Consider the following 280,310-nt stretch of genomic DNA (forward strand, 5'->3'; position numbering starts at 1 on the left):
GCTTGTCTCGCGTCTCGTCGGCTGCAATTGCATTTGCCTTTCGTTATCTAATGAAACGTGTTTCCGCCTGTGTGTTCGCTTGCGTTCATCTTATCGATGCCGAGCCGGGGCAGCACGGAGTGTTATCCCGCTTCGGCTGCGGCTACTAATGAACTTTTATTGCAGTCTGTTACCGGTTTTTGTAATCGTTTTGTTTTTCTTCCTTTTTCCCAGTGCCGTGATGTACACGACCGTGAAGCCAGCCAGTTGTCAACCGAGGCTGCTCGACGCCTAACGCCCTTTCGCCGGGTTTTCGGTCCGTTTTCATTTCCATCTGGTGGTCTTCTGTGGGAGAAACACACATCCAGGACACACATCAGAAGGTCCAGCAGATCCGCCAGTGTGCATCATCGTCTTGAGGCTCTAGTGAACGGCTCTTTCTCTCTCTCTTACCTGTACGCACCGAACAACACCTATCAATACACGTGCGTTCGCGACGGCTCTAGGCAAGACGGCAGCAAAATGGTGTTATCTTAAAACAGGTTAGTGCCCGTACGACGTGAATCGAAAATTTTCCGTCCCGAAGGTAGCTTGTCAAGCTGTTTTAAAAACCACAGTGAGTTCAAGGCAATGCCCTCGCGTGGGTCGATCAGTTTAACCCCGACGAACGGCCATCCCTTACACCCGTCAGCTTTTCTTCCTTATCGATCGAATTCCCTCTCTCCCTCGAGTCCGTTTGACTTTCCTGATAACCGTTCCCGTTCGCTTCAGATTTGCCTGATAACACCCGGAACGAGCCGCGCGCTGAGTTAAGAGGACAGGACGGAAGGTAAGGACGATCGCGGACGGTGTGGTCCTTACACGGACACGGCCCTCAACCCACGTCGTCGTCGGTACCATGAATCAGAAGTCGCCATCGAGCACGGGTGCTGGCGGTAGGGCTAAGCCCACCACCGCGATGAGTGCAGTCAGTCAAAAACCATCCACCGAGGCAGCAACTTCTGCAACAGTGACAGTTCCTGCGACGGTACCACCGGGTTCGGTTCAAGCTGATGGAACACGCACTAAGTCAGCTCATTCGTCGGTACGCGCGCTGAATTTTGACGATCCGGAACTTCTACTAACAGCCGGATCGGGACCGGATGGCCGCAAACCGGAACACTCCCCGAAAGCGAAGGACATCAGCCCATTGGCCGCCGTTACGATGGGATCGAGCTCGCTTGCCGCTAATACGGTTGTGTCTGCATCGAAACCACCGCACTCGAAGCATCATCCCGAGGAATCGAAAGTGTCACCATCCGGCGGTGGTGTAGCCGGGCCGCATCCTGCCGGAAGTCCTGCTAAGATGGGCACGAAGAAGACAATGCACCATCAGGCAGCTTCGCTGAAGCACGAGCACCATGAACCGATTTCGGTGGCCAGCAAACCGGTGCTGTTGAAGGCATCCTCCGTACCGGCACCGGGTTTCGTTGGTGCGCCGGTGGCCAGCTCCTCACCACTGGGCGGTAAATCCTCCGCCAGTGTATCGCCCCATCACGCACCATCATCCTGCTCTCCTCAGCCACTGACTGCACCTGTGATAACCACGATGGCCGTAGCGTCTCCAACCACTACCGGAAGTCCGCTGCTTGGAGCCGCAGTATCCATCTCCCCAGCAGCCGTTGTGATGCGCACGTCATCCGGTTCAAGCCTCCACAAGTCGGCGTCGTACCGGAAGTCGTCCTACAAACCACAACACTCGCACTCCCTTCGCTACTCGGGCAGCGGAAGTGACATCTCGAATTTGGTGCGCGTGCGCAACTCGACGCTTGGAAATTCGGCACCCACGCTGTCACTGAGCGCTAAGGAAAATGGTGGTTTCGGGCTCGGTAGCCTCGGTGGAGGTAGCTTCTTTGCCGGCCAAAAACGACCCACTTCATCGTCGTCCGGTGGGGCGGCTGCGACCGCCCGGAGTACTGCCGTTGCCCGGCACCGGCTCAGCTTTGTAGCGAATATTTCGCCCCGATCTCACTCGCCCATTCCCGCTAGTCCCATCGATAGTCCGCGCATCAACTCGCCCAGTATTATGCAGTTCCCGTTCGTGCCGATCAAGCGGATCGCGTCGACGGCTGCGTCTAAGAACTGTGACAGCCGGCGTTGGTCGGTCGCTTCGTTGCCATCGTCCGGGTACGTGACGACGCCTGGAAGCTCCAACATCTCGTCACAGTGCTCGAGTCAGGAGCGTTTGCATCAGTTCCCGGCCGTGCCGACAAACGACGATTTGCAGCTGTTGTCGTTGCACTTCTCCTCGAACGACAGCAACCCGAGCTTGATCGATGGGCGGACGCACTACAGTCATCATCACCATCATCATGGCTACCATCAGCACGCACATCATCACCCGATGGTGTCCGCAGTGCATCATCACGCACTGCAGCAGCAGCAACAGCAGCAGCAGCATTTGCATCACCTCCATCAGCATCATCACCATTCGCTGCCGGCTGGAACCGGAGGGCATCATGCGTTCCCGCACCAACAACATCCGCTAGCGATGGGCGCTCCTGGAGGTGTTGGAATATCCGCGTCCATCTCACCACAAGCAGCAGGTTTTGGAAGCTCCGTCTCGGGTAGTGGTACGCTCTACCAGCAACAACCTCTTAGCCTGCAGTCACACATCGGCTACGGGCAAGGATCGGTCGGGAACCAACCGATGGGACCGCAACCGGTTCCGATTCCGCAGGCACAGCAGCACCATTGCATGATGAAATCATCCGTTGGATCTTCTGGTTCTGGTAGCTGCGGAGGAATGGTGCCCGGTGGCAAGGACGAGCTGAACAACTTCTGCGGATGCCGGTCACCGATCCATCGGCCGCGATCACGTAGTCTCAGCAGCCCGAGTCACTCGCCGATCACCGACAGTGAGATCTCCATCATGAACACCTTCTACAAGGAGCGGTTTCCGAAGGCAACGCAACAGATGGAGGAACGGTTGAGCCACTTCATCAACGAGAACAAAAACATCATCAACGATAGTGCGCGCAATTCGCAACCGATCGTGCGGTTCGTGCACCATCAGGTGTTGGAGATGGCGCGCGATTGTCTGCACAAGTCCCACGCGAAGCTTATCACGTCGCGGTATTTTTACGAGATGAGCGAAAACCTCGAACGGTTGTTGATGGAGACGCGCGAGAAGTCACCCGAGGCGGCGCCGGAGATCACGGGCGTGATCAAGAAGCTGTTGTTGATCATCTCGCGTCCGGCTCGGTTGCTCGAGTGTCTCGAGTTTGATCCGGAGGAGTTCTACCGCTTGCTAGAGGTGGCTGAAGGCCAGGCGAAAGTGACGCAGGGCATCAAGGCGGACATTCCACAGTACATCATCCAGAAGCTCGGGCTGAACCGAGACCCGATAGCGGAGCTGCAGGAGGAGCTCAACATCGAAACGGCGTCGCTTAACTCGAGCGTAAATTGTGCCGACTTGGAGGAGGAAGCGGAGAACGACGAAACAGAGTTGGCGGATCGACGAGCGCGGTTGAGAAGCAGCCGGGTGCGTGGTGGTGAGGAGGGAGACGTCAATTTGTCGATCGCCAGTGATCAACCTGAGCGTGGTGTCGATGATATGGCGTGTTCCACTCCGAAAGGATCAGGATCCTCGAGCTCGGCTGGGAATAGTGCTGCAAGCAGTACGAGCAATGTGTTAAACAACAACGCCGGTCCGGGAACGGCCATCAGTGGACCAGCTGGATCGTCAGGATCAGCACCATCGATGGGCCAAACTGGTGCAGGTGCGGTTGGCAAGAGCTTTAAGGCGCGCTCGAACAACGCCGTACCAAACGAGAAGGACTTTGACATTCTGAAGCTGATCTCGAACGGTGCGTACGGTGCCGTGTATCTCGTGAAGCACAAGCAAACGCGCCAGCGCTTCGCCATGAAGAAGATCAACAAGAACAGTCTGATGCTTCGCAATCAGGTCGAGCAGGTGTTTGCGGAACGGGACATCCTGAGCTTCGCCGACAACCCGTTCGTCGTGAGCATGTATTGTTCGTTTGAGACGAAGAAACACCTTTGTCTGGTGATGGAGTACGTTGAGGGTGGAGATTGTGCGACGCTGCTGAAGAACATTGGCCCGTTGCCGTCGGATATGGCGAGGTTTTACTTCGCTGAGACAGTGCTTGCGGTGGAGTACCTTCATAGCTACGGGATTGTGCACCGGGATCTGAAACCGGACAACCTGCTCATCACCGCTTTGGGGCATATTAAGTTGACGGATTTCGGTCTCTCGAAGATGGGACTGATGTCGTTGGCGACGAATCTGTACGAGGGGTATCTGGACAGTGAGACGCGTCAGTTCTCGGACAAGCAAGTGTTTGGTACTCCGGAATACATCGCACCGGAAGTGATCCTGCGCCAGGGTTACGGCAAACCCGTGGACTGGTGGTCGATGGGTATCATCCTGTACGAGTTTTTGATCGGTTGCGTACCGTTCTTTGGTGAAACGCCTGAGGAGCTGTTCGCGCATACCGTCAACGATGACATCGAATGGCCGGATGGTGATGATTGGCCACTGCAGGAGGAAGCTAAGGACTTGATCACGGTGTTGTTGCAGCAGAACCCTCGCGATCGTCTCGGTACGGGTGGAGCTCATGAGGTGAAAGAGCACTGCTACTTCTACGGGCTAGATTGGAACAACTTGTTGAGACAGAAGGCGGAGTTTGTGCCCCAGCTGGACAACGAAGAGGACACGAGCTACTTTGATACGCGCGTTGATCGGTACAACCACGAAATCTGCGGTGACGACACGGACGAGATGGAGGATTCACCGCTGTTTGGATCATTTAGCTCGTACTCACCCCAGTATCGCAAACAGCACAGTCTCTCGCAGGCGTCCATCAACTCGAGTGGTAATTTCGGTGGCAGTCCGGGTCCTCGACCACTTGGCATGACATCGGGGGGTAGTGGAACAATAGTGCGTGCCGTCTCGGACGCAGGACCATCCAGCAGCTCCGTAACACCGGCCGCACCGCCATCATCTTCCTCGTCAGGATCATCCGTTCCGGATGCATTGGCATCGACTGCTCCAACGGTTCCCAGAACCACCACTGTGATCAGTGTTACGACTGCTACGCCCGTGACAAGCACCACACCATCGTGCGTGTCCTTAAAGTCTCAAACACCTGCGATGGAATCGACGGCAGGTGTTCCGAACATCACCACTCCATCGACGCTGGCGAAACCGCAGCTTCCGAGCCTGTTTGAGGATGGTTTCGACACGACACACCCGCGTCCGAACGACATCAGCAAGCTGATCATTACGCCCGAATTGCGCAAGTTTAACATCAACCCGTCCCGGTACAAGATGCCGTCGACGCCCGATCTCGACTACCTACCGGAACTGGCCACACCCGACCGGGAGGACTTCCTGGTGCACCACGGCATCACGCTACGCCCGACGGCGGTTAACATCGGTCCAGTACGGGGCCTTCCCGGTACACCGGACACACCGGAAATGAACAAACGCTTCAGCGACGTTTATCCGCTGTCCTCGCTGAAGCAACTCAGCACACCTGAATCATCGCAAACGGACAGTGACGACGTGTCGCCGCAGATCCAGCGCAAGCGCAAGATCGTCCACAATCGCATCCTGCCAAAGTTCTCGATCTCGATCGAGGACGATCAGAGCGGCCACGAGACGTCCTCGTCGACGCCATCTCAGCTCGTGACTTCATCACCGTCGAGTTCGCTGCATAATCTGAGCGGTAGCAGCTCGCGGCACATCGTGAAGTCAGCCTCGGCGCTTGGGCTTTCGCTGATGACCTCGTCGGATGATTCGTCCTCGGCCGTGACGACTGCCGTTGGTCGCTCGCTGGCTGGTGGAAACCTTTCGCTATCGGGTCGCAACGCAACCGGCACGACGGCCTCTAACCTTTCGTCCTCTTCCGGTTGCAGTACGGGAGGCGTCGCGTCATCTACGATGCATTCGGCGGGTAATTGTTCCAGCACGGCCAGCTCGCGGGATACGTCGCCATGCAGGGAGTTGAGTCCGCTTGTTACGAACCTGAAACCACCGTTGATCATCAAACGTGGTCCGCGTGGGTTCGGTTTCACCGTGCACACGATCCGGGTGTACTACGGGGACACGGACTTCTACACTATGCACCACCTGGTGATGGCCGTCGACGAAGGGAGTCCTGCGTTCGAGGCTGGCCTACGTCCGGCGGATCTCATCACGCACGTCAATGGGGAGGCCGTACAGGGATTGTACCACACGCAGGTCCTGCAGTTGCTGTTGAGCGGTTCGGAGCTGGTTAGCCTGAGGGCGACACCACTAGAGCACACGAGCATTCAGACGGGTGGCCGCAAGCGAGAACCATGGCAGAGCAAATTCGCCAAGAAGTCAACCCACAGCCGGCGTAAGCAGAAGAAGGATAACGAGAAGAAACGCAAGGCGTCGCTGTTCCGGCGCATCAGCAGCAAACGGGCCAGTGCCGAGATGCAGCAGATGGTGGCGGGGATTCAATCGCCCACATCCGTTGTACCACCGAGCAGGAGCTTCCAGTCACTCACCCGTTTCCAGGGCAGCCAACCGAATCTGCTCCAACCGGGTGCCGGCGTTGGACTGCCTGTTTCCGGCACGGTGATGCCACATCCGGGCGGGCTACAATCACCGATCGGAGCACCCGTTCCGGTTGGTGGGATGCCACCCTCGACGCTTGTCCCCGCTGGTGCGAGTGTCCCCGTGAATCGGCTCAGTTTATCACCGCTGAATTCCGCGGGCTCCCTCTACAATCCGACCCTACCGTCACCGAGCTCTCCGAGCACGTCGGCACCGAGCACTCCCACCGGAAGTGCTGGACCGCTCGGTTACAATGATGGTGCACCACTTTACCAGCGACCGTCGACGTTGCACGTGCTGAAGCACAAACTGCATTCGTCTCCGTGTGCCAGCAATAAAGCTCTTCATTCGGCGGCTGGTCCGGGTGGGCGACCATCGAACCGGCGTAAATCGGCAGACCATATGCCGTTGTCTCCGCTCGCTCGAACACCCAGCCCTTCACCGTTGCCCGCTTCTCCGACGCGGTCATCAAGCCCGTTGGCGTTCCCCGTCGTGCATCCGCTTGGCGCTTCCAACACGACCCAATCGTACAGCCCCGGAGGACTTCCGGCGGCTGCGGTAGCTGCCGCTTCCGCTGGACTGCCATCCGCCATTGCCGTACCGGGGATTGTGGGTGCGGGTGGAATCGGTGGATCTCCCACGCCACCCACCAAGAAGGGTTTCCCGCGGGCGAAGACGGCCGAACCCAGCTCACCGCTGTTGCGCCGTGCGCTTTCCCCGGATCGGTTGCACCCGCGCAGTGCCGCCGAAAGCAAGTGTGTCCTGTCGCCGCTCTGCTGCAACACCTCGCTGAAGACGACACCTCGCACCGTGGCCGGAATATGGCGTTCGAGTCAGAACTCCACGATTACGACGGCCGCCGGAAGTGGCACCGGGACGGCGATGGGTGGTGTCCTGCAGCTATCAACCGCTGACCCGGCGACGGGTGCGACTCCTTCCCAGCTGATCATCAGCAGCAGCAACAGCAGCAACAACAACAATAACAACAATCTGCAATCCACTCCAACGACGACGGCGGGTGAACCCGTGGCGCTGCCGGCTGGGAATCGGCCTTCGAGCGGGATCTTAACGGGCCATGTCCTGCCGTCGGTTCCGATTCGCAGTACGAGCGCACCCGGCGGTAAATCCGCCCTCGGTGTATCCACGGGAACGAAGGCAGGAGACCACGGCTTGAAGCAGATCCCGGTGACAGCGTCAGCGGCTGCGGACAAGCTGATCCCGCTGATGGAAAAGATGGCCATCAAGGATGGGGAACCTTCGTCACCTAGCACGAGCCTCAACAACAACGGTGGCGGTGCCGTGGGCAAGAAAACCTAAACAAGAAGATCGAATCGAATCGCAACAAGGACACGTTTGCTCAAAGGGACATCAAGAAAGGATTTAAGGGACCTCGTGCGTTACGGCTCGTTGATCGAGAAGCAGGTATCGGACTTTCCAAAATGGCGACTTGCAACGGGACGACTTGTGCTGTTTTATTTTTTATGAAGCAAAACACTCACAACATCTTGACCGGTTTACGAAGGAACAAATTATTGCGTGTGCGTGTGTGCGTGCGTGTGAAACGTATGTGTGAGTTGTTCACAGAGAACGGACCAGACAGTCAATATGGTTTTTCTCTGTTTTTTTGTGTATGTGTTATTTTATCGAAATGCCGGGCCCTCAACGCATCTGTTATGTTAATCATATTATGATAGTTGCTACTGTACCGTTCTTAATCGAATTGTCCGCAGATTAGCTCTATTAATATTGTCATTATTATTATCGCTATTATTATTATTATTATTATTATTATCGCTATTGCTATTATCATTATTATTATTTTGTCTGTAAGGGTTCCACATACTACTGAAGCATGCTTCTCGAGTCCAGCATTATATTTTATTCCGTTTGCAAACGATCGGGTCGATTTCATTGTGCACGCAAGGGAAATGTCAAAGAATAAACGAAGCCATCATTTTCAAACCGTAGCAACTTTCTCACGACGGCATCCGGCCACCTTTGGTAGTGCGTTTGCTGTTGGGTCTCACGCACCCCTCCCACATAAGCTTACCGTGTGATATTTAATGCGAAAAAACTCGTATAGCTGCTCCGTTAGAGTGAGAGAACGGAAAGTCAGGCGGGAATTGAACCGATAGGATGAAGGGGCAGCAAGCGAAGAAAATTGGAAAGAAAATTTGCAGTAGCACACATGCTATACAGGCGTACTAGAATATCGGGCTAGAGTACTGGCACTAGTGGTAGCTGCAATAAGATTAGTCCCCTAAGCACACGCACTTCAACGAATCCCCAATCAATGTTTTTTCCCCCCAACAAAGCACCGCAAGAGCGGCAAGCTTGGATAGAAGTCGGTGTGTATTGTGTAGTGGCAAGACAACAACAAAAAATTACAATTACTCCACCACTTCACCGGTACTCAAATGTGCGACACTGCGAAGGGAACCCCAAAAGGGGTTCGTCCCTACGCGATGGGCGTTTGTTGCACGAACTAATAGAATACAATAGCTAGGTGTTGCCCCCTACTGCTGTGAGTCGTAAAAAAAAGCATCCCCTTCTCAAAAAGGTGTTGAAACCGCTTTCCATTCGCTGTGTCGTACCCGAAAACTCGCAAGAAAAATACTAGTACTTATAGATGGAACCATCCCCCGTGGGGAAGAAAAAAACTTTCCCCGCAAACCAGACTCACATACACTCACGTAGCAAGAATGCAGGAAAAAAGAAATATAACATGATATAACACACAGCAAATAGTTTACGCAATACTCTCGTCCTCTCGGTGTGCAGCATAACACGTAGTCTATCAGAAGCAGTAATCTCGACGTCTCAAACACAGCTATTCATAGAGAGTGCAATAGAAGTGCAACGTTGCAATGTTCCCGGGGCGGAAGCACCCTAGCACCCTTTGTTGCAACAACAACAACAAACCACACGAACTCCCCCATTTCCTGTTGAAACCGTAAAGATAAACGCCTAACGCATACACCTTTAGCGAATGGTTCGCGAAGGAACACACCCTTCGCTGGTTGGAGCCCAGCATCCGCGGGAGATGGAGCTTCGGATGCGTTTAGCGAAATGATTATAAATATATACATATATTGATATTGTTGGTTGGAACGTTCGGCGTGATTGTTTGGATTTGATTGGAAGATAGCGAAATATTACGATAAACATATGGTGGGTTTTTTTTGCTATATCGTGCCACGAGGATATGAAGAAAGCGCCGCGGTTATGACGAAGATGCTATCCAGGACACAGACGGTTTAAATGCAGGGTCAAAAAGCACGTCGGGGAAATTAACGGAAAAAACATTGTTTTGTGATCTTTACATGTATAACTTCGAGTGGTCTAATCAGTTTTTGATACGTAAGTTTGTGATGATGAATTTCTGTCCTGGCACGCGCGCGCACGTGTATGTGTGAGAAAGAGCGCGCGTAGGTGTGCCTGCGCTGTAAGGGATTGTGCGAGCATGGCACGTATGTGTATTTCCTCCGTTTCTGTACGATGTATGAGTTCGTTCGTTGTAAATAATGCTGATTTGAGGAAAGGACGCAAATTAATAAAAGAAGCAAATACACGTTGTAAGGATAAAAGTAAGGAATTGCTTACCACGCTATATCATGGGCAGGGGGCGGCGCACACATACACGCAGACGTAGAGTCAGGAACAAATGTGTTCCCGGTTGCGTAGCTTGCTATATTTCGTGAGGCTCAACCCTGAACCAATATTAGGTTTCGGACCGGTTCACTGAGCTGATGGAAGGACGCGCTCGGATGGATTATCCCTGGAGTACTTCCTCGGGCCACTCGACACGGCCGGTAGCTGCTTTGCATAACTTCATTACCCCGTTCTCCGTTCGCTACCGTTCATCACCAACTGATGCAGCCGCTTCGTGGTTGGTGGGCTTCCGTTTGTAGTTCAAACCAGTTCGCCTTTAGTGCGCTTATTACGCCTTCCTGGGTTGGGGTTAAACTTCGTCAGAAAAGCCTTTGCAAATTGATTAATCAGCTGGGATATCCTTCGAAAGACATGACGCGCGTACCGCAGCTTGCGAGTGATGCGTTTTCTGTAATCAACGCGAACTTAAACAATGATAAACACGCAACACACAGGGCAGTGTATTGTTGAACAACGAGCTGCAGCAGAAGCTGAACATAATTACGATTTATCCTCTGGGCGAGTGCATGAGTGCGTGTGTGTATGAGAGAGAGAGAGAGAGAGAGAGAGAGAGATAGCGCGAGAAAGAGAAATAGACAGAATATTCGTCAGGATTCTGTCCTTGGCGACCTAACGCCAGCGGGAAAATTTGAACCGTGGAAATGCCAGAGAAAACGATAAATAAATAAGCGAATAATGCTCCTTCCATTCGAACTGAACACATTAAAATGTAAATCGAAGAGCAAATATAAATGTACACCGACGGCGCACGAATGCGGGCGGACTTGAATTACCAATAAACTACTTATCAATGTTGCTGCAGTGTGGCGAATAAATGAAACACCAATCGCGCAGGCTCATTATCTCGTTCGCTCGTCCGAACGCGTGGAAAGAAATTACGGTGTTGTTGCAGGACGAGAGAGGATCATCTGCTTTCTTTCTTCTTTTTTTTTCATCCGGCACATTTCCCGATGTACCGCACCGTAATGGGCGGCTGCTGTACAAAATTAGGCCTAGCCCGATGATGTCAAGGTTCTGCGCCGCAGCACGACGGCATCGTCAACAGTGTAAACATCGGCGGCAATCAGCGGGAATTGGTTTGATCCGAAACCGTGCTCGCAGGACTGCACCCTCTGTCATCGGAACACAGGTCACGTAGCGGTACATCATTTTGAATGCACCACGGTCCGGAAAATCCAGGTCGCTGGGGAAAATGAAGCGACCGGCAGCAGCTTTAAAAGCGGAGAAAATCTGGTTAGTTTTTTGAGCGGAGTCGGAAAAGTGCACTGAGAAAGGGGTAAGTATGAAATATTTCACGTTGCTTGGGGTGAAATATTTCACGTAAGCGCATTAAGTTGCATGTGCATCTTCTCATGTATAGCTGCTTTTATGCCATTGGCATTTACATTTTCCTCTGTGAATTATGGAAATGAAATAAAAAAAGATACAATAAAAATGAGTTTATGTCAATGGGATCGGATTTTCAATCTTTTTTAACTCCCTCAATAAGGCTCTCCGAAACGGCCACATAATGTAAATATTCAATTAAAATGATAGCCAATTTAACTGTAGCTTGGAACACACGCGCCTTGGCACTTAATCACGAGCCCTTATTGCTATTTTGGAAAAGAAAAAGAAAGAAAAAAGGCACACAACTTTTAAAACTCGTATCGCAACCATCACAACCAGTTACAGCTCCTTTTTAGATGCAAATTTCGACAAGAACTCACAAAAACTCGAGAAAAAGCGAAAAGCAACCGTAGACCTTCGAAAATTCTTCCTTTAATAGCATACACCCTCGTCCGTCCGGTACTTTTCACCCGAGAAAACAGAGATAATCATCACCGCGTTCAAAAATGAAAGATTTCAAGGAGCGCTGCGCCGTCGATCGGAAGAATTTCGACATCAAATTTTGCTATCCAAAAACCGGCTGTAATAACAGGAGAACATGCATCGAAGAGGCTGCTACTAGCCTGATAGCCCGCGGCTGGTATTACGTACCCGGTGGTCTCGCTTTCTCACGTTTGCCATAATGCGTGCTAGCTCCCTCTCGCGTTATCAGTCCATATCGTCGATCTATTCTGTGCGTGATAATCTCGTTCCCTTACTGTTCTACGAGCACTGTGGGATCTTGATGGCCATAAAGTGTGTGGTTATAATCTAACATACACTATTTAGCTACAAATGAAAGTGTAATTTCTAACGCTAAACCAAGCAGAAAGTTTAGAGGAATAAATGTCGGTAATATAAATAAAGATTCTTCATAGCAGTAAGTATGTTTGTCGTATGAAATCTATTGAAATTCAAGCGAAGAATAAAAACAACTACGATTTATTGCGCCTTGCTCCATAGTGCAAGCGACGATCGATTAGCCCAATCACAACGCTCGGCCCCAAACAAAAGAACAACAGTTTTCTCCATGTTTTTGGACATATCCTATTCTACCCACGCCCACGAGCCGGTCGCCATACCAAAAAATAATCATGCTTTTTAATCCTGCTATCCAATTGATGTCAAATAAAATTAAAACGAAAACGGTCAGTAATGAATCAAACATGGCATGGATGCAGTTATCAATTCAAGAGAGAAATTCGAAATCGAAAATTGGAGCAAACACTCGGTAATCAGCGGTAAACTAACAAAATCTGTTCTATTAATTTACACACAATTATTTAAGAAATAAAATCACTCAAAAGAGATTGGAAAACTCTTGTACTCAAAAGCTATTTTTAATTCTCAAGGTAACCAACTCTGCGTACTACTACGAACTCTAGTCTCAAAAGGATACGCGGGTGTTTTACTCTTGCGGAATGCAACAGAAAGAAAGAGGGATTTAATTCAATATTATTACTTAACAATTTAACACGGCAAGCGGATTACCTCGGGGTCTTATTGTCTCACCCCCAATGCGGGCAATATTCACCCCGACGGCTGCTTCTCTCCACACCCATGGAAAACGAAAAGGGATTACTATATTGCGGCGTTCCGGTAGTGGATGGGATGATTATGAAAATGAACAAAATGAAAACTCTACACGCAAAAAAAAAGCAACAACTTGTTTCAGAGCATATGCGATACAATGTGCTCATCGCAAAGGACGAAATGCGACGGAAGAAATCAGCTTTCCCTGAACCGACCGAAACTGTTGCACTGACCCTCGTGTGGGCGGTCAAGCTCGAGCTTCGAGTGGCCAGCTTTCGATGGGCCAACGAGAATGGCTTCTCGGTGGATCGGAACCCGACCGAAGGAAACCCGTTCCTGATCCGCCACAATCATTGCCAAGGATCAGCCGTAATATCACATCGCTCGGTTGCGCAATTATGCCGCACTGGTGAAGCTTCCCTCTGGCACACCATACGAGCGAATCTTCCATTTCGTCTACGATACCCGATAAAGTCCGGCAGTGTAGAGTGAATGTCCTTTTTGCGCTGTGATTCCAATCGCGCAGCAGTACGCTATCCGGGGGGGAACAGGATAATGCAAATTCAATCCGAAAACGTACAGAGAAAGACAATTCTTTTTCATGTAATTTTCCTAGTCATCCAAGAGCATCTTTATGAGAAAATGTCTTGCCAATTTTAAAGGTTGCTTTTGGGTTCTGTAGTTTCACTTTTATGTACTTGTTCACCTGCAGCATCAGATCGTGTTTCTCTTATGGTCATAGGGGGTTTCTCTCTCTCTCTCTCTCTCTCTCTCTCTTTTTCTCTGGATAGAAACTTCCCAAAATATCCCTAGTTGAAGGCCTGTCAAGAAAAAGGTTCTCTGCCCAAAAAAAAACATTTAATCGGTCATCTTTCCAGTCGATGGTCAATCCGCTTGGGATGTTTTCCAACACTGGGGATAGTAAATTGCCTTCATCTCGACGAAGGGTTTGCAACGTTCGTCCGTTTAATAGCTTCGATTTATTCCCATATCCAATAGTTTCAAATTCAATGCTAAACCAGATCGGCAAAAATTCATTCATTTTGAGCTCACTCGTTGTATCGCTATTTTGAGAAGGGTGTGAAAATTTGTTGACGAAAGTATGTTATTCGATTCTTTAACATTACCAAATTACACGTGTATTCGGAAACAAAAAAATTTTGTTAAACACCCTCCTGCAGCCATAATGCCGTTTATCCATCGTGTACCAGCAAAAAGGACCTGTTCAGATGCTGTCAACTACCAACCGTTTCGATCGCTCAAGGCACACAGGACAGGAGAAGCAAAAAATACGGGACTCTTTTTTCGCGCTTAAGTAGATTACGACCCACCATCACGGGCGCTTCAAGCGCCTCGAGCAGCCGAATGCTGGACAACTGACGTGGGGACCTTTTCCTTTACGCCCACGAACAAGCTTCGTCCTTGCGCGTACCGTAAATACCCTCAGGGGGTGTTTACCGTGAGCCTCCCCATGGAGAGTCGATGGGTCAGGTGCCACGCGTTCAATGGACATATCTGGCTTCCTTTTTTTTTTTGGTATGTTGGTTTGCTGTGCTTCACACGACTATCCCAGAGGGCACCCATTTAGGGCTGCCAGGCAGGTGCAAGTCCATTATCATCCTTATTATTATGCAAATTTAAATTCATTATCCATTGTTGGAGTGAACAATTGTTTTCGTTTTTATATCGCTCGTCGAACGAACATTAGGAGCGTCGCTTCATAACGCTTGTTTGTTTCGATATCGATCCGATATCGTTTGAATATTTACTCCTTTAAAGCATATTCGCTAGCATCGAGCAGCTATTTATACATTGTTCAGTAGACAACTTAGTATATCAATAGCTGGTTTACTACAAAATTAAGCGAAATTTATTCATCCACTCTTGCTCGGCCACTCGTGCCGTGTAGTTCGCCGAGAAAATTTGGCTTCCACGCGGCGATCGGTGGGCGAAACTTTGCAGCCAATTGGCACGTTCTATCGCGCGTAATTTGCACCATTTCCGATTGCTGTTTCTGTTCCAGCCCTTAACCTCCAGCCAGCCCAACGGTGCCCCGATTTATGCTTCTATTCGAAAAGTTTCAGCCTTTCTTTGCATCCGTAGCTCCAGCCCAGCCAGCCCGGGTGGGCGATGTCTTCAACCCCAAGCAGCAGTTCTAGCAGCCCATTAGCAACGCGATATCGATGCAAATTGTGAAACTATTGCACAATTTCGAAATCGGTCCTGTTCCGCGGTACCGTACGGCTTCCTGGCCCGGCATCGACCGGGTTTTGGAATTAATTGGATCGGAGAACACTTGATTTTTAATTTTCCTCCGTGCGCAATTGCTTTCCGCCGCATGGCTAAACGGAATCGTCCTGGATTCGCGCGTTCATCCTTGCCCGGTGCTGGTCGATTCGCAAACCGTTTGAGGTTGAAAACAACGAGCGGATGTTGGGGTGTATGGGAGGAATATCGTCCTGGCAAACAAAAAAACGACGAGCCTGTTTTGGTCGTTTCGCGCGTACCCGTTAAAGATCGTTGAAGATTCTGGCTGCGCGCTGTACATCTCAGAGTTTTCAATTTAAAGCTATTAAGGCAAATAGAAATAAACGATCTTTGCTTTGTTCAGCAACAAAGTGGGAATGGAAATAAACAAAACTTCAAAAATACGCTCACAGCTAAGCTTAAGGAAGTTTCAATTCTTCGCTTCCGGTCTACTCAGCACGAGACTTTTTGGATCGAACTTTGATATGGATTTAATTAAATTTTGCCTCACCGGGCCAAAACAATAAGGTTGTGCTGCTTTGTGGTGTGTTGCACCTTTCCACTATTTTGGGAAGATTTTTTGGCATGTTAAATATGTTCAGGCTATTAGAGAAAGCTGACAAATCGTAGGATTTCAGAAAAGTAAATGTATTCGAAGGTTTATATGCTGTTTGCTATTTGTATCCCCATTGCTTTCGGCCAAATAATGGCGGCTATATCATTCCCTATACTACAGCCGATAAGCATCAGCGCAGGACCAGATCGACAGGAAAAAAAATGCGCCAAACAGGATAACCCTGAGTAGCCTCTTTGATGCATGATTTGCTAATTAATTATCCTGTCTGGTTTAGTGTCAAACTTTACGCGAATAAGGAGGAGGTATAAGAGCGCGCTTCGTGATTGATTTCAAACAATGCTTTTGATGGTTTATCGTTAAAAAAATGGTATATACACGCTTGTACCACAAAAAAATTGATTCGATATTATTTTTATCTCTTTAACTTTTTTTTAATTGATTCTTCAATTTACAACCAAAAGTATTCCTTCTCATTTTAGTTATTAGTAAACATAGTACAAGTACATGTTCACAGTTCATTATCAACAGTCACTTTTTTAATTTTTGAATGATGTATTTGTATTAATAAGGAAAAAGCTATGATTGTTTTATATAAATGAATTATAGTCAAATTTAGTTCTAAAATATGACTAGATCGATTAGATTTAGAATTCATAGATCGTATCTCAGAACGCACGTCAATTTTAGTCAGCATTTAATTTTATTATTAAAAGAAACTGATAGTGTATTTAGCAATATGATGGAAGTATCATTTCAGATATATTAGCAAATATCCATTGTACTTATTAGTCATATTAGTTACAACGATTCGATTCATGAATTCATTTTAGAATTTTCAATTTGACTGACAAAAAACACACGTGAAGGAGTTCAAAAGATGCCTCAAGGCGAATTTGTGAGTTGGCAACAAATTTGTAAAAGAAAACCGTAGAGTTACCCACCCCAAATATTATATCGACTGCAAAAAACGGTGATGATCCAATAGTTTAAACCCCTTCAGCCTCATGACATCGTTGAAGGATGAAACGAAATGAAGGTTGAAGGATGAAAGAACCGATAAAAAGTCATCTTCTATCGAAACCTCGCCCATGTCATTATTATTTCGAGCATAATTTATGGCTTCATTCCATTAAAAAAATGACTTCATCTCCATTGGCAACACCGCGAGACAGATGCGAACGGTCGTACAACAAGCGCCATCCTCGCGTGGCGTTGGTGTCGATATAAATCAATTATAATTATTGCGTTCCTGCCACAATGTTCCATTTTTCCAATCGTGCTAGTTTGCTTCGTGCAGTCGCTGTATAAATTTAACAAAAAATGAGCTTAAACCCCTCGTTTAAATTGATAGCCCTGCTCGTTTTTTTTTTTCGAACATCCTTAAAGGAACCGACGTGCGAAAAATCCTCCCCCGAGCACCCAATTTTAGCAGCCTTGCATTTAGGGCCGGACCGTTAGCCGGCACTTCAAAAGCAATTTACCTGGCAGCCATCCACGGGTTTTAATGAGTCTACGGTGGGTTGAAAATTGAAGGATTATCTTCCGCTCGAGCAGGTTTTACCCCTCCGGAAGGATAATGGGCGCGATCGATTCTGGACGATGCACCGAACACAACACTGGCAGCCTTCCCCGGGCGAGAACGAAGCCACATTTTAATCAGCTTCCGGTGCATTAATGGCCAATGAGGTGTGAGAGCGTTTTTCGTTTAAGCTCTTGGCCCGCGGTTGAATTCCAGTGCGTGGGTGGGAAGGCTTTTGCGCGATTTACGTACCCAAGCACCACGTTAGCCACGAGGTTGCGCACGCAGTTACATTAAATACGCGGTGGATTTATTTGACGAGCTGGCGATGGCACTTAAACGGAACCGGAATGGAACCGCTCCGAAAAGGGGGTCCGTTTTCGCAGGACACATTAAACGCGCCCCCACGAAACACGATTAAACAAGCGCTTTTTATGTGTTGCGTGAAATAAATAGGATTGATAACTTTGTTATTTATTTGTGCGCGGAAGTGCCGTGAGGAATCGCAGGAAACACACCTCACATAAGCTCACCCAAACGCCCAATCAATCTACGGGCAGTCAACGTCACGTCACGGCACCACGAGCACCGTAACCGAGCGCCGGAATGGCACCGTACATCGTAAATGAACCGTAAAATGCTTAATGATTGGTAACAATTGTGGTGCAGCTGGACATGCGTGCGCTCTAGTCGCGTTCAGGACCGCCGGGGTGAAGCGACAACCACATCCTGGCAGTCTCCCGCGGGCTGATGCCATTGTTTCAACCGGTTTTTTTTTGCTTGCGGTGTCCTGATGGAGTTTGAAATGCAGCAAAATGGTGGTGTGCTTGGACATTTTTTTTTGTTTGCTCGTGCACATTCATTCCAGCTCAAACGTTCCCTGTTTCGTTAAGCAAACAGTTTATTGCAAACGGTCTCCGATTGCGGGTTGTAATGCAATGGCCATGCAAATAGGGCCCGAATCGGGAGTTGGGTGGTTGTAATGTTTATTTATGAAATGCAAGTGAAACAATGACCAAAAAAAAACGACGCGAGCTTGTTGCACAGCTCTCTGTCGATCGAAATTTATCGAGTGGATGGAGCTGGAAAATTCCGCATCCATTTTCCGAACAGCTTTTACGAAAATTATGGCCCATTTTTACACCAGAAATTAAAGCGACTGAACAGCCGCCAGATCGCCTAGATAGCCGAGATTTATCTGTGAGAAGGTGCTCTAAAAACAAGGCCACTGTACCAACGTACGAGTTTACTTGCCTTCCTTCGTCTACAGCGTCATTGCACCCCTTTTTTGCTGAGGTACTCAGTGCAGCTTATCTGTCTCTCTCTCCTTGCTTGACGCCCTTGCTTATCTCTTCGCGCACCCATTGCACACAAACGCACTACTGACCTACTGCTTACGGCCCTTCGACGAGAACCGGCAGTTCATCTTGGCGTTCCGGTAACGCAACATCTCGCGTTCGCGTCGACCTTTTGTGCCCTTCACCGCCTACTGTGGAAAGGAAACCTTTGTTCCTACGAAAGCATGGCCTTCTCCGTTGGGTTGGCGTTGCTGTGCGTCTTGGTAGGTCTGTTGGTGTTGTTCGTGCGTCAACGCTACCGGTATTGGAACGTACGGAACGTGCCCACTCTGCCAGCGAAATTTCCATTCGGTAATTTCGCGGCCCTTCGCATCAAGTCCCCAGCGGAGGTGTCCACTGAGCTGTATCGTCGCATGAACCCGTCCGAACGGTTCTATGGGTTGTTCATGATGCTTCAACCGGCTCTCATGATCACCGATCTGGACCTCATCAAGTGCGTGCTGATCAAGGATTTTGCACACTTCCCGGATCACGGTGTTTACCACAACGAGCGCGTTGATCCGCTCTCTTGCCATCTCTTCTGCGTTGAGGGTTCGCGGTGGCGCAGCATCCGGAACCATCTTTCGCCCTCATTCACATCCGGTCGGATGAAAGCGATGTTGCCGATCCTGCGTGAAGCTGCCGGTAACTTCGTGGAGTTCCTGCGCGTGGAATCCTCGATCGCCGTTGCGGGTGAACTCGACGTGAAGGACTGTTGTGCGCGGCTCATGATCGACAATATCGGTGGGTGCGCGTTCGGTATCGCGTGTAACAGCTTCCGCGAGCCAAACAGCGCGTTTCGCCGTGCAGGGCAGCTTGTGTTTGATCGACCGCGCCATTCGCAGATCATAAGCAACTTGCTGCGGTTGTATCCGGCTCTCGGGAGAGCGCTCGCGCTGAGGGTAAACCACGACGAGGTGATCGAGTTCTTCACGGACCTGATCGAGCGGACGGTGGAGATGCGCAGTCACGAGTCGGTCAGCCGGAACGACTTAATCGACGTGATGGTTGAGCTGAGGGCCGCTTCCGGTGGTGCGGCGCTCACGATGAACGAATTAAAGGCGCAAGCGTTTGGGTTCTTTGTGGCCGGATACGAGACGTCGTCCTCAAATGTGACCTTTTGCTTGTACGAGCTGGCCCTTGATGAAAGCTGCCAGGAACGGGCGAGAACGTGTGTGTTGGAGGCGTTAGAAAAGCACGGTGGGTTGACGTACGAAGCCCTCGCTGACATGGATTATCTGGATTGGTGCATTAATGGTAAGGTCCAACGTTCGATGGCATATCGCACTTGTTTTGTCACCCTTTTTGTGCTCATTCTCCTTCCAGAAACCCTCCGGAAGTATCCTCCATTACCGGTTCTGCAGAGGTTGTCCTGCAAACCATACCAGCTCCCAAACAGTTCGGTGGTTCTGCCAGCCAAATCGAAGCTACTCATTCCGGTGTACGCCATCCAGCGGGACGAGCGCTACTACCCCGATCCGGACCGGTTCGATCCGAACCGGTTCGCGCCGGAACACGTGGCCGAGCGGCATTTTAGCACGTTTCTTCCGTTCGGCGAAGGACCACGCATCTGCATCGGTCAGCGGCTTGGCGTGATGCAATCGCGCGTTGGTCTCGCCACGGTTTTGGCCAATTTCCGTGTCCGGCCGGGTCCCCACACGCAGATACCGATCGTGTACGCGAAGGATGCAGTCACGCTGCAGTCCGATGGGCCGGTGTTCCTGCGGTTCGAGCCACTGTAGAGCATGGTGTCTTTGTCTTTTAAACTAATTCAAATTTATACATCATGTTCGATTATTTAGTCGCAAGGATTCATACTTATAAGTTACTAATGATTACTACTTTTCTATGATACTACTATGAGTAGGCTTAATTGAATGTTTAGTACCGATTTTTAGATATGAAAAATAGAAGACCTCTTACATATGTTTCTATACCGTTTAATTACTAGTATTCTGGTATGCTTTACAAGAATTTCAAAGAATTTTGACTGTGAACATCAATCCTGAGTTTTTTCGATACTCATCCATCTCATCTCATACTTTGTAAAAAAACGGAAAGCGATCCTCAGTCAAATAATGTGAAAATCTGTATATAAATCTATTACTAAAACATTTCACTTCTTAAAATGTTTATCCTCAAATAAAGCGGTATAAACTATGTGAACGATAAATACAATCTACTTGTTTTTTATGCGTGTTTTGTTCATCTCACCGCAGTAAACGAAACAATAAACCCATCGGAATAAAAAAAAGCTGCTCAAAATTTTTTAACAAAAACCGAAACAATCTCGCGCATTAACTTTTCACCTTCCAATTCACCTTCGCTCACGTGAGCTGCATTTACGTGGCGTAAAAAGGAACAAATATCAGAAGATGAAAAACGAGAAACACTTTCGGCCTCCGGTCGGATTTATCAAAATGCAAAATGACATGATTTATGCACGCGAACTAAAAGATATAAATTTTGCAAACGACCAAACGGTCGCACTGGTCGAACGGGGCGCTCAATCGAGACCTCCCCCGAAAAACCAACACGAAAAAAAAAGGAAAGGACACGATGGATAAAGCAACAGAAAAAGCGAAAACAGTAGCAGAGTTCGATGCAAAAGGACTCAAGCCGGTATGCGGAACGATAAAGGCTAACAAGGTACGACGGGTGCACGAGGGAGCGAATGCAAAAAAGGATCCTTCCCCAGACACCAGTCCTCAGGAACCTCAGACAGCATGGCGCCGAGATGGGATTCATGAGAGAAAATACACCAACAGCAACAAATAAAAAACCCTGCCACCCAACCAAGTGATGGAACCAATTTGCTGAAAAAAGTGAGAAAAAATCACCTCACTGGGAAGGCGAGTTAGGAAACATTAAAAAAGAAAACAAGCATCCTTTTCCCCAACACCTCCAGTGGGTGGGAAAAAAACCGAACATTGTCACGTGTCACACCACCCGAGAACGGTTCGCTGAAGGAGCTGGCCATGTGTGTGATTCCTGCGAGCTTTTTTTTTGCTCTCTTTTTCTCTCCCTTCTTTAGTCCCCCCAAGGGACAGTTTCATATTTCATGGCGGGATCCTGTTGCGGGCTGAAAAATGCTACCACCAAACGGCCAGGTAAACGGCCATTTCGCCAAGGACACTGCGGGCTACCGATAATGGGCTTTCGAGGCGCCTGGCCACCTAAACCACCTTTTGGGCAGGGAATGTGTGACAGAGGCTCCTCCCGGGCAGGACATTTTATCTCGCGCTTTCTCTTCTTCGTTCATGTTGCTCGCGCTCTAATCAAACCCGGGCAAAGGGTGAAATTGGATGGTGTCAACTCGTTTCGCTGACAGCGTCGCACGAAAGTTGTGGCACCTGGTCGGAAACCTGGCGCAGAAACAGACTCTCGGGGGACAGGTTAGCAAACAACCAAACGAAACAGGCAAAAAAGTTCAGCCAAAGAAACGGTTACCCGTTACGGTGCGCCGAGGATCAGCTTCACCGCGAGGGCAAGATCGAGCGCTTCCGTTTTTATTGCTCGCGTTATCATAAGAATAGGGCTGGGGCGTTCCTGTGAAAGTTCCCTGTTCATTTTTTTTTCGGTACAAATCGTTTTGCATCCGAATGCAAAATGTATTAAAATCGTTGGTTCCGCAAAAACCTCTCCACTTCCTGAAGCTTTTGCTGCCGCACTGTTCGGTGCAGGAAAGAAGTGCATTTTTTACTCTTGCTCATCCAATCGAACGACACTCTCCCCGAGGAGACACACGCTACATAACCACACCACGCAAGTGTTTTCCCGGCAGTAAACCTGACAGTCTAGCGTCGGGAAAAGTCACTTCCTTACTCGGCAAACCGCATGGCATGCAATTTTGGGCATCGGGTTTAAAGTTTGATTGAACCATCAGGTACGAAGACAGTCGAATGCGGTGTTGTAAGCTGCGCATAGCAATATGCTGCACAGTACGAAGAAGACGAACGTACCTGAAACAAAGTTAAATTAGTGAAAAGTTAAAGGATCCTCTCCCATCCCATTTTACCACGCCGCAAAACCAGGTTTCGGTTGGATGTTCATGACTTTCTCGTCCTGCAAGTCTCACACCGTCTAAAGTTTTGGTTGTGTTGATTTAAAAAATTGTAACTTACTTGCACACACTTGTTAAGCGTCAGAAAGCAGGAAAAAATGTGAACAATTGGTTGGTACAACACCGAACTGTCAAACATGCGACCATTCCAACGATCAGCCATCATTACGTGCGCCAACGCCTGCTGCGACTGGTCGCTTTGTCACCCAGCCAGCGGCCATTTTCGGCCATCTTAGCAGCCGCTCCCGGTGATTAATTGTTCAAATTAAATAACTACCATGATATATGGACTGCGGTCATCCGGCACAGCTGCAACCCGCGCGACAAATGCCGCGTACGGTGTCAAGTAATAATTTGACCATTTGTCCGGTTGACCGTGCTTGACCCGGAGTGGTGAAGGATTTTTCCGGCATAATTTTAGCATGATTCGCGAAACGGCGCGCAAGACGACAGGGCGCATTAATTCCGTAACGGCTGCTGGCCCGTTGCAACCGTTCTTCAGTGGGATGGAGCTTCGCGCGATGGACGGCTCATTTTGCATTATGCGGTTTTGATTTGGGCGCTTCATAAACGCGTGATTCATGCTGCCGTTTGCCGGGGAATGGAATTAGCTTCCAGAACTTAATTTCGCGCAACTGTTACGCCAAAGTCTTTTGGTGTTTGGGGAAGTAAAATTTTACAAATTATTTAACTCCAACTTGGCGTTACTAATAATGCTGTGGAATATTAAAGTAGTTTGTCCCTTATCCTGGCTGCTTATTAAATGAGCAGGAAATTATCTCACATCACTCAATATATAAGTATGTGCAGAACATTTCAACAAAATTTATGCAACCACCTTCCAGCTATGATAAAAGAGTACTCCCATCCTTTCACTGCAGTAAATTACATTTTTTTGTATGGTTTCGGCGATTTTCGTCTCACTTCACTAAAAAACGGCTACAACACTCGCCATAAAAGCGCATCACATTTTGGGAGTATTTTTTGTACATCTTTTTTCCCTCAACCCCTTTTTATTTGCTCCATCTGGGTTTAGTTAATTCCAACCCACCCGGTCCGGTCCGATTCTCCGAATTTCGGCGGCTTTGGCATGGTTGAGAAAATTACTTCGAGATAACACACCCATACACACCCACGGGTAGAGCTCGGGCGCAGCTGCTCATTGCCCACATTCGGACGAATTCTAATTGAAAATTTCACAATTTATTGTTTGGGAAATTTAATTTATATCACTTCCTCACCCGACGCCTCCATCCATCGTGGGGTTTTCCCCCATCCCTGCGGGAAATAAATCTCTTCGATACATTTTTCCCACCGCTATGGGCTAGGACGAGGTTGTTGAGAGGGTAGTTGAGAGACGAAGGAAAATAGAAAACTCGTACCGAACTGATTGAAGCTGCAGCAATTGGAGAGTACAATGGGCTTAGCCACAACGAACCAACGTGTGTCCCACGGATGAGTTTTCCCGGCGACGTTTGGGCGACATTCGGCTACAGCAAACCGGACCGGCAACCGGCTCCCGAAGGAATCGCATCCTGCCGGTTTGGGGATTTGCATTTCAATAGCCGAAGCCTTTTGGGAGTTGGTTGGCATTTCGGCGCACGAAAGTTGGCCATTGCACTGGCCACAAACCCGATGGCCAGCGATATTCTGTAGCTATGGGGAGTTGTCCATCCGCTCGGAGGTTGATAAAATTTTTAAACTAGGCACTGCCATGGGTGCCATTTTGTAAAAATAAGTAATTAAGTTTAGATTAAAACTGACCATATTTATATGGAGGTAAAACGAAATATTCATCCGTTTTTCTCATTTCATCAACCAAACTTCAGACGTCTATATAAATGTCCATCTCCTAGTTTGCGAACCCTTCGATGGCCATCCAACCGTCCTTAAAAACCCCAACTTGAGTTCAAAATCACCGAGGCGCAACGCGCAAAGTTAACGAAACAATACATTTCCCCGGGACTCGAGCTCGGTCGGTTCGCTTTTCAATCCATCACCGAATTTTCCCCTATCTCGGGCAGGACACTTTTCCAACCACAGCACTGTCTTATTGTTGTGCAACACCGCCAACCACCGGCGATGGTGACCAGGCCTGGCCAGGAAGGCACCCATTCGACAGCTACTGGATGCGCTCCGTTTGACCACAACGTGGCAATGCGGAGCCGTACCAGTTTGCCAATTGGATTTATTGCCGACCGAGTATTGGGGCGCAAATTAAGAGGATCCGGTTTGGCCTTACCGTCGGTTGGGCGTTGAGTGAAATTTATGCGATGCGAGTGAAGAGTTGCCTAATTGACTTAGCACCTCCGGAAAATGCATTTCTCCAGCAACAAGTACTGGCATACGATTTCGTTTGGCAACTGCATTCATCAATGTGGTAAACGGATATTAAGACGGATGGCAATACATTTATACGGTTGTTAAAATGAAGACTTTTTTGGTTTAACATTTTTTTAATTACATTTCACGTAGATTGGTCATTAATTTCATACATCTTTCTTCTCCCCCCAAACACTTTCTTTTGCTGGCTGGTTTTCTCGATATTTTGAGCCATTCTAGAATATTAAAAAGCCCTAGATCTACTAGCTTCTAATTCTAATTCCTAACTAATATTCAAAAGACTTTTAATTTTGAACAAAAAATTGCAACGTTTTATCTTATTTCTGTAGAAATGTCGGTGGCTCCGTTAGACTTTTTGCTTAAAGATCTTTACCAAAGAGCCTTTAAAGGATGTTTGTGGATATCGCACAGAGTCCATTATGAATTTCTTTTCAAAACTAATTTTTTATGTATCAGATAATGTTGAGTACATGAATACGTAAAACTTGTGTATTTAAATATTCGTTTAAATATGATACAACAAAATATCCTATACTTTTTATTGTATAGTATATATTTCCCAATAACAATGTGCTCAGAAAAGTGATCATCTCGAACGCTTATGGATATAGGACATCTTATTACCATAGCAACCAGCCTGCTCTCTCTCCCTCTATTTTTCTCGCACTTTGATCTTAAATGGCGGTTTAATTTATTTTTTAAATTTTATATTAACTATAAATCAGCTATTATCTTTGACAGTGACTTTTCTTTCAGCGTATTAATGACTTTAAATGAGACGATTTTTTTGTTGAAGCCTGAAATACACTGCGATCTAGTCAGTTTTATTACCCTTAAATTCATCCTTGCAGCGCTCCCATAATCTATCTGCTTTCGTTTTCTTATGCCAGTATTTTTAGTTTCTTTTTCTTCCCACCAAACGATTAAGCACTTCTGGATGAACCCGAACGCGACCATGCAAATGAGCCGCATGCAGGTTATGCCAATGGAGCTGGGAAAATGCAATCAAACGGCACGGGTGAAATGATGACCGTAAGTATGATTAAATTCTACGAGTCTAGCATACGCTTGGAGCATAATTCACACGCGCTCTTCCTTTGCTGGGGAGAATTTTGCAAAGCATTACGTCTTGGTGGCGTAAAGCCGTCTCGGTTGAATGCTACCGTTAGAAGAAGGTTTTTTTTTGTATTTTTCTTTCGCACAACGCTCCTAAATCTGCCACATATATTCCACCGTCGTCAATTACCGGCGAACCGTGTGTCTTGCACCTCGACGAAATTTCGTCTCTATTTCCTCGCAGACACGGACGTCAATGTGCAAAATGGAACTAATGAGGAAAAAATTACCACCACCTTTTCAGCCATCGCTAGCAGGGCTTTCGGAAGGACTTACCGTCGTGTCCTTCGCTTTTCACCCACCCACGCTAGTGCAGCCCGTGGGTCGTTGTTCTGGCAGCGAGAAAAATGAAAGGAACAGAAAATCTAATTAAGATTTTTCACATCCCAAGTCCATCCGTCCCTGCTGACCCCAGGACGTCCGGCTGAAGGGGGATGCCGGTGGATATCCGGCTTCTTTTTTCCCTACCATTTTCTGAGGGGACGAATAAACGGAAATATTTCCTAATATACTGCACTCGAAGCAACGATCCGGGCTCTCGGTGATATGGTTAAGGGTGGGATGAAAGAAATATTATTATTGTTATTAAATTCCATTCCACTTCGTCCCCTACTTCGTTCGCACCTATCACCTTTCCTTCTGGTTGCATGTAGGACGCTCGAATGTGTAATCCTGGCACCGTGACATTTGCCACCCCACCGAGGCCAAAGATGACAGGTAAAGTTAAAAGATTGACATTAAAAATAGATAACCGTCCACCCAGACAGTGTCATTGCCGAGCCTGGGCCTAACGAACGACGACCTGATCCTGGAACGACGTGACACCGTGCCAACCCGCCATTAACCGGCACACGCAGCAGGACGCGTCTTATGCCACCGTAAACGGGCACCAATTCAAGATGGATGCTATCCCGCCGAGAGTTGCACAAATTGGACGCCTGCGTGCCGTCTGAAGCGTCCCGAGAGAGGATGCTAACAAGCGAAACGCTCAATTTCGTGGACACCATGGAGATAATCGTGCCGAAAAACTTGGTCGGGGCTTGATGCCGGAAAGCGACAGCCGAGCCGAGTCGTTATCAGCCACCGGTGTAATTGTAATCATCACGCGACCGACAAACGGGTGATGATTGGCGGATCGCACCCCCGCTGGTGGGTGGGTTGGCGTTGAGAACGTCGTCCTTTCTCAACCGTCACACCGTCAACCTTTTCCCTTTGAATTCCGTTTTCCGGCCGCATTGTCGACTTCACCGGTTTATCGCAATTATTAGCGCCATTCCGTGAATGGATGGCACTTCTCAACGAAGAAAACATGTCTTCAAGGGTTTCAGAGATTGTCCCAAAATGGATGGGATTTTTCTAATCAAGTTTATTATAGACCGCGTTTGGGATGTGATTTAAGCGAAACTTTCCCATGATCCGAAGTCCAAATTAAACCAATTAATTACGCATTCAGTGAGACAATGGTCCAGAAGCTGTTGTTGTTTTCTGAGCTTACTTTAAATTATTCCAGCTGCTCATGAGCTGGCCAACGACCATTCAACATTCGATTCGCCCTGCGCGCCATTATATTCCCCTTCCGGGTGCGCGATCCCTTCGGTGCTATGTAAAACGCATACAGAATGCACTCATTACCGCGGCACCGGGACATCCGGGATGCGGATGTTCTTATCGTGCCACCTTAGCCCCGGAGGACGATCGAACCGGCTCTGCGAGTCCTGTCACTGAGATCGTTTATTACAATTCCTGTACGCGGACCCCGGCGAGAAGCACGATTAGCACGTCCCATCCTGTTCACGTACCCGGGCCGGTTCACGTTTGGCGTCCTAATCGTGCTCGAACAGGACACTCCGGGCGGCTTTGGCGGTGGTCATGGCGAGGCGCAAGGCGTCATAATTCAGTCCGACCCACGGGGCACACGAGCAACGGTCTGGCACCCGGCTGCGAACCGGTAATTGGGTGTCAATTCGTGATTAGACCTATTTGCATACAAAATTATCCCACCGCGTCTCAGTGAAGCCGTACAGTGGCGTTGGACTACTACGTCATGACTGCTGGGGACCACATTATGGACGGGGGTGGAGACGTTTTGTACGCAGTTCAGTGCGTTTGCAGGTGCAAACCCAGACCGTGGCAGTTCGTCTGGAAGCTAAGCTTACCCGAGCTCGATTGGAAGCAATTTATTTCAATAATATTAATCGTACCGCTTACGATTGTGAGGATGGTAAGATAGCATGGACGAGAGCATAAGAAGAGTGCATTCGTAGGGATTACCACTAGTTTAGCATTTTACTAGAAGTATATAAAGTTTTAGAACCACAAATGAATTGTTTTGTGATTTCAATAAGAGTTTAAACATAGTTTCTTATGAAAAACTCACAACTTTCCACTCATGCGACGGCTAATTATTGTCGCATAATTGTGTAGAAAAAAATCCCATAATATATAAAAATTTAATAACAAAAAAGCCGATCGGGACTGGGCGAAACAGCTCAATACCTTCACCGTAGCGTAACCTGCGCGTAATTGTTGCCCAGCAACGATTTGCAGTCATTATCAAACGGTAGCGACCCCACAGTTAGTAGGCTTTGCCCTGAAAGAATATATACACATATATATATATATTGTTTAAAATCTGATAAACTCACACCATCGCATACCCGTTGCCCTTTTGCGGTTTGGTCAACATTAATCGCTCCCAGCGTAGGCCGGCGGCGTGCGGGCGGCGTTTTTTCACGGTTCGACTAATTTTAATAATAACCGACAAATTGCTGACCGGCGCAAAATAAAGGCAATCATTTAAAAACGCATAAACCGCCGTCACCGGGCGCGCCGTCCTTCCGAGCAACGTGCAGCCGGAAGCCGTATCGAACATCCATCCCCTATTTGGTATCGGCACCGAGGCACACGTTGGCCACCCCTACGCCCAAGAGATGGGGTAGGCAACAAATTGATGCTATGCGGATAAGGGTGCCATCGAAAATCTCACCCTCTTCCAACGGCGGGATGGTTTGAAAGCCATTAAAACGGCCAACCAGACGATACAACGATCCCTCATCTATTCGAGTTGTTTTTTGGGGGCACTTCGCTCACTCATGCACACGTACACACACACACTCACCTGCACGCACACAGCATCCGATGGGCAAGCTGAACTCCTGCGTAAAATGCACCTGCACAGAGCTGCACGGTTGCATCTCTCATTCAATTAATATGCAAATTTTTCCGGCTGCTTTCAAATTAAAGGCTCGCTCGGGTGGCCTTCGCTCGATGCAAGATGCAGCGCCGTGGTATGCGATACGGGTGGTTGCGAATTATTTTGCTGACCGTTTGCATTCGGCGCTCCACAGCCGAATCGAACGATTGGAGGCGTTAGAGGCGCCCTTTTTGCAGGCTGTCGTCGTTTTGGCGTTCAAACTGGGTAGGGATGCTTGTTCGATGAGCGATAACCGATTAGAAGGACTTGTGGATTGAGTGAGTGGCACTCGGTGGGTTTGGGAATCAGAATGCTCTCGCACGGTGTACTCGAAACGAATCCCAAGAGGCTGATCCGGGGATCAAGATCAACGGGACGATTGGGTAACGCTAATTGATTGCACATACAGTGTGTACTGTCGATTATTGATCTGTGACAGGTGGGATCAGTGAAGGGATGGGTTTGTAAAAGAGAAGAAGCGCTTGAGCTTGGATGAGAAGAATCTTTGCGTGGTTCAGGATTGTTTATGGCCACTTTTGAGCAACTTTAACACCTTGCATGCCAAGCGTTTTTTAGGAAAGTGCACAAAATGCCACGATTCAAGCGATTCTTGATCGTACGTCAGAGCCTCGGTTGCACCGGCTCTAATTCTTAACGTTCTACGTTTGTGTTCAATTTTTGGCTTTTTTTGCTTTCATTCGTATTTCTGTTTGGTCATAAATGTGATAAGTGGGAATAGTAGCTGTTCTAAATATTCAAAAATTGCATTTTAAAATGAAGCGTTTTTGCCGTAGCCCAAAAATGGGTGACATGGCATTTTAGCAAATTTCATTTCAGTCACTCTTTGAATGACATGGCACGCAAGGTGTTAAAATGTATAGCGATCGTCAAATTTTCATCATTTCTTATTCATTTGAACCACCCTTTAAAGCATATTTTTGTAATAGTTATCTTTTGTTTTAATATTCACTTAAAATAAAGTAATCCAACCATCGAAGCTTGGCGCCTTTGCATTGCACTTTATTGATATTTCATTGTTTTCGCCCAACTAATGTTCCCGTGGTTATGCCGATACAGCTTACGAAATTTCGAAGTAGAAAGAAAGCTTAAACACCACCTCCTTCTCGGTGGAGTTCACCGGCTGATGCTGGAGATCGGTCTTCACGATGTACTCCCCGGGCGGTACCATCTTCACCAGCATATGGTCGTTGCTCATGCGGAACCTTCGCATGCGGTAGTTGCCCTGAAACATGTAAGCCAAACAAAACCATCCTCCAGATAAACCGCCAATTCATGGGAAACAGCGCAACACCTACCTTGTAGTACGGGCAGTTGAAGCTGAGATTGCCAAACTTCTCCAGCTCCTCGTTCAACAGCGGCACCACCGGGTCGACACCACCGTCATCCGCACTGCACAGCTCCTTGTTCGTGCCGATCATCGTCATATACTCACCGTCCATCTTCGAGTCGAGATCGATGTGAACGAACATGCCCTGCACCATATCCTGGAACAGGCTGCCGTCCACGTCGACCGTGCTACCCTCGGTTTCGTTGTGCACCAGCACCGACATCGTGAGGTAGTTCGGGTTCGAGATGTAGTCAACCTTAGTGATCATGATCTTGGCGGAGATCTACCCGTTAGGGACGGAGGAAACGTTAGCATTTTTGCTGGTGGGCTTCCGCGAGAGGATGTTTCCATTCTTACCGCACAAACGAACGCAACCAGTACGATCACACACCGCCATGCTGCCCATGATTGGGTGCGCTTTAACATTTCGAGCCAAAGTAAACAATTAGCCCATTTGCGTTGCACGAAAGCCGTTTTATAGGCCACCGAATGGGCTACATAATCGCTAAATCATCGTTGACGACCGTCGATTAGTTGGATGTAATAAGAGTGATTATTCTGCGCAATAACCGGAAAGTTCGGCGAACGAAGGTAATTTAGGGTTCGGAAACCCTGCAGTTATAGTTATATTTGATATCATTCTGCTATTTGGAAGCTTTGAAAATGCTAAACATTACAATATTGCTCATAAGCCTTATTATTTTAATTTTGTTTATCAATTATTCAAACGCATCATGAAATAAAGCAACTATTTTTCATCATTGGTAGTATTTTATTAATAAGGCCTATTGTTTAAATATATGTCATTTATAACGATTATTTTCACGGTTCCGTATTACGCAGTGGATCAAAAAGTATCGCTAATAACCTTTCCCGGACATTTTCTAGATCGCGATTCCTCATAGATGTGGGGTCTCTTATTTACTATCAACATCTCAACCCCCATTCCTTGTCAGACTTATCAGTATGATAGTTGTACCGTATCAGCAACAGCTGCTGGAAGAAAAGTTGCAACATCTGAACCATCTTCTTTGTCGCTATCGCGTCTCAATCGCACATCACAAGCACCACAAATGTTGGCACAGATGGCCGGAGAAATGCGCAAGATGTCGTATAAAAGGCGATCTGCTTTGGAGGTGGTTCCCACTCCGTAACTCGTGCCATCTGGAAAGGTAAAGCAATGTGGAAGTACCGCACTCTGTGGATGGCTCTCGTGGCCATCGTGGCGATGTGCCAATTCGCGTCGATCACCCACGCGAAAGGTGTGCCCAGTGACGGAACGCTCTTCCCACTAACGCTGATCCACATCAACGATTTGCATGCCCGGTATGTACGAAGAGGAAAGTAGCACGAATGGATGGTGTTTTTGTAACGGCTTTTTCTCAACCGAAAAAAAACCAGTTTTGAAGAGACAAGCCAGAAGTCGACCGCTTGCAGTAAGTCGAACGAGTGCATTGCTGGAATCGCGCGGGTCTATCACACGATCAAGCAGCTTAAGCGAGAGTACCAGTCGAAGAATCCACTGTATCTCAACGCCGGTGACAACTTCCAGGGTACGCTGTGGTACAATCTGCTCCGATGGAATGTGACTGCGCACTTCATCAAACAGCTGCCACCGGATGCGATGGTAACGATCGTGTGTGTTTTTTTTTTTCGCGATCAACCCAGAAATAATGCAATGATGCTTTTGATAGACACTCGGTAACCACGAGTTCGATCACAGCCCTAAAGGATTGGCGCCGTACCTGAAGGAGTTGGAGAGAAACCACATACCGACGGTGGTGGCGAATCTGGCGTTGAACGGGGAACCAGCACTGAAGGAGTCAAATATCACCCGGAGCATCGTGTTGGATGTGGCTGGCAGGAAGGTGGGCGTGATCGGTGCGCTGTACGACAAAACGCACGTAAGAAAACCCCATCAACCACATGATCAGGTATCTCGTAGAATCAGTTGTACATGCTTTGACTTGGATTCGCAATAGGAAGTGGCTCAGACGGGACTGGTGACGTTGACCAACTCGATCGAGGCGGTTCGCAAGGAGGCACAAGCACTGCAGAAGCAACACGTTGATATTGTCGTCGTCCTGTCACACTGCGGTCTGGATGTTGATAGACAGCTAGCTCAGCAAGCCGGTGACGTGATCGACGTTATCGTCGGGGCACATTCGCACTCGCTGTTGCTCAACAAATCGTCCGGGGTGGCGTACGACACCAAGTATGACATGATCGAAGGTGACTACCCTACAGTGGTACAGAAGTCGAACAACCACAAGGTAAGCCACGAAGATCTCGGGGGAATGCAGCGCAGCAGAGAGTTGATGATCTCGGTCTTCACAGGTGTTGATAACGCAAGCGCGATCATTCGGCAAGTATGTCGGTAGGCTGACGGTGTATTTTGATCGAAACGGTGAGGTTCAGAGCTGGGAAGGTCATCCGATCTACATGAACAACGCGGTTAAGCAGGACCCGGATGTACTGCGAGAGCTGATACCGTGGCGTAAAGAGGTGGAACGACTCGGAACGCAAACCATCGGAACTAGCGAGGTGTTTCTGGACCGCGAATCCTGCCGTTGGTGTGAATGCACTCTCGGTAGTCTGGTTGCGGACGCATTCGCAGCAAACGTGAGTTTCGGGCAAGAGTTTCTCTGTTTGTGAGGTAAAAGAATTTAATCTTTCTTCTAACGATTCTTTTCTCTTTGAAGTACACGACGAATGGCGTTCGACCGGTGGCTATCGTGCAAGCGGGTACATTCCGAAACCCCATCGACAAAGGAGGTGCGTATAGTATTCACTAAAACGATCGTATAATAGTTGCTCTAAAACTTCGCCTCCTTACACAGCTATCACAAACGGACTAGCGATCGAGGCTATACCATACGGCTCATCGGTGGACATGTTGAAGCTGAGCGGTGAAGATCTTTGGAAGGCGATCGACCATTCCTTCACGCTGGACGACGAGTTCCGGTTCAATACGATGCAGGTGTCAGGTCTGGCAGTGGAAGTGGACCTTACTCGGAAGCCCTACGAAAGAGTGCAGCGCATCGACGTGATCGAGACGAACGGAGCAAAAACACCACTGAATCGCAAGAAGTCGTACTACGTCGTGACCCCGTCCTATCTTGCCGATGGGAAGGATGGCTTTGCGATGCTGAAGAACGGCAAGGAACGCGTTAAAGGGCCGCTGGATTCGGACGTGCTGATTGACTACGTCCGACGGAAGTCGAAGATCACGAAGGATATGTTCCAGGAGCACCGTGTGGTTGTAGCGAAACACACCAACGGGACCTGCTCGTGGGATTTGGAGAACGAACGTTTCAAACCGAAGTAGTGATGCGTCGTTGAGGTTTCAGGAAATTATTCGGTAGTTTAAAATCACCAGTCGTTGTTGGGTTTCAAAATCAGTCAAAATTTCTCGATAATCTCACTGAATTTCACTGTTTTACTTTGAGTATGTGTCTGCGGTGGATCACTGAGAACGATCAGTCAGAAGTGGTTCGTGTCACTAACCTACAGTCACTTGATCACAATCGAGAATTACGGACTGAAACCACAAGATCACAGCAACAGCTGGTGGACAGGTTTGTCCAGCGTCAAGTGGCCAGTCACACGGTTGAATTCGTTCACGTCACACGCGTACATGTACCCATCTGGGATCGAATGCCGCTGCCAGCTTAACCAGTGAATCTCATCGCTAACATCCCTGCAAACTACGTACCGGTCAGCGATTTCTTCGGGTGTTGCATATGGATTGTTAACTCCTATAAGAGCCACTCCAGCGTCATGATTTTCGTCGATCAGAACCTTATAGAAGAGTGCGGGAACTGGCACTCGCCCGGGAGGATCTCGCGATGGATCGAAGTCCAGGAAGATCTCCTGCGGGTCTCCATTACCATCCGGAAGCTTCAGTACACCGTACGTGCCCGTGTACACCGTCAACCGAAGGTCATTTGCGGCCACATAAGCTTTCACGCCCGTCTCGACGCGCTGCCAGTTGAAACCATTAAACCGCTGCCATTGCGGTGCCACGTTTATGTACCAGAATGAGGCGCGCTGGTGTGACCCGAACACGAAGTCGGATTTTGCCGCTAGGTGGCCCCGGGATAGGTACATACCGCGTTTGTTATCCAACAGAGCGTTCGCTCGGGAAGGTGACGCTAGTACTCGGCCTAACATAGCGTGCTGTCCCGCGATCGTGTACAGACTCGCCATTTTGAGATCTTCGTAGAAATTGCCCTGCAGAAAGGAAGGCCTCTTCACCGATCGCTGGTGGTGATCGTTGAGAGACGTTAGCTGGTGCCGAACGTAGTGGCTTCTAAGGGATGCCTCGTCGAAGCACACCTCGTATAGGGATGCGAACCGGTTTGGATCGAGTTCGAAACCAACGCGCACAAGTGTCCCGTTGTTGAAACAACGGCGATCTGTGCGTTCAGCCGTGTGGAACACAGGCCTGTTGCAGGTGAACTCTGAGATGTTGTACAGGTTGGAGTTAAACGCAAACACTCCGGCACCGTCGCAGGTGAGGATGGCCGTTTTGGAACGACCCCCAGGTGAGCCTTTTCGAAAACCATGCGAGCAGAACAACTCGACGGACTGGCCACTGTGCAGGCCAATGGTGGTGCTGTTTGGTTGAGGCCAAACAAATTTCACGCTGCCTGGTTTGAGCAGCAACGGCTGCATGATCGTCAGATCGCGCTCCATCGAGATGCTGCAGTCTTTTAAATTATGAGAAGAGAGAGAAAGCAGTGTTGATTGAGAAAGTTAACTCTCTCGTGGATAACACAATGCCTTACCGAAGTCATCACTGGAGGTGCCTTTCTCCACGATCGAGGGCGCGACCTGATCTGTCCAGTCTTCTGTCGTTGAAGTGTCAATGTACTCCCGTGATTTAACATCCCTGCCAGCCAGCACCAGCAGCAGTATCAGCACCGCGCACAGGCTACCTCGTAAACACATTACTCTTTCTCCAAAACGGCTACACAATCGATAACGAGCACAACCGCACAACGCACCACTCGCTAGCAGCTCGAGCGCGAGAATGATGCTCGTAGCGATCGCGCTCGGAAGCAGCTGTTAACGGGAGCATCGCGCACGCAAACATCTGCGATCCGGTACGCATGATCGCGCACATGAGCCCTCTTGCGTGGGGTTAGAGACTTCACGTACAGATTCAAGATAACGGCACCGGCACAAAGCCACCATGGACTTCTGGTGCCCGAAGAACGGAACTCGATCAGCTGTTGGGATCTGTGGTTGCGTTTTAGGCTAGCTTTGTGGAGTGATCGCTTCTTGTGGTGAAAGTGCGCCTCTAGCCACAATTCCCACTGCAGTATAATTTACGTTCGCGGAACTATGCAAGAAGCAAGGAAGCTTGAATGATCGGTGTTCAGAAGGCCAGGCTTGTAACGGGCAGAAGGCCATTCGAGTTTATCGCAGGCAGCTAATTGTGCATACGTTGGCAAGCCTTTGTTGGATGAGCATGATTTTCGTGGAATGCAAATAAACCGCGATGTGCGTGTGTATTATGGAATACAACTTATAACTTGATCTATAGAAACAAAAGCTTACAGATGGAGAACTGTGCTTTGAATCAGTTCTGTTCTCTAACAATTTGCTTCCACGTAACTGTCCAGCATAACTTAATGTTTTGATGACGCTATGAAATGATAACCTTTTTGTTTGAAACCCCCACCGCTTACATTAATATATAATTATAAAGTAAGATAAACGGCCCCCCAATCAATTAAATAGAAATTGTGCTCTAATGAATCCATGAAGTTCTGTAGAGTGCAGCTATGGACTAATGTCGAAGCTACCAGGGTAACAGACGTTTCATTCGCCGGCTACTGAGATGCCTACCAGTTATAGGTGTTTAAACCTAGGGATTTCACTTATGATCCATTCCCAGTGGTTGGAACAAACTCAATCGTGCACATTTTTTGTAGCTGCCCCTTTTTTATCTATTTTAGCGGAGTGTATTATATAGTGCAAGTACATAAATTATCATTGAAAAACCACTGACAATGTGACACCTCATTTGACATCAACATAAGCGTAGCTCGAATACATTAATAATTTATAAGCGCCAAACAAACGCAAAACGATTATTTTACAATCGAGATTTTGCGATATTGGACAACATAGCCCTATAAAAACTTTTTCTTTTGGAAGCATGTCATGTTCAGTTTAAGGTTGAAGTCATAATGAAGCAGATGTACTCATATTTGTTGTTGGCGTTTGTGCTGTTTTTAAATCCGCTAAATCACACAAAGGCCTTTGTTAAGGTAATATAGTAATAGGTAATGTTTATTTTAAAACACAAATCTGTCAAAGTATAATTTATGCCTAGCTTAGATCTTGGTTGTTGGAAATAAAGCTGAATTAAAATTCGATGTACGCTACTTGAATGTGTCGTACACTTTGCTTAACCCTAAATCCTTTCACAACCAGTCATTAAGTTTCGAGATTGATGTCCTGCGGACTATCAAGGACCTCAAGGTGTGTTTCGCGTGTTGTTCGGATTTTGTTAAATTTTGTGTGAAAAACGTAATCTTTTACATTGTCGTTTGGTTATCTAGTTACAAGTTGTCTACAGCATCCTTGCATTCGATGGTGCTATTCGCAATACTCTCGTCAAACGAACGGTCGATATCTGCTTCTATATACGGCATCCCAAAACAGATCGGCTGGTGAACATCGTCTTCAACTACATCAAAGAACGCAGTCGGCTTCCATCTCGGTGTCCCTTACCAATTGGAAGTTACAACGTACGCGATCTGCGGCTGGCAGATTTCCCAGTACCGGCCTTTGTTCCAGAGTCAGACTTTCTGTTTGAGCTTAACTACTATTCTGAGGTACGAGATACCCCGGCGGGAGAATTTCGTCTGTACGGTAATCTGACACGGATTGTGGACAATATATTTGGAAATGAATCATAAAAACGACCCTTAATAGTACCAGCATTTTGCTTATCGCATCAAATGTATGAAATCGCATGTTATAAATTAATTTTTGGAAATAATTACTCAAAATGCACAGCTTTTATTACTCCAAATAAAAACATAAACTCAGTCACAATAAAATAGTCACATAAATGCATGATCTTTAGCTATGTAGTAAAAATAAACAAATTGAATTAAAAAGCTATCTAAATATGAAATATACCAGTATTGTAAGAATAACCTGATCAGAAATTTTGACAAAAATATCAAAATATGATAATTGAAAATGGAATCAATATGCAACACAAATGCACATAGAATTAGAACAAAAGATGATGGGGAATTTGTAATCAACATAAAAAATTGATAAATTAATACCATATTGTAAAGAATCAACAGAAACAATCAATATACCACCGTGAAGAGTTAACTAGCCTCTAACGAAGCTCATATATTCAGACTCACATTTAGTAAGTTAAACCGTTGATTTAAACCAGAACTGATTTATAATGAGGCTGCGTTCTGTAACTACATAAAACACCAAATCGTTTAATACGCGATCAAGATCCTGCGATTATGCACGGTATTATTTTATAATAATATTATTCGATTGATCACATATTTCGTGTAGTCTGAAGGTTGCAGTCATCATGGCACACGTGTTTCCATACAGTTTATTGTCATTTATACTGCTTTTAGACCAGTTTAATCATACAAACGCCTTTATGAAGGTACGATTCAGTGTATATTTTAAACACGTTTCAAAATATAAATAAAAAAATCTTTTTGCTGTAAAAATACTCCTTATTTTTCCATCAGATGTTGGTTGTAGGGAAAAAAGTTGATTTGAAGTATGACACTCGCCTCTTCAACATATCATACACTTTTGAAAACCCCAAATCAATACACAACCAATGCTTGAACTTTGAAATTGACATCTTGCGGCCATTTAGAAAACTCAAGGTTTGCTAATGTGTTTTATCGTATCGCTGTTTTGTAAATAATTACATCAATCATTTTCTGTAATATTGACCCATCATATTTCTTGCGTGTAATAGATGCAATTTATCTACAACGCCGCCTCCATGGACGGAGCGTATCGAAACACGCTTATCAAACGGACGGTCGATATGTGCTTTTTTGTAAGGAATCCTTCCTCAGACAGGATGTTGAATCTTGTTTTCGACTACGTAAGCTCACGGAATCAACTGCCGACCCACTGTCCCGTGTCAACACGGAGCTTTGTCATTCACGATATCCTGCTCGCAGATATTCCGGTGCCGGCTTTCCTTCCGGAAACAAAGTTTCTGGGGGAAATTAACTTTTTCACCGAAGTACGCGACATGCCGGTGGTAGGATTTGCACTGTACGGTGAGCTCAAACGGATAGTGGAAAACATATTTGGGAGTAATTCATAGAGGAGAAAAGTTTTCATAATGCTAGTGAACCGTTTGCTAGTTCAAATTAGAAGAAGGTTTCCAAGCAGGTTTTAATTTCACCAACATTGGGGGCTAGAAAATGATATGCTTCATATGATGCGACAATTACAGTTACATTGAAATGCTTCAAATATATGTATTTTTATCAACGATATTTTTTTCCTTTGCTTTTGTCTTGTGTTTGCACCAACTGTAACCCAGTGATAACACGCATCATGTACACGCTTTAAACGTAGTGTGTACAGCACCACAACAGTTTTCAGAAAGAAATGAGAAATAAACAATTTTTTTTTACTTTGAAAATGTTCAATATAGCTGTGTATTATACTGTTCCTCACCATTTACACCATCACATTTATAATTTAATTTTGCTTCAGTTCTTTCATATGCATTACTTGTTTTGTGTTTTTCATATGTATCAATGCAAAAATTATCATTACGAATGTGCACAGATGAACCCAAACAATTTTTCAGCTAATGTTAAAACACACACGAATTATAAAACAACACGTTGGCATTCATCACTATTTTAAAACTTAAAAATTGTCGTAAGTAGTTTCAGCTATACTCGTCAAGTAAGTGGAATATACATGAATCCTCTTTCGGTGCTTTGCAATTTACTATTAATAACGTTTACCATTTTCATGTTACTATCATGAAAAATAAATTTTAATTTTGTAGCATCTTTGTGCTAGTATTACATTTTAATGCAAACATAATTCACGCAAATTATATACATGACCGCTCAAATTAAGCCATTATAGAGCGCGGCCCTCGACGCTAATAGCTCATTTTACATACCAATATTATTTCACATCTTCCCGATTGCTGCAATGAGTGCTAGCTACTAGAGCTTAACTCTGTGGATATATGCATTGAACCTACTTTCCATTGCGTATGGTTTCAGTAAAGTGAGTAATCGTTAGCATCTTGCGTATCGTACGCGCATCTGTCGGCTGTTCTTGCTTTACCTTCTCCAATAGAATATAATAAATATCGGCAAGGCAGTCATTATTCTGGACACACACGTACTTCGTGTGAACGCAAGCGTAATTCTATTTGGTACACCACCCTCCACGACCATTTGAGCCACGACATGGTGTATCCACGGGAGAATGTGCCTTAAAATGCAAGCCTCACGACTCCTTGACATTAACGAGAGTTGTGATCCTGCAGGTAAACGGTCCTGCAGGAGTTGTGATCCTGCAGATTATCCGCTCGAAGGACGGAAGCCTCAACAACGCCCTGTGCAACTCGACGGTCAATGCGTGCAACTTTTTTCAGCAACCGAACGTTAAGCGCTTGCTTGAAATCATCCAACAGGAAATAAAGCTGTGCAGTAACATACCGACCAAGTGTCCCGTTCGGGCCGGAACTTACTTCATCCGGAATTCGTCATTCGCGAAGGCGCGCATACCATCATTTCTTTCCGCTACCTCATTTCGGGTCGATGGAAGTATTCTTCTAGACAAACCGGCCCATCCTGTCGTGGTGTCCTACTGATATGGAAGGGTGATAAAGGTATAAAAACCCATCGAAGTGTGCCATGACTGCTCGATTACGTCATAGCAACAGCTTCCGTAGCGTGTTGTCAGAATGAGGTTTTAATCGTAAACTTTCCTACCACCACTGTAAATGTTGCATATTCATTATTAACGCATAGGCACCTATCGTGGAGGTGTAAAAGATAGAAATGCATTTATTTTCCAATCGAGATCCTCCGATAGTGAGCGGCATTGTTTTCAATAAAAGAGCGTGAGCTCCGATCAGTCATTTGCTGTGGTCATCATGAGGCTCATGTTTTTATGTTGGTTACTGGCATTTGGACTGTTTTTCATTAAACAGGGCCGCTCATACGCATTCGTGAAGGTAAGACGGTAATAAAAATATTATTTGATTGCAAATATCTTGAGAAGGTGTTTTACACAGTATCACAATCGTTATCCATGTATTCCATTTAATTTGTATGCTTCAAATTTTACACTGGATGCTGATTGTTGGGCAAAAAGCAGAAGTGAGATATGATGCCCGCATATTTAACGCGTCGTGCGTTCTGAACAACTCTAATTCGATACATAACCTGTCCTTAGACATCTCCATTAATGTTCTATGGCCAAACGTTATCAAAGTCTTTCAGGTTTGCTCGTCGCGATATCGCTCGCTGTTTAGTTGAAAACATTACTGCTAAACTCTACTCTCTTTTCTTGTGCAACTAGATGCCATTTTTTCTACTATGTCCTTTCAATGGACGGCATGGTTCGAAATATCCTTATCAAACGTGTGGTCGAATTGTGCATCTTCATTCGGCGTCCCACCTCGGACAGAATGTTAAACCTCGTTTTCGACTACATAGTCAAACGAAATGAACTTCCGAGACGTTGTCCTGTGCTACCGAAAAGCTACAGAATAATCGACGCTCGCTGTGGCTCGCTGATATTCAGGTACCGGCTTTTATCCCGGAATCACATTTTCTAGTGGAACTTTCCTTCTACGCTGAATTGCTAGATACACCAATGTTTGGATTTCTTCTGTATGGTAAACTGATACGGATTGTGGATTAGACATTTAGTATATCCAAAGGTCTAGCATTTGCTTAATACGATTGTCATTAGTACGGACTTATCGGACTCGGCATAACGATATGACTTTCAGAACAATGTCTTGGTTGGATAGATTTCATCCACACCACAATAAAAATAATCATAAACAAATCAAAAGTTATTATTCTTACCCGGACATATTATTGTGCGGAGGCTCTGGTGAACTTAAACAACAATAAATTACGATATTTTTTTTTCTCAGCAAAGCGATTCATTGACGAAAATGATACTCATAAATTATGGCTTATCTGCTCTATGTTTAACCATTGAAACATACGCAGATTGATGAACTAATCGATGTATCGACCTCTGTAATTGTTCAGCATTAGAAGATAGAATCAAATTCATATCTCATTTTGTAAAATATCTTGTAAAATTTTGGCTAATGTCATATTAATTAGTCGCAATAATGCGTTATGCGTACAGTTATTAAAACAATACTGTTTATTTTCTAATCAAGATTCTGAACAAAATTGGACGACATAGCTTACTGAACGATGAACAAAATGTGCTGCTTTTGAATCAAACTCATTTAAACCACACCTGGAGTGATCATGAGACACATGTTTCTATGCTGGTTGTTGGCTTGTGTGCTGTTTTTAAGCCGGCTTAATCTTGCAAATGCATTTTTAAAGGTTAGATTGTGTTTGAATAAACAAATTTTGGATGATAAGAAAAATGAAATGAGCCTTAACATTTTTACTTAACAGTTTTCTTTCAAATTATTATGTTTCATACGATAGATGGTAGTGGTTGGAAATAAAGTTGAAGCTAAATTTGATTCCCGTTTCTTTAACATAACGTACACTTTTCGTAATCCTAAATCAATATACAACCAATCATTGCACTCCGAAATTGATGTCCTGCGGCCAATCAACAACTTAAAGGTATGTTCGCCGAGATATATATTTTCTGTTGGTTTTCGCTTATGTGCGGCAACATCACCACGGTTTGTTACAATTTTGTTCCTGGCTTAATTTTTATTCTAGTTACAATTTGTCTACAGCGTTGTGGCTTCAGATAGGACTACTCGAAATATCCTAATTAAGCGAACGGTCGATCTATGCTTTTTCGTGCGGCGTCCCAGCTCGGACAGGTTGTTCAGTATCATCTTTAACTACGTCAAGGAGCGCAGTCACTTACCATCCCGGTGTCCCGTGCCTGTCGGGAACTATAGCATACACGATGTATACCTCGCTGATATTCCTGTACCGACTTTTATACCGGAAACCAATTTTCTACTGGAAGGCTACTTTTACACCCTAGCGCGAGACATACCGGTGATAGAATGTCGGCTGTACGGTAAATTAACACGCATAGTGGATGACATATTTGTGAGTACATCGGACGATAAACCTTAACATGAGTTTCACCAGTATTCTTATCAGTTATCATAATCATTTTTGTCCGGTATTGGGGTGATTTTAATAGAATAAAGATTATTCAGTTACAATGAAAAAGCTATCAGTAGAACTAAAGAGGCGACATTGGTGTAGTTAGCTGACAATATCCACCGACAATTGCAAGTAATAAAGATTTATTTGCACTATTTGAATATAGAGCCTCGTACTTTAATATCTGCGCAATAAGTATCGTCAATTTGGTTGGTTTATACAGAAAAAAATCCGATGATTATGACGCTGTTTAAACTCGCATGACCAACTCACAGTATCAATTAGGTTGGCCATGACTGGTAGACTTAATCTCCCTCCAAAGTCACCTGTACACATTTTAAATTTGAATTTAAAACGGCCTATATTCTCCGGATGCTCATGCGGAGTCACCTCGAACGTCACAAAAAAACATGATTTATGGTATCGAGATCATGCTTTGATGGGCAACATTGGAGTTAGCTTGCATGTATAATTTGTTCAGTCTGTTACAGCGACCATCATGAAGCACATGCTTCCGTGCTGTGTTTTAGCATTTGTGCTGTTTTCAAATCAACTGAACCATGCAGATGCCTTAATAAAAGTAAGGTTGTAAAAGGAAAACAAACTGTTTTGGTACCTGTATACGTAGCGCCTTGAATACTACTAAAAATTTTTCATTCTTTATTTTCTTTCCTGCTTTAGCTGATATTAGTTGGAAATAAAGTAGAATTAAAATATGATGCTCGCTACTTCAATGTATCTTTCACTTTTGTGAACTCAAAATCAATACACAACCAGTCCTTAGACTTTCAAATAGACACTCTGCGCCCTATCAAGGATCTCAAGGTTTGCTCTCGTGATTTACGGTTATTCTCGTTATTTGAGGACAAAATGTTGAAAACAACTTATCGATGTGGTTTACCAAAATCCACAATTGCATTTTGTGTTCTAGCTACAATTTGTCTACAACATCCTTGCATTCGAAGGTGCCATGCGCAATACCCTCGTCAAACGAACGGTCGATATCTGCTTCTTTATACGGCGTCCCAAATCTGATCGGCTGATGAACAGCATCTTCAACTACATCAACGCACGTAGTCGCCTTCCAACTCGGTGTCCCATTCCAACAGGGAGCTACAACATGCACGACCTGCGCCTCGGTGATCTATCAATACCGGCGTTTATCCCTGAATCGGACTTTCTGGTGGAGCTCAAATATTATTCCGAGGTGCGAGACACACCCTTGGCCGAATTTCGCCTGTACGGTAAACTAACACGCATAGTGGATGACATATTTGTGAATGAATCGAATGACAAACCTAAACACGAGTGAAGCCAGTACTCTTATCAGTTACCATAATCAGTTTGATCCGGTTTTGGGCTATTTTAAATAGAATAAAGACTATTTAATAACCAATTTCATTAAAAAAAACATCGCGTAAATTTCATCACTAGAAGTAGAGGAGATTTTGTGCAGTTAGGTGACTTTCAATATTCTTCGACAATATCAAATAATGAGGAATTAATTGCTGCAAGACAGAATTTGAAACCAGAGAGTCTGGTACTTTTATATCTGTGCAATGCGTATCGTCAATTTGGTTGTTTTTTTACTGCTCCCAGCATGCCATGACTGGAAGACTTAATCTTTCACCACAGTCACCTGTGTATTTTCGATCAACCCACATTCTCCAGAGGCTTACATGGATTTGCCACGAACACAAAAAAAAACAGGCATTAATTATGGTATCGCGGTTCTGCGGTTACCTTGCGTGTATAAATCGTTCAGTCTATTACAGCATCCATCATGAAGCGCTTGGTCCCGTACAGCGTTTTAGCATTTGTACTGTTTTCAAATCAGCTGAACCACGCTGATGCTTTCATGAAAGTAAGACTGTGAAGAAAAAACAAACCGTTCTGCTACAGAGTCATATAGAATGTTTTGAATGCTGCTCAAAAACATACCATATTTCTTTCATCTCTTTGCTTCTTTAGATGACAGCAGTTATGAATAAAGCAGTATTAAAATACGATGCCCGCTACTTCAATATTTCGTACACTTTTCTTAACCCTAAGACAATAATCAACCAGTCCTTAAGCTTCCAAATAGACACCCTACGCCCTATCAAGGATCTCAAGGTTTGTTTCCGCGATCTAGTTTCACTATTGTTCTGTTTGTTTCAGTAGAAAATGTTGAAAACAACTTACCGAAGTGGCTCACTAAAATCCACAAATGCATTTTGTGTTCTAGCTACAATGTGTATACAACATCCTTGCAATGAACGGTGCTATTCGCAGTACCTTACTTAAACGAACGGTCGACATCTGCTTCTTTATACGGAATCCCAAATCAGATCGGTTGGTCAGCATCATGTTTAACTACATTAACGACCGCAGTCGCCTTCCAACTCGGTGTCCCATTCCAACTGGGAACTATAACATGCGCGATGTGCGGCTCAGTGATCTATCAGTTCCGGCTATTTTCCCTGAATCGGAGTTTCTGGCAGAGCTCATCTACTATTCCGAGGTGCGTGACACACCGTTGGCCGAATTTCGCCTGTACGGTGAAATAATACGAATTGTGAACAATATATTTGATAATGTATCGAAGGATAAAATTGTACGTTGATATGAGTGACACTATCTGGCTTATCGGGTGATCAAATTACGAAAATTATAAATATTATCAAATCTAAAAATTGTTTTTTGGACATATGATTTCGTGTGTGCTAGTTTAAGTCGATTTGAAAGTATTTTTTCCCATAATAAAACTTAAACACTAAAAATTAGCGGAGTTATTAAAATGTTCAATACAAAATTAAATGATTATCTTTATTAAACCTGATACGAGATACATGAATAAATAAAGATGTTGTGTAAATGTAGCTCAATACTTGTAATGTCAGAATTGTACCAGTTACAAAATTAAAACTCTTCTGTCTAGAACAAAAATTTCCAAGCTTTTTATCGTAATCGATGATAGTTGAAGGCTAGTTGCACAATAGCTTACTTGGTTTCTTCACCGTTATTACGGAACTGGCCTTAATTACGGATTCTGTGCCTAGCAGGTTTCTCTCCCATTGATTCCGTCAGAGTTTAGCCTCGCGCTCAATTATCGTTTGATAATGGATCTGTAAGGAAGTAATATTGTGCAACTATGACGAAAAATTTCTGAAGAGAATTTTCTATCGATTTTTCTTTCTCTATTTTTTTTGTATATACAACGAAACCAAGTTTTACAAATAAATTAAACTAGACTAAATCTCATTCTGCGTCTCTTACAACTTTCCAAGACTTTTAAAATGATCAATTTTGTCCATTCGTCCTCTTCTTCTATATTTTTGATGGTGCTTGTGAGGAAATTATTGTAGCATCATTTTTCTCCTAGAAATAGAAAATGATATTATTTTTATCATATTTTAAAAATAGTTTTAGAAAGGCAGCTGCATGTTCTTTCAATAATATCTCTTCTGCATAGGACATTGTTTGTTGGATTTTTTTCTGTAGATTTCAAATAAGATGCGCGATTCATTTTCCTCATTAGTAATTCTTTACAGATCGATTGATATTAGGTTACCAACTATCTGCTCTTTCTCACATTTAATGTCCTTGGTCAATGATAATTACACATTACTTTATATCGATGATTATTACACGAAATCATTTCCCTTCCTCATACCATTTGGATGTTTTTCTATTATAATTTGCTTGAAAACTACAATGTAATGATAACAAAAATCGAAACTTATAGTAACAATTTAGCTACCAGCCGATGTACAAAAATAAAATCAAAATATCCAATACGATATCCAATGTGATGCAAAGGAGGTCACAAACTGCAACAGAAACGTAATTAAAAAGGCTGAATTTGTCCAGATTTTGTAGATCATCGCATCGACTATTACATTTTTTTACCTTTTCAACTGCTCCATCGCATCGGAACAAATGCCTTTTTAAATGATGTTTCCACACGCCGTGTGTATTCTGTAATTGAATATTGGTTTTAAATTGGTCTTTTATTTTACTCAAACGACGTTTAAATATCAACCAAAAATTAAAAGCTCAAATTATGGAACAATAAAGCACGAGAAATTATCAATCCACCATTCACTAGCTCTGCAAGCATGGCGACTGGCGTAACTATTACTTGCACGGTCTTGCTGATATTTCTGGCCTATATCTCAACAGCGGCCGGTTTTGTTAAAGTTAGCTAATTTTTCAATTATCCTTTTTTTCTCAGAGCTTTCTTCTTCAAGCATTTTTACTTAATACTTTACCTTGGTTTGTAAATTACAACAGATGGCAGCAGTCGCTAGTAAAGTTGATATCGTGAGCAAAGTGGATTACATTGTCATTTCACACGTCTTACATGACGTAGAGTCTTTCAGCAACCAAACGATCCACGTGAATATGGAGTTCAAACGACCCATTAAAGAAATGAAAGTAAATTTTAAAGCCAGAAATCCTTAAAACTTCTTTTAATAACTCTTCCGATTATTATAGCTCAACGCAGCGTACTATAACATGGCCGAAAATGGGACCGTGCAGCACTTGATCATTAAGCGATCGGCCGACGTTTGTTTCTTTATGCGAAATCCCGGTTCGGACCGTCTCGTGAAACTGCTGTTCGATTATCTGAAAAAACACTCGAACATCCCCATGAGATGTCCCATCCCTAGCGGTAGCTACTACATGAGGGGCCGAGTTTCGGATGTACCGGTTCCAGCCTTCCTACCCGAGACTAACTACAAGCTAGAGATAATATACCGCTCCGAGGTGCGTCGCGAGACCCTGTTAGAGATTCGAGTGTATGGTAGACTGGTGAGACTCGTAGGTAGTGTATTTTCGGTTATTGATTTTTAACACGACACAAAGAGCTACACACTTACCGGAGGTTGTTTGCTACACCCAACCTAAATCAAATGGGTGCGAGGTTTCGACGATAATTTAATAAAATAAAGCTACAAAAGAATTGCAAAGCGAGATACTTCTGTGCAGATTTAATTCGTGCTTTTTGCAAACGTTTGTCAGCAACATCTTGCTGCTGCAGGTGACACGTGAAGAGTTTATAGGTACAATGATAACGTGTTATTATATGCGCTTAAAGAAGAACAAATATTCACTCACCTTTAAAGGCATCTACTAACTGCACACGATGTGGTCTCACACTGGAACGAAATAGGCTTCGGGTAAGGTTGTCAAACGATTAAACACTACGCGACATTTGGTATAAATGTGCTGAATGATTACAATTAATTAGCACACGGTGCCGTTATCAACTAATCACCAGGGAACCTGCTGTATGAAGCAGTTGATTTATTGTGCCGTTTAATCAACGCAAATTGATAGACTCATCAATTCAGCATTCACTCGGACACTTCCGTATCAAAAATATGGCTGGTTTTGCGCCCTACTCGCTTTTTATCATAGTGGTATTCGTAACTAACTTTCCAGTCACACATAGTTTTCTTAAGGTAAGGATTTTTACCTTCAAAAAACAAACAAATAAATATTTTAAAAAAAGATAACATTTTTTTTCTCAGCTGCATGTCATACGTTCATAATTTCGAATCACTCTTTTTTCAGATGTTTGTTGGTGGAAGCAGTTTTGAGACTAAAACCAAAATGGATTACATTCACCTGTCGCACACATTTCACGGTCTTAAATTACCAACCAATCAATCTCTCGATTTAGAGATCACATTCATGCGTTCAATAAAAGGCATAAAGGTATGGCCACAGCGAAGGAAATCAACTAGGCTTTGTTACTGTTCTCTTTCGTTACAGCTATTCTTCACCTACTATAATGTGGCAGACAATGGGACGACATGCCACATGTTCTTCAAGCGAACAGTTGACATGTGTTATTTTATGGCCAATCCTCGATCGGACCGCATGGTCAAGCTACTATTTGATTACGCAAAGCCACGCACCAATCTGACGCTGAGATGTCCCTTCGCTCCGGGCGTCTATTACATGCGCGACTTGCGATTTAACGATATTACCATACCTGCCTTTTTTCCCGAGGCAACCTTCATGTTGGAGCTGTTGTATCGATCAGGCGTGCGTCGCGAAACGCTGATGGAGTTTCGGTTTTACGGCAAGCTAATGCGTTTACTTTTTAATGATAACTGAGTCAATAAATTACTGGAAACAACTGTATAATACATCATTACATTAATGAATTACTTTTTCTGCAAATATTTGAAACCGCTCCGATTCAAACGTGTTTTTTAACATTCTCCTAGACAACTAATTAAGGACCTTCATTGAACTATACTACAGCGCATTAAAACATGATTTCAATTGATGTCACGTGGGTAGAAATGGAAAAAGAATACAAGCTATGAATGCCATGAGAAACAGACATTTTTGAGATAAATCAAACGATCAAGATCTAAATCAAAATTCAAAAATGATACCAGTGATCAGTAATCGTGAAGAAACTACATTCATGCAGCAAAATGATCTAATTTTAGTTGGATTTCGACTAATAGTTTTCATTACCGATGAACACGTACAATTTTTTTAACATTACTAATTTTCGTTCAACTAATTCGTCCTGAAACACATATCTGTACTGTATCTGAACACATTGGAACTACTACACAGGTGGAGTTTTGAATTAAATGATATTTGCTTTAATATCACATCAATTACACCTATATCATTGACGTCATTCGACATATTCAAACACTATATGACATATAAATTATGAAGAAACGTATGCCCATCTTATAAATAAAAATGAATGTTTGTATGTATATATATATATATATATATGTGCCTATGCGCGCGCTTCAATGGGGTTTCCACTGAACCGATTTGCATCAAACTTGGTACATAGGTGCATAATGGTCTCGGATTTAGGCGTTTGATTTTTGTTTTTTTTAGAGCCCCCCAAAAGGGGGGCTCCCATACAACCCCAATTCGCGAATATTCATTTAAAAATACAAATGATGCCCGATTAAGCTGAAATTTGGTACATAAATGTTTCATTACTAAAAATCAATACTCGCAAAATTTGAGCCATCTCAATGGGGAACAAAGGGGGGCTCCCATACAAACCCCCCCATCTAAAAATGAATATTATCCGCTTAAAATTTTATATGACGCCTGATTTGGCTGAAATTTGGTACATAGATGTTTCATTACTTTAAACGAATACTGGCAAAATTTCAGCCTCCTCAATGAAGAACAAAGGGGGGCTCCCATACAACCCCCCCTTCCAAAAAGTGATTATTATTCGCTTAAAATTATAGTCGTAGCCCGATTTTGTTGAAATTTGGTGCATAAACGTTTCATTACTAAAAACTAATACTCGCAAAATTTGAGCCATTTCAATGGGGAACAAAGGGGGGGGGTCCCATGCAAACTCCCCCTATAAAAAATGAATATTATCCGCTTAAAATTATAAATGGCGCCCGATTTGGCTGAAATTTGGTACATAGATGTTATATTAGCTTAAATCAACCCCGGCAAAATTTCAGCCTCTTCAATGAAGAACAAAGGGGGGCTGTCATACAACCACCCCCCCCCCCACCCCCACCCCGTTTAACAAATCATAAAATATCACTTTGAAGTACATATGTCGTCGAAATCAACTATAATTTTATCACTTAATACAAAGACTTTCTAAATTTCAGTTCTACAAGCGGATAACCAAATGGTTGTCCCTCTCCCTCTACCAAATACATAAAAAATATTGAAAAATACACATGGCATCCAATTCGATTGATACACGCTACAAATGCTTCTTCCTATTCATAACGCGACGAAGATTTATTTACGCCAGTGGGAAACAAAGGGAGGTTTCCAAAGAACCTCCTGTCTGTATTACCAAGAAAATAATTCCGTCATAGCAATAAAGCTTGGTCCGGATGATTTTAGGTGAGGATGATTCTGTTTACACAAAATTTTAAAAACAAGAGCTCCCATACGAGCTCTTCCTATTAGAGTATTGGAAGATATGGTCAAGCATGGCAATCATGTCCGATTTAAATGAAATGAGGCAAATTCATAAAAATGTCAATATTTACTGGAAAATTAGAATGGGACGTTGCAGCTCTCCCGGTTGGAGACAAATTCGTGGAAGGGCATACAATCACTGCTCGGAATATTGAAAAAAAAAATGCCCAAAGTAACAAATATCGTCAAATTTAACAACAACTTTTCATGTACGCCTTAACACAGTCTATACAACAAGTTATAAAATATTATATTCTGCAATGCGGAAATGGGTGGATGGAAATCTAATTTATTGTTATGTTCAAATATCGCTCAATGATAAAAATGGTTTTTTGTTTATTCTTTTTTACAAGTGACTTTTACATTATGGTCGGGAAAGGAATTTCCATTATCAGAATAAAAGAAATTAACAAAAATGTAAAGTCGTCAACAAACAGTCCAGTTTCCTGCAACTTTTCTCTCTTCAAAAATTTATTTAGACACTAAACTGGGCTTAGAAAGTCAACTCATTTTCTTCTCATGCATGTTTACATTTAAAAGTGTACAATATTTTGCAACACATAGCGCTATGCCGTTATTCAGTAAGATTCAGTTTTTAATTGTGTTGAGTAGCGTTGGAAATGTGGTTGGTGTAATAAATTTAAATATCGATTTCAGAGCGTAATGCTTACAAACATGAAATGAAGTTTTGAAAGAGAACAGCAATACAGATCAAATATAAAGGAAAATGGAACACTGTTTCCAGGTAGCTTCAGTGACAAAATAAGAATAAGTGTTAGAAAAGTAGAAAGATTTTGAACGTCATACATGCTCAGGATGGAACAACATGCTACATTTCCTTATTGCTATGTAAATAAATTTATGTGACGGATCCAAGACAAATGATAATGTATAAAAAAGTATTTCCGAAAGAATTAAAGAGGAAAACACAAGGCATAAAAAATATGTTTTACTAATTTGATGACGTGCAAAATGCGAAAGATTATGAAGCTAAATGGAAGTTGTGAAACAACAAGAGTAGAAAGGATTTTATAAAAAAAATCCTTTTCTTGAAAAAATCCTTTTCTTCATAGCTAAGATGGTTAAAAGGCTCGATTTGTTATAAAACAGTGAACGATATTTTGAAAAAGCCAGGTACAACCAATTGGAAGGGATATGCCTAGAGGACCAGCGAGAGATGAATTGATTGAAATAGAAAACCTTCAAAGACGAAGCTAGGAATAACGTTTATAGAATGAATACAACTAAATAAGAAAAAAAATAAAATGCACATCAAAAATTGAATTACCCAAGCATACGTAAAAATGCCCCTTTATTTTTCCTCAAACTACGTCGACCCGAATGAAATCGGGTTTATCAGCTAGTACATCATAAACGAGTTTGGACACCCAGTGAGAGCGTATCGAACAGCAATTGTAACGGTGCAACATGAACCTATTGTTCTACATCTTAATAGCAGAACTATTGCATTTCTTTAACCCGGTAGACGGTTTTATGTCGGTGAGGGACAACATTGTTGGTAAATTATCACCAGTCCTTATTAAGGAACTTTTCCCACTCTCTTATTGCAGCTAATACCGGTGCTGGATAAAATCGTTAACAAATATAACAACAAAACCGTCTTTGAATCGTGTATCTTTGAAAATCCAAACTCCATAACGGAACAGATGGTGTCGTTTGAAATAGATATGGTTCGCGAACTGAAGGACATGAAGGTGAGCAATCCGTTTTACATTTGTGTGAAATGATCGTACTCGTTACTCATGCCTTACAGCTGAGGGTAGCTTACCACATTGTTCTACCGAATGGTAATACGAAGCTGTTAGTCGAGCGTACTGTCGACATGTGTCAGTATTTTAAGCGACCAACGATGGATAGGCTCATCAAAGTCGTCTACGATCATATGAAGAGGAACAACCACATCCCGGTCGGATGTCCGGTACCGGCGGAGCACTTTTACATGCATAGAATCCGACCCGCCCTGATTCAGATTCCCGGTTTCCTTCCCGAAACCAGCTTCATGTTCGACACCAACTACCACACAGGTTTGGCGTTTGAACCGTTCGTCGAAGTTCGCTTTCACGGAAGGCTTGTGCGCGTCCGAAATGAGGACTTGCCCCATCCAATTACCAAGTAGTGAAAGTGTAGCCAAGAGGATTTTTTTAGAACCATTCTTTAACATCCACTCTGCAAGAAAAATGGTTAACAATCCAAAATAAATTGCAATTGCAACAGTAATTGTTATTTCCCTGCACGATCTCAATTCAATCAACACTTCATACCAATTTGTAAAATATTTCATCTACAATTACTTTTACTCCAAGAGTAATTGACTTGTTGTATTAATACTAGGCTTATACTATTATGTTAAAACTGATAATAATACTAACGATAGGGAATAATATTTCTTCTTATTACATGAAATTTTAATTCTTTTAAATTTTAAATCTTGTCCGACATAATCATTGCCAAAAACCTTTACACCTAGCCAATGCGTTTGTATAATGAGAAAGATCAACTCTGTATATGAAGCTTTTGAAACTATTGTTATACAACCTTATTGCTCATTTAGTATTGCTTATTTCCGGGCCATTAGGCAGTTATATGCGTTTATAAGAAAGATCATTTTTACCGGTCCGGTGATGATAGCCCGGAATCAAAGTAGGCTTTGAATAAGTCAATTATGGCATTCTTTTCTCATCAAGCACTTTCGAGTCACATGTGTTATTATTAAAGTAAGAAATCGTCAAATGCCAAAAAAATGTAAGACCTCTCAAGCTTCTAGTTCATGAATGCTTTTTTCCACCTACTACAATGTGGCTGACAATGGGTCGACTTACCACGTATTCTTCAAATGAACGTTTAATTTGTGCTATTTTCTGCATGTGTCTAGCTGAGCGATTGAAATGTATCAATTGCATTCTTTAACTCAAATTTATAGCCTCCAAAGAAGCCTAAACAAATCCAAAGCCTTCCTAAGCAATGTTTTATAGGTAGGAAAAATGAGTTTCGAATCCGATCTTATCCTATAACGATAGATGTAATCTTAAAATAATTACATTAATAATTTGCCTCAATGATTCAATGTTTGTTCGACTTAGATTGATAAATTTCATGGTCAACTAATATTTACAATTTCAGTGAAACTTTTTTTACATATGTTATTAGCTAGCAAATTAACGTCCATCTCACTAATTTGTCCTCAAACAAAATATTTACTTTTCATACTGATGATGGTAATATACTCTATTTTTCCATCCGGTATTTACAATCTCGGAATTATTGGACTAATTCAAACACTGTAAGACAAACAAATAATGAAGACACGCATTCAAATAAATCCAAAGCGAGATTGTACACCCATTCAGAGCGTATCAAACAGCCATTGTAACGGTGCAACATGAACCAAATGTTATACATCCTTATTGCGGAACTAGTATTGCTTTTTGAACCGTCAGACGGGTTTATGTCAGTGAGTAGCAGCATCGTTGAGGATTTAACACAAGTTCGTTTATAGGGATTTTTCCCCTCCTCTTCTGTAGCTTATACCGGTGCTGGATAAAATCGTCAGTAAATATAACAACAAAACCGCACTTCTATCGTACGTGTTTGAAAACCCACACAACATTACACATCAGATTGTATCGTTCGATATAGACATGGTGCGCGAACTGAAGGACATGAAAGTGAGCAATCCGTTTTACGTTTGTTTAAAATGATCGTACACGTTAGTTGTCCGTTATAGCTAAGGGTAGCTTACCACTTCGTTCTACCGAACTGTAATACGAAGCTGTTAATCGAACGTACAGTCGATTCGAGGCGACCAACGATGGATAGGTTCATCAAACTCGTCTACGATCATATGAAGCGCAACAACCGGCTCCCAGCCGGATGTCCGATACCGGCGGAATTGTTTTACATGCCCAAAATCCCGCTATGATTCAGATTCCCGGTTTCCTTCCCGAAACCAGCTTCATGTTCGACACCAACTACCACACAGGTTTGGCGTTTGGACCGTTCGTCGAAGTTCGTTTTCACGGACGGCTTGTGCGCGTCCGGAACGAGGAATTGCCTCGCTCAATTGATTTTACTGATTTAAAAAAAAAATAAATTGTACACATATATTGCTAGTATTTTTTTTTCTAGCTTTATCATACCACACACTAAGCAATTGTATTTTAGCAAAGTAATAAAAATAGTCCAGATCTACTTAGGCAAAGTTATATTTCAACATGCTAAATGCACCGTATAACTATTGCTAGCAAAATATTTTCAGAAGCATTTAAACAGTAATTTCTGTTGAATTTTTGAAATTTATAGTTAATACTCAAATGTATCGTGAAATAGTTCATATGCTGCTAATTATGAATTACCTCATCTAAAATTTTTTTTCACATTAGAAGTTGTTGATTTATTGAGTTAATACTAAGTCACAATTGGGAATGTTATTTTTTGATATTACTCTGAATTTGCGTATGTTCTATATCAACATCGATCGGCAGTGGCGCATTTCACTCTTTTTATTGTTGAAAACATACGAATTTCGAATATGCGTTCCTTTGCTGTGCCTGCTAAACCGATAATATCTACTATTGCATCTGCTTCAATAAAGAACGGTGGCAGGCGCATCTGGTTCAGCGAGATACCCCGGAACTGGTACAATCCGCTTGCAAATGGGCACTTGGTAGGCATGTTGCCGTGGCGCTTCATCTCCCGGTATACGATTTGGGCGATACGATGCGATCCCGGGTTTCTAATGAGAGCACATAGATCGATCGTCTGGTTGTAGAACGGAGTCTTTACTGCACCAGCCTTTACGCCCAGCCATAGAGCTGCATTTATCTACGACGAGAAAGATCAGCAATTGTACCTGAGCATTTTAAAAGACCAACAATCCATAGAACCTACTTTGGGTTGGTGGATGGGCTCGTGAAACGTGAAAGCCATGTCACACGCGTTCTCGTTATTGAGCAGCTTTATCGTAGTATTCATGTACTTTGTGTTGTCTGTAAACTTTATCTGTTGAATATATGGAATAAGCTTATAGCCTACCAAGGAAATGGAGTACACGGTGTCCAGCATGAGCCACCAGCACAATATCACTCTCCAAAACGAGGACATTAGTTTACTGCTATCATAGGACGGTTTGCTAAAAATGAGCCATCGTCGCGCCTTCTGCGGTATGCGATCGGCTGCCATTATTGACTCTAATAACTACAGCAGATGATGGTTTCGAGCTGATTTGAGAAAAACGATCATTATAATACGATCATCACACTGGTTTTATCTGATCACAATTAAAGTGTTTTTATTAATATGCTCACGATAACTATGATCAACGATAAAAGAAAGGCTTCTTTTATGACCTTTTAATAATTGCCCAATGCCTATTCATTGCTTGAAAATTTGAAAAAACTCATAGAAAAACCATACAATGTATTGAAAAGAAAAATACTTTTAAACAAACCCGAATAATCCATGCCATTTTAGGCCGCTTTATTCACACATTTTTCGCAAAGTAAACTAAAATGTGAATCGTGCAAAAATTGTCTCTTCCATCGTGCTGATCAAATCGTTGCATCATAGTCACAGCTAGTTTCTGTGCGTTATTCGCTTCAAGCGACCATACCATTGGCTCTCAAATATTGGCGGCTTATCGGGTCCTTCCATGCAGTTGACGCGCAACAAGAAATTACTTTCGGGCAAAAACACCGGCAGCTTAATATGGTTCAGCGTGGTGTTAAGCGTGATGCGTTCGAGCGGACGCACCGGGCATGTCGACGGTATCTGACCGTGACGCTTCAGGTCGTCGTAGATCAGCTTCACCAAACGCTCGGTCGGACGTTTGACAAAGGAGCACAAGTCGATGGTGCTCTCATAGAGCACGTTATCAACCATGCCGAGGCGTACGCTGTACCGGGAGTGCAACTGCAAAGGCGTTAGGAAAAGAAACCTTAGTGACGCTGCACCCGGTTTGATGTTGACGTGGGAGCACATCAAACTAATTATACCCATAGCGTGTTTATCTGCTTCCTAAAAACCAAGCTCAGATGTAAAGAAGAGTATGGAGCAGAAGTATAGCGCATGACCGTCACGTTGGCGTTCATATACTTTGGGTTGGCCGTTACTTCGGCGTTTGTCATAATGATCACCATCTAGAAGAGAGGATATGGTCGGTTTTTCTTCGTTGGTGCATTTTTTCTCGCCACCGGTGCTTAACACACTACCTACCCGGCCCACTTTCAGTACTCCCGCGAGGCTCAGATGGCCGAATAAAATGACGGCAACCGTAGCCCTGATCATGGCGCACAATTGAACGGAACGATCACGCATCGGATGTCAACAGACAAGCGGTAAAGTTGGGCTCTGTAGTTTTGTTTCCACCAGTGCGCAAGACACGCTTGATCTACTCGATCAACGGAAACCGCAACGCAATTATAAAGCGTTTTATTTAAGTCGTGTTTTAATTAAATCTGCTAAACTGCACGGCGCTCAACTTTGTCTCCATTAAGTGGCATTGGAATTAAATTACTGAAGTGAAATAGCAATCAACGTGTGTAATCCGTACAATATTACCCACGCTTGTATACAGTTTCGTATGGTCTAAGCATAGTTTAAAGCTGTAACTAGGTTTAAACAAAAAATACTATCAGGACAAATATGCACACTGTAGAAATATTGAAATGATCCACCTTCTCGGTCAGATCGATTTATTACCCGTCCATCTTACAATGGGCTCGAAAACAAATTCTCAATGAATCGCATCAGTCTGCCGTACATGCGAAATTCGATCAAGTTTACGCGACGTACCTCGGAGCGGTAGATCGTTTCGAACAGAAACGACGCCTCTGGCAAAAACGCAGGCAGCGGAACATCGGAGGAGCGTATGTCGCGGATGTAGTAGTTACCAGGTTCGACTGGACATCGGGATGGTAGGTTGGTGCGTGGTCGCACGTAGTCATACACCAGCTTCACCAATCGGTCCGAGCTAGGATTGCGCATGTAAAAGCACATGTCGACCGTTCGCTTAATAAGCACCATTCTAATCGACCCATTCTCAGTGACATCCGAGTACACGAACTGCAGCTGAAGGAGTAGAAAACTTCTGGAGAGTTCATTTACCATCGCTACTTCTCGCACGCACCTTCATATCCGTTATAGGACGCGAGATGTTAATGCCTAGCTCAATGGATTGGTTCATTAACGAATCTGGGCAATGGAAAGTGTGTGACAGGTCAATGCTCTTCACTCGGGAATTGAATTCTATATTTGTTCCCACAGCTAGCAACTGTTGCGCATGGAAATGGATTGCAAAAGAAAAGGGAAAATAAGTGATTTTAAAGGCAAAATGATTCGCACTTACCTTTACAAATGCACAGGAGGGTGAAAAGTGTGTGAAAAACAACAGTGCAATGGAAACCAAAAGTGTTCCATAATACATCATTCTGTCATTGCAGCCATGCGACTGTCCATCAGCTGCATGGCGACATTCTGAATATGCTTTTTAATTGCTTTATCCAATCAAGATGGTTTGATATGATCAATGTTCAACCAATCGCACAGTATGATATGTTTCAGATACACGCAGCATTAATTCTCGTATTCATGTCACGAACACCTAACGACTAATTCAGCAATACGGTTTTTGCAAAAATCTCGCATTGAACTATTTCACTTACTATAAATGAATAGTGATATGTATCACTATACAGTAATATGAAAGAAGATATAACAATGCTTGAAAATTAAATAGTGACAAAATAAAACGTTGTATTGAGATGTTTTAAATTTTCTACCAATCGAGCTCCATCCAGAGGTTCCTAAGCCTACTAAGTTCAATCTGTCAACAATTTACAAACAGTTTCATTCATGTTGGTTCCATGGGCTATGAGCCTGAGTGGTACAAAATCCAATGCCATACCAGCGCTTTATAAAAAAGCTTATAATAAAATAGAAACGTTAAGCAACAGTATGAAAAAATTATAACATCTTCGATATATTTCCAATAGTATCACTGCATTAACACCATGCCACGACGTTAAAATATGCCGTTGATAATGCGCACTAGCTTACCAAAGATACGAAACTCGATGAGTGTTTCCTGGCGCACCTCCGAACGGTATACTATTTCCAGCATTAGTGTCGTTTCGGGCAGAAACGGTGGCAGCTTCACGTCGGACGGTCGTATATCGTGCGCTTGATAATCCCCGGCTGGGAACGGACACCTCTTCGGTAGATTGCTGCGAGCCATGACGTAATCGTATACTATCTTCACAACCCGGTCCGAGTTGGGGTTGCGCACGTAATAGCACACATCCACCGTTCTTTTCATAATGGCACCTAGAGCGGTATAATTCGCGCTAGTAGCGTAGTACGAAAAATAACACTTTGGACGGTTCGGAAAGGGTTACTATGGGTTTTTCTTTCGATCTTCATTTTCGTAATCGTACCTTCATTTCCTTAATCGGACGCTTAAATGTCACCCATATGTCGAGGGACTGGTCGGTTTGGGACTCCATTCGGTGAAACGTATACGATACGTTGATCATTTCCACATTGCTTAAGAACTCAATCTTACTGATAACCGGCACTACCTGTGGTGCTCAAAAAAAAAACAAACAATGCGCACAATAGTTTAAACTTGATATCGAGTGTTACTGTTAGAAAATCTTTGCATTTACCCTAACAAATGCGCGCGATGTGGCGAAATAGGACAAGAAGCATAGCACGAGTGATAGCGACACTGGAGCTCGATAACGAGCCATAATGGGGTTTGTTTCGAAAATGAGCCTTTCAGTAGCTAGGTGGAGAACAACAACCGATCCTTTTGTCCTCGGACTCCAACTCAGTACGCGTTCAAAACGAAATTTGCAATATAACGGTGTTGGTTTTTTGCACTAGAATCAACGCATCGAATCAACGTGTCCGAACTATAATGGTGCTTAATTGCACAGGGTTGACTTTAATGGAAGCCACGCAAATCAGCGAGTAGCAAGCTCTAACGTTGCAAATTTAAATTTTGCAGTCATTCGATAACGACCTTCATGAATTATTACCGCAATGCAGGGGATCACCGTGGTTTTGGTGGTATGTCTCGCATTTGCGAGTCTTTTAGCGATCACCTCAGCTGGAAAGGTAGATTATCACGAAAAACTCCACCGGCAAGGAAGCAAACGACACTCGAATCCGTGAGCTATTGTTTTTCAGATGTTGTTAGTTCTACAGCACGCCGAAGTTAAGGCCAATCCACGCTTCCTTAATTCGAGCGCTTCGGTCACACGCTACAATAAACCGCCGTATTCATCCTTTGACTTGACCATCATATATCTGCAAAAGTTGAACGAGTTGACGGTACGGATCGCTCGTAGCTGGCACGGGAGGGTGGCCTTCCTTCAAATATCCGTTTTGTTTGTAACATTTACTCGTAGCTCCAAGTGAGTTACACCGTTCAGAGGGGCAGGATAAACAGCATGATCTACAACAACACGCTCGACTTGTGCGCCTACATGAAGCGACCGAATGACCGCTTCGTAAAGATGGTCTTCGACGAGCTAAAACGCCACGGTCCGGTACCATCATCCTGTCCCATCCGTCCCATGCGGCTCGTCTTGAAGAATGTTACGCTCAATCACGTGAACTTTCCATCGTTTCTACCGGAAACTAATTTTCTTATGCAGGTTAATTGCTTGGAGGGTCCGCAGAAGATCGTCATTTACGAAAGCAAATGGTACGGTCACTTGAAGAGGGTAAAGTAACAGAAACAAAAGGAGCAATCATTCGCTTCCGCTCCGTTTTGTGAGGTTACTTCAAGGGTCAATGAGTGACTGTCGCGACGACTACCATGAACCTGTAAGCAACATAAACAAGCATAGCCAACACATATTTCAAGGAGGCATCAATTACTTAGTATTCGTATTTTATTACCGTATTTCTAGAAATATTCCCGTATTTTTACGAGTATAGTGCGCATACAACAGTAGTGCGCACCTAAATTTTACCACCAATTTTTGGGAAAAAATTTTTTCAAAAAAAAATTATTTTATCATACAATATGCTGTTTCACCCGGTAAATCTTTCTCTGCACAAAATTATTCAACTAACCTCTCTTGCAGGTGACTTTCGAATATTGTGCGCGGTTACTACATTAATCAGAATTTTTTTTAAAGTGCGCACAATACTCGATAAAATACGGTACTTTATTAATTTATTCTCAATCATAAATATAGATGCCTTAGCCTCTATTGTTTGACGTACGGTATGTGACCTTAGAGGAAGGATTGGCTACTCAACACCTCCTGGTATAAAAGTAAAACCATATGGAAAGTGTTGGGATCCTTGTACAAAAGGCGTAACAATCGTAACAATCGGCTAACGATCCTTAGGCTATCGAGCGAGCATTCGCATCCTTTATGAAACAACGAGACGTTCAAAGAGCAAAGTGTGTGTATCGAAAATAAAGCGTAATACTTAATTTTGCTGCTTGTGCATTCAAATAAATATTTTGAACACCTCTCCCAATTCCACTGTCACAACAGAAATTATTGCAATCCCACCGTCATAACAGCAATCTTTATTTTACTTGTTCTTTCAGCTTCAGTTAGTACCGCAGTAACGTTGGAGACAGGAATATCGCAAAGTCGACTTGCATTCAAAAGTTATACTTACCATAACAGACAAGAGAGTTGCTACATACTACAAAGAAAACACAAGATTGTAATTAGGCAACACTTGGCGTGCAATTGAAACCACGGATAAATAAATCGTATCGTGTCAGAGCACATTCCTCTGTCCATAGAGGGTTGTTTTATTTTTCTTAGCTAATTTTTACATATAAAAAACAATTAAATGATAAATCTGCCTAGTAATAACAACTCACAATAAATCATTTAGCTTATGATTGTAAGATTTTCATCAATATTTTTAAATATTTAAATCATTAAATCTCTCCAATAATAAGGCTGCATCCTGAACAAAGCTGGCTGCATTGTGGCATCATTACTTTTTTTAAAACTATTTTCCTTCTGGACTTTCTGAAATTACAGTTGAATACTATCGGAGAAGATAAGGAAATGGAAACGTGTTTAGCGTCCTCCATCGGACGATTGCTTTACATATCTAACCGTTTGGGAAGCTTTCTATCATGTTTCCATTATAAAGATCTCATTTTTTATTGCACTTTAATAGTTTTATTGCACTTTAACAATTGATCATGATACCTATTGTTTAGTTCTAGTCCCCAGAAGTGAAGATATTATTGAACACCCGCACCAAACTGCCGTACAGGCGAAACACTGCCAGAGTTTCCTGGCGCACCTCGGAGCTGTATGTAGTGTCCCACATAAAATCCGTCTCGGGCAAGAACGCAGGCACCGGAACATCCGACAACCGAATTAACGTATTGTAGCTCCCGGGCGGGATGGGACATCTCATAGGGATGGTCGAGTGCTGCTTGATGTAGTCGAACACCAGCTTTATCAACCGGTCTGACTCAGGATGTCGAAAGAAGTAGCAAACGTCGACTGTTCGTTTCGCGACTAGCCTGGGTGCTGTTGCGTTATTCGCAATGAAGAAGTATGACAGGGCAAGCTGAAAAATGTATAAAACAGTCAACAATCCGTCTGTTTGAAGATGATGAGCTTACCTTTATTCCTCTCAATGGTCGTTTAAATTGCACCCGCATATCAATGGATTGGTTGACTAGTGACTCGGGTTGGTAAAATATATATGACACGTTGATGTAATCCACTTTGCTCGAAAAATGGATTCTATTTCCAACGGCGTACAACTGCATGGGTTACAAATTGCAGGCCGATTAAGAAAGATCAAACATACAAAACCCGCAAATCACAATCAGAGCAGGAACTTACCTTAACAAATCCATGTGAGAGATGAGGAAATAACATTAGCTGGATCAGGATGAATCGAGAAACCATGTTAAGCAAGGTGCTAGTGCTTCTCTCTCCAGTGCTTGAAAATATATTTTGCAGAACAAACTCAAATTTCCATATTATCGTAAATCAGCTAGTGAAACTGATCTGTAGATAAGTAACATTATGGTTTTAATGGAAGCAAATTAGCAATAATTTAGCTCTCTGTAATGGCATAAACCAGACTATCGATGATGTGGAATGGGCACAACAGGACGGCTAATCATCAGTGTTGCATTTTGATATTGTTTAATTTGTCGTTCATTAATGCTCCAAGAAAAAGCATCCATATAACGTTACGTTAAAAAACTAAATTATTCAAGCACTGAAGCAGGAGCTGTATGGAAAACATTCATCGTTTCAATACTCCTATACGCCTGTGAGACATGGAGTTTGTTCTAAACTGAATAGACCCTCATAGCCGCGTTTGAGAGGAAAATCCTCAGAAGGATTTTTGGCCCCGTATGGGTGGAAGAACAATGCCGAGCTCTACGATCTGTTTGATGTCCTCACTGTCATGCATCGAATTAGACTCGCCAGGTCCCTAAACTGAGATGGAGTGATGGCGTAGATGTGTCCGCCAAAAAAGCCGGGATTAATTTGATTAGCAAACGACGGTGTTCGATCTCGAGTGTTTCCGGTTTCTCATGGAGCAGGCCAATACCGCTAAGCGATTGTAGCGCCTGAAAAGTAAGTAAGTAATCATGTCTACTATATACTAGCATGCTTTTAATAATTCGCATATAATCAAATTGATTTTCATACAAATTCAAGTTCAAAACCCTGTATTTTCGCAACTGTGATGCCATTAAAACAATTCCATATGGTTTTATGCCTTAGCCTGAAACACATTTTCAATCACTCGTACCAGTTTGCCGTAGATTTGAAATACAAATAAAGTTTCACGACGCACCTCGGAACGGTACAGCGTTTCCAACATAAACGCCGACTCGGGCAAGAAGGCAGGAATCGGAACGTCAGAGGGACGTATGTCGCGGCAGTAATAGTCACCAACAGGCAGGGGACATTTCATGGGAATGTTTGTATTATGCATGATATAGTCAAATACCATTTTTACTAACCGATCTGAGTGTTGCCGTCGAAAGAAATAGCATACGTCGATCGTCCGCCTTATTACCGCTTGTTTAGACGAGTTTTTGTCGTTGACGTGGAAGTATGTCCCGTACAGCTAGTTGATAGTAGCAAAAAAAAAGTTTACCTCACATATTATAAATCATAGTTTATGTCTATTACCTTCAAATCTTTCAATGGACGCCTTATAACAAGGCCCAAATCGATGGTTTGGTTAGTCAACGACCCGGGTTGGTGCAATGTATACGAAACGGAAATGTAATCCACTTTACTGGTAAATTCGATTTTTGAACCCATTCCTATCAGCTAAACGTTAAGGATAAGAATATTAAAACAACCGTTTTGTTGAATCTAATATAATCACAAACCTTAACGAAAGCGAGAGTTGTCGTTAGATACGCAAATAACGTTATGATGGCGCACCGGACAACTAAAGCTCTGCTCGCCATGCTTCCGAATAGCTAGTCGATACGAAGATGATAAACACAAGCAAACACGTTGTATTGATGTAATATTTAGCATTTTAGGTTGAAACATAAAATACCTAATCCCATATTAAGCTATCGGGACTCAAATTGGTTGTAAAAAGCTATTACAATAAGTTCAATTGTAGCTATAATCACAGATTATTTTGAGACGGTTTTTCAAGGACCAATGAACAACGACATTATCACACAATGACCATCATGAGTTCAATTACAACACCATAGATGTTGATGTTTTAGCCTTTGTATTGATTGAATAGTGGCTGTAGATCAACGGAAGGATTACCATATGGAAATTGTTGAAATTTATGTATAAAGCTAGCGATCATTCAAGAATTCATCGGCTGCTGAGTGAACAACAGCCCACTCTATAGAAATATTGCCACTCTATAGTTCAAACAGCCCAATTCAAACAAGCAAAGTGATTTCGCAAAGCTGTTACGAGCACCCCTCCCAATAACACAACAACAGAAAGGAAGTTTGGCTTGTAAATTCAGTCTCAGTTATAACCGTAGCTGGACGTTGGAGGCTGAAATATTAGATCATCGTGGTATCACAGAGGTTACTAATAAAGCAAACAAGGATTCTGGATGCAAACTAATCGTATTATGCCAGAGAACATAGTCCATGTTATAACAGGTTTGCATCCAGAAACAAAGCTAATTGCATTCTACTGTCGTGGTTTTTATTATGGACTCTCTAAAAAATGCCTTTACAGTCGAAACACTGCCAGAGTTTCCTGGCGCACCTCGTAGCTGTATATTGTATCCCTGGGCTCGTAGCTGTATGTATGTTGTAGCCTGGGTGCTGTTGCGTTATTCGCAATGAAGAAGTATGACAGGGCAAGCTGAAGAACGTACAGAAAAGTTAATAAATAATCTGCTAGTCTGAAAAAGACGAGCTTACCTTAATTTCTCTCAATGGTCGTTTAAATTGTAATCGTATGTCAATAGAATGATCAACCAACGAATCAGGTTGACAGAATGTATGTAATCCACTTTTGTTGTAAAAAAAACTCTTTTACCAATGGCGTACAGCTACTGTGTTGTAGATTTTGCTCTCTCGGTGACATGAAAAAGTCAACAATGATCCTCCATGTTGCTTGGTCCATAGCTCTAGATACCCATAACAAGATCTAGTTGCCTGTTCATCGACTAGTCCTGACATCCTCACAACATGTCAGACACAATAACACAACAGAAATAACTGTAAGCAGAAACATTGCAGCAGCAACGTTACCTCGTTTTCATAGTTTCAAATCGTTTGAATCTCGCATACACCCCTGATTAATATCACTGTAGAATGATCTATGATATCGTAATAGAAGCACATTAAATTTTCAACAAGCGAAATTATCGGAACGTGTGCTCAATTTGCTTTCACAGTAATGCACGACATTCAATTGCTTGGGTGCATTTGGGTACAATCGTAGAGAAGTTGTCACAACGAAACCCACACCGCCAAATGTTAGCATCCCGGGAGAAAACGATTATCTTGCTCCTTGCACTGGACGCAGTACAGTCCCTATCTTTGATTGGGTACAAACTTCTGCCTTTCATAAAGAAGGTGGACGTCATCGACAATGTGAAATACATGAACAGCTCCATACAGATATTCTCTGCGGAAAACCGAGTTAACGTTGCCTTCAATATGCGAGAAGTGATACCCAACCCACGAGTAAGTTGCATCGGCGGATCTTAGGAAGCGAAGTCTGTGTGACACTTTTGCTTACTCTTTCCCGTAGCTCAACATCGTCCTTTGGTTCGATGTGAGAAACGGAACGTTGAAGGCCCCCTTCTACAACCAGACCATTGATCTGTGTGCCCTCATCAGAAACCCGGGATCACATCGGATCGCCCAGATTGCGTTCCGCGAGATGAAGCGCCACGGAAACATGCCCACCAAGTGTCCAATTCCACGGGGCGTCTACCAGTTCCGGGGTATCTCTCTCAGCCAGATGCGCCTGCCGGCATTTTTCATTGAAGCAGAAGGTATAGTTGTCGTCAATTGCCTCGTAGGAAATACGAGAGAATTAACATTCGGTAGTCGATGGTACGGATGCTTCAAGAGGATCAAATGCACCGTAAAAGAGCGCTGTTGAGTTTGTATAAGAAAAACGGCACCTGACAGACATTCGTACGCACTTTTAAGAACAATGCAAGTGTTTAATGATATAAGCTATTCAAATTTTGTGGTATACAAGCTTTTTGTCTAGCAATCGCAAATATTTGTTTTTATGTATTTCTTTGATTATTTGATACACGATCGTACATTAGTTTTCGATAACGGGTAGTACTTTCCCCCAGATAGGCCACACATCTACACGACGTCCACAAAGACATTATCGATAAATCGCATTAGCTTGCCATGAAATATAAACTCAATAAGTGTTTTGCGGCGCACCTCGGAGCGGTACACCAGCTCCAGCTTGAAGGCAGCCTCGGGTAGAAAGGCTGGCACGGGTACGTCCGATGGTCGGATGTCGTTCATGTAGTACTTGCCAACAGGAAACGGGCACCGCATTGGAAGGTTGGTGCGCTGTATCAAATAGTGGAACAGCACCTTCAGCAATCGGTCCGTGTTGATGTTGCGAAAGAACGTGCACACGTTCACCGTTCGCTTAACGATCAACTGCTGCGATGAACCATTTCCCACGACGTTGTAGTAGGCCGCTTCTAGCTATGGCAGCAGAAAGTGTGGTTAGCATCGTTCGTCGTTGGCAGCTCGTATCAGAACCGTGCCTTTGCTTACCTTCGCATCCTTCACGGGGCGCGTGAGCACGATGTCCATGTCGATCGACTGGTTCGTCAAGGTGTCAGCACCGTGGAAGGTGTGTGCCACTATGATGTTGTTTACTTTGCTTTCGAATTCCACCTTTGTGCCAACGGGCAACAGCTGCCGGAAACGTAACTTCAAACTGAGTGATTCAAGGAGACGCTGCAGCTAACCGTACTTACTTTAACAAACGTGTGAACTATCGAAACATGCACCGAAGCTATCAGAACGGCAAGGAAAAGAGATACCACGGACGGGTGAACAGTGGTCATGCTTTCAGCGAGCGAATAGAGGGATACTAGGCACAGTAAACCTCGACTTTAATCTGATCCTTCTGAATCAATATTTCATTGTGCTCATTGCAATGAAAAATCGTGCCTGCGTCATATCATGCTAAAGATCTTCGATCTTAAATCTACAGTGATTGTGCACGTTAAACATGCACGTAGATAAGTGTTGTCACAAATTATAGTACCAAGCCATCCACGTGTCACAGACCTTCGACCTCCAAATGCAATTCAACAGAATATACTGAATCATTTGCAAGACGCCTCTTCACAGCCACTTGTTAACAAATGTTGCTACTCCGGAAGATAATGATTCTGTTGCTCCTGTCGCTGGGCGTCGTACAAGCCCTAATGGGGTACAAAATGATACCATTCGTAACGAAAGTAGAAGTGTCAGATAACACGAAATATGCGAAAAGCACCGTGCAGATATACCGTCCCGAGAACACGTTCGACTTAAGCATCACATTGAAGAATCAAATTCCAATCCCACGGGTAAGCATCTGTTGCAGCAAGCATCCCAAGCGATCACGCATTAATCACCGTAGGTTAGCGTCGTTCTCTACCTAGACGTAGGTGCCGGTGCGTTAAAAGCCCCGTTCTACAACCAAACGATTGACATGTGCGGTTTGATAAAGAACCCTGAGGCCCACCGAATGGCACAGATAGTGCTACGGGTGGTAAAGCGATACGGAAACTTCCCCAAAACGTGCCCCATTCCGGTCGGGCTGTATCAGTTTCGTGGCATCCCTCTGAACCAGACGCGGCTACCGCCGTTTTTCATGGAAACGGATGTCATGCTTGATATCGTGGGCTTAACAGGGGCAGCAAAAGAACGCACGATCCAATCTCGCTGGTTTGCAACACTCAAACGCATCAAATGCACGGCCGTGAATCATTGCTGAATGTCGGTGGATGTTTTTAGCACAACAAGGGAATAAATTTGCACAAAAAACAACTCGTTTTGTTCCGTTTGTCTTTTGACGTTAATAATTAGGACTTTTAAAATTAAAATTTATTTAGCCAATGCTCGCTAGACATAACAAGTCAATTGCGTTATAGATTAATATCTATAGCGATTTAATTCTCGTTGCGGACGCAATATTTGTGATGTGATATTTTCTATAATACACAGCGTTTAAATCCACTCAGTGCAGTTAGTAATTTTCCGAAGAAATTTTTCCTTTTTTTGATACAGTTTCGCTCCTACTTCGCTCTTGATCGTTATCTAGAAGCACATAAAAATGCATACAGCGCACCAGTGGGCTATAAAGCTTTCCTTCACGTGTATCGCGTTGCTCTCAGAGAAGCATGGATCCCTTGACGAGCTGGCGATGGATATTCATTGCCCTGTTTCTAGCCAACCTCCACACCGGACAATCGCAACTCATGAAATTTAGGGTACGTATTTGGCACCATCCTTTGACGTAGCGCTCTTAACTGACTTTTCGCGTACCGCAGTCGATGGTCGTGATGAACCGCGCCGAGATAGCGGACAACCCGAAGTACATCACCTCCACGATCAAGGTGTACCCCATGAAAATGCCCAACACGGGCTATCTGCACGACTACGAGGGTGACCTGCTGCAGCGTATCGATCAGGCCAAAGTCAACGTCGTTTTCCTTGTGCGTATGAAGGAGAACCTCGAGGTGGCCGTGTACAACCGGACCGTGGATTTGTGCTCGTTTCTGAGGCGGCCGTCCGAGCGGTTGTTTAAAATGGTGCTGGATGATTTGAGACAGCACGGCCGAATGCCTGTCAGGTGCCCTGTGCTTCCGGGGAAGTATTTCTTTCGTAATTCCACCTTCAGCTCGATACAACCGCCCGCTTTTCTGCCGGAAGGCCAGTTCCATTGCGACGTGAAAGTGACCAACGATCACGAGCAAATCCTTAAGCACCGCTGGTTCGGGCGGTTGAAGAAAATTTACTAACCGGCGGTGTACTAGAAAAAAATAAAAATAAATCCGCAAAACGCATGTCTGGCAGACGTCTACGATGTTCTTAATTAAACGTATTGTTTCACTAATTTCTGTTAAATTATGGTAGCAAAACAATAAGTGTATATTGTGCTGTTTAATGTCACCAAGACGTATCAGGAAAATAAGTTTATCTGTAAGAGGACATTTATTATAACCATAATCCTCTAAACCATGGGATATTCATTTTTTCCTAATTTTCAGCGCTTTCATTTTGAGGTTTTTCCTAGTTCTAATCAATTAACGTTTCAGGTCAATACCCTCAAAAAGAATGGATTACATTTTTGTATCGTAATTATCATGGGCGGTCGAGTACTTTGCAATTGTAACCTGCGCAAATGTAAAATGATCTGGCAACTAAATCATAGTAAAATAGTCTACCAACAGATCAATTAAGTGTTCGTTTGTGCAAAAAGAAGGTTACAAATTGTGTATCCTTCGTACTAAAGATTACATAGCTAATGAAAACGTGCGTCATGAAACTGTTGCGAGTATTAGTGTCCGTTGCCATTCTGCAGGTAATCCATCCCTTGACTGTCGTTACTGAAATTCCCCCCATTGTGAGGAGGCTTGACTCGGTATTTAACCGAAAGTTCTTAAACGGAACCCTTGACGAAATCAACGACGCTGGCATAGGCAGGAGAAGTCCGACAACATTCACGGTGGTTTTCTACATTTTTGAAACTCTTACCAAGTCAAGGGTATTATGAACAATTCTCTTGCTTCCTTTGTTCTTGGTGATCAGTCAACTTTTAAAAAAATGCATGCTCTCCTTTCTGTTTAAAGCTCCGCACCTAACTATTGTGAATTTCCAACAAATGACGCCTTAATGCACCGTTCTTTGATTCCATGGTAGATTTTTGTGAATAAATAGCCCACCCAAAAAATTACCGTCTGTTGTCGCTGATCTACCGCGAAATTCAGCGATACGGTCAGGCTCCGTAATGACCCATAATGGTTCATTGGACTTACCTAACCTGTTCCTCAGACAAACGCAGCTGCCCTCCTTTATCGTGGTGCCCGACTTCCAGCTGGAGTTCGAGGGATTCTTCGGAACAACGCAAGAAAAGTGCATGAGAGTTTACGCGTACGGGAACATGAAGTGCATTTAACGTGCTTTCGACCGATGGAGCTACTCGACGGCCGATGATCATACACAAGCTTCTCCCCACGCACGATAGTTAGCTGAATTGCTTTTCGAAAATACAATAAATAGTACAACACATTGCTAATTTTCCTTTATTAGTCCTGCACGTGTGTTTGGCGCTTATTTGACCCAATGCAACCCAAAGCAAGGCTTTATTGAATGGTAAAGAACGTTAGCTTCACATCAGTAAAATTGCAATATGGGCGGCACGTTTTAGGTGAACGATCTTTTCAACTCACCGTACCATTGGGTCAGAAAGCAGACTTCGTATTGGGGGCCACGGTAGAAGTTGAGATCGAAACGGAATTTGCTCTCCGGTAGAAAGCCCGGCAAACGGAACCCATGGAAGCTTTTGTTGAACGAGTACGTACCGACCTGGATGGGGCACCGCTTGGGCAGGCAACCACGGCGATTCACGTCCTCGTAGATCATCTTGAGTATGCGATCGGTCGAAGGTTGTCGTAGGTACGTGCAGAAACTGATCGTTCGGTTGTAGAACGCCTTATCGTAGTTTCCGGTCAACGAAGGCACGTAGTATATCGTGGATACCTACGCAAAATGTGTCCCATCAAACGAATGAATAATTCACCTCATTGTGGCTCACCGGTTCGATCGTGCGAAATCTCACCCTCAAATCGAAAACCGTTTCCAGAACCTGCAGTTGAAAATCAGCCACGTAGTCCATCGGGGAACCGAACCTTCTAATTACCGCTGAAGCGTTGGCCACTTTGGGATTATTAAGAACCTCTACTTTGTTGATTAGCACATACATCTTGAGTAGGAAAATTGTGAAATGTACATAAATCAAAATATACGTAGTGAGCGTTAAAAAGGGGCGTCCAAACCTTGGAAAGTACATTCCCAGCCAACAACGTGCAACATAACACTAGTAAGAGGGCACTTTTCGCGAACATTGTAGATCAGCCGATTAGCAAGCTTTCGCTCAGCGCGTTTGAAGCTATACAGACCCGCAACAGGGGTATGCTAACCATTTAAGTCACACGAACCTTCACATCGGATACAATGATTAAGCCATTAAAATGCGTTACATCTCCTATTATCATGATATTGATCAATGCGAAAATTAACCAATCCAAAATATACTTTCAGTCCCTAAAAACTGTAAGAAGCAATGTTGTCGATTTTCAGTATTTGTAACTGAATTCAACTAGTCGAAAGGTTGTACCAGTTGGCTGATATGTACGGTTTGCCTTTACTGCTTGGCTTCTGCCTTTGTACCATTCTCTTGCCCACGAACACAACGGCAGTATCACTGAAGGTAAGCCTGTCAGCCGGACTTGTGTTATTACTCTCACCGATCACATTATTACAGCTAATACCGATCATAACGAAGGCAACCGTTCAAGGCCACGATAATTATGCGCGAACAAATGTAACCATTCTTCGTTATGGCTCGATACAAAACTACACCATAGATCTTGCCATAGAGGTTCTCACCAAGCTCGACAACCTGAAGGTAAGCCCGAATGGACGTAAATCCTGACGGTTGGGGTTTGCTTAGTTACGGTACCCATCTTAACAGATGAACATCGGCTACTTCATTCGAATGCGCAACTCGGAGAACTGGATCTACAACAAAACGTTCAACTTTTGCGCCTTTCTGAGCAGGCCCAGCATCGATCGATTCGGTTCAATGGTGTATTACGAGATGAGACGTCACGGGAAAATACCGCCCAAATGCCCGTTGTTCCCGGAGTTTCTTTTATTCAAAAACTTAACGTTTAATCAATTGAAGATTCCCTCGTTTTTGCCAGAGACTAGCTTCGGGCTTAAGGTGAGCTGTTACCTAGCACAAACCAATGAGTTCGTCTTCCAATCCAACTGGTACGGCAGGCTGCGGAAAATAATGATGTAAAAACTCACACAAGTTGAGCTATTATTCCCGAGTATGAACTTGAATGATAGCAAATAAAGCTTCAAGTTTGTGTTGTACTATTTTGTGATTTTTGTACGTGAAAAACAATTATAATTTATGAATTAACTATGTTTTACACTCGATACTGTGGATGGGTGAAGAATTCGATCGTTCAACACAATGATCATCGTGGTCACGCTATAGCACACAAACGTCGGTTTATTAATGCATTCACACAACTATTATAAAGAAATTTGAGCGAACAATTAATACATTAATACACGCGGGGACGATATGCGTTATTATTATCGAATGATGCAGATAGCGCAGAACAATTCGAACGCCATCCCCCCGTACTACGTAGCCGTCACAAACCAGCGGTTCATTTTGATTTCCTTACCACGATGGTACACACCGACCTCGATGAGAAACTCGCCCGACGGTACTACACTCATCATCAAATGGCGATCATCAATTTCAAAGTTTCGCACCTCGTAGTGACCCTTCGGGATCGGGCAGCGTGTGGTTAGATTCGAATGTTTCACCAACTCCGAGGCAATGTACCGATCCAGCAGGTTCCGTGATCGGCGTAAATCCTTCCCGCACAGTTGCTGCCTGCCGGTATACATCATCTGGTGGTACTTCCCTGCAACACGCTTACACAGCCGCACGTCGTACTGAAACCGCAGTGCATCGATTACCAACCGGTGGCCATCCGTTACGCGATGCACGTAATCGTACTCACCTCAACGTTCTTGTCGAGCTCCTGCTTCAGATCCAGGTCGAAATCGATCGCGGTCGTTTGGTCGAGCCGTCGGACGCGCATATCAACATCCAGGTATTTCGGGTCCCAATCGTCGGTGTAGTTGGTAAAGCGTACGGACGCTTCGGACAGCCGCAAACCACAGATACCCCCGATAAACAACAACATCGAAAGCATTGCCACCATTTCGGTTCGATTGAGTAGTACAAGCGAAGTTCCACTAATATATAGCGTGGAAAAATCCGCACCTCATGCAACAAGAAACTCATTATGTGCAGGCACGGCTCGTTTAACAAATGAAACATCATCCGGCTGAATTATCAAGAATCTACTAATGCAACGATATACAATTGCACCATGTAGCTTATTCGAAAAAAAAAAACACTCGTTTGCTTGTTAGTCGTAAAACGGTACATTTACTTCAGCACATCAGACAACACACGTCCATAGTGATCATAATTAATTAACACGGAAAAAAAGGCACACGTTTTTGCTAATCCGTCCCAAATACACTTATTAAACAATTAGCTAATTGATGAGGGAACAGGACAGTCCCATCGTTAACTAAATCGAACACGAGCAGCATCTCCACTGCATGATCTCCTGGTAGTAACATTTCCTGGTGCGGTCTCTAAACCCTCACGATTACGATAGGTCGGTCCTTTGGAAGAATTTCTGTAAAAATTTCCAATTGCGGCAAAGATGCACGCCTAGCTATGTTTAAATTTTTTTAAGAATTTAATTAGCATAATTTATTTATAGCATTAACAATTTGATAGTTTTTTTTATTTTTAGCATAAATTTGAGAATGTTGTGGTTAAAATTCATTTAAAAATTATCATTATTATTAGATATGGCGGCTGTCACGTGCGCGGAAGACTCTATTCTGGACGTGTAACGTAATTGGCCTAATCGATTATCCCTCGCACTATGGAACAGTTTGCGATAAAAGGACACCATATTTATTTATCGTTTTAATTTTATTAGATTTTGTGTACCAAAGTTCTTCAATCTCAACAAAAATGTTAAAAACATCAAAAAAATGTATCATACACAAGTTTGTGCTTTGTTTTGCGTGCCAAATGAAACTTATACACGCAGCAAAATAATTTTAATTCGTTTATAATCTAATAATGAATGACCACCAGCATCCCATTGTGCGTTGAAAAAATCGATGACGATCGATGGTGGCGGATAATCACGCCCCCTAATGGGCGACGATATGGATTGATAACGCTAGAGCGAGCAAGCACTCATTTTGGCAAACGTGAGGAAGTGAGATCAGCGGTTACGTAATACCGGCCGACGGCTACCAGGCAAGTAGCAGCCTCTTCGATGCATGTTCTCCTGTTATAACTGGTTTTTGGATAGCAAATTTTGACGTCGAAATTCTTCCTCGAAATTTTTCATTTTGGGGCGCGGTGAACATCTCTGATTTCTCGAGTGAAAAAGTGCCGGATGGACGAAAGTGTATCACATTGCAGGGAGAGTTTTTTGAGGTTAAGAGTTGCTTTTTGTTTTTCCTCGTGTTTTTTTGGGTCCTAGTCGAAATTTGTTACTAGAAAAGAGTAGTAATGCAAGGACTGGTTGGGTTATTTTGAATTTTCTCTTTCTTTCGGTAAATCATCACCAAATCTATACACAGTTATTTTATTTGATAAAAATACAGTTTATTAAAAGAATGGCCGTATCAATTTTCAATTCACAAACCGATCATCACAATAGTCAAATAAATGCAATAGCATAATGCAACAAAATAAAATTGTAGTAAAACATACGCGCAAAATAAAACGTTCCTCCTCGTTATGGAGGTTTACGGCTTTTCTCCGGCAGCTTCAAGTGGAACCTCAAATGATAATTATGCGTACTTGTTGTGTGTTGAGCTGCAGCTCCTTCGTATCCTATTTGCAGCGGAACCGACTTATTTGCAACGTCATCGTTACATTGAAGATTTTCTATTAGAACGGTACAAAGAAACATTTCAATTGCAATCGCTTGGAGTTGAGACAATTCATCAACTGCTAGATGCTATAAATAGCCACGATTTTACCTTCACGAAGCGAGTTATTGTGCAAAATTTTCGCCCATGTTTCCACCACGGTCTTCGTGTTATGTTCAGCTGAAGTTACGACCGTGCTACAGCCGATGGTATCTAGTTGGGCACCGGTACTTGCCATCTTCGAAGGCTCATCAATTATCATTACCATGCCAGTCGCGTCCTTGTGCTGCTGTGGAAGAGCCGCTTCACCAACGGTCGTTTCGAAGGATGACGGTTCTATAGGATAAGTTTGCCAAACTGGCGTGCCTTCTTCTTTGCGAACTGCCCTGCACTGCCTTGCATCCTTCGGCACTAGACGTTCGCCAGCGGCTGTTTCATAGACAACGACCGTTGACCCTGGCACATCGATTTGTCCCTTAATGATACCGGGGGTACAATCTTCACCTACTCTTGCCGCTGCTCTTGACTACTCATGCCAGTTACAGCATTACCACCGGTGAAGAAGGAAAGCCGGAAAATAATGTTTTAGAGTGTATGTCGATGGTAATTAATGGAAAGCGATTAGCAGCAGCAAATGTGGCACATTGCTCTTTCCGTACTGAACGTTCCAATTTGCCAGTGATAAAAAATGTTATGTTTTTAAAGCTTGAAAACCTTTTACACCTTTCTAAGATTTTTCAATGCAATCGTCTCATTTAAAGCCCAGGCTTCAAAAGCAAACTCCATGAATATATGCTACACAACGTAACGCATTCCAGCTACTTACCTGATCAATGACATTATACGAGGAAGAAGTATATGCACCGGATGAAACAGAATTATCATCAAGCGAAGCAGATGAATTCGAAATATTATTGCTGTAACCTGACCGTGCGACTTGATCGGATGCTTTAGTTGAATTTTCAGATTCGGAACGAGTTCCAGCATGGCGTCGTTCATATTGGGTAATTTTCCAACCCACAGGGGCGACATTCTTCAACTCTGCAATGGGGGTTTTTGCATGAGTATCATGGTCTTTTGAAAAACAACACTCAAAACAGAGAATAACAATAAAAGTCAATAAAATGCTACAACATTACCGGACTTTTGTGTGCCTTTGTTACGGCGTCCGTGACGCTGCTTTTGTGGTTTGATAGAAGTTTCCGTTTTTTCAGCACGTGTTTTTCTAACCTTTTGTTCGAAATTAACAAGCCGCTCCTTCGAAAACGATTCTCTTACTTTATTAGCCGCTTCTAAATACTTTCTAATTCTTTCGGTACGCACGCATTCGAAAGTTCGTACATGTAAAACGGAATGTAAAAGCTTATCCTTACAAACTACCCTATGTGAGATCACTACATCGTTGAATACCTGTTGCCATCGTCGTCATCGTAGACATCATCATCGTCACGCTCGGTCGACTCACCGGCGTCGCGGGACTGAATTTGAGCGAACCGTTCATCCGTAATGCGTCGTCTTAACTCCTGCAGCTGCACGCTGTACTCGCTGGCCAACGCATTACTACGTCGTGCAGTCTCCTGCTCATCCGCTAAACGCCTCCTTAGCGAGTCCATATCTGTACGCAGCTTATCTGTCTCCTGCTGATGCTGTACCATCGCTATGCGCTGCTGCTCAACTTCCGCCCGACTGGCAGTGAGCAGTTCCTGCAGGCCACCGACGGCAGCACGATCACCTGTGCGAGCGAGAGTTAGCTCCTTTTGAAGCGTGTCCTTTTCTCGTGCGAGCTGTTCGCGGATACTCGAATGCTCATGCAGCTCAGCATTTAATTTGTCCTTCTGCAGGTCCAGCTTATTGCATAATTCCTTGGTAGCTTCTAAATCCAACGCAAGTGCACGATTTTCCTCCCGTAACGAATCCAGCTCCGATTGGGCACCGGCCAGGTTGGCTGAAAGCTCGCTTATCTGACGCTCACACTCCCGAATGTTTTGCTCACGTTCGTTTACCAGCACCTCCATTGTCGTAATGCGATCCTCTGCTTCTTGCAACAATTTCCTTTTAAAGGTATAAAAACGTAAAACAGGTTATACGATGATGGTCAATGGAAAACAGCGTAATGACATCTTAACAAATCTACAAACCACACCAATCTACACCGATTCCGACCTGCTAGCTAATCCAAGGCTACGCCAAAATTCTATTTATCTTCGATACATGCTACCACGATACCTACGACAACCAACACCACACAAACAAGTCCATCCCGTCGTTGGGCCCGATCATTCCAACGGAGGAAACAATGCAGCATTCAACAAAAAAACAAAACAGCCAATTTAACAAAGGATGAAAGTTAATTCAACACATTGTTTTCTTTCCGATATTACTTTATTATCATCGTCATTCTTATCATGTTGCCATTGTTAGTATTTTATTACTTGAATAAAAGTTATTTATTAACCAGATCCTTCTCATGATATATTCACAAAAATCAATAAAAGTTATAATATTGTAGTAATATATGTACCAAACAAATAACAGAGTATACTCTAACGAAAATATATTCTAAACTATTTGTACTTCATCGAATATTATCATAAAAATGTAGTAGTAGTGTTAACACTAGAGTACTTTTTTTTTCAAACCAATAAAATAACAAATTATATTCGTATCACTCACCTTGCCTCACTGGTTTCCGCTTCGAGGGTTTGATTGCTTGTCTCCAGCACGTTAACACCCTCAGACAGAGATTTATATCGCTCCAGCATCTCTTCTCTTTCACGTTCCTGGTGGTTATGAGGATGAGAAAAATTAGTTACCACTTTAAAACCTCAGTATCATTTTACTGTATAAAACCGTATTAAAAAGTAACAATTTTTATATTGGCTATTAGTTTCACTGCAACAGCCATTAATAGCCTAACTAGAAAAGAGTTTCCCAAGTTTTTATTTTAAAACTCCTTGAGTTTTTTTGTTCTTCTAGAGACAAGCTCAAGGCCAGTAAAAGTCTTACGTGCAATTTTCTTTCGCTCATGAAAAACAGAATTTAATTACCTTCGCAAACAGCAATTCTTCGGCGCGTTGCATTTCCTGAACGTATTCACGTAATTGCGTTTTCATCCGTTCTACCTCCTGCTGAGAATCCTTCAGATGCCGCTTCGTTAGCGTTAGCTCGGCTAAGGCGTCAGTTAACTCGTTCGACAGACGTCTGATTTGGCAAAGGCACCCCACACCAGTAGAATATGGAATCAAATGCGAGAGAGAAAACGGAGTTAGCAACGAATGCGGTACAATTTTCATTGTGCAACACAATAGTTTTAAGAAAGGATTGAGTAAAAAAAAGTTGCTTTCCACAATCCCATCACAGTAAGCCGACAAATAATCGTACGAATGTTGTACTAGAGACGGTGGCTTGTTGGTGGCGCCTTTTGGCAAGCAAAATTAGATAAAATTAAATTGATTTGAGCATTATTTGATTATGATATCGCCTTTAGCATGCAGCTTATGAAGATTTTCCTCATTTCGAATTTCCAGCAGTACAGACGTTAGCGAAAGCAAAGATACGAACCCATTCTCCGTCGATGCGTTGTCGTTTCTGCGCTTCAGTGCTGCCATCTGCTTTTTAAGCGTGTCGGTTTCGGTGGAAACGTTTCTCAACGTGCTTTCTTTGTGGATGTTGTCTGAGCTAATATTGCTGCGAAAAGTACAAACATACAACATATGTTAAAAACGATATAATTTCGTTGCTTTAAAACAAATCCAATCGAAGATTAAACTGCTTAAATCACAAAAACTATTTTAAAACATAACGTGTTAAAACACTAAGGATCTAATTTTTTGAAAAGGTAGACTTTCTAAACCGGAGAAGGTTGCATTTCATGCAAATTGAAATGAGATAAACATTACCTAACGATGATTAAAGTATTTTTTTAATTATACTCATCGGAAATTACATATCTAGAAATCCTAAAACATATCAAAGACTAACTCACAAAAAGGAAATCAAATTACATCCGCTGCTGTCGATAACCCAAAGTTTCCACATCGGATGTAACACTGGATTATCCCATGTCGAACGTTCTTCTCTACTTCCAATCATGCCTAAATCCGATTACATAAACTGCTAAAATCAAATGTACAATAAAAGGAAGGAAGAGATAGCTTTCGAAACGTTTAATGGCTTTTCTAAACGTTTCCCTATGACCGCTATCTTTGGTTAAACGCCTTGGGAAATTTCCCGCGGAACCTCTACTTTTGAAAAGCTCTCCACGTCACAGTCCAATATTGGAAAATATGGTCATATAGTATTACAATTCAATACTTCTTTTTAAGTCGTACACCGAGTTTCTCATGATCACACTAGGAATTATTTGAATCATTGCATCAACGAAACGCATTTTCCTCAGTCACAGAACGCAATTCCTCGCGCACGATGATCCACAGTGCTTTTACTCTCGATCGTGTCTGTTACTCCTTTGGGGATATTTTTCATGTTCAATCCTTGCCCAGAGAGCTTAAGTTTGTCCGTTTTTTTGTCTGTCTGTCAGTCTTGCAGACAGCAGTCTGGGCTTTAGCCTTCTTTGCACCGAGAATTTCTCATCAATTTCAATCTCAATGAAAACGGCTTCTTTCCAACAGCCTTGCTCTTGCTCACCTCGCGCCGCAATTCCGAACGAGCACATTCCTTTTCCATCACTCTGCGCCTCTCGCTCGGGCGGATGGTTCAACAGATACCAATCTTTTTTCCCACTCATCGGCCGTTCCTTTTCGTACCGTCTTTCACAATAAGCGGCTCGCGAAGCTGGGGTAACGTTGAGAGCTACCGACAATGACGTATACAGCGCCGATGACGGCGACAGTCGTTTGCAACGCTGGCCGCGAACTCAGTCTCAATCCGGCTTGCAACCGTTACGATCGTGCGTTCCATGGTGTCTTCAAAGTAAAAGATTTATTTTTGTTGATGTAGCCCATACTCAAGCCACCGTTTGAGTTTTACCCAAATGTGATCAAAGTGTCCAGCAGTATCGTAGGTGCATTCAAATACAAAGGATTCATCCCCAAAGAGCGTTGTGAAAAGCGAAGAAAACCCTGCCTAGGCGATCGTACAAGATCATGAGGTTATCCTTAAACAGGTTTTCAACACCTACTGGCGATCGGTAGGTGAGCCTTCGTCATCGTAGTGGTGACGATTCCTTCTCGACCATCCAAGGAATCAGCGTACCACTGTCTGTCGATCACCTTCTGCATGTAAATGCACGGAAGACCTTCGAAAAAAAGGTGTTTGTAGGCGCGCAAGTGTGTGTGTGTGTGTGTGTTTGTCTATAGTTTGTGTATGAATCGATCGACTACCTGTGGATCGAGCCTTGCTGTTTAAGGTCCCACACGTACGGTGAATAAGATTCCGTTCCATTCAACTTCTCACCCGTCAAACGGTGCAATACCTTTAGCAAACAAAATTGAAAAAGTGATCGTGTGTACGCCTGGTGCGCAAACTTGTACGAAACAGAACGATAAAGTGAACCAAGTGACAAGATTCAACACAAGTAGCAAACGTCTCACGGAAGATTCATGATCGTGTGATCATTCAATGTTCCGTCTTGTTCTGCAAGCAGGCATTGCAAAGATAGTTGAAGGAGAATCGAGCGAACGTGGATGTCAAATAATATAACACAGACTTCAGTATTTGAATTTTGAACCAATCACGAATTTCCAGTTGATTGGACAACGAAACAATAACACCAAATACGCAGCACGGTGGAGTCGGCAGGCTTGTTTTACATGTTTAATGTGTTATAATAAATACGTAAGTTTTTGTTAAGTTTCTTTTCCCATTCCCCCTATGCGCTATTGTCCTCAAGTTATCACTCTTTGCAAGAGCGTATTGAGGAGGTTCGTCGCTTGATCACCTGCTCAAGTCATTCGTTTCACACTGCCATTCTTTCTTCGTTCTCATGTTGGCCATACACCGTAGAACAATTCATTCAACAGCTAAGCTTCAAACGAAGCGTATCGTTACCGCACTGTTGACTGACCCGTTCAAATCCAACGGGTTTTCTAAAACTCCTTCGGAAATGAACCACAAACAGTCTAACGTGTGACGGTTCACAGAACCTGGGGATCACATCAAACAATCGCTTTGCCGCGGATGCGGTAAATAAACTCCATGTTTTGTTTCCTTTATGCCGTACGCTAGACACCTACCTCATGGTAAATACCGTTGACATCGTTGTAAGAATAACGACCCCACAATCGGCTCCATTTGTATCTTGGCAAGTTGTCATGGTAAATCGTTCCCATCCAAAGGTGGAGAATATTCTACACGCTGGCAGGGAGCCGGCCGGCATCGAACCCAGATGGAATTGATTAGCATTAATTAACACCTCACCATGCTAGTGCATTTATTTGTGCTTTCTTCCCCCTGGACAGCTCAGCTAGAACCTACGCTGGTAGGTCCATGCCTCCCGTACGAAGAAGAGTGACAAACCATTTGCCATTTCAACGAAAGAAAAACGAGGCATTTCTATAAATTGTTTCTTCGCTAGAAAAATGGCACTCGACCTTCTTTTGTGAGGTTTAAAATTGCTCTCATTACAATTACTTCGCCTGCAATGCGCATCGCTTATTGGCGATGAAAACAAAAGGCGGCTCACTTCGCTTTCCAAATCGAAACCTACATGAAATATCGAGCCTTCCAACCGAAAGTGCTGCAAGCATGCAACAAATCTCAACATAATTACTTTCATCTGTATCGGCCTGGTTTCGTGCCGGCAGCGATTAGTCCGCTTCGCCGTACGTTCTGCATGAATTGCACAAAAACGGTATGAGGTTTCTTTCTCATTGAACGAAACCGTATGCTTGCAACAGTTACGCTGCATTTTGCAAGGCCGTCGTTTTCACGCCGCATCTCTCCCTGGTCTTCATGAAGTTTGTACCATCGTTTAAGATGCTACCGCTCAACGCTCTTTCGGTATGTACATCATGTGATTTTTTTTGTTTTCATTGCAAATTCAATTTCATCTAGTGGTTAAGTAGAAGATGAAAAATATTTGAAACCTCTAGGTTGTAACCCCCATTAATACCGTCTCAATGACGTGCCGTTCGAATGGGAAAGTCTATGACTGCCATGTTCGGCTATGTCGAACATGCGAATGCGTTGCAAATGCTTAGCAAACTATCGCCTGCTAATGAGATTGCAGCAAACAAACAAACAAACGAACGAAACAAAATTGCATCTGGTGCAGTTTAACACGGGCAAGGCCGACTCTAAGTGCCAGTTCATTACGGTCCACGAATTGCAATGGTACGATGCAAAACGAATGAAATTTTTGTTTCGTTAAACCTCGATGTTTTCGCTAATGCTACGTTTAGTTTCATCTCGTTTTCATTTCGTACCAGAGTTAACGCATCAAAAAACGTGCCGAATGCAGGCGCATTTCTTACAATGCCAGCCACGGCATACATAGCCAACTGCATTATTTATATTGCTTTGACGTATGATATATAGTAATAATTTTATAAATTTTCTTTACAACATTTGCAAAATGCATCGTTCCACAAGCAACCTTCAATCGGTTCATTTCCTTTGTCGATGAGCTTGTCCCGTCATTGCCAGTAATTACGGAGACATCGCTCTCGAGATACGGTACAATAGTGGAATCGCATATTCAACGACACAAATGCGAGCCCCGCGGTAAAATTGCATAATGTGTATCAATTTTTTTCCACTTACTTCATATTCATACAACAAGAAACATTTTTGACCTACCAAGATAAACTTACTATCATATTTGCTCATGAAAATATATGCACGTAACCTTCAAACACTATTAGAGCCTCTATTAGTCTGATTTTATCAAAATTCAGCATATCTACCAAACAGAGCAAACAAACTCAACCTTCATACATGATGTCGATGCGGGTCGTAATTTAAATTTCGACCGTGATCGACAACTGCAAGGAAGCGCAGACGAAACTTGACCGTGGTAAACCACCCACACAGCGAAAAGGTGTTGCGTAAAAACATGCCCTTGTTCAAATCACGCACTAGACCGTGACAGCGCATTGTCACAAACGAACTTCACATCTAAAAAACAAACAACCAGATGCCGGTAATGTTTGTGTATTTGAGGAGACAAATTTATACCTTTCTTTTCATACATCACTTATATCACAATCTTGAGTATAGTAAAATTATCCTCAAGATAGTAAACATATCTTAAAAGGTTTGACCTGGTTCATGTTGAGTCTTAAGCGAGAGATATGAGATTTAAAAAAATCATTGCCATTGTCATTCATAAGGTCATTGAATAAAAGGCAACGTTCAACGCCCGAACAATGTCTGCAGTGTTGCCGTGATCACGTTCAAAGCTAATTAGTGACATTTTCCAGGGAGCTATCGTGTTCATCCTTTCTCTGCTGCATTGCATCACGCTATCTTTTACTTTAGTTGCACGCGTATCGGTCGAGGTACATAGCGCAACAAGCACTCGAAATAGTTTATGGTCTACCAATAAAAATATTTCTCAAGCCAATAGAAATGACCGATAACGAAGAAAGACATTCGTACAATTGGATTCGATTTAAGTCAGCTGGCTGACAGTATAATGTTGAAAACAACTATCCGTGTTGGAACTATACCTGCTATATGTTTGAACAACATTTTTTCTTAGCACATATTTTGCATCATATTCATGTATGATTTCATAATAATTGCACGCAACGCGCGCCTCGACAACAACACAAATTGTGTTGAAGCCAAAAATCAATTTCGGAAAAAGGCATGATGATGGTGCGACGGAACCAAGCGATCGTTTGGTTACCCACTCAGATTCACTCACTCATTTCCATTGGTCCCCATTCCGTTTATATGCCGGCAAAGCCTAGACTTCATAATATCCTCCAACGCCGGTTTAGATGGATCCAAGAGCTCCACATGGCCAACACGGCACTTCCACGACCGAGATGCAACCGCCGGCATCATCGGATTCGTATTTATGCAACGCGGCAGCAAAAAGGAACCGAACGGAAAGAGCAAACCACCTCCAAATGGGGTAACGAGATGGTGCAAACGAAACAAATGGCGAATGATCCACAACCGGAATATGCACACGCGAGAGTGAGAGTAATGGCGGCATTTCACCGTCGCACGAATCCAGCAATGTACCATCTATTTTGTAGAGCGAAAGGGGGTTCAGCAAAAATCATCTCAGATGAAACTTCCCAAATGTCGCCGCAAAAATAACATCCCAGACTTCTTTTCTTCTATGTGCATAAGAAATAGTCTTGCTTCAATCATCCCACCAGCATCATTTTCCTCTCTACGGTCCAAGATCGCGGCATGGATTCGTTTTCGACGGGAACCGGTTTTCGGTTACATTATTTGCCCTTTCCCGCACTTCTTCCTGGTCCACCTAAGCTGCCAGCCACCAATAGATTTCGTTTTTCACAGCTACCACACGGTATCAACAACAGAGAGCAAAGGAACATCGGCATAAGATACACCGAAATGCGATCGACAAAACGTTGAAGAGTACCGTTGCAACGGATTTTAGAAGCATCTCAGCATTTCTGGAAAAGTATTTGGAAAGCGCGTTCGTGCAACTAGAAAAAAAGACAGCTATAACATAGCCAAGCAAGTGTTGTAGAATTAGAATGTCTACCTCTGAATTAGAATGTGTAGAATTAGAATGTCAAAAATTTCATAATTAAGCATTTGTTGCTTAGTGTTTAGTAGTTTACGACGGTCAAACTACCTCACAACGGGAACCAAATATCAATGTAGCTCGTCAAAAACGAATGTCCGATAGACACCCAGTTTCCATTGGCGCGCCATAAATTGTTTCTTATCGAGGTCACCATTCAATTGTTGCACTTTCTTCAACACTGAAATAGTGCCACCACCAAAAGCAAGAACCCAAACAAGAACCGCATTTCCAGCGTATACACTGATTTTAGGCCGGCCGAAAACTTTTAGCATTCGGGTTCGTCGCTTGAAGAATCGGTCAACACAGGCATTGAAGTCTTTTGTTATTTTTTGTTTCTTTTCAATCAATACAGCCAGCGATCAAAGCGTGCACATGTTCGATTTGCTTTTATCGCGCAATGCTGTCTGTAGCGTTTCTCTTCCGCCCTCTGTTTGACATGCTCTCTTCGTCATCTCTTTTTAACCTCTTGGCCAGTGCCAGATTCACTACTTTTCTCTCCCGTGTTTGCGGTTACGTAATTGCAAAAACCCACAATATGTGTGCTGGGCCGATTGGAATATGCAACTGAAACGGAACGAAACGAGTTTCACGCCAGTCGCACTCTCAGGGGCTTTTCTTATAGTCACAGGAAAAGCTGCCATTTAACGACATTGGAACGGGCAATGCATACGATCGAAGCTTTCTTGCACCCGGCCTATTTGTCGTTACCGGTCCCATGCAGAAATGTTTTTCTTTAACCTAAGTGGGAAGTAAATTGTTGACACCTACTTCAATAAATATCAACGTGTAACTAAAAAATTAACTTTCATTATGTTACCGCTACCCGTTGCGTAGGTTCCTGTAAATATTTGCATTATTTTACTATCCTACGTTGCTACGTCCAACATTCAATTCAATAATCCATTCCACCTCCAATGGCGATACCGTTTTAAATAAAAACCGCAAAAAGATCAATATGACTTACACACTCCCTACGAGCGATACTAGCCCAGCTGGAATACAGTTCTATTGCAGTTTCTGTATAAATGCACACCTAACGATACCTGTTTTGCTTTTATGAGCCATGGAGAAGGAAACTAGGTAAGCAAGTGATGTAGGTGTGCAAAAGAAGTAGGGCTAACCCGAATGGATTATCATTGAATACCCGGCATAAACCATCAAAGACTCGAGGAAAAAACCAGAGATTAAATAATCATTTAGCCGTATCGCCGTAATAAACAGGAAATCAAATATACCACAACTGTATTTTTCCCACTGTTTCCGTTCCGTTTTGCTCAACCGACAAACCCTCGGGCATGCCAGGTATTGTACCACTGCTCAAATTGACCTCCAGTTGGTCGATCAGTGAGAAACAAAAACAAGCGGTAAATGCCAAAGCACATACAACGCTAGAAGAAACGACATATTAAAATAAAAGGAAGAACATGAGCCAAATGAATCATCTGACTTCCTCTCGGCTAACGAAACACAACCGCAGCAGTGTCTAAAGAATGGTTTCTTCCGGCGGATAGACGTTTACAGTCATGGACAGTGCAGCCTTCGCAACAGCTCATTTTCTCTCCGGCACTTCCTATCCCGCATGCACGCCTCGCTTCAGATAGGGGCGCGTATTGCAAAACGAAACGGATCGCAAAAACACGACAAACGGATGAACGAACGACTTCCCATCACTCACTCGCGTGACATGCCCATTGCCATCCATTGTCTCTAGTAGACACTGCACCATACCAGACGGCATCGACGACCCACTCCTTTGCCCCAAACGATTGACGAGCCAGTTCGTGCAAAAGGAAAAGTGCTTTTCATTTTCAGCACCGCAGCAATTACCTCATCTTGTTACAAATCAGACATTCGCCACGGAGTGTGAATCAAACAAACACAACTAGCGCACGTGCTAGATCTTCGTTCCAGTCACTCCTAAGCAACGTGTTTATGCCTAAGTGATTCAATCTTAAGGAGGAAATTAGAGAGAAAACATCCATATCCTGAAACACACACCTAAGATGCGAATCAAAGACTGCTGGATCTTACGTATAAGCGGTAAAATAGAAAAGCTAATTCTGTAATGATTTTGAACATACTTTTTTTCCGGACAATTCGTCGAACGAGGAGAAAGTTCAACAATCGAACGAATTGTCTGAGTATAAGTTAAAACCAAACCTGGTACATCAATTATGCGTCCAACCAAGCCAGCAATAACCATCGGCTGACCACAAGATCCAATATAAAGCATCAGCTCTCGTGTTGCTCGGGTACGACGCTGTAGACATACCGTTTTGTATTCCTCGCCACGATGATGTCCACCTTACCGTGAATAATTTGCGGTTCTGATAATCGTTTTAATGGTGACCGCGAGGCAAGATATTAGCACCCTTTCCGAACGCCGGAACATGCGTTTGATGCGGTTTATTATTTTTCGTAACCCGTGCCATAATATTCCAATGCAATCCAACAGCTATGTATCTGCTTATGTAACAATCAAAATAAGAAATGCCTGATAAATATATTAAATCTTTATTAAACTCCAAAATGGATGGAATAGTTTACCCTAGCTCTAGCTCTAGTTTCTCACGATTCATTCATTAATGAGTAGTATTTGAATTGTGACACGATCGTGAAATAACTCGGCAGCGATTGTCTTTCAACGGATGCTGCAAATCGTAATGATAGAATCACCCGATTTGCATAACCTTTTCTAATTGTTAAAAAAAAACTAAGAGCTATGCAACGAACAAATAGCAGGAAAAAAAACTTTTCCTTTCACTTTGCCATGCCAATGGAAGATACTAGAGAAAATGTGAGAGAAAAACAGCACAAGTAACATCAATAACCCCGTTTCATCAAGGCCATTCGGTAGGTGCGTTTGCGGTACGATGGATTTAACTGCTGTTGCCCCAAGCAACCAATCAATCAGAGATGATCAGTACCCTGAACAACTGCATAATTGCCATCATTGCAACCAGATGCTGAAACGCCCGTGGAATCGAGGTCATGACGTGGGAACGTTACAGGTCTCGTCACTTTTCTGTCTGTTCAAAATTATTTCCCGACTTGTAGAATTCTTTTTCTCCCGTGTTGCTATTTTTTAATGTCACTGTTTGGACGGCTCGCAACACGCAGATGTACATACTCTACTTAATATGCGAAATGACCCTATTGTATTCCTGCCGCGGAATTAAGCTAACGTACGGGATACCCTCTGGTCAATGGCTCCCTGAATGGACACGAAAGAAAACACAAAACTATGTGTCTCTTCGTACTAGCAACATCGTTCAAACGCTAAATTTTGTCTTCGCGAGAAAGCACCCAATCCAGCCAGCATGCAACACTCATGCAGCTCTCGACCATAGCAGTGCATATTTCTATCACCACAAGCCAATTTTACGATCGGCTCTGATGATGGCCATAATTTCGAACCTAATAACACCAACCGCCGTAGGTTGCGCAATCTTTATCACCTCGGCTTTACCGTGTCGACAATTGGTGCCAAGATTTGTAGGTCACCTCCCCAAGCAAACGCGATGTCGGTTGCTCGTCGTCACATGGAAATCGAGCCGTCGGGCATGGGACCATACCTCGTATGGGACTGCATCGCTGTTGAAGAGCAGCACGCCGTCACTGGTGGTCTTTAAACGCCAGGCCTCAAACCGCGGGCTGTTACTTCATACGACCGATCAGACATGTTCGACGATTATTCGTGTCGGCTTCGACAACATGGGTTGAAAAGAAAAACTCACAAAAAAGAAAAGCCCGCCAGCGCCTTCGTAGAGCTATAAAATGAGCATAAAGGAGTTAGCTCCTCCTTGTTAGATGAAGCCTCTTGAGCCTCGGGATAGGTACTCGAACATGGTAACTTCCAACAACGAAGGACTGATCTGCCTGCCCTAGCCGGTCGATAGTGTATCTTACCTTTTCTCTTGCCATGAGAGTTATGCAATACCCCAAATACAAACCAAACTATTACCGAGCTATCCAGCAAACCGCACGGCTTCGAAAGGCCGAGATGATAGTCATTGTACAAGAAAAACACACCTTCGCCAGACTTTGCTGTCATCAATTTGACGGATTTCGAATCGTACAACCTTTTGCAGGCAAAAGTTTAACTAATTGCAACTTCCGTTATGCGTGTTCGACTCTGGAGAATCAAGGAGGAGATCTCGATTTTCAATGATGCTTAATTCATGCGAAACTATGAAAAGATCAACAACTTGCCCTTTCGCGGGGAAAGTCAAAACTGACACGCCCATCAGTCGCGAGAGGCGTGGAATCAATTGTAAAATATAACCAACAACACCTTTGTTTAGGACTCCTAAAAAAGTCTCACTAAAACCGCGAGAAGCAAGGTTAAACACCTTTTCACGGTAGTTACCTTACGCGATATATGTGTCTCGAAGACAGGCAATTCGTTTTACATCATCGTTTTGTGTCGCTATAATAATCAGCAGGCTTGAATTCCTAGCGCTATTAGGTGGTAACAGACCGTTGCTGAACCAAACCGAGCCTAACCATCGTCGTCAACATAATGTTGAATTATTTTTTTGTCGACTGCAATACCTTTGACAACACTATAATTAGACGATGGAGTAGCACAATTCAAACGTACCAATTTGTAGCTGATACAACTTTGGAGCTGACAATTTTAATTCGCCTAATAAACAAAAAGCCTTTGTGTTATGTCGAAAATATCTCATCAAAATGTAAAGTTTTACGATTTTGTTTAGCCAAGCTCTTTTGAAAAAGCTAGTCTGTTCAAAATCCACAAATTACGATTCCCTAAATACTACTTGGCCGTCCCTAAATAAATGATAAATAACAAATTATGATTCCCGTCTTAAAAAATACAGATTTTATAGAAATTAAAGTATATTTTTGGACAAACATCTCGTTCATTACTCTCATCAAGCTCATTCAACATTTGCTCACAAAAAAAACATTGATTATTGAAGTAACCGTGAAATCTGGTCTCAGGTTCCGGCCTTGCGGTAGAGTCATTAGAGCACGCGTTGAATGTCAGTTAAAAATAAAACAAAATCATTATTCATATATGATGGCACTCTAAACTGATAGTCAATCGACCAAAAACCTGAACAACCGGACGCGTAGCAAACTGTTTAATGTCTTCCGAACCTGTGGCCTTGAGAAAGTCACTTTACTACCGGTAATAAACATCCGCGACGTGAACGACCGAGTGTTTCCACTTTCATCCCTACAACCGAGGAACCCAATGACACGCATAGAGACTGCGGGAAGCTGCTCTGTCAATCTGCGCTACATCAAACTCCAGTTGCATAATATGTGGAGCAGATGCGGAGCAGCGACAAAATGGCAACGAACGGGTTAACCCACCGACCGTAAACTGCCGTCCCACGAGATTACGCAGCTTTCGCGAGCGATTATTCATTTTCCAGTGCATCTGGAACGACCGGGAAACCTAGCGAATTGGGGGAAAAAATGTAGGCCAACCCCGTCGTGCGAAATGGCACGAGGCTTATATTATCGAAACACGCAACCGCCTGCCACGTTCACTTTCGTTGGCAAATAATCGTGCCCGGAGCGCGGGACGGTCGAGGACCGGCCTAAACTGGTATATAACTGGTCGCTTTTTCCCCAAAATCGGATCAACAGATGTTTGTTTTGCAGGCACCGCTTAAGAGCCGCCTGCTACGTGTGTATCTGCGCTAGCATGGGAGGTCAACACCAATTAACTCCTGCTAAAAGATACCAGAGCGTCAAGATGACTGCTTTATGCCATCGCCAATTAATGGAAATTTATTCATTCTCCCAACCGCGGGGCCGTCGATATTAGTCCCAATGAATGTGGATTTTCCCAAGATGATGCCGAAAATGGCTGTCAAGCATGGTGGGCATCTTATCAATTCTGCGAATAACAACCATCCTTTGGCGCTACCGGCTGATAGATATTAACATATCCTCTTGTCGATGTTGCAATAAACGCCATTTTGCTAGATGGGACACATATGTTTCATCGGTTGCATGGAGAAGGAAAAATACTTATGGAGACTGACTCATAGAAGCATCATTTGTAAATCTAATCCCTTCGCCATCCACCAACCCTATCGCAACACCAATAAATAAGAAATCCTCACTACTCAGTCAATGAAATACTAATGTAACTCAAAATCCTCACTTCTCAGTCAATGGAATACTAATATAACTCAATACAGAATGATGCAATCCATAACACCCTTAGTAATATCAAATGGTTAATACTTATTCTCTTTTTCTTTTCTACCACTCATTATCAACACCTCAGCATTGTGATGAGGCATGCATCCATATGGATGTGTATTCTGCTGACATTCTACAACCTCCAAGTGACAACACTGGCGGCCATCGTTCCACCACCATGGAGCGATCCGAACAAAAACCCCTGTGCTAGCCAACCGGGCGGCTGGCAACTTCTCTACTGGCCGCCACTAAAGCGATGCTTTAAGATATTCCAACTAGGCTTCCCTTGCCCCGATACGATGGAGCTGAGCCCGGTCGGAGCTGGTTCTACGGGACTGGGCTCGACGGCCGAATGTCGCTGTCCGCCGGGAACGGCTCAATCGCCGCTGACCAAAAAATGCCACAAGCTCTTCGAGCGTGGCCCGTGTGAGTTCGGTCAGTACTTTGCACCGATCGCGGATTCCGCAGGAAGAAGTGCCATGTAAGAAAATAGATCATCAATTCGCAGGGAGCCGGTGGGAGCCCTAGTGATGTATTACTTTATCGTACCAGAATTAAGTAACACAAGAACATTAATCACTCTTACAGACCAAAACAACGCTGGGGCGTTTGTAAGTCGACGGAGATTTGCGATAACGGTATGATCTACTGGCCACAGGATAACAAATGTTATCAAATTCACGCTAAAGGACCCTGTCCTAAAGGGAAGCTTATCAGCTTGGACAACAACGGAATTGCCCGTTGTAAGGTACGTGAATCGATAGAAGAAAATAACACTTGCATTTCTGATAACTCACCTCACTTCTCTATCAACAGTGCGAAAATGAAGGCGACCTCAGCAACTACTTCTACGAGGACACAGAAACATGCCACGAATTTTTCACCAAAGGACCCTGCCTCGGAACTGGCGAGCTGTTTCTACCTTCGCGAAAATGCTCCTGCCACGAGCGACTGCCACACTACCACAACGAAACGAACCAGTGCTACGAGCTAGGAACAATTGGACCCTGTCCTTTCGGGCACACGTTCATCGTGGCGGATAGCAAACGGCAATCAGAAGGATCAAGCGGGACAACGTCAGGTGGCATGAAAGCCGAATGCCGCTGTAAGGATGGGTACGTCCCATGGAAGGATGGTTACTGCTACAAACTCTACACCCAAGGTCCGTGTGAGTTCGGTTCGTTCGTCACCGAATCCAACGTCTGCACCATCAACCCATGCGAGAAAGGTCGACTGTATTTTCCGCAGGAAAAAACCTGTTACCGCATCGGTTCGCAAGGTCCATGCAGTCTGCATCAAGTGGTCATCTTCGATTTCACGTCGCGACCCTCGCTAGATGGTATTTCGTACAACGGAATGTGCGGTTGCTCAGGTGTGATCTCGAACCTGGATCAGTCCTGCACGGACGAAAGCGACCAAATACCCCAAAGCGCATGTGACAGTACACCCGAGATGGTGGAAGTAAACCGACAGTGCTACAAACTGTACACACGTGGACCATGTGGCCCTGGGCAGTGGTTGGAAGCGAAGAAAATACCCACACGCATACGATCGGCGTCCTGCGTCTGCAGACCGGGATACACGCCGTACGAACAACCGCTCGCGAACGGTGTTGTAGGCTGCCAGGCGCCTAGTGTCGGCATTGCCAGGTACTTGAACTACCGCCGTCATTTACATTCGCGAGCTCCTGGTAACCTAACACTCCCTTTGTCCTAGTAGCTTCCTGACCTTACATTCATTCCCTGATCCCTAGTCGTATGTCCTAGTAGTTTCCAAACTTCACATTCATTCCCTGATCCCTTGCTTGCTTAAGCACCGCGCCAAACAGATCCTCGTACTTATCCAAATGTCTCGCTTGTGGATACGCTTTTGTGTAACTGCTGCTTATCACCATATGCTAACAATCATATTCATTACCATTGTCTGTGTATTTTTTCTTTTCTCCACACCCGGCTCTTTGCTCCTCATGCATCCACATACTGCCAGATGGTTCATGAGCTTGCTTGGCTTTGGAACATCCGACCCGGACGAATACTGAAAAGCCGACGGAATGGAAACAAATTCAGCTGCCTTTCTGATCACATTTTGCAATTCAGTTACCAAAAACACGAACAACGCACTGCACCTCGACATTGACGCACAAGCTATTTGCAATGCTTCCAAACCAGCCTTTTTATGAGTAGTCTAAAACGCACTCGTTTAAAGATACGCAAAATCATTTCATTTCACAAAAGCACATTTCTATGTCTTATAGCTTCTAATGAATGCACATACAACTCATCGTAAACGCTATTTAACATGGCAAATCGACTTTTCCGTAGAAATTGGTCCAAAACCATGTGCCATAGGACAACAAACTAAACAAATTACAGCCTATGGATTTTGTATTCATCCATCAATTTTCAAGTGATTACTATTTATGTGTGTGAATTTAATTATAATATGTAAAATGTAAAACTACACACATTTTCTACAAAAAAAATAAACATATATTTCTGCATCTCTGATATGCTTTAGACATACAAAAAAAATCAACTTCAACATCACAGTTTCACCAGTTGAAAAATAACACTAGTTAACACAATTTATAGTGTTCATATAATTAAAAAAAAACCAAAACAAAATTAATATGCTATGATCGTGAGGCTAGCGATTTGTAATAGAACCTACAAGAAAGAACCAGTTTGATATCCAGCGTGAAATGGATAGTATAACGCATGAAAATAAATGAAACTCATCGTTTATACATGGACTGAATAGAACGTAAGAATGCGTGTAGAAAAATATAGCTGTCCTAATAAAACATAATTAATTTAAGTCAAACAATGAATTATCGATCACTTACTTGAGTTTGCTCTGCAGTTGATCAATGTTACGTTGAAGTTCGTTCCTTTTTGTCTTCAACGAAGTCAGCTCACCCTCGGCCGTGAACAATAATTCTGTTTTTTTGTCCAAATTCATCTGATTCAAAATAAAATATGATCAATATAATGTGATTCGATCCAGAAGCCAACATTTTACGTTTGCTTACCAAAAGATTATTTTTTTCCCGTTCGAGGGCAGCGTTCGAAGCTCTTAGTACATTGATCTCGCTCTTCAAATTGCAAACTTGCTTATGTGCATCTTCGACGGTGTTGTCCACTTGATGAAGCTTACTCTCCGCCGTGCCGAGCTGCGTTTCAGTGCTCAGCAAACGATTTTGATGTAACGCAAGTGTATGTTCAGTTTGTTCTTGGATTATTCTGTAAAATATATTCGTGTTATAAAACAAAAACTGAAATAAAAATGTTCAACATAGGGAGCCCTAATATTGGACATACTTTAACTTTGAGTGGGTGAGCTTGAGCTTACTGTAGTTCGCCTCTAACTCTTTTACTCGACTCTGAAGTTCTCGGTTTTCTTCTTTTAGCATTTTTACACTCGTTTGTGCTGCAGCCTGACTGCTCTGCAATTCTCGTTTCTCCGCTTCCAGCTTTGTTACCTGCACACTGTACCCAACAATGAGATTCTCGTGCTTGGCAAGCTCGTCTTGCTGGCTTCTTGTAGAAAGCTTTAATTTTTCTCGCAAAGCATCCCTCTCCTGTTCAAGCTGTTGAGCCATGGACTTGACAGCATCACGTTCTCGCTCGATCCGCCGAATAGCTGCCTGGACAGAGAGGGATGATTGCGCTGAACCTATCGAATCAGCTGTTTTCACCTTTGCCACACTTGCAGTTGTTTGAGGTCGATATGATTTGCGCTGCTCATGAAGTTCAATCTTCAGCTCGGCAAGCTTATGATCCTTGTCGATGGTTTCTTGTTTGAGATGCGTTATCTTACTACGCTGCCGTTCCGATTCTGAACTAAATTTGTCTCGTTCTTCCTTCGCTTGTCGCAATTTTTCCTCCAAATCGCTGCATCGAAACTGCAGAGATTGCAACTCCACATTATTTTCGATGTTACTAGCCGATCGCTGCTGTTTCTGTTGGTCTAGAACGGAGTATTTTTGCTTGAGTTTTGTGTACTTCGTTTTTACTTTTTCGTAGTCCGCCAAAATAGTCTGTTCACGATCCTTTAACTCGTTCAGCTGCTTGTACAGCTGACGCTTTTCTTCCGTCGCTTGCCTGAGTGCATTGTGCAGTGTGACGTCCGATGGACCAGCAAATGAAGATGAAGAACTATCCGATACTTGATGTGCTGGAGCCGCTCCAGAGCACAGCTCCACAAGAGATTCTAGCTCTCGTACGCGTAATAGCGATTCTTGCAATTTGATGTTTAGCTCCGAGTTCTTGCGATCACGATCAAGAATGTTAAGGTTGGCCTCCGACTCCACTTTTAACGCAACATTTTCAAATTCCCGCAATTCTTTCTCGAGCTGCTGATTTTTCTCTGAAATCCGATTCAGCCGCTGGGCAGTACGTTCATGGGTTTCCTGTGCTTCGGTTAGTTTCTGCTGTAACGCCAATTTCTCTTGCTGTAGCGCTGTTACATCGTGACCAAGCACATCGACTCCACGGTAACAGCAATCCTTAGCTAGTGCTGCAGCCGGGCGACCGCCAGCGAAAAGGGTACCGAGTCTTTGTATTTCACGATCTCGCGAATTAACCTGTGTGTAGGAAAGAAAATAAAAAAAATCAATAAGATTTTTAATACAACATGGAACTGCAAATATTGAAGGAATTAGACGAAGATATCACACGCTGAGAAGTGATCATTTTTGAAGCCAATTTAAATTATGCCATTTCTACAATGTATCTACCGCATAGTGATAAGCCTAACAGCAATAAAATCTCTGTTTCTGGCTAATATGGGGAACATTGTTTTCCTACGTATTCTGCAAAGACTTTCTACATGAGTGCAATTTTTTTATTAGCCATATCTTATCAACTGTTTATTATATGATAAGGGGTTTAACTCGATGACTAAACCGATGTTTGTTATTCATACTCTAACAATCTATGACATTGATTTGCTAGTATTCTGCGAGAGTTCTACAAGGGTGGACATGTTCAATTATAAACCTCTCACGTCGGAGCTTGCAAAAGCCGTGCAAGTACCAGCCAATGGTTTGTTGGTCGAGGTGCATTTGAGCGATTCGTCAGGCCTTCCGAGAGGTACAGCAGAAAACCAAAGGCCAGTGGCATACTGCGTGTTGAATGAAAATTACAAAACCTCAGCCGAAAGGATACACAATCTAACTGTTTATGAAGATGACTTGTGGATAGTGACGGCACCGAAGTGCGGCACAACCTGGACCCAGGAGATGATGTGGTTACTAGACAATAACCTGAACTATCAGAAGGCGTCTGAAATCAACCTTATCTACAGGTCAATTTTTCTAGAGTAAGCATCTATATTTTCCCCATCCAAAGCAAAAAATCAACTAACGCATTTTGTAAGATTTTCTACGTTAGTGCAACAAATCTCGCAAGACACGATCACGCAGGTAGAGCAGATGCATCGTCCGCGACACATTAAAACACATCTTCCGATGGCTCTACTTCCGGCACAACTTTGGACCGTGCGACCACGGATCGTTTATTGCGCACGAAATCCAAAGGACATGGTAACGAGTTTCTACCATCACTATCGACACATTCATGGATATACCGGTACCAAAGAAACGTTCCTTGAAGCAATTCTCGAAGATCTAGTGATGTTTCAACCACAAATACCTCATACACTGGATTTTTGGAATATAAGACACGAACAAAACATCCTTTTCATACATTTTGAGGAGATGAAACGGGTATATAGTAATAGATTTAATAGTTACATTATGGCTAATGAATGTTTCGTCGTTAAATGAATGAAACGTTCTCTTTACAACAGGATATGCCTGCAGTGCTTGCACGAGCTTCTAAATTTCTAGACAAATCGTACAGTAAAGAGCAACTCAAACGACTAGAAGAACATCTATCGTTCGACGTTATGAAAAGTAAGATATGATTCAAATATTATCCTTCTTATGATGTTTTCTTTTACCTAATGCATTTTCTACTATCATTTAGATAACGAGTCAGCCAACAACTCTATCCTTTTGACGATGATGAAATCTATAACCGCAACTAATGTAGAAGATGAGTTTCAGTAAGTCTATAAATGATAAGCACCTCACCGATATTCAATCACAATCAGATTGCAAATATTTTTTTCAACAGGTTTATGAGAAAGGGACAAATAGGATCCCATCGGCAGGAACTTCCAAACGAATATATCGAGAGACTGTCTGCATACACCCAAAAATACTTAGAAGGTTCAAATTTCAAATTTATCGAATAGATTAAAGAATAATGTACAAAACTTTTAAATATTTTTTTTAAATAAACTAATCAATATTTGATGCTATTATAAGCTACAAAACCGAGCTGGAATACAGTTAGTTTGTAAATAAAAATAAAATCTTTAACGCATCAGCTTTCGATTTGGGAGCACTTTCTGAATTCACAACTACAAGAATACGCCTTATTAAACAGGTTTTTTGGCAGTTCAAGGTCAGCCAAAATAACCCCGGATTTTTTATCTTTAAGCTTGTGTTTGTCAGCACACTTTGGATTTGGAAAAGAAACACCTTATTTCAAGCGTCTAGCTTATAGTGTCCTGCCGTTTCTCTTCGTAAAGTAGCGCAGTAAATAGTGTTGTGTCTGTCTCGGTATTATTCTGCAGCAAGTGAACACAGAAAGTGCAGTTATTTCCGTTAAACAAACTATCGTCTGGCAGCGAAACATAATCAGCAGAATGTTTACTAACAAACCTTTAAATTCCGAGATAGCCAGAGCGGTCAAGGCGCCCTTACACGGGAGCACCACCGAGTTGCATCTTACTGATAGCAGCTATCTTCCGGCAGGCGAAAAGCCACGTAAGCCGACGCATTGCGTTCTCACGTCCCAATATGCAACATTGGCAGAGCGTATTCATAATCTTACTGTATACGAGGACGATGTGTGGATACTAAGTTTTCCCAAGTGTGGCACTACATGGACCCAAGAGATGGTGTGGTTAATCAGCCACGATTTGAATTACAAAACAGCTGCAGATGTAAATCTTCTTGACCGATCTATTTTTCTCGAGTATGATATTTTATTATGAAAATCTAATCTTTAACACCTTAAAATATTGCTGAACAAATGTTTCCATTTGCTATGTAGGTTTTCCGCCTTTGTGCTCAATTATCCTGGCGATACGATCGCGCAAGTGGAGCAAGCAACCCGTCCAAGGCACATCCAATGTCATTTGCCGGTAGCATTGCTTCCAAAGCAAATCTGGACCGTTCGACCCAAGCTTATCTATTGCGCACGCAATCCGAAAGACGCTACGGTTAGCTTTTTTCATCATTATCGCCATATTCATGGCTACCAGGGAAATATGCAAGATTTCCTCGAGGCAATTTTAACGGATCAGGTACTCTTTGGACCGCAAATACCCCACACACTAGACTTTTGGAATATTCGGAAAGAAATGAACATTCTATTCATACATTTTGAGGATATGAAAATGGTAAGAAAAAAAAACAACTGATTTATTCACACTTTAACTCAATCAATTGGTATGACGGTTTTAGAACATGCACGAGGTTTTACAGAAAGTCTGCAAATTTTTCAATAAATCATATACCGCCCAGCAACTGGCGAAGTTAGAAAATCATCTTTCGTTCGACGTTATGAAAAGTAAGTAAATCATCGTATCGGAATGGCCACGTTTTAGTGATTATGTTTTTTTGCTACTTCAGACAACAATTCAGCGAATAATTCTTGCGTTTTGGAGCTGGTGGAATCCCTATCTGGCAAAAAGGTGGAGAATTTTAAGTGAGTATTAGTTTTAGTGTTACATTTAAGTGAAACAACAATTCCAGTATTTTTGCTTCATTTAATCGAATAGATTCATGCGTAAAGGAAAAGTCGGTTCGCATAATGACGAGCTTTCGGCGGAATATATAACAAGACTGAACGATTACATACAACGACACCTTGATGGGAGCGATTTCCGTTTTAAAGGATAATTTTCGATCACAAATAAACTAAGTTCATAAATAATAATCATCCAATAATCCCTTTCAAATTATTTCCAAATGGAAGCATTCGCATATGTACTGGCAACACTGCAAGGTACAATATTATTGCAGATGGAATTCTTATCTCCCGACACGCATACTAAGATCAAACCAATCGCTTGGAAAGCAGTAAAATGAGGGAATCCACCAAAAACAAGACACTGTGTCTGGTTCAGACTGTGCATTACGACGTGGTAATCGGCCAAGCCTCGCCAGTTGCGTTAAATTTTTGAAAATAACTACACGTCGTCTTGTGACTCGAACATCGTGCAATCATGGCATTCGAGTTCATTGACATAGTTGATCCAATTTTTCAAGCAACTTGCCGAGAACGCAACGAAGAAGACTACGTGCTGGTGCAATGCAACGATGTCTCCGAAGTGCCCACAAACCTTCCCAATTGGACACCAGAACCCACCTGCCTGTCGAGGCGATATGAACGCGTTGCGCAGACTATCAAGCAGATGGACGTTCGATCAGATGACGTATGGATAGTGACCTACCCCAAGAGTGGAACGACCTGGACGCAGGAGCTGATATGGTTGGTTTGCAATGGACTCGACTTCCAGAAGGCAAAGGACGTTTCAATCGATGCCCGATTCCCATTCATCGAGTAGGTGTAAACGGAATAAATCAGTGTATCATTTGGCGAACGACCGTCTATTCACGAAAACTGCTTTTATTTTAGCCTATCCGGATTACGCGATCTTCCGGAGCCTTTCAATCCGCTCCGCGATGCCCTTCAAATGCCTTCGCCACGGTTCATAAAATCGCACCTACCACCCGCTTTCTTGCCAAACGCCCTTTGGAGGGTCCAGCCAAAGCTCGTGTACGTTCGTCGCAATCCCAAATCCGTTGCCGTTTCGTATTATCACCACTCGGTCTCTCTACACTGCTACCAGGGAACGCTGGAGCAGTTCATCCGTTCCATGATGAACGAACTGGTCTATTATTCGCCCTACCATCGGCATGTCATTGAGTACAGCGAGCTGCGGTATCCAAATATGCTTTCACTGTGCTTTGAGGACATGAAGCATGATCTACCGAGTGCCATTAGACAGGTTTGCCAATTCTTCGACAAATCCTACTCCGACGAACAACTAACGCAACTGGCAGATCATCTGGGGTTCGATCGAATGCGTGAAAACGAATCCGTCAACCGTCGGCAGTGGATCGAATACAATATGAAGCAAACGAATCGAACCGATAAGATAGACGATAATGATATGCAGTTCATCAGAAGAGGAGAATCGGATGGATGGAAAAAAGAATTGCCGAAGGAATTAATCGAAGCTTTGGATCAATGGACATTAGAAAAAGTACCGTCAAACAGTAAATATGCAGCACTTTTTCAGTAAATTGTTAGTCCCATTTAATGTTATTATGATTATTATTAATCAACGTATCGATAAATAAATATATGTGAAACACTACCTTAAAGGTTTGTCATTTGATACGATGCGATTTAGTAGAAAAAATATCTACGTCTCTATTGAGAACATTCACCTCGCTTCCATATGTTGCTTTTGCACTATGTTGCTTTTGCACTCTGTTGCATTAAGTTGCATTGCTTATCTCATCTCATTACGGACAAAGAAAAAAACTATGAAAACCTTATCTCTTGTGGTTTGTTGTTAATTATTACTTCCTTGCTAGCAGCTTTCCACAACCTTTTGTGGTTTCATCCATTTTTTATTATTGTTGTGCGAAGCAAAATAAAAACAAAACCACTACAGCCATCCGCCTCTTTTGTGGTCATTCCATTTCCGACCTTGGCTAGCCTTCGCCACGATTGGCTGCAAGTTGACCCAAATATATTAGGCAGCAGTAACAGTCAAAAAAAACTCTCCCTTCTTCTTTTCTGCGGGTTAAAAACGGCTAGAGGTTTTGTTATGCGTATTGAAATTGTGCCATTTTAGTTCCAATCTGACGTTACGTGGATAAACATTCTCCCTCTAAGCTAAAGTGCGATGGCTTCTCCGTTTACCATCACCGATATCGAGTCCGAACTCTCTTGCCCGGGAGCTTCTTCTTTTGTGGAAATACAGCTCAATGATCTCTCAGATTTTCCACTGGCCAATACGTATCCTGACAGAAGACCACCTCCAGCAATCGTTCCATCGAAATATCGCAACTACGCTGAGCAGCTTCGTGATTTTGTGGTTTATGAAGACGATGTTTGGATCATTACTTTTCCGAAATGCGGAACGACCTGGACACAGGAGATGGTTTGGCTGATTGATCACGATCTGGACTATCAAACGGCACGGGAAGTGAACCTCAACACTCGATCCGTTTTCCTAGAGTACGTTTGCAAAACTTTGCACAACAATCTAAACGGTCCAACACATTTTGAGGAGAGTTGATATAACTTTCATTCTAGGATCGGTGCCATCGCTGACCAGCTAAACGTCAACACTATCACGGCAGCAAGCAACATGGATCGGCCACGGCACATAAAGTCTCACCTTCCAATGGCGCTGCTGCCTCGTCAACTATGGACGGTGAAACCTAGAATTGTTTACGTATCCCGAAATCCAAAGGATGTAGCAGTGTCCTATCTTCACCACTACCAAATGATCATGGGCTATCGTGGCTCGAAGGAATCTTTTCTTGAGGGGTTTTTACAGGATCGGGTTATGTTTTGTCCTCAGGTGCAACATGCACTCGATTTCTGGGCTTTGAAAGATGAACCCAACGTCCTATTTCTTACATATGAAGCCATGAAACGGGTGAGTGAAAAAACGAAAGGCTTTGCTGGATATAATTTACCTTGATATAACTTGATGATGATACCTTTCATTTCTTATGTCCTAGGACCTACGAAACGTTTTAACAAAAGTATGCCAGTTTTTCCAAAAATCTTATTCCGATACTCAGCTCGATGCGCTGGCTCTACATTTATCATTCGATCAAATGAAGAGTAAGTACATAGTGTAGAAAACACAAAACCAACTAAACAATGACTATTATTATGCTTATCTTTAGAAAATCCATCAACTAACAACGACCAGATGGTGCGCGGCGCGATGAAAATGAATGGTCGAGAAGGGGAAAAATTTGAGTACGTGTCTTTATCCCATATTATATACAGTAAAAGCAAATTTTGCATGTTACATAATTCTCTATTATTTATCGTTTTTGTCACCTTAGATTTATGAGGAAAGGAATAGTCGGAGACTACAAAAATGAGTTATCAGAGGAGTACATTTCAAAATTAAATCAATTCATAGAGCAACAACTTGCAGGAAGCGATTTCAAATATGACATGTAATTATACACGCTGAATATGGTGTATTAAAAATGATTAAAAATTCTTAACCAAGCAAGCGCCAGCGATTAATTTGAAATTTATAATAAAGTGAATATGGTGTATTAAAAATGATTAAAAATTCTTAACCAAGCAAGCGCCAGCGATTAATTTGAAATTTATAATAAAGAAGTTATTTTTAAACACCTTTTATAATATACATTCATTATTTTGTTCATTCACCATACCACAAGATACTAAAACAAATAAATTATAGAACATATTTGTTCTTTTATCCGATAACTCGTCTTTGTCCTCACAAAACAGCGTCATACTATCGTGTTTATTTTGTACTACTATCAACCTCATCACAACTACGACGCCAGAAGTTTAAAAGCATGTCACATTTCCATCATAATCAATGCTCTCGCAGTCTGAATGCATTTGTCGAAGGCGACACACATCGTCCAGAGTGAGCAGCACCCACAAATAACGCAAACATGGCATCATCGTTCAAGTTTACCGATCTCGACACAACCGTTGCGAGTCGCAACGAAGGTTTCCATCATATTCAAGTGCAGCTGGACGATCTGACAGATTACCCGTTGGATTACAATCTACACCCACCGAGCCCGATGTTCGTTTCCTCCAAATATCGGAACTACGCCCAGCAAGTGAAAGATTTCGAAGTCTACCCAGATGACGTTTGGATCGTAACTTTTCCAAAGAGTGGTACCACCTGGACCGAAGAAATGGTCTGGTTGATCAATCACGAGCTCGATTACAATACTGCGCGGAGCCTCAAATTGAACGAAAGATCAACATACCTCGAGTACACGAGCCCCTAATTACAATAAAACGCATTTTAATGAGATTCTTTCCTTTCAGATACGGTGCAATAGCAGATCGCTTTCCAATTAATACGATTAACATCGCGGCGAATAGCAAACGCCCGCGCCAAATAAAGTCTCATCTTCCACTATCACTGTTACCGCGTCAACTGTGGACCGTCAAGCCTCGGATCATTTACGTCGCACGCAACCCTAAGGATGTTGCTGTTTCGTACTTTCATCATTACCGTGTACTGGTTGACTACGCCGGCACCAAGGAGGCGTTTTTCGATGATTTGCTCAACGATCGTGTCGCGTACTGCCCAATTATACAGCACGTCCTCGATTTTTGGGCATTGAAAGACGAGCCCAACGTGCTATTTCTAACATACGAAAGCATGAAACGGGTAAGTACCTACAGTATATACCCTAACCGCCCAAAACAAAGCATTCACATAGAACTTTCGAATAGGATTTAAGAGCTCTGCTGCCAACTGTGTGTCGTTTTCTAAACAAGTTCTTCCCCGACAACCTGCTGGATGAACTGGCGTTACATTTGTCCTTCAATGAAATGAAAAGTAAGCCCCTAAAGCAAAGCCGCATTCCACCGCATTCTAATAATGCTAGTGTTGTGAATTTCAGAGAACTCAGCAACAAACAAGCAAGAAGTGGTGCGTAATGCTCTGCAATCTAGCAACCGTGCTGGTGAAAGTTTTGAGTAGGTAGCCTATCTATCAGGAGTGTGCATTGGAATATTAAAATAGAGTTTATCCTTTTATCCGTCATACAGTTTTATGCGTAAAGGAATCGTCGGCGATTTCCGTAACGAGATGCCCGAGGACTATATTAGGCGGTTTGATCAACTAGTGGCAGAACGTACGGTTGGCAGCGATTTTAAATACGACTACGAGTAGCAATGAAATGTCCCCCAGGCCAAATAAGAGAAGGGGCTCATATGCCGCCGCACTACTAGAGATCGCGAAACCTGTTAGTCAAGAAGACACACCATCTATTGACGTTCAATACCAATAGCAACTACCGACCACCCGATTGCAACATAGGATTGAAACGTTTCTACTATCGGCAACAGCATGGTCATTAAACTTTCCCCGCACATCGTTCGCAAATGCGTCTAGCGTGTCCTCTCTCTCTCAACTGCATAGAGAATAAACCAACTGTCCTATGCAACTTGCATAAAGCGGTTACAATCTTCTTGTCTTGCTCCGTGAAAACCTTTCCACATGATTGCAAATAAACGTAACACTATCTCACTCTTGCCGACAAGCAGACGTGATTAAATTGAAGCCTCGAGCAAGATCGATAATTTCTCTTCCTTTCATTAGACTGTAAACGGTAACGGCTTACTATGATGATTGAAAACTCGTTTGTTAGTTCGAATACAGCAATCCCGCAAGCAGCATACAACAGTTTCAGCCTCCCATCGTGAAAATGTTTCAGTGTGAAAAGATCAACAACGAGTATACCGATCGGATCGATTGTTCCGGGACGGAAAAACACTATCGCTTAACTCGCCTCTTGCCGGGCCAGGAAGAAAGCAATTACGATGGCAAAGGATCGCCAAAGCCCGCCAAACGGTGGTGCATTATGATTGAGAAATTTTTGCCACTTCTCAAACCGATCCAAACCATGCCGGTGTATAGTGACGATGTGTGGGTCATAACCTTTCCGAAGTGTGGGACAACCTGGACCCAGGAGATGGTTTGGTTATTGAACAACGATCTTGACTATGCGCGCGCTGCGAAGCTAACCCTCGAGGAACGTTTTCCCTTTCTTGAGTGAGCATAATTTGAAAAAACTTCCACCTCAGTTAACGGCGATTGGTAAGCTTTTGATGGTGTTGCAACATTTTCAGGCTCTCCGGTGCCCTATCGCTAATGGACGGTGATTCGGTCGGTAGAGTGCAGGACCTCGGTCGTCCGCGCCACATCAAGTCACACCTTCCTGTGATGTTGCTTCCGGAAGCAGTGCGATATGTGCAACCGAAAATTATCTACGTCTCGCGCAACCCAAAGGATGCGGCGACCTCCTTCTACCATCACTATCACAACATCGTCGGTTATGATGGACCGCGGGAGCATTTCTTCGACGCGTTTCTTAACGATAGCCTTATCTATGCGCCTTTCTCCGAACACGTTCGAGGGTACTGGGAATGGAGCAAAACCTCCTACGCAAAAAATTGTCTATTCCTCACGTACGAACAAATGAAGCGTGACCTCCACGGAGTGATTGGAAGAGTGAGCATGTTCTTAGGGAAGCAATACACCCCTAGCGAGGTGGATGAACTGGCGAAACATCTGTCGGTGGAATCGATGAGAAGTATATCGAAAAGCAATGGTAGGAGTGGCATTTTCAATTAATATTAGATATTTTCTTTTTTTCCATTTCGACTGGTGCGGTTTAGCCAACAAATCATGCAACATGAACGATCTACTTGAATGGGCCAGAAATACCAACTACAGCGAAGAACGTAGGAAGCTCTCAAAAAACAACTTCCAGTAATTGTTCTAAAATCGGCTTAGGGTCAAAGAACGAGGAATTATGACGTGTTTAAATGTTACAGGTTTATACGCAGTGGAACGGTGGGATCCTACCGACAGGACATGAACGAGGACTTCATCGAAAGGTTCAGCGAGTACGAAAAGACCGTCACTGAAGGAACCGATATTGATTTTTGCGTCTGATCATTACCCTAAAGTTACTTTTTCATTAACTACACATAAGAATGAACTTATTACTTAGTATGTTCGTAGAAAATATTTGTTCATGCTGAGGTACCCGTGTCCTTGAATAAAACTTCCCCCACACTTACCTGGTTTTGGAGGGCATCGATAACACCTTGTTGGTTTTTTGTCTCCACTCGCAGCCGTTCGACCTCGTGTACAACGTCTGCTTGTTTCATTTGGTTACACGAACATCGGCACATTGATGGAAGGACCCCTTGCTGTTGCATTCCTTGTTCCCAGCACTTTGGCGGTTGATAGAACGCACCAGCCCTCACGGTCGATATGAATGGTTTTCGCTCTGTAGAAAACGAGGTAGTGTGAGGATTATTATTACACCGCGCTGGAAAATTCATTACAAACGTGGCCAGGGGTTTGTCGGTAGACGAGGCAAATGATGTGCCACTTTCCACACGCACTTAATCACGCTTCCAGATCGATTGCGCCAACGCACACGCAATATGACACGCGATTGGATAAATCGATAGCCCTTTCCGTTTACTCACGCTTATTAACACTATCCTTGTGAGATTTTACACTATCGCTGACGCCAGTTTGCAGTTCTCGGATCTTACATTCCATTTGCAGACATTTGTCTTCCAGCTGCTTCTTCTCTGTCTGCAGCGATCGCACGCGCGACCGCAATTCCGTATTCGCCAGAATGTACTTATCTTGCTGCTTTATGAGTTCCAGGTGCAGTTCATTGCATTCCGCCAACAGCCGGGAATTGTCGCACTTGTACGGTTCCACGCCAAGTTCCCAGGCGGCCTTCTCCTGTGACGGGTTTCCGCAACAAACAAAATAAAAGGATAAAAATAAAACTGGTAAAAATTACACGTTGCACATCCGCTACCACGAGGCCGCTGGATATCAAATCAATCGGCATTTCACTACTAGCAAAGCCATTGGTAACTGCGATGCGTACCTGATGAAGAAGTTCGATCTGTTGGTTTGCACATTTCAGCTTTTCCGACGTTTGTATGAGATCGTCCAAAATTGCCGATACAATACCAATGGCACTAAGAGGCAGTGGATGGCCGAAACCTAGCACATCGAGCCGCTTCCGCAACTCGCTATGGCGTGCTTCTATTTCCATATTATCACACTTTTTCTAAATGACTAACTCCAACGCACCTAAAACTACGATAAACACATTTGGGGTTAGAAAACAGTATACTGTCTCTTCTCAGTTCAAAATAGCAACGGTTCTTGGGGTTTGTTTACAATTTTTGACAGTTACGACCAAACAAATCGAGTCTTCAAGGATATCCGTCAAAAATTTCCCGCGTGTTTTCATTGAAGCAAAAAAAAATATGCACATTGCAACAACAACTACATTATACACATTACAATCGTGAATTAAATTTTCTTATCTAATTGACTAACTTTTTATTTACTGACAATTATTTCCAGTATTTGTAAAATAACAAATAAACATTCGAAACATTCTTCGAAATTGCACCGTGAACTGTCACTGTAACAACGCAACACTGATTGACAAATGGAGCTCTTGCGATTATTTCCTCAATGTTATTTATGCGGCTTCGCGTGCAGAGTATATTGTGAATTTTGTGCTCCTAGTAATCAAATGTGTTTGTAAAACAAACTTCAGTGCGCTTTGAGCTTCGGAGCATAGCCATCCGGTGTTCTCGCTTCGCCCACCATGTCGGAGGCAAGAAGCAGCCAAAGCAACAGTAGCATCAGCAAAGGCGTATCATCTCTTATCACGAAACCGGCTAATTTGGAATGCAAAGATCTAGAGGAGTATCTGAAATCGCGCCCACCAGAAGTACTCGAAAAGCTGTACAATTATCCAGCAATCTGCCTCGCAGTGTACAGGTATGGAACCATTTATTCCGCATGCCCTGCTACAAACTCTAGCTCACATACCACATGTTTATGTTTTCCATTTTGTAGAGAATTGCCAGAAATTGCACGTCAATTCGTCATTAGAATTCTATTCGTCGAGCAACCGATTCCACAAGCAGTCGTGTCTTCGTGGGCAACACAGGTATACGCAAAGTAAGTGTTAAAAACTTCTTCCTTCCACTCGTAGACCATGGTACATGGGCTCTTCTTTTGTACGTACACAGAGAAAACACTTCCGTATCGCAAGTGCTGACAGAGCTCGGTGTATGGCGCAGCGCGGCTTACCCGGGCGGGTTGGCCGCTTGGGAGCTGTGTCCGACGTTCAAGAAGAACCTGAAAATCGCCCTGTTGGGCGGCGGTCGTCCATGGTCGATGTCGAACGCGCTGGATCCGGATCAGAAATCGCGCGACATCGACTTCCTGGACACGTACGCCATGTCCCGGTGGCGTTGCGTGCTGCATTATATGGTTGGTGCCGGTAGCTCCAAAGGCATGGAAGGCGAAGGCATCTCACCGGATGCGGTGCGCATTCTGCTTCACGCTAATCTCATGAAACGGGACGAATCCGACGGCAGTCCCGTCATCACGAGACAAGGCTTTCAGTTCCTGCTGCTGGACACGCAAGCTCAGGTGTGGCACTTTATGCTGCAGTATCTCGACACCTGCGAGGCCCGTGGACTTAGCCTCCCCGAGTGCCTCTCGATGCTGTTCCAGCTCAGTTTCAGCACCCTTGGGCGAGACTACAGTTCGGAAGGACTTAGCGCAGGTTTGCTCACCTTCCTGCAGCATCTCCGCGAGTTCGGGCTCGTGTACCAACGGAAGCGTAAAGAGGGTCGTTTCTATCCCACGCGCTTAGCGCACAATATCACCTCGAAGAATGCCTCGCATGCGACCACCTTGGCACAGGATCAGGAGACGAACACCACCAAGGATAAGGGCTACATAATCGTGGAGACGAACTATCGTGTTTACGCGTACACCGACTCCAATCTTCAGGTGGCTCTGCTAGGTTTGTTCACGGAGTTACTCTACCGATTTCCGAATCTCGTTGTCGGTGTGCTAACGCGCGATTCCGTTCGACAAGCCTTTCGCGGTGGTATTACGGCAGAACAGATCATCAGCTACCTCGAACAGCACGCGCATCCAACGATGTTGACCGTCGAGCAGGCGATTAACACCAAATCCTCGCTGCCACCGACCGTCGTCGATCAGATTAAGCTGTGGGAAAATGAGCGGAACCGCTTCACCTACACCGAGGGCGTCGTGTACAATCAGTTCCTCTCGCAGGCTGATTTCATAACTCTTCGCGATTACGCGCAGTCGATCAGCGTGATGATATGGCAAAATGAGCGCATTCGAACAATGGTCGTAACGAAGAATGGTCACGATGATGTCAGAAAGTTCTGGAAACGGTATTCCAAGGGTGGTAGCTAAAGGAATAAATTCGATCAGTATCAGGCTAGTTTAAGGTTTTGTTAAGCGAATCAACCAATAAATGGTACGGTTCTAAGAGCCTGCGATTAAAAAATAGATTTTTATATTTTGAAGTATTTATTTGTCTATCGTGTAGTACATTTTTATCACCATCGTCGTCATTCGTTACTTGCGGCAGCACACTCTCACGAAACGGTTTGCCGCATCTACAAAAGCTGGATTTTACGGAGAACAAAACACACGAAGTAAATGACAAACTACAAATTATGTTTTTTTGTTTTAAATGTTATACTGCACAAAGTATGTTCTTTCAATGACCGAAAGTGGTATATATGGAACCATGCGTATTGTATTGATTACTACAAATCTCCATTTGGCAGTGATGATAGGCTACAAATAACCATCAAACAAAACCATAACGTTCTATTGCTTTCCATGGCTTAGGATATATGTGGAAATGTATGCTTATTTCTACCAAAACCAGCTTGTAGAGCTTTCTTTCTATCCAGATCGAGCTGTACTTATGACACATGGCGTAGTCGGGGTTACCAGTGCAATTTTAAGTGCTGAAATAATGCCCACGGTTCAGAGGGGAGCTCCGTCCGTGCTAAAGCACAGCCAATTCATCACGGAAAAACCATCTCAGTCTATATCCGGGTTCATTACAAAATTAAGAACACAGAAAATCTACGGCAAATTCCTCCGAAATACATATGTGCTGCGGAAGCTATTATAAGCGATCAGATCACACCAAGCATGTGGCACAGATTGATACACTCATACTCCACTAAGCGAAGGAAATGCCCTACCATACAGCAAGCAATTGTAAGAATAATGTGAGTATATTAAAAAAAAATAAGGAGAAAAAAGTTTTCGATTAGTTTAAAAAAACATATTTTTTAAATAGTGGTATGTAGCATTCAAAGGTAAACAAATTAAATCCTAAAAGCGGAAGTATTTAACACAATTCGAGAGATATTACCCACAAACACTTACGAAAAACTTGAACTTGGCTTGAAAGGCTGTTTCATGTGCATTGTGCGCCACTGAAAAGCAACGACACGGAAGCTTGAGACACTGGTAACCCACTGTGTAATTCAATAGAATCGGAAGCATGCTTGCGGTGGATCCAGGGACAATTTACACGATATTCATGCTATTTTTTGTCATATGCTCGTTTTTCACACCACAACAGTGTACCAGAATCCGTATGCAAGTATGCAAAGAATTCTACAATAATATTCTAACACACTTGCAGCAAAATAGTGCTTACATGTCCCCGTGGTGTTCTCTACGCATCTTTTATGTTCTTCCGATGATTCCCAGAGAATCCCACGATCTAAGCTTGCCGTATGGCTGTTATCTATCCATATTATCGTCTACATACGTCACTCATCTTTCAATGAACAATCGTTTGTTGCGTAAGGTAAACCAGCAGGGCTTGCAGCCGCTTCTTGATCGTCTTCTGATCATCGAGCGTGCACCCCAGCAGGACACTCTCAAACTTCTTGTCAGTGCAGATCGTGCTGGGATCGACATCCGTGTAGACGCTCGTATCGGTGGTGCTGCAAGCGTTCAAAAACTGTTGGCACTTTTGGCGCGACGTTACCGGATCCGCACTTGAGATTATCATGTCGATCAGGCTGTTGACGTGGTGCAATGAATCCTCCTGGCTTTGATCACGTACCGTGCAAACATTCAACTCGACTGTTCCAAGGCGGCTGCTTATTCGCTGGACATAGCAGTTTATTTCATCACGTTCATCTGAAAAAAGATGTTATTTGTTAAAAAATTGTTTGTATTTAAGATACACGTGCGTTGTTAATGGCATTAAACAAAAATGGTCCATTATGGACTGTTCAAGCCTCTGAAAGAGTATTCCACATTCCTCGTTCCACGTAAATTGAACAATTTACCATGTTGGATCGTTCCATAGTACTCCCCAGCTAAAAAGAAAACTCCCACGTTATAATCGAAAACGAAGCGCCCGGAATCCTCAAACACGCGCGCCATTTATGGAGCTTTTCTTTGAAATCCTACTTTGAGAGTGACACGAAAACCGGTTGCTAGACATGGACGAGGAATGGGTCATGCTATGGTGGTGAGGGGATCTTAAGCCGCCAAAATTGTATCGTTCCCTTATTAAGCGAACGGATTTATTTTGGGAACCACCTACCTAGACCGAGATGAATAATTATTCATTAGAAAGACGTAGGGTTGCACCCTCGATCTTTTATATTCAAATGGAAAACTATATGGAACGCTGCCAAAATAGCGAATTGGCTTTAGTTTAACGACAATAGCAGAGAAAACGATCCACTATTTTAAAGATTTTTTTATTTAATACCCTAATACTTTTATCGATATGAAGCATTAATTCAAGCTTAATGCATCACTTTTTCATCAAAAAAGTAAAAGCAATTAAAAAACTGAAACCATCCTTGACCTGACCCAACATTTACCGAACAAGTACCGTCGAACATATATACACATATACATTCCACCCAAGCTGCACAGCTGATAAACTTATCTCTAGCGTTGCGTGTAGCACACATTCTTGGCGACGTGGATTAAAGAAAAAAAAACATTGGAAAAGTACAATAGCATACAGACAAATTTCAAATACGTCTGAGGTATTATGGAACGTTTTCGAACCAAATGCGTCCGGACTCAGTGGTAAGAGCAAAAGCGATAATGTTTTGATGAGTATAATCAACCCTCCGTCGACAAGGAGAAATTGCAAACATGTTCAGTATTTTTTTTCACTGCTAACGACATTAAATCATTGAAATTAGGTTGCTAATTATCTACAGCTTGAAACATGGATAAACTTACTCTCGTTCAACCCAGTGAGGTATTCGTTGTTCTTAAGGAGATCCACCGACATTGCGAGAAAATCTCGCTTGTCCCGAAGCACCATCGCTTCCTTGCGCAATGATTCAACCTTGGTGTCGAGTTGATCAAGAATGTCGATGAACCTGCGTGTATGGATTCAGTGAGGCGTAATTTGTTAAGAAAAAAAAAACATATAAAATCATATTTAGTAAAACTGGTCAATAAATAACAAAATCATAAACGGGGGTTTGCACCAAACGGTTCTCTTTCCATGAAACGGGAGGAAAAAGAGATAAGAAATCGTTCTCTGACAACGAAAAGTGAGAAAAAGGGAACAACCAGGCGAATCGTGAAAACATATAATAAAAAAAAACTAAATTATGTTTGGAGAGAAAACAAATAACACCTTTCCATCGGCGGCTTGTTTAACCAGGCGTTGTTGGCTTCATCCACTCGAGGTCCACCACTACCGCTTGCCACAACAGCGCCCACGAAATCGGACGAAATTTGAATGTCCACTTCCATCGTTTCGTCGTTATTCGATGCGGATTTGTTGCTAGCAGATGTGGCTCCCAAAAACGCAGACGGCGATATCATTAGCCACCGTTTTGTCCGTTGACGAATTCACACAGCACTGTGCCAATTAGAGAAAATGCTTTCTTTTTTTCCTTCTTGAACTCCACTTAACACCAGAACTGCTTCCCACGCACGACCAAAATTTAACCCGAAATCACTCGCACAAAACAAATCTGCTTGTTTTCTTATGTTGCGCCCAAAAAAGGGATGCCGATCTAGATGTTTGATTGTTTATATTTCCTGTTTGTTTACGGTCTAATTCAATATCACTATTCAAAAGCCCGTTGTAGCGGCAGGATGAAGAAGCGAAAAAACAGAAAAAAGAACCATGTTAGTAGAGAAGTGATGGGAATTTACCTTGACGTGCTTGCCACATTCGAGGAACCGAACGCTGCATCAAACTGCTGATCGAAACGGGACCGTTTAGCGCTCCTTCCCCTCGAGCAGGACCAATCCTCGCCCATAATGCCCGATGGCCGGTAGCACTCGATGGCCCGTATCACGAAATGAACGGCCTATTTCTAGAAACCTTCTAACCGCAGCAGTATATTTGACGTTATTTTACTATTCCTTCACATCCAACAGTTTGATCCAACACCATCTGGCAGGATAACCGATAGCGTTCCACCAGAGCTTTTCAGTGCATGCAATGCATTTTAGGTCCAATTCACTAGATGACGAATATAGCACAAATTCGCACCGTCACACACCACGCACCGCTACGCATCGGAAAGGATCCTTCTAGAACGTTTTTTGGCGCCAGCTGCTTCGCTTCGTGCGCGGAATTTCCGGTTTCGCGTTCGTTCGTGTTCTGTTCTACGCGGTAAAACGAATGCTCAAGACGTCTCGGGAAAAATTCTCTACCCAAAGTCGGCCAAGGACGTACACACAGTTTACCGCAGCATAAAACGGGCCGCTTTTCTTCACCACACGATTGTTTTCCTATCGCCGTAGCGTAGATTCGTGTGACACTTGAACGCGAAAATATACCATGTCCGCGTCACCAAATCAGTTCATTTTTCCAAGCAAAGAAATGGTGGTTCTTTGCATTCAACGCGCACTAGAAGTGAACCGCGGACACGACGATTACTCAATGAACCGTGCTACGTAGTTGGGAGGTCGTTTCCGATTGCCAGTAGAAAATATCACACACCAACCAACTCGCTGACCCACGTATCCAATCGTTAGCCTTTCAATCAAGCGTATTTTTAACGCTGTTTGTTGCTTCACACTCCCCGCCAGCGCTTTGGTAAAAAGTGCGAACGAATTTTCCAGAAGGAACCGCACATCTCAGTTTGACCCGACGACGCAGAGACGCCGTTTGCTTGAGATGGTGAAGGCAACCACCGGGAGGGGTTTTTTGACGGCAAAAAGACGTCTCACAGCGAATGGTGCAGAAAACAACACCAGAGCAACGGACGAATTGACGTATACGGCCATTCGCCAGGTGCATCCCGTGTGTACGCCGGAGACTGCGTTAACGGTTCAGTAATTCTAACTACATCACTGCAGGCACCGATGCAATGCTTTTCAATAGAACATGTCAATGCATCTAACTACAGAAACAATGGGAACTGGCTTCACAACGGGAGGATGTTAAAGAAACTACGAACAGAAGCGACGTTTCATTTCGACCGTACGAGTCATCTTGGAGATGTGTATATAAAGGCCATTTTGAAGCGCACTGATGCGATATGCCACCGTACAAAAGCCTGCAGGACGGGGTTATTATTTTGCAAATACTGCTCGATTAACACGCAACCTGCTACAAAACTGCAGCACATGCATTCAACGAGAAACATCCCCGAAATGATGAGGGTGTTAAAAATTCAATCGATTTATGCTGCACTGCTGCCTCGCTTCTTGTTCCGGGAAAACGGTTCCGTTTCGATGCTGCATTTACGACGGGCACACAAAGTGCACCAGCAGAAACATTAAATCACTTCTTACCTGCCTATAGAAATCGCTTTTGCCGCTTAGCTCACTTGAAATGCGATGTTGTTTTTTTCGGAATGCTGTTCGGTGTCCCCTTGCAAATGCAGCAGCTGCTCAGTCTTTCGTCGCGAGACTTGACATTTCGTTTCACTGCGCACGAGCTCGGCAAGGTTGGCCCATAGCGGTGTTTTTATTCGACTTGCGATCGAGAATTTCGAAAATAGCACGTAGGAATTCTTTTCGTTTCAATATTCGCTACAATCTTGCTATTAATATTGCAGAACAGGGGATATAATCTGTCCCCTATTTCATGACCTCATTGGTCTACTAGTCAAACAAAAAAGCAAACATTTTATCACAAAACATACGTCGCAAAATGGGAAGAGATCAATTTAAAAACTCTTGCGCAAAATGGCAAGAGATCAATCAATCATTCAAATATGTGTTCATGACGAGTGCCTGAAATATTTTTAAAATGAATTATATCACTCCTATCTACTTCTATGGTAGAAATTTTATGTTTCTCTACTGAAATTACTATTTTCAGCTGTCGTCATGTGTCGCTTTTCGAATTTCACTCTTATCCAACCTGACACAGGAGCTAAAATCGCTAGTGTAACGAGTGAATCATATAAACAACAATCGCAACGCTGTAATCAAAAAGGCATAAAAAACAACGGCAAGTAGAAAAGAAATAACGCAGATCCGGAAAAGCCAAATCTGCTCCATTTTGCGATGTGACACTGCGTAGAATTTGTTCAAAGTTAGTTGATGCATGTAATCGAGGACGCAAACAAGTAAACATAGCATAACAGTGAGAGGCTTCGAATAGCCTCCGTTATCAACGCAGTGAAAATGAAGTTCCACTTCCTATCAGTGGCGCATCTGTTGTTGATTTTTCTGCTGCCGTTATCGATCAACCAGCGGTTTACCTCGGTCCGGGCTGGTGACATCATCGACATCACCAGCACCGTTTTCGACAAGCTTACCGATGCGATTCCGGCCGCCTACGGTGACTTTAACTCGGACGAGCTGACGGATGTGTTCGTGCTGCGGAATAACTTCCACACGCTGCAAATCCTGCTCGGGAGCGACGACAAGCCGCTGCTCAAGGAGGGCCCGAAATGCGAGTACCTACGGCACAGGATCACCAGCATCGTGCCGGGCGATTTCGATGGAGACGCGTACATGGACGTGATGTTTACGGTCCAGCCTGAGGGTGCGGGAAGCGGGGATGAACGGACGCACGTCTACATCAACTGGGGCGCCTCGGAGGTGATGAACTGCACGGCCGAGGACGAGAAGCCACTGATCGAAATGATTGGCCAGCCGTTGGCGCTGGATTATGATAACGATTTCATTATCGATCTGTTCGGCATGGACATGCAGCGGAAGCGGACGTTTTGGATCTTCAAGAAACCGGACGACAGGGGCAGGCGGGGTCCGTTCGAGGTGCACCTCGAAGGAGCGCATGGAACGGAACTGTCCACGCCGCATTCGCACGCCGTCATCGATCTGAACAAGGACTTTACGGCTGATTTGTTTCTCACCACGACGAGCGGGTTTGAGGTGTGGCTGGGTGAAGATTCCCCGGTCAAATTCGGCTACAGCCACAAGATTGATTTCCCCGCCGGAAACTACAAGAAGCACGTCGGGCGGGCAATTTTCCTAGATGTCGAGCTAGACGGGAGCCTTCTGCCGGTGTTCCCGATGTGCTTTGATGACAAGTGTGCCAATTCGAGCATCTTCGTACACCACGGTAACCACCTGCACGATCTGCAGATCGATTTCAAGGACGATCATAACGACGCATGGCACTTTGTAGTGCCGGATGGTTCGAATTGGGCCACCCAGAGTATCACACTGCGTGGAGGCGATTTCAACCTGGACGGCTACCCAGACTTACTGGCTACGCTGACCAAATCAGGCGATCAGATGCAGACGTTCTTGTTGGAGAACGTGCCGTGCGAGAAGAGCGCCTGCAACCACATGTCGCGCACGTTTGTCGTCCGGTGGAAAGCACTAGCTCCTTTCTCGAACGGCACCATGATGGGATCGTTTTTCGATTTCTACAACGACGGTATTCTGGATGCGATTTTCGTCGAGCGGTATGGCAACGGGACGCGCCCAGTCGCCTTCCGCAACTCGCTCGATTACGATGCCAACTTCGTGAAGGTGATCGTGTTGACTGGGCTGAGCAATAGCAGTGGACCGAAGATCCTGACGCCGCTTGGACGTAAGAAGCGCACGTTCGGTACGAATCTCCCCGGGCCACGGATCGAGTACAACACCACGACGCAGGACGGCGAACCACAGCACGGAGCGTCCGCTCAGCTACCCCAGTCAGCCTACCTTTCGCTACACCTGCCCTTCACCACGTTCGGGCTCGGCAGGACACCAAATTTTGTCGATTCGCTCACCGTCGGGCTGTCGAACAACTCGCGCACCTGGACACAGCTGATCCCAAACTCGCAGATGATCGTCGTGCCAAACCCTATCGACGAACCGGAGCGCTGGAAGGCTCAGCTGTTTGTCACACCGAGCAAGCTGATCGTGATGAGCGTGATCGCGCTCGGTGTCATCTGTCTCGTGATCCTGCTGAACATCCTCATACTGTACGCGAAGGAGAAGCGCGAGGACCGGATACAGCGATCGCTCGAAGCACACCGGTTTCACTTCGATGCAATGTAAATGGAACAGGCAGTTGCTCGTGGCGTTAGGACGTCATTTTGCGGTTTGCTAGTGGGACGACGTTTCCTTCCGGAGGGCCGATTGGACTGATTTTCATTCCCAACTGACAACTGGCCCTTTGCACAGTTTCTTTAGCCGTTTTGTTTGTGTGATTGCGTTGCGTTCCCTACACTTCTCTTGCACGTCGGAGCAACGAAATCTAGTGCAGCCAATTATGAGTTTATAGTTTTGTTTGTTTCGAACGAGTCTTGTCTCTATGTTAACTATTTATTATACGCGTGTAACCTATTAAACGATAATAAACGAAATAATAAGTAAATGGTAAATGTGCGAAACCTCCTTTCGGATGAAAAATACAACACAACAGTCTAAACAGCAGCTAGCAGAGAAGAAAGGACATGAAATCTAATTTTATAAAGCTGTTTGACATAGATGCGGTGCGATGTTTGATATTGTTGGCTCCTTACACCGGGACCAGATGTATCAACAGTGCCGTCAGCACACAGGCGTCGGCTTCCTTCGTTGTCCAGGAGCGGAATGTGAAATCATTAGCGTTGTTGCAGGAGGCTCCCGCTGATGGTCCCGTGGCCACCGTACTCGTCAGAGCCGTAGTTGCGGGTTGAGTTGAGGGCACTGGTGCTGCAGTGCCAGGATTGCTAGCCAATCCCGCACCGGTGCTACCGGACCCGTCCGCTGGTATTATCCTTTGCTGATCGCCATGGTTGACCTCAACGGTCGACAGCGATTGTGAACGAACACGCACCTCGAAGGCGGTTGTGATGTGGAAAAATTGCCCATTCACCATGTAGCGAAGGGAGGACGGTCGTCCTCGATTCGAACCGGCGTTTGAGACTGCTCCAGCACTGGTTAGATCCGTCACATCGGGAAACGAGCGCAGCAATATGTGCGTTCCGGGGATAAAGTTGTCACTCATCGAGGCGCTGGTGGAGGATGATTCAACAGGCAATTGACCTGTTTCTGTGGCGAGAAAATCAACCAAACTATCGTGAATATTCGTCCCAAAACTTCTGGTAATTGACAAAGACTTACCGATCGGAAGGGGTTGTCCGTGATCCAGCACGGAGCGTATTTTATCAACGCGCGTATTATAGTACGCCGTCGTCCACACAAAATCATCCACCGTGCTCACGTTACTCCCTCCAAGCACTGTGTGTTGGTTCAACCGAAAGCGAACCCAGTTTTTCAACACGCCCGTAATACCCACAGGGACCCGATCGGCCATTACCGGCAATAGGCAAGCGGAACAATAGCACGCACACGGATCATCCGCGAAAAATGCATCGGGAAGCATGAGCGTTCGCTTAAAACTCATGACCAGCTTGCGATAGTCGCAATCACGGTTCTCAACCGAAACCGGAACGATCGCCATCGGTGGTGGAAGTGTGCTGCAAGCTTGTGTCACTGGCACCGGTGGCTGATTTACGTGCTGTCCTCCATCTTCACCATCCTCAGCACCTTCCGGAGCTAATCGTTGCGTTCCCGCAAATGAAAGAGACGAGCAAGCTGACGCTGCTGCACTTATATTCCCACCCACCGGTTCCAGCGGAAGACCAAGCTTCGACCGGCGGGAGTTCGCCAACGTATTCCGATCCCGATCCTCATCGTCATCGTCTTCTTCATCCTCCATCGATTCATCGGCCACTTGGTTGTGATTTGCATCACATTCCGCTAGATTAGTATCATATTCTGCATCCCCACCGGTTCCGGAACTGGTGGTGTTAAGCTGTACGTTGAAATCCAAATTTGACTCCCCCACGTCATCGAGATAATTGGTATCGGTGTTATCACCAGCTCCGACGCCACGATCGACCGTGTTCGTTTCATTTTCCACGGTTGCAGGAGCATTTGAACCAACCGCTCCTGCGGCCGTCGATCGATGCGAGTAATCCTCGAATCCTTCGTCGTAGTTTCCGGAACTCATGGATTGTGATTGCTCACCAACACCACCACCACCACCTCGGTTGCTGTCGAAACTCCCATGCATGGTGCTCGCGTTGAATCGATGAGTGCTCTGACTTCGCTGGATGTTGAGATTCGTCGAATGCTGCAGTTGCAGCGAGTCACGAAGGCAACTGTAATGGAATGGACGTCCATAGTTATCAGCATTTGAGAGTAAAATTAGGGGAGACTCGATAGACGAAGCGTTAGCATGGGGCACAAACACACGATAGTATCGGGTTCGCATCTCTACTGAGCCTCCTCCGTACGCAGGACTTTACCTATCCAGCTACGAGACATTCTTAGTCATAGAAAGAAATTCCATCGGTCCCGTACTCACCAAGAATTCGACAGTTCCTGATTGCGCGCTTCGTTCGCGGTGCGTATTTTTATCGAAATATTCATCAAAAGGTTCTCCGATACGCAATCCATCACCGAGCGGCTCCTTAAAAAAAGACAAATCAATAAATCAATACAACCCAAAATCACCTCGTAATCACGCTGATTATCAACAAAAGGCAGAACTTACATAGCGCTCGACGAACTTCCGCCTGCAACGGCCGGTTGACTAACGACGGTTTGATCCGTTTCCTTCTCGTGCACCTCTAGATCGGCTTTCTCACATTGCGGTACGTTCTCACCGGTGTCCGGCGCGACCACACCCGCAGCCATACCGACTCCTGCCATCCCGCTGGTATCACCCGGACCACCAGCACCGACGGTGGATCCGCCAGCTGAACCAACCGAACGTGGTTGTGGTTCATTCGGCAACACAGCTAGCTCTTCAGCGATTGGGCTCCCATTCTTCGGATCACCGTTGTAGATTGTCACGCGCTCACACTTTCCGTAGAGATCGAAAACCGGGTACACGTGATGTGGCAACCCGCTAGCCAGCTCTTCTAGCTGGGTTTGACCGCACGTAACCACCAAACTACCTGCGTGGGTCAACGTAAGCGTTATAATCGTCCCCGGCTGGATCGCATCCAGCAGTTCACCGTAGCGGGACTGCGTTTTGGTTCCGTTTATGTTAACGTAATCGTGCGTCACAATCCAGCACGGTCTCCGGAACAGGATGGCCGACGTCGGGAAGGGATACTGTGCCGAAGCGGTCCCGGGCGCAACTCCAAGTGCCCCAACCGCGATCGTACCCTTCCACTGCGGGTTGATCGTGTTCACACGCACGCTCACGCTGTGTCCTTTACAAAGTGGACGCGATAAGCACACGACCGCTTGGTTGTACGATTGACCTCGCGTGGCAGATTTTCGCTCATCGTTTAGCGTAACGTTTTTCCCGAGGTACAGCTCGGAAAACTCCATCGCCAGGCTGTCCGAGTCGATCGATTCCAGCATCGAGTCCTGCTTGTTCAGCGGGTCAAGTCCGAGTTCCAGTGAATCCTGCAGACGTAGGCTGCAAGGACGCAACGGCGATGAAGGACCTTGGGAGGAAATCACCTGCACGGCCATTGTCGATCCGATCAGCTCCACCACGGCAAACACGTCAGCCGGATCCGGTAGATTAGCGAAGGAAATATTCATGTCCTCGGAATTCAGCAAAATTCGTAGCGTTCGAGCTGACGTGAGCTCGATTGCGATACGATCACCAACCCGTAACCACTCGAGTGAAGCCAGTGACCGCTGCAGTAATGTCGAATTATGCCGCACCTCGTTTCCGCTGACGTACCACACGTTCGCAGGGATGCGCCGCATGCTTATAGGGATGTTCTTGCGCACGTGCTCATCGGAGAGATTCAAATCGGTGGCCCCGACGCGCAAACACCCGGCATACAGCGGGTTCACCTCGACGATCTTAATCTCGAACGTTTCACCCGCCACCAGTGGCCGATCGGAGAACACGAGACAGTGCGAAAGGGCGGCATTAGTACCACGGGTGGCCAGTGTCCAGTTGTGCCCAAGCGTAACCGCATTTCCGGAAATGCACGACCAACGGTGTTTCGATTCCACCAGCGCCATCGGCTGGATCACGGACGTGGCCTGCAGGCTTTGAGAGTTTTCACTGATGGCGTACGGGGCACGCAGGTCCCCGATCGCACCACTCCCACCCGCAACCGTCGCACCCACGTGTGTCGGTGCCGTTATGCTAACCTGCGCACACTGCCCGTACAAATCGACCACGGCGTACAGGTTCGGGGCTTTCGATTCGTAGAACGCTCCCAAATCGATGCCATTGATGAAGAAATGAATAGCGTCCCCGTTGCGCATGACGCCAACGCGCGAACCCTGCCCAAGCGAGTCCAGATCGAACGGAAGATCGTTACGCACGGTGAACCCGTTCAGCAGGAGCGTCGTGCCGGAGACCATGATCGTATCGTGCTCGAGATCCGTCGCCGTGCTCGGTAGGGACAGCTCGTCCGGTCGCATCGCGGTCACGCCGATTTCGATGCTACCGTTCCACCGATCGACCACCGTCTCGAGTACGATTTCGAACAGTTCCCGTTGGCGTAGTGGCCGGCTGCTGAACACGATCGCATCGTTAAACTCGGCCAGTGCCTTTGGCCGGCATGCCGTCAGCCCGCTGCTGAGGATGTGCGCGTTTCGTCCGTGAACGCACGTGTTGAAGCGCATTCGAGGTTCCGCCGATGGGAATAACGTCGTATTTGAGATGGTCGAGTTGCCCGTATCCGGTGTGCCACATTCGGACGTGTCGACGATGCTTGCCTGGGCCGCCTGTCCGTAAAGGTCAATCACGCCGTACACCTTCTCGGGTACGTTGGTGGCCGCTGGACCCTGGTCAATTCCGTTCACCCAGAAGTGGAGCGTACCGTCGTCCTTCCGTACGACCCCTACTCGGTCGCCTACCTGCAACCGGTCCAGGTTTTGGCCGTACTGCTCGATCACCGTCATGCCGTTGTGCATCACGCCGTTTCCCGTCATCATCCACGTGCCAGACCGGACGTTCGTCATCGTGAAAGGGAAATCAAGCTCAGTCGGGCTGTGCGTAGTGACGCCCATTTCGATCGAACCAGCCCACTTCGTGACGACGCGCTCCAACCGCACCTGAAACAGTTCGTTTGGACGCAATGGTCGGCGTGTTAAAACCACACCGTTATTGAAATCATCCGATGCATTCGGGCGCAATGCAGTCCGTCCGCTATGCGTAACACTCGCGTGGGATCCGCACATCGGATGAAATAGCAATCGATCGAGTAGGCCGGATGCCGCACCACTACAGTCCACCTCAGACGGACTACCGGCCGTTGGTGCGTGTGGTAAACCTCCCAACGGAAGCTCCTGCACCTGAGCCGGCATGCTGAGTAGATGATTGCGACGTGTCACCAGATTGCGCTGTTCACGCTCGTCCCGATCGACGATCGTCACCTTAATCGTCATGCCGTACAGGTCGATTACACCCCAGAGTGTTTGGGCGACGCGTGTTGCGGCCACACCCTGATCGCGGCCGTTAATGTAGTAGTGCAGGTTGCCATTCGATTTTCTCATCATGCCCACGCGGTCACCTTCACGCAGCTCGTCTAGGTTAAATTCGCCATACTCGCGGCGGGTTCCTTTACCATTTGTTAGTATCCCGCAGCCGGACATCATAATCGTACCGCTGCGTAGGTTCGTCATCGTCGCAGGGAACTGCAGAGCCGATGGGCAGTGGGTTGTTACGCCTACCTCAATCGAACCGGACCATTTATCCACGAGCCGATCGATGCGGATCTCAAACAGCTCGTTATCCCACAGTGGCCGGTGCGTCATGACGACACCGTTGTTGAACTCATCGAGCGGTCGTCGTCGTTCGGCAGTGCGACTGTTGGCACTGAGCTTCACCAAAGTACCGCAGCGTGTGTGAAAGCGTAGCTTGTCGCTCGGATCACTCGTACCTTCGTTACCGGCTGGAATTGGCGAGCTACTTGTGGCCGCCGTTGTCATCGTCGTGGTAGATGACGTTGCCGTTGCACTTGTCACGGACATTTCCACCGACATCGGTAGGTCGATGTTTTGCGAAATCTGCGGAGAAGCGCTGACATCCTCGGAAGAAGCGCCCGCACCGTATTCGCCGGGAAGCTCTCCGGGCTGACCGGATGAAATCGTTACCTGGACGCACTTGCCGTACAGGTTCACCAGAGCGTACACCTGCCGTGGGAGGTCTCTGGCGGCCACTCCCTGCGGGTCTCCGTTCACGAAAAACACCAGTTCACCGCGGGCAGTCCGTTGCACACCGACGCGGTCCCCTTCGCCCAGCTTTTCCAAGTCGAGTCCATACGATTCCACGAGCAGCAGACCGTCGTTTAGCACGGAAATGCCCGACATTACCCAGGTGGTGTTCCGAAGTTTCATAGCGCACGGTGGCAGTTCCGTCGATTCGGGGTTAACGGTGGTGACTCCGATTTCGATGCTTCCACTCCATGCTTGTATCTACGGAAGGATGCTTTAGGGTAGCAAAGTCCTTGCCTGGTGTCCATACAGTGCAAATGACCTACCTTTTCGTCGATTCGCACCTCGAATAATGCATCGTCCTGAAGGGGTTCCGCACTCAGCACCAGTCCGTGGTTGAACTCGCTCACATTTCGCATCGCCGTGCGGTTCCCGTTCGACAACGTTATCCGCTTGCCGCATCGTCGATGGAAAACCATCGACGACATTTCGACTGACGGAACAAATGTTTGCCGACAATCCTACGAGACACTAGCCTGTGGATGCGTTTCCCCCAGAGGCGTAGACGGGTTGCTTTCTAACGGATAGTAGGGAAAACTTTTGACAGCGTGCTGCAGAATGTTAGGAAAAATCGATCGCGGCTACCCGGTGACGTCACGGCCCGACGCTACAATTTGACATTTCCAAAACAACAACAAACGAATTGCAGCAACAGCTGATTGTTGTTGGTAAACAGTGCATCTGTTGGCCTTGTAAAAACAAAACCCTTTACGGGCAGCGTTAGTAGCCATACAATCGCTGCTGCTCGAAGTGGACGGTTGTATCCAGTGTATTTCATTGTAAGGCATATGACTCTAGATAGCCGAGCTTATAAAGAAGTGGTAAACTTTTGAATATATTAGAAGTGATTCTTTGGAGTATTTAAATATAGAAGGCTAAATCAAATTTTGCAAAGAAGAAGAAAAAGGATGATGGATTTCCCTTCTTATTCGTCATTAGTTCAGATAGGAATCAGATTTCGTTCCTCAATAATTACTACTAAGAGCATAAAAAACACTTGAAAACGTACACTATATTTACAATCACCTCTTAAATATTCTTATAATACACGTTTTTTAAAACTAGCAGCACATTCATTCGATTGCATAGCTATTTCGTCACATAACGTTTAACGTTTCTCTTTCTTATTATAAAACGTCGGTTGTGACAACACACCACAATAACAACTCTCTTGTGGTGCCTTTCGCGTAACTTACATACAAAAGTCTTCTCAACGGTATCAAGATTATGCTTTCCATATCTGATGGTCATTGGTAGAAAGCTGATTCCTGTGGCATCTGAGTAAGATGATTTCTTTTTGGTTATTATGTTTTCGAAAAATGTCATGTTTGCAAAACCTGGATACTGTTGTCATCGCTCAAATTTAACTCATATTATGGCGTCTGTAGTCTATACAGTTGCTTGCTTGCTTTGTTGCTGGATACAACCACAGTATTTCCGCTTGCTCTGTGTCGCCGACAGGAGAATATCGTTACTCATGTTTCAAACTCAGCTGGTTAGTTTGCGTTTTCTGTGAAAGGTATCACAGTTTAGACATTCATGATATCATTGCACTGCCGCTAGTAGGAACAATGCAGTTACAATGCATTGTGTATCTGTAAAGGAACAAATAAGATAGAGAACGATGAAAATTGATTTGATAAGCCAAACTAATGTGCGGGTTCACATTCATGCCTACCTTTTTAATGTTCTAGCAAAAGCAAAGCAATCGGTGGAATCTTGCTGGGCAGCATGAAATTTTCAGCATTATAGCTTTTCTTTATCATCGATCATCGTTTGATCTGTTCTGAGATTCGTTTTTTACTTGAAAAATTGTGCTTTCCGTTTCAGATAATTGTACCGGCAGGTTTTCCGTGTCGTAAGAAGGTTCGTTTAGTATATGCATACACATTAGCAACTGGGAGTAGAAGTGCAGCGGTTCCCCATTACCCAAGAATATTTGGGTGTGCGTATTGATGGTTGAAATACGCACATGAAGGGTCTCGTCGATTATAATGCAGTGCCGGATGTCAATAGAATCAGCGTTTGTATTTCGTTGTGTTTCATTTGTTTCCTCCTCGCCTTGTACATACAAGATAACACTATTTTCAGTTTCTATGCACTGCCATTCTTTTTGATCATCACTTTCTAGCTCAAGTTGCTGTTTGTAGTTTAATTTGAATGAAGTAAAATTAATTATTTCATCGCTATTCAGATTCTGCATTGTTATGATTGTTTTGTCCCTGTGAAAAAGGTATACCAATGCATAGTAATTTCTGCATGCATTCTGACATTACATCCTGTGAAAAAGTGTACAATATTTTAAAAACTTCACATTTTTACAATTCTTTGAATTTTATTAAAATATCTTTTACTCTCATCATAAATATATTATTATTAGATGTTTCTGTACGATCTTTGTTATTTTTGTTTATTCTCGGCAAGAGTAATTTATTACAATTACAAGTATAACAGTAATATATAACAGTTGCTCGAGCTATTTAAAATTTAAACTAATAATAACGGCGATACGCTCGTCTGTTGACAGTAGCACAAATTACATCAAGTTTGCTTTGTTTTCATTCGCGTGTTTTAGATCCTTAAACAAATCAGCCAATTGAAAAGGTATTGGGGAAATTTTGTCCAGTAAAATCCATCCGCGATACTTTCGGTAGCCATCTTTTATCCTCGTAGTGTTTGGTGGTATTGTTGAAGATAGAGAAATCTTTGCGCAGCAAAATGTCCGCTGATAGCTTTTACGTTGAAGACTCCGCCGAAGAGGATTCATACAAGGGTGAGCAGATAAATTTCACGGCGGACAAAGTCGAAAGCCGCTCAGTAATTTGTTGATGTGTTTAATAAAATATCCTCTCTTTGCGACAGAACAACCATTCCGCAAAAATATTCATATGGAATCGGTAGTTATCGAGGAAAGTAAGTGGCAAAGGCAGTTGGCTTGGATTGTAGTTAAGATACTAAATGTAACTGTTGATTTTTTCCAAAACAACCCGTAGCCGACTCCGAAGCTGAAAATTCGCATGACTCCATGATAAGTGAAGAGGAAAGTGTTCAGCCTCGTATGAAGAATCGACAAAGCATGCGTATGTCATTGCATCCTAAGCAAACGGATAGCGACAGCAGCGAGGAATCTGAAACGGAATCCTCTCACGGATCTTCCTCTGATCGGACATCCAATACTGATGAGGAAAACGATGCCGAACGAAGCGTTTATTCACCCGTCACGCGAAGAAGCATTTTTGGTCCAACAGCTAAAGCCGTGTACACCGATGAAGACGACAACCTGCAAAGTGAAGACAGTGACGATGAGCAAATAAGAGGCAGACATCGGATTGAACAGGAAATTCTGTCTGATGGCGAACCGGGAGAACAAATTGCGAAGCAAATGAAGCGCAAAAGCCGCAAAGCGGTGCAGATTCTCTCGGACAGTGACACGGAAGACGAGAATCCGTTGAACAGCGGGAAAGACGGCGGGTCGCAAAATGGCAATTCTTTTGATGCTTCGCTGTCCCTACGCAAGTACAATCCCGAAGACGAACCAGCTCATAATGCAACCAAGCAACAGCTATCTTTCACCTTCCAGTCGCAAGCGGAAGAACAAGATTCGATTAGCACGAAGCTCTCGTCGACATTAAAATCGGGAAATGAGCTCGATGATGGTGCGGACGAATCCAGCGTGCTGTCCCCGGCTGAAAGTCGACATTCCATCAGTCTCCGTGCCTCAATCGGTGAAAAACTTTCGTCAACCCAGATCAGACCGCTGGATGTTGAAGAAGTCGAGGAGAGACAGCTAGATGTCGAAAAGTCCCCGCAGAAGTCGCGTGACGAATCGAGCAGTGTAGAGCTGGTTGAAAAATCTGCCGAAATTCTGTCTGTTAGCAGTGACGAAGAGGTGATTCCAAGCGCGCGATCACGGTCACAGATTCCTTCGCTTGAACCGCCAGCCGCCAAAACTGCACCTCAAGTCCTTGTGCAGCCTACGATAACGGCTTTCGTGCGTCGGTCAGGCCATGGTGGAGTCCCCGAGCGCGTATCGCAGAGCGAGTACGACGCCAATATACGGCGCATGGCCGATTTGAAGAGTCAGCTCGTGTTGATCGAGGGCGTGATGAAGAACCGTGCCAAATTACCGGATCAGGGCGCTGGACTGGTTCGCCGGTTGGCGGAGGTGAAGTCGCAAATATTCGAACTGTCTAAGAACATCGACATGACCAGGGCCACACCGAGCAAGGGTATCAAGAACGCGATAAGGAAGAACTTCGACCAGCCACTGCAGAGTTTGGATAACTCGCGAAATTCCAGCGCCAACAGCAGTGCTGGCGGACCACGGGAGCATGTATCGTGGGATACTATCAAAAAAGCGACTGACGATATTCAACCACGCCATACGGGAAAGCAGGGTATGGCAACGTTCGAGAACCAGAAGCTGCTGACGATGGACCGTTTGGCGACGCTGCACAAATCCATCGAAGCCTGCCCCACCGAGGACACGCTGGCCGATCCGCCCAAGCTGCTGAAGGTGGAACTGATGAACCATCAGCGGCACGCTCTGGCCTGGATGTTGTGGCGTGAATCACAGAAACCGCACGGTGGCATTCTTGCGGACGATATGGGCCTCGGAAAGACGTTGAGCATGATTTCGCTGGTGTTGAAATCGGCCGAACTCGACCCAGACGGGGAGCAGCTTGCACAGAATAGCGATAGCGAGGACGAAGAAAATCGCACACCAAATGGGAACGGCGGATGGATGGGTAAAGGGCGTAAGGATTACTTCGTTGGTGGTACACTGATCGTGTGTCCTGCCTCGTTGATGCGCCAGTGGGAAGGCGAGGTGGCGGCTCGCGTCAAACGCAACAGTCTGGACGTTTACGTGCACCATGGCACGAACAGGGAAACGAAGCCGCGCAAACTAGCCAAGTACGACATGGTGATAACGACGTATAACATTGTATCGCGAGAACACAATGCCACACATAAATCGGGCATTTATGGGGTCGACTGGGAGCGCATCATTTTGGACGAGGCTCACGTCATCCGCAATCACAAAAGCGCCATGTCGGAGGCTTGCTGTGCGATGAAAGGACGCAATCGGTGGTTGCTCACGGGCACACCGATCCAAAACAAGGAGATGGACATGTACGCCCTGCTAAAGTTCCTCCGCTGCACACCGTTCGACGATCTGAACCACTGGAAGCGATGGATCGACAACAAAACGTCCGGAGGTGCGATACGCTTGAACACGATCACGAAATCCATATTGCTTCGACGCACCAAGAAGGAGTTGCAAGAACGCGGCGCTCTGAACAGCTTACCGCCAAAGACGGTCGAGCTGATCGAGGTGCAGCTGGAGAAGGACGAGATGAATGTCTACCAGAAGGTGTTGCTGTATTCGAAAACCTTGTTCGCGCAGTATTTGCACCAGCGCGCGGAAAAGGAACAAGTAGCCGGGTTTGGGGGCTATGGAAGGCCCACGTTCAAGGCGCAAAGAGCTCCGAATGCTGCCTTCGACATGGTGCACCAAAAGCTGAAGCGTATGCAAAACAACGATGGGGCCGGCGAGGTGCAGCAACATCAGATTTTGGTGCTGCTGCTCCGTCTGCGACAGATCTGCTGCCATCCGGGGCTCATCCAACAGATGCTGTCCGACGACGATCAGGGTAACCTGGAGATGTCCGGCGTGGACGAGCCTAGCTTCGACGGGGCTGTCGATTTGCTCGGGCAGCTAAACAAGCTGAAGCTGAACGACGTGATCGCGGAGCATGAGGCGAAGCTTGCGAAAGGCGAGGGTGATGGTGAGGAAATTAAACTAAATTTATCGGAAGAGTTCGATCGACCGGAAGCCATGTCGAAAGCGCTGTCCAAGGTGATGCTCAAGTCGAATCCGGTGTTTCGCATGGAGCGCAGCAGTTCGAAGATCGAGAAAGTAATGCAGCTGTTGGAGGAGAAAATATTCGGCACCGACGATAAAGCGATCATCGTGTCCCAGTGGACAAGCATGCTGGAAATTCTCGGCTCGCATCTTTCGAACCGTTCCATCCCGTACGTTTCGCTGACGGGCAAGGTTCAGGTGAAGCTGCGGAACGACATTGTGGTGGAGTTTAACAAGCCATCTGGAAAATCGAAGGTAAGTAAACCGACGTCTCATGTGGTAATGCGGGTTTTCTGTCATGCGCGTTTTCCTTTCGTTCATTCCGCGGGAAAGTTACGAATGGTTTCCTAACCTGTTGCGTGTTTCACATTAGCCGTTGGACGCGTTGCTTGGGAACCGTTGTTTGTTGGTTTGTTGTCAATAGTTTTGAGCAGTTGAATTACGCTTTTCCTTGTTATATGCCGACACTGTGTTGTGTCTAGTGTTCAGTGTACGTCGTCTTATCGATACCAAAAGATAACAATGTCGAATCGCACCTTTAATCTGCTCTGGACGGGAGCACAGAAAGATCTCGAAAAGCTAGCGGTCAACGATTTCGAGTACCAGGCGATCGAAGCCCAGCATGATCGGAGCGAGATCCAAGGGCAGGTGTACGAGTTGTACCTGCGGTATCTGGTTATTTCGAATCGGTTGGAAGAAATCTACGACCAGCTCGTGCAGCCGCAGAAGCGCATACTTATCCGGAAGCTGCTGGACAACTGTCTCGGACGAATGTTGGAGCTGAAGCACGATCTGGTCATTATCGATATGACCGAATTTAGCTACAGCGACGCCGTGGTGGAGAAGCTGGGTCTTACGCCGCTAAGCATGGAGGTTAACGTTCCACGTTACTTCCGGCGGGAGCGCGAGGAACAGTTGAACGAGCGGAAGAAATTTATGGATGATATATTGAAGAAAATTGGCGCCTTGGATGAGGAGGTGGTGGAGGAAGAGTTAAGTGAGCTGGAGGCGATTCGAATCATCCAAACGCACGAACGCGCCCGACAAGGACGCCTTCGAGCGCAGTTCATGAAGGAGCTGAAGATACTGAAGGAGAAGGGTAAACCGGACAGCAGCCGGGACAAATCGACGACGGGTTTGAACGCGGCGATGAAGATTCAGAAGGTATGGCGAGGATACGCCACTCGTCGCCAGACGCGCCGGAAGAAGATGGAGGAGATGATTCTGATCGGTATGGTGCCGTCTCCCGTCACGTCGGCCCGGACGGCCGTGGATGAGCTGGAGGATTTGAAGCAGTTTCGCTACAAGCAGCAGAAGGCGTTCCAGGAGGACTACGAGCGGTCGCTGGTGCGCGTGAAGGAAGAGATAAGCGTGAAGCAGGGTGCCGCCATGACGGAGGACATAGCTGACGAGATTCGAACGTGGTTCAAGGAGTACCAGAAGCGCACGGGTCGGTTACCTGATTTCCCGTCGGAGGAAGCGGGCGGATCGAGGCACCTGCTCAGTCGGCAGGGAACGGAAAGCGAAATGAGCCGCTCGTCGGTGTTGTCCTCGCGCGAGTCGAAGCTGAAAGGTGGTGGGAAGGAGAAGCTCGCTCAGAAGAAGCCAGGGGAGGTGTCGCTTGAGGAAGGCTTGGATAAGGCGTTCAAACCGATGCAATCGTCCTTCCTGCCGGAGATTAAGAGCGGGATCGAGGAGTACACGGAAGTGTGGAAAGGAAAGGACGAATCGCAGAACCTTCGGCAAACGTACTACGACGACATGATTTACGAGGAGAAGTATGCGGACGTCGAAGCGGAATTGAGAAGAATTGTGGACGAAATAATGCGCCAGGAGCTGGAGCTGCTGCAAATCGCGCTGGAGCGTGATCGCGGCGGGAAAAAGCTTAAGAAAAGCAGCAAAAAAGCCCGCCGTAGCGGTAAGAAGGGCAAAAAGAAGAAGGACAAAGATTTAACGCCCGATCGGACGACGGAGTCGCTATTCGAAGAGCTCGTCACGAACGGTATTATCAAGAAGTACCCCGAAACGCCGATAAAGTCGTACGTTGGGGATCTTAGTTATGCGGCTCGCAGTGCCCTAAATCCATCCCCGGGTGACGTTAGACAGCTGATCAAACAGTACTGCATTTTACCGCTCGGTTCCGAGACGATCCGGAACTTTGGACCGTGCATCAAGTCACTGCTGATCGCAGGTCCGAAGGGGTCGGGAAAAACGTCCCTAGTTCACGCCATCTGCACCGAGACGGGATCGGTGCTGTTCGATATCAGCCCGCCAAACATCGTGGGCAAGTATCCGGGTAAATCGGGCCTCATCATGCTGATGCACCTGATTTCGAAGGTGTCCCGGCTGCTCCAGCCGTCGGTGATCTACTTCGGGGACGCGGAGAAACCTTTTATGAAGAAAATCCCCAAAACCGACCGGACGGATCCGAAGCGGCTGAAGAAGGACCTACCGAAGCTGGTGAAGAACATTCAGCCGGAGGATCGCATCATGCTGATCGGTACGTCAGATTGTCCTTGGGAAGCGGACATGAAGCTCATGGTGCAGACGTACCAGCGGTTCATTTACATACCCCGTCCGGATTATGGGGCGCTGTCGTACGCGTGGAAAGAGCTGCTCAGCCATTACAGCGGCGTACATCGACAGTTTGATACGGGTGCGATGGCAAAAATTTCCGACGGCTACACTATCGGTTCGGTGGTGCGCTGCATTCGGGAAGTGATCACCTGCAAGCGGATGTTGCAGCTGAGAGTTCACCCCTTGACTCATCTGGAGCTGATCAATGCGTTGAGGTGTGCGTCGTTTGTCGCTTACACACTTAGAAGGGGTTTTCAGCCTTCTCTTAAAACTATCCGTTCTGCTTTTTTAGTGCACTCGAACCGGTGTATAAGGAGGAAGAGGAAGCCTTTCTGTATTGGTGGTGCAAAACGCCCCTCGGTCGGCGCCGATCGAAACAAATGGAGAAGGACCACGAGGCCATGATGGAGATGGAAAATGTTCCCAAGAAAAAGAAATAAAACACCGGGTGGTTATGTTTTGAAGTGCACGAAACAATAATAAAGCGTGTGACGATTTTATGCGATCGTGGGTTTCTGTAACGCGTTCTATGTAACGACATCAATATGCTTATCGGTTGTGTGGTAGTAGCTTGAATAAGAGCGTTTTTTAAATCATTAACTGGATGTTCATTGTTTCTGTCTCCTCGAAACAGATTATGTTACTTTCGCTTACGGCCGGAGGCGTGGGATTGAATCTCGTCGGAGCCAACCATCTCTTTCTGCTCGATCCGCACTGGAACCCGCAGCTGGAAGCGCAGGCACAGGATCGGGTTTATCGCGTGGGTCAAACGAAACCGGTCAACATCTGGAAGTAAGTGGTTTGGGCGAGCAATCGAAAGCTGGATGCGGTCTAACGGATTGTTTTAATTTCCACATCCCTTCCAGGTTTATGTGTGTCGACACAGTCGAGCAGAAAATTCACGCACTGCAACAGCACAAGCTTGGCATCGCGGACGGTGTCTTGACCGGAACGATGAACAAGGGCAGCAAGCTGACGATTGATGATCTGAAGTCGCTGTTTGGGTTGTAGGCTCATCGACGGACACACCGCCTCGGTCCTGTGATAATTCGATTGCAGTACAATATCATTCCAGCCTCGACATCGATGGTGGGGTGTTCAGTTTAGTGTGGACTGTAGAAGCATCTTTTTTTTTAATTACTTATAGTGAGTGTAAGAGGCCGAGATCACGAGAGCGCGATGTATATAATAACTGCGAGAGCATAAAATATAATCACGATTTAACTATAATGATCTACAACTGACGTGTTAATCGAGAGGAAAGCCCTGCAAAATTTAAGCAAAATAAACCGCTATTGCGTTGTGTTTGCGTTGGGGAATAAACCAAAGTAGATGCAATTTATTTCCGTACTTTGTGGCTGGGGGGTAACACGGTTTTGCTTTTGCCTCGTCGGCGTGAGATGGTGGGTGCGAAAGAAAATACAATGTGTACCCCACATCGAATATTGGGTTTGGCCTAACGGTTTGGTTGCATTAGTGTAGAATCTGTTTTTTTTTTTCAATTTGCGCATTGCTATAGGTCGCTAATGTTTCAACAAAATGTACCCATGCACATCCAAATCGATAAAGTGTCGATGACGTGTGGGTGGTTAACGCGAGTGTTTCTTCGTTGGGATCATGTTTCGTTTCGATGCATAGTTTTGTATTCAAAGCGTCTACTATTCAGCCTAATCAGCTGCATGTACGTTCTCTACCACACGTTTGATGCAACATTTTGGTTGCAGCTTGTTTTTTTTTGCAAATTTTTGGTATCTCATAGGATACATTGCCTCAAATATGCTACCACAATTCATGATATGTATGTAATGGGGATCTTGATGTAATTACCGGTACCATGGTTAAAACCTACGTCGTAAATGTGATTTGCCAATCACTAAACTACACTACCGTGAAACTACTTGTTACTATATCGCACTACTTGTTGCTACAAAAACGTATGTTAGTATTATAGTTGCATGTAATGTGATCGGTTCAAATTAACTCTCAAAGTTTGAGATACCTTCGACTAGTTTGTTGCTGTTTTGCCATTTTTTGTTTAATTTTTTCTTGTGAGAAAATCACTCCATAGTGCATGTTAGGTTGTTATCATTCTGTAATAATAATAATAATAATCTGATACGTGTATTGCTCCCAAGTTTCAAAAACAATCTCCTTCAAATGTCCACAATCAAACAACGTGGTTAGCAAATTTACTGCACCACGTGGGTCATAGTATTTTTTAAAAAGAAATCACCTTCCATCAAATATTATTTCTAAATTGTTTGTAGAAATTTGCACAAATGTGTGCAATTATTGATTCTTCGTCAACCGATAAAAAACCCACCCTTCGCACCAACAGTTCAGTTGGCATAAGTATAATGAAAAATGGCCGCTGACGGTGCTCGCATCGGGATGAGTCGCGATCCAAGTCCGTTCTTTTCCCGCACCACCATATAATCGCGCCCATTGATCATCTGCCGATTAGCACCATTCGCGAGATGGTTGTTGTTCACGTCCTCAAACAACTTCCCGGTTCGTTCGCTTCCCAGCACGCCCTGCTGATGGCGGCTGAAAATCTCCGCGTACGGTGGTGGCGGCGAATCCCCGGCACTGAACTGCTTGCCCAAGTACGAGATACGCTCGGTGGACACCTTCTTCGCTGGTTGCTGCAGCAGCTCGTTGGCGATCTTGCGTTGGTTGAGATACCGGAAACCAAGCTCACTCACAAACACCACAATCGAAGTGACGAATCCTGTCACCATGACGAAGTACGTCATCACGAGATCCCGGTTCTTGAGCTGACGTTCCGTGCCGCCCAGATTTTGAGGGCAAATTTCAGCCTTCGGTAGACGATCGTTCAGCTTGTACTTGATGATGCCCCCCTCGACCATTTTCAGCAACCTGTACGGATGGGAGAATGCGCTTTAGTGAACGCGAAAAAGTGCCACCTTCCGTTTTATACATACTCTGGGTCAAAAATGCGGTTCCACATCGTCATCGGTGGGTATCCAAAGGCACGGTTCCGCTTCAGAAACGGTGTGGTAGCAGTCGCGTACGGACAGTGTACCCGTTCGTTGATCGGATTGATCTTTCGCCGCAACAGATAATCCGCGTAGATCATGTGATTGATCGCGGGTCGATCGCGAACGAAGACGTAGTTCTGTTTCGCCACCTTGTCCGCGAGCGTGTCACTGTCGTTGATGTTGTTCGTGAAATCGACTAACCGTTTGTCGACCAGGACGCTGAGCGCGTTGAGTGTTTCATCGGGCTGGAAAATTGAGCCGCAAACAGGGCGAAAGAACACCTATCAGACGACGGCTAATGAACGATTCTTAATGAGACTCATTTAGGGGGTGGCCAAGGACCAGTAGAGATTGCGATTAGAACGCAAACACCACTCCTTGATGCTAAACGAACGAATGATGGACGATTTGTGTTCACACCTGTCTCGGAACCGAAGTGGATAAACCGCTCGTACTGTTTGCCATTAATCAAGGGGTAATTTTGGAACAGGCACGGCAAACCCATACCCGTTGGAAAACATAGTAAAGCATACAAAAAAAGCACCATTCCAACGCAATGTTTGGAGGGGGCGTGCTCCGTGATGGGTTTACTGTTCAATTAATAATTGAGTACTTTCGCGCCACGCACCATCGGCCATTAATCCGTGGTTTGTGGTGAACGTGCTTGAGTTCTACGTTTATTTTTGTTTCTCTTTCTCGCTCTCTCGCTCTCTCTCAAAGGGCAAACCAACACCCAATTAGTCAGAGCTTCCGGTGGAGGAGAAAATCCCGCAGTTCCCGCTGTAAGTTGGTACTTACATTTTTGATGGCGTACTCCACCGCACCACCTCGGATGGTGACGAACTGCTTCTCCTTTCGTCGGACGTCCTCCACGTTGTTGATGGGGAGCGTAAACTTGGACAGGGTGAGAAAAGCGGTCAGGTTGGCCGTGTAGAAGGACGTCAGGATCGTTATGAATATCCACCAGCTAGCGAACAGGATTCGGGTTGAATCTGTGGTAGATCAGCGCAAAAAGACAAGCTGCATTATTTATGGGTAATCGATCAGCTACGGATTCGTTTGATAGAGTTGCTCTATCTAGCCTTTTCCATGTAACGACAACTATAACACACACAAAAAAACGCTTCACTTTCAGCTCGACATAAAGCAGCAGATCCAGAGAGAGGGCGCAAGAAAAACATCATTCGCGCACGTTTGCAAATAATAAAATAATCATCGACCGTTACTCGTTGGCGTGCTGGCATCAGGGGGGTTTTCTCCGCAAATCTCCATTACCATTTGGCTTGGTAAATCGACCGGTGGCTATCATAATCGGTGTAACCGTATCGCGGATACTCTCTAATATTGATAGTGTTTTTCATGAAAATGCAACCATCGAAGGGCGTGCAACGGCAAACGAAAGGAAAGGCACACAAAACAATAAATGCGGTGCAATCATATCGCATTTTCGATCGGTACACAAGAAGTACTGTTTTGCTTGGGGTAACTATTTCAACGGTGGAGCTTTTCCACGCCTACTGGGTATAGATTTCAATGATGATCGATGATGATGGGACGTGCCTGTTGCACCATCGAGACAAAAAAAGGGTTATCGCTTGTCGAGGGCAATTTCAAGCAATAAGTAGGCCTTCTATTATTTAAATTAGTTTAGTCTTTTGATGGCAATGGAAATGATGCTTAGATCATTTAGATCATAGATCATTTGTTTGTTTGTTTAATATCATCATAATGTACGGATGAATTTTCTTTGATTTTTTTTCAAACATTAAAAATTTATCATGGTTAAGATGACTGAACAAAATATATGTTACGATACAAGAAAAAATTTTCCAAAATACGATCAACTGAGAAAGGATTGTGATGAGAAATGTATATTCTAGAATTAGAATTCTCATTTAAGGAATTTTCGTCTAAAAATTACATCCCAGCTTCTTGTAGCAATAATCCATTTTTTTATGAACTACATCGAGTACTTACCGCCCGTCGGTGACAGTGTGCTGCCCTGCTTCATGAGAGCTCCGTAAACGAACCAAACGCAATGCGGCAGGCTGTAAATAACCTGCTCCTTGTCCTTGGTGAGCCGATGGCGCAAGATCAGCAGCCCGTAGATGATCGGTCCCACGGCGAGCAGTGAGATCAGAATCAATATCCACACGTCCCGATTGAACGGCGCCAACAAACCAGACCCGCTAGCCGATTCCATCGGGCGTACCATGATCATGATCCACTCGCCCTCATCCAACCCGGTCGAGTAGCGGATGTGCTGCCGGGCATCGGCCAGGATCGGTAGGAACGCTACGGCTAGATCTGCGGTGCCGTTTGCCAACAACGCCAGTACGCTACCGGGCATGTCCTGGGTTGAACCGACGATGTTCTGCTCCGGCATGACCAGCTCGTACGTGAAGTTGAACTTCTCCATCAGAAACTCGAGCAGATCGAACGCGACACCGGCACCGACAATCGTACCGTTTACTTTAACCGTGTAGCTTAATGGCCAGTCCTGAGGATCGTGACACAAACATTAGATACAGGAAGAGATTCTTTAATTGATAATCAGTATCCTTTAACGAGGAATTCGCGATGTAAAGCTGTGCACGATGATGCACGAGCGTTTTAACGCCATAAGTCCTCTAAGATCACACTCTAATGAAGCTATTGGTGTCTTTTGTTAGTTATCAGACCCCATTTTAAAGATCCAATTCACAGGCTCACCTGCAGCGTGGTAACACGCAACGTCGTACCGGCCAGCCTCTGGCGCAGTTCCTGCAATTCGCGTTCCTTCACATCCGCGCTGCCGTCCATCTCCAGGTGGTAATATTCCATCGTCTCGTTGCCATTTGGTTCGACTGGTGCGATACCTTGGGCCACTACCACCGGCCAGGGAACCAGCACACCCACCAACAGTACCCATAACACCACGGATAAAAGACTCTTTCCAGGGAAATCCTTTCTCCCACGCTCTGGGCTCGGTTCACTCGTGCGGTAGGCGTTCGGTTCAATTGAATGCATCGTAAGCGATCGCTCCTGGGGATCCTGGATGGGTGGACATTTTTTTCTTCTTGCTCGTCCTTCTCAAGAGTCGTCGTCCTGAGGTGCTGATGCTTTTAGATGGTGGTACACCACGAACAGAAGGCGCACGGTGAACTCGATGGAGGGATACAAACGCAACACGAGACCGTGGGCTACTACAAGGAAATTGATTCGGAAAAGCGGAAAAAAGAGAACAATGCACACGGAAAACGGATCGACGGACGGATGCAGTGCGAGCGCGTGTAAGTTCTTGGTGAGCGAGACAAAAAAAAAAGCTGGATAAATTGAGAATGTGGTACCGCGCGAATCAACCAAGCGAACGGAATTGAAAGGACGAAAAAAAAAAACACGCACAATACTTGGCACGAAACGAAGAATTCCCGCTCGAGGTATCACGCGCGGTTGCGTCCCGCGTGACTGGGTACGATTTTTGTGTGCTTCTTTTTGTGACCGGTTAGTTTGAAACGTCCCTGGGAGAGCGCTTTCCCGGAACTAATGGCGTGTCCGTTCCCGTCGAAAGTCACCGATGGACTGCCGGATACGGGATCCGTATCGCATGCTTCACGTTAAAAAAGGGCACCGGGTCTTGACACAAGGGGTTTGGTGGAAAAACCGGCGACAGGCGCGTAAAAGGGACATGTGTGTCCATGTCCCCGAACACAGGCAGCCAGGTTGGGCTTGAGGTCGACCAGCCGGCTGTGATTGGGACGAATAATTTCATAACAACAATTTTATTTATTGAACCATTTCGATCGCACCTGCCTGCAAAAGGGCCAAAGGGCGGTCGTTGGTATATATCGGGCGATGAATTGATGGTGTCCCTGCGCAGGTGGGACAGATCCGATGCACGATTAGGTTGATACCGTCAGAAATTGATTCTGGAACAACAGCGTACGGCAGAGAGTAGCTCACTTTTCCGGGTCGCAAATTCATAGCTTATTTCATTGGAATTTGTTCTTATATTATTTTAATGCATGTAAATTGTGTGTGCATATACGGCTGAAGCAGTAATACCCATGATACTGGGGCACTTTCCGAAGGTCAACTAATGATTCATATGCAATCAGCCTTTTTCTAATGCAGGAAAAATGCACTTTGATGCCTCACCCGGGGACCTGATCTTATCGGGCCGCGGCTGATGGAATGTATTGATTTCTCCGCCCCGGGCCACGTCGTGTGTTTCTCTGTGAGAAGAAGCCTTTTATACGTTTGATGTGTAAAATTCCGACAACATGTTGAGTGAATTTGCGATGTGCATAAGTAATCTGCTACTAACGGTTGCAGGACGCCATCGATTCGAGGCTTAATGAAATTATATCTTGCTTTTCTGTCCCCCCTGCCATCATTGAAATGCGTTTATCGTGTAAAACACCGGTGAGGACAGGAGCCCTAGTGCCGACACCAAATGATCAGGACTGGGTCATGTGCCAGGATCAGTGTCATTATGTGCACGCAACCCACCGTCAGGGATGAACCTGGAAAAGCACTACGCGGGTAGATTGTTGCAAGGGGCCGGTTCCGATTACCGCAGAGTGCGAAGTTTGTGTTGGGTTGAAATAATAATAATTGGACCGGCAAAGGTATGCAGGATGAATAACGCGTTTGCGATAAATTGTGAAAGTTTCATGAGTGTGATTTTGTTAACATTTATTTCCATTTTCCATCATTTCTGTTGCGATCTCTTCAAAGGTCTTTTGATATTTGCAAGCATGATGATATTTTATAAATGCAATAATTGCAATATCTCTAATTCACAAAATTATATGGCCTCTTGTATGCAATTATATCTCAAGGTTACGATATTAAGATCTAGAATGAAAAGGGAAAGTAAAAGACAGAGAAAGAGAAAATGAAAGAGCGAGAAATCAGAGACAACCTAAAACGGAAAAAGGATAGTAAAATTATCCTAAAAAAATACAGTAGGCGCAAAAACACATTTAATGTAGTACACCTTCAATCCGAAACATGCGACGTAGCAAGCACACCTTTGTTTAGTTCAAGGACGAAACGTGTTCAATATTTACCCCGTTTATTTACACAAATTTTCGTGGGGTGGAAATGGGTGGAAAAGGTGTGAAAGAGAAGCGAAAGGTGGAAGGTGTGGAAACGCAACCCTGCGAATCAATTCGTTTCCGTTTCAATATAAGCGAACTGCAGCGCCCACGGCCCAAAACAACCATTCAACCAACCCCCACCGTTGCCGTTCCCATGGCAACCGGCAAAGGTTGTTTAGTTCGTGCTCGGTACCGTGAGGGTGAGTTTTTTTGTATGCGCGCGGGGTGGATTTTTCCAGGTTACGAAAATTCGTCGTACGGTTCGGTGCGTTCTTTTCGTTCTTTGAAAGTAAAGTGCAGTTGCAGATACAGGTCCTTCTGTAAAATGCCCGAGGAACAAATCCCACTCGATGACCACCAGCGTCCGGCGTCGTCGTCCTCTTCTGCACCCCGATCCCGTCAGCCATCGCTTGGAGAGCTTCAGGAAGCTCCACCCGACGGTGGAGGTGGCGGCCATTTTGTGGCCATTCGCAACATGCTAAACGCATCTCGCAATCGCCCGGTGGCGCGTATCGCCCCACTTGAACCATCATTTGTGCCAGCACCACAGCGTTACTTTCCGATCGTCATACCCGCCGAACCGACCATTGAAGAACTGCTGGTAAGTTGGCTTGAAAATGGCGACCCGCTCGTTAGTGCAGTGTTGTGTGTCCTTTCACAGCGTCAAGCGGCCGGAACGGAGGACCTCGCCACGGTTACCGAGATCAAGCTGAAGGTCATCTCGCACATGACCAGCCTGCAGCGGATACCGTGCTTTATACCACAGCTGCGTTCGCTCATCCTGGAGGGCAGCATAGTGATGACCTTGCGGGATCTAGGATGCGATATGACGTTCCTGCGCTACCTGAACGTGTCCCGGTGCAGTTTGAAGCACCTGGATGGGACAACTGGGCTCGAGTCACTGGAGGAGCTGGTGGCGGACTATAACCTCATCCAGGAGGTGGGACCATGCACGAATCTGACCAACATCAAAAAGATCAGCTTGAAGGGGTAAGAACGAACTGACCGTAGATGTGGACAACGATGATGCTGATGTTCGTATTTTCAGCAATCGCATCACCGACCTGGGCAGTCTCACCTTTCTGGCGTTGTGTGAAAAGCTGGAGGTGTTGGATTTACGCGAGAACTTCGTTTCCGAGGACCCATCCTTTTGGCACGTGCTCAGAACCAACATCCCGCAGTTACGCTGCATAAATGATACCACGTTCCGGGAGGCGACCGGTGATGAAACGGATCTTTCCAGCTCGGATTATCGATCTTCCAGCTCTGGTAGTATCGAGGACGTCCATCGGGGTCGCTGGGAAGGACTTGAACCCGTTGCAGGACAGGTGTATCCCCGGCATAGTGCACCGATCGTGCGTCCAACAACGGCCAACATTGAACGACGTGTCACGGTCGAGCTGCTTGATCAGCAACGTCCCTCAACGGCCGGTAAGTTTTGATGTTCCTTTTCCGTTGCGAAATCGAATCGATCGACTTCTCGTTGCAGATCCAACGAAAATAAAAGCCCAACTAACTTCCGGTGAACCGGTGGTCGGAAGTGTCGTGACGAAGGCACGTCGTCGGCGTCGTCAGCGAACAGCCTGGGGTGAGTCGACATCCTGCTCGAGTGTCAGTAGCTCGGATTCGTCCTTTTCGAAGGATTTCCCCGATCGTTTACCCCAGAAAGCGGTCGATCTCGAGCTCGGTGTGATCGGGGTGGGTCAGGGTCAGGGTCAGTCGTCGCGGGGAATTCATCAACAAAGACCAGCCGAACCCGCCACCGGAACGGACGATGATCCGCAGAACTTGTTGCGTGCGGCACGACTTTGGCGCCAGCGATCGTTGCAGACGCGGGAAACCATACGCGAGCAAGAACAGCGGCTCGTTCTGCGGCAGCTGCGAGATGAGGAGTAGACACGCGAATGATCGTGTATGTGAAATTTGTTGTGAATTAATGAAATCAGCCAAGCTGCAACAGCGGTGTATTTTGTGTTTTGTGTAGAAACCGTAGGAAGTCTTGGAAATAAAGCACCTGTTTAGCGTGATTCGCGATTGGTTTAGCGAAATGTGTGTGCTGTTTTTTTTTGCATTCGGACGCGTTAAATGAATTATGGAAATCATTTATGTTCTCCAATTTATTACAACACCTTCAAGGGCCTCCTAAAACGTGTTAAGAACAAATCGGGAACCTAATTTTGGTAAAGTAATGCCGCAGCGCTTCACCGTCACAATTGTTGGCACATTCGGCATGATCGTGCGCTGCCTTGCTGTGTTCCTTTCCGTAGCAATTGTCGCACACCTCCTTGAGGACTATTTTTGCCTTGGGATCATCGCCAGACATCACTTCTTCCACACGGGAACGTACATCCCTCGCGAGAAACTCAGAAATGAGTCTATTGACCGTGCCTGCTTCGTCCTGGTGCATCATACGTGCAGTTCCCGGTACGAGGCGTGTTTCCAGCGGTCGATACATGTCCATCAGCAGGGTTGTGCACTCGTCTGGATCAATCCAACGGTCTTCGGTCGCAAACAGGAACAACCCCGGCGTGTTGGATGGTTTGCGCACGCGGAACTCAGAGTCCTCGTGAAAGAAGTCCGCGATAGTTTCGCGAGCGGCAGTGATCGCGTTCTCCAGTGCATTTGGTCGAGCGAAGGTGTACTTGTACGCCTCCAAGTCTTGTGGTTTAGCGGTTCGTGCTCCGAGTAGGCGATCAAACATCGCGTAATCTCCAGCTCGTGCTAGCAGAGCGATCAGTCGGTTCGGACACAGGAAAGGCACGAGTTGTAGCAGAACTCGCAGGGAAATAGAACCACGCCGGACTAGATCCTGCAAGATCACCACCGAAGGTGTCCCCAGCATGACGTATCGGGACACCACCTGGGGGTACTGATGGACGACATGCCAACCGAGTAATGCACCGTATCCACTACCTACGAGGACGCAGTCAGTTTTTCCGAGAGCTTTCACTAGACGGGAGATTACCATCGCCTGATTCCAGAGCTTGTAGGAAACGTTGTATGGGGCTTGGTCGGATTGACCACAACCGATCAGGTCCACCGCCACCGTCCAGTAGTCTCGCGATAGCGTGTTCAGCTGGTATCGCCAGGTGTACCAAAAGTCTGGCAACCCATGCAGAAATAGCACCAGTGGCTTACTACTCGAGCCTTTCTCCACGTAATGTAGCTTGATTTTCTGTGAAGACGTTCAGAGACACAGATTTAGCTTTTGATCACAAGCACAAACCACGCACAAACACCTTACGCCGACTTTGATGTACTGATGGGTGCCCCATTTGGGGTGATTCAGCGTGTCAGGTGGATGTGGCCTTGGGATAGGAATCCAGTACGCCACGTGAAACAAGCCGATGATCCGCCACAGGAACTGACGGCACACGATCGCAGCTCGCCGCAGACAAGCGATCACAATCTGATACATCACGGGTGTGAACCAGCTCGCTGTGGCGAAGTGGCCCTATATATGCCCCTTTACAAGTGGTCATGGTTGGCATGCCAAGTTGCTTCAGCTTTGGAACGCGCCGGAACCTTAATCGGAGCGGTTTTAAGGTGGGAAAGCTAATGCAATTCGTTAAGCGATCGTCTCACGCAAGCGGCCCGCTAGCGAATGGCACGGGATGCGGTCCATGGCGGGAAATTGATTATGGAACACACCGGCACGGAGGTGCGAATATTTACCCACCGTAAACATGATTCGCCACCGTCGTGGTGTTTGCATTAAATGGATGCAGCGCGATCACTACCTCGGTGATTAGGGCCTATAAAAACCCTTTCACTCACCGCGAGGTGAACGAAGCGATGATTGTTGGCGGGTTGATTTGCGAAGAAATGTGGTGCCGTCTGCTCACCGGTGTGACAGTGTTGATCCTCTTTGTGGCACAGTGTGATGCGATGGATCATCTTCCAGTCGATCGTGAACAGCTGGATAAGCTTTTCCCGCTGACGTTGATACACGTGAACGATCTACATGCGAGGTACATGAGCATCTAATGCCCAGATCACAGTGAATGATGATAGCTCCTTCATCCTGCAATAGATTTGCTGAAACATCGGAAAGATCGTCAAAATGTAAGGCAACCGAGGGTGATGCATGTATCGCAGGTGCCGCACGAGTATTCCACACCGTCCGATCGTTGAGGCAACAACATCCGAACCCGCTCTTTTTCAATATCGGTGATAACTTCCAAGGAACGATCTGGTACAATTACCACCGGTGGCGTGTGGTGGCACGTTTGATGAAATGGATGCGTCCTGATGCGATGGTAAAATGCCAAATACTCTGTGAGTTAGAACTCTCCTATACTCTTTGAACTTTATGTCCAACTCTAAGGCACTTGGAAACCACGAGTTTGATGATGGACTGGATGGCTTACGGCCATATCTACAGTCGCTAGCCGTTGCGAACATCACAACGGTGGCCTCGAACCTGATCAAAGCGAATGCAGATTTCCCATCACTTCCTCGATCGGTGATCATCAACCGAGGCAATCGATCGATCGGCGTCATTGGAGTGACATCCGACAAAACACACGTAGGTTTATGGCACTGTAGGTGCTCTTTTAAACACTCATGCAAGCGATCTCCGATCTGCTCTCCAGGAGCTCTCCAACACCGAGGGCATCACTTTTTCCGATTCCGTGGCAGCTGTGCGTGAGGAATCCGCCGCGCTGAAGCACGCTGGCGTTGACATTATTTTGGTGTTGTCACACTGTGGCCTCGAAGTTGACAAGCGCATCGCACGCGAAGCTGGTGAACACGTGGACGCGATCGTTGGAGGACATTCGCATTCGTTCCTGTTTCCAAACGATTCACAGATGCCGCACTATCCTGGGGATACCATCGTGGATGATTATCCTGTCGTCGTGGCGAATGCTAATGGGCGGAAGGTCAGTTAGAGGTTACCGTTGAGTCAGTCAGAATCACTTACTATCTCGAATTTTCGTACTCTTATCGCAGATACTTATTGTGCAGGCGTACGCGTACGGTAAGTACGTAGGTCGGATCACGACGTACTTCGATACGGAAGGTGAGATAAAGTACTGGACCGGAACCCCAGAGTACATGTCCCACGAGGTCCCCCAGAGTCGGTTGGCATTGGAAATTCTCAAGCCCTACCAACAGCAGGTGGAAGCATTTGGATCGACGCAGATAGCCAAGACGGAGGTTGATCTCGTGCAGGATACGTGTCGGTTGCGTGAGTGTAACCTGGGTAGTCTCGTGGCGGATGCTCTGGTCAACCACTACACGAACAACACATTCCATCCTGTGGCCGTCATTAATGCGGGAAATTTTCGCGCTCCCATTCCCAAAGGAAGTATGTAGAACACACACACAGTGGACATCCACAGATCCTTCAACATATGAGCGTTCTTTCAGGCATCACAAATGAGGAAGCTATCGGAGCGAGCCCATTCTCGAACACGGTCGACCTGCTAACTCTGCGAGGTGACGCACTCTGGAGCATCATCGAACATTCGCTCGTTTGGGACAGCGTGAAGCGGTTGAACGTGGTGCAGGTGTCGGGGTTGAGGATCGTCGCTGATCTAAGCCGGCAGCCCTACAATAGGGTGCTCTCGATCGAGGTGCGTTCTTTATTAGACGGCGAAGGCTACGAACCATTAAATCGAGCGGCTTCCTACGGGGTAGTGACGATGTCCTTCATAGCAACCGGTAAGGATGGCTTCCGGTGGGCGTTGGAACGGCTTGATCGTCAGATTGGACCCAGGGATGCGGACGTGTTTATCAACTACCTCAAACGGTTGGGGACAGTAAATGAAAGTAACCTACCGGGTGGACGATTGATCATAAACGGTACGATAACATCGTAACGTTCACATTGTTTAGCAATAAAAAAGAGCAATAATCACTTCCCAATTCAATCGAAATCGTTCTCATGGGTCGCGATCGCTGCCACATTACGCCATGATCTCAATTGATCAGCTGTGCAAACAAACACGCTTACTCGTGTGGGATAAATCAACCTGTTGTTTGATTTACCCGATTAGTGTGTTCAAACATAAGCGCCTGCACAAAGTAGGGATTAACCACACGATCAGCTTCACGGATCAACCCATCGATACATTTCTCGTCACCCGTGTGCTGCGAGGCATGAAATAGCACACCGACAAGGTGCAATTTTCATTTCCATCCACTTTCGCCCACCGATGACTGATCGATCGCGACTGGTAGGAACTGCACGGTCACACCACAACCGCGATCATCAAGTGGGCTGGGGGTTGCGATACCGTTGCAGGAACACCTCCCAAGTTCGTGCTAGGTCACGATATTCGTAATCAGCCGCCATCAGCCACCCAGACCACCCCACGTAATTGCTCACCGGACTGAGGACTGGTTTTATGACTATGCTATGCTTATGCTTCCGAAGCAGCCAAAGCGAACAATGAACGTTGGCGCTAGCCGGCATGACTGCAATTAGCCACAGTGAGGGCTGATAAAAACGGTGTTTGAAGCATCCATTAGTGCATCCGTCTTACGGTACGCTGCAAGGTAGCTGGGACAACGTGGGAAATATATTTTGGATGCATAGGACACATGCAACCAAACGCCAAATGATGGATGCTTTTAGTACAACTTAAATGGCTTGTTATCCTTTTTAAAGTATAATTTTCAATAAGAATTTTCTTCCCCAATTGCTTGCAGATAACATATAGTTTCTAGCAATTATTCTCAGCTTCAAATACGAAAACTAGTAGCTTTAATAATATCCATAATGCTCACCACATCCTAGGAAGCTGTTCGAGGTATTATTCTGCTATGCTAAAAGATCTTTTAAGTAAAACATTTTTAAAAAACAAATTTCCCCACTGTACCGTTTCCTCCGTTACCGACTGTACCATTTGGTGTCACAGACGATTGACGGTTTTTCTACGCCCTGCTCCCCGGCCGCTTATCAACCAGCGTGGCGCATGCGCGACAGACCGTCAACGATCGCAAACTCGTGCCAGTGTCGACGTGAATTTCGTGCGCATCACATCGCGTTCCGCATCTCGACGCCGCAGCCAGTACGTCCGAAAGGTGATACACCCCACCCAGACCAGGATGGGGCTGCAGTACTACGTCCGGGAGACGATCTCGTGCGTCGTTGCGTACGCGTTGTGTTTGTTCTACAGCGTGCGCGTGTTGTTCGGAATTTTGGTGCTGTTCGTCACCAAACCACACAAGAAACCGTGGGCCCAAAAGGAACGGTCTGCTCCACCGGCATGCCTGCAAAATCACGGATGCGGTGAAGATAAGTACCAGAATGCGAATGTGAGTGCGAATGAGTAGCGCATCATCTTCAAGACGCTTCATTTTCTAACCTTTTCCAAACCTGGTTCCAGGGCATACGGATACACTACGTCGAGAGTGGTGATCGGTCGAAGCCACTGATGGTGTTTGTGCACGGGTTTCCCGAGTTCTGGTTCTCCTGGCGCCACCAGATGAAGGAGTTCTCCAAGGACTACTGGTACGGAATGGTCTGGGACGTCGGAGATATCGCTCCTGATCCGAAGAAAGGTCTGTGATGCTTTAATGATGCGAATGTTTGCAGGGTTGTGGCGATGGACATGCGTGGTTACGGTGACACGGAGAAACCTCAGTACCGGTACGCGTACCGCATCGACAACATGACGGATGACATCCGATGTCTGGTGCGAGCGTTGGGTAAGTTTCATTGAAGTTACCACGTCAGTCGCTAACATGTGCTAAGTGGCCATCGGCACCTGGGTTCCAAAGTTCAGCATGCCGTTGGTGAGATATGCGCGTGCACAAAAGACAAAACGAAGCGCGATAAGAAAGTCTATCCCCCGATAGGAAGCAGCCCTCGGTGATGATTTTGTTCACCGAAATCGCACCGTTGCGAAGGGTTTCACTTTTTTTGGGAAACGTAACGACGGTTCCGATCGGTGACAAATGGTTGCTGAATGTCCATTTGAATGGTTGAATTGGACGCGCGCGCGCGCTCGTCGATCAGTCGAGAGCGTTTGTTTGCGTGCCATTTAGGGCCCCACGGATGGGGTGTGGGCCCGAAAATTATGCAATTGTCAATAGATGATGATCAAATGCCGGCATTTTTGCTCAGCTTGAGCGCGGCTTGAATAATTCGGGCCATGAGCGTGGGTAGAAAGGTGTGATTGTTTAAAGGTGTGTTATTTACCTACAATATAGCGCTGATAGATCGTGAGTTTGGAGACATTTCTTCATCACTTCTTGATCAGTGTCAAGCGGTATTTGGTAACTGATTGTTTTACTACTATTAAAAAACCCAAAAACGTGATGCCGTAGGGCGCATTTAACATTGACCTCGATTGTTTCCCCATCAAATGCCCGTACGGGGCATCAAATCGTTTAACCTTCACCTTCGATTTCGGAAGGCTGCCATATGTGGGGAATTTATGTCGAAGATCGAACTGCCATGCATGATAACGGTGATGGATGGAAGCGAACGTTTCGTGATTCAGCGTCGATTGAGCACTTGTGCATGTGTGTTTTATCGACATCCCAACCGAAAAACCCAGCCGCCAAAGGCGCACCCTCCCGAGGTCATAGCATTAAAATCCCAACTTTGACCACCAAACTTGCGCGCTTAAAGATTTTAATAGATAGCGGCGTAATCTTGCCGGTTTGAACCGGTGACGGTGACATGCGTATGGGTTGGAGTTTCATGAGCAAATGGGTCATAAAATGGGTTTTAACAGCTACTTCATTCTGCTATCGATTAGACTATTAAAACGACAAGGATTTTTTTGTCTTTGGTGTGATCCAAGATTTATATAGACATCAAAGAAAAACCGTCCACTAACTAACTAAGTTATTCAATTAAAAATTCTCTTGCAGTTGATGAGAAAATTTGTGCTCAAGCACTTAAAAATCGATTTTATTGACATACTAGTACTGACAAATGTTAGCATATATTTTATTTTATTTAATTTATCGTCCAGGTCGCCAAAAGTTCACTCTTGTTGCACACGACTGGGGTGCAGTGGTTGGATGGCATTTCATTACCAAACACATGGATATGATTGACCAGTACATCATGATGGATGCTCCCTCGCAAAAGATAGCGCGAAAGCTCTTCTCCTCCAGCAAAACTCAATTCAAGATGTCCTGGTAAGTTTGAACCTTAGTTTTACCATGACGTTAGAAACTCAACCCACTTTTAATTTATTTTTTAACGATGTAGGTACATTTTCTTCTACCAAATGCCCTGGCTCCCAGAGTTGTTCCTGCGGCTCATGGACTTCCACATCTTCAAGGTGGTCTTCCGCGATCACGGCGGACCGGAGGTTGTCGAGGCGTACAAATACGTCTTCTCGAAGCCAAACGGACTCACGTACCCGGTCAACTACTATCGGGAAAACTTCCGGTTCTTCGCGAACGTGCTGAGACCTCCCAAACCAAAAACGTTCGCACGCGGCCTGTACCTGATCGGGGAGCACGATCTGTACATCTCGAAAGAAACGGGACCGCTCATGCAGCAGGAGTTCCAGAACCTGGAGTACAAGGTTGTGCCCGAGGCGGACCACTTCCTGCAGCAGCACAAACCCGAGCTGGTCAATCGTTACATGCGAGAGTTCCTCGCCAAAAGCTAGTAAGGAAAGGTGGGCAAAAGCTCATTGAACCAAGCAATGAAGCTGCTGGGAAGCGTTGCAATGAGCGGTTTTTTTAATGGTTTATGTATAAGAAAATAAAATGATTAAACGAAAGTACCGTTGTAATTCCTTTTTTATTATTATTTCAAACTTTTCAAACACACGTCCTTCATCTCCAATGTGGCTCTTCTTGCGCTTGTGCGCCGGTAAAAATCGTTACCGCCGGCAATGCTGCCGGCGACTAGCCAGGATGCTTATGAACACCATTTCCCCGCAGTGCGAAAAGTGATCAAAGCGCGGTGCGTGGGAAGAGTGGCAAAAGTTCGCTCATTTGCCGAAATCCTAGAGGCAAGCAGAAAAAAAAAACCAACCCAACATCCTGCATTTCCGACACGCATTCGCCAAAAAGGACATGCACGAAGCGGCCGACTGGGTGGTGTAAACGAACGCCACGACTTCGTCCTTCGCATTGACGTCATCAGCCGAAGCTGACGTCATAAGAACAAAATCCATCCCATGCTCCATCGCCGTCCACCCGCAAGCTCACAGCGCCCTGCTTCCCCATTGACGCAAATAGCTTCTTCCTTCCGGGCCCTACTACGAAAGCATCCAATTGAATGGATCATCCGCATCCAGGCTAGCCAGAGGGAGAGAAAAAAGCGCGACAAGAGAGAGAGAGAGAGAGAAAATGATAGATAGAGAGAGATAAAGCAAAAAAGAGAGCGCAAAGGAAAGAGTAAGAAAGAGAGAGAAGAAGGGCAAAAGCTCACCGGTTTTTACTACGGTTCATTCATTCGGTGCCACCTGAGCATGCATACACACACCTGCACCCATTCAGCACCCAACACACGTACAGGATCAACAAACACATCCTGCGCCCTGGTTGGGGTCTCTCGTTACTGCCACGCTGGAAGGACGAACCGAAGAAGGGATGAGACGCTGCAGTTATGCTAACGCCAACCGGACACTTCATCACCCGCACCGCATTCAAGGAGTCATAATTTTGGTCGGGTTTGCATCGAGAATGATTGCGTATCAAGGACATCAATGTACGGGTGTTAATTTCCCCCCACAAAATCGACTTTTATGCCCAAGAGACCGTAATACGCAATACCGAGAAAAGAACAGAGCGTTCTCAGAATATCAGAAATTATTAGGAATAATATTCAAACGAAATAGAAATCGTAGTAGCCACCTGGAATTATAGTATTGAAGTGTATCGGGTATCGCTCGCCATAGCAACCCGGGGGCGAACACGGTACACGCGCCGTATACTGCGATCGGTTGTAATTTCCTCGTCCTGGTTGGAAGCCTGAAACGTCACCGGTGGTTTTTTTCGTGTGCGGCGAGTTCCAAGGGACCCTCACCCAGCTGGAGGACCGCAACGGGGCATGTTTTTGTTTCACTGCCATCCGCGCATTAAACATCCAACCCACCCACCCGAGGCCGGATCGATAGCGCCACCCCAAAAATGGCGTGCCATTGCGCATGTCCTGCCCGGCAAACCCGCCCGAAGCCCGAAGCTCGGTTCGTTTTCACTACGCAATAGTTGCACGCGCCACCAGCAGGACATTTATGGTGGCAAAGCGGGTCGTGGTGTTTTTTTTTTTGTTCTTCCCTACCTTTTGCTTTTGTTTGTGTTGTTGCTCGTCGTTCCCCATCGCAACAGGGCACTCGGGGCTGTGCTGATGCTGCAACGGTTGCAGCGCATCCAGTCGAACGACGAGTCCGGTAGCGAGCGAACGCGTTTTTCGCGGGTTTTTTCCAGCCTTCAGGCGACGGTCAAAGTGGTGCCCTTGTCCTCCCTCCACCTCCCCACCGTGGCAGTGTCCTTTCGCAAGCAGGATTGTGTAAGTGGGCGTTTTGATTCCGGTTTAGTTCCCGGGTAACATCGCACGGGTTGTGTGAAAATCGCCTACCAAGGCGCGCCTTCGTGCAAAGATGCCCCAGTTTCCGGATGTACCGTGAAGTGGATTTCCCAGTGCGATTATCCTCGTGTGCGTGTGCTCGTCCACGTTCATCCAACACCCGTTGCGGTGTAGGCGGCAGGTGTTCCCTGGTGTTCGGTGTCCGGAAGTCAGCAATCCGTTGGCCACGCGGTTAGGAAATGGAGACCACGGCACGCGTCCATCAGTCGGCGAAATCGCGACACCGTAGTTCGCGAGCTCGCCGCAGTGCAACGCCCCAACCACTCGAGCAGCTGGAGCAATCGGAAGTACGCGGTACTGATGAGCCCGGACAAGCCACGGAACAGGAGCTAGCGGTAGCTGGTGGACCTAAATCTCGGCCAACAGCGGCTGTTCGGACCGTGGTACGTCGTCCTGACACTCCGGAGCACAGCGGTGGAAGCTCGACAACGAACGCGAGCAGCAGCGCCACAGGGACGTCCGTGCCCACACACCATTACCATTACAGCGCCAGTGGGGACAGTGGTCCAGGGCGGCCATCGCAAACTCCTGGCAGTGGTTCGCCTGCCATGGCCACAACGGAACTAGATGGGCCAGCTCTTTGTGCCGAAGGTGGCACTGAAGTGGTCACGGTGGATCTAGAGAGTGGACTGGCAAGTCTCAGCACGGTTGTGGGTCCCGTACAGGACGATAAACTACAGAAGGGTATCCTCGGCTATATGGACCGGCAGCTGAAGGTACAGTCCCTGTCGGACCCACAGAAAAGCCCTGCCCAGCGAAGTACACGCAGCCGAAGCAGCCTCGAGAAGAGTCCGCGCCGGAAGCGGAGCAAATCGGAATCTCGTCGCCGCCGGGAGCGGAAGATCCTGGCCGCGGGTGAGATGGAAGTGCGACAGGCAAACGAGACGCTGATGCGGTATCTAAAGCAGTGTTCGGACTTCAACGATGCGTCCCTATCCGGGGATTTGGAGATTCCGGAACACTTGGAGGACCGCCGGGTGCACCGGAAAACGAAGTCCCAGCGAGAGCGCAAGCTTCACCAGCTTCAACCGGACCGGCCGGGTGGCCGGGGACATGGTTAGTAGCGGGGTGGGACCACCCACCCACTCACTGGTTCACCCCAAAATGGCCGTTCTGTTTGATTTGTCACCGTTTTAGCTCCAGCGCGGGTTTGTGAGCTAAAATTAGACGCGACTCTCTTGGTGCTGTATTTACTACCGAGTTGGGTGGTGGGGTATATAAGAAATGGAAGGGGAAAAAATACCAAACCGGCCAGCGAAAGGTCGTCCCCTTGGGGGTGGATTCGATTTTCCACGCCCGTGGGTGTTGGTAGAACCGATTTCGGGCTTCAGACTAGACGGTGTGGGCAACGAAAGCACAAAACATGCGAAACCCTGTGCGCGTGGGTTGCGTTGGTGTACGAATTCTTCCCCGGTTTTCGTTGGGAGTGCTATTTATATACCTTCAGCAAATTCCGGTGCTAGAAATGGAGCCTGTTACCTGTTAACCTCGGTGAAGCGATCGTAGTAGGCCGGTTTGGATTTGCTACCGTTGTGCATTCGAACTGGGGAGGGTGCGAACTTTTTGGTGCTTTGTTGGCTTTGTTTTTGGATCTTTCTTTCAGGAACGCAAAGTCACGTTTTCCACCATTGTTTGTGCGACGCGTAATAGCCAATCTAAGCTCCTTAGCAAACGGAACAAAACTCCTTACCAATAAAAAAAAGTACCTTGTAAAGATGATTAAATAACATGCCGTCGGTGTAACAAATGACGACGTTTAATGGGGTGTTTTTTTTTTCATTTCAAATAGATACACAATTCACCCCCGTGTATGGTGAATTGATTTTATTCGCTTTCGTTACAAACGGGCAGGTATTATTACAACTTGCACTTTTCCAATCGTAGACAATAAAATGACAACTCGCTACAAAACTGCCGAGGCTTCGTGAAGCACTAGAGCGCGGAGCTATTCAGCGTCGCATCGTAGTGCACCATGACGATCCTGACCGGCAAAACCAAGTAGGCTGTGGGGCCCATTGTGCGAAGGACGCAGGATAACCCTGCTGGGTTAGCCCCAAATCGATAGCGAAATGATAATCTGCTTCGTTTTGCTTCTTGTTGCCGCCAGAACACGAACGCGCTCGACATGACATGCGTTCTTGCCTTTTGCGTCATTCTTCAGCAGGTCCTTTTTCCACCGCCCACCCTTTCCACCCCACATCCAGCTATCCAGCAATCTACGCCCCCACCCCGTGAGAACCGTGCGGACCGGCGTTTGTGTGCGTACCCCGTACGTCGTCGTGTTGGTATCGCGTTCGGGTCGGGATCCTTTCACACCACCAAGCTCGCAACCGCACCCGTTGGTCCTTTTTGCCGGCTGTATGCCACGCGCGGCCATCCTTGGAGCTCGCCACTGGCGCAATGACGTCACACTCCACCCTGTTGAGGGTGGGTTTTATCAATATTATTGTGTCGCCGTTCTTCGCAGTTCGGCTCGCCTTGCGGTGTGGGGGTGGATGGTGATGGGTGGGGGGCGGGATTGGAGGGTGGTTTCGTTCTATCTCGCCAAAACCATACCCGCAGCTGTCTCCGGCAGCACTCTCCGCTCCGAAGCACTGGGACTCCCTCGAAATGGGACCATGGTGTCCAAATTTAGCTCCCGTCAGTGATTGGTATTGGGTTTTACGGAGTCTTTGGGATGCCTGTTTTCGCTCTTACCCCTATCTCGCTTTTATGTTTAATCCCTTTCGTGGCGCCCGCTGGAAAAAGGAACGATTGGAGATAGTGGCTAACGTGTGGGGGGAAACACAGCAAGACAGCGTCAAGGTGATAGCAGAGAGAGACAGAGATGGAGAGAGTGTTAGAGAGCTCCTCCAAGCAGGACCCGCCAATCCTTTGAAGTGGGGGTTTCTTCTATTGCTAGGTGTGTGTGTTTTTTTTTCATACTTGCTTCGAAAAGAGTACGTGACGCTCTTGTCAAGATTATGGCTATTTTTGGCAACCCATTTGGTTGATTCTGCCGTGACGCCCCATTAATTTGGCATTTTATTGGCTTTAACATTTGATCTTTTACCTCCGGTGCCATCGCAAGCTGGTTGGCGTTAGAATGTTGTATCGATTTTCACGCCCTTTTTTTCGGGAACCTTGCCGTCTGGGTGGGCGGTTTACGGTTGGTTTCAAATTAAGACATTACAACTGCTGTCTCATAGGTTAGTGGTTGGTTCTCTAAGCCATATACCATATATGGTATATGGCTCTAAGCCTATATGGTTAATTAGATAACCGTTACAAACCATGTAGCATTAAAGGTCCCTTCGACAAAAGGTAGAATACATTCTCGATTATTTCTTGGGTCGTGACTTTTGACCTCTCTGCTTGCCGAAAAGTAAATCCGTGTCTTTGTTGACGCAACCTCAATTTACATTAACTTTTCCCATGAGTTATCGTACCTGTCTCGCGGCATGATATAACAAGCGTCTTATCTAACTCATCCCACTGCCCTCGAGGCGTGATAGCAACCGCGAATAATGATAACTGTCCCCTGAACTTTACCCCCGAGGGTGACCTTTTCCGTACATTTCATACGAAAAGCGAAGGCAACCGTTGACATTTCCGTCCCCGATCGGGGGTGGTCGGCCGTCCCCACGAGCGTGGAGAGAAAAACAAACGGCAAACCGAAGGAAAAATAACGATCTGACCTATTCCTCGCACGGTGCCGCCCGTTTGGAAAACAGGGATGGGCCATAATGATATGAGCTTTGGTGCACACGTTCCTTTCCGGTCTCTTGCCCAAGGCGCAAGGCACATGAGAGTAAACCACTGGGAGGTAATTAATTCCGCGTGAAGATGTGTGTTTGGTGCCCAGGCGCTTCCCGCGAAGCCAAGGGCGTTCGGGTGATTGGCGCGGGAAAATGGGATTACCGCGGAAAGCTCGTGGTGGCGCAATTGCGCTGAGTAAATGTTTGCGTTATGTGTGAATGTGTGGGCGTTTCGGTGTTGCTTTCATGCGAAGGTTACATGCCCTTTTAAAAGGATTAACTTCCACGAGCTTGTTTCTCATCTCGCCATTAGAAATGGGGCGAGGGCTCACTGGGAAAACAGTCATTGGGAGGACCGTTGTCTGGTAGCAGACAAATCACACCTTAAGCGAGAGTTTACCTTCTGCTGATCCTTTTAGGCGGTGGTACGAGATAAATAAGCGCTACACTCATGTTTGCGTTTCACCATTTACACGCCAAGAGCTTCTGTTTGAGTGGTTTTTTGCTTGTCTCATCGTTACAGCTGACGATCTATTAGGATACCATGGAGAGATCTACAACCCTTTCACACCGGTCGTGTCACCGACGACGGAAGCCGCCGCGACACGGATCGATAAGATGTACATACAGACTGCTAGCGGCTACCGGCCAGTAGACAACTCATACTCATACCACAAATCACGGGCACTGATCGGTGGAGATCCGGAAGGCAATAGGTATAAGGCGTTATGGGAGAAAGTCATCGCTTTCCAACAGCATTTCAAAGCAATCCTTCCTCTATCGTTGCAGTCATACAATAAGTACCTCGGTGCATCTTTCGTGTGCGGTACAGCGAGTGTGGCATCTATTGTCGACCATTTGCCACGGACTCCTTGGAGGGTTGGCTTTCGCCCATCTTCTTCTGATCTGTACGACCAAACCGTACGACTGGGTGGACGCCTCGATTCGCCATTACTCAGCGTTCGCTGAGGTGTACGCCAACACGTTCTACTGCCTGGCCATCGTTTGTATGGTTTCAATATTCGATCGGTGAGTGTGCCACGTGGCCGCAGTGCACTAACCCGCGACGAACTAATCCGATTCGACGTTTCCGCAGCATGGACATCGCGTACGGGGGTGACTCGAATATTTCCTTCCGCTCGATCTTCATCATCATGATTTACGTGATGACAATCATTTTGAGTTTATCGGCTGGATCGATGGATGAACGGTTATACCTTACACCAACGCTAAATGTTACCGTCTGGGAAGAGGAACTGGTACGTTGTGTTGCGGTGCGGTTGTGAACCAGCCACATTTATATTCTTAATTATTCTTACCAGGAAACGAACAAGGTGTTGAGCATCTGGAATGCGCTATCGATAGCACGGAGTGTCGGTGCTATCTTCGGGTGGTTGGTGGTCGGCTTCCTTCCCAATCAGAATAACCTGTACGATCAACTTCTCGAGATGGAAAAGTATCAACTGCAGTGAGGATCTTACAGGCAATGAGAACGAACGTATTATAATCGAAATGTACATACTACGCCTGTAGTGCGATATACAGCTAGTGATACAAACAGTACTATAGAGTATTATTGAACAATAATCGCGCTTACGTCGCTGTGAAGCAGGATCGTTTACTTTTGTTTATCAATCAATGGAAGCAGAAGGCGTCTAGTTATCACTACGCAACGTGTAGAGCAAACCCAGGGCAGGGGATTCAGAGTTACAAACTGAGTGTGCAGTACGCAGAGGTTGTGGTATCTTTATGGACTAAACACTAAGTATGGGAAGGATGGCAAGGACGCACGTGCGATATCGACAATTATGACAACTGGAAAGGACTGATAATAACTGTATTGTAATCAAATGATAGCAATTATGAGAGTGCATGAATCACGTCGTAGAAGAATTTATGTGCACACGCATAGAATGTTTCAAGGCGATGAGGAGTGGCATGGTTGATGATATTAGGATATCGAAACAATTAATTAATCTGTAAGCATAGCGTTACCATTCAAGGTACTCATACTCATAAAGAAAAGTATAAAACATAATATAGTGTAAATACATTAATGCATTGTGTTTTATAGCTCTTGTATCACATTCGTTGTACCCGATGATGTATCCGTTGCACTTGACTTACCATTGGACCAGACTTACCGTTGATACATCACAGATATGGACAGCTAAACCTGTCCAAATTTATTTGCGCCCTTTTTATTCTTTAATGTTCTCTTCAGATACTAAATATCTATTTCTCTTTAGCGTAAAAATTAGTGGACTAAAACTTCTTTTTGATTTTAAACGACTTCGAAAAGAAGCTTCACCCAGAGATTTGAATTTGACGTTTAAAATGTCAAAATGGCGAAAGCGTGTTTGTTGTTTGTTATGATCGCACGTTGTTTTGCTTTGCATCGCTTCGCACAAACGTGCACAATACGTATTTCTGAACATTAATTCTTGATTCTAAATTAGAATTGTGTTTAATCTTCTAGTGATTTATTAGTCGATTGAATGCTTGAAAATGCAGTTGCTTGGTAAGGATGCATTAGTGTAATTTGCAAATATAATTCAACCGGCTTCTGGCCATTTATTGCAGATCAGTAGGTACTTTTGGGTTTATGAAGTTGTTTGTTGTACTACAATTTTGTCCATTAATCATTGTAGCGTGAACGTCATCAGAAACTATTGGTTTTTACAAAACAACAATATTTCGTAAAACGAAGAAAAGTAAAGCGAAACATGGATGAGATCTCTACAATTGGGTTTCAAATTATATCCCTCGCGAAGGTAAAACCAGAAGGAATTAATAATGACGATCTGTCGGAGTCTCTGCAAGCAGCATCGCCTGAGCAGCGTGTACAAGCGCTCAATAAGCTTCTGCAAGAGGGTGTGCTAGAGATACTCAAGAAAGGTACGACGCTAATTTACCGCTTGAAAGACCCCGGTAAAAAATCGTCCGCTCCAAAGGATATTGACAATGAGGAGAGAGTAATCTATAACATCGTGGAAGAAGGTGGCAATAAAGGCATTTGGATTCGAGATATCCGAGTGAAATCCAACCTAGTCATGACGCAACTAACGAAGGTGTTGAAGCAGTTGGAAAACAAGAAGCTTATTAAAGCAGTTAAATCGGTTAACGTATGTAAGAATTATCAGTTATCACACCATGATTAGGTAGTTGTACTTTCACTTTTCTTTTTTCAGGCTAGCAAAAAGAAAGTGTACATGCTGTACAACCTAGAGCCGGACCGATCGATAACGGGAGGAGCGTGGTATCAGGATCAAGACTTTGAGGCCGAATTCGTTGATGTGCTCAACCAGCAGTGCTTACGATTTCTACGTTTGAAGCGAGATTCAGCCAGATCCAGCGGTGAAGGCCCATTGGCAGTCCAGAAACTGTCCGAATGTTCGGTGGCAGACGTACATAAGTTCATTTCTGATCTGGGTATCAGCAAAATTAGCCTGGACGAGGACGATTTGGAAACCATTCTCAAGACCGTTGTATACGATGGAAAGGCGGAGCGGATCGCCCAGATCGACGGAAGATTTCTGTACCGGGCGATAGAGACGCCTATTGCACCCCCAGGATTAGTGCAGATGCCGTGTGGCATTTGTCCGGTGATTAAAAATTGCGCCGATTGTGGAGAAATTACACCAAAGCTGTGTACTTACATCAGTGAATGGTTAGATTGAGGATAGCGATAAAAAAGACATGCGCTTCTTGTGTATAAGCGTTTCTATTGTATGCGAAATAACTCTGGCATTAAAAATTACAACATCAAATATGATTCTTGGCAATTCAAATCGACATCCTACGGCTCTTTCGGTGTGTGGCTCTTGAGAAATTCTTTATCATTAGGAAAGTTTCACAACCAAAATTACATAAGGAAAAGCATAAACTCGTAACAAATAACTTAAGGAAAAGCACCTTCTAGGCCTGTAGGTTGTAGCTTGGAAAACCGTTCTGTGCGTTCTTTTTCCTTCAACTGACCATATTTATAGGTTTAATAATGACGACGAAGGTTGTAATCCTTCATCACAGACAATGTTTTGTTACTGATAACAAAATATTTTAAACTCCATTCTTCTTGAAATTGTCGATACTCGTCATCAACTATTCGTTTCTTGCTCTCGGTTATAGACTCGGTTGCTCTCGGTTACTGTCGTGTATTGGAAGCTTTCGCAAAGTAATTGATATGTATGTCATGTTCGTCGATCGCAAAATTTATCAAGAAAAATCAAACACGTATCGCCCCAGATATCGGATCCGTCGAAAAGGTTCACACTTTGAAATTTATTGTTTAGCCAGTTAAACACCAGATCGGTTCCGGAAGATACAAGGAAGCTGAAGAGTCGCAGACTCGAACTCGTTACACCAACGGCTCGAGTCGAAAGAATCCCCGAATCTGACAGGATTCCCATAGATCGGGATGTGAATAGTATGACCCACCAATAGTTGTGATAACGCGTAAACTATGTAGCTATTACTTTTATGCTAATAGAGCGTATATGTTTCTATGTACTACCTCAAGCAAGTGAGTGATGATATCGACTTAAGTTGAAAACTTTGCTGATTTGAAATCCCCTTTTTATGCATTGTACAATGTACGAAACAAGAGATCAGAAAGAGTTCCCAGAAAAACTTTTTTGTTGTTAGCAAAATCATGGTTAAATATCAAAATTAAACCGAAAGCTTTGCGAGCCGCACGGGAAGGCCTCGCGGGCTGTAGTTTGGAGACCCCTGTTCTAGGCAATCAACCTATCTTTTTTTAAATTATTTATCACAATCTGTCTAAGTACCTTGTTGCAAAACTTTTATTTGATTGTGAGTTTTTAATTTTAAACTAATTTAATCTACGGTTCGTTATCAGTATTTCTGCTGCTCAGTATGCAACTTATGTTTGGTGGTTTCATACTTATTTTTAGAGAATGCATTCACAGTCAGCATGCAATGTTTTAAATGTTATCGAGTATGCTTAAGGAACTGGAATGATGTATGAGAAGCTAAGGCAGAAAGATGGAAACATAGCTTTCGGCAGTTCGCTAAAGCATTCTTAGCCTTAGATTAACTTTTTTAATAGTTAGATACAGTAATTCTTCCATTTCTACACCTCACACGTGGGTCTCCAATGGATGTTTTCACGGCTTGTTATTCAGCTCTTTCAACATTGGGTTTAATCATAGTACTCGACGATGGCGTTGCATATATCTTCTTTCTTTAATGCTTTTTTTTGGCCCTTTTGTTTCCCGTTCTACGCATGGTCCCTCAGAACAAAAACATGTGGTCTTGTCGCAAATACTGTAGATACTGGCACCCACACATTACCGCGCGCTTATCGTTTTCAACTTTAGGACCTAACATCTTGTCATTCGCAGAGCAAAGAAAATTCATGCATGGTTGTGGAATTGCGTTTCGTAGCCGGGACGTTTAGTTTCTTCCTATCCGTGGTACAAATAGGAACTCGGTTGTGTTTGAAACATTAAGCAAGTGAGAGGTATGCTGTTATCAAACATGCCGAATCTGATCATATCGGGAATTTTATGCATCCTTTGCTTAAGCGTTATAACCACGGGACAAAGTGCCGCACGCCGTTACGGTTGTAAGTCATTAAGAGGGTTTTAAATATTGTAACACATGCGCGGGGGAAGAGCGAAATAAAATCTATAGTTCATATCCTTCGCAGCCGCAAGTATACCAGCTCGCCGTCCATTGACCAGACAACTCGTGGTGCAATGTCCGGCTCCATACTTCCCCAACGGAGAAGCAAAACTTCGCAACCGTGGTCGGATGATGCGATTCGATTGTTCGTACGGTTTCAAGATAGTTGGTAATCGGTACTCTAACTGCCAAAACGGCCGGTGGGACACCTCGATACCGGTTTGTGTGAGTAAGTGTGATTAATTTCCCTGAAAAAAAGGATCAGTTAGCATTAATCTCTTTTCCGTTTACGTAAGAATCTGGCTGTAGCACGCTGCCCCTGGCAGAATCCGGATACATTCTGTACGAGCAAAATAAAGCCACAGCGTGGCTGTCCTGTTTCGAAGGGACAGAGCTGGCTGGATCACGATACACTTACTGCAACGGAACGCACTGGGATCGACCATTGGGAGTGTGTCGTAAAACCGGTGAAGCCACTCCGACCACGTGCGATTTTGAGTCGGAATCGCTGTGCTCTTGGACAAACGATGCGTTACACGATTTCGATTGGAAGCGCAGCGACGGAACGTTAAACCCACGTGCCCTCAGGACAGGACCAAAGTACGACCACACGACAATGCAACCAAAAGCGGGCCATTTCGTTATCGTCGATTCGAACGAGCAGCTGACGAACGACACGGCCAGGTTCATTTCGCCCATGTTCGAACCGGAACTCAGCACCGGTGCCTGCTTCAAGTTTTACTACCATATGTACGGTGAGGCGGTGGGCACGCTGAAGGTGTACGTAAAACCCATGGCCAGTGACCTGTACGACCTGAAGCCACTGTTCACGCAGGAGGGCAACCAGAAGAACGTGTGGCACGAGGGTTATTTCGATATCGCGCAGCAAACGGAACGGTTTCAGGTCGTGTTTGAAGCGAGTCTTGGGATGCGATACAAGAGTGATATCGCGATAGACGACGTTAGTTTGCTGCAGGGTGAAAGCTGCAGGCAGGCGGTTGAGGATGGGATGGAAAACCCCGACGAGCCGCCGACGGATGTGGAAAAAATACCGGTGATGATCGAATCCTGCGAGAACCGGTGCGGCAGCAGTATGGCGGCTGTGCTGAATAGCAGCGATACGATCGTGCACTGCGATTGCCACGAGGATTGCGTGATGACGGTGTCCTGTTGTCCGGATTACCGTGAACGGTGCGTGTTTGATGTTTTGGTACCGGATGAAAATGTTACGATCGTGACCACGACCACGACCACCACATCCGTTCCACCGACGACGCCGACGACGACAACGGTCGAGGTTAAACCGACTACGACAACGTCCACGAGTACCACTAGTAGTAGCACCGTTCAGACTCCTTCTACCAGTCCGTCCACGGTGCCATCGACGACTTCGACGGAGGCTAAAACGACTCCTCGAACATCTTCGAGCACACCCGTGACTACCACAAAGCGGTACAATCTACGTCCATCCAGACCGCCGTTGGTTCCAATGACTAACCGACCACGGTTGAGCATAAACTCCACGACTGTGGCAACCACGCCGACGACAAGGTCGACGACTGCAGCATCCACATCCACGGTTATGGTCACGAAGGAAGTTACCAAAGAATCCGACATGGTTACTTGGAATGCGGGGTTGGAAACTTCAACGGTTGAAGTGATTGCGTCGGGTTTTGAGATTGCGCCGGTATTCGCCAGTGAAACAAACCACAACCAACCGAGCTTGATGAAGATTTTCATGTACACGGTGGTGGGATTGACGTTGTTCGTGGTCATCCTGAGTTTATCGTTCTACCACGCGCGAAAGTCACGCTCGGGCGTGTTGGCACGTTTGAAGGAGAAGTCTCAGAAAAGCGGGTTCGAGGATATTCGGTTCCTCGCGGGAGAGGAGGATCTGGATTTTAACATTTCGCATGAACCTACCGAGAGGAAAGGGAACGGCAAAAAGGATGATAAATCGCAGGAAACCAAAACGCAGCAGATTGGTGCCATGGCGGAAGGGAAGCAGTGCAAGAAGAAAGCGAATGCCAAATGTGAAAGCAAACCAATGGAAAACCCCTATGATGATATGAGCGTGGTGCCGCAAGATAAGGGCAGAGACGGGGATTCTAGTGACGATTCTACGGACGAGGAAGGCGATTATGGTGGTGCTGGCGGGAAAAAGACACACTCGAAGGCGAACAAAAAACCATATCAGAAGTATTTAAAGCACCACGATGAGGATATGGAATCGACCTTACTGTGAGCGATAAGGAGTGGTTCTAGGCGGCAGTAGGCAACTGGGAGTTGCAGGAAACTCCGATAAGTCTCTGCTCAGTGCGAATGGAATTCTTGTGCACAACACAGGAAGCATGATGCGCAAATGTGAGATAAATGATGGAATGGGGGAAGTAGAGCGTGAGCTCAGTCTCGACGAGTGTTTTATGAATGCTGGGCTTATGTAGAGATGAAGAAAGTTCGTCGTAAGTTGAGAGTCTAGAATCTCATTCATTTTTGAAGATATTTATTTTAAATTCAACCTATCTAGGTGGTAAGCAAGCGAATATGTTGATGATGTTTCTACGCAATGGACAGATGGAAATACAATAAAAAATCTTTTATGCCGAAATTAACTATTCTAGAAGCTATCTAAACATAATTTAAACAATACTGATTGAAGGAGATTTACATGAAATACGAAAATGCACTTTTGTATTTTCCAACCGTCATTATTTAAATTTCAAAGCAGCCCTGTTTCGTTCCGCACTGATGGAATGTTGACGTTTGCTAGTATGTAGCGAATGTACGGTACACTCTGTAGGGCGAAAGGAAAGTGACACGTCGTTTTGTTTACGTCTTGATTTGAAAAATACCCATCGGATTCGTAAAACTAAAGTTCCTCTCCAAAAATGATAGTAAAGCTGCGAATTTCGAAACACGTTAAAGAGGTAGCTGAAAGTTAAATCAAAATGTGCTGTCGGTGATGCTAATAGGACTTCTGCTTGTTTCTAGCGTATCTGCAACGCGGAATTCAGTGACTCTTCTTTAAAGACCGGAGAACTTTACGGAACCATATGCGATGGAATCCCGACGGTGGTTGGATTTGCCCAATTATTCAAAGAAAGTACATCCCAGGATGGAACTGAACCACCACACGATAACACATTAATCCAGCAGAGTTTGCCAAGTGGACTGGATCTGATCGGATGGGTAAAAGCCGGGCCGTACGAGGATCCGACCGATTTCCTTCTGAAGTCGGCTCCAGATGCATTCGTTACGGACAATCCCGTTTATTTGCACTACACTGGCGAGAATGGCGCGGATGGGCTGCAGACGTACGTATTCGAGCAACGAAAGCTGCAATCCGTGGAATGCAACATAATTGACGACGATTTTCTCTACCGCGAGTACTATATGCTTCGTCTGCGTTGTTCGCTGTCGTTGGTGTGCGAACAGACGGAAAAATCCGTTTGCGAAAATGCGTTTCGACTCCGCAAGCAGGTTGGATCGGGCAGTGTGGCCTTCACCGTACCAGCGGCACCAGACGTAATGCTGAGCGATTACGCCGTTACAGGCATCGACAAGGACGAGAGCGTAGAAATGCTGTACGCAATGGCGAACGCTCCGAAACGCGAGCAGGACGATGGTTTTGGAGGTGGTGGCGGTCACAAAAAAACTCCGAAAAAGCCGCTGGCAACGAACGAAACGCTGACCGCGTATCGCGTGATTGAATTCGGTCTGCTGATTAAAAAATCGAAAGACGAGCTGGATGAGAAACTACGCAGGGAAGCGTGTAACGTGACGATTGATCGGCGCAACGAGGACCAAGCGGTGAAGGTGCCATTTCAAGTCGACTGTCTCAGCATGGTGCACCGAACGAAAAAGTTGGACAAGTGCTTCGACAACATGGTGGAAAGCGTCGACTGTTCGCTGGGTTTGATTGAGGCCGCATTGCTCGAGCAACTACGCCACCAGCAGCGATTGTACGTATCCAAGTGCTTCCACATGCTACCAAGAGAGCTCGGACACTTTGTGACCTGCGTGTACCCGGTGGGAGATGAAGTGAGCGAATTGGATTCGTTCCTGCAACGCCAACGGGAGAGGATGCACAAGCAATTTCTGCTTAAACGAACTCGCCCATGCTTCCGGAAGGGAAACACATACCAATTCCAAGCGAGCAAATTGCTCATCAACCCTCATCAGACTCTCGCCGTGCCACGTAAGCGAAACGCCACCTTGTTTGTCTGTTCGGTATGCCGATTTTTTTTATATATTTACTTTTAATCTTCTTTTAGACCCTAATGGGAGAACGGCCCTGGTAGACGGTGTTTACACGTACCACCACTACATGCAGGACGAATTCGACGACAAAGGCTGGGGATGTGCGTACCGGTCGCTGCAAACGCTCGTCTCGTGGTTCAATCTGCAGGGATACAGCGGAAAGCCGTCAATTCCAACGCACAAGGCCATACAGGAATGCCTGGTACGCGTAGGGGATAAGCCGGCGAATCTGGTCGGTTCTCGCCAGTGGATCGGTTCCACCGAGGTGTCGATTTGCTTGAACGAACTGCTGGGAATTGATTCGCGCATCATGTGCGTCACGCATGGCAGTGAGATGGTGGATTATGGTCCGCAGCTGCTGCATCACTTCCAGCTGGAAGGTACGCCGATCATGATCGGTGGAGGCGTGCTTGCGCACACCATTCTCGGCGTCTCGATGAACGAGGAAATGGGCGACACGAAGTTCCTCATCCTGGATCCGCATTACACGGGTGCAGACGAGTTGGGTCCGGTGCTGGGGAAAGGGTGGTGCGGTTGGAAAGGAGGAGACTTTTGGGACAAAACGGCACGCTACAACCTGTGCATGCCGCAGTGTCCGCGTCGGTGTTAGTAACGGGACTGCACAAGATGCGCTGGTTCCGGTGTGATTTAATTCGGTTTTCAATATTGTTAACGTATTTTTTTTATCAGCCACTTATTTTCCTTTTACATCCTTAACCACTCGATTGACCCATGGAATTAGTTGTTAACTTACGCATAGACATACACGGCTCATTAAATACTGGAATAATAAATGATGATACAAAAAGGTTTGCAAGCACCTTCATATGGTAACGGTTTTGTCGTACTATTTATCTGTTGTACATCTGAAAATCTTCTATTTCGTCGTTCTAAAGGAAGTCGTTCCTAAATTTTGCGATAAAGAATAGTCTTCGGAAACATATTCACACAAATCGCCTGTCGCAGCCGTTGTCATGGAAAACATTTGCTGTACACGTGCTCACATGCGCCTCTAAAACATCGTTCAAATGTGCTTACTGTTATGTGGACTGGTTATGTCATTAGAATGGACGATCGAGCACGTAAAGCTCTTCTAGGCCGTCCACATGGACAGAGGGGTTTGTGATGCAGACCATCTTGATTTAAAGTGATGACGTTAACGCGTACTGGGAAGCACGGTTTAACAACCGACCGCAAACGGTGTATTTTTCTCCATCAGCTGGTCAATATACCTTTAACCGGTTGTAGTGCATGATAGTGGTAAGTACATCTTTCCATGAAGCAGCACATAGTAGGCGATAGCGCGGTGAATCGCGGTAATGCCAAACTCATCACGTACGAGGCAGCGTGTAACAGGGTACGTTTTTTTTTAAATTAAAATCATAAGGCACATGTGAAGCATTTGAGCTGCATTTTCCTGTTTAGCTCACCGGAAATGGGCTCGTGCCCTAGTATCGTCTACTCGCTGGTACGGCGTACAAGCGCGTTTTTTAAGAAAAAATAGCAGCAAAACAAAGTAAAAAAGCAGCATAACAAACGTAAACCAAACGGCGCCGTGCGCCCATGCGCGTGGCGCTGAGTTCGTGCTTGGGTTGGTCTTTCTTCTCGGTCGCTAACGAATTGCGCAATCGCGCACCGGTTGGATGGCATATGCATGTTTCGATGCTTAATTTCAGCGCTCTAACACGGACATCGAAGTATCCTCTAGCAACGGGGCGTTGCCGTTTCCGATCGAATCCGGTAAACCTTACCCTAAGGCTAATCTGCGGCTCACGTTACGTCCGGCGTTACAGGCCAACCAACTCCCGGCTACTAGCGCGCTGAATGTGGTGCATTTTTCCGCCATTGGTGTCATTTAACCCAACCGCACGGACAAAGGAATGCGGGATACCGGGATCCACCGGGACATGGACCAAAGCCAGGTCACGTCCGCACAATCGAAGTCGCGTGCTGGGCGCGAGGTTAAGCGAAAGTATCCAAACACAGCGGCCCCTTTCCGACCATCTCGCGATGTTCGCCACCTTGGACCAATTGGATGGGCATGTCTTGGACCTCGGTGGGCCTTCCGCTGTACCTCGGGAGTTTGCGGTTTGACGATATGGAAAGGCCACTCGGGGTCCGCTCCGGGTGTGTGTGTGTGTGGCTTATCTCGTGTGTCAACTGGTGCGGTTTGAGTTGCGTGAAAATTTGCAGCTTTTGGACGGTGTCTCCTCTATCCCTATCCACTACTGAGGGGGTTGGATTGGGGGAACTGGATGTGATAAGCCCAACCAGGTAGGCACAACGTTATCGGGCACGGTTTGGGATGCCTGCGGGAAGGCAAGGGCAGGGTTATATAAGACGGCCACGGTGCGTCGGACAAAGGTACAGTGCGTGCTGAGAAGCAGTAGTGCGTGGTGGTTCTCTAGGACTAGTACAGGCATCCGTGCAAGAGGTGCTGGTGTTGGCAGTGTGCTGGGAAAGGCTGAAAATCCTGAAAAGTGCAACAGAGCGTGTGTCATACCGTTTTTTGGCGGGAACGAAAGAAGATTACCACGGACACGTTGTGAACAACCGTTTACTAAACCGGAGCGTTTTCATTCCGCAATAATGGTGCCGAGGTTGGCCTCCTGGTTGGTGGTGGCGGTGATAGTGACCCTATGCGCCGTAGGACCGTGTGAGGCTAAGAAGTGCGGTATCATCTGTCGCGTGCGGGATCCGGTCGCTATTGGCAGCAGCACCATGTTGAAGGAGTGCCTGTATGAGGTGTATCCGGTCGAGAGTACCCAGAACGCGGCCGGTGCGGTGATGAACCTACACGCGAACGGTGACCGACGCAACCGGTTGTTCTCGCTGTATGGAGGTCCTAGCTCATGCGAGTACTTCGGTACTATGATCCAGACGGCTAAGGGCCGTGACACGCTTATCGAGACGATCCGGCGCCAGCTGCAAAAGAGCGGATTCAAGGGGCTTGATCTTCAGTGTGATCCTGTCCAGGCGCATGTATCTCAGCAGCTGTACGCTGACTTCATGGAGCAACTGCGTAGTTACCTAGGCAACACGTACGTCATCATGGTGACAATGAGCAGCTGTCAACCGGAACCGGCGCTAGTTAAATCGTTCAATCAGGCGGTCGATTTTGTAACGCTCAACTCCGCTGAAATGGTAGGCACAAATCTGTTGCAGCAAAAGGCGTGATTGCTCTCGGGTTTATCATTCCTTTTTTTTTGTTTCTTACCATTTGAATTTGTTCCTCCAGCCATCAATGTTGACGAATGCACTCATGTTTGGATTGGCGCGCCATCGCGTGCTGCTGACGACTCCCTATCCGGCCTCGATTCGATGCCCGCTAAACAACGACCATTCGCTGAACGAGATGCTCAACCAGGTCGAGCATCATAACCTGTTCGGTGCGGTCGTCCAGCTGGACCGGGACGACGTGAACAACGTGTGCGGTGAGGGTCCGTTCCCACTGTTCCGGAAGGTGTTGGATCGTCTCTGCCCCGACGCCGAGTGCAACTTCAGTGGGTTCGTGCGTGACACTCGCGACTGCGGACAGTACTACTCCTGCGACAATGGATTGTAAGCGCCTCATGGATGCGTCTCTTTTTGTGACAGTAACTTATGTTTTTTTCGTTCTTTCTTGCCTGTTAATAGCAAAACGACACACAGCTGCCTGCCCGGTTACGGTTTCGATTTGTGCAAGAGCACCTGCGAGCCGTTCATGCAGGTACACTGCAACAGCACCACGTGCCTCGTCTCTGGAGGACTCCCGAACGGGCTGGTCCCGATTCCGTACCCGATCCCGTTCCCGATCGCTAACCCCAACTGTCCGCTCATGGGAGGCGGCGGTGGCAACAATGGCGGCAACAACGGTGGCAACAACAACAACACCAACGGAGGAAACCAAACGTCGGATTGCTGCTGCGCAGCGCTAACGAACCTCACCACCATCCTGACCGGTACGGGCCAGTTTTCGAAGCTAATTCAGTTCGTTAAGGACATCAAGCTTGACGACACGGCCGGCCAGATCAGTGACGCGCTCGTTACGATCAAACCCCTGCTGGCTAACATCGTGCAGGCCCTCAACAACCTGCTCGCGTCGATTTTGGGCGGACAGCAGATGATGAACAGCACGATGGGTACCATGACGGATGCGAAAGTCGGCTCGAATCTGCTGGTTGAGCTGGTGAACCTGATCGTAACGATTCTACGGAACGTACTGGGCGGTCTCACAACCGGTGGTGCTGCTGGTGATCCACTTGGTGGACTCACCGGGTTGTTGGGTTCGCTGCTTGGTGGTGGTGGAGGCGGTGGTGGTGCCACGGCTATGACCGGCACAGGAACTCCGACCGGTCCTGCAGCTACGGCTGTTGCTGGTGTACCAACGGGGGCCATGGCTAGTACCGGTACCGGAATGCCAGCTGTCGCGGCTGCCGGTGCTGGCAGTGTTATGGCAAATGCCGTTAACAGTGGTCCTAATTTGCTTAATCTGGCCGGAGCCGGCGCGTTGACAGCCCTGTAGACTCCGCTTGGCGAAGGTTGAGCTGCTAAATGCATGAGTGCTGTTACCATTTTCACTTTCATCGCGTTCTACTTCAAAGCATCTCCACTAATTTGTTCTGTACTCAATGCTCTGCTCTTAAATAAAACCCTAAGATACTACTTCTCTCGTCTATTTTTTTCCTGCTCTACTTTCACAACTTTTACTTTCCTTGATCCTTGGCGGGATGGGTGGTTAATGCGTGTCCAATTTTTTTTTACAGATTCAACGAACGGGATTTTTTTTCTTTTTAAAACACTTCCCACCAACTTGCTATACTTGTTTATCATCCATTCCTAGGTTTGTTGCTGGAGAGATGCGGTACCTGCCCTCCAACATGTCCAGTCGTCTGTCCAGTCGCGTATCCGTTCCCGACCGTCGTTCCCACACTTCCCACTATTCCTCCGACGGTGCCACCGATCACAGTGCCTCCGATTACAGCGTCCCCACCGGTGGCCGTCTGCTGTCCTAGCTGCTCGAATCCTGCGCAACAACCCGATGGAACCGTTTCCGCGTTGCTGCAGCTAATCAGCCAGCTCGTGCTGGGTCTTGTCGGTACGTTGCTCAGCCGATTTTTCACCAATCGTTACGAACTTCCCATTAGTCACGCGTTCATTCGCACGTTGCACGTTTGTCGACCCACCCACACAGGAAATAGAACTAACCCTGTTACCATTCCACCAACCTGTCCCGTGACGAATCCGCCCGTGACGAATCCGCCCGTGACGAACTGCATTCAGGCGCTATTGGGACAGCTGCAGAGTGCTGGTGTTGTTCCGGAGTTGCTGGCCGTCGTTAGCCAAGCACTCGTAGGACTTTTGGGTACGTTCAGAGAACCGCTTTTTTGAACGGGGTGTTGCAGGGCTGTAGCTTACTCTTGTCCTTTACCTTTATGCACCAATCGAAGGAGGTGGATCACTGGTGCCGGTTGGGGTAACTACGACTGCGCCAACGGTAACCGTGCCACCCTTAACGGGTGCCCTGTTGGGTCAGTTGCAAAACACCGGCGTCGTACCACGGCTGCTGGAGGTCGTGAGCCAAGCAGTGCAGGGTCTGCTGGGTAGGTTTTCGACATTTGTTTCGAAGCAGTTGAAAAGCTTAACAATCTCCGGCTTTACTTCGTCTTCAAGGAGGTACTGGAAGTTCGCTTCCACTCAGCCTCACCAATGTGGCCGGTACGGGTGGACTGTTGCAAGGACTTCCCGGCACAAACCTACTGGTAGGTCAGACGGGTGGTGTTGTTCCTGGTCTGCTGCAAGTCGTGAGCCAAGCCGTAGATAGTCTTTTGGGTACGTGTTTTCTTTGGAGAATTTGAGAGGTATGAGGAGTTTAAATAGATTTTTCCTTCTCCAATAACTTTGCCTAATGATACCGATAAGGCGGTGGGAGCAGTGGATTATCGCTTCCTCTAGCTTCTGGTGGTGGTGGCACACTACTGCAGAGCCTGTCACTTGGTACAGCTGGTGGAACTTTGCCCTACCTGTTGCAAGTTGTTAGCCAAGCCGTTCAAGGACTGTTAGGTACGTAATGACTCAAGAAACGAGAATAGAGGGTGGTCTTAACACTAATATAATCTATGTTTTAACTTTCACAAAAAAACGAACAAACAAACGTAATAATTTGCATAGGAGGAGGATCATCATCCCTACCCATCGGTATTGGAGGAATTCAAACCTGTGGAACTCAAACGAGTGCTGGTACGCTGCAGCAAGTCCTGGTCTACTATATCTTGCAGTGTTTGCTCGGTACGTTACACAGAACCGTTACCGGTAGTCTAGATCACGTCTATCCTATACTACGCATGAGCTAATTTTTATGTAAACGTACATCTTTTCGGATCATTTTGAAACTACTTCTCTCACGTAAAAAGGAACTCCGGTCCTAACGTGCCCTGTAACCGTACCCCCGGTAACGTTACCACCCGTAACGCTTCCGCCCATAATAATCGTGCCTACGATTATCATTCCGACGGTGACACTACCCCCTGTGGTCACTTTGCCTCCCATCACGGTCGTGACACTCCCGACGGTTACGGTTCCTACGGGAGTGGCGGGAAACATCTGCGTATCCCTGCAGGCAAACCTTGGCCTTGTGAACCAATTGCTCACAAACTTATCGAGCGTGTTACAGAATTTACTCGGTAAGCATTGCTCACTTCGGGGCCTGATCCCTGTGTCTTATGGCTAATTTGAATTTTTTTCAAAACCTCCGTACAAAGGCGTGCTGCCAATCGGGGCGATACCGTGCGTTACTGTCCCCACGGTTCCTATCGTAACGATACCGACGGTTACGTTGCCCACCATTACGCTTCCTCCAGTAACCCTGCCGACTGTAACGCTTCCGCCAATAACCGTGCCGACTGTAACGCTGCCTGCGATAACGGTGCCAGGCGTTACACTGCCGAGCTTAGGAGGATCTCTGGTATCCGTTTCACTTCAAGCAAACCTGGATTTGTTAGGAGGCTTACTGCCGACGCTTCTCTCACTACTTCCGCTAGTGTTGGGTACGTGTATAAATTGTGTTCGTTGCTAGGAGCTAGAATAAAGGTGTACTTTTTGTTTGTCGTCCTCAATGCAGGACTACTCCCGTCGCTTCTGGGCGCATTGCCTTCGCTGGGCTTACCAACGAACGTAGCGAGCATTGTTGCCGATCTGCAGGCCAATCTGGGAACGCTAACCAGTGTACTACCGGTGGTGCTGGGTCTTGTTCAATCGTTATTACCTGCGCTGGCTGCACTTCCCGGTACGCTTTCCTCGCTACTGCCACAGACGGTTGATGTTATGGTTCAGCTGCAGGCAAACTTGGCTGGTCTCGGTGGCGTGTTACAGCTTGTTACCAGCCTGTTGCAGAGCTTGCTCGGTAGGTTTTCGTTCCGGCATTAGCGGTTTTCCTTTTGTGCCACACTTTATTGTCTAAATTCTGCTGAACGCTTTGATTTGCACAAGCACACTGCAGCTCAACTCCATTTAAGGCTGCATTTTCTATCATTCTCTATAATGTAACGTCAAGTAATGTAAATATTTCATCGCTCCTTTGCTTAAAGGTTCCCTTTCCGGTGTAACGATTCCGCCTGTGACGATACCCACGGTTACCCTGCCAACGGTTACGCTGCCGACGATAACTCTACCGACAGTTACTATCCCTACGGTCACTATTCCAACGGTCACTATTCCAACGGTCACTATTCCAACGGTCACTATTCCAACGGTGACTATTCCTACGGTAACTATCCCAACGGTGACAATTCCTACGGTCACTATCCCAACGGTGACTGTACCAACACTTGTGCCATTATTACGTTAGTCGTTATCTTTTAAATTAAAAACAAAAATAGCTAAGATTACAATATGCAATAAAATTAGATACTAGATCTGCAAAGCGTGACAAATAAAAAGCAAAACTAATTACACTACTGATCTGAGCTGAGCAATAAATATTGAAATGCAAGAGGTTTTGTTTTAAATTGTTTCGATCGATGTTGTGTTATTATAAAATTTGATACAATAAAAAATATAAATCACCTTTCCCGCCGAAGGATGTTCGATGGGGCTCCCTCTCGTAGTCCTTCTCTTGTGCGCTCTTGTGTGCCATGATCATAAATTCAATAACAAATAACCGCAACCGAAAGATAATCTCATTAATTAAGATTTTTTTAATGATACTCCCTAGAAAAGAGTGGAAACAAAATAATTAAATTTTCCAATCGATTGTTTTTCTCCTCTCAATTGGCCCAATTGGCTTCCCGGTACATGCGGTGGGAAAAATAAAAGAGATAAAATAAATAAATGGCGACACAAGGGCTTCACCACACGAAAGCCTCACCAGCTGTCTGAATTACGGTGTCGACACGCTGTGGCGAGATACGAGATGGCCGTAAGCCCGGTCTTAAATATTCATGAAACGCTTTCATTTCATTAAGGAAAAGATAAAATGGATAAATGGTTCCGCCGGTATTGGTTATGGCGGAGCGCAAAGATTGTCCTTTCGATCTAGCGAAGATGGACCGTCGTTAGAAGCGGAAAAGCGGAGCAAAAAAAAATAAAAGCAAAGAAGCAAAATCCCGGACCGAACAAATAAAATAGAGCGGATTCTTTTTCCCGCACCGAATCTACCCGCAGCAAATTGGTGAGATTTATAGGAATTCGGTGCGCATGAACGTGTGCACCCAAGAAACGGTGGATTTCATCGACACTTTACCTCGAGCGGCTTGGGCGCTCGATTCGCTGGAAAAACTGCTGGCGCCAACCGCCAAACGGTTCGTTTAACCTGCTGGCAATAGCGTAGAGCGTAAGAAAAACAAAAAGAAAAAGAACAAAAAAAAACGTCACGAGGGAATGTTTATTAGATTTCTAAATCACACCGAGGCAGCTAAACCGAATCACACCAGCTCGCCGTCGGTCCGGCCAATATGTCTCGCTCGTCGAGGGTGTGAGATTTAGCTCCACCGAGCTACCCAAGCGCGCACGTGGGACCCATGATGATGGATTGATGTTAGCAGCAAGTGGATTTATACTATCGTGCTCACGAGACGACTTGAGATATGGCTTCGGTTCCACCGGCATCACAGATGAGAACGTAAGGGAACGTGTTTAGGATTAGCGGTAGGAGGGCGTATCTTGCGCTACGGACCATCTTAGGGTGGCTATAAAAGAGACGCCACATCTGGTTGGGCCACTTTGACGCCGGACATTGCGGACCTGAATGCTTCGAAAGGACAATGCTACTACGGACGGTGTTGCTCATGCTGCTGCTGTTGGTTACGTACGACGGTGTCACTTCGTTGGAGATTATCTGTCAGGTTCAGCTTCAATTGCCCATGGAGCCTGCGATGGCCGAGAAGCTGTCCTCCTGCGGTATGTACATCGTTAGTAGCGTTTCTTTTGACATCAATAAATCGACCGTTTTGACCAGTGAAGGTGAGTAACTTCGATGCTCTCTTGTTATAGCCTCATTAATATCCAGAAGCATATGCTTTCTCGACCCTCCAGAACTCACTCTTATCGATGTCTTGAAGAAGAGCAATTCGTCCGCTGACATCCTGCTGACGATCGTTTTGCCCTTCAACGTTACCATCGAGGCAGGACACAGGGCCCTGGGCGAACGGATAAGCATCGTGCTGCGTGATAACGTGCTCGATGGAGTCGATTTGGATCTGGATGTTGCGCTACTCGATCACTACGAGCAGTTCCGGTACGGTCAGTTCTTGCGGCAGCTACGCAAGGTGCTTGGTGATAAGTACGCGATTAGTACCACGCTTGGGTGCCATTCTTTGGGTAGCTCGAAGGTGTTGTTAAGCGCCTTTAACGATCATTTAGACCTCGTGAGTGTGGTTGGTGTGGATAATGATCTGGTGACGGGCGGGTCGGTAGACAGTGTCGATGAGTTTACACCACGTCAGTACTCAACCGTGCTCGTTAACCGGCTCATCCAGGACGGGCTGCGTGCTGAGAAGATCGTGCTTAGTGTGCTGACTGTGGGGGTTGTTTTTAATCCAGCGAGTCACCGGATAACACGATCACTTCATCGAAGCCATATCGGAGTGCTATCGTACGGTCAGGTGTGTGAGCTTCTGCAAGATCAGACAGCAAAGTGTGGCTCTGAGAAACATGCAACGTGTTCACTGTTTGGTGGGAAAGCTGCCATCGTGTACGACAATGAGCAGACGGCACGGAATCGAACGCTGCAGGCACATCAGCTTGGCGTGCGTGGTGTCTTGATACTACCTAACTATGATGATTCGGAAAACCTGTGTAAAGCTGGATCATTTCCACTGTTCCGAAGCGTACTGGATACGGTAGCGAGCCGTCACGAGGTTGCTATTACGAAAGCATTAGTTTGTGATGCGAACCACCGGTATGGAGATGTTGATGATCCGCGATTGTACTACACGTACGCAAACGGCAGGTATGTCTAACGCTCAGCTTGGGCTTTGATAACCTGTCAGCCTAATGTTGATTGCGTGAATTACAGGGTTCAACGTCATCGCTGTGATGCAGGGAAGGACTTCAATGAAGAACTTCAAATATGTATGAGTTCGGACGTACCACCGATCGTTCGTTCAGACAACCGAGAACACAACGACGCAATGTCAACGAGCATCACCCCACAAAGAATAGGAATAACGGAGACAGATTCCTCAACTTACGCGACAACTACAAAGGAATCTCTAGATCTCAGCAAGGAATCTCTAGTGCTAGTGGGAAGATCAGAAGCTTCCCTTCAATACGCATTCCAAACGTTGGAAAGAGCTCTGGCATATCTGGACAGCATCATCAAGCGAGCTTTGAATTTGGTGCAACGGTTAGAGATTCTGGAGCTAGCTCACGAGCCTGAAAAACCCATTACCACGCTCTCTCCCGAGATCACGGAGCGAGATCCCTACGCAGCTACGAAAAGTATGGTTATGCGTGACGTTCGACCCAAAAACGACGGCTCGGACGCGAACTTCAACGAGAGTTCGTTACTAATTCCGCTGGCGTACCATTATTTAGATGATTAGGAATAAAATTGTTTGCTAGTGAAACTTGTGCATTCATCGGTTCGAAAACTGACAAATGGGCTTATGCGGCAACTTCGTAGCAACGGAGCGTGCCATGAGAAAACTCCCAAAGTGGTATACCGAATTTCCATCGCACCAACGCTATCGTAGTAGCTGGTGCGCCCTCGTTCGAACCAGCACCGCGAGCCGCATAGTTTGGCGTCCGTGTTTTTGGAACCCGCGCGTTTCGTTCGATCGTACCCCACGTTTGCTCGGTTGCTGATGCCGCCATCGTCAACCTCGGTCACGGTTAACAATGTGTGACTGCTTCTACCTTCGCCCGGGCAGCTACCAACCACTCTGTGGAAACGTGCCATCGGAAGGCTTTCCCAATCACCAGCACCCGCCAGTCGAGGGTTCACTTGTGGTCGCGTTCCTGCAACATCTGCACGTGCATCGGGTGCAGTACGCGACCGTGCTGCGGTGGTACGCCGTGTTGATCAGCGCCATCGAAACGGTTGTGTATTTTCGTTCGTTATTGATGACAACACACCAGCCCTGGACCTAGGGTTGCGGTTGCGAGCCACAGTGGTTCGCGATACTGCGACAAAAACCTCAACGCTGGTGTTTGTAATAACCGCTCCGTGTCCTTTTCCTCGTTCAGGTGCTGCTGCTGCGTGCGTTGGTGTTTCGCGCTGGTTGGGAGCGTCGCCTGAAATGGCGCCCGCTGTGGTACGTTCCGGAATATTTGCGAATCAATTTCGCCCTCGTAACGTCACTGCTCACCGTGTACGCCGGTGTGATGGCGATGGTTGGCTTGCTCACGGTTAGTGTGCAAACCCAAAAAAGGTGTATTTCCATCCGATAGAACCGCTGAATTGGCAACGTTTCCTAAGTGATACCTGTCTCTCTCACGCTCTCACTCTCTTTCTCTCTTTTGACGCTTTTCCAGTCTAAACCTCGTCTGCTCTTGCCCTACATCGGTCTGCACCTGGCCACACTTACGCTGGAGCTGAACTATCTCACGGCACGAACGCTGGCAGCGTTACCGTTTGGCATCTCCGTGGCTGACTCCAGCGTTTGCCCTCAAACCGGGCCGAGCAAGTGGCAATCGCTGGCAATGGTCATGCTGCTTGGCTTCCATCTATCGATAGTGATCGTGGCCTACCTGAACCATAGCCTGCACCTGACCTAACACGAAAGCAACCATAGCTCGTAGCTGACGGCGATTCTGGTGAATGGTTGCGTTTTTTTTAGATATTTTTTTCTCGGTTTTCCCTCCAGAACGTCAGCAAAATGAGCACGAACGTGACTGCGGGAACCTCCACCCGGGGGGTGGGGTAAAGTATCCTCCGGCCCGAAACTTTATCGTTCCATGGGCGAGTGACTACGGGCACGCCGCACGTGCCTTTCGTAGATTAGGGGTGATGGTTTATTGTGTCAGCTTTCAATTGATGCACGCTAGATGGCGCTGCGTGATACCGCGGCATCCGGACATAGGCGGCGGTGGTTTTTTCTCTCCTTTTTTTATTTCGAGGGAAAAAAGTTCCCTGCGTAAGCCAAATAAAGGACGACGCTGTGAATGTGCGAAATTTTCCGTACCGCAAATAATGGTTTACTTTTTTTTTTGTTGCGCCTTCGGCAGGTGCTGTGGTTCTGGTTTCATGCTTTATTTACTGGTTCGCGTTATTTGGTTGCTGGCAATTTGCGGCAATTGGATTTGTGGCGCTACCAAAAACCCCACCGAGAAGATATTGTTATCAGGCTCCATGCGCAACGGGTAGAGGCGGACTATATAGCAACCAAACCAGCGAGACGTGGTTGCCTTCAATAACCAACCGGTGGTCACGTGTCAATTTGTCGATGCCCGTTATTTGTGCCGGACTGCAAACGCGTGTCCTTGCCACACGTGTTCGTTTCTCATTTGGTTTATACACCGCATATCCCTGCAAGCTCTCGTTTCGGGTGCCCCGAAAGGTGTGATCAACAACTCGTGGTGGTTGGCTTTGTGTTAATTCCACTCTCAAAAGCCCAACCCCTTTTCGTAGCGCTAGTCGTACCTTAATCGGATACCGGGCCAAACGATTCTCATCTACGATACGTCGGGAACGCTGAAACTAATTTTCCGCAGCGCGTCCGTGTTAGCCTACAACGCCGGGTTTTCCCCGGACGCCTTGGGGTTAGTGTTGCGGGCGAAACTTTGAACCGATGGATAAGCAAAAACTTTTGCATGGGGCACCGGTGTAGGACAATACGGGCAGTTACGTGTACGCTTCCCTGCTATCCCAGCTAACGGCAAACTTGTTACACGTTGCGGTGAAAATTGAAATCCAATCTGAGTAATAGGAAACCGGGATTGGGCCTCGTGTCGTCAACGGCACCCGGACCGATGGCTGCTGGCAAAACCTGGCTTGTGGTTTGGAGCCGATGAATACGCCATGCCTGCTGTACCTACACCGGGTGCTAAGATTGGCCGTATACGGGAACACCGGTTGTTAGGCGTAATAGGAAGCGAGCTGCGCTCTTGCGTGGATCAAGCGTGAAACCGAGCGAACTTGAAGACCTTTAACCTTCCCGCCTCGAGTGGATCTTGGCCGTCAATCATGCGGCTGAACTCACCCTTTAGTGCCTTCTTCAGGCCGGGTTTTTAACCTTTCGTTCTCGTTCTTCGTTCTCCAACCCCTCGACAGCTTGGTCCACAACAGTTTGATGCCAGACATCCGGACGGCAAATGTGATGACAAAGTTTGCGCTGTTTTAAAACAACACCTCTTACCACGGAACCGGTCTTGTGACTTTTACGTTTGCATGAGAGAAGCCATGTCAAGAGGCATCGCCTGTTTATAGCTCGTGCATGTTGGTTTTTCCTTTCTTCCGGGTGTGGGTTCAAGGGTGCCTTGCAGGGAGCCATGCAAAGCAGCCATGTTAATGACAAGAGGCCACTTGGGAAACTTCACGGGATAAGCCGTTGCCGGAAGCTAGCCTGTCGGTGCCGTTTCATGTTACTCATGTGGCTAGATGCCGGGCACCTGAGTACACCTGAAGAGGTCGCGTTTTCCGTGCCGTTTCGTGATTGTGCGGTTAGACCGCATCCAAATGGCCACCTCTTGCTGGCACTGTGTTCTGCGTCGGTTAAGTGGCGCTTTTTAAACATCATTTCCTACGTTGGACCGTGTTTAAGCTACTCAACGGGTTGAAGTAACGCGTTCCAAGATGTGAGATTTCATTTCAGGAGGCTCATTTTCCACCACAAAAAACCTGTTCCCTTTTGTGAGGTTCCTATGTGTAGCATGGTAATTAGCGCTTTCTTACATAAGTAAACTCATTTCTACTAAATAGCGTATTTGAGCCCATAAAAAGCACCACATGCTTGTGGTAGCGCACTATTTTTTTTAAATAGAACTAGCAGAGCACTTCAATTCAGAGACATTTTCTTTGGCATTCAGGCATTCAGTAAAATCCAATTCACGTTGAAGAGCGGTGACGAAACAAACGGGCAAAGTGTATGATGCCACTCCGTTAAAAAATGCGTTTTTTTTTGCATGAAAAGTCTGCATTCATTTATTACCGTTGATAAATGAAATGCGGCCGGTCTGCCCGCAGTCACGTTTGGCAGCCGGGGGAGTCTGACCGATGGTTTTTCACCCCGGGAGGAAAAACTCCGCAGGCTTTTGGGCAACGTTGTTTTTTCGCTTCATTTCTCGCATGTCTGCTGCCTTTTCCGAGGGTAGGCGTACGATGCCGATCGGTGTGGTTTCAATTTGTGCAATTTATTCTAGTGCACGTTGGCTAGCCAACGGAATCCTTCCCCGGTACGGTTCCAGCGGTCCCTAGATGGTGGTTTCGATGCCTGCTGGGTTGATGATAGTACAGAACGCCATCTCCGCTGACAGCGGTCCCAGCAGGCATCGACAATTTTGTGCATATACAGCGGTGAAAAGCGATAGTGAGGGAATAATGCGCACGACTAGAGAAAAGCGAGAGCGAGAGTCCCCACGAAACAACAACATGTGTTTTAGCACATGTCTCGCTAAGTGTTACTCGATTTGTTCTAACGAGGAACGTTCTCATAAACAGTAAAACAAACCAACCAAATCTCAAAAAGCACACACACAAACACTAAATGCTAATTCTCTGTCGTGTTCCATTGGCCTACTACGTTACGTTGATGGCGGCAGCAGGCAGCATTTGCATTTGTTGATTGCTATTCTCGGAACAAAAATCAATCAAAATTATCATTGTCGTTTTCGTAGCACGAAAGTCTAATGATCCGTTCGTGGTTGTTTGTCCAGCTAAGTGGTTCCCAAAGGAGCGTGGAAATCCCCTCCGGGGCTTATGCTTGAGGACTTAAGCCTCTTTATCAGGTTTTGGGCACAATAAGACGTATGGCCGGTCTCAGCTCACCCAAACCTGGCCTCGACCGGTCGGAGGTACACGTTACTGCTACGGCGGGAATATGATAGTTCGCAATTTCCCAAAAACTCACCCCGTCCGGTTCCGTTGAACGTTACACGAACCAACGAACTCGGTCGAGTTCTGGTTGCACGTAATCCGCAAGTTAGATGGTGCAACTCTCCCGGTCAATTTCGGGCTCGATCGTTCGCGCAAGATAGGTGCGGTGGAATCAGCTCCTTTGAATCCCCGGCTCTGGGTGCTCTGGTGTCCGAGAACCATGCACAATGCTGGTCCGGTTATCGGGAAATCCCGAAGCAGCTCTCGGTGGGTGAGTGTCTTTAAACCCAGCGTCGGAACTGGCCGGTCTCGGACGTGGGATGACCGTTACGATGCCAAAATCCCCAAGCCAATCTCAAGCGAACGGATGCGGTACGCAAACAAGCGCCCTCAAAAACCAACCAGTGGCGCTGCGTAATTCAATTCGGTAGCCTGGTTTCGGTTCGAATCCGTGCGGGTCCTGCGGACAACGTCCTTCTTGCGCTGCGAGTGGTGCTGGTGTGTGCGGTGACCTCCAAAACTCCGGATAGATGTTTTATCGTTTGCTACAGACGCCCGAGTACACACACTCTCACGGTCAAGGCTTTCGAACGTTGCGATCCGGACAAGGGGCTCTAAATCTGGGCATTACTCGTCGTTTTGGCGTTATTAGTATGCAGGAGCTTCATTTGTTAAATTACGCCCTCCTTATCGGCTTAGCCGGACGCTGTGTGAAAGTTGGTCGACCATAATGGGGATTTGTGTTTTCGGTTCTTCGCGCTAGAAGGGCGCTGCTAGGGTTGTAAAGCTTGCCGTCGATGCGGGAGTGTGATGAAACGTAAACGGAACCACCGGGCTTATCGGGCTGCCAGCTGCATCGTGGCCAAAGCCCTGGTGGTTAGCATCGTGGCAACATCCATCACAGGTTCATCGTTCAACGTTGCTGAGTTGTATCGAAGGAGTGGCCAATTTTCGGAAGTAACGTGAGCTGTAGCTACAGGAATGTAATTAGCAGTTTAACGATGCGAATGCTCCGTTTACCGTGGCCTACTTAGGGGGCTTACATCTGCCAACTCATTAGTGTGTGCATCGCTAACGTTGCAATCGTGGACAAGATTGCAACTTGAAGGAGCGAAATGGCAATCGACGGTGCATTGGTTGCGGTGGGTTTTGAACGATTATTTTAGGTTATGGAGAAAACGGAACAAGCGTGGATTATCGAATACAATTTTGGACTTAAATTTCAACGAAAATGAATATAATTATACAATAAAGCATAAATAGGAGAAATAAAAATGGATAAAATAAAGGTCCTGAATGTCGAATAACGCACTCAATTTGAGACATAAAATGCAACGAAATCCAACAAAATTAATCAATACAGGACGTCACGAGTTGTTCTTCAAAAATAGTAATTAAATTGCCAAAAAACACAGACATACATCAAGTTGTACCAACGCTGCGCAGCAGCACATTTATTGTTTCGCTTTCCAGGTCTGCCGCCCAGCTAATGGGTTTTGTTATAGTAAGTTTTTAGCATTTATGCCCTGCGAGCTGTGTTTTACAGCTCGCGTTGTACTGCTGCACATTTATGTATGTGTGTGTATATATATATCTATGTATATCTATAACCGCTAACATGATGGTAGATGGTCTCGCTGCCCTATTTACAAGCTACGGTCGTATCGACCGGATCCGATTTTGTGGCATCAACAACGCCACTCCGGTTTTTCCAATGGGCATCCGTTTTAGTGTATATTTTGTTTTGTAACAGAGTTTCACAACACCTTACTTAACTAGCGCTCCCGCGGTTCAGAAGAATATGCAAACCTGCGCGTACACCTCAACACACAGCACGACCAGGCACAGCAGCACGGCACTATCCGCCTGCCGCTGCAGCTCGACCGCGGCGTACCGCAGGAGCTTACGATATTGTCAAACGGACGCGACCGAGTTGCTGTCGTACGCCACCAACAGCGAATCGTCCTCGTCACTGCCACTGCCGGCGCTTTTCGCGTCATCCTGCGCATCCTCATCGTCCTCACCGGGCCAGCCCGTGCATCGTGCCTGTCGTCCAACACCAGCACCACCACCCAGCATATTATCATCCGTGTCTGTAGCATCCGCTTCCGCACCGTCCTCCAAATGATCGTCCTCATCGGCACGCGCAAGTCCTCGTCGTGCTCGGCTCGGTTCATCCCCAGTTGCGCAAGGGATGCGTACGATCAGGTGAGTTTCCTCGCGGAAGGACGCTAGCGTCTTTTCCGTCTCGTTCGAGTTGTGTCATAGCTCGATCAGTTCCGGACCCTTCCAGGTGACACCAGCGCGCAGCAGGTTGTAGAACCGTGTCACTGCCCACATGGCCATCGTCTGTGGTGAAGGGTGAATGATCGTGAGAAAATGTGAGTTGACACTCAAAACCCGCCCAATCACGCTGCTATACTTACGTTGATGATGGCACGTGACACGAAAAACGCCACCTCCGCCTTGCAGAGCGAATCAAACTGCCGGTTCACGTGGTCCCGCAGAACGTTCGAGTAGACCATGGCGACCGCTTCCAGCGCCATGAAGGTGATGAATCCGATTATCCACGGTACGACCAGACCGATGTTTTCCTGCGCGAAACGAGAGACGACGACGGGGATGGTGGAAAATAGCACACTTCTGGCGGAGGGGGGGTTGGGAAAACTCATCGCATATGCGACTTACCCGATAGATGCCGAAAATGAGCACCACGCTGAGCAGGATCATCGAGCATTGCGTGCCGATGATGGCGAAATACGCTATCTGGACACCTGCCGGTCGAGGAGGAGGCAGATGAGTGAGGAAGTGGAGCCGATTAGAGCCGGAAAACCCGATAATTGGATCGCCCCGATAGCCCATACGCACACACTTACCGTAATACACGTCCTCCAGGTCGCCGTACTTCTTTACGTTCACGCTGATGCGCCACGAGTAGAGCAACACGACCAGGATCGAAATGTTCTGCAAGTGAGAAGCGCCGAGTGAGATAGCGAACGTGAGTGAGAGAGAGAGAGATAGAAAGAGAAAAGCAGAGTGTGAGATAGGAAGTGGGAAAGTTGCTTAACGCCTGCTAAGATGGGAGCGAAAATTCGGTGCTGACATTTCGATGGTATCGCATCACCATCCTTGCGCTTAGCAACGTGACGTATCGTTTTCGGTAGAACATCCGCCTGAACACGCGAGCGAGTGGTGTGTCGTTGATATCGGATGCAATTTACCTAATCTCTCGCATAATGGCTACCGTTAAGGAGCTTTAATTCACACTCAATCATGTCCTGCCACCAGGGTGGCAAGATGAATGGGCCCCGTAGGCGTTCGTTCTACCGGCCATACCAAGCAAGGTGTGGTGCCCTTTTTTAGGGCTGTGCGCTAAAATGGTGAAAACGAGTGCGCTAAAATGGTGAAAATCGCTAGTGCACTACCGTTCGCACAAGTGCTGCAGGTGAAGAGCAATTTTTCGGTCAGCTCACGCTGATTGGCAGCCTTTTAAATGGCGCGCTAATTGGAAGCGCATTTCGGTGACTGTTTCGGTGCCACCGTCAAACGGCACTTGGCGTACTGGCCAAGCGAGCTGCTAGCTATTAGGGCGGTAATTAGGTGCTCCCGCGCGTAATGTAGTGCCACGTGGCGAGTGACTTTCGGGTCGTTTGGTAGGTAGAGAAATGGGGGTTCATTAAAAAAAAAAGAAGACAAGTTACAAGAAGTGGGCCTCGAGCGGTGGCTCGCGTTCTGGTGCGCTAAATACATCCGCTTGCCGTGGCGTTCGCAAGCTGGATGCCTTGAAGCCTGGCCAGCACCGAAAACTTCATGCCAATGGTTAATTAGTGGCGGCAAAAAGGCACGCGAGGCGCGCTCGAGTGAAAGAGAACGTGCTAGTGAAAGAGAGAGCAAAAGAGAAGGAAGGTAAAAAGCACAGCGCAGCTTACCAGCGTGTAGATGGCGCTCGTTAGTGCCAAATGTTTGGCGTGCAGCATCCGGCAGCAGCCATTAGCGCGCAGCGGACCGTACGGGTACAGGATGGCGGACTTCATGATGGTGCGCTTTAGGCTCTGGGTGGGTTGAAATATATGTTGCCTTCGTTGCTTTACGGCCGGGGATTTGGTGGGCTAAATGTACGCGGTCGCTTTTAATGTGTTTTTTCCCCCGACCAACTCCGGTGCAATTTCACGTCCTTTTGTTCGCGTTGTTACGAAGCCCGCAAGGAAGCACCCGAAGATGCGCGTGTGGGCGAATGGAGAGCGCAGGCGAATAGAGTGCACTTTAAAACCCGTTGGCCAGTGGGAAATTCTGGAAGCATCGGTTCTGATTCCACTCACGTGTAACAAGCGTCGCACGCCCGATGTTCACGATGTTCGGTAACCGCCAAATGGAGACGCCAACCGTGGTGGGTTACATTGTAACGGTTGCGCAAGACACCGTCATCGGACTGGCCAGTGGTGATCGTATCTCTCGGCAGCTCGACCGTCGCTTGTGCGCCCGTAGCGATGGAATCATTTCACTTAATTACGTTTCACTCGCTGCTCGCTGGTCCACCCGGTCACAGTCTCGGTTCGCAATATGCAATCTGTTTTCAATTTATTGCGAAGGTTGCCAACCGCCTCGACAACGACGCGATTACACACGGGACGCTTTGTTTGCGCCAGCGGGAACAGCAGATAAATATTAACGTTTTGTTTTGCGTTCCTGTTCGCACTCGTTGGTGTTCAAACGTTCCCTTAGCAGTACTGCGCCGGGTTTACGATGCTGCCGCAGGTCCTACCGGAACTGGTACGCTGTAAAGACGAACGAGCGAACGAACTGCATTAGTAACAAGAGCTAGCGAGTGTAGTGGAATGGAGTGTAGTTTTTTTTTGTTTGCATGGAAAACTTTCCCAACCCCGCATTTCAGTGGTGATGGCGTAATGAAGGGCACTTGGGTGGTGTGGAATGGAAGGAATGTAACTACACGCGTTTCGGTCGCGTTTTGCTTGGTGCATTTTTCCATCCGCTATCCTGCTATCCTCCGTAGCAAGAGTTATGCAAGAGTTATTTCCTTCTCGCAAGCTGGTGCCCGAGCTTTCGCTTCGCCTACTCGGTTACGACGAGTGTTTCGTTTGATAGTTTTGCATTTTTACCCACTCGAGCAGTAGGCGACGAGTTGGCTGCGTGTAAATGACGCCTGTTCGTTCTTTCGAGTAGTTGCACAAGTGCCCGAGAGGTAGTTTCATTTATCATTCGCACCGTACCGTGAAGTGAAACTCCAACACCCCCAGATGTGGTTGAAATGGAACGAGTCTGGTGACACCGATCACAGCGAGGGATCACTTCCGGGATCCGGGGTGACCGCACAACCGGAAACCAGCTGGCGATGGCAGCACGGTTTGAAGTCACCCTGGTGCCGCTGTCATCAAAGGCGCAATGAGTTTTATTTTCTCATTTTTTTTTCAATTCACGAAGGAAGGAACGTAAAACAACGAACCCAAAAAAAACTCTTCAACCCTCGGACGGTAGTTTTTCACGGAAATAAACTTTGGAATAATTTTTTTTTTGACTTTTTCAATCAAACGCACGATAAAAAATGATGATGCGATGGAGAAAAATCGCGTCACAGCTGATGGAGCAACGGTTTTGCGTGGGATCGTTTGCAAAACGACCGAACCCCGGAAACCGATTCCCACCCTTCGCATGACTACACTTTTCCCATGGAGAGAAAGTTGCAGTGGAATGTGCGGCAAAGCGCGGAAAAATCATTCGGTGGAGTGAAATTATAATAATTGATTGAATTCGTCCTTTTCGGTGGGTTCGGCGTGTGCACAGGGACCGCGGGAACGGAATGTCGGCAGCGAATCAATGGCGGAAAGTTGTGCTACATCGGGTGGTGGGCGTGAGCGTTTTCCTTCAGCTCAAACGACGATTGGGAATGGAGAAAGTTGTCGGAAAGCGTTTACCCAACCATTTCCACCCGCATTTCTCCCATCCATTCACGTCGGAAGCTTTCGACGCGGTAGGTTCAAATGGGCGGAGCTTGATGTCCTTGCGCTGATGCTTGTTTGTTTTTCTACGCCCCATTCAAACTTTGACGGATATGGCGCAATTTTCCCTATGGTAAACTGTTTGCAAAATGTGTGTTTATGTCGCTGGAAGAAAGAATCAGCCGATTTCGAGTGCTGCGTGGGCGGGGAACGCTCTTCAGTTGTGCCGCCGTCTTCCCAGCAAAGGGATGTGAAAACTCGTAAGTAATGAGGGCATGAGTATTGCTATTGCGTCACCTTTGAATTCACTTTAGGGGCCATAAATTGGTTCAGAAATGTGAAGCAAACGGTGCGCATCGTTGAACGTACGCAGAGGTAGTTAAAACATGGCGATTTTGAAGCGACTTAAGGCAGCCCCCCCCTAGTCGGTGAGTGGCGTGTACGCGATTACTTGATTTTAATTGCCATCACGTGCCAAAGTAAACCGCCCCGGGAGGGATGGTATCAAATCGTCATGCGTCATGGTAAATTTAAACCACGGCAGCCGGCAGCCGATTGAATATTCATTACCATGAGCGGGGCGAAACCGTTCGGTACGCACAAAACACCAGGCGTCTCCATTCGCCGGGTCAAGACGGTGAAGGATTACGTTTCGTGCCTTAAAGCGCGTGCCACACGCGTCGTCTGGCGGTGGAACCATTCATGCCATCGCTCTTCCATTTCTCCCCACCGCATCCACCCGACGCGGTGGCGTTGACCTCACTCAAGGGAAAGGACGCATTCCAGGGGAATGGGAAACCGCAGCATTTGGCTTAATCACTTGGCAACCGCGGAATGAATTTCCCACTGGGGGAAACCCGCGGACCTGGAAGTGGCAGCCGAATGAAACAGAAGCCAAACACAGATTGTTTTCTCTTCGTTCTTTTTCTTTTTTTTCCTTTCTTGCTCTTTTTTTCGGTACCATGGCCCTCCCCCCATCCAAAAGGATCGCTTTTCACAGCCCACGCTGGGAGCGAAACCGGCCCACATCCGCCGTTCGTGTATCGGTGCTCCATTCAGGGTCCGCGGCTGAGTGTTTTTGTTTTGTTCCCCGCAGCCATCTACGGAGAGAGCTCGTCGAGGCCGGATGCCGTCGCCCGGCACGGTGTGTATTTTCGTTTGTTATTCCGTGAAACCCGCCCTTAACTAACGGCGAGAGCCCGGAGGTTGGCCCCCATAATGGCGTGTTTGTTTGGAGGTCGGATATATTGGGAAGGCATTTGAATAACGCGGCTAACCGAGGTGCCGTCCTTGGGGTTGAACGAGCGGGCGCACACTCGCCGATGAATATTGTACGTCCCCAGTCGGGTGGTGTTGGTACGCGCGATGGCACGGAAATTCAATGTCGATCGCGCACCATAAATACCGGCGGAAGCGCTACGGCATCAAGCCGGTGCTCGGTGCGGTGATAAGGATTGTGCCATGGTTGCTCGGGTGGTGGTGCTTTTTCTTCTCCACCACTCGCTATTGTTAGCTTTTTTTTTTGTCCGCGTGCGCCATCTCAAAACTCCGCCGACTCATCACCTGCCAGCGCACGGCCGTGCGGATGTGCTGGGTGATGGTGAAAATAATGACGTTCTCATTGCGTGCCGTTCACACGGCACGGTCTTTTAAAAGCATACCCAGCTGGCACCAAAACCGCCCGACTGCCGTCTAAAAGGCTATCCGGCTGTTTGCGGAGTCGGTGCCTTCCGGGCGTCGAGGATTTCCTTGGATCGGACGTCGCGGGATACGGGCACCGACCGGCGAGGATTATCCGAGAGCAGTACATTTTTAAGCGCCGAACGTGACCCGCATTTCGTATGAAGCGTGTTGGCGGTGTACCGTGGGTTTAGTGTTGCTGCCTCTGGTGTGGCCTTTGTGCCTGGTCGCTCCAACCGTCGATGCAACCGGAAATGCAGCGAGGCGTGGAGCCGAGTGCGCTGCGGGAGCGCGCTCTTTCCCCACGCGAGGAGGTGGGTTTTATTATTAATTTGATTATTTCAACAAGGCGCCCCGTGGGGGAAAGATCTTAATTGAATAGATACGGGAAAAAAAAGCACCACCGTTGTATATGGGGCGCGCGTGCAGTGAATGCGAGGTGTTGTGGTGTTGATGGGGCGTTATTTGCCCGGTTTGGTGCGTTCATTTAATAAACTTTAACGAACGCGGAACGATGCGTGAAAATTGTGCAATTTTGTGTGACTTTATTTCTCTCGTTTATCCCAGCACCCGGTACTGGCGAGAATTGAAAACGCATTTGCTGGGTTTTTTGCCACTTTCCAGTTATGATGATTGATTATCTTTTCGATTTGCGCGATGATAAAAGCTCATCAAAACGCCATCAATATGTGAAGTACAGCGAGATGATTGAGTGAAAAAATATGCTGTCAAAGAACGTTCAAAAGCGTGTCGAAAAGGAGATTTTAATATGCCATGGAAAATAAATTGTAATAAATCATGAAAGTAATACTACCGGAAGTATATAAAATTAAAAAAAAATAACTGTTAGTAGAGTGTTATTAGCAGACCATACTCATATTCCTACCATACTCAAAGTATATCAATTGTTTAAACCATTCAATCTGTACTGCTCAATCTGGCCTTAAAGCGGATTACACCTTTCTTGCTATGCTGTTGGTTGCCATATTGAGCGTGAGTACGTTATGGTTTATTTCGGGTCGGGGATTTATCTTAAGAAACCCCCTTTCAAACGCTGAGTTCGACCGTAGAGAACAAAAGATTAGCTGCCTTTTGAGGGGCTTACACGGTAGAGCTTTTCTTATTTACACTACATTACACAATATTTGGTATATCTCATACTCAACTTCATCCAAAATGCAATAAGCAGAGGGCCATATATCTGGTCCGTATTCCGGATCATTTTCTCCTGCGCGATGGAAATGGGAAGCGAAACTGTGAGAACTCAACGGGATGGGAAAGGATACTACCACCATGCTGTCGTTCCACGTCGTTTGATGTGTGCAAGTTCTTATTGAAATGCAGATCCGTTTCGGGCCGGAGCGTTCCGGCCAAATTCTCGTGATCCGCTTTTTGGGGGTAGCTGAGAAAGGATGGCCGGAAAAGCCAGCCTGACGGTAGACAAAAAGCTGCATAACTTCTTTTCCCACACTGGCAGCGGTTCTCACCACACACTTTCCCTTGGTTCACCGTAACCAGGATTTCGTCCACTCAGTCATGCTGAATTTTATCTATTCTAGTGCGGGTGTGCAGATGAGGGCAGGCGAACCCGAACATCAGCCGCACATTAAAATATGCATGGTTGGGTTTTGCCGCCACAGTATGCTCTCCAGCATGGGAAAATAACGGTTTGTCTGGATCGCTCGTATTCCATTTCTACTTCGAATGGCGAAAAATTCAACCTTTTTGCTAGCCCCTGTTCGTGTTCATGCGAGCTTCTGCTGGCTCGATTTCGGTTTTGGACGCTCGTTTCCACACAACCGGTAGCTTTTTCATCCACCCGCGAGAAAAATGGCAGCTGATTGTAATCGCACCGTTATCTTTTGTTTCACAGTGTGTGCGTGTCTTTATTTTTTTATTTTTGCAAAACCCCATCTATTTTCATTGCTCCATTCGCGATGTTGGAATCATCTTTTCCATGCGAAGTTGGTTTTAGTGCTTTTCCATCCCCATTTGTGTGCCTGCGTGTCTGTGAATGGCTTCCGGATGCCAGCACTTCTCAAAATAAATCCCCAAACGAAGGAGCACGGTTAGCCATTTCGAGCTGTGCTCCGCACTGTGGATTTCCTTTCCACGGCGAGCTGCGCTGACGGGGATTGATATTAACAAAAGCCCGACGAAAGCAAAAGGGGCAAAGAAATGTAACAAAGTGAAATTAAAAAGAAAGAAAACACGAACCCAAATCGTCTATTGACTTTGAATAATTTCTTGCTTTCGCTTCCGCTTGCGCTCTTATTCCCGCGCACAAACACGCTTGGAATCGCTGCTGCGAAAGTCCGATGCCGGTGCAAAGAATGCAGAGAACCGAACGAAAAAGTTGTGCATAAAACGCTTGAGCGATTTTATCCCTGCGCCGGCCCCGCCTGTGCAGAAGTTTTTAATTAACTCAGATAAAACTGTTGCATTTTTGATTTGGCTTGTGTGTTTGTGGCTTTTCTTTTCTCTCGCTTCTATTCAGTCCATTCCCAGAGATCAGTCATGGTTGAGAAATTGGCGTGAAAAAGTTCGCTCGAGAATTTTGCAAAATTTTCCTTTAACCTTCGCGAAAGCGACCGTGGGCAGCGAAAAATTTCACTTTTCGCGAGGCATGTTGTGTAGCGTCTGCGGCCCGTGAATTGTTTCTAAACTTTGAAAGCTCGCCTCACTTACGAAGAAGTTGTGACAGCGCGTATCCTTAATTGTTTCAGTTGTTTAAAAATGAATCCTAAACAATATTTTAGGAGCAATGCTGGTAACTCACTTTGTACCTAAACCAGGTCATAAAGTTTTACTAGATTCTTAACTCATAACTTGAGCAGACATGACAACTCTTTACATAAAAAACTCAAATAACTTGACGATTACTGTTCACTTCACCCAGCAACAACTTTTTGTATCAAAGTTGGTATCGGTACTTTGAACCGTCGCTTAGAAGACTTGCTTTATTATTCCGATCAGAGCGGCCAAAAGAAGGAGTTGCATCAAAGATTGTGTTGCCGGGAATCACGTGGAACGACTCGGGCATTCGTCAGCTACTCTTTCTCGGAACGCTCGTAATGACTCAATTTCTTCGAACTTGCTCTACATTCAAGCTCACCCTTATGCATGCATTTAATATATTCTGGAAGCGGTGATTCCGGTTAGTGGTAGTTCGTCGACGCAAATGTTTCAGCTTCCTCCAAGGTGAAGAGCCGAAATTTCAGTGAACATTAGGACGTGCGCCCGGTGATGCCGGTTTTATAGACGCTGTTAAAATTTCATTCAGCTAATTTTCTCCCATTAAAGGTTGCACCATTTATAGCGAGAAAATTTTGTTTGCTTCTTCCTTGAGTGCGGGTGAGATGAATTCTGCAAAAGGATGCAGGCAAAGAGTAGTGACGTGTTTGCATACGCTAAGTATTTGAAGGCAGCAGCAAGTTTTTGTTGAAAATGTTGACATGGTTGAAGCAATACTCGATAGTATACTTCAACACAGGAAAAAAAATCAATCGTAAAATAACGAGATGCAGCCGATAATCTTGAAAACCAGTTGATTGAATGCATGAAAGCCAATGGTATACGGAGCATGCGAATGTCCAGTGGTTTGTGTAAAAGAAAATAAGCAGCTATTAGATAAGATTGCAAAAGCTCGTTCCAGTAGCATTGGGTGCATGGTTGGCCGATGGATCTCGTCGCTACTCGAGCATACGATTCATTCGACGAACCAACCTTATAACCCTCGTCGGAGCCATGGTGGTTGAGTACATCCACACAAAGCGCACCCATTCGTGTTCGGATTATTTACTTCTATTGCTTCTGATTTTATCGAACTCATCTATGGTACGGTTCCGATACACTCACTCGCTGGCCGGAGTTTTCTCAAGTGAGCAATTACTTTATCGTGTTTGTCTGGCACTCGAATGGATCTTAAGTGTGTATGGGGTTCTGTCGAGCCAGCACACTGTACGGATGCTTGAGCAGAGAATTCCGTGAGAGAAAGAAAACAAAAAAGGATAGCAAAAATACGCCTTGCATTGCATTTTTCAGAGCCTTTTCCTAGTAGAAAGGATATGTGTTTTTTCTTCAAGTGAATTAGGTACAACTGGTGTAGCAAAACATCGCTCATCCAATGGGATATTGATTTGAAGAACCAATGCAAGTGCATGAAGCGAGGTCTTGTATGAAGGGAAGTAGCGCTTCACAAACGAGGACGAATAGTGCTCAAGACACACAACATACGTAAGAGTAAATCTCCACTGTGTATAAAGCTAATGAACCATAACCAGAGTGAAATGAAGGGTGACGCAGTATGAGGGCCCATGTGTTTATTAAATCCTATAAGAAAGCCTCGCAAAACTGATCAAGTCCTAGCTTAGCCCATGTTGATGATGCTTTTAAATATGGCCAACACTAGCCGGCCTGTCACGTTCGCTTTCGGACGGTTCTTTTGGCGTGGAATTCCGATCTCGTTGTGGTGCTTGAATAATGCAAAAATCGATTGGAATTCGTCCCTCAATATTCTCCCACGTACACTCGGGTGTCAACGCTGCAGATGCAACTGGCGACGAAACAACTTTTCCACGGGTATCAATGTGCTTACCGAATCACCAAAAAAGCCCCATCCTGGTGCCTGTCAGTTTCGAGCGAATGTAATAACATTCCATGGCTATGCCATCAAACGTTCTCAAATTGGATATATCCAGCGTTCGGTTTCCCGGACCGCGTTTAATCGCAGCTCAATGTCACAGTAGTCGGTAGGATTCATGTTTGGGAGAGAGTTTGGCGTGGATACGAGCCAGATCATGGTCGGGTCGCTAACAGTCAATAAATTGGATGTGCGATCCGTGACCTACGATGGTTTCATTGCTCATGGACGGTGTGGACAGTAAACCACCCTGTGCAGACTGTCCAGTTGGATCTCCGGTGCATTCGTCACATGCGGAAAAGGGACGGAAGCTCAAGAGCTGGTTGATAGATGCCAGTAGTCCAGCACGGCTTCGGGTTGCAGAGCAAATGTGTGTTCGTTGTGCAAAAAAGCACACACATGAATAACGTAGTGAAAATGTGGACGTGTTATGTTTCGGTAACATTGCTTCCGGCATGGTTCTGCTGATGACACATGGTGGACTTCAGGGAAAAATAATTAATTGCACATTGCATCAACGATGCCGGTTGATGTCATATTTTACCGCTGATGAAGTGCAGTTAGCATTGACAAAATAACAACGATGGTACGACATATTGCACGAGATCCTGCGTCCTGTGCAACGAACCGAGAAAAAGTAGCAATTTCAAGATGAACTTGATGCTTATTAGCGATGCATCAGTGCAAAAGGTTGTTTCATGAAACATTAAATCATCTTCGAGATACCGTTTGGAATATATTTTCCACTGTGAACATTCCCACGTCAATCGATCACGGTACACCAAAAGATGCACCAAATTTATTGCCTCAATGAGCGTTTGTCGCAGTAAGGGTTCGAGTTTCAAAAGACGCATCCCACAACACATCGTCGCCTGTTGTTCGGTGGCATGTCGCGTCTACGCTACAATTGCCGTTCAACACAAATTTAATTAAATTCACCAAAGCTCAGCTCATGTTCACCAGCCGCTCGGATGCAATCCCGAAGCGCCTCTTCAGCAGGTGGTATCAAACAAAACCTTCCCAGACCAATCCTCCCCGAACGCTTTCCTTCCATTCGGCACCCGCCAGATGGTTTTTCGTGGTGTTGCGCGTGCAAACAGTGAGTAAACTTTTCACTCGTTTTGCGCTTGATTACAAAATCAATATCAATTAGGTGGAAAGGGCACATCTTCGCTGTGACCGCGAGTGGCTTGAGAGCACGGCCACTCGACCTCGTTGGTGGGGTGGATGTGAAAAAAGGAGAGCAGGAAGGCTAGGGTAAGAGGATGAGTAAACTTTCAAGCAATCCAATGATCCGTTCGGGTGGACACCACTCGAATCGGTTGAAAGCACGCGGGGTGGGAAGCACAATTTCCGCCGTAAAATTGCGAAGAAACAGAGACCAAATACCTTGCCTAGAGAATGAAATGGGGGGTAAATACAATCACGGTTTGAAAAAATAAAGTAAAATAAAATGCCGGTTTGCTAGCTAGCGGATGTGCAAGGCTACTTTAAACCCACAGCAACCTGTCATTGAAGCTCCATCTGAAAGCTTTCAGTAGCTTGAAACTTATATCCGAACTGTCAACCTCCGCCATTGAAGCAGGCGCTGGAATGACCGTGGTGAGGTGGATCGAGTGAGTAGGAGCAACCAACACACGCGCACAGAATGGGCGAAAACAAAAGCAAAAAGCATTGTCAACAACATATCCACGGTGAAGCCGTACGTGTGCGTCTCCGGCTACTTTCGAGTGTCCCGGAAATGGTGGCTGAGAGAAAATTATGAGGAAAGCAACGGACTCGCAGCGAGCGTGAAAATAAACAACAGACTTCTTCGAAGCAGCGATGGCGCCCGCGACGGTTTGATGAAGCGTTTTTTTTCCACTGGTCGCAGCCATTTTGTCACCCGCACGCTCCATCCATCCCACAAGCAGTGGGCAAAATGATCTTTGCGCATTTTATGAAAGCTCGTAAAAGACGAGACGTACTGATAATACGGCAGTGGGAATGCGTCAGCAATAAAACACGACACGCGACGCTCGAAACGGTGGTCGAGGCATCACAATTGAAACCAAAGATGGGTCGTTGGAGAGCAGTACTTGAAAACGACAGGACGGTAACATTTGCAGAGGGTCCAAAGCAAATGGGCGAATGGTGGAAAGAGCGAGCGAAAGTATGAAATTAAATTCCACAGATGAAAAGTCAACCGCATAATTGTTGTCCAGTCTGGCTGTAGCTAATTTCGGTGGAATATCAACTACAGTGCGACCGTATCACCGTGGTGGTCAAGGAAGTTGGTAGACGGAAACCAAGCAGGACGTCGGTGAAACGTCCTAAATGTCCTTCTTCCCGGGAGAAAAGCGTGCAGCCTAAAAATTTGAGCTTGAGAGGTTTCATAATTGTTGGAGGTGGGAAGTTGGCGTTGTCACATCTCGAGTGATCCGTCTAGTTGACAGATCTGACCATAATCCTTCGACATGGGACAGCCAGGTCTTTTTCGTCGAGAGATGGAAAGGTCAGCTTACGACGTCAGACAGACAGGCCGATGGTAGAGTTAGCTACACTTTTTGTGGCGCAAGCATTAGAGTTTGATGAAATTGAGAATTCTCACGATACTCCCCGTGGGTCTCGTAGGTATCGATCCGTCTCGAAGGTGTCATTTGGGCTGTGGATCCAAGACTTTGTCAACGAGGAAGTTTTTTTTTGTTTATGTCCCATTGCGTGTCATATGAATACACCATCTAGGCGAAGTTTTCAAGCGTTGGTCCCGACGGGCAAGGGCACAACGGAAACCGGTTGCCGTTCGACCCTAGCGACCGAAGTGACACGTCGAAAAATGTCCACCGCACCGGTAAAAGAGGACTGGAAAGGACGACGACGCGCGTGAGACCCGGAATAGGTTGAAAAATGTCCCGCAACGATCGGATGCGTGCCAGGATGGAAAACCCAAGGACGGGAAATCAATTTCCGCCAGACTCGGGGGCCAAAGTTTGCCGACCTGGACGCGCTAGAATAAAACCGGGACGCGCTGTGGGTGACACCCTCACGCACGGTTAGAACACTAGGAGAACTCGTGGGAAAGGAAAACGAATGTGAAGCAAAAAAAAAACAGACACAAGCGTGATGGCCATGAAACCCCGTTGGTATTGATTTTTTAAAAGCACCGTAGGAAAAGCGTAGCAGCAAAGAAGCGGAACAAAAAAAAATAGATAAAATATAAACACACATATTCACCGTCGCGCATTAAGAATATCTTGTGCTGGCAGAGGATTAAACGAACTGCTACACGACACGAAACGAGGTGCTCGAGGGTAATCATATCCGAGGGGTTGAAAATTATTTCGTCAGCATGAAACATTAATTTTTTGCTTTCGCTTAGTCCCTAATTTAATACATTTTTCATCCCAACCCTTTGCTTTCCGGTTGAACTGCGTGAGTGATGACTGACTATTTCTTGCTGATCACTCTGGCAAAGCTGGGTCAGCAATTCCGTTCACCGAGAAGTCCTTTTTGAAAGCTCGAGTGTGTCGACGGGAGTCCTTTTATTGGAGAGTGGTTGGATAAGATGGTTGGCATGTTTTTCTTGTGGCTAGTGCCAAAATCCCATCGTATCGATCAAACGGGTTTAGGGTTTATTGGATCTGAGAGGACAATTCCATGCCACGCCGGCTTAAGGGTAAAGTATTGAAGCTATCGCAGTGTAAACGAAAGCAATCATGGTAGCCATGGATAAAAATAAAACAAAAAAATTAGAAGTGGGGTGTCTAGAGCATCCTTTTGAAGCGTGTGACTTTGTCGCAAAGGAAAGAAATTCAATTTTACTTTAGAACAAGTATAAAAGGTATTCAAAAAGGCAATTTGCTTTATTCCCTGAAAAATGAAAATCTAACAGTTCCGCCCATCGAAGTGAAAGAAGGCGAACGTTTCTGGTGGATTTAACTAGTCGCCTAATCGTTCGGTTTCCGATGAAACACACAAAACACGAGTCACTTATACCGGTGGTAAAATCACCAAACCATCGCTTCCTTCCGGTACGGTCATCGATGCGGAACCAAAACCAGCTGGCCGAGTAGCCTGGTTCTTGATCTAAAAATCCCACTCTCCTTTATTCACTCGTCGTCGTAGTGCAAGCTCTCCAGCGCACAAAAGCGCCCAGTGGGAGGGTTTTTGTTCGCATTAAGAAAAATGGAGATCGATTTTGTTGCTGGAATGCTTTGGCTACGTGAGAACCGTGAGACCAGTAGTGGGCCGAACCGGCGTTCTTCCGGTTCCGGCAGCGTGTTCGACGAATGGTGGGATGGTCGGTTAAAGCATTTTGTTTGCGTCCCAGGAGGAAATCTCGTCCGGAGGTGGTTCCGAGATTGGGTTCGGATGGGAGCCCGAAGGCCCATTAAAAAAGGTATGAAAAAGGACCACGCATTCGACACCGTTTGTGAGCGTGGGTGAGTGATTGTGTTTAAATTCCACACGCGATAGTGTGGAGCGAGAGTCCTGCTTTATTTTTATCTGGTTTCTTAGATACGCGTGATAAGGGAGAAAAACGAGTGAAAGCAAACGAGGGTGGCATCATCGAGGGATGAATGCAAAAAATGGAACACCAGAAGCTGAAAAATTGTTTTGTGGTCATTAGTGAACCCGTTATGGATCGACGCCTCCATATGCTGTTCGTCATAATGGTTGATGGTTTGTTTTTTGTTTTGTGTTTTTTTCGATGCCCCAGGAAAAGCATGCACGAATAAGAGACGGTTCTAACGGATCGATTGAACGATGACAAAACGATGGCGAACGGCTACCAATGTCGACATCGAGAGTATTCTGTTGTTGTGTTGATCGAAACCCTGGAAATAGCATCATGATGTCTCTGCGGACAGCTCAGGTTGCCTCGCATACCCATAAAGAGCAGCCGAACATTCGCGGTGACCATGATTTCAATTTTGAAATAGAAAGGACGCTTGTTTATTGACATTTTTAGTACAAAGCGTAGTTTTAGTAGGCGTTCACGAACGATGCAAAACAAATAACAAGCAAGCAAATTCTCATGGTGTCCGGTTCCAATTCCCGTAATTGTGGTTCATAATCATTTGATTTCGGCGTAATTTGTTTCATTGATTGCAACACGCAGTGAGTGCATTTTTTGTGGTAATAAAACCATGAAGCACCCACCGTGTATAGGACTTATTGATCCATAACTTTTAACGGCCTTGATGGAGTGGAATTTTGATTGGACGTTCGTTCGAGCCCAGCGATACGGGTCGTCATTGAGAGAACAAACAAAATTTCTCCACCTGTTTGACGTTGCTTGCCAAAAATCTTGTGGAAGCGGAGCCGGTTACTTTTCACGTGGCAATTGACGAAGTTTAGTGTCTGCGACGAGTTTCTTCCGCACACCATTGTTCCCAGGCCGTTCCGTCTTTTTTATGCGCCATAAAGCATTTTTATGAAGGCTCTCCGGCGAGGAAGCCTCGTGCTGAAATCTCCATCGTCACGCAGTCACGTGGGTGTGCTTTCTCCGTGCATCCTTTCGTGAACTGTTTAGGAATCTCTCGTACCCGTATCCTCGCCAGTCGAATTTGATTCGATTTAATGGACACATACTTTAGGGATTTCGTTCACCGGTGCTTGCGTTCGTTTGCCTTTAAAACTGTCGATCACGTAGGAAATGGAATTGATCGAATCAGAATCGGAAGGCACGGACGATGGAAGATGCAGCAAAGGAAACAAAAAAAAACCAATCGACCTATGGGCCAAGTGGAAATCAGTGCCAGACAGTAACGGATGCTAGTGAAATATCATCAATAAACCATCGGAAAGCGTACTGGAGCGATGAGAAAGCGGCTGGGAGATTAGGGAGTTTCCTGGCACGGGTAACATCATCATCAAGATCGTTAGAATCCTCCGTGTCTCTCCCGGAAGCCGGTGTGGTTAATGGCATCGCTCTGTGTTCCCTCGAGGAAACCACGGCGGCTTATCTTTTTTCCACAGCCGGCGTACATTCGTATGGCGCGAAAAGCTTCCTTCGCGGTCGTTCCATCTTGATATGCTTCCATTCGCCTGCAGGAGAGGCATTATTTAGATAGCGTGACAAAACGGGAGTGGGGCGTAATATCAGCCGGGATTTTGGTGGAAGAAAACAAAATCGATTCGCGTGATGCTTCCTATCAACGGAGAACGTTGGTGCCGGCTCATCTGCATTCGGTACATATCACAACAGCGAGTAATAATGGTTGGTTTGCGAGCTTATGGAACGTGGTGTAGGCTCGCGGGCTCAGAACACCTGCGATGTTGGTATTATTATTTTTGCATGTCCTTGCGTTATGACACTGGTAGTCAACACGTGGTGTTTACGGTTGAATATTTAATGTTGAGAGTACAAATTGTACATACACCGCACGGGCATGGGAAAAGTGGGAAATTGAGCAGCTGAGCAAGTAACAGCTCACTGATTCCAGCAATTATGCATATGGAATTTCCGTGCCGCAGGGCTTATCATGAGCTATCTGCCTGTGTGCAATGAAGGCCCCTTGCTCCTTGATTGGCATGCGCCAGAAGTGTTGCTAATTGATAATTTTGTGATTCACCTTTATTATGATCCACCGCAGACCAGTCGTACCTGGAACCAAGTCGTACACACCGCGCACTGGGCGTTGTGTTCAAATCGATTCATTTTCATTATCACTTCTGCATTTGTGTGAGAGCTGGTCTAACTGGTTTTCGATGGAAATGTAGCGTTTTCTCGCAAATGGAAATGGGTGCGTAAAAAGAGCACCCTTTACGGTTAAATCGTCGGAGAAAAAAACAAAACAAAAAACCAAACACAGTTCTAGCACGTATGATAATGGTACACCAATTTATTATCTTATCACTCGTGTGAGGCACCCACTGCAATATTTCACTCGTGCTATCTCGATTCTGGACCAGGATGGCTCGTTACGGTCTAAAAGGCCGTTCTATCTGACACACCTATGCTATTCCTGGCATCGGTTTCCCGATCAATGCTCGGTGTAAGAACGGAAAAGCAGGAATTTCACTTCACCACGTACGAAAAAACCACCACTGAACCACGCCGCCAGCAATTAGAAGGAGTAAAATTGTTCCACTCAGTACTGAAAGGGAGACTAGCAATGTAAGGACAAAACAATAAATACTGCTTGTCACGAAAGAAAACCTTCTACCGGACGTGGAGCTTGAATTAAAACATCTGGACACACGCGAACCCGGCCCATGCTCAACGTTCACTAAGTCCTTCGGAGCATTTGGGTAGCCGTTTTGTACCTTAATGCCTACTGCGATCGGTTTTCGGGTGCGTGTACTGTTCGTGTCGCAAGTTCATGCATTCGCAGTGGCTACGTTTTAGCACAATGCCTTCGTAAGCGTTCATTTCTCCCGCGGTCAGGGTTCATTTCGCAGCGTTGTGTTCATTATCCCACGCTGGTTGTGTTTGGCGCACTTTTCTATGTCGATTCCATTCGTTTCATCGTTTTTCTTCTCAGGAGTTCATAGGCGGGAACAAAAAGAGATAAAGTAACCATAACAAATGCACCTTAACTAGGGCGAGAAACGGCCATGGAATGGTGCCACGTGCTCTTGTGTTTTTGTCCCATACGTTGAGCGCTTCAACAAGTGGTGGTTATGTAGAGCTTACTTTTTCGGTCGAATTTTCTATTTCGCCAGCTCAAAATTGTGGTCAGAGGCGTTTGTTGGAAGCTTTGGGTGCTTTGTTCGTTTTTGGTATCGTTTAATTGAACGAAATAAGGTCTCGTGGTTTGCACAAACTCCACAAGTTCAACCTCGAAACGTGCCCTTGGTTTGAGACGATTGAGAAGTCATCTTTGAAAGATCGAACCGTTTTCAAATCACCCAAAGTAAATGCGTAGCAAAGCTCGTTTGCGGCGCTCGTAAATTGTCTGAAAACTTCATTTAGTTTGATTAATGGGCCCAATTGAGTTAATTGGCCTTTCTTTCACAGGTTTTAGGGACCAGTCTTGGGGTGGGCTGAAAAATCGAACCTGATTCGATGCCACCGACAAATAGGAGCATTTCACACCCGTCTGTAGCTGGTACTGGAGAAGCTACTGAAGGATACCAACTAACGCACAAAATCATCACGAACAATCGATTTCAATTCGCTCCGTGCTGGTCTGATAAGAACACTCAATTAAAAGCGGGAAGCTAGTGTTTGTGGTGTATTATTGTTGGTTGTTTGTGGCCGCTCAAAACAGATAAAGTAAATTAATGCTACTGGGTTTTCCCGCTTGCTCATGCGAACGCTTGAAAGCATTCAATAATATCAGATATCAGGAAGGCATAAAGTTAATGTTGAACTTCTTGCCCCTCACAGCAGACCGATCATTTCTAGTACGGACTGCCAAAACATCTCGAGCTAAAATGGGCTCTATTTTGTGCCCGTCATTATAGGGCGCATAGAAACCTTTGGTTTTTCCAAGAACAACGCTGAAGCTAAATTGGCCATAATCGTTTCGTGCGTTATCATTAAGCCTCATTATCGTTACGGCGTGTAAAGCACGTTCTGTTCGGAATAAGTAAAATGTCCGTGCCGTTCTTTGTGCCTGATGGATTCCAGTTCGTGGTATGAGAACTAGCTTTCCTTATCAGAAAAATAACTTTAATGTCACAGCTATGAATAAAAAGCTCAAAGATGAACTTGGTTTACGTGAGTAATTTGGAATAGAATGATTCAACAGGGATACGAAACGCTAGATAGGTTGTAATAGAAACCGCATTGATGACATTTTGGACAGGATACATTTTGACTAATGTACCAGGTGTGTTTGAGTATATTCAGGAGACTGGAGTTGTGCGAATGAGCGCTGATCCCAGTTTACTGTGATATTCGTTAGATTAATAATAATAATTGATATACTGGCTACATTGTTTTACTAGTTATATAAATTCACACTAATATATAGTTTTATTATGAAGCCTCCTTTTCAGTTAATGGTCAAAATCAAAACGTCTCTAACTGCTTGTTTTATGTTGGTTTTTTATGTAGAATTACGCTTTATCATTTGATCGGACTGACATTTTCATGAAAATGGAAATCCGCATATGGAATGGGTTCCATTACGTCGTCAGAATGTCATCGCGTGATTTGGGTTCATAAGACTTATGCTATCATCGCTACCAGAAATGAGCTTCTTGAAACAAAGCTGAAGATAGCTCGGCATTTGTGATGGGAATGAGACATCTTTGGGTGAGAGGTTTTGTTTTCTGATGGAACAGTCCTTGCCGTTCGATGGCTTGGATCATTCGATTCCATTACCGCATTCCCAGAAGACGGGCACTTGATAGCTATCGTTCGTAGCAATGAATGTTTGTAGCAATCGGTATGCTTTGAGACGACGAAAAATAGTCAAATAAACGAAACTATCGCCTGGTAAAGAAGCACGAATAACAACTACTACCAATCCACTTAGTACGCTTGTCGAGACGAGCTTGTCGAATAATGTTTGAGTAATATGTTTGTAGCAGCCTTATGTTTGACACAGTTATCGTTAGTGACAAGCCGGAAGATGTCGATAAAAGTCTCGTATGGTTTGTCGATAAAAGACTCGTATGGTTTGGCCTTAGTGTAAGTTACGAGATGACTTGCAATTAAGTCTGCCACACTGTTCATCAATTTCTTTAAGGATCTCGAGCCAATGCAAAACTTCTCGAGCAGAAACAGTAGCGCAGGGAAACGTATATCTAGTCTGGTGAATGTTTGTCAACATGCTTTCACCATGCGGGAAAGCGCCACTCGTGATGTCACTTGTGGAAACTTTGAGCTCGTTTCTTCTGTCAGCTGCAGTACATTTCATGAGTAACAACCTGAGTACTGCATTCTGTGTAGCAATGAAGGGAAGTGTGTTTGAGCTGAGTGAAAGATAAGCGTGCAATTCTGACTGTACAAGAAAGCCATGAATTGGATGCACCATAATTTGCCAGAGAAGCACCATAGGAAAGGTTGGTTCTTAAGAACTTTTGGGTGGTAAGTTGAACGCAATCGAGCGTATGACTCACATGACGCCGTAAACTGGAAGGTTTCCGGATTTAACTTCCAATCACCTGTAATGACTTGACTTAACTTCCAATTACTTGTGGACTTGTAATGCATTAAAAAATAATGAAAGAATAGAAAGGTGACGATAACGAAAACTTTGGTTTTAATCAATTTTAATTAAGAATAATTGTTGCACCACATTTCTCCTGGTGTTATATGCTTGCTGGTTAAACTGGCTTTAAGATACGTTGAACGAAATTTTGCTTAAGCCCATTACAAATATTATCAATATTTTACTCAGCATATTTAATTTCGGGAGTTTTTTTACAAAAAAAAAACGATTTTACTTGATGGAGGCGCCTGGTAGTTAGTGGATGGTTTGCGATGGACACGCATGGTCTTTGTTATACTGGCAGATAGGTATTTTGAAATTGAATATTGTAAATTTTTTACATGGAAGATAAAATTTCTAAGATTTTTCGCGAAAAACTATTGCAATGTTATTTGATGGAAGCGCCTGGTCCTTATTGATTGCGTAGTGATGGAGGTGCATGGTCATGATGTATCTACCATATAGCAAATTTAAGATTTTTTCAATATTTAATACTGAAGATATGATTGTTTTAATTCAACATGCATGCACTGTGGCGAATACAAGCATCTGGTGTTTATTAATTGCTTAGAGAGGAAAATTCATGGTCCCTGAGCGCAGGATGATTACATAAAAATGCAATGAAAGCTACTTGGTGTCTGAGAAATTACACATTTTTATATTACAAACATCCTTTCTCTTCAGAGCACATTACATCATTAGCCGATTTGGATTGCGCCTACTCCCTCACTAATGCATTATCAATCAAGAAAATATTTAAAGATCTTTCTTAAGAAGCGCATAGACAGATTGGAAAATAACAATATGAAACAACCACCCGTGCTATTTGGTCACAAGCTTGCACGGAAAAGTAATAAAATAACTTTGTTTTCGGAAGAGGCTTACACCGGAAATTGATCGATGGATCCAAAAGCTGTCTGCAGTGAAGCCGTATGCCGCGGCATTAGGAAGTTGGGATGAGATACGATTTATCGATGTTTCGAGGCCGAAAGCAGCTTGCAAGTAGCCGGAAAATCCATGGGCCGGTCGGATGAAAGGTGTGATGGGAAATTGATCAGGATCAAATGGTGCCAATCTAAGGGCGGGAATGAAGCACAACGTTAGACAGAGGCCTAGAGTAGCTTCTCAATTTCTTATACATTGTTGATTGGTAGAGAGCAGCGAAAATATTGAAAGTAAACAATGTGGAGCAAATGTTTGTTATTTCTATTACTAAGTGAAACGGCTGTATTGATCGTGCGTTGTACGTGCTTCGTACGAAAAATGGAAGCCAAGACTAGACATGATGAATTATACTTAGCACGATTGAAGAGTTTACTGGATAGGATGGACTATCCGTCCAAGCACGATTGAAGAGTTTATTGGATAGATATGTGCAGACAGAAATTTTGTAATTCAGAATGTTGTTATTTTAATGGCACTGTTGAACAAACTTGTGCTAGTTGTTGTGTGTGTAGAAATTCATATTGAAAAGTGTCAAATGTTAGCCACGTGCTAAAATTTCAATCAAAAATCCAGAAATTTATATTTATTTCATGACATATCACTAATGTGTCTATATCATGTCTATTGATAAAAGCTCTTGAGAAATAATGCACTGGTATCAAGGATAGCTATAGGTTTATCAATTATTTTAAAGTAATTGAAGTGCCATGTCATGCAATAATGATGTTGAAGCTAATGGTAACGCCTGGTAAGGAGACTGCCTCAATATACTACCGATGAAGAAAATAATATTTAATAATTTGTACTACAGAGTATAAGTAAATGCAAGGGTGAACACATCTTATGGCACGGTGTTGACAGCCATTGAAGGTTGTATGAAACGGTTATCGTTTCATCGTTTCCTGCTGCTAAATGATAAAGTGCTTCATGTGGCACACAGACCGCCCTCAATTAAGTATCGATCACTGATTCATTACTCGTTATTCATTACTGTCAAATCCATACGATTCACAAATATATTTCTTAGAAGTGCGGTGGAGACTCGAAGTCCCTTGATTTATGCATTCATCAATTTGTAATGCTTCACAAGTAAAATGCTGAATCTGAGAATACGTGATATCGTAACACGGTCACATAAACACCGCTTCTTGTAACGATTCTATTCGCTGAAGCATTCAGTCGTCTAACGTGGAATCAATCGTTAATCATCTAGGGGAGCTTAATTTGTGCAAAATGTTACCAACAAGAACTGTGGGTGTATCGTATGTAAACAGCAGGTCAAGCAAATCGTTCAAAGACCTGTGAGTTAAGAGCATTATGTCGGAACTTTTGACAGCGCTGGTCAAGGCGAATATGCTGTGATTGCTATTTGCAGATAAATTAGAAATCATCGTCTGTTACTAATTACTTTTCGGAGAAATACACAACCGACAAATGAACGTAACTTAACGACCAAACAATATTTGACATCACTGTCACATCAAATCATGGGAAAATGGTATTTTAATGTGTTCTGAGAAAGCGACAATTTTTTCAATTTGAAGTACTTTGCAGCAAAAAATCAGTACATTGAATGTACAGTACATGAAGTATATTGCAGCAAGCAACATAAATTCTTCACTTTCTGGTGAGCAGTACTCAAGCCATAGCATCTTATAGATGACGAATATGTTTTATATTAGATGGTAGTGATAAGGTTTTGCTTAAAATTGCGATCACTGCAAATGAGCAGCATAGTGATCGCTCTGCGATTTGGCGGTTGGTAGAAAGTTCATTTTAGTGTATGGAAGTTCGTCCTAGAGACAAAAAGAGTCTGGATTCCACACATGTATTGATGCCTTTACATAAACTTTAGCCAGAGGTTCTTTGACGTTGTAAATGAGGTATATCCAATCTTCGTCCTTTCCAACGGTGGCATATAAGACAGTGTGTGAGTTTTCAAAACAAAATACTTCCACAAAAATCACACTGTTTAATGATGTTTTGTGCGATACAGAAGGAAAGTAACGTTCCTCTGGTTCCGGCAAAGATGAAGACATTCAAATTAAATCTTCCCTCTGCCACAGAACACTCTTCCTCAGCATGATCTCGACAAATGACCACCCCAGAAAGGTTCGTGTGTGGGTAGAAGCAGTTTTTGAGACCGAGTACAAATAGTTTTTCTCAGTGTAATGTTTTCCCTTTTCCTCTGAGAGCTCGTGCAAGGATTTTGGGGTTCATGCGGATGTTCTGGTTCGGTGGGTTGACAAATTACGATTACATGTAGAGAAATTCTACTAACCACTTGGTGAAGCTATGTGTGGGTGAGAGTGTGTTTGTGGTTGGATTCTGTTCGATAAATTTTCCACCTAAAGCCAACGGGATTAGAGCCAAAGCAAATAGAGTAGGAGTAAGGTTGATAGAATAATTTTGTGCTTTTGCGTTCTGTTCGTTGTGGTTTGGGAATTATTTGCACTGGAGTCGGCGTCGTTTCGCTTACACTACGCTCATTTAATAGTGCAACGCGTTTCACTTGAGTGGTGTTTGATTTTCGGTTTATTTCTTCGACTTGCGACTATCAAGCGAAGTTTGACAGTTAAATATTGAAGTAGTTCCATTTCAGTGATTTCAATTAACTTTATGATACCAGCGCACGACTCCAATTAAAAATGTTCTGATGGAAAAGTATCACAAATCACGCCGTTAGACATGACAACGTGTGACATTTTAAACTGCTTTCCTCAACCACTCGGAATGTGCACAAAAGTTAGAAAAAGCGATTTGGCACGTTCTTTTCCTTATGGAAGACAGTTTTTATCACAATCACTGATTTTTTGACCTACTGGTGGACGTCAAATAAAGAGCGAGCATAGGTGTACAAAATCATCTATAAACCACACAGTTGCCTGAGACGATGTCTGAATGAAAGATTTCGCAACGCATGCCAAGCGCAGCGGGAAATGTACGTTTTCTGCGAACCGAGTGCGGGTGCTATTTTTGTAGTAACGCGCAACTTTTCTTCTTGGCTGGTTGGAGGATAAGAGGATGCCGTTTATACTCCCATGGGCTTCGGACATGATGTCGTTGCAAGCCATCAAACAGCGCGGAGAGAAAGAGATTATGTGTTTCTTCCTTGAAAGCAACTAAGGCGATTCGATTCGCTATCGGATTGCCTGTAGGTGGGTTGAAGGGCTTGTTTGAAGGGTTTTCGTAAGAAGCAAACATTTACTTCTCAATATCTATTTATACTACACTAGGAAGCAGACATTGAGCACTGGAATGTGTGTGGTGTCGCTAAGTACATTTATATGGGACGAATGTATTTGGATGTTGAAAAATCTCACATTGTTGTTTGGGAAATAATTTCGCTCTAATAACGATAGTACTCTTTTACTATTCATACTAGATACAGTGCACAATAAAATCGGAAATACAGGAAAACAATGAATGCAAACGAGTTTGATGATGCTAATTTTTTAATCAAAACTATTCCTGCTCAGATAATTAGTTCAACGGGAGCACTCCGTGCTTGGAGCTACCGGATAAGAGAAAACAATTTGAAGGAAGTTTTATTTTAATTCCTCCATGGAACGAGCAGCAAAACTCTGGATTAGTTATAATGACAGAAATTATCTTAATCTCACTATTAGGAGATAACACTTGATACAAGTTTTGCTTTACGGTGCCAATGGTATTATATTCGTTGGGTCGAAATTGGTATTTTATATTGTAATAAGTTGACAATTTAATCAATCTATTAAGAGAAGAAAATATTTCGGTATAACAAGGAAACAATCCATTGGCGAATATTGCGAGAAATAGAAAGAATAAGAGAGAGAGAGAGAGAGAGAGAGAGAGAAAGAGAATAAAAATTGTGGTAGCTTGATTTGGAATACATTCATTAATAAATAGCTAAATATGTTATGTTTGATTTGAAATACTATTCACCCATCATCGTAATACAGAAATCATACAGAAAATAATTAAAGTTATGATGCCTTCTTTCCATCATCAAAAAACACATTTTTACTATTTTTAATGTTAACTTCAACGAATATTCTTTGTGTGCAAACATCATCGAAGCGATCTCTTCATTTCGTTTTTTTAGCTTAGCCCTTGCTTAGTACAACAAGAGTTTTTATGAAGGATGTTGTTGAGCATAGATCCGCTTGCGCGTAATTGGATCATTGGACATCTTCTCAAGGACACATGTCAGACCTATGTCAGCAAACGTGCCTGTTCTACGGCTTGTTTGTGCCATTAGAGTGATAAATTTAGAAGCGGATTTAGGAAAACAGCGCATCGCGACGGTGATATAATCTTTTACAGCTTTTGAAGAGCTTTTCGAAGCTTTTCTACGTCCTACAGCCGGTCAGGCGTGGAGTATTATGCTCAAGGGACTGGAAGGCGAAAGTTGATGGAGGACGGATTTTAAGTGCAGAAGGGTTGCGAATTATTCATCCAAGCGGAGGGTGATTAACGATCTCTTAAACCTTCGACGCGCGTACAAGCACACTTTTAAACACACTCACCAACAAAGTTGGGAAAGTCCCACAGACGAGGTAGGACGATAGGAATCGTAATTAAATTCCACCCCAGCGGGTGATGTTTAGCTGAGGGTTGAGATTTTTCTGTTCGGGTAATGCAAAATGATTTGATGTTTGTTTTCTCAAGAACTCAACTTATAGCAGGATGGTGAATGGTTTTTAATACTTCTCACAATGTTTATTTGGTCGAGAAGACAGGTTTTTGATTAGCTTTTCTCCATCATTTTCTTATGAATTCGGAACTTTTTTATGGGGTTACTTGGTGCAATAGCTAAGCCTTAAGTTTCTGGATGAAAAAAAAAACATTTAAAAAATTCAACTGTTTTTCCAAATGGTCTGAATTTGTGAGTAAAATCCGAGCCAAGTGCGTTAATGTTAAAATTGTCATCTGCTTTCGTTGCAGCACGTCGGGAAAACGTAAGCAATTGACAAATTGAGTGAACGAAACCAAAATCACATTAATTGTTTCGGATCTGACAGCAGGAAGCGAATAAAATATACATTTGTCGAATTGATGATCGATGTGGTGCGTCGTTTTGTTTTGGTACTATGAGATATGATGGCAAAAAAAAATGAAAATTTTCGCTGTTTTGTTATTAATTTACAATCAAATGATATTCAAAACTACAACGGTTAAGTAATAGTAAAACATATTTACCAATGAGCCGTCGGAATACGGAACCGTTGAGAGCGTCTTTGATATGAATCTGAATTGCTTACCGCTTATGTGATTGTCTAGTTCGATGAACCAGAAGTAGCTTCTGGAAATTCATCCCTTTGTTGGCAGGTTTGAGGCATGTTTCAGAACCTCCATCCGTTCTATAAGCAAACCTAACACAAATGCCTACACTAATTCAACCACCACATGTTACCCACTTATCTACTTGTCGCCTTACAACCAGGTTGCTGAATTCAATGCATCACTTCTCCAACCTGTAGCGTTTATCCACGGAAGGATACACACTAGAGAACGAACGGAAACGAAGACAATGGCGAGGAAACCGCTAAATGCATCGTGCTTAATGGACATGTGTTCGTAGTCGGTGCTACATCAATATGCACTGTGCTTAATGATAATGATAATTCCTTCCCACCATTTTGGTGCATCGGTTGCACAATGGACAGGTACTCGGTTCAGCACGATGGAGCATGATGGAGGAAGCTCACTCGATTACTCTCGATGGCTGTAATGGTGCCAGAAATAACAAGCGCAGTTTTGAGATTCAAATATGGCTGTTTAAAGAGACAGTTGGTTTCAAAAGACACGAATTTATGACGCCACTTTTACAGCACGATGCACAAAAGAAAACGTCAACGATTTTTACCCTAGGCTCGGCGAGCGATGGCTCTTTCCGTTGCATTTTACATCCGAAGACAATCGCTTGACGATGACATTGCGCTGCTAGCGTTACCCACGATGGCATTTCCGCTAACTATCGTGAGCAGTTGGGTAAGTATTCACGATGCGCAAGCTGTAAGGGCTTTGTTTCAAGAAGGCATGAAACTAGCGAGGAGGATACATGCGATGGAACACTGACATAAAGGATAATCCAAATAGAAGTTGCCCCGTGCTTCAAGTGTATTCACAAACGAATCCCTGGTCTCGTGAAAACTCTTTACCGGTTGCGTGGCACATGTGAGAAAAATGTTACATTGGCTAACGAAACGGTGGCTGGGAAGGATAGCTACGATTTCCCAAGCGTCTACGGATTGAATTGAATGTAAGTAAGCGTAATGTTGTGCATTGTACTCAGATTGAGGGAAAGTGGTAGCTGATGCTATCGGAATGCAAATATGGTTCACAATACAACGGTTGCATCGCGAAGAGTTGCCGTAACATTCAGTCCTTTGCACAGGCTTCCACAAACGTAATCATGGTAATGTTTCTGAAGAATATCGTTGATATTGACAATGGATAAATAGTAAAGTAAATACATCTTACATTTGGTCGATCGCAATGAATGGCATTGAAATGTCAGAGAGGTTTGTGACTCCCAGAGGGATTCCCGGGTATTTCGCGGTTGCATTTTATGATCTGGTGCTTCCGAAACGTCGAGATGAGTTGATTTCCACGGAGACTTTATAGTGAAATACGCATGCAACCGATTACTTTGCACTGAGTACTTTGGGGAGTTTTAGATAAAGAAAACTTCAATTCATTTCGATGGACGTATTTGCGTCTGGCTCCTTTTTGTTTATGGCATTTACAGTCCATATCCCACCGCCGAAAGACATGCGGACAAGAAATCAACTCATTCCGATGGGATAACCGTGAAACCAGCATGGCAGATTGTCTTGAGCGTTAGTACCGAGAACGATGGCGGATATGAAGCGAATGTAAATGTGATTAAAATATTCGCATTCCTTCGATCCAACATACCTTCAATGCGTGTTGCAATAGGCATTATAGTTTGGTTCAGTGCGTGAAAGAAAAATTCAATACTTTTACGTACTTCGCATCGAATGTTGTTGATTGGATGGCTGTACTCATGAGCGGTTAAATTTATACGCTAAATGTGCCCAGAGGTATGACAAGTAGCCAGTCATGTTTTGCTTCGTTATAGGCTCAGGATTGACACCGCTGGGGGATAACATTTGCTGATCACATGTTCTGAGCGCCGGGTCACGGTGTCAAACCACTGTAGTGGTGTCCTGGGCGGAACGGTGTCAGTGGCGTTAATTTATTCGTCACCACGGCCGGCTTGGACGCCGTAACAGCATCGAGGCCTTTGTGGTGGGGTGAAAGATCGGATTAATTAGATAAATCGCTTTATCATAGTGTTGGTGATGCTCCGTTATTCAAACGAGGCTATTGCATTGCAAGAGCACCACCGACTGGAGGCTTACAGCATAATGTTTAAGGGATGAAGTTAAAGTACGGTCAAAAGGGGTTGTTTGGCAAAATTTTGCTGGATGTTAGATAAGCTGTTATTTAAGCTCGTGATGTCTGTATCGGAATTTAATAATCATCAAAGAAAACCTCAAGATACATCACTAAAAACCATCATGTAATGTTGCTTGTAGCAATCGTGAAGTACGCTATACGAATACTTATGCCATTTCGATGGTTTTCTAGAGATTGATTAATTAATAATAGAAATTGCACGCCTTCATTAGATGTAATGATTTATTTCTCTAGAGACGGGATGGAAAGACGGGAATATTCACTCAATTCAATCAATCATAACCGTTGATGGCTTTATATATCTTGCAGAACAATTTGACAGAAAAAGAAATCACAAATCATTTTACGAAATGAGAAAACTATTTCTTTTCTCTCATGCGGATTGAAGTGGATCAAACAATTGTAAAGAAAAAAGCAAAAAATATTGATGGATCCATGCGGTTTTCATGATCTTGGTGAGGAATCCAGGACACGAGAAGCTATAAAAATGGCTCTGATAAGCAAATATTCAAAGTCAATAGTGTTTGTTAAAACTACTTCCAAATAGTCACGTTGAAATTTGATAATTTATGTTCGTATTTGGAAAAAAATGTTTTAATGGCAACCTATTAAATGAATATTTTCCAAAAGTTGTTTTTTTTCATATATAAAGTGTAAAATTTAAGGAATTTAATAGATTTTTTTTTCTTTCGTTTTATAGAGACTTTGAGCTTTGCAGCTACATTCGCCTCTAAAATTCCTAGATTCACTGACGCTAAACCTCTTTTCTTTTTTGACTCGTACATACGTGAAGTATCATATAATTAAAGGAGAGTATCAGAACGAAAACCTGAAAAACACCCATCCATCACGCCTCTGTCTGCATATACAAACTGTGAAAGGTCGGTGATAATATCTCGCCGACTGTAAATTCTTCTGTTTGGGCGTGAGATAGCCTCCAACTTATACGAACGGAGAAAGGGTGAATGGATATTGCGTCTTCTTTGTGATGAATCGGTTTATAAGCTTGTTCGGTTACGCTTTATTTGCATCCATGGAAGTGTTTTGGATTTAGCCGTGAGTGAGATTTAAAAGATATTATTAAAGAAGTAGAGTAGTGAACAATTGAGAAAAAGTTCATGGTTTTTCCTACAAAGTTGCCGTTTCAAGCACGATGTTCAATCCCTAGTACCTTGGGTGCGAGTAAATATAAAAATGTATACACAAACCGACACTAGCTGGTGCGAAAGGTTTTGGTGGAGTGTTCGTGAAATGTGGCCACTGTTGTGGTTTCAGATCATCAATAATTTTTCTAATGAATGTTATTTACGGGTCCTAGTGGCGCAATCGATTGCGTGTTGCTGTTGCAGAGTGCAAACATAATTGAAAGCTAACTCTCAATTATTTGTATAGCTTTCATTATTCCCCTCTTCGTTTGTGAAGTTGAGTGTTTGTTTGTTTGGAACGAGGTAGACTATATGAAGCCATGCTAATGTTTGGTCACACACATGAAAAAATCGTAGCATAGAAACTTAATTACGCTAAGAATACTGCTGAACGTGAAACTTATATTCAAGCATCCGATTCGTTAGTGTAGCCTTATTTAATTCTCTGCTTCCTTTGGCGAGGGTATTTCAAGCAATTGATACGCTAATGAAGAGCTTGGTGAAACGCAACAGCCTGATAGTCAGTACGTCAACGGCTCACAATTTCATCAGCGAAGGATTAAGTTCGAATCACCAGTTAAACGAGAACAGACGAATGCTTATCGTCACGATAACAAGCACATGATTGATATCTGGTGGGTTATTCGTGCAGGCATCTACAGCATAAAGCCAACACGCCGAAGCAAGTCATGTTACGGAGGGCACAGCAATACGTTTTCCGACCATAAGCCTGAGCAGGAGAGGATGTTCAGTCTAACAAAAAAAAAAAGATCTGAACGAGGAGCAAAAATCTCTGGTTTGCCTTGACATAGGCGAGTGACAGTTTGTTGGTTTTTTGCTGGCAAAAGCCGTTTAAATAAGTACAACGATTGCTTTTGACGGCTATTCCACCGGTGGGTCTCTATGACGGGCAGCGCGGTAATTTGTCTCTATTCCGTTTTGGTATGAAGATTTATGCACTTTTCGACAGCACTTAGGGATCATCCAATTAACATGTGGTGATAATTATATCTTAGCACGAAAATGCCATGAAATAATACAAAATTACACCATTTACATCATAGTACTAAGGAAGAACTTCGTTGAACATATGAAATCAAAAGATGTTTATATGAATGAGGATTTTTAAAATTTATTACAGATTCCGAGGTCTTTAACCATCTTTAACCACCGAGGTAATTGAATTATTTGAAGCAACAGCTCATCTGATAAAGTATCACATTTTAAACATAGAAATCATTGAAACAATCTTATCAATTGAAATTATATATATTAACTTTGGCAATATTCAATAAATTAATTTGTTCAATCTGAAGTACTAAATTTTATACACACACAGATACACACACATACAATATCGAAACATGATTATATTTCAAGAGACAATGGTAGCCGTTATAATACAAACATTCTAAAAATGAAATCCAAAATCATGAAAACGGACTCATGTGCTGTTGCTATTCATCGTCGCAATGGAGACGCATGGTGATTTATTGTTTTTTTTCTCTGGAATGCGAGTATATTTAAGTTTACGGTCTCTTTTGCAGGTTGACGCATCAGTACAGTTTTAAATGAGCTCATTCTTATCTTAATTTTTGTGGCACACATTTCCCTGTCTATGATGAACTAGGAAATATTTTAGAGTAAATGGGGTTTGAGCCTTGATGCAGCATGACTATGATATTTTAGTCATAAAATAGAATAATCAGCGCGTTTATGTAACATAACGTGGGTGCTTCTGGAATTTTGACTGAGTTTTTAAAACGATAAAAATGCAGTCTTGTTTAGCGCGTGTTGATTGTTTTAACAGGAAAGTTATACGCGTCAAAACTTTGTTTGCTATTTCTACCGTCACCGCAACGCCATCAGAAATGTATTTCAAAGCCAAATTTAATGGAGCTCGTAACGCCAACCATATCCAGTGCCGTAGTTCATTTACTGAGTAGTCCAACTGAGAAAAACTTTTCCACCGATTTTACAACGCGAATGAGCACCGTGGATTTGGTTTCATTTATTCACACTACATTGGATTCACCGACTGACGTGATTGCTGTTACATAAGTTATGGAACCGTTGTGGTTTTGTGGTTCGTAATGTGCCATGGTTCATGCCATTTGGGTGCTCCGAAATAATCAACATACAGCTCCAAGAGAATTTCACAACGCTAACGCACGAGAGGAGCCGGTTTGAAACACACTTTTTCAAATCAAATTTTCATACCTACTGGGAAGATAAATGACGTTTGACGCAGGCAAGGCGGCGAAGGCATTTTCCCAGCGAGAATCCAGCGGAAATCAAATCAATGCCAATGATGTTCCATTCAAACGTCGGCAACTAGCATACCATGCTACTCGGGTGTGCCAAGAACCAGACTTTTTAAGATGGAGTATATCGTGGGTCCAGAGGGATTTTCTCCAGCTTGCCGAGCTTGCATCAGTTCAAGGAGTTGTTGGAGCCACACAAAATCCTTTTATGCAAATTGGGTTTACAACGGCACAAGCAGGAAATTTGACAGCATCAGCTTTTGGTCACCATACGTTTTCTAATCCTGATGTGGTAATGTAATATTAAAGAACCATTTAGCATTATTTCCTTCACCATGCGGCATGATAGAATAAATACAGATTTCATAAAAAGATGCAAATTGAAAAGTATTCATTTATAATTGATTTAATATGAAGAGCATCGTTGAAAGTAATATCCTTCGACAAAAAAGAAGCAATAATTCAAGTGATGTTTCCACTTCTTATAAATAACCAAGCTATTTTTACATTCCAAACGATATGTTTTATTCGGCTCATCCCAAATCATCAGTGTTTTGGTAATCATAAAAAACTCAACTACTTCTTAGTTGAAAGTACAAGTGTTTTGCTGCTCGAGGCATTCTGATTGCAAGAGAAATGTACATTGTTATTTTTTGTGAAGTCAATTGATAATTTTTATCCAAAAGAATAAAACAATCCGTTTTGCCAGATAACCACAAAGAAAAGCCAATGGTACACAAAATGTTCAAACGTTGAAGGACTATCCATGGAACAAATGTAGCCGATCTTAATAAATTTTGAAAAACTTTTGCAATCTAATTTAAGTATTAATTATGTCACTACGATCTCAATGTTTTGCTTAATTGGCGAGGAAACAACAGTCCACTAGATCTTTATATCGAGTTTTAAAATCGCTTACCTGTGACGGGCCAATCTTTTCCGCATTAGCGGCAGTCTGGTACCTTTCGACGAACGGACAAAATTTCACGCCCCTAACGCGAGATAAAAGAACCAAATCCTTTTCAACCAGGCGCTTAAGGCGAATCCTTTAACGAAGCTGATTATAAGTACGCCCCCGGGTGCGGTTCCGTATCGGTGTTTAACTTCCCTACGATCTCGCCCGAATAACCTTCTGGTCGATACGTTTTTAGGATAGTTGTCCTGTAAAAATGGCGTCCGGAGAAAAACTCAAACATTCAAGACACTGATTGTAACGCACTCCTAACTTTTCCCCGTCAGCTCCGGGCTAATCAATTTCTTTCGGTGCGTGTTTGATTAAAATTCTTGCATTAAATCATTAAGAAGAGAAAAAGAATCAAACCAGAAGGTGCCTAATACGATCAAACAGCTTGTAATACGCTTAGCAAATGGATTTCTGCTTCAACTACGCTGGGCAGAGGGACAAACAACGAACAAGAAACGGCACCTGGGGAGGTTTGGATCTTGTTTTATGATTTTTATTGGTACATTCGTTTTGTGGCAAAACCGTGAATCATACTTTTAACTTACCGAAAAAATTGAAGTCTTGTACAATGAAACAACGTGCCGTCTGTCATTGAGCACAATGGGCGGAGAAACCCGCCAATGGAAGCATCTTGAAAAGTTTCCATTAGGAAGCTGGCAAACAGGAAAATTAAAATCCGATTAAGCTCCACCACCAGCACAAATGCTAATGATTGTTTCATGTTGTTACATACGTGCAACAGAGCAACAAAACGCTTTGGATCGCTTTGCTTGTTTTCTTTGGTTTGAATCACATAAGACGTTAATGTAGAATGTTCATTAATTGCTCAATTTAGCTCAAGATTTGATTCCCTTCAGTTTTATATATATCAAAAGATTTATAGTAATTTATTAGCATATGTGAATGCATCGCCCGTTTGGAACCACTGTGTCAAATCACACATCTTGAAACTACAAAGAACTCAAAACAAATTTTTAAAAACATCGCTAAGGGTCTCTCCTTGGTACAGTACAAAAGCATTACATTTAGAATGTAGGTTACCCAGAATCTTTCAGATCATGTCGATATATAAATTACTGTATGATGGTAAATGCAAAGGCAGTATATATCCGTTAATAAGAAACTTAGTAGTCTAGCTATAATGTTGTAAATAGTTAACTAATTTTAAGTTTCTTTTTTCTTTCTCTAAGTTTAGTCGCAGTCTTAGTTCTTAGAGTAGAGTAGAATAGGCAATTACAATAGAAAATTAGGTTTATTCGATTGAAACTGAGGGTTTTTCTAATTCCAGTTACATATTTTCCCTCAAACACATAAAATAAGATCACACTTAGATGTCGATTCACGAACTCATCTGCTTCACCAGCCAAGTTAGCTAAAATAATCTGAAATTTAACTAATGAGGAAAGATGAAAAAGTCGAACCCATTACTACTACTATACATCCAAAAAATTGTTTAAACTGAAATGTACGAAATTCGAAAAAAAATTTAACTAACTAACTAAATTAGCATATGTGAAGATTGATTAGGAAATGTAAAAACTGCACTCATTTTAACTTATTTTACTTTAAAACGATCGTAAGCTAAATTTCAACAAGTTGAATTTTGGATGAACATATTTCATCTCTCTGAAAGCACTTGAAAAATAACTCGTACAGTCGTTCGAATGCATGTGATTCTACGGTCAAGGCTCATCGCACGAGGATCATGCGCAGAGTAGATTTAGTACAATGGGGCACCACTTGCACGTGTCTTTTATGGTTGTAGTTTGTTTTGATTCATCGTGCACCGGGGATATGGGAATTGTTTTCTCCGAATGAACGGAGCTAACTCCGAAGCTTTAATCGTGCATCGTGCTACCGGTACTTTTCGTTGATTTTCATTCGGCTGCAACTTTTATATGTGCTTCGCGACATTGTTTGAGTCATGCAGAAATACGTTGAATGAGAGAGACAGGGAGAGAGAGAGAGAGAAAAGAGATAGATGAGAGAGAGAGAGAGTGAGAGAGAGCGATGTGGAGTGAGGTGCGTTCTTGAATGTAATCCGTTTTCACAACACCGTGACTTGCTGAATTCGAAATTCGCTGTGAAAGGGGTGGAAAAGGTTTTTAAAACCTGTTTTTTGTCTTGTTTTTATGCGAGTCCCACAATTCGTACGGATTTTTAGTTTTTTTTGTTCACATCCACCTGTTTCTATGGGGAACCGCTTGGCTTCCATTGTTGAGTTACATATTATTCGCCCGCTTGAGTGTGGTTTTCGGGGCTGTGATGAAGAATTTGTTGGCGGTGGAGCGATCACGAGCCATGTGGTTCTATGAGCTGTATTTAATACACGGTTCATTGGCCTACTGTAGTGATGTATTTCGAGGAAACTCCCCGATAAATGATAAATGTACTGTCCGCTGGGAGTATTAGGCGAAGTGTAGCGATTGTTAGATTTTACTTCTTTTGTCGTTGTCTTCTTTTTGGATTAAATTTGAAATATAGATAAATTTGCATTCGTTAAAATTAATCGTGGAATTCAGAGAATGCTATGATAGAAAGAAAGCTTCTACCACAAAGAATTGCGATTACTTTCCAACTGAATATGATAGTTGGAACGCAATTTGATCCGTTTTACTTTGGTTTTTTCTATGATTAAACTTTAATTTAACATTTTTTTAGCTATTAATGAGCTGATGAAAGACGATTGAAGAAAATTGCAGGAAGGAATGTTCACGGGACTCTCAAAGCCTTGAAAGCACTCTTGTCATCAAAAGAAATAGGAAGAAACCGAAGATGGCTTTCACAGTGAAAAGAATTCCTGCTCGGAAACTTTTCCTATTGACAAACGAACAAATAGCCTGCAGAAGTGAAAAGTTTCCTCATACCACCTCGTTTTACAAAGTATAGCTCTGACGATTTAGCTGACGTAGTTTTATCTTTTCCGATCACATTTCTCTTAGTAAAATAAAAAATGAAATCCAAATGTCCAGTAAAACTATAAACGACTAGAAATTTCTGCATTATTTGAACTTGTGCGAGCATGATGTGTGGGATGGATATTTAAAAAATCCTCAGCAGAACGAGCTTGCGAGATGGTTTCAACTGCTACTTTATACGATGCTTCTTTTTTGTTTGCCGTTAGTAGAAGAACAAAGTGTATTCTAAGCGAAGAGAGAGATAAAATGCTTTCATCAAGACATCAAACTAGTGCAGTATTTTCGTTCATCGCAAGAGTTCCTTTGTTTGTCAGAATTACGAATTTGAACACTTAAATTCAATCAGAATCAGTCTGATTACGAATCTGAACACCTAAATTTAATTTGCCACGATTGATTGATGTGTTATTGGAGTAAAACATGTATTTTCTTTTTAGAGAGTATTAAAATAGGAGTAAGTAAAACCAATTGTTGTCTTGCTCAATAAATCACTTCATGTTGTATTATTTGAAATTACAGTGATTGGAAGAAACAAAGTCTCTCATCCTCCCTCCTTTCGGAAGCAAGGACTCCTTGAGTGAATACTCTGTTCCAGAGAATCTATTTCTCCTGTATGCTATCGTTCCATGCCACCGTTATGGAGCTCTTGCATCATCACAAATTGGAATGGGAGTCTTTATTGATTTTGTTTGGTGTGGTCCGAGCGGATGTACTATTTTAAGTGTTACTTTCTTGCAATTTTGATGAGGGAAATGATGGAAGAGAGTTGAAGAATCAACGCGCGGGACAGAAATAGAAAACCAATACTCTTTATGAGACGCAGTGGCCAAGTGTATGAAGCGCAAGAAAAGGATAATTAAATTTCCTCTCTGAATGAACGAATCGGTGGAGGTCTGTCGCGTCATGCCGTCGTTCCGGTAGCCATGATTAGCGACGGTTGCTTCTACATAAAAACTAACGATCACGACTAAAATTTCATCCAATGAATGTGCTGTTGTGAGAGCAATATTAAATAATGACATTTATAATTATTAAATAGGGAAAATACCAAGTAATCAAGCTTTTCGAAAGAGCGCTCGAATTAGCCCATGAAACTAAACAGGCACACTTTATCGAGCAGCAAAGGATGCTATCATGGTTGGCCAAAAGTTTAGTTCTTAGAAGTTGTAGATAAGCAGGAACAACGTTTATATCTAGCTTGATATTACCATCATTGATGAAAACGTCAAAAAGTGCGATATAAATTTCGCTCTCTCTTCTCATCACCGCATTGAATGGTGTCCCGTTAGCAAAGAGGTCAGATAAATGTCAAACGATAATTGGAAATGAAATTTTCAATAAGCGGTAAGGAGCTGGCTCACGCCTACGCGATTATTATTCCATGCGCACCATAATTCGTAAGGATCCTGGTACAATGTGCAGAATGAGACACAGAAACGCGACAACGATGGGGCATCATTTGTATGCGAAGATGCGATAAAAGTCATCTCAAGTAGAGGGCGTTATTTTGGGGACGGCTTCCGATGGAATGGTACTTGGGGATAAAATATCGCCGAAAGCAAATGATTTAGCAGTGGTCGAAAAAAAAGTTAGTAAAGCTGCTCCATATTTTTGACAAGATTGTGAAGTTATTCAACGCCAAGGCACTGGTTACTTGATTCGGGAGCTTTGAGCGTAGTGCGTTAAATATGATGTCAGGGTATTATTCTGAAGTAAAAAAGTGTGTTTTACCAGCAAAATTATTGGCGTTCATATTCTTGCACATAATTATGTCACTTCACTTATAAAAAGTAGTAGCTAGATATATGTTTTGACGTAAATGTTCTGCTCACATTTTGGCATTTTTTACAATTTTTGATCCTTATGAGAAAAATAGCTTTTAATCTTTCACCGAAGCTACAGGTTTTAGTAATAACGAAATGTCGAATAATTCATCATCTTTTTCATCGACGTGTATTGAATACCGATTCACACTCGTGCGGTGTATATGAGAGTCGTATAATATTTTCATTTTCAATGCATACCGATTGCACCTCGGTTCGCGTATAACGTGCTTATCGTTGTCGGATTGCCGCAGGAAAACCGATGCTATACCGAAGCGACGACGTTTCGCCACCAGGCACTTCAACGAGAGGTGGCTTCCTTCGATTCTTTGGACACGGTAATGATGCTTGAGAATAGAATGCTCGTTATAGCGATGCCGTTAGATCGAAAAAATGATTTGTGCTTTTGTACGTGGGTACCTGTCAACAGGATAGATGGTTAGAGCATGGAAGACACAATGGACAGCTATTATGTTGTATCCCTATTATTCGGTATTTTACAATAAAAAATGCCTAATTTTTATGAGTCTTAAAATAGGTATTGTAATGTGTACGTTTTTTAATAATATGCTTTCAATACGGACAGAAAAAATAAACCTGAATTCGTCTGAATCCTGAAATTGAAAGCTGAATTATGAGTATAGTTCTAACCATGAGTTCTCTAGATGCGTTTTCAACAATGAGCAATTGTAAATATAGATCTATTGAATGATATTCGATGAATATGGGAAAGTGAATTGAGTGTGATTTAAATTGGACGAGTGTATTAAAAAATTGTTAACACTTGTTGAACACATGTTCCAATTTAATTTTCAAATGATCTCGTAATGTACTCTCGTTGCATTCAAATACTTTCGTACAAAACCAGTTCAATATTTGATATTGCATTTGACAAAAAATATGAATTCCTAATCTGTTCCCCAAGCGAGTATTCCTATTTTTTGTTGCATTACTTGCAAACTCACTTGCTAGCATATACATCGAGGGAGCTCGATTGGAGTACGGCTTCGTACGTATTCACCAAATCGAGGGCATTAGAAGTGTTCGTCGGTATTCATAATAATGTTTTTTTTTCAGTTCTTTTAATGCCCATGAAGGTTGATATTCGAAGCTATACATCCCATAAAAGACCTGCCTCGGAATTCATTAAAAGGATTATATGAATGAGAGAACCAGATTCTTCGGGGAAATTATACCACATTAACAGCCCCGGCAAAGTACCAAGCTGCAGCATCGAATTTTTCATTATCTTTGCCAATATGCTTGCCTGACTCTTCAAGATTCGGTGTTATGAATGTTTCAATTTAATTATTTTGCGTTAATTAATTGCATCCAAAAGCTGAAATACAAACGTATTGAAGCTCTATTATGGGTAAAGCGAGTACAAAAGGGATTGTGATGCAAGAGGGTTTTCAAAAGGATCATGATCATGAGCTTTTGCTGCGCCGTTGTGACAGTCCTTGTATGAGTTTGTTGATGGCTTCCAAAGATCCCATCACAGTCTTTTCGATTCGATTTCATTAGAATGCGCAGTTCCTAATGGTGCAGAGCTTTAACGATGTGTAAACCTCCCTCGGCGAACGAGTAGGCGTGCGAGTTTGCTAAGTTGTTTTGACTGCGAGTGTGATTCCGACACTGCTCGGTAATGTGAAGCCTATTAGCTAGGCTAGCGAGGAAAACAACTTTCTTGGAGCTTCCACGAAAAGTAGATAAATGATTTGCAATTAATATCGGATTGCCAACAGTTTGCCACTTTTGCACAGGGTCTCCCTCACTCACTCTAATCCTCTTCGCATACTTTCCGTTTCTGAAGCCTCCGCACGTCTTCGATGGATTCAATTTGTTGGTGTTGCTGATGACGCCACCATGGAATTTTGTGAGTCGTTCTAGTAAGAAACATATTAACACCACATTGTATACTCTTCGTGATTTTGGCGTTGCGATAGTGCTCTTTTTCTGACATACACTCGACAGAGATCTAATTGGAAAAGGAAGCCGTGTAAGTCGAATTAGGTTTAAATATCCTGGAACCGAATGACCGTGGAGTGCTGCAGCTTCCTCATGGAGCTTGGCTGATCATTAAATGCTAATGCACTGGTGTCGATTGAATTCGAAAAGCAAACATTCCTTCCAGCTAATTGCGTGGAGTGCAGATGGATAATCCTCTACTTGGTTTCGGTAAGGAATGCTCGAGAAAGGCGCACAAAAGGCGAAGCAGTAATCGTTGGCAAATGATCTCACGGAATATATGGAGTTGGGTCCTACAAAAAAGCAATGATAAAAAAAAAACATTGATGTCAAGCTTCCGAAACCAGCCGAATTTTCTGTTAAAAAGTCAATAGTTTGAATGAAATTTGCACAACTTGTTTTCGACGAATTGCAACCAGATGATTAATTCAGACGAGTTTCGCGATGCATGTCATATGAAATCGCAATCGATGAAAGTGATTGATTAATACGAGGAACCACCGTCACAGAAAATTCATGGAAGCTTCTGATAATGCGCGTGCTGCGATGGGATGAGCTCGTGCGCGTTTCCAAAGTGGTTCGTTTTATTGAAACCATACGAGTCTAGTGCAACGAGCTGAAATCTGTACATTTCGCAACAGATAAACATTTTCACAATCGTTCCGGTGGAGCGCCGCTTACAGGAACAATTCGGAATCCAAATTGAATCCATTTGCTACAACGCCACCTGCTGCCGGATTCGATATTGAATGCGTTCGAGTGCTGGCATTGATGGCAGCTGGTGCACGGTTATCGTTGTGATGACGAGGACAATGGTTGTAATATGCATTTTACTGCCCTCTGTGAGCATCAGCAACACATCTAACAGTATCGTCAACGTGATTTGGGAGAGTTATTGATGAAAAACAGCATGCAAGAGATTTGTGATTGTGGAAAAAAATAGCCAAGGCATTTTCTCGATGCCTCACAATCCTTATATGCGTGAATTAATCGATGAGTTGTTGTTTTTTGAAACCTTGTAGTAATTTATAGAATAATATTGTTTTTACGATTAATATAAAAAAGCCAATTAAGGTTAAAGCTCTTATACGGTGGAATAACTCCTACCATGTGTAGCTGACATAATCAGGAAAAAAGCAAGCCCAATGATCGTGTCAATGGGTCTTTAATTGTCGTATATTTCGCTTTCACCCACTGGGAGTTTCCCTGTGGAAACCACCCATCATCAACCAAATGGTCACCGAAACCGCTACACACACAAATGGGAGCAAATAACAAGGTTTACAGCGAGAATGGCGATAATAATGATGATTACGAACTGTCATCTCGGCCGGTCCGCTATCGATCGGCGTTCGGGTTCACTTCCTTTCACAAATGGAGCTGATAGAGAGCGGGAAATAGAGCAAAGCTGACAAATGGACGGACGATGGGTTGACCGATGGATGGGACAATCAAATCAATAGCGTGATGGACGACGTACCGAGAAATGGGAGCGCGGACGAATTGGTGACCGGATATTTTTCTCAATCAACTTACCGGTGCGCTGCTGAACGCGGACTTGAGCTGAAGGTTATCAGATGGCGTCCTTATAATTCTTTGGATGAGTGAAAGAAATGTAGGATGCAAGAACTAACCGTCTGATAAAGGGCAAACTTAACAACGTACGAATTATCTGGTGTTTATGCTGTACAAAGCGATTTGTGTTTTTTTCCCTCCAGTGACTTGGTTATTTCTTTAAAGATCTAAAGAAAAATGAAGGATGATCTAAAGCTATTCAATTAGTTTAGGATTAATTTAGGATTCAAATAGTTTATTAAGGAAAATCATACGTATGTGACTTTGGTATGTTACCTAGATAATGAAAAGAATGTGTCTGGATAATATCATTCTCCATCGCATTTAAGTAAATAGATACAAAAAAATCCGTTTTGATTTTTTGAGGTCCATTCGCACCTGTCTCGTTTGGCATTTTTCATGTATAAGAGCGTTTTGCATGAAGTCCACGCATTTCTGAGCTGCTGTCGAACCGTTGCGCCTCTTCGCGCAGAATGCTGATGGTAAAATGAACTGTTCCCTTAACGAAAGCGTAAACGAGGTGGAAAATTATAAATTCCTGAATAAATATTTGATTTCAATTACTGCCACCAAGGGCTCAAATTGTTTGTGTTAATGTTGTACCGCGTTCCCGTTGCGTTTCGAACCGTGGTCTCGAGATCTCGGGTGCGACGCGCCAGTCTATGAGATCCGGGAATGTGGTGGGTAAAATGTTTGGTTAGCCATTGCGATCATGTATTGGTTCCTGCTACAAGAGCCAATTGTTTGGCAATGCCCTCCAACAAACGATAGGTGTCATTGGCAGCGAATTAAGCACTTCCAGGCATTGGTTCCCTGTGTGTTTCTAGTTGTCTAGCTGCAGCAAAAACGTTAGCATCGAATAGCTCTTTTGCATCAGCTCGGCAAAACTGTTCATCGAAATTTCTCCTGCTGCTCCGTAGGTGAAACGAAGGGATTGTTGCGATTGCACAATCACCTGCAGGATGATTCGACGCACGCACCTGTACTCAAACCGGAACCTTGTGGAGTACCGTAGTAACTGCGACCAATCGAGATTGTACAAGGTCATTCCAATTCGGTTATTCTGCGAAGAGTTTTGAAAACTGTGAAATGCAGTTCCACAATGCTATATCGGACGTGCTCGTGTGTACCAAATCGTTTAGATGTTCTACACCGCGACATAGCAAGAATGATTCCAAGATGAGAAACGATGCAAACAGTACATACGCCATGCTGTAGCCGGAAAATCCTTCGAAGGAAACGATGAAAAATGAGTCCGCTATCAGCCCGAAGGTGCTGTAGTACTGCAGGAACGCGAACGGGCCAACGATGGATCGAAACTTTTGAAGATTCCTGCATAAAAGGAACAGTCATTATTAATGTCGTGTAACGAGCTACCGGATAACGGGAGGGCGTACTCCAACAGCTCCACATGCCGCTTAATGTGCTTGGTCAGCGAGGCTTGCAGGACACTCCAGAACTCCTGCTCGTACTGCTCGTCCATCGGAAGGCCCATCTGAACGAGCTCACCATAATCACTGGTCCGTGCGGGTTGACCGAGCTGCTCGAACGAGCGCACTAGTATCTCCATCTCTAGCCGAAAGCCCGCCATTAGCATGTAGAAAACGATAAACACCAGCACGTAGATGATGCCCCAGCAAGCAGTAATCGTTCCGTAGGCTATCTGTACTGACGGTCCACCCAAGATGTGTCCGTTATACTGCAACATAAACTCTGGACGTGTTAGTAGCAGAAAAGCGAGAAAGCATAACGACTCCAGTATGATGGCCGAAATGAGTACCATCAGGAAGCGGTTGTTGTGTTGGTAGAGCTGTGATCGACGGTCACGGGCCCATTCGTCCTGATTATTGTACTTGCGATCGTTCAGGAACGTTTGCAGCTGCTCGATCGTCGGATGATAGAGCTCGAACAGGACTAGACGCAGAAGGGCTCCACTGCAGAGTCCCAGAGCCCCCAGCACGTTGGCTGATGCCGTGCTGTATTCCCAGTTGTTGAACGTCCAATAGGCCTTGTAGCAGTAGGACAGATACGACATCAGATAGAGCGCTCTATATGCGCTCCAGAGAAGCTTCTTGAGAGTCCAGATACCAGGTCTTTGTGTATTGAAGTGAAGAGCGAACATCGTGCCAAACACGTTGAACAAGTTGAAATAATCCACCGTGTCGGAGAAGGTGAAAAACTGATCCATATACTTCTGGAATATGCCTTTTCCGAGAGAGTGAATCGAAGCCATTGCGACATTTGCTGCAAAGTGGAGTACGCTTAAGCTTATATACGAAATAATAAGCACTGAATATAGTGGGAAGCATCAATCTGTATGACCCAAAGAGAAGCAGTTGTTTATGACAGGCATTGAGACGTGAAGAACAAAAGAGCATAGGTGACAACGAGCGTACTGATGACAGTGCCGGCAAGATCAAAGGTGGTGGTTGAAAGCCATCGTCGGTCGCTTTAATTAACCAGTACAGGAATTGCAAACACTCCGTGAAGGTTTCGAAATCTATGTTTGCATGTCCTGTTGCCATGGTAACTTGAAATCACGCACCACGGGATGGTTTCAAATAAAACGTTAAATTTTTGAGCGCTCTTCATATGACGCTTGGTATGAAAATTGTCAGCACAACAATCAACGTGAAATAAGTTCCTCTCCATGAATCATTCTCTACATTAAATTTGAACGTTAATGTGCCACTGTGTTTGTTCGCTTACATTCGCTCCTGTTTCCCAGCCAGACGCAGACAATATTTTGCAGCGTTGTAGCGTTTACATATTATTCTCATTCGGTGCCAGGCATATTTTATGTTTATTGCAATACTATTGCAATACTATTTATTGCATTGTAATTAGTTTGCAGGCATTTTACATGCAGGAAATGAAACACGTTTAAATTAGAACTTTAATTAGCGATTATGTCTGAATCATTCGCTGTTATTTTACTCTGCTTATCTCCTGGTTTTCGTAAAATTAAGTTGCTTGTACTTCAAACACTGTAAATCAACCTTCGAGAGAGTATAGAGAAATTACAAAAACTTCCTCTCCTCTGTTTTCATTTATCCCGAAAATGTATAAGATATAGATTTTGCAAAAGAAAAGCAACATTCTGTTATAAAAACAATGTTAAAATGTGATATATTTCATCAGTTACGTTTTGACGTTTGAAGAGGGCCACCGCCATGATGCTATTTTTGGGGGAGTGTCAATTCCAAGTTTATTGGCATTGAATATCGTCTGTTCATATTTTGTTGACTTGTCAGCAAAAGCTTGCCGTATTGGTTTAATTTGCTCTTCCTGGTATTTATTGGTTTCCTGATATCACGTGCCACGTCAAAAGATGAAGCTCATTTTTATCAGTCTGATTGTTTTGGCAGTAGCCCAGGCAAAATGCCCTTAAATTGGAGTTTGACGATAATTGACTATTACAAACGCTACGGTTTAATAAATTATGAATTAGATGTGCAGTATTTATTTGCTTACTAATAATAACTAAGCAGACTAAAAGAAAGGTTCACCTACTTTTGCAGGTTATAAATTATGCACAGTTTACACAAAAGCAACTCACTTATACCGAAGGAGTTGGCAGGTAGACATTCATTTATTATAAACTGCTCAACTTCGTTCAAAACCCAGCAATACATCCCAACGCATGATTCACATGTCTACCAATCAGTTCAATCCGACTCAAAACATCAACAAAAGATTCTGTGTGCGAAGAAAAGTCGAATTGATTGGCAATCCTCACGGATCTCTCGGCTTCCAAATGCGTGTTCACACTGGTTTCGAGCGCTCGTTACCAGTGAGGCTGTCTTATTGCTTTTATTTTCTGCTGAACTGAACGCTTTAGCTACATGCTAGTACATTCCTGCGCAAGATGTTACCTATGGAAGCCTACCGGGTGCTCTTGTTTGTAAGCTGCCATCGTCTTCTGCCCACATTTTGATTTCGTCGATTTGCTAGAAAACCATCTGTAAGCGTAAAAAAATCCTCAGTAAAATCACAGCGGCACCTTTTCGTCGCAATCTACACCAGCAGGGAGAATGTTGTCCAGGTTTGGTGCAGGCTGTTTGGCAGTTCCGATTCGATCAGCATACCTTCTGCTCGATGTGTGCGAGTTAGTGGGAATCAAATGTGATAGAAATTCAATTTGACGTTCTAACCAACTGCCGCTAACCTCTGCAGTCGTTCCCGGACGGTGCTGTTAGGCTACTTGAATCTTTCCGAAAATGGGCTGAACGAACCCCGTCAGTAGTTCAACGCAACGGTGATTTTCAGTGTGTGTGATGTATAGGAAAATCCTCTCAAACAACCAAACTGACATGTGCAGTCAGTGTTTGAAAAACTGCTGTTTTGAAGCACATTTCATTTGGATAAAAGCCTATGAAGATGAAAAAAATTTCCACCAAACCATCCACGATGATGAAAAAAGAAAGTAAAGCGATTGCTTAACATGAGTTGGTTGCAAACAATAATGCTGGAAACATCGTACTTATACTAGCATCAATAATCAAGTAAAAGTACTCAGAATGTAATCTAGGTGGGTTGCCTTTTATATTGAAAACTCATTTTGAGTGGGAAGCTGTAAATATTTTATCAAACCACCATCCAACGTTGAAAATATGTCCATGAGCATCGATCATGTGTATCATTATATTGAGCGGGCGTTGAAGCAGCGTACGGAAATGGTTTTTAGCTCGATTTATACGCACCAGTAGGAAAAAGTGAAATGCTACTAAGTTCAGCGTGTCGCATTCGTAATTAGCCACAACCGAATCGCGAACCTATTATAGCTTCATATTGTTGAGTCATGATCGATCGACACGGGATCGGCGTTAGAGTGTGTCGGAAAGGCGCACGTTTTGAAATCCTTTCACGTCGTTCGTCGTTACTCGGCCTTCTGCGAAAGGAGAATTCGGTTGGTGTTGCTCCAAAATGCTAGAACTAATACGATTACTGGCGCTACCGAGTGGAAAATGTCGATGAAAACCCAAACCGACCCGCCGTTGATGAGCGGTTTCGAGGAGAATGATCAAAAGAATTGCGATACTCGGTGAACCGGACGCAGTGGTTCTGATTTGTAGTAGGCTTTGCATAATAATGTGAATACTCGCTTCCACAGAATGCAAGTGCACATGTCTGCGAAAACTCTGTTTAAAAGGCTTATGCGCTATCGAGCAAACGGCTCCATGGTACTTAGGAGCACCGTTCCACTCGTGTGCACAAATCGACAATTCATCACTTTACGCGGGAAAGCTTTTGAATTGGAACCTTTTCAAATCGACGATTTTGTGTGTGGATGTGATGGATTTGCTTGCAACACGTCACGTTTGCAGTTTCAACGGACGCTTTTCGACCGAACGCTCACTGTAATCGATTACCCTATTCGCGATGAATAATTTGAAACGAGATCGTCGCACAATGAGCTGGAGGGCAGTAAAGATATTGCATTGGCAGGATTCATCGCGTTCTGCGTTATCGATTTACACACCGATTGCCAGCGGTAAATTGGGTATTGAAGTTTAAATCCAAATTGAATATTTTAATCATTATATCATCATTATCCATATCATCATTATACTTTAGCAATATGGATCATTATACTTTAGCAAAATGGCTAATTTAGTTTATATAGGACGTATTACCAGAGCAAGTGGTTTGGCTTTGATTTTGCGAAACAATCAGTTTGTTTTTAATTCTATTTGGTTTCAATTCTATTGCGAATGAGTACATACTCACGATAGAAAAACTGTACTTTCATACCTTAACGAATTCGTGAAAATTATACATCACAAATTCCCAACTACAGATTGGTTATGGTGCCAGTTGCATTCTGTGATTGTATATGCTTTTTTTACTCATCATTCCTAAGTCAATCAGAGTCGTTTGAGTAAGCTATATCATCTTTGCTCTATCATATGACTTATTGAGCCTTAATTACATCATCGTATGACATCTAATGAGTGAGCGGAGCTATTGAAATAATTAACATGAAGATCTGAGGCTTTGGATAAATATAGATTGTAGCAGTAATTGTACTGTATTTGTTTAGTATACAGTACTCTGTAAGTCCAGAGTAGAGCATCTGTTGGCTTCAGTCGACCATATAATTCAGAATAGATTCATTTCATTCAGTATTAAATATATATTTCTTAAGCTTATGATGTATGATGCGGTATTGTAGATATTGAAAAATGCAGTAGTGCTTGGGGTTTTCAAATTCTCTAGCGGAGTAAAGCAAAAATATCCAAAAGTTTATGTAAATTTACAAGTTACTAGAAGCAATAAACGTGAAATCTTCAATGTAACAGTTTGTTACAATCATTTATCATAAAATAAAAAGAGACTTTATGCAACCTTTTCCTTTAGGTCTTACTCAAGTGATTTTAGAAAAACCCTCCAGAAAGCCATGAGTATCATTTTTATTTGTGATTCTTAAAAATATCGTGATCAAGTATACGTTTCATAGAATCATCAATCATCTAATTCAATTGGAGAATATTTGAACTCGGCAGGTTAGGATGTGTTAAAAGAGAGACATACAAATACATAGTTGAATTAACTCAACCGAAGCCATTTATCAAACCTCAATGAAAATTTCTGAAAATTTTCGACTTGCTAGACCGTGGACGGCAAAAGAGTTGCTAACAATGTTGCTAGTTAGTATTGTTAGTTGAGCGATATCATTGCGAAAAGAGTTATGAATGATTTAAAGCATATGATAACGGTGCGAAACAAATTATTTTTGCATTTATGCTATGCAATTGTGATAAAAGCGTTGTTCGATCTATTTTCGGTCGTATTGAATGCAAAGAGCTATTGAACTATATAACACGTCTTCTAATTATGATCTTAAAGTAAATTAAAGTTTTAAACTTACAAGTTTATCCAGCTGTATGAGGAAGATTGGTTCATTAATTTTTGAAGAAATTTTTTGAAGAGATACTAAAAGATATGGGTATGAAATGTTTAGTGTCCAACGGACATAGCTCAACAGAGCTCAGATTATTTAAAATAATCTGCACACGTAACCTTCGTATAAAACTGTTTGCATCAGTTTGAACTAGAATGGATTATCTTGTTTATATCTTGTACGAAACAAACATCATCGTATGTACTGTGATAAACGATGTTGATTTATCGTTAGTAGCTTTCATCATCGTCATCGTGTGTAACGCAGCTACACTCCTTTTTTTCTATTGCACAATTTTATCTGACATGTCCAGCAGATCCGGTGAACGGGCAGAAACCGTGGCAAATGCACGTGTCTTTTTTATGGCTTCACAAAGAGCTGTTTTTATGGTTGGTTTCACTTTCCTTGGGGCATTTTATGGGTAATGTTAAGAGCCCCCGGTGTACACGCCCAGTGAACTCGACATTCTCCAACAGCTCATGGGGGTATGACATGATGTAGTAAAGACAGCAGGAAAGGATATTTGTATGAAACTGCCACCCGTGGAAACTGCTATATTGCAAGGTCAAGGACTTTTATCCTTAGGAGCAGCGACGGATATTGGCGGTCGTGAAGGCCACGAATTGGGGGATTTGATTAAAGGCTGCTTTCTTCGAGATCTGTGAAAATTGGAAACACGCTGGCTTGATTGAAATAGGTAATGCGTACAGTTGGTTTTGATATCGGAGCTTGTGAAAATCAACTCATCAATCAACTGCAAATGAACTAGTCGACAAAATTTAAAGATGTTGTGGGTTAGCAAGTTTTTATCAATTTACTTCAAACATCAAGGCTCTTACTTTTCGAATTGCTTTATTGTTTATTTATTCGAGTAGGCGGTAAGCATAACTGCTTTTCAATCAATTTTCACTTCGGAAAGCATAACTGCATAAACTGCCTTTCAATTGGAGAGATTCTTAAAGGCAGAAAAACTTTAAGTTACGGAACACAGGGTGGTGGTGAGCCAGCAAATCAAAAATTCAATTTTATTCTTCAGCTTCCAGCACTTTGATGACAGAAAGGCTGAAAAATCGTTGAGATTTCATTGACTGTTATGGCTGCGAGTAATTAAATATATTTCAATACAGAATATAGAGCAAGGTGCACAAAACGTGTTTTAAAATGACAATTTGCGAGGAATTTTTTCTAAATAAAACCAAACCTGGGTTTAAAGTTTTGGTTGATTTTGCTACAAGATTGGATTTGATTTACAAAATAACGATATCGTTACGAAACATTCGACGGCTTGTCTCTCTCATTCATCTCATTTCCGATTTGGACATTCTTTTCCTCTGCTGATATGGCTGAGCTTGTTACGATAATTATTCCCAAATATGCTGACGGCAATCCGTGCGCAAAAGCCACTCGAACAACGCGTTCCTACCGATTTCACAGACGCTTCCTGCGTAGCTATCGTGCCACCGTCTACCGATCGATAAATCTCATTAACCGGAGCCATAATCCTTGACACTGTGCCGCTGGTCACGAGTAGCATTCGGGGGAATCGAGCAAACCCCGCTGATGAACACATTTCTTGCGACACGACCGGGGTCCATTCAGTCCGTAAGCGTTCTTCAGTCGTTCCCGTCCTTTCAAATCTGAATTTGCTACTTGCAATTGCACAAACAAGGCCATGTTGGCTAGCTTCACAGCTGGCTCAGGGATGGACACCTGTCAGACCCATGTCAGCAGGCAGAGTCTGTTGTTTCAATAGTGCCATTACCAGCGGACACCATGTTGAGTTTAAAGCCAAGACGATAATGATGCCGGGTTTTTTTTAGTGGAATAACTCATTTCCGTTGGCTGGGATTTTCAGGTTCATGCAAAGGATAGTTGAGCTTACTTTTTGAGCCAGCAGATGATAAATGATCGTTTGGAAAAAACAACTATCGGTCGCTTAAAGCAGAACTGGAGGTTAAAGGAATATAACGATTCTGCTTAAATGGAGTTGTTACGTTTAATCCAGTTCCATCAAGGGAGAGATTAATCTTTCAATTATTTGCCTAGGGTGTAACAGCAGCCATTGGCGAGAACATCTCGGCTGGTAGTTCTATTGTATTGGAAAGTAGTTGCTCTATAGCATATAACCAAAAATTGACTATTTTGCGTACCAAGCAAAGGTCTTTTTCAGGCAGGCTAGGACTGGTGCAACAAATCGTTTTCAAACACCCAAGGCATGAGACAAAAGATCGATGTAACGCATAGCCAAATGCTGTTGCAAAAGATAAGTTTGTAACATATAATAATTATAACATAGTCTCATTTTTTACTGACATGAAAAAAATAACCACTTGTTAAAAACGAACAAACAAACGTGTTGGTTGTATGTTGAATGTCCGTTTTACGACTAAGCTGTTTGGAAACGTATTGACTTTTGCTTTGAAATGGTTCCTCATTTTTTCATCGATTTACCGATCGATGGCGCATATATATTTTGACACACTCGGAGGAGTGCTCCAAAAGTAATGGCCGATTGAATGAATTATTCATTCACCCTCGCTCAGAACCAAAATAATCTCGCGTACGAACCAGCACTTTTGCGTTTTTTTTACTCTGGCGACGATTGCTTTCGCTTTTACATCATTGGAATGGCCGTTTCCTAGATCAGAGTGTTGAGGGACAAACATTTGCATTCTTATTTGAAAACAGAGGGCACTAGTAATGATGATAAGAGAGAAAGAATACCGAACAGGAAAAATCAAAACATCATCCTACGACCAAGTTCGACAGATGTAGCAATTGTTATTCTGCTGAAGTATCGTGAAGCATTAGTCAATCGCATCCAGCACGCGCAAGGACCCGAAACAATCAAACGGACATCAGAGTTCGACAAATAACGGGCAGCGTGGGAAAAGCAAAGCAAACACAAAAATGCCATTTATCATTCCATGATCGGAATGCCAGGGTGTGAATAAAATGCGCATTTCTCAACGACATGGAGATGCACGACCGGTGGCCCGTGAAGACAAAGCTTGCAGTGGATGTTTGATGACAGAGATTACATGCAATCTTTTATAGCGGTCTTGAATTAATTTAAAGTATGTAAATATAAAAAGTATATCAAGATTTTCTTTACTTGTTGCAAAATAAAAATACAAGTGTTCCAATTTTTTGTTATTTTAAATAATTTGCACAATCTTTTGTTTTATCTCTTTCTTGTGACAGTTATTTTATTAGCTCGGAGTCATTGCTTTCTATGTGTTGTCTCTTTCTATCTGATACAAAAATGGCTTATTGCATTTATATTGATCAAAACTCATGATTCGTGCATGAATGCACAGCTCATCAAGATTTGTGTATAGCTGCAAAGCTTTCACGTACGTACTGATTAAAAAGAATTTCAAGCACAAAAAAAATTGTCGATTTCCGCGTTTGGGTGGAATCCATTTCGATGGTTGTATAAATTAATAAATATATATATATATATATATATATATATATATATATATATATATATATATATATATATATATATATATATATATATATATATATATATATATATATATATATATATATATATATATATATATATATATATATATATATATATATGTATATATATACGATATACAAATTATTTTCTCTCATGCAATCCTTGTCCCAGCATTGGTTGACTTATTTGTTCGAGCGGGAACTGTACCCGTAAAAAAACTGGCTAGCTACCAGGGTCTGAGACCTAGACAAATGCGGCCATCTGAGCCCCAGCAACATTTCGACTGTGTACCAAGGCAAAATACCGTGCTGCATGGTGGGTAAAAGTCACTGTATGCAACACGATATACAACAGCTTCGTCAGTTTTGTAAGTCATTTTGCTAACAAGCTGTAGTGACCGTTGATATCATCTGCTACTCTGCTGGTCCCTACGTGCCTAGTACCAGGTGGCTTCAATTCACTGTCCAAGAGAGTTTGTTACAAGTTAATCTTAACGATGTACCATTATGATCCCGGTGTTCCATAGTCCGTGAAGGTGAGGCTTTGTGTCGATCCAAAATGGGTCCTGGTGAAGAAAAACGTAGCAGAAACAAACGACAAGTTGGATAAAAATTCACCCATCGTCGCACACACAGCTTTTCGTGCGCGAGGAGTTGTGAGGAAGTGAAAATTGCCATAACTCTCTGCAAGGCCAGATTGAAAAGTATTTCGTTGGCACTCGGAATCGTCAGAAAATGAATTTCTTGACTTTAGGCAGCCACGCATTGATCAAACTATACGCTGTACAAGGTATAATAATGTATCGCACCGGATGAAGAACAAAAAATCTTTTAGTGAAAGGTGTCACACTCAAGAGAGCAATGGAGCATATTTGTTTTATTCTTGTGAGAAGAATTTTACAGTCGAAAATTTTCATTCGCAGCTTCGTAAGCATTGTCACAACTTCTTGAAATGAACTTTTCACTGAGTCCCTATTGTTCACCCAGTTCACGATAAAAAACTTTGTCTCTACACGCACAGAACGAGTTAACTGAATTTACAACTGATGTTTGAAATGAAACTATCAATGGAAATAGTAACAGAATGTATGAGTACATATTTTCATTCTATCATTAGTAGATAACAATTTCCAGCGGTATGTTCATGCAAATTTCTTTCAGAATAAAATACTCTACATGCAATATGTTGGCCATCGTTCTCAAGGTAAGATAAGATACTTGTTAGCCATTGATGCACTTTCTCAAAGTGTTGTTTAATCCATGTATCGAATAGAGTTGTTCATTCATAGTACATTTTACAAAGTTTAACTGACATTGGTGATTTCAATTTGTTGGGCTTTACATACACCGATTTGTTATGCGTCCCGATAGGCTGCATTAAAGAAATTCTTTGCTTATACTAAGGGTCGAGATTGGACTTTGGCCTTCACCTACCCACAGACTTTTCTCTTTTCCGGTGCCTTTTTATACGCTTTGTAAATCATGCATTGTTGACCCGAACAATAATGTGCCTGTCACCCTGGGATGAGTTCTGCCGGGCGGATACGAGTAGAGCGGATCCCGCAGTGATGTTAATTTATTCATCCGGCTGGACACAGGACACTGGTTCCGAGGGTGAGGGTCAACTGGCGCTCCGAGCAACGATGGATGGTTTTAATCAGATTAATCGCTTTAGCGATTCCACATGGTGCCGTTAGGTCGGTAAAGCGAAAGACAGATTACTTCAACCGAAGCTTCGGGACGGGTCCCTCAGGGCTCATACCGAGTAGGCGGTAATTGGGTGTTTGAGCGCTAAAAAATCAAAACGATGTGTTGCATTAATTCATCCACGAGAAGGTCGAACAAAATTGAAAGCACTATCCCTGTTGGAAACTTGGTAGAATATTTGCTTCATTGCTTAAAAAGTAGCTTCAGGAAAGGAAATTAAAAAAGAAATATGCTTATATTTTTCGATGCAAATTTTATTAAAAGATGCATTTTATTAAAAGATGTAAATGTACAACAAAACATAAACTTGAGATTGGTTCTTATCCTATTCGAAATAATCAAAAATCCTATATAAACAAATTTTGTGTGAGGGTAACTTTACTATACCATGGGATATTTACGACGCACCTCGGCACCTAAAATTTGTTCATCATATGACACCAACTTTTCGTGCTCGAACGATCACACCAAAATGTCACTCGATAAATCGGTAGCCGTATACAGCAGATAAACTAGCTTGTTAATACCATTCTGTGGGAGGGTTGAACGGCGTTTATATTACAGCGAATTTGCTTTCCATAAGGCTCACAATAATCATTCCGGCAGCTATAACCACTTCCGACCGTCAAACCATTTACGATGGAAGTGGCGGAGTAGTTCATAAACGTTGTAGTCGAAATGTAGCGAGTGGGTTTTTGAGCCTTCCCGAATTCGTATTGAAGCTGCTGGGTTGATGGATTGACAGGTTTGTATCAATTTGGTTTTTAGATTCGTGTGTGCTTAGTATAGCGTTGTCAGCACATGAACGCTTCACATGACGATGTAACTCGAAGCACTTTATGACCAATAAATAAAAGGATTTGTAGCAGACTAGAGTCGGAGAAGTGTGTCGCAGCTTGATTGAATCATGCCGTTCATTCATGTTTGAAACACGATATCATATAAATTTAAGTTGATTCTTTTACCATAACATACGAATTGTATAGGAGCATTCTATGAACGGATATCCTATCTCGCCTTAAAAGGTTATGGTTGCTTTGATTAACTTTAAGAAAAAAATAGCTTTATTCACTTTAACTGGCGATCCATGAGAAGAGTTAATTGTTATGGTTTGTAACAGTATATTCCATAGAAAATTTCGAAATAGCTTAGCAAGCACGTGTACGAACTCTTTGAGGCGAATCATCGACACAAAACATCTCAAAACAGAAATTTTATCACGAGCATTGCTTGTCTGAATGAATATATGAAATAACTACGTTCCAAAGGTGCTATTGTCAGAAATTTTGTATTATAACGTAAAATATTTGTTAACAGCTCCAGTTCACCTCCGTCAGAGTACAGGTTGTGGTTTGTGTGTCAGTTGAATGAAATATGTGTATCGTTGTATGGTAATGAGAATTTATTGGCCAACCAGACCATTAAGCTTTCACGCCAATTAACCCGTATTCCGTTAGACATTTTGGTCATTAGCGTCGTTTCGAGGCTAAATCGGAGGGAAGAAATGGTCTTTGAGCTTTGCTCAGCGGTATATGCTAAAGGGTGCACGAATAAATTTATCGTGTTATAGCGTGTTGAAAACTTCACTCAGACGTATATTTTTGCACATATTGAAGAACTACTACAGTACTCATGAATTATGCAAAGTGCAGCTCAACTACATAACATATATACGTCTAAACCGTTTCTCTGATTTGAAAACCGTTTTTCTCCGCGGGTTAGGTAAGCACCCGATTCGAAACCGTTCGGTACGAAGTGCTCGACTCAGGAAGCTAGGCTGAGCTAAGGTCATTTTTGGGTCAATTAATCGGTGCTCTTACGTTACAAGCCATCATTAGTCGCCCATGCAAAGGTATAATGGTGTTGTAGTCCACATTTCACCGATCGATACGAAGCTATAGAGAGCCGCTGCCATCGTACTGAATAGACGGATGTAATTGAAGCCCTCCATGGTGATAGCCGATTTTACACTGATCGAACGGCTGCATTGTCATCATCCAAAAATGGCTCTCTAATTGTCGCCGGAAAAAGGTTAAACGCAGTTTTAAGCCAGGTCGCTCTTATTCAAACATGCTTGCTATAGTGTTAGCAATGCGTGATGCTAAATGATTAATAAAGGAAAAAAGACAAATCAAAATCTGGAAAGTACTGTGACACTCGCCAGAACGCTTTTATTCAAGATGGGTACCAAAGTTCTTAGAAAAATGGAACTTTATTATCGTATTTCAGAGAGCTTTATTTCTTCGGTACGTTTTGGCATCACTTCCGCAGCTTGAGAATGGGTTTTAATGGGTTAATAACTGTTTTATGCTTGTTAAATACTAGAATGAAAGTACCATTCTAAACTTAGTTGGACTGTAAAAATAGTTATGCATGAAGTCTTCTACACAACCACAGTAAAAAAGTTGTATTGATAACATTAGTAGTGTGGTTTAAGCTGCATTTTCTCGGTCGGAAATGTGCTTTTTCTTTTACAGAAAGTCAAGCGTTCCAGTACAGCTATAATTGGCATTTACGAACGTTTTAGAATGTTCGGATTGCATAGGCAAGCAGATAGTATACAAAAAAAATGCTTATACAAGATATTAAATGTTAAAAGCAATCAAATCCAATTCTGAAATTGTATGCAACAAGTGCAAATCTCTTCCCAAATACATTTGTTATTCGCATTGTTTGCGTATGGGCCATTATTTTTAGCAGCATATTCATAAACTGTAGGTATTGTAACTCATAAACCGTTTTGAAAAGCAATGATACTTGGTAGTTGTTGCGGTAATATTAGACTAATGTAAATGAAACAACGCTTTAAAATTCTGTATTTAATTCAAATGAAAACTATTAAAACAAAAAAAAACCATTATGCATACAGATTGAACAGACAGTGCTGCAACGAACGCGCAAAGCTATTTTACTTACTTACACAGTACTTCTTGTGGATTAAAGCTTAACTTAATAAAGAAATGGAAAGGTTGTGCTTTTGGAATTAATAAAGATAGAGCAAACGAAAGAATGATCTACTGCAGTGTAGAAAAATAAACTTAGTAAGTCATTTACTATTTGCAATACAACATTTCGAGTCCTGTAGACAAATGTTAAAGCTATTGTGATTCAAATTTCGTTTGCATAATTTATATACGTTATTGATAATCAGGCCCCATATGCAAATATTTTTTTTTATGCTTGCCTCTTTCATTAAATGAACTTAGCTTACATTTTTCATTTTATTTCTCATCGACGGCATCATTTTCATATTCCCGATTTTTAAATGTGTGGTCTATTTGAGCTAATTTTGCTCTCTTCAGAGACCGATGATGTACAATCCAATTAGGGCCTTAGTAACGTAAATGTGAACCAAATGATTTCGGTACCGGTATTCTAATAACGAATGTAACGATGTTCATTACCAACGTGGAAGGCTGTGTAAGGATTACGCACCCTTAAGGTTTTTCGGTGTCCTGATTCCTTGCTCAAACCCTACGACCTTTACAGATGTCGCACCGTTTTTATAAGCTTATTATCAAAAACGAGTCTTACAACATTCTTTGCCTTCACGACACATGCTCAAGAGATGCGTTCGGTAATGCCTAATGTCTGTTATATGCTCTTTCAATGGAAAACTTCTACAACTTTGTTGAACGAAGGTTCAGTACGGGGCAACTATTCTAGGACAGAATATGCAATTGGTAAAAATCACTAATTGGTTATCTTGTCATAAAGTTATTTTCTTATTGAATTGACAAATAATCTCGACTCACAATATTCATTTGATTTTAATGTTGAAAGTATTTATATTGAATGTTATGTTATAATTTATTTTTTTTTTGAACAGGATGGATTGTGAATCAACATTACGTGCTTAATTTCTACTAAGCTGCAATATACGCATTGAAATCTCAAAAAGGTGCCTATGCAAAAGGGGTTGCAAAGCTAAATTATGAATCGAATGATGGATGGTCACAAATAAATTAATTTTTCAAGTAAGTCTCTTTACCTCAATAGCTGAAATTGATTTTTCGTGCTGACATTGGCGATCATTTTTCTATTTATCTCCTAAAACTTTCAACAGAATTTCTTAAAAGATTTTTTTTATCGACAACAAATATATCGGCAATAGTATAATGAAAAAACTTTATATAATTCGTTGTGTTAAATTCTATAATTCAAATTAGTTATGACTTCTATGATTTTTTTAAGGTGTATATTTTATTATTTAAAGCTTTTGAATGTTTTCTAATAGAGAAATAACCTATCTTAAATTAGTGCAATCGTTAAGTTAATTCAAGTATCGATTATTTTTCATAAAAAACACATGGTAGTTTTTGTGCTCTACAGATAGATATTAGCTTATAGACAATACAGTTCGTACATGACATATGCCAACAAAAGCGCATATTCTGATTACAATCGTGTTAACACTCATGTGATTTTTGTTTTGTCACTCGGTATAATAGAGATGCATCCCTACAAACTTTGTCATGCTTATCGACGACAGACGGAAGGATGACTGTACCTGATGATGCCCGTGCGAAGCTGCAGCTGGTGCCAATGGTTATGTCGGACGGATGGTTGGAGAAGTGCGACAGCATGCTAATGCTTCAATGCTAACAGACGTTCTTCGGTTTGCAGCTGAGCGAATTTGCAACTAGCTCTTGGTATGTTCGGCAGTATATACTTTAATAGTAAAAGTAACAATGACAGCTAAAATAGATCTGCTTTCAAAGGTACATCGCGAATTTTCAGGTGTTACGGTTTAACCAAAAACTAAGAAGGTTTAAAACACATTGAAACCTTTTTATGTTATCTGAACGATGAATGTTATTGGAATGAATTCGAATGGGAGGGAATAAGAATTTCAACATAATCATCTGAATTTTTGTAGCGACAACAAACACATTATCAGAAAACTGGCAAGCCTTTCCAAGCACATGACACATGCTCACAATTCACAACGTATGAAGCCGTGCAAGGAACCAGAACACCATTACGAGTGGCTTCAAGTACTTTTGCGAATATTAATAACAGCTTAATGGGTACACGGCTCGAGAATGCAACGCAAATAAAGTGCTGCGGTAGGTCCTTTCGACACTCGACGCGTTCCGTTCGATGGCTTTTGGAAAGCTCCAACAAAACGACTATCACACTGAAACGCGGAAAACTACTACCATACCAAGAAACACTCGAGATGAACTCTCCAATTTCAGCGGCAAAGCACAAAATGTCTATTCGAATATATCCGTGTTACATCATACGTCACGGGCTGCTTGTTTTACGAGCTAAACGTTCTCGTACTCTCAATGACACGAACAAACATTCTACAGAGCAAAAAAAACGAGGGACATCATTTGAAAAATGTTTCAACTTTTACCAGATGGGGCTTTTTCGTGTTGAAAGCCATTCAAAACCCAGCCTCATAGCACGCAGCGTAAATCGGATCTGGTAAGCAGTTTCTGGCCAGAAGTAATCACTTTGATGAAATGTAATTGACAAAACCTTACACCCCGGAAAAAGGTGTAAACTGTGAGCCAGACAAGGACTGTTTTGCGAGGGAAAGCAAAAGTTGAATTGTAAGTGCTTTCGCAATATGGCTGAATAAGTTTGAATAATTAAGAAAACTCTGAAATGCAATCAGAGGGTTTGAATTAATTTATTCACCTCCATGTTTAGAGCGTTACATTGCGTTGAGATGAGTGATACTGCAAACACGACATTGGAACAAAGGTTTTGAAACGTTGACGTTATGCTTGATGTTTGAATCTCTACGCAACGGAAGCACAAATGGTTTAGATAATTCTATGTCAATGTCACTACGTTCATGAGTTGTACCATCGTAACATTGCGTAAAGAAAATTTATGAGTCACAATGTTTTAGCAGCTCAATTGAACTGGAATATACAAATGTTTTAACCAAACCACAACAACAAGCAGTATCGAATGAGGGATAGAAAGCATTTTTTTTTACGAAAGGTCAGTTTAAAAGCTTTTCTGCAAGGGACGGGATGAAAAACTTACTAGCAAAAATAGACCCTTGATTGGGTGGCATCCTGACAGGAAAAGAACCCTACTAAGATGATAATTTAATTCCGTACCCTTTTTCGCAATTTCAAACTCGGAATTTTTAATTGCATCCTTGGTCGACAAAAAACAGAACAAAGCATGGAAGGAGTAAAATAAGCGTCAGAATGCTTCAATTCGAGAACTAATTGCGTTTTTTGGCATTTTCGCATTAATTTAAACAAAAAATCGAAGTTCAAAAATAGGATTTATTTAATGGGATGAAAATCTTATGGTTTAGGAGTAAAGACAAGAAATCGAATAAAGCGCTGCTGAAACAGCCGTTAAACCAACGTGTCATTGTTGAACCTAATTAATATATAAGAAATTTTCTATTGGACTGTGAAGTTTACATTTGTTATGAAAATGACCTCACCAATATTAATAAAAATGGTTTAAAGACTACATGACGCAGGGAAAATTGCTTTCTTGCAATACGTTTTATGAAGCATGTTATGGAAAGATGTGTTAAGAGTTTTTGATCCAAACGTGGACATAAAAATCGTTTTTTACGGACATCGGCGTTTCAATCGATTCTCCAATGAAATGCACTGGTTATCAAAGTATCTTGTACACTAATTTGTAGCTGCAAACATACTTGCAGTCATAGATGGCAGGTAAACTACTTACTTTACTTACTTTACTTTAACTTTACTTTGCTTATTTAATTAGCTGAATTGATTAGCTCCGAAAGGTTATGCAGTGCTTAATGGCTACACGGAAATATCGAACTTTGCTCAACAGGTTAGCGTCCAATGGAACTGAAATGGGTGGCCTATGAGAGCCTGCAAAAGTCTTGATTACTTCCTATCGGCGTTAAATTTCGATAACACAACGTTACATTGTCTGTATTTGCTAGGCATGTTGCGAGGCTAAACTTTGTTCGATAGCAACGGTAGCTTTAACCGAGAGCTGAGCGAATGAGAAAAGGAAAACTAAAAACAAACTTTTTCGAATTTGTGGAATATAATAGGGCTTCATTGAGGAAGGATTGAAAAGATAAGAAAACAGATAATTTGACACAGTTTTTTGGTTTTGTTGGCCATATTATTTCAGCATTTATCAAAATTATACTGCTGTAAAATAGCGCTGGAGGTAAAATTATGCTATGTGTGCAAGGAAAGCAAAAAAACTAAAGAAACTACTGATTAAAATTCCCTCAATATTATTTAATACTCAACAAGCCTTACAACATCAACGTCATTCTTTTTCTTAACAAGACTATTGTTGACCTTTTCTTGCGTCAAGCGCTCTCATTTTGGAAGTAACGCATTCTTCAAGAGTGACTTCAGCAACAGTGAAGAGCAAGCGAAAGAACAGATGAATTGCATTTTAGCGCTGGTGACGTTGTGCGGATCTGCTGCAACTTCAGCACGGTGGTGTTTTCCACATGGATTGCATCGCTTCGGTTTAATGCGCATTCCGCATGAGCTATGACTGCATACGGCACGAAACTTCTCTGTAGCACCAAAACAAACCAAACCGTGCTGCAGCAGATGGTGCCACCGAATCCAGAGGTGGTACAACAGCAATGCAGATTTTTTTTTCGAAAATGGTTGTTCATGTATATTGGATGCCAGTTGTTCATCATGGCGTAATGGAGAACACTGTAAGCATTCCTGCTTTTCGCTTCGAACGGGACTGTTGCGATGTTAGCTTATGTGATGAGGATCGAGATATTCACTGTCGTTTTTACTGTCACAATTCTGAAAGCTATAACTTAGAAATGCGTTTCAACCTAATGCTCTCGTAGCCGTCGTTTTCATGGGTTGGATTGCAAAAGAACGTGAAGTCAGATACGCCAGACGTAGGTCGTATACAGCGAAACGAGCTATTCAGCAAAAGTTTGGTATAGAGTCGCGTGATGAACCATGATACACTTCACTGTGAAACTCAGAGTATGCTATTTTTTCAAATGAAAGTGCTTTGCCAGGCGAAAAGACCGATGTCGAGGAATTGGTAAAACAGGTCGCAAAAGTACTTCAACGTTTGGGACTATTTTCATCTTACCTGCCTACCTTTTATTCGTGATGGTTTCCACACCAAGTCTCGAGTATCAACACCATTTGGCTATTACTCTTAATCTTTTGAAGTTTATTTGTGGGCAAAGCCCATTTATTACCGAGAATCAATTTGATAGCCAAGATTTATCATGCCCTGTTTGTGGCTACTTGTCCGATGGAGGCGCCTGGTGTACCTCAGGCGGACATGAACTTAACTGACAGCGACATGCGTCTTAATGCAATTTTCAAGCTTTTCATTTTTTCAATCAAGCTTCAAACTAAAGAAAGTTTCTTCTATAAAATGTAGAGGCATTTGCTTTCTGTGGTTGTAATAAGAGCGCACATACAAAATATGCCATGAAAAATCAAAGTCGTAAAAAAGATCAAACATCAGCACCAGAGAAAGGAAAGTAATTTCAAACTATCATTTGTGGAACGACAGCTTGCGAAAGTTTTTTACTGTTTCACGTTCAACCAAGGCCTGAGGCGACACATGAGCAGGATATGAAACTTGTCTTTTTGTTTAGAATTCACTTTTTAGTGCAGGGCATGTTAGATTGGAAATGCGAAAAAAACAAATTTGCTTGCTTGTGTTGTTCAGCACATGGGGTGGGTTTTAATCAAAAAGGCAGTACAGTTTTTTTGACAGTTGTTCAGATATACTGTACGCCACAATAACGTGGCTGGATGAATGCAAATGAAATTTTGTTTCATTACATGCGTACGCAGTGTGGGTGCAGATGAATCATGATTGCCTTTGTTATACAGTAAAACGTTCAAATTTTTAACTCAAGAGAAAAAAATGCGAAAACAATAACGTTAATCGCTCGAAACTATACATTGTTTAACACTATTGGAAGCAAATCCTCCGCTGAGAGACTCACGGGTTCACACGCTATCATCTTTCAGGCGATGAAAGCTATCGTTAGAAATACACCATTAGTAATCCTTACTGAGCTTCAATATTTATCATTGTTTATGAACGCAATATGGGTCTTAATTAGCGCAGGAAGGCCCGGCAGCATGTATGAGCTTGTTGGAAACGGACGTGAAATTCTAACATACTCCTGGTACGATACAATATTAAGTGGGGGCATTCATAATTGTGTACATCACCGTGACCATGGGTTTTGCTGCATGTCTTCACAACTTTAGTTTCATTCTTAGGGATGAAAAAATTTTAACAGTTGATACTAGTTATTCTTGTCCACACCATGAGTTGAAAATAAATACGTAGATTGCACATTGGTACATCCTTCTACTGGTGTAGAATAAATTATCCCACATTGATATACTCAAACAAAAACGTACTTTTGCTTCAGGTAGCATCCATATATATCTGTCGCAATCAATAAGCAAAGCTTCCAATCAAATTTAATGAACTGACGCTTAACGAACGCTTACAGTTCCATCAGCCGGTGTGAAGCAATTTGTTGGCATATCTTATGAGTTTATTTACATAAATCAGACGGTAAACTGTGCGCCTAGATTCGTGATCGTCACAGGTGTAGTGAAGGTAGGAAATTCCCATTATCATATATATTGCTCATTAATCCCTGGAAATGAAAATTCAAGTAGTCTCTATCATAATTTTTCCAACACACATGAAGTCATAGGGGCTTTGAAATAGGCGAATATTGATTTGAACTCTTCCGAAGTAAAACTGTGCAAGATTTGTAAATGCCATATCCGTGAGCTATTGTTTTATGACCATTAGCATGGTCGAGTCATGAAATAATTGTAAAAACTAATTTATCATACTGATCGTACGTGACGCAATTGTAACAACAATATGTTGTTAACGTGTACACGATATGCATTATCATCACTATCATGCTCGTCAACCAGCTCGTAATGATGAAAACTCTGTAAATTGCAGACGAAAGATTAAATTCTTGCGCAGATGTACTTTATGATTCGAACATTTTAATTTAATTGTTACATATCATGCAAATAATAAAACAAAAAGCTGCTTTTATATAAGTTCCGTGTAAATCTTAGATTGACTGAATTTAGCTAGCAATACTTAGTTGCAACAATATAAACTCACAGCTTAAAGTGAGCATACAAAACCTTTTCAAGAGAAATTTTGTTTTCGAGCTGATTCTGGCGAGAAGATTTATCAATTCGGCTGAATAATAAGATGATATAGCAAAACACCTTAAATCAGCAATCGATACGGTTTAGCAATTTGAGAATAAAAACCAATCAAGAACAATCACTTAACATGACCGCTCCATTTTGGGTGAAATTTGCTTCAAGTGTACCTTCTTCATGCTGCTAAACACCGGGGAAGGATCAACGGCAAAGCTACAATAATTTTAAAGGTCGGCATCTTTCTTGCAAAAAAAGCGGCAGCCATTAAAACCTTTTTATGTATTTGTTTTTTTTTATGTTAATAAATCGTGTCGACGTCTGGCATTTTGGTAGACGACCAACCACAATCAGCTGCAGTGTATTCCTTAAATTCAAAGATTCGTCTCAATATGGATTCATTTCTATAAATTGAAATATGCTTCGCAGGTTCATTTGTACAACATAAGCCTTGGGTCTAGATACATGTTGGTTGGCTCCCGTACGCTCCTGTTGACAAAGTTTATTTCAGCAGGGAAATTCCACAGGGATATGACATACTATCAAACTCAATGATTTATTCATACATAGCATAACGAAAGCCCTTTTTGAGCTCTCTGCAAAACAAAGCACAACTAAAGAATGTGAGACTATTGACACCAGTTTAAAACTATTGATCACTTATGGAGACTTGTCTGTATCCTAATGAGAACGAAGCGATAACTCCAAAAGAATAGCCCCTCGCTAAATGCATGCATAAACTTTCAAGGTCCTATCTAATTACTCTACGTAAAGAAACATTGTCCTTGCGAATCCTCAACCGCCAATAGGCACTTGTGGAGAACATTCATTCTATTTCGCACCGCGAATACATTCGGTCATTCAGTCAACATCAACAGGTTTGTGCAGGTGTAATGGGTTTCATAAGTGCATTGAATCGAAAACGCATCGTCTGGGAGCGTAACCTAGCGGAAGATCCGAATCAGTTCATTCTGATGCAAACTTTGCTCGCCATCCTCACGATAAAGTCTGACGCATCTTCAGATGTTCCTCGACGTATGATTTGCTACTGTAACTGTTTGATCATACCGTTTGTGTTGGCATCGTTCTGTTACAAAACATACTGGTATCTAACACATTCCGATCACGGCTCTTCGATGGCCTACGTTATCGGCACCATATGGATCTGTATAGGAGCTTTGTTTCGCTGGCTCATCTACAATCGTCCTGTGTTGGTACGCCTGGAACGGTTCCTTAACGATCGATCGTTTCGCGGTGAGGAAAAAGACATTGACGCAGAGCGCCAGCGTCTTAAGCGGCAAAACAATCGTTATTTGACGTCAGTCGTCATCGCTCTGCTGGTGGAGGTGTTCATCTTTCTGGGAACGAATCTGACATACCAGCAGGAGTTTATGCTCATGTACGAAGGGCATGTTGTGGGTGGACTATTGGTTCAGATAGGCTATGGATTGATCACATGCTACTGTGGGTCGTTGTATGTTATAATTTTCGCCATAATCTACTCGATGCTCAACGTGTTCCGGCTGGAGATGAAGATTCTCGTATGTTCGTTTAAACTCATCGATCAGTGGTTTCGCGAAAATCGACCCATTTTGAATGGTGCCGATTTTTCCGTTGCTCGAGAGCAAAAGTACTGGAACGATTTGCAGGGCCTGTTGAAGAAGAACATAAAGAGACACGTGGAGCTGCTAGAGTGAGATCATGCCTAATAGCCTTTGCCCAACATTCAGCATAATCAGTTGTGCTTAAATACTTTCAGAAATCTCGCCGCATTTCGTTCGATTCTGGGTCCGTTTTCTTTCGTTCAATACTACGGCTCGTTAGTGTTGATTGCGTATTACTGCTTCACAATCTCTTACAACGGCCTAACATTCCTCACCATGGTGTATATCGCGTTCATTTGCTTTCTAATATTGGAATCGTTTATGTTTTGCCGAATCATCAGCGATCTAAACAATCTGGTAAGCAGCCCATGGATATCGAATGAATTGGAAACATCGGAACACGATTAGTTTCTTTTTGTATTTTTCAAGAATGCTAATGTCGGAGACGCCCTGTATGAGCTCGAATGGTACAACGGATTGCGTTATTCACCTCGTTTCGCCTCAGAGTACCGGCAGATTCGCAAGACTTTTCTCATCGTCATGATACGATCGCAGACGCCACTACCTTTTACGATGAATGGTTCCAAGACGATTTCGATGAGTCGCTTTGTAGATCTGTTGAACAGCAGCTACTCGATAATGGTCCTCTTGCTGCAGCTCAAATCTCGTGGGTGGTTTTAATCAACACCAGGCATGATCATTTATTTATAACCGAAAGAAAGAAAGCAAAGATTTCTCAACACAATTAATAGCACTTTGTTGTGTGTTTCTGTGCACTCGTAGAATTTAAAACTAGCGTTGCGTTTGAATAAACTGGAATCATTGTCTTGATCGGTAATTACATTCACGTACTTAAAACCACACATTTAAAATAACAACCATCAGCTCTTTCACTGATTATTTTGTCTAGCAGCAACTGACATCCATTCATGTTTGAGGGCATCTAAAACATTATTGTGCTACAGGCAGAATGTTGTACTTCGGTAAAGTACATAGGTCGAATCATTTCAGAAGTACGAAAAGTCATTTGGAGTAAAACACGAAAGTAATCTCGCTTTTCCCACCAGTCAAATGAATCATGTATTTTTTCCCGAATCTACTCTAACCCGAATTTGATGCTACTTGATTGATGTTTAATTGAAAATGTAGAATCCTCATCAATTTTCAGTCGACTGATTTTGATTTCTACTACGAAACCCGATGTTAAAAAAATAAATGAGGAAATATGCTAGAAAAAGGGTGTACAACGTAATTAATTTCTTTCCTCCATTGTATTATCGAACTTATCCATCCATTTATTTTCAGGTTGCAATTTAGATATCGAAATTTTCTGTTGATCGATTGGTAAGAGGCGTTTTGCTTAATTGCTGTGCTCTTAATAAAACGATACAAGAATCTGAAGAAGAGATTATCACGTCGTATATTTGTTAATATTCTTATCACACGTTAGAAAATAGAAAAAGATACTTTTACCAAATTCAATTTGGTTGTTTTGATAACTCTTTCATCTATCATTTGTCTAAATGTCATTTTGCTGGTCACCAAGAGGAAGAAAATTCAACCAACAAGTGTGTAGAATCAGCGGAGCTGCAACTTTGTCAATACTTCTCGTTGGAAGCTCTATAAATCAATCCATTTTATTTGTCAATCGTAAAATATGTTGATCTGATTGCAATGAAAACGTTATTTTATCTCCTAGTCACTTTCGTAAACTTTTTCCTTGTTTGTCCTCTTTGCACAGTCCCATTACAAACTGAACGTTCCGTTATAATGCCATTTCCTGACCCGTCAAATGCTCCGTCGAGCGATTGTCATCCATCATCCACGTGGTCCCACACGAAAGGGTGTCTTTATTTATTCTAGTCCATAGCATTGACTAGAATACGATACTTTTTCGTTCACCCATTTTCCCATAGCTGATGCGTTTATGAAAGGACAGAACCGCAAAGTTGGTTGCAGTGAGGCGGCAACCAAATGGTCACGTAGCGAAGAAACTCGAAGTGACGGTAGCGAAAGTTATGCCTCGTGACGCCCTCGATATCGAATACAAGGCAGACACGGATAATTACATTTTCTCCAATGGAAGTTTCATTGAGATGCAATAAATTTTAAATTAACTTTGTATGCAAAGTATCGATTCTTAGAAATAAGACTTTTAAAACATATTATGTTCACTCTGCTATCCCTTATATAATACATTTTACATTTTCTTGAAAGGCAACTACACGACGTATTGAAGCATAAAATGATATGAATTCAATTATTATGCGCTATACTAGTGAACAAGAACAAGAAGTACAAGCAAATGGCAGCTTCGTGAGATCAGATCACGAATGCGTCACCAGTCAAAAAGGTCTCTGGTTTATCGAGGAATATAATAGAGATGAATTCGAATGTAAGCCACGTCGAATGCTGCGAGAAACGAGTGAAAGATTTTATGCTCTTGTCCTCGCGAATGTACTTTAGAACGTGGTTGGAATCAGAGACATTGTGGAGGGAGTGTGTGAGATTTGTGTGATATCCTTTGTGAAGAGCAGGTGCTTAACGGATGGTTGCATGATTTTTTTTTTAAAGCAATCTGATTTAGATTCAGAAGTATGACATTATTCTACCAGAAAAACTTTTAATGATCAAAACCATCTCAAAATAAACATAAGTAAGTTATATGAATGCTTTTTTCTTGTTTTCAGTGTTGTGGATTTCAAGTTTATCGCTTTTTTGGGGCATTAAAAAAACAATAAATGCAAACGATGAGGTTCTCTACTAAGGCGATCAAAACAGTTAAATAATTTCAATAAAGCTTTGCTTTAAATCATAAAGGCAACCAATCAGCAGCCATGCGACTCTGTGATGCTCGATAATGAAGGAAGACGGGTTCAGAACATTTTAATGCTTTGTCGTATTTCGCTTCCGTTTTAACATCATTTCAAAGGATTGAGAAATTTTACCAAGGCATCGAACCAAATTGATAACAAATCATATTCTTTTCGAAACAATCGCACAACAAAGAACACCGCCAGTTTCGTCTAATTTTTAACATTCTTACATAGCTTGCGTGTTTCCATTAGGCCTGGCAACGATTTGCATGCAGCAATTTGCATTTAATACATGCAGCATTGACAAAAATTCAAGCTCGTCAAGGAGCTTGTGTCATAAAATGGTGTTTGCTTATTTGTATCCAGCTTTCCATTACACGTGACATTTACCGCTTCGAGTACATTGTGAACAGTTTGTCCACCTTCGGACTGCGGTTATCGTTTCAAATGGCGTCACCGGCAACCGATGAGGATCCGATGGAGTAAGTTTTCATTTAGAACAACACCTTGTCTGAGGTTTCACCCGGACTTGACATCGGCCACCAACCGGAACAAACGACTGTGTTTATGTGTGTTTCACTTTGAGCCTTCTACCGGATTTTCCGCATGCTTTTTCCATGTTTGCTGGCATCAGCAATGGTTAGAGAATGGACACGGGTGGTTGTGCCGAGATTTTAAGAACATGATTTATGGCATGTGCTTTGTAGAGTACCACTTTCTAACGAGGTTAAAGCAATTTGTATATTGTTTCAAGGCTGTAGCAAGATCCCATCCGTGGATGTTCACGTATTCAATGAAGTTCGCTTGTCCCACAGCCTTCATAGTCGAAACGATAATTTCCATACGATGCATAATTTTTTTGCTGAAGAATGTAAAATAAAACTTGCTCTTTCGTTTTCTAGTGACCTAAAGATAGCACTTCTTTAAACAACAAACTGTTTAGCTGCTTGCATCCCTATTTCTCATGGTAAAGTTTCATCTCGGCCAATCAACAAGTTAGTCTATCTCAGTAGAACCAGGAATGGCCCAGTGAAGCCTGTTGCTTTGTGATCCTGAAAGTCAAATGAAGCAGCCGGCCAAGTCGGTTCGCTTCTTTTCATCAGCCAACGATAGCGCTTAGATTGATAATCTAATTTTGCCAGCGAGTTGCCTTGTAAGACATCCTTTCGATCTCATTGGTAAGGTTTCAGCTGGCATAATAACGAGTTGACCGTGGCATCATGGCTGATGAATTAAACATTGAATCCATAACGTTGCCGTTGCCCATCAGGAAGTAGTGTAGCCAATTAAATATCTTTTTAAAAAAGATACCATGAGTTCAGAAAGAAACGAGCTATCTCTCTATAGCAAAGCTTCATGTAAAAGTAATCTCGTTTTAAGCGTGTAAATTCATCAGTTATTAATTGTAAGCAATGTTTTAACGAGAGTTTAAAAATTTCCTTCTCAGATTAGACGAGAATCCCTCTAATGGTTCGTTGAATTTGCTTGCCATAATTACTTAACAAGAAAAACAGGTTCGGATTTTGCACGGTTTACCCTGTTGGAAATGTTCACTGCAAATAATTGAATGCAATTCGTCAGATGCGTCTTAGATTCGCGAGTTGGAGGATTTAAGCGGAAACTACGCTTGCAAATTCAATTACTGTTTCAATATTGACTTTTGGGATTTGCAAGTTACAGATGCACCAGCGGTAGAAACAGGACTGTGAATCAGCGTCGATGAACATTTCATTCAATCATCATAGCATATAGGTAGTTGCAGCTACGACGAAGTTTTCAAATATTGATTCGTTAGGTAAGATTTCCGATTCGTTCGATGCATAGTTTATTGCAATATTCTTATGAGCAATCCACAGAACGGGACGAAACCGTTCATTTGAGTGCCAATTCGTTAGCAAAGATTACAAGTTCATTCGATGCATAGCTATTCACAGCATTCTCTTCTGCAGTTTAAAGAATAGGAAGACGGCGTTCATTTGCTCACTTGATTGCGTTGATCCTATAGTTCAGTTGATTGCGTGGTGAGTTATGTGAATTTGCACATCATATGCGATTGACATTTCGAACTCTTCTAAATAATATTTTGCCATACAGTACTGGGTATTTTTTCGATAATAAATTTGAATTACTTCTGACTATCTGGTTATTATAACATAATAACAATTACTCATTAATTCATCTTACATCAACCAGTAGGTTGACATAGGCATATACATTTTTAATTGCTGACAACAAGTTCAATACCTAGCTAATTTACATAGGCATGTAAATTGTCATATACTGACAACAAGTTCAATACCTATTGGTTGAAGTAAGATGTCAGAGTAACCTGGTAATCAGGAATTAATCCATGCACTTCCATTTTATTGCCTAAAATTTACTTTTCTGCATGTTTCTTGACACACAAAAAAAATCTTATTTGCTACAAAAAACTAATTGAAAAGATGCAAAAAAGCGCTGCTGAAAATTGTATAAAAAATGTTCTAATTTAACTTTCCGTCCAATGATGTTGCTGTAAATAAATTTCAAGCGATTCAAACATACGAGTATATCATGTGTTAAATTTTACATTCGTTGTTTTGATGCTCTATCGCATGATTGACACGCTGTCGATACACGTTAAATATTTATTCTTATCCTCTAACGACCGACACTGAAAATTGTTTGGTACACGAATGCAGTTTTCTATATTTGATGGCAGTTAACAAGACATTACGGCTTGATTTCGAAAGAAACCACTATTGTATTTTGAACCTGTTGCTTTTATTCCAGTAATGCAAAAAAACATGCAAATGTGCTCAACAAATGCACAAAAAACCGCTCTTACTTCGTTAATCCCTTTAAAGAAACAAATTCAAATAACTTCATTTCTTAGCCACTCCCATTCTTTTTTCCTTGCTGCTAATAAAAAGGATGATGTAGTTTGCGTTCTGCTTTGCGATACGTAAAGTTGTTTAGGCGTAAAGTGACTTGTTTATGAGGTTTTCGGTACTTTGGTATAGCCATTTCAAAGCTAAAACTGGCTTAGAAATCATTCACGATTCTACATTATGCCATAAGATCTTAATTACTACTAATAATATATCAACTTAACACATAATTTTCATCGAATATCACATAACATTGTTCAATTCAACCTTGTTTCCTTTTTCTTCAAAGGAATGAACTTAAGATTGAATAGCCTTCTGGGCTCTATTACGATATGTTGGATGATAGCCAGTATAAACTAAAATTAGTACCTAGGCCAGCAAGTCATTTGGGAAAATCTTTTGGGGGAAAAACGACACAAGCTGTTTCCTGCCTGGGCATTGAACGAAACAGAGGCAATCCACTCCATTGTCGCTTGAATTTTGAAATTATCCCCTGTGACTAATGACTTTCCGGATGGGGAAATTTTTTTCACGACTAATGAATGTCGGTTGAGCTGATCATAATTGAAAAATGACCGTTATCTTACAATTTCGATGAAGATGGCTTCATCATGGTAGAATGTCATTGACTGGTAGACGTTGTCTTTTCAAACGGGTGAATGGCTATATGAACAATAAACACCGCCCAGTGTTACAGCATTCATGATAAGGTTTCTATGTTTTTTTTAGTTCTGAGCTATCAGTATTGCGGAGATTTCTTTTAATGATGTCTCTTCCTGTGCTTGAAGTTTGCTGCATTTGTAAGTTTAAGTAGCTGTAAATTCTCAAGCATGGAGCCGTAATGCAGGAAAGGCAGATTGACTTGTAGCTACATGGTCGCCATATTAACCATGCGTCGTTCCCTTCAAGTATCAAATACAGACAGTCACCCTTGGGGATGCAAATGTAATCCTAAAGCAATTGAAATGCAAATGAGATGCTTGATTATATGGGTGCAATAGATAAAGATGCATCTTAAACTGCAATTAAGCAGCGTTATCTCATCGGCTGGTCATTGAATATGTGGTTTGATTTACCACATGGTTGGGTGAGCTTGAAGGAAGGAAATGAAGGAATAATTAATGCATGTTTTAAACCGAACAGATACCGTTCAGATCATCACCAATACTTATTAAGCTGTGTTTTGAATGAAGGTAATTGTGAAATATATCTATCATGAAATGAAGATTGATAGTTGTAACTTACAACGAAACAGAAAACGGAACTACTTAACAGAAAGGAGCATATTTACGATCGAATAAATTTCAATACATACTAATAAGACAGTGATGAAAGTTGCAAAAGTTGATGATTCCATGTGTTAGGAAATTATCGCATGTATACAGATAAACGATGACGAAGAAAACATGGCAATGAGTCTTAAAAGCTAAAATATGTGCGAAATTTGAAGAGGGTTCGTTTACGGTAAAAGAAATTAATCAAGCTAATTTCAAGAATATTTGGTAGAGGATTAGCAACTAAGATTCATTAATGGATTTAAGGAAACAGAGACTAACAAATATGTAAACGATACAATGGATATGATGTTTGTAATCTTGACAACTAGACGATGAAATGTACTAAATATTTAATAGCTTCACGTCAGAAGTACTCACTTAATTTATTATAATCACAATTACTAGCCTTTGAACTATAGCTAGCTTGGTTCACTAGCTAGCTTGGTGGATATTCACTGCCAGATTAAGTTTCTAAGTGCTGGGTATCTCTGTGTGAGAGTATGAACCCGTGAGAGAACTGAATTCTCCACGCAATTCGCGAACCAAAAATCAACTTTATCCTTTACAGTAAACATGTGTACCTTGTTTCTGCTGATTCGTCTTCCAGTCACGTTTCACCGAGATTATGGCAGTAGTCGTGTTCACCTTATGAATAATGCTACTGCTAGCAAGTGTGGTATTTAGTGTAGTTCTTTCCTGATTGCTTCACAGCCCAGTACAAATTATCTCAATGTTTTTTATAGTAGCACGTTCCCAGAAGGAATCAGGAAATAGCGCCGTTACATTTGTGTTTATTGTGTACCGTTTACTAACTCCTACTCATGTGCAAGGATCTCGCGTACAATAAACCATTCCTGCAAGAACGATCAGTTTTTTTTGCAGCTGCCTTACGTAAGTGCCTGTATAATTGGTTAAATAAAAATACACCTGAGCTCTCGACAGAGCAGTTGACCGCTTTAGAATGAAATTGCTCCTGGTGTCGAAACTGGAAGCTGCACAATAAATATTATTGCAAAAGTTGTGATTGAAGCTCACTTCTTGCGAGCTGCCCGTAAATGCAACCGTGCTTCGGTCGCTCTGCTGGCACATTTCTCCGTCCATGCTGCTAGAAACTTAGACAGGAAAACTTTGGAGCAAGCAATTTCGACCCCATTGTACGCCGTAAACCACAACAACCGATCTGAGACGGTCTGCAATCGGAGCAAAACCGAGGCACGACACGACAACGCTCTGTAAATATTCCATTACACGCTGGGTGCGACTTTTTCGACTTCATGCAACGCAACACACACAATCTGCTAGACCATTGAAAAACTTGTAAAGATTGTCCTTTCGTTTGCATTTTTTGGAAGGTTTGGAGCGTTTGAATTTTTGAGCAACGAACCATACTTCATATATTTTGGAATTGTGATAGTAGTTTTATGCTATATGTTCTATATATATGTTGTTTATGCTTTATAATATATGTGCTATATGTATGCTATATGTGTGTTTTTCTAATGTATGAAAAATGTTTAATTAAATTAATACAAACAATTCTGGAATCCATTCAAATATATAGCGGGAACCTTAGCGGCGCCTCAAAATTACTCGATCCATTCAATACCGAGGACTCTAAAGCGACATCAATATAAACAGGATATACATTTCCTAGAGCCTGCTTTAGGTTTTCCTATTTCTCATTTCCATTTTCTACCATCCAGTACGTTATGAATATTCGTCCCAACAACTCGTCGAGATAAATGACTTCGTAGTTTCTAGAGTTGCCGTTAGTCATGTTTTTTAAAGCGTCAGCATGCAGCATACATTTCAGTCTCCAGGCTGAGCCAATTAATAACTAGGTGGCCCAATGCTAGTAGCAGAAATGAGTTCATGCAGACAACCATCAAAAACTCATGTTTCGTCGTGTAACAAACTCTATGCGAAATGGCCAAATTCAACCGAAATCACGTTTCATTCTTTTCTGAAGGACCTTTTTAGTCTAACGAGGGCGTAACGATTCAATGCTAGGAAAACAAGGACAAGGTGTTGAAGGGCCCTTGTCAACGGCATCAATTTGGAACACTTTGTCACACCTCGGACATGGATGTTTGACGAGCTCATATTTCTTTTTACTTCACTCACCGTTTTCAGCCATTTGAGTTGTAATTTCACCGTTCTACATTGGCAGACAGGTTGAATGGATTTCTTCGTTCACAAAATACTGTTATCTACTTGGCTTTAAAATTTCTGACAACTTTAATAACTGCACAGTTGCTTTTATTAAATATTGAATGGATATTCGAGTGGAATAGGTTTTTCCTTCGGATAATATATTTGAACGCTTCAAGAACACCCTTTTAAATTTACTATCCCAGCTCTAAAGCATCTCAAACGACAAATTTAATACATAAAAGGGAATGTAGTCTTTTCAAGAGAAAATGGAGAAATATAAAAAAGCTAACAGGCCACAGGGAGTAATATATTTATACAAACACACGGTAAATCACGATTTAAAAAAAAACCCATGCATCTGTCACGGGACGATCCTTGTAGGGAAAGGCAACATACATCCATGTGCACGTAAATGAAAAACACAACATGCCTTTCTGGTGCGAGGATTCTCTCTCGACAGCAACTACGGGTCGCCCAGCAAAAATCCGGGACAAATAACCGTCGTTTGCACTGAACCTTACAGTCCAGTGGATTCTGCTTTCTGGCCAGCGCAGGACGTCCTGCACTGTGAAGTGAAAGCCACCACCTATTGCATCCGGGACCTCCGTCGGATGTATGTCACACAGCCAGCTACAGCGTGGATGGACCAGCACTTTTTCACTTGTCGGTTGGTCGGTTGAACGTGAAGCAAACGACAACTGGTTACAAATAGTACCGGTGACCGGGGCATGAATAATTTATGGAACCTATACTCGACCCGTGCGATGACACCATTTTCGTTGCCATGTGCAACGAGAATGATGGTATATAAACAAGGTGAGTAGGATATCGCCCTGGTAACGGTGAAGATGTTGAATGAAAATAGAGTTTACTCTTTTTTCAGTTCGGTTCAGCTTCACGCTCCGAGCCAATAAATCTTTTCATTGCATACCGTTCTTCCGACGTGGGAATGGAACAAAAAGAAACAGTTCGTCAATCGCCCTAGGATCCGTTCCATCAATCAGTGGTTTTAAGAGAATTACCCTTTGATCGGGAACGACACCACTCAAATGAATTCGAATATGAGCCGATGAAATCCGCCCTAATGCATCCTACATTTTTCTTTATTTTTAATTTTTTTCATGTTAATGTTCATCGCGTTAGTCGATTTTGCTTCGCAATTTCCATATCGCTGGTATATTTATGTCAGAATCGTCCTTCAGGTGATCGATTATTTCTTTTCACGTTCGATTCTGATGGCTTAGGGGCAACAACATTCTTCATACGACACATGCAATTATCGTTTTTTTAGTTCTTGTGCCTCATACACCATTCAAGATGGCTATTTTTTCGATCAGGTAATACAACATAATTTAAATAAGGAAATTATGAAACGTGCTACTGAATTTTATTTGATACTCAATTGAAAAATAACTATTACATTACTTCTATCCTGCCCCGTTGTTAACAAAATATTATTTAGAAAATGAAATGGAAATGGATTATTTGCTTTTAGCCTGGTTGGCCGATGCAAAAGTTAGTACCTGATTTGAAGTGGTTATTTCTGTCTTTACAACACTTGTTTCTATAATCCATTGTGATTGTTTTCACATTTAAAGATGTTTTAGAAACGTTACTAATTGATAGAAAAGCATGAATTAGGACAATAAGTAGCTAAAAAACTGCCTAAACAGATGTTTCTGCTCTTATTAAACGCATTCACAATTAAATTATGTTTGAGAATAAATGTTGCTATTGAGACGAAACAGTAAAGCTTATTATTTATGATAGTGCGGAATCCGTAAACGACCGTAATTTCCACTTCGCATTCACAAATTTTAAATGAAGTTTGTTACGGTCTTATGAACGTCTCGTATGTATTTCTCTTTTAGCTACTAAGTTTTAAGCTAGTGCGTGCAGTTATTCACGAAATGGGAAATGTATCGCAGTATTGTAGTTATTTGTAAAGATTGAATAAAACGTTTGTATGCTTTCTATCCATCGACATAACTGTTGTAGTAGCACAGGTCGATGTGATTCGAGTTCAAAAGAATATGGCTCTCAATACTGATATTCAAATGTATTGTGAAAACTAAGGCCATTTCTTTTTCTTCACCAATTGCTCTTAAGCTAATAAAACACATAAAAAGAAACGCTATTAACAAATCGCCGATACTGTGTACTTTTTGCGCCTTAAACTTAAACCCTAAAGATGTGTCACTGTTTGGTGCGTAAAAGAGGGTAACATTTACGCAAGCCCTTGTAGTAAGCAAAAAGGTACTCCAACTTTTCATAAGAGAAAATGTCGAAGAATGAACAAACTTTACAAATATGACTATCGTCTCGCTGACTGTGTATGTGTTGCTTTGCAGGAAGTCGAAAAAGCCGCACCCAGCGTGTAATGGAATATTTACAGAGCGTTGTCGTGTCGTGCCTCGGTTTTGCTCCGATTGCAGACCGTCTCAGATCGGTTGTTGTGGTTTACGGCGTACAATGGGGTCGAAATTGCTCGCTCCAAAGTTTTCCTGTCTAAGTTTCTAGCAGCATGGACGGAGAAATGTGCCAGCAGAGCGACCGAAGCACGGTTGCATTTACGGGCAGCACGCAAGAAGTGAGCTTCAATCACAACTTTTGCAATAATATTTATTGTGCAGCTTCCAGTTTCGACACCAGGAGCAATTTCATTCTAAAGCAGTCAACTGCTCTGTCGAGAGCTCAGGTGTATTTTTATTTAAACAATTATACAGGCACTTACGTAAGGCAGCTGCAAAAAAAAACTGATCGTTCTTGCAGGAATGGTCTATTGTACGCGAGATCCTTGCACATGAGTAGGAGTTAGTAAACGGTACACAATAAACACAAATGTAACGGCGCTATTTCCTGATTCTTTCTGGGAACGTGCTACTATAAAAAACATTGAGATAATTTGTACTGGGCTGTGAAGCAATCAGGAAAGAACTACACTAAATACAACACTTGCTAGCAGTAGCATTATTCATAAGGTGAACACGACTACTGCCATAATCTCGGTGAAACGTGACTGGAAGACGAATCAGCTTACGACGAAAGATACTAATGTTCATTTCAAAGGATAAAGTTAGTTTACTGAGTTTCCGTGTTCCTCTCAAGGTCCGTACATTTCTTCTGTGATTTTTTTTCTTAGGTTGTGATTTTAATCGTGGTTTCACGTCGTGGTTTTCGTGGTTTTTTCTCTCAGAGACACCCAAGAAACTAAGGAACTCAATTTTGAGGTAAAAAGAGATCATTTTCGGCACGAGAGAGTAGCTTGAATTTACGATGAAACAGTAGCACATGACATTAGGGTTTATCAGTTGCTCTAATGGCTTCACCAAGGCACATGAAAGCAAACGCTGTCTCATTCGAGCTTCCGTCAAAGACACGGTCCTGCTTAAGCATCGTTACACTAATATAATTTCCTGTCATGGCAGAGAGGAGCTGCAACTATCTAGCTGCTGGTGACAAAGAAATCAGCTTAAAGCTCTGGATCAAAGCAAACCGTGCTATGCGTTTGTTTTCGCAGCTTACTGAAGCTATCAGAGTCGGCTTTGAACTACACTTGTTGTCTCTTGATAATGAATGAGCAATTCATTGAGCAAAGTGAACCAGCACCTAATGCTTAGCGGTATTAAAAAAAATTCTAAGCAGCTTGTGCAGAGCTAACGCAGATCAAGATAAAATATAATTAACGTCATACAACAGATATTTACAATATCACAAACCATTTGTCGAAAAGTCATGAATCCTTCACAATGCTACCTTGTTGTACAAATCAAATGCATTATAATCATACAGCCTGAAACACCGTATTCATCGTTCGTCTCATTGGTATCGATTGAATTTTCTTCCATCGTAACTCAAGATCTATACTCAAGTATGATTCTTTACAAAGCAATATGAACATCTGTTTACCGTTTACCTGCAGATGATACAGGTGTGACAGGTTCTCTGATGAAAACGTGGTAGACGAGAGGAATATATTAAGTTTTCAGATACTCGGCTACCCGCTCAACATTGATTAACTTGATAAAATACGGCAAATATAATCCTTACAACATATAAGAGCGGAAATGTACCGTTGCGAGTTTTGACTAATGATGATGTTGATAATGATAATGTTTTATGGTAGATATATTCTACAAATACTTTCGTTCAATAGCATGATTATGACTTGCATTGATTATCATTTCCACACTGCTCCATCAAGCTTATAAAATCATATGCTAAGCCAAACTACATGTTCAACCATCAGTCGATGATGTAACGTTTACTTAATTGCATTCGAAATGCATCTTTGTCTAATGCAAACATGTAATCAAGCATCTCGTTTGCATATCAATTGCTCGGGGATGCATTTTCATAAGCATGCAAATGAAGATCCCATCATTCAGAACGACAGGCGGTATTCGATACGCAATGCGAACAATGATCGTCTAATATCTAAAGAGGATAACAACATGTCGTCTATTTACCTACGTGTCAATTAACCTCTTCTTCCTTGCAGCGTCATGGTTGGCAATTTACAGCTACTTCAACGTATAAATGGACCATACTTCAAGCTCTGAAGACACCATTAAAGAAACCGTTGCATTACTGACAGTTCAACGAATTCAATTGGACCTTATCGTAGATGCTGTCACTCTGGGCGGTGTTTATTGTCCTTGCAACGGTTTGTCCGTAAAAAATGACTAAATATACCAATCATTGCTCAAGTTTTTTTTTCATAAAAATTACAAGGTAACGGTCATTTTTCAACGATGGTCAGCTCAGCTGACATTTATGACTTGTGAGAAAAGTTTTCCCATCCGGAAAGTCATTAGTCACGAGGGATAATTTCACCATCCGGGAGACATAAGAATGGATTTCTACAGTTTGTATACATGCCCAGAGCCAGAACCATCAAGCAAATTGTGTCGTTTCACCAGCATTTTCTGGCAAAAGTTGGACCCAAAATGACTTGATAGCTTTAGATACTAACTTTGAATTATACTGGATTGCTCACAATTTATCGTAATAAACATAAAGAGCTTTTTAAATCATAAATTTATTCCATCAGGGAGCACTGAAACAACTGGGTATCGAAGAGTTTCATATCAGGTTCGAAAAAAATTATGCGTTAAATTGTACCTTATAATTCGAAGCAACTAAGATTTTTTTTTGTCATAATACAGTATCATAAGTGATTTCTAAGGCCGTAGTGAGCTAAAATAGTTAGTACAACAGATTGCAACAACTTAAAGTTTTCAAGTATCACAATTTAAAACAAGAATTACATCCCTCTACTTACTAGCATTCAGCGGATTTGATTATGAGTTAGCCAAGTAATGTAATTCATGGAAATTGTATATCTCATGTCTTTTACGCGACATGAAATTGCTTTTAGCGTTTTTTTGTGTAACATGTATTGCGCAAATTGGATTGTTTGTTGATACGAATATAAAAGATCAAAGGACAAAAGTAAAGAGGTTTCTATCAAAATCATGCCGTGATGTCATGTAAACAACCACAACATATTTGACAAACCGCACACGTGTAACAAACAATTTTCAGCGTCGTTTGTTCTAACGGAGAAAATGAAAGTAAAAGCTTAAATTGTATCGACAGAGTGTCAATCATGAGACAGAGCATTAAAATAACAAATGTCTAATTTGGCACAAGATGTTAGCATTAAACGAAAAATATGCCTAGAATCATCGTTTATCTGTTACCAGATTAAATTTTGCTTCAACCATTAGGCGGAGAAAAACATATAAGGTATATTTTTTCTTAAAATTGATCAAATATACCGTAATTGGTTAACTTATTACTAAAACGGTTTGAGGAATAAAGCTGTGTTCGACAGCTAGTCAAAAGTAAAAGTAAATTTATACTGCCGAAGTACAGCCCTTTTTCCTTGCTCCATACATTCGTTAGAAATATCATTTGTTATTTCTGTAACTCAGCATGATATGGGACTTTTAGCTTAGTCGTATCATTTGGAAACCATAATGTAGATATTTAATTTAAGCATACAACACGCTGTCGGCCAATCGAACACGTCCACGACAAAGTATTGTTGTTCAAATTTAAATTTGTTTTGTTTTGCCATTTGTCATTTGCTTTTCCTAGAATACTATATTTGATTAATTTTTTCTTGATTTTATCTGAATTTTAAAGATTACTATTAAAATGAAAAAAGCATCAGTCGCTCTAGGCAATACATGGTTCAGTTCAGCACTAACACAAGTTCAAAACTCGTACCGTAACTTTGACTACTAATTATGGACAATTTTCATCTAATGTATTCTTCAGTACCTCAATCCTCTGCAAGGGATGGGATTGGTTATACTTGGTCAAAAAAAATCTATACAGAAATGTAATCTCAAAAAGGTACAGGGGGCTTTAGCGCAAGGCCAGTCACCTTTGCTCAAGAAGTTCACGGCTACGGAAAGCAAAATGGAAAAATTTCTAACTGGACTCAACGATGACCCACTACTTTGGTGGAGCATAAAAGCACGGTATGTATGACGAGAAAAGTTTCATTACGTTATGGCATCGTCAGTATTATACGATAACGAAAGGCAAGGTGTGAGCCGTCGAGTCAATTTGTCCCAAAGGTGAGCATGTAAAACTTAATTGAAATGCAAACACTGTGCCACCCCGGAGAGAAATCGCATTTGGTAGCGGCTTGAGGTGAATCGAAAACACTTTCCATGCGTTACGAGCCTGACGAAGCTCGGTATGGAAAAAAAGCTGACATTCGAAAAGGAATTTATACGTACAAGGAAAGTTGTACCATTACCACTTACGGTATGAGATGGTGGGACTAGTGTTATGACTATCTTCCATACTTCTCATGAGAGTTCTGCGACAAACTATACACCGAACGAACCGAAAATCTTACCTAACGAATCAATATTTGAAAACATTGTCGTAGCTACACAACCACTTATCTGCTACGATTATTGAATGAAGTGCTCATCGGCGCTGCTCATCATTGCTTCTACCGCTGGTGCTTTTGTAACTGGTAACAAGATGCGGTAGCGAAACCTCAAAGTCAATATTGAAACAGTAATTGAATTTGCGAGAGTAGTTTGCGTCTTAGTTCTGCAGCATAGCATCCGAAGCTGAGAAGTATCTGACATATTTCATTCAATTATTTTGAAGTGAGCGTTTCCAACAGAGCAAACTTTGTGAAATCCGAAACTACTTTTCTTGCTTAGTCGATTTAGAAAATCCATGAACTGACACAGCAATGTTCGTTCAATCAGAGAAAGCTTGATAAAATACTAATGAAAACAAAGCGTTTATTGTAATTGTAATTTATAATGGTATTATACGCTTCAAACACTTCTGCACGGAGCTTTATAAAAGTATGGTTGTTTGATCCACTATGGACTCGAAATACCGTAGTAATATAGATTATAACAAGATGAGGCTATCTTCTGATAAGTAATGGCAACTTTATGGATTCAATGTCTCAATCATCAGTCATGATGCCACGGTCAACTCGTTATTATGCCAGCTGAAACCTTACCAATGAGCTCGAAAGGATGTCTTACAAGGCAACTCGCTGGCAAAATTAGATTATCAATCTAAGCGCTATCGTTGGCTGATGAAAAGAAGCGAACCGACTTGGCCGGCTGGTTCATTTAACTTTCAGGCTCACAAAGCAACAGGATTCACTGGGCCAATGCTGGTTCTACGGAGATAGACTAACTTGTTGATTGGCCGAGATGAAACTCTACCATGAAAAATAGAGATGCAAGCAGCTAAACAGTTTGTTGTTTAAAGAAGTGCTATCTTTAAGTCACTAGAAAACGAAAGAGCAAGTTTTATTTTACATTCTTCAGCAAAAAAATTATTCATCGTATGGAAAGTATCGTTTTGACTATGAAGTCTATGGGACAAGCGACCTTCATTGAATACGCGAGCATCCACGGATGGGATCTTCTAAAACAGTCTTGAAACAATTTACAAATTGCTTTAACCTCGTTAGAATGTGGTACTCTACAAAGCACATGCCATAAATCATGTTCTTAAAATCTCGGCACAACCACCCGTGTCCATTCTCTATTGCTATTGCTGATGTCAGCAAACATGGAAAAAGCATGCGAAAAATCCTGTAGAAGGCTCAAAGTGAAACACACATAGACACAGTCGTTTGTTCCGGTTGGTGGCCGATGTCAAGTCCGGGTGAAACCTCAGACAAGGTGTTGTTCTAACTGAAAACTTACTCCACCGGTTCTGCATCGGTTGCCGGTGACGCCATTTGAAACGATAACCGCAGTCCGAAGGTGGACAAACTGTTCACCATGTACTCGGAGCGATCTAGTCTATGAGTAACGGAAAGCTGGATACAAATAGGCGGATGCCATGAATAATTTATGACACAAGCCCCTTGACGAGCGTGAATTTTTTAACCCTTTTTGATGCTGCAGAATCATCGAGCTTGTTCTGAGATTCTGCTAACTTGTTGTCAGGCCTAATGGAAACACACAAGCTATGTAACAATGTTAAAAATTAGACGAAACTGGCGGTGTTCTTTGTACGATTGTTTCGAAAAGGATTGATTTAGGATCGAAAAAGATGATTCAAAACCAATTTGATTCGATGCCGTGATACAATTACTCAATCCTTTGAAATGATGTTAAAATGAAGGGGAATTACAATGGAAAGCAATTCAAAGGTCCTAAACCTTTCTTCCTTCATTATCGAGGATCACCCTGCCACAAGGCTACAGATTGATTCCTTTCGGATTTAAAGCAAAGCTTTATTGAAAATATTTCATTGTTCTGATTTGCTTAATTCGAAACCTCATCGTTAACATTTATTGGTTTTACTCAATGACGCAAAATAAAAAAATGGAATCCACAGAACTGAAAGCAAGATTTACACATTTTTATGACATGGTTATTATTGTTTTTAGATGGTTTTGATTATTCGACATTTTTCTTGAAGGATAATTCCATACTTCCTAATCTAATACAGATTTTCTCAATATAATTAATCATGCAAACCATGCGTTGAGCAACATTTGTTATCGTTCTACAGCCATCGTTGTTATCTCCTTTTGACACGAAGTCTTGATCCACTGATATGACCTTTCCAAGAAGCGATAAAGCTATCAACACATTTTTACGATTCTTCAGAGGTGCACTTTTTGTAAAACATACAAGCATATGCTTCTTTGCAGCATTAAACTTTCAAATGCCAGCAATCGTGTGAATCCTGCGTACGAAGGTATACTGCCGGTTGAAAATTACAAATTGTGCTCCTTTATTTAGCATTCAGAATCACGCATTTTTGACATACTGAAATATCATAACACCGATGACTTTTATGAACCACCTGCTCTTCAAAACAGCATAACACACTTTCTCGGGAGTGTATTTAACTGGTGACGAATTTGTGATCCGATTATGAATAGGTTCATTTTGTTGAATTTGTCGAAGCTGCCATTGTGGTTCCAATTCTCTTGTACAGCAAATAAATTTTGAATTCATATTATTTTATGCTTCCATACGCGTGCAGTGGCCTTTCAAGAAAATGCATAATGTATTTTATCAGGAAGAGCAGAGTGAAAATAATATTCTAAGTTCTCTTGCTCTAAGTTGTTTTGAAATATTTTGTATCTCGATTAAACTTCCATTGGATAAAATGTTATTATCCGTTTCTGTCTTGCATTCGATATCGAGGGCGTTACGAGGCATAACTTTCGCTACCGTCACTTCGAGTTTCTTCGCTACGTGACCATTTGGTTGCCGCCTCGCTGCAACCAACTTTGCGGTTCTGTCCTTTTATAAACTCATCCGCCATGGGAAAGTGGGTGAACCAAAAAGTATCGTATTCTAGTCAATGCTATGGACTAGAATAAATAAAGACACCCTTTCGTGTGGGACCACGTGGATGATGGATGACAATCGCTCGACGGAGCATTTGACGGGTCAGGAAATGGCATTATAACGGAACGTTCAGTTTGCAATGGCACTGTGCAAAGAGGACAAACAAGGAAAAAGTTTACGAAAGTGACTAGGAGATAAAATGACGTTTTCATTGCAATCAGATCAACATATTTTACGATTGACAAATAAAATGGATTGATTTATAGAGCTTCCAACGAGAAGTATTGACAAAGTTGCAGCTCCGCTGATTCTACACGCTTGTTGGTTGAATTTTCTTTTTCTTGGTGACCAGCAAAATGACATTTAGACAAATGATAGATGAAAGAGTTATCAAAACAACCAAATTGAATTTGGTAAAAGTATCTTTTTATATTTTCTAATGTGTGATGAGAATATTAACAAATATACGACATGATAATCTCTTCTTCAGATTCTTGTATCGTTTTATTAAGAGCACAGCAATTAAGCAAAACGCCTCTTACCAATCGATCAACAGAAAATTTCGATATCTAAATTGCAACCTGAAAATAAATGGATGGATAAGTTCGATAATACAATGGAGGAAAGAAATTAATTACGTTGTACACCCTTTTTCTAGCATATTTCTTCATTTAATTTTTTTGAGCATCGTGTTTCGCAGTAGAAATCAAAATCAGTCGACTGAAAATTGATGAGGATTCTACATTTTTAATTAAACATCAATCCAGTAGCATCCAATTCAGGTTAGAGTGGATTCGGGAAAAAATACATGATTCATTTGACTGGTGGGAAAAGCGAAATTACTTTCGTGTTTTATTCCAAATGACTTTTCGTATTTCTGAAATGATTCGACCTATGTACTTTACCGAAGAACAACATTCTGCGTGCAGCACAATAATGTTTTAGATGCTCTCAAACATTGATGGATGTCAGTTGCTGCTAGACAAAATAATCAATGAAAGAGCTGATAGTTGTCATTTTAAATGTGTGGTTTTAAGTACGTGAATGTAATTACCGATTAAGATAATGATTCCATTTTGTTCAAACGCAACGCTAGTTTAAAATTCTACGAGTGCACAGAAACACACAACAAAGTGCTATTTATTGTGTTGAGAAGTCTTTGCTTTCTTTCTTTCGGTTATAAATAAATGATCATGCCAGGTGTTGATTAAAACCACCCACGAGATTTGAGTTGCAGCAAGAGGACCATTATCGAGTAGCTGCTGTTCAACAGATCTACAAAACGACTCATCGAAATCGTCTTGGAACCATTCATCGTAAAAGGTAGTGGCGTCTGCGAACGTATCATGACGATGAGAAAAGTCTTCCGAATCTGCCGGTACTCTGAGGCGAACCGAGGTGAATAACGCAATCCGTTGTACCATTCGAGCTCATACAGGGCGTCTCCGACATTAGCATTCTTGAAAAACACAAGAAGAAACTAATCGTGTACAGTTGTTTCCAAATCATTCGATATCCATGGGCTGCTTACCAGATTGTTTAGCTCGCTGATGATTCGGCAAAACATAAACGATTCCAATATTAGAAAGCAAATGAACGCGATATACACCATGGTGAGGAATGTTAGGCCGTTGTAAGAGATTGTGAAGCAGTAATACGCAATCAACATTAACGAGCCGTAGTATTGAACGAAAGAAAACGGACCCAGAATCGAACGAAATGCGGCGAGATTTCTGAAAGTATTTAAGCACAACTGATTATGCTGAATGTTGGGCAAAGTCTATTAGGCATGATCTCACTCTAGCAGCTCCACGTGTCTCTTTATGTTCTTCTTCAACAGGCCCTGCAAATCGTTCCAGTACTTTTGCTCTCGAGCAACGGAAAAATCGGCACCATTCAAAATGGGTCGATTTTCGCGAAACCACTGATCGATGAGTTTAAACGAACATACGAGAATCTTCATCTCCAGCCGGAACACGTTGAGCATCGAGTAGATTATGGCGAAAATTATAACATACAACGACCCACAGTAGCATGTGATCAATCCATAGCCTATCTGAACCAATAGTCCACCCACAACATGCCCTTCGTACATGAGCATAAACTCCTGCTGGTATGTCAGATTCGTTCCCAGAAAGATGAACACCTCCACCAGCAGAGCGATGACGACTGACGTCAAATAACGATTGTTTTGCCGCTTAAGACGCTGGCGCTCTGCGTCAATGTCTTTTTCCTCACCGCGAAACGATCGATCGTTAAGGAACCGTTCCAAGCGTACCAATACAGGACGATTGTAGATGAGCCAGCGAAACAAAGCTCCTATACAGATCCATATGGTGCCGATAACGTAGGCCATCGAAGAGCCGTGCTCGGAATGTGTTAGATACCAGTATGCTTTGTAACAGAACGATGCCAACACAAACGGTATGATCAAACAGTTACAATAGCAAATCATACGTCGAGGAACACCTGAAGATGCGTCAGACTTTATCGTGAGGATGGCGAGCAAAGTTTGCATCAAAATGAACTGATTCGGATCTTCCGTTAGGTTACGTTCCCAGACGATGCGTTTTCGATTCAATGCACTTAAGAAACCCATTACATCTGCACAAACCTGTTGATGTTGACTGAATGACCGAATGTAATCGCGGTACGAAATAGAATGAATGTTCTCTACAAGTGTCTATTGGCGGTTGAAGATTCGCAAGGATAATGTTTCTATACGTAGAGTAATTAGATAGGACCTTGAAAGTTTATGCATGCATTTAGCGAGGGGCTATTCTTTTGGAGTTATCGCTTCGTTCTCATTAGGATACAGACAAGTCTCCATAAGTGATCAATAGTTTTAAACTGGTGTCAATAGTCTCACATTCTTTAGTTGTGCTTTGTTTTGCAGAGAGTTCAAGAAGGGCTTTCGTGATGCTATGTATGAATAAATCATTGAGTTTGATAGTATGTCATATTCCTGTGGAATTTCCCTGCTGAAATAAACTTTGCCAATAGGTGCGTACGGGAGCCAACCAACATGTATCTAGACCCAAGGCTTATGTTGTACAAATGAACCTGCGAAGCATATTTCAATTTATAGAAATGGATCCATATTGAGACGAATCTTTGAATTTAAAGAATACTTTGCAGCTGATTGTGATTGGTCGTCTACCAAAATGCCAGACCTCGGCACAATTGTTTTTTAAAAAAACATACATAAAATGGTTTTAGTGGCTGTCACTCTCTGAGCAAGAAAATTTTCGAAATTTTAAATTTATACAGCGTTTCTGAAGAACCTTCCTCGGTTTCTAGCAGCATGAAGAAGGTATTCTTAATGCTTTTTGATGAAATGGTGTACAAGAGTAATTTTTTTTAAGTGTTTATTCTCAAATCGTGCATCTGTATCAATTGCAAACAAAATTAGCTTCGCTTTAACTGAGAAACAAATTTTTGCTAAGTCGAATTGATAAACTTTCTCGCCGGTGTGACCCCGCTTATCTTATATTTTGTTTGCCATTCATTTTTAGCTTTCTTTTAACTGTGAGTTGAGAACATTGTTACTATGAATTGCTCGATGAATGCTTTATGTGCGAACAGTGCTATAAATGAAACTATGATTATGATGGTAAATGAATATTATACCAAAAGATGCCTTTTTTTTCGAGTAAACCAGTTCAAGTGCGTCAGTAAAAGTGATATTTAGACACAACTCAATTGATTGCGACCTTTCGTGACACTAATTCGACAGAGTTTTTTTGTGTTGTTAGGCGAACATCAAAGCTTTATTTGGAGTGTTTGGCACATATTCTGACATCAGTTATTTCAAAGTATATACAATTGATTCCATTTTTTTACTTGTTCGAATAAAGGCATTTTATAAACAAACAAAAGGAATGTGTTGGAATTTCAATGTGAAAACCATAATAATTGTGTAACCTGTAAATCTTCACTTCTACTATAAGCAATTTATATCTGGAAATTGTAATGTGTACAACTTTACTTCTCATTGATGATGATAGTGTTGAATGTTTTTTACTGTTGAATATTATTTACATTTTAACAACATTTAGTTGCTTCAACTAAATTTTCAATGATATGTATTGTAATGGTAAATTATTCAAATCAATAAAATGTGTTAAATGATAAGCATTTAGAATTACTGATGCAAATTTGCATTAGCATGGTCGCGTAACTAAATTTTACAGTTATGGTATTGAAATTTTTAGCATAGCTTTGCAACAGATAGTTTAAAAGTGTTCAAATAAAAATCTACATCCATTCGAAAGCCTTTACTATACAATCGATGGTGTAAAATAGATGATAAAACCTACAGGGATATCGTTCCTCCATTATCGGGGGAAAAAAGCAATATATATGATAATGGGAATTTTCCACCTTCACTTTACACCTGTGATGTGCTCGTGTCGATGTATATCGTGTATTGATTGACTATGTAAATAAACTCATAAGCAAAACTAATACATTTTTCCACCCCGATTGATGGAATTGTATACGTTAGGCAAGCGACAGTTAATTAAATTAAATTATGAAACTATTGCTCTTCGTTTGCGATAGTTATATATGTCATGTTGGTATAACGAATGTTCTGCTTTGTTTGAGAAAAGGCAATATTTTATTTTTACTTGAAAAAGTATATAGAAATATGCATGCTGCGAGTTTAATGTTAATCCTTTGTTTGGACAAGAATATCTAGTATTAACAATTGTTTCAAGATTACAATTGTTCCAGATTCAAGAATAAGACTCAAATTGAGAAGAATGCTGCTAAAAAGTGCAATTGCTCATCCGATGTGAAACAACAACCAACATACGACGACGACGACGACTACATGTACATAGCAATAAATCCTCCCTCTTGATACTGTATCGTAGTAGGGGTATGTTTACATTTCACGTCCGTCCATGCTGTGCTGGTACATGCTGCTGAGTCTTCTCGCGAGTTAAGACTCATATTGCTTTCATAAAAAATGATCATTATAGAAGCCTGGTAAGGACTTCTAATGGTATTGCTCTAACGAGAGTTTTCATTGCCTAAAAGATATATGATCTTGATGATGTATGAACTCAATTTCAGTTCAATCTGTACTTTCTTGTAATGAAAAAGGCAACTTGAATTACATAGAATCAAGGTCTGTTTTTAATTTTAGTTGTAATAATAGTTGAAAGTTTTCATTCATGTCGAAACAGATAGCTTAAAAATTGTATTAGCGCGCATTTCGTTGTCAGTCAAATTCGTATCCGTCTGAGGCACACCAGGCGCCTCCATCGGACAGTAGTAGCAATATACAGGATAATAAATCTTGGCTCTCAAATTGTTTTTAGCTGTAATTGGGTGTTAATCTATAAATAAGGCTTAAAAAAGGAAGAGAAAAAATCTAACGGTCCTGGTATTCGAGACATGGTGTGAAAATCATCACGAATAAAAGGCAGGCATGTGAGAAGAATAGGTACCAAAAGAGGACGTACTTTTGTGATCTGCTTTACCAATTCAACAACATTGGTCTTTTACATGACAAAGCATTTATATTTGACAAAAATGACAGAGTTTGAGTCTCACAACAAAATGTATCATGGGTCGGCACGTGACTATCGTGTCACTCGAATCGCTGTACACGACCTACGTCTAGCATGTCTGACCTCATGTTTTAGTACAATTAAATCCACAAAAACGACAGTAGTGATTTTGAGGTCATAGCCTTCAGAACTTGCACATCAAAAACTCTTGTGTCGTAGATTTAGAATCACATAGGCTAACGACGCACCTGTCCCGTTGGAATCGAAAAGCAGGAATGCTTACAGTAGTTTCCGTTAAGCAACCATTTTCGAAAAAAACTGCATCGCCGTTGTACAACCTCCAGACTCGCTGGTAGCATCTGCGGCAGCATGAGTTGATTTTTCTTGGTGCTACATAGACGTTTCGTGCCGTATGCAGTCATAGCTCATGCGTAATGCACATTGAGCAAGAGATGCAATGCATGTAGAAAGCACCACCGAGGAGAAGTGGTGGATGATTCGTTCAACATCTGTTTTCATCAACTGTCGTTGTTATCAAGCCAAGATTAGCTTTACAAAATACCCGAAAAGCGAGCTCTACGTAACGTTATGCTGTCGCAACCAAACGACGCGTGAAAGTAATCAAGACTTTTGCAGGCAACCGCTTGCCACCCCTGTTGATGATAGTTCGATTTTTGAGTGTAGCGATTAAGCTCTACAGAACTTACTGGATGTAATCAAAGCAGATAATTTAATCGCGTATACGAGAAAAAACCATAAGGATCACAGAGATGGTTCAACAAGAGGGATATCGACTATAAATAAGTATATAAGATACATTTGTGCAAAATGCAGTCGGTCAAAATGCAGTTATATGTTCATGTTTCAAACCAAACCTTATTTTTCTCTATCATTGATATAACTGATTTCTCCATATTGAAATCTCGACTGAGCCTCTCACGTACGACGGACTGGCTAAACAGCATCGTTATAATTTCATGTCGTGCTTATATTTGCAGGACAGGCCTTGACGGTATACCGGTTATAGAGCAATTTCAAAAGAAGAACATGTTTGAAAATATTTAAATCGTTCATGATCACGAAAAAGATATTTTTACATCAGGTCGCCTTTTTTTAAAATTCTGTTGATGAGTTGCTTTTCTCTGCCAACATTAACTACACAATCAAGTCCATTATCACGAGCATCAATAAATTAATGAGATTCAATAACAAGCTGCTTTCACATCAGATATTATTTGTTTTCCTTTTTTGCTAAGGATAATACTTCGTACCTGCTAAGGATAATATTATTTAAACCGACAATCTTGAATGTTAAGAAATGAATATTTTTTACCTTTAGCTCACTAGATCGATCATTTCTATATCAGTAGAAGAACCTTAATTTTGTAATTTGATTATTTTTTTGTTAATGAATTCAAAAACGTAATAAGTTTTCAAATCGACGCATTTTGACGTTTATTATACTCCACCAATGCAAAAACGCAGAGCAAATTTTGTTGAGTTGCTGACATATTGTGAGACACAAAATTTCCTCGAAGGTTGCTATGATGGTAAAAGTTGTAGGACTGAAAAACATTTCAAGTCTAATGAAGTTTTGTCTGATATCATTTGTGCACAAAGATTCAAAAATTAAGAATAATTGCAACGTTGTTAAACCGTTGTTCAAGTACCGCTGTCTCAGCATCAACCAACCAAACGCAATGAAACGCTTTAAATGTTTCAAAACATGAAGGTGAATGAATTAATTCAAGTCTTCTGCTCCCATTCCAGAATTCGAAAAGGTAGCGGTGTTTTAATTATTCAAACTTATTCCACCATAGGGTGTAACCACTTACCTTACTTAGCGAATCCTCTTTTTTGTCTAGCTCTTCATTTACACCTTCTGGTGGGATGTTAAGTTTTGTCGGCTACAATTCATCAAAGTGATTACCTCTGGCCGGAATCTTCTTACCATATCTACGCTGCGAGTTGTGAGACTGGCTTTGGATGGTTTTTGACGCGCGAAATCCATACCTTACCAAAGTTGACACACTTTTCGAACGATTTCCTCTCATCTTGTTTGCTCTATAGAATGTCTGTGCGTGTGCGTTTGTATGCATGTGCATGGCATTGTGTGTACGGGATCGTTTTTCTGTAACCATTATGTAACAGAATGTTATCTGACTATGAATTATGTGCTTTGCCCCATGTATTGGAGTGTTTTTTCGTGAGTTGTTTCTCCTTTGCTAGTAGTTTTCCGCATTTCGGTGTAATGGTTGTTTGTTGGAGCTTTCCAGAACCCATCGAATGGAACGTGCCGAGTGTTGAAAGAAGCTGTCGCGCCACATTTTCTGCGATGTTTTTACGAGCCGAGTTCTCATTAAGCCGTTATTAATATTCGACAAAGCACTTGAACCCTCTCGAAATGGTGTTCTGGTTCCTCGCACGGCTTCATGCGTTTTGAATTGTGAGCACGTGTCATGTGCTCGAAAAGGCTTGCCTGTTTTCGCAACTCGATATTGTAGAATATGAGCGAGTGTGTGTTTGTTTTCGAATTTATTGCTATAACATTCATCGTTCCGCTGACATAAAAATGATTCAAGGCATTTTAAACCTTCGTTGTTCTGGAATTTGTTGTTGTTCACAAAATTGTGTACTTTCCCAAACCTTTCTTTCTTTTTCAATGGAAATACGAACTTTCAAACATACGCTAGTTGCAAATGTGTTCAGCTGAAACCCCAAGAACATCTGTTAGTATTAAAGCATTAGTATGTTGTCGCATCACTGATCCATGCCTAACACAACCATCGGCAGCAGCTGCAACTTCTCACGGGCAACGTCAGATATATATTTCCATCCCTCCTTACGACGTAGCTGAGCATGATGAAGTTTGCATCAGCATGGAATGCATCTCTATTATACCGCGTGACACAGCGAAAATCATACGAGTCATAATGCGTTTGTGATCGGATTATGAATGTGCGTCATTATTGGAATTTTTCAAATGTGATTTCCAACTAATATTAGATTTCTTTACATTCTAATATTTGTACGTAAACCACACCCTCAATATCCGTTTTTTTGTGTGATGGAAAAGGAATCGTTTTATCAATTATGCAAAGCAACGGTTTAAAGCTTATGTTGGTTTTAGTATTGCTGGCATTTTCTATATTGAGAAAAAATCATTTAATATGTGTGGAAATTGAAAGTGGAAAAATCGCCAGTGTAGGCAAGAAAAATTAATTTTAGCTTCAGGTCCTAGAAACTCAATTAACAAAATAATTAATTTTTATCCATCTACCATTCGACGTTTGCTCAAGCCTTGCAACCCCTTGTCAATAGGTTGAGATTATACACCCTTTTAAGATTTGGTTCTGTATATTTCGGATTAGCACCGTAAAATTGCGTTTTAGGCTTAATTATTTTGAATGTCAAAAACAGTGTTTTGAAACAATTTGTGCATTAAAAAGAATAATGAAAATTAAGCACTCGACGTTAGATCAAAGAAGAATCATTATTACAATCCCAGGAATAAGGATACACTTCGTAATAGGCTGCAAATGAAATTGCTCGATGTTTAATATAATTGGTTTTCTACCGTGTGGAAAATCATTTTGAAAATCTCCAATAAAGTAATCCAATAGATGCATTGTAACAGAATATGTAAAATTTTCTCATGAACCAATTAAACAAAATCAATTCCCAATGTAGTGAATCATAATATATTAGAAATTACAAATAAATGTATATTGTTAGCAGAAATTTTGTTTCACGGTTACCACAAAACGGCTTCATAGTGAGACCACCAATTACGGATTATTGCCAATTAAGATCGATAGATTTGAAGCTGTTCTAATTTTAATAATCGTATAATAGAAATAAAATATCGCAAAGAACTTTTCAGGATATTCCTCGAGGATCCAGCAAGAAGAAAACAATCTTAAAGAAAAGTTTTTGCTAATAAGAATATAAAAATGGTGTTCGTTGCTTTTGAGCAAGAGGGAAGGATACAACAAAAAACTTTAAAGATTCTCAATCTTTTCTCGAAGGTAACAAATTTCGCAACATTCGTTGAAAAGTTTACCGAAATCATTTATAGCACATGTACAATTCGTAAGAATTTTCACAATTGTATTCTGCATCATCGGTTCCTTTGGAGCTTCAAATTGGCTCGAATGTTCCTAACAATAATTAGTTGGAACATTTTTTCGAAACATTGAAGTTATGTCGCAGATAACGAATAAAATAAAATATGTAAGCTAATCTCAGTCAATGTCATAAAACTTATAATCAGACGAGACATGATTGTTGATAACATGTATAAATTATCAAAACATAATTTATCTCACCACTGGTGCCTACTAGCTTTGGAGTTTGTCTGCAGCAGTCAAAATTTTGCATTGGAAACATTAAATAACTCACGTTAAATAACAGAAAAATGCACTTCTTCACTGCTGTTAATTGTTCTCTCGTTTGCTCCATTCTTAGTGCATTCTTCATTGAACTAAGCTTCAAAGCGCCATAAATACTTTACAAATATGCGAAATAACTTAACGTGTTCGTTTCAAACATCATTGTTAAAAAAAATTGCATAATATTTTTTTTGTGATTTATCTTACATTTCTAAAAATTTACTGGAACAGCTGTGTGCAGCGTGTAACTGGTTGGTGAATATGTGCTTTCACCTAGTTTTTTTTTATTAGTAACACGCACGTTCCGGATTTTACATACAAGCTATTGCAGCGCTTTTGATTTAATTCAGGATAATTTTTTAATTTTTCCTTTGAAGGTTATATCGTGCTTTGAAGAGTTGTTTTATTTTCATTAGTTTTGTAACATTACTGCAAGTAACGACTATCACTTCCTTACAACAATCTTCACGAGCTACAAAACAATTACTGGTAGATTGAAGCATTGATGTTATGAGTGCCAACATTGAGTTCTTGTGAATGGATAAAGGAAAATGATAAATGAATTTAGAAAGAGATTTGCACTTATAGCATAGAACTGCTCAGGATTGGAGTGCTTTTAACATACATTGCTCTGTGTATGTATGTGTTTTTCTTATGTTCAAGTTTACTGTTTGCTTGCCTATGCAAATGGTCCCGGGTGAAATATGCTGAAATGTTTGTTGAGATCAATTAAGACTGAAATTGTATTCTTTACTTTCTGCAGAAAAACATATTCAATCTAGAAAGTGCAACTTAAAGTTACTTTAAGTTATTTGAAGTTAGTTTTTTCTTTATTATATTATTATATATTATTATATTATTATTACTATATATTATATATTATTTATTATATTACATAGATTTTTATAGTCTAACGAAGTTTAGCATAAATAAATTACGAAACCTTTTACAATATCGCTGCGGTAGTAATACAACTGTTGCCGATATCTACGTTTTCAGACGAATCAAAGCAGTAAAGTTCTCTGTTAATCGATCCTAGCGCTCCACTTTGAATAACAGTGATCCAAGCAAAATGACAGCGGTTGCAGTGGTTGAGGCTTCTTTTGCTTTCATTCATTTAACGTCACATATGAACAACATAAAAATTCGATCACCGCTGTTCAAAGGGACATTTAACCCTCAGCAAAATGTATTTTCTCGACCTACTACATACAGTAGTGTTTTTTCGTCGTACTCTTTCGGTTGGGTATCATAGCATCAGCAAGCTGTTTTGAATAGGAACGACCTGGCTTAAAACTGCTTTTAGCCTTTTTCGGTCGACGATTAAAGAGCCATTTACGGGTGACGACAATGGATACTTTCGATCAGTGTAAAATCGATCACCATGGAGGGCTTCAATTACATCCGTCTATTCATTACGATGGCAGCGGCTCACTAAAGCGTCGTATCGATCGGTGAAATGGGATTTCAGCACCATTATACCTTTGCCATGGGCGACCAATGATGGCTTGTAACGTAAAAGCACCGATTAATGGACCAAAAAAAAGACATAAGCTCAGCATAGCTTCCTGAGTCGAGCACTTCGTACCGAACGGTTTCGAATCGGGTGCTTACCTAACCCGCGGAGAAAAACGGCTTTCGAATCGATGAAACGGTTCAGACTCATGTATGTATTGTAGTTGTGCGATCCCATGTTTCTTGCATTATTCTTACTGTACTTTGTATGATTCAAGAGTGCCGTAGTAGTTTTTCGATATGTGTCAAAATATACGTCTGAGTGAAGTTTTCAGGACACCATGTCACGATGAAATCTTTTGTGTAGCCTTCAGGATGCAACGTAGTGCAACGTTTTGAGCCCTATTCATTCTTCCGATTTAGCGTGAAATTTGGGGTAAAAACTTAATGGTCTGGTTTTCCAATAAATTCTCATTACCACCTACACCTTAACCTGTACTCTGACGGAGGTGAACTGAAGTTGTTAACAAATAAGCTAAAATTATAAAACAATATTTCTAACAATAGCATTTTGGGATCGAATTTACTAAATATATTCTATCTGGCAACCAATGCATGTGATGGAATTTCTTCCTTTAGATGTTTAGATGCTTTAGATGTTAGACGTGATTGCTCAGTTTTTTCTGTGATTTGTCTCAACAAAACTTGCTGATTCGTCATTTTCTCCGAAATTTACTGTATAACCCTGAGTCACTACCAGCAGCTACTCCTTTTAAAAAAGCTACCCGTGGCATATGAGCTAAAGTAAATTCCAATCTACGTGATCATAAATATGTAATGTAACTACCTTCTATAAATGAAATGTATTATGATTAACAATAATCTATTTAGCTTTTTATTTAAACTTACTTAGTTTTGACGTCACTTCTTAGGCACTGACGTGAATGGGCTACTCAGTTTCCATGGGATAAAATGTGTTTAATTTTATTCAACCTTCCCGTGGATGAATTGATGCTACACATCGTTTTAATTTTTTAGCGCTCTAACACCCAATTACCACCTCCTCGGTACGAGCCCTAGGGGACCCGTTCCGAAGCTTCGTATAAATAAATCCGCCCTTCGCTTGACCGACCTAACGGCACCGTGTGGAATCGCTAAAGCAATTAATCTGATTAAAACCATCCATCGTTGTTTGGAGCGCCAGTTGACCCTCACCCTCGAAACCAATAAATTAAAGTCGATGAATAAATTAACATCACTGCGGGATCCGCTCTACTCGTATCCGCCGGGCAGAACTCATCACAGGGGTCAGGCACATTATTGTTCAGGTCAACAACACATGTTTTACAGAGCATATAAAAAACTAACGGATAAGTGAAAAGTCCGTGTCATGGAGAAGGAAAAGTCTAACACCGTGGCTTAGTAAAAGCAAACAATTTGTTTCACCAACAAATTATATTCACCAATCACAGTTCAAAATTGTAAAATGTACCATAAATGAACAACCCTTCTCGAGTCATGGATTGAACAATATCTTCAGAAAGTGCACCAATGGCTAACAAGTATCTTATTATTGCGATGAATACGATGGCTAGCACATGGTTTGTAGGGTCATTTATTCTGAAAGAAATTTGCATGTTTTTTTTTTCCAGCGGAAACGATTGTTCACAAGTGGTCGAATGAAAATATTTACTCATATTTTCTTTTGTTTTTTTTTTAATGACTGTTTCATTTCACAATGCCGCAAATGTCAGTAAATTCAGTCAACTCGCTCTGGGTAAAAATAGAAAAGGATTCCATTGAATGAAAAATAAGGACGTTTGCGGAAAATTCATCTCAGGAAGCAGTGACAATGCCCACGTAGCTGCCAACGAAAATTCTCGGACGGAAACTTCTTGATACAAGAGCAAAATAAACATGCTCTAATGCTCTGTCGAGTGGGGCACCATTC

General features: G+C 43.5%; 34 protein-coding genes across 35 annotated transcripts; 21 read left to right on the plus strand and 13 right to left on the minus strand.

Annotated features, from left to right (window-relative positions):
* The first annotated feature begins 877 nt into the window (after positions 1–877).
* LOC128725964 (microtubule-associated serine/threonine-protein kinase 2) lies at positions 878–7,885 on the plus strand. The gene has a single exon (XM_053819740.1). The coding sequence runs from the start codon at positions 878–880 to the stop codon at positions 7,883–7,885; it is 7,008 nt and encodes a 2,335-aa protein (XP_053675715.1).
* An 11,121-nt stretch (positions 7,886–19,006) lies between these two features.
* Positions 19,007–20,563, plus strand: LOC128730447 (probable cytochrome P450 6a13). Its single transcript, XM_053823493.1, has 2 exons — positions 19,007–20,078; positions 20,148–20,563. Exons 1-2 carry the CDS (start codon positions 19,007–19,009, stop codon positions 20,561–20,563), a joined length of 1,488 nt encoding a protein of 495 aa, XP_053679468.1.
* A 10,051-nt stretch (positions 20,564–30,614) lies between these two features.
* On the minus strand, positions 30,615–31,310 carry LOC128725974 (uncharacterized). Its single transcript, XM_053819752.1, has 3 exons — positions 31,242–31,310; positions 30,853–31,167; positions 30,615–30,779 (listed from the first exon to the last, which is right to left on the minus strand). The coding sequence occupies exons 1-3, from the start codon at positions 31,308–31,310 to the stop codon at positions 30,615–30,617; spliced, it is 549 nt and encodes a 182-aa protein (XP_053675727.1).
* Positions 31,311–32,044: 734 nt separating this feature from the next.
* On the plus strand, positions 32,045–34,305 carry LOC128722122 (apyrase-like). The gene is made up of 7 exons (XM_053815956.1): positions 32,045–32,210; positions 32,286–32,511; positions 32,579–32,788; positions 32,867–33,157; positions 33,222–33,506; positions 33,587–33,659; positions 33,725–34,305. The coding sequence occupies exons 1-7, from the start codon at positions 32,065–32,067 to the stop codon at positions 34,210–34,212; spliced, it is 1,719 nt and encodes a 572-aa protein (XP_053671931.1). The 5' UTR covers positions 32,045–32,064; the 3' UTR covers positions 34,213–34,305.
* Positions 34,306–34,439: 134 nt separating this feature from the next.
* Positions 34,440–35,837, minus strand: LOC128725985 (uncharacterized). Its single transcript, XM_053819764.1, has 2 exons — positions 35,675–35,837; positions 34,440–35,596 (listed from the first exon to the last, which is right to left on the minus strand). The coding sequence occupies exons 1-2, from the start codon at positions 35,835–35,837 to the stop codon at positions 34,440–34,442; spliced, it is 1,320 nt and encodes a 439-aa protein (XP_053675739.1).
* A 20,954-nt stretch (positions 35,838–56,791) lies between these two features.
* LOC128725995 (uncharacterized) lies at positions 56,792–57,502 on the minus strand. Its single transcript, XM_053819776.1, has 3 exons — positions 57,431–57,502; positions 57,211–57,354; positions 56,792–57,127 (listed from the first exon to the last, which is right to left on the minus strand). The coding sequence occupies exons 1-3, from the start codon at positions 57,500–57,502 to the stop codon at positions 56,792–56,794; spliced, it is 552 nt and encodes a 183-aa protein (XP_053675751.1).
* Positions 57,503–57,925: 423 nt separating this feature from the next.
* Positions 57,926–59,531, minus strand: LOC128726004 (uncharacterized). The gene is made up of 3 exons (XM_053819786.1): positions 59,310–59,531; positions 58,344–58,562; positions 57,926–58,285 (listed from the first exon to the last, which is right to left on the minus strand). The coding sequence occupies exons 1-3, from the start codon at positions 59,529–59,531 to the stop codon at positions 57,926–57,928; spliced, it is 801 nt and encodes a 266-aa protein (XP_053675761.1).
* An 11,571-nt stretch (positions 59,532–71,102) lies between these two features.
* On the minus strand, positions 71,103–71,803 carry LOC128726015 (uncharacterized). The gene is made up of 3 exons (XM_053819797.1): positions 71,735–71,803; positions 71,518–71,661; positions 71,103–71,438 (listed from the first exon to the last, which is right to left on the minus strand). The coding sequence occupies exons 1-3, from the start codon at positions 71,801–71,803 to the stop codon at positions 71,103–71,105; spliced, it is 549 nt and encodes a 182-aa protein (XP_053675772.1).
* Positions 71,804–72,087: 284 nt separating this feature from the next.
* On the plus strand, positions 72,088–72,765 carry LOC128726025 (uncharacterized). Its single transcript, XM_053819808.1, has 3 exons — positions 72,088–72,168; positions 72,223–72,366; positions 72,433–72,765. Exons 1-3 carry the CDS (start codon positions 72,088–72,090, stop codon positions 72,763–72,765), a joined length of 558 nt encoding a protein of 185 aa, XP_053675783.1.
* Positions 72,766–73,121: 356 nt separating this feature from the next.
* On the minus strand, positions 73,122–73,714 carry LOC128726035 (uncharacterized). Its single transcript, XM_053819819.1, has 2 exons — positions 73,511–73,714; positions 73,122–73,442 (listed from the first exon to the last, which is right to left on the minus strand). Exons 1-2 carry the CDS (start codon positions 73,712–73,714, stop codon positions 73,122–73,124), a joined length of 525 nt encoding a protein of 174 aa, XP_053675794.1.
* A 3,115-nt stretch (positions 73,715–76,829) lies between these two features.
* On the minus strand, positions 76,830–107,299 carry LOC128720623 (centrosomal protein of 135 kDa). The gene is made up of 10 exons (XM_053814302.1): positions 107,129–107,299; positions 106,710–106,977; positions 106,293–106,504; positions 94,674–95,938; positions 94,385–94,595; positions 94,199–94,314; positions 79,029–79,154; positions 78,515–78,668; positions 78,141–78,247; positions 76,830–77,519 (listed from the first exon to the last, which is right to left on the minus strand). The coding sequence occupies exons 1-10, from the start codon at positions 107,297–107,299 to the stop codon at positions 76,862–76,864; spliced, it is 3,288 nt and encodes a 1,095-aa protein (XP_053670277.1). The 3' UTR covers positions 76,830–76,861.
* On the plus strand, positions 91,446–93,391 carry LOC128720624 (uncharacterized). Its single transcript, XM_053814303.1, has 4 exons — positions 91,446–91,834; positions 91,942–92,101; positions 92,170–93,002; positions 93,340–93,391. Exons 1-4 carry the CDS (start codon positions 91,446–91,448, stop codon positions 93,389–93,391), a joined length of 1,434 nt encoding a protein of 477 aa, XP_053670278.1.
* LOC128720625 (luciferin sulfotransferase-like) lies at positions 96,338–97,644 on the plus strand. Its single transcript, XM_053814304.1, has 5 exons — positions 96,338–96,675; positions 96,733–97,081; positions 97,165–97,270; positions 97,344–97,422; positions 97,494–97,644. The coding sequence occupies exons 1-5, from the start codon at positions 96,338–96,340 to the stop codon at positions 97,612–97,614; spliced, it is 993 nt and encodes a 330-aa protein (XP_053670279.1). The 3' UTR covers positions 97,615–97,644.
* On the plus strand, positions 101,353–102,656 carry LOC128720627 (luciferin sulfotransferase-like). The gene is made up of 5 exons (XM_053814305.1): positions 101,353–101,687; positions 101,766–102,114; positions 102,200–102,305; positions 102,371–102,446; positions 102,536–102,656. Exons 1-5 carry the CDS (start codon positions 101,353–101,355, stop codon positions 102,654–102,656), a joined length of 987 nt encoding a protein of 328 aa, XP_053670280.1.
* Positions 107,300–107,866: 567 nt separating the features above from the next.
* Positions 107,867–109,551, plus strand: LOC128732271 (general transcription factor IIH subunit 4). Its single transcript, XM_053825452.1, has 3 exons — positions 107,867–108,042; positions 108,121–108,225; positions 108,297–109,551. Exons 1-3 carry the CDS (start codon positions 107,867–107,869, stop codon positions 109,504–109,506), a joined length of 1,491 nt encoding a protein of 496 aa, XP_053681427.1. The 3' UTR covers positions 109,507–109,551.
* Positions 109,552–109,634: 83 nt separating this feature from the next.
* On the minus strand, positions 109,635–113,382 carry LOC128730638 (BAG family molecular chaperone regulator 2). Of its 2 annotated transcripts, none has more exons than XM_053823715.1 (3): positions 113,275–113,382; positions 112,342–112,484; positions 109,635–111,270 (listed from the first exon to the last, which is right to left on the minus strand). In XM_053823715.1, exons 1-3 carry the CDS (start codon positions 113,379–113,381, stop codon positions 110,906–110,908), a joined length of 615 nt encoding a protein of 204 aa, XP_053679690.1. In that variant the 5' UTR covers position 113,382; the 3' UTR covers positions 109,635–110,905. The 2 variants fall into 2 exon arrangements, with proteins under 2 accessions (XP_053679690.1, XP_053679689.1); XM_053823714.1 differs by lacking the exon at positions 113,275–113,382 and adding an exon at positions 112,748–112,938.
* A 2,325-nt stretch (positions 113,383–115,707) lies between these two features.
* On the plus strand, positions 115,708–117,846 carry LOC128731645 (T-cell immunomodulatory protein). Its single transcript, XM_053824777.1, has one exon. The coding sequence runs from the start codon at positions 115,708–115,710 to the stop codon at positions 117,541–117,543; it is 1,836 nt and encodes a 611-aa protein (XP_053680752.1). The 3' UTR covers positions 117,544–117,846.
* A 121-nt stretch (positions 117,847–117,967) lies between these two features.
* On the minus strand, positions 117,968–124,106 carry LOC128731472 (neuralized-like protein 4). The gene is made up of 5 exons (XM_053824594.1): positions 123,945–124,106; positions 120,032–123,879; positions 119,843–119,947; positions 118,594–119,636; positions 117,968–118,521 (listed from the first exon to the last, which is right to left on the minus strand). The coding sequence occupies exons 1-5, from the start codon at positions 124,104–124,106 to the stop codon at positions 118,007–118,009; spliced, it is 5,673 nt and encodes a 1,890-aa protein (XP_053680569.1). The 3' UTR covers positions 117,968–118,006.
* A 2,290-nt stretch (positions 124,107–126,396) lies between these two features.
* Positions 126,397–133,132, plus strand: LOC128731706 (transcription termination factor 2). Its single transcript, XM_053824838.1, has 5 exons — positions 126,397–126,460; positions 126,547–126,591; positions 126,672–129,799; positions 132,756–132,913; positions 132,988–133,132. Exons 1-5 carry the CDS (start codon positions 126,397–126,399, stop codon positions 133,130–133,132), a joined length of 3,540 nt encoding a protein of 1,179 aa, XP_053680813.1.
* Positions 130,067–132,561, plus strand: LOC128720913 (dynein regulatory complex protein 11). Its single transcript, XM_053814613.1, has 2 exons — positions 130,067–132,336; positions 132,414–132,561. The coding sequence occupies exons 1-2, from the start codon at positions 130,067–130,069 to the stop codon at positions 132,559–132,561; spliced, it is 2,418 nt and encodes an 805-aa protein (XP_053670588.1).
* A 1,328-nt stretch (positions 133,133–134,460) lies between the features above and the next one.
* LOC128726044 (glutamate receptor ionotropic, delta-2) lies at positions 134,461–138,132 on the minus strand. The gene is made up of 5 exons (XM_053819831.1): positions 137,836–138,132; positions 137,101–137,623; positions 135,922–136,115; positions 135,067–135,368; positions 134,461–135,001 (listed from the first exon to the last, which is right to left on the minus strand). The coding sequence occupies exons 1-5, from the start codon at positions 138,130–138,132 to the stop codon at positions 134,461–134,463; spliced, it is 1,857 nt and encodes a 618-aa protein (XP_053675806.1).
* Positions 138,133–140,532: 2,400 nt separating this feature from the next.
* Positions 140,533–142,166, plus strand: LOC128720580 (uncharacterized). The gene is made up of 4 exons (XM_053814254.1): positions 140,533–140,808; positions 140,869–141,197; positions 141,256–141,638; positions 141,697–142,166. The coding sequence occupies exons 1-4, from the start codon at positions 140,533–140,535 to the stop codon at positions 142,101–142,103; spliced, it is 1,395 nt and encodes a 464-aa protein (XP_053670229.1). The 3' UTR covers positions 142,104–142,166.
* Positions 142,167–142,359: 193 nt separating this feature from the next.
* Positions 142,360–143,625, minus strand: LOC128721167 (epoxide hydrolase 4-like). The gene is made up of 2 exons (XM_053814892.1): positions 143,452–143,625; positions 142,360–143,382 (listed from the first exon to the last, which is right to left on the minus strand). The coding sequence occupies exons 1-2, from the start codon at positions 143,623–143,625 to the stop codon at positions 142,360–142,362; spliced, it is 1,197 nt and encodes a 398-aa protein (XP_053670867.1).
* Positions 143,626–144,032: 407 nt separating this feature from the next.
* On the plus strand, positions 144,033–146,032 carry LOC128726057 (apyrase-like). The gene is made up of 6 exons (XM_053819842.1): positions 144,033–144,178; positions 144,241–144,466; positions 144,535–144,735; positions 144,803–145,090; positions 145,161–145,518; positions 145,581–146,032. The coding sequence occupies exons 1-6, from the start codon at positions 144,033–144,035 to the stop codon at positions 146,030–146,032; spliced, it is 1,671 nt and encodes a 556-aa protein (XP_053675817.1).
* Positions 146,033–147,184: 1,152 nt separating this feature from the next.
* Positions 147,185–149,794, plus strand: LOC128720644 (epoxide hydrolase 3-like). Its single transcript, XM_053814323.1, has 5 exons — positions 147,185–147,473; positions 147,545–147,669; positions 147,754–147,866; positions 149,144–149,312; positions 149,386–149,794. The coding sequence occupies exons 1-5, from the start codon at positions 147,264–147,266 to the stop codon at positions 149,792–149,794; spliced, it is 1,026 nt and encodes a 341-aa protein (XP_053670298.1). The 5' UTR covers positions 147,185–147,263.
* A 2,107-nt stretch (positions 149,795–151,901) lies between these two features.
* On the plus strand, positions 151,902–157,404 carry LOC128720093 (uncharacterized). The gene is made up of 5 exons (XM_053813739.1): positions 151,902–152,778; positions 155,983–156,175; positions 156,249–156,488; positions 156,556–156,718; positions 156,782–157,404. Exons 1-5 carry the CDS (start codon positions 151,902–151,904, stop codon positions 156,929–156,931), a joined length of 1,623 nt encoding a protein of 540 aa, XP_053669714.1. The 3' UTR covers positions 156,932–157,404.
* A 773-nt stretch (positions 157,405–158,177) lies between these two features.
* LOC128731800 (probable DNA-directed RNA polymerase III subunit RPC6) lies at positions 158,178–159,233 on the plus strand. Its single transcript, XM_053824941.1, has 2 exons — positions 158,178–158,584; positions 158,651–159,233. Exons 1-2 carry the CDS (start codon positions 158,186–158,188, stop codon positions 159,137–159,139), a joined length of 888 nt encoding a protein of 295 aa, XP_053680916.1. The 5' UTR covers positions 158,178–158,185; the 3' UTR covers positions 159,140–159,233.
* Positions 159,234–160,958: 1,725 nt separating this feature from the next.
* Positions 160,959–163,350, plus strand: LOC128726068 (uncharacterized). Its single transcript, XM_053819853.1, has 3 exons — positions 160,959–161,046; positions 161,131–161,334; positions 161,402–163,350. Exons 1-3 carry the CDS (start codon positions 160,959–160,961, stop codon positions 163,348–163,350), a joined length of 2,241 nt encoding a protein of 746 aa, XP_053675828.1.
* Positions 163,351–163,993: 643 nt separating this feature from the next.
* On the plus strand, positions 163,994–166,192 carry LOC128731946 (ufm1-specific protease 2). Its single transcript, XM_053825103.1, has 3 exons — positions 163,994–164,032; positions 164,097–165,303; positions 165,380–166,192. The coding sequence occupies exons 1-3, from the start codon at positions 163,994–163,996 to the stop codon at positions 165,973–165,975; spliced, it is 1,842 nt and encodes a 613-aa protein (XP_053681078.1). The 3' UTR covers positions 165,976–166,192.
* A 1,762-nt stretch (positions 166,193–167,954) lies between these two features.
* Positions 167,955–169,869, plus strand: LOC128726076 (uncharacterized). Its single transcript, XM_053819866.1, has 3 exons — positions 167,955–168,509; positions 168,604–168,926; positions 169,002–169,869. Exons 1-3 carry the CDS (start codon positions 167,955–167,957, stop codon positions 169,867–169,869), a joined length of 1,746 nt encoding a protein of 581 aa, XP_053675841.1.
* Positions 169,870–170,074: 205 nt separating this feature from the next.
* Positions 170,075–174,152, plus strand: LOC128726086 (uncharacterized PPE family protein PPE24-like). Its single transcript, XM_053819878.1, has 11 exons — positions 170,075–170,081; positions 170,188–170,442; positions 170,539–170,709; positions 170,795–170,947; positions 171,018–171,176; positions 171,267–171,407; positions 171,758–172,027; positions 172,106–172,390; positions 172,465–172,746; positions 172,931–173,109; positions 174,006–174,152. Exons 1-11 carry the CDS (start codon positions 170,075–170,077, stop codon positions 174,150–174,152), a joined length of 2,049 nt encoding a protein of 682 aa, XP_053675853.1.
* Positions 174,153–176,681: 2,529 nt separating this feature from the next.
* Positions 176,682–177,560, plus strand: LOC128726097 (uncharacterized). The gene is made up of 3 exons (XM_053819889.1): positions 176,682–176,882; positions 177,030–177,191; positions 177,318–177,560. Exons 1-3 carry the CDS (start codon positions 176,682–176,684, stop codon positions 177,558–177,560), a joined length of 606 nt encoding a protein of 201 aa, XP_053675864.1.
* A 5,464-nt stretch (positions 177,561–183,024) lies between these two features.
* On the minus strand, positions 183,025–199,662 carry LOC128722120 (uncharacterized). Its single transcript, XM_053815954.1, has 7 exons — positions 199,650–199,662; positions 185,136–185,591; positions 184,746–184,990; positions 183,693–183,780; positions 183,505–183,590; positions 183,243–183,410; positions 183,025–183,165 (listed from the first exon to the last, which is right to left on the minus strand). The coding sequence occupies exons 3-7, from the start codon at positions 184,848–184,850 to the stop codon at positions 183,079–183,081; spliced, it is 534 nt and encodes a 177-aa protein (XP_053671929.1). The 5' UTR covers positions 184,851–184,990; positions 185,136–185,591; positions 199,650–199,662; the 3' UTR covers positions 183,025–183,078.
* A 25,377-nt stretch (positions 199,663–225,039) lies between these two features.
* LOC128726108 (uncharacterized) lies at positions 225,040–226,449 on the minus strand. The gene is made up of 3 exons (XM_053819900.1): positions 225,614–226,449; positions 225,347–225,548; positions 225,040–225,279 (listed from the first exon to the last, which is right to left on the minus strand). Exons 1-3 carry the CDS (start codon positions 226,447–226,449, stop codon positions 225,040–225,042), a joined length of 1,278 nt encoding a protein of 425 aa, XP_053675875.1.
* Between the last annotated feature and the right edge of the window lie 53,861 nt (positions 226,450–280,310).

Source organism: Anopheles nili, chromosome 2 (assembly GCF_943737925.1).
Source record: "Anopheles nili chromosome 2, idAnoNiliSN_F5_01, whole genome shotgun sequence".
NCBI classification, from domain to species: Eukaryota; Metazoa; Arthropoda; class Insecta; order Diptera; family Culicidae; genus Anopheles; species Anopheles nili.

What these genes read in the sequence shown, in the direction of transcription:
- LOC128725964 (XM_053819740.1), top strand. Translation starts at nt 878, where the DNA reads ATGAATCAGAAGTCGCCATCGAGCACGGGTGCTGGCGGTAGGGCTAAG.
- LOC128730447 (XM_053823493.1), top strand. Translation starts at nt 19,007, where the DNA reads ATGGCCTTCTCCGTTGGGTTGGCGTTGCTGTGCGTCTTGGTAGGTCTG. An exon ending in TCTGGATTGGTGCATTAATG is followed by an intron (nt 20,079 to 20,147) that starts GTAAGGTCCAAC and finishes TTCTCCTTCCAG; the next exon opens with AAACCCTCCGGAAGTATCCT.
- LOC128725974 (XM_053819752.1), bottom strand. Translation starts at nt 31,310, where the DNA reads ATGTTAAAGCGCACCCAATCATGGGCAGCATGGCGGTGTGTGATCGTA. An exon ending in TGGTTGCGTTCGTTTGTGCG is followed by an intron (nt 31,168 to 31,241) that starts GTAAGAATGGAA and finishes CCTAACGGGTAG; the next exon opens with ATCTCCGCCAAGATCATGAT. An exon ending in TCAACTGCCCGTACTACAAG is followed by an intron (nt 30,780 to 30,852) that starts GTAGGTGTTGCG and finishes TACATGTTTCAG; the next exon opens with GGCAACTACCGCATGCGAAG.
- LOC128722122 (XM_053815956.1), top strand. Translation starts at nt 32,065, where the DNA reads ATGTGGAAGTACCGCACTCTGTGGATGGCTCTCGTGGCCATCGTGGCG. An exon ending in ATCAACGATTTGCATGCCCG is followed by an intron (nt 32,211 to 32,285) that starts GTATGTACGAAG and finishes AAAAAAAACCAG; the next exon opens with TTTTGAAGAGACAAGCCAGA. An exon ending in AGCTGCCACCGGATGCGATG is followed by an intron (nt 32,512 to 32,578) that starts GTAACGATCGTG and finishes TGCTTTTGATAG; the next exon opens with ACACTCGGTAACCACGAGTT.
- LOC128725985 (XM_053819764.1), bottom strand. Translation starts at nt 35,837, where the DNA reads ATGTGTTTACGAGGTAGCCTGTGCGCGGTGCTGATACTGCTGCTGGTG. An exon ending in CACCTCCAGTGATGACTTCG is followed by an intron (nt 35,597 to 35,674) that starts GTAAGGCATTGT and finishes ATAATTTAAAAG; the next exon opens with ACTGCAGCATCTCGATGGAG.
- LOC128725995 (XM_053819776.1), bottom strand. Translation starts at nt 57,502, where the DNA reads ATGATCAGGGCTACGGTTGCCGTCATTTTATTCGGCCATCTGAGCCTC. An exon ending in GAGTACTGAAAGTGGGCCGG is followed by an intron (nt 57,355 to 57,430) that starts GTAGGTAGTGTG and finishes CCTCTCTTCTAG; the next exon opens with ATGGTGATCATTATGACAAA. An exon ending in AGCAGATAAACACGCTATGG is followed by an intron (nt 57,128 to 57,210) that starts GTATAATTAGTT and finishes ACGCCTTTGCAG; the next exon opens with TTGCACTCCCGGTACAGCGT.
- LOC128726004 (XM_053819786.1), bottom strand. Translation starts at nt 59,531, where the DNA reads ATGAAAAGAACGGTGGATGTGTGCTATTACGTGCGCAACCCCAACTCG. An exon ending in AAATAGTATACCGTTCGGAG is followed by an intron (nt 58,563 to 59,309) that starts GTGCGCCAGGAA and finishes GCATTTGTAAAG; the next exon opens with GTAAGTGCGAATCATTTTGC. An exon ending in GTCCTATAACGGATATGAAG is followed by an intron (nt 58,286 to 58,343) that starts GTGCGTGCGAGA and finishes CTACTCCTTCAG; the next exon opens with CTGCAGTTCGTGTACTCGGA.
- LOC128726015 (XM_053819797.1), bottom strand. Translation starts at nt 71,803, where the DNA reads ATGTTCGCGAAAAGTGCCCTCTTACTAGTGTTATGTTGCACGTTGTTG. An exon ending in CTGGGAATGTACTTTCCAAG is followed by an intron (nt 71,662 to 71,734) that starts GTTTGGACGCCC and finishes TTCCTACTCAAG; the next exon opens with ATGTATGTGCTAATCAACAA. An exon ending in AAACGGTTTTCGATTTGAGG is followed by an intron (nt 71,439 to 71,517) that starts GTGAGATTTCGC and finishes CATTTTGCGTAG; the next exon opens with GTATCCACGATATACTACGT.
- LOC128726025 (XM_053819808.1), top strand. Translation starts at nt 72,088, where the DNA reads ATGTACGGTTTGCCTTTACTGCTTGGCTTCTGCCTTTGTACCATTCTC. An exon ending in CAACGGCAGTATCACTGAAG is followed by an intron (nt 72,169 to 72,222) that starts GTAAGCCTGTCA and finishes ACATTATTACAG; the next exon opens with CTAATACCGATCATAACGAA. An exon ending in CCAAGCTCGACAACCTGAAG is followed by an intron (nt 72,367 to 72,432) that starts GTAAGCCCGAAT and finishes CCATCTTAACAG; the next exon opens with ATGAACATCGGCTACTTCAT.
- LOC128726035 (XM_053819819.1), bottom strand. Translation starts at nt 73,714, where the DNA reads ATGGTGGCAATGCTTTCGATGTTGTTGTTTATCGGGGGTATCTGTGGT. An exon ending in AGCTCGACAAGAACGTTGAG is followed by an intron (nt 73,443 to 73,510) that starts GTGAGTACGATT and finishes CTGCGGTTTCAG; the next exon opens with TACGACGTGCGGCTGTGTAA.
- LOC128720624 (XM_053814303.1), top strand. Translation starts at nt 91,446, where the DNA reads ATGAGGCATGCATCCATATGGATGTGTATTCTGCTGACATTCTACAAC. An exon ending in TCCGCAGGAAGAAGTGCCAT is followed by an intron (nt 91,835 to 91,941) that starts GTAAGAAAATAG and finishes TCACTCTTACAG; the next exon opens with ACCAAAACAACGCTGGGGCG. An exon ending in ACGGAATTGCCCGTTGTAAG is followed by an intron (nt 92,102 to 92,169) that starts GTACGTGAATCG and finishes CTCTATCAACAG; the next exon opens with TGCGAAAATGAAGGCGACCT.
- LOC128720625 (XM_053814304.1), top strand. Translation starts at nt 96,338, where the DNA reads ATGTTCAATTATAAACCTCTCACGTCGGAGCTTGCAAAAGCCGTGCAA. An exon ending in ATCGTTCGACGTTATGAAAA is followed by an intron (nt 97,271 to 97,343) that starts GTAAGATATGAT and finishes ACTATCATTTAG; the next exon opens with ATAACGAGTCAGCCAACAAC. An exon ending in AATGTAGAAGATGAGTTTCA is followed by an intron (nt 97,423 to 97,493) that starts GTAAGTCTATAA and finishes TTTTTTCAACAG; the next exon opens with GTTTATGAGAAAGGGACAAA.
- LOC128720627 (XM_053814305.1), top strand. Translation starts at nt 101,353, where the DNA reads ATGGCTTCTCCGTTTACCATCACCGATATCGAGTCCGAACTCTCTTGC. An exon ending in ATCATTCGATCAAATGAAGA is followed by an intron (nt 102,306 to 102,370) that starts GTAAGTACATAG and finishes GCTTATCTTTAG; the next exon opens with AAAATCCATCAACTAACAAC. An exon ending in CGAGAAGGGGAAAAATTTGA is followed by an intron (nt 102,447 to 102,535) that starts GTACGTGTCTTT and finishes TTGTCACCTTAG; the next exon opens with ATTTATGAGGAAAGGAATAG.
- LOC128720623 (XM_053814302.1), bottom strand. Translation starts at nt 107,299, where the DNA reads ATGGAAATAGAAGCACGCCATAGCGAGTTGCGGAAGCGGCTCGATGTG. An exon ending in GGGAAAAAAATAATCTTTTG is followed by an intron (nt 94,315 to 94,384) that starts GTAAGCAAACGT and finishes ATTTTGAATCAG; the next exon opens with ATGAATTTGGACAAAAAAAC. An exon ending in AACGCATCGACGGAGAATGG is followed by an intron (nt 78,669 to 79,028) that starts GTTCGTATCTTT and finishes TTGCCAAATCAG; the next exon opens with ACGTCTGTCGAACGAGTTAA.
- LOC128732271 (XM_053825452.1), top strand. Translation starts at nt 107,867, where the DNA reads ATGTCGGAGGCAAGAAGCAGCCAAAGCAACAGTAGCATCAGCAAAGGC. An exon ending in ATCTGCCTCGCAGTGTACAG is followed by an intron (nt 108,043 to 108,120) that starts GTATGGAACCAT and finishes TCCATTTTGTAG; the next exon opens with AGAATTGCCAGAAATTGCAC. An exon ending in GCAACACAGGTATACGCAAA is followed by an intron (nt 108,226 to 108,296) that starts GTAAGTGTTAAA and finishes GTACGTACACAG; the next exon opens with AGAAAACACTTCCGTATCGC.
- LOC128730638 (XM_053823714.1), bottom strand. Translation starts at nt 112,938, where the DNA reads ATGATATCGCCGTCTGCGTTTTTGGGAGCCACATCTGCTAGCAACAAA. An exon ending in AACAAGCCGCCGATGGAAAG is followed by an intron (nt 112,485 to 112,747) that starts GTGTTATTTGTT and finishes CCATACACGCAG; the next exon opens with GTTCATCGACATTCTTGATC. An exon ending in CCTCACTGGGTTGAACGAGA is followed by an intron (nt 111,271 to 112,341) that starts GTAAGTTTATCC and finishes ATCTTTTTTCAG; the next exon opens with ATGAACGTGATGAAATAAAC.
- LOC128731645 (XM_053824777.1), top strand. Translation starts at nt 115,708, where the DNA reads ATGAAGTTCCACTTCCTATCAGTGGCGCATCTGTTGTTGATTTTTCTG.
- LOC128731472 (XM_053824594.1), bottom strand. Translation starts at nt 124,106, where the DNA reads ATGTCGTCGATGGTTTTCCATCGACGATGCGGCAAGCGGATAACGTTG. An exon ending in CAGGAACTGTCGAATTCTTG is followed by an intron (nt 119,637 to 119,842) that starts GTGAGTACGGGA and finishes ATTCCATTACAG; the next exon opens with TTGCCTTCGTGACTCGCTGC. An exon ending in CGGACAACCCCTTCCGATCG is followed by an intron (nt 118,522 to 118,593) that starts GTAAGTCTTTGT and finishes TTCTCGCCACAG; the next exon opens with AAACAGGTCAATTGCCTGTT.
- LOC128731706 (XM_053824838.1), top strand. Translation starts at nt 126,397, where the DNA reads ATGTCCGCTGATAGCTTTTACGTTGAAGACTCCGCCGAAGAGGATTCA. An exon ending in ATCGGTAGTTATCGAGGAAA is followed by an intron (nt 126,592 to 126,671) that starts GTAAGTGGCAAA and finishes AACAACCCGTAG; the next exon opens with CCGACTCCGAAGCTGAAAAT. An exon ending in AAACCGGTCAACATCTGGAA is followed by an intron (nt 132,914 to 132,987) that starts GTAAGTGGTTTG and finishes CATCCCTTCCAG; the next exon opens with GTTTATGTGTGTCGACACAG.
- LOC128720913 (XM_053814613.1), top strand. Translation starts at nt 130,067, where the DNA reads ATGTCGAATCGCACCTTTAATCTGCTCTGGACGGGAGCACAGAAAGAT. An exon ending in GAGCTGATCAATGCGTTGAG is followed by an intron (nt 132,337 to 132,413) that starts GTGTGCGTCGTT and finishes CTGCTTTTTTAG; the next exon opens with TGCACTCGAACCGGTGTATA.
- LOC128726044 (XM_053819831.1), bottom strand. Translation starts at nt 138,132, where the DNA reads ATGCATTCAATTGAACCGAACGCCTACCGCACGAGTGAACCGAGCCCA. An exon ending in TGCGTGTTACCACGCTGCAG is followed by an intron (nt 137,624 to 137,835) that starts GTGAGCCTGTGA and finishes CACGATCCTCAG; the next exon opens with GACTGGCCATTAAGCTACAC. An exon ending in CACACTGTCACCGACGGGCG is followed by an intron (nt 136,116 to 137,100) that starts GTAAGTACTCGA and finishes GATCTACCACAG; the next exon opens with ATTCAACCCGAATCCTGTTC.
- LOC128720580 (XM_053814254.1), top strand. Translation starts at nt 140,533, where the DNA reads ATGCCCGAGGAACAAATCCCACTCGATGACCACCAGCGTCCGGCGTCG. An exon ending in AAAAAGATCAGCTTGAAGGG is followed by an intron (nt 141,198 to 141,255) that starts GTAAGAACGAAC and finishes TCGTATTTTCAG; the next exon opens with CAATCGCATCACCGACCTGG. An exon ending in GCAACGTCCCTCAACGGCCG is followed by an intron (nt 141,639 to 141,696) that starts GTAAGTTTTGAT and finishes TTCTCGTTGCAG; the next exon opens with ATCCAACGAAAATAAAAGCC.
- LOC128721167 (XM_053814892.1), bottom strand. Translation starts at nt 143,625, where the DNA reads ATGTATCAGATTGTGATCGCTTGTCTGCGGCGAGCTGCGATCGTGTGC. An exon ending in ATCAGTACATCAAAGTCGGC is followed by an intron (nt 143,383 to 143,451) that starts GTAAGGTGTTTG and finishes ACGTCTTCACAG; the next exon opens with AAAATCAAGCTACATTACGT.
- LOC128726057 (XM_053819842.1), top strand. Translation starts at nt 144,033, where the DNA reads ATGTGGTGCCGTCTGCTCACCGGTGTGACAGTGTTGATCCTCTTTGTG. An exon ending in GGATGCGTCCTGATGCGATG is followed by an intron (nt 144,467 to 144,534) that starts GTAAAATGCCAA and finishes TCCAACTCTAAG; the next exon opens with GCACTTGGAAACCACGAGTT. An exon ending in CGAATGCTAATGGGCGGAAG is followed by an intron (nt 145,091 to 145,160) that starts GTCAGTTAGAGG and finishes CTCTTATCGCAG; the next exon opens with ATACTTATTGTGCAGGCGTA.
- LOC128720644 (XM_053814323.1), top strand. Translation starts at nt 147,264, where the DNA reads ATGGGGCTGCAGTACTACGTCCGGGAGACGATCTCGTGCGTCGTTGCG. An exon ending in GAGTTCTCCAAGGACTACTG is followed by an intron (nt 147,670 to 147,753) that starts GTACGGAATGGT and finishes GAATGTTTGCAG; the next exon opens with GGTTGTGGCGATGGACATGC. An exon ending in ACTCAATTCAAGATGTCCTG is followed by an intron (nt 149,313 to 149,385) that starts GTAAGTTTGAAC and finishes TTAACGATGTAG; the next exon opens with GTACATTTTCTTCTACCAAA.
- LOC128720093 (XM_053813739.1), top strand. Translation starts at nt 151,902, where the DNA reads ATGGAGACCACGGCACGCGTCCATCAGTCGGCGAAATCGCGACACCGT. An exon ending in GGAGATCCGGAAGGCAATAG is followed by an intron (nt 156,176 to 156,248) that starts GTATAAGGCGTT and finishes CTATCGTTGCAG; the next exon opens with TCATACAATAAGTACCTCGG. An exon ending in ATGGTTTCAATATTCGATCG is followed by an intron (nt 156,489 to 156,555) that starts GTGAGTGTGCCA and finishes ACGTTTCCGCAG; the next exon opens with CATGGACATCGCGTACGGGG.
- LOC128731800 (XM_053824941.1), top strand. Translation starts at nt 158,186, where the DNA reads ATGGATGAGATCTCTACAATTGGGTTTCAAATTATATCCCTCGCGAAG. An exon ending in AAGCAGTTAAATCGGTTAAC is followed by an intron (nt 158,585 to 158,650) that starts GTATGTAAGAAT and finishes TTCTTTTTTCAG; the next exon opens with GCTAGCAAAAAGAAAGTGTA.
- LOC128726068 (XM_053819853.1), top strand. Translation starts at nt 160,959, where the DNA reads ATGCCGAATCTGATCATATCGGGAATTTTATGCATCCTTTGCTTAAGC. An exon ending in TGCCGCACGCCGTTACGGTT is followed by an intron (nt 161,047 to 161,130) that starts GTAAGTCATTAA and finishes TATCCTTCGCAG; the next exon opens with CCGCAAGTATACCAGCTCGC. An exon ending in CTCGATACCGGTTTGTGTGA is followed by an intron (nt 161,335 to 161,401) that starts GTAAGTGTGATT and finishes CGTTTACGTAAG; the next exon opens with AATCTGGCTGTAGCACGCTG.
- LOC128731946 (XM_053825103.1), top strand. Translation starts at nt 163,994, where the DNA reads ATGATAGTAAAGCTGCGAATTTCGAAACACGTTAAAGAG. An exon ending in TTTCGAAACACGTTAAAGAG is followed by an intron (nt 164,033 to 164,096) that starts GTAGCTGAAAGT and finishes GCTTGTTTCTAG; the next exon opens with CGTATCTGCAACGCGGAATT. An exon ending in TCAGACTCTCGCCGTGCCAC is followed by an intron (nt 165,304 to 165,379) that starts GTAAGCGAAACG and finishes ATCTTCTTTTAG; the next exon opens with ACCCTAATGGGAGAACGGCC.
- LOC128726076 (XM_053819866.1), top strand. Translation starts at nt 167,955, where the DNA reads ATGGTGCCGAGGTTGGCCTCCTGGTTGGTGGTGGCGGTGATAGTGACC. An exon ending in CGCTCAACTCCGCTGAAATG is followed by an intron (nt 168,510 to 168,603) that starts GTAGGCACAAAT and finishes TTGTTCCTCCAG; the next exon opens with CCATCAATGTTGACGAATGC. An exon ending in TACTCCTGCGACAATGGATT is followed by an intron (nt 168,927 to 169,001) that starts GTAAGCGCCTCA and finishes GCCTGTTAATAG; the next exon opens with CAAAACGACACACAGCTGCC.
- LOC128726086 (XM_053819878.1), top strand. An exon ending in AGCACTCGTAGGACTTTTGG is followed by an intron (nt 170,710 to 170,794) that starts GTACGTTCAGAG and finishes CACCAATCGAAG; the next exon opens with GAGGTGGATCACTGGTGCCG. An exon ending in ACTACTTCCGCTAGTGTTGG is followed by an intron (nt 172,391 to 172,464) that starts GTACGTGTATAA and finishes TCCTCAATGCAG; the next exon opens with GACTACTCCCGTCGCTTCTG.
- LOC128726097 (XM_053819889.1), top strand. Translation starts at nt 176,682, where the DNA reads ATGTGTGACTGCTTCTACCTTCGCCCGGGCAGCTACCAACCACTCTGT. An exon ending in TGATCAGCGCCATCGAAACG is followed by an intron (nt 176,883 to 177,029) that starts GTTGTGTATTTT and finishes TTCCTCGTTCAG; the next exon opens with GTGCTGCTGCTGCGTGCGTT. An exon ending in CGATGGTTGGCTTGCTCACG is followed by an intron (nt 177,192 to 177,317) that starts GTTAGTGTGCAA and finishes ACGCTTTTCCAG; the next exon opens with TCTAAACCTCGTCTGCTCTT.
- LOC128722120 (XM_053815954.1), bottom strand. Translation starts at nt 184,850, where the DNA reads ATGAAGTCCGCCATCCTGTACCCGTACGGTCCGCTGCGCGCTAATGGC. An exon ending in CCTGGAGGACGTGTATTACG is followed by an intron (nt 183,591 to 183,692) that starts GTAAGTGTGTGC and finishes CTCGACCGGCAG; the next exon opens with GTGTCCAGATAGCGTATTTC. An exon ending in TCATTTTCGGCATCTATCGG is followed by an intron (nt 183,411 to 183,504) that starts GTAAGTCGCATA and finishes CGTTTCGCGCAG; the next exon opens with GAAAACATCGGTCTGGTCGT.
- LOC128726108 (XM_053819900.1), bottom strand. Translation starts at nt 226,449, where the DNA reads ATGGCTTCGATTCACTCTCTCGGAAAAGGCATATTCCAGAAGTATATG. An exon ending in CGGCATGTGGAGCTGTTGGA is followed by an intron (nt 225,549 to 225,613) that starts GTACGCCCTCCC and finishes CCTTTTATGCAG; the next exon opens with GAATCTTCAAAAGTTTCGAT. An exon ending in TAGAACATCTAAACGATTTG is followed by an intron (nt 225,280 to 225,346) that starts GTACACACGAGC and finishes AACTCTTCGCAG; the next exon opens with AATAACCGAATTGGAATGAC.